The following is a 252,756-nucleotide window of genomic DNA, read 5'->3' on the forward strand; positions in this document are numbered from 1 at the left end:
ACCCACTTGAATTCTGAATGATCTCCATATTGAGCCAGAAGGGAGTTGGCCTCCCAATGGCTCAGGCCAAACCCCAGACCAATTAAATCAAATACTTGGGGCTGAGGCCAGATAAGGTATTTTTTTCTGATGTTCCACAGGTTGTTTCCATGTGCAACCAAGGTTCAGGACCATGTCCTGTAGAGCAGTGATTCTCCAAGCATGGCTTCCAGACTAGCCATTTCAATCTCATCTGCAAACTTGATAGAAATGCGAATTTGTTGTCCCTACTCCAGACCTACTAAATCATAAACTGTTGGTTCCACCCTGGGCCTGCAGACTGTGGTTTAACAAGCCCTCCAGGTGATCCTGATGCATGATCAAATTTGCACTGGTCTAGAGTTCCACAACACAATGCTAACAAGCACAGGACCCTAAAACTATACCTTCACTCTCTTTTTTCTTAGTTAGCAGGGCAGGTCTGTTAGTAAGCCTCTTTGGGTGAAAGAACTCATTAAGGCTCATTAAGGTTTGCTTAAGTAATAGAGTATTTTTTGCAAGGATCTGTATGAATATAAAGGAATCAACTGTGTGGCCAGGTTTCATTGATAGTGGGTAATTTCAAGATACAACAGATGTACTAATCTGACAGCAGCTCTGGAGACTCAATGACAGCTTCAAGAGCTCTTGCCTCCCAAGTGTGTAGGTCTAGAACCCTAACGTGCCTTAGCTATTCTGCCATTTCATCTCTCTTTCTACAAACCTCTGAATTCTTTCTCCTGTATCTTGTCTAAATTTCTGAAATAGGAGCGCTGGGGTGGCTCAGTCAGTTAAGCGTCTGTTTTGGCTCAGGTCGTGATCTTGTAGTTTGTGGGTTTGAGCCCCGCGTCAGGATCTGTGCTGGCAGTTTAGAGCCTGGAGCCTGTTTCAGATTGTGTCTCCCTCTCCCTTTGCTCCTCCCCTGCTCACACTCTTCCTCTCAAAAGTAAATAAACATTAAAACAAATTTTATTTCTGAAATAATCTGATAGGCTCAGTTAATCTCTTTCATCACTTGGTGATGTTTCCTTTAATATTTGCCCAACGCGTAAGCTTTGCTAGCCTAACTGGCTTTCCTTGGGTCAGGTCTCTTATGAAGCCCAACCAGTTGGGAACAGGGGAAAGCAAAATGCGGAGTAAGAATCTCCTAGGGCCATTTCTCTTAAAAGGTCTGAGGATCCTCCTAACATGAGTTTGTGGGTTATGTCACACAGTGGAAAGCTTGGTCTGTCAGGGATGTTTAGCTGTTCTCTCTTAAATCTATGTGTAGTTCTTTGACAAAAAAAGGTATCAAGGACAAATTAAGCATTCAACTATAACTCTTTGGAGATGAGTTGGAAACTTTTACTGACAAACTTTGGGAATGTTTTCCTTTCAATATTTGCTATAGGGAAGTCTTTTTGTGACCAAATTTAGAAATGCCATGAGCCGTAGTATTTTGGAAAATAATCTTATTTGCACGCACCAGTTTGTAGGGCCTATATTTTATGCAGAAATGCTCTTTGCAGTCTCCTTCACTAAGGCATAAATGACTAAAGTTTATTGGTATTTTCTAAAACCTTATTTACCAAAAAGAAAAAAAAAAAAAAAAGCTCAAGTGATAGTTTTCTCCAGATCATCAGATTGGCTCTCCAGGTTCTCTTTTAATAACTGATCTGATTTCTCTATACTAAGCTGAACTGAAATACAGGAAAGTCCAATCCAAAACGAAAGGCTTCCCCTTTGGGGTAGACATGAGTTTGTTTTTTACAAACCTTAATGATGCCACAGTTCACTGAACGTCTCTGAATCATTTGACCTCTTAATGCCAAAATTAAATTTGTACTTCACCCAGATCTTTGTAGAACCCACTTACATGGTACTAGGATTGCCACTATTACTTTAGCTTATGCCACCAAATAACAAATTGAATTAAAAAACTGTAATGTTAATTTTTTAAGAGAGCACAACAGAGCATGAGCAGGGGAGGAGCAGAGAGGGAGGGAGACACAGAATCTGAAGCAGGCTCCAGGCTCTGAGCTGTTAGCACAGAGCCTGACGCAGGGATCAAACTCAATGAACCATGAGATCATGACCTGAGCCAAAGTCCGATGCTTAACCGACTGAGCCACCAGGCGCCCCACAAATTCAATTTTAAAAGTAACTGTAAGTAAATACTACTTTGAAGTCCAGATCATAAACTTGGGCTACCAGAATATAATTAAAACTAAAGTTTAATTTGGGTTGATCAAACTGATTGGTAACTGATTATTGGTAACAAAGGGATACTTAACAGAGATAGTATTTCTGTTTTGATTGTTTCAGGTCTCCTTTTACAGGCCATACTCTTCATGAAGTTCTCTCAAAAGGACAAAGATCCTGTAATTTGACCTGTGTCTAGTTTTTACACTATTTAAGAAAAATGTGCCCTCACTTCAAAATGTGTCTTTGAAAAGTATCATCCAAGTTTACAATGAAAATCATGAGCCAAACTTTTGTGTTTTCATGCATTATCTGTTGAAGTTGGGACTATTGGAAGGTTTTGGACATCCTAGCAATGTTTGTAAGCAGTATACTTTTAGTATGTCCATTTATTTCAAAATTACAGATGGGGGAGCCTGGGTGGCTCAGTCGGTTAAGTGACCAACTTCAGCTCAGGTCATGATCTCATGGTTTGTGAGTTCGAGCCCCGCATCTGGCTCTGTGCTGATAGCTCAGAGCCTGGAGCCTGCTTCGGATTCTGTGTCTCCCTCTCTCTCTGCCCCTCTGCTGTTCACGCTCTATCTCCATCTCTCTCTCTCAAAAATAAACATTAAAAAAAAAAAAAAAAACACAGATGAAGATTATGGCAACTCCTTAATAAAACATTTGTTTGCTTGTAGATTAATACGAAATGAGAAAATTGAAGTTTTTAAATCATTGTTTCACAAAGACATTTATCCCTCATGGTTTCAAGGGGAAAAAATTTAATATGGCTAGTTGTGCCACTGATAGGACTGTAATTAAGTACTTTTAAATTGCACTTAAAGATGCAGTATTACTAATCCAACTCAGTTAATAATGTTTTACCGGGTAAATCTCCTTTATCTCCTAGAAGTTAGAGTATCTTGGTAAAATTAGTCAATCCTCACAACTGTGCCATTGCAAATAATCTATAAATTGGGGTATATATTCTACAGGAGTTTATTATGCTTTTCAAACTAAGTGTTCAGTGAAGCATTTGATGGTTTTTCAGTAAATAAAAACCATTATTTTCCCAAGTCTCTCCACTTTATAAAAATAAGTGAGGGGTGCCTGGCTGGCTCAGTCGGAAGAGCATTGTAACTCTTGATCTCAGGGTAGTGAGTTTGAGGCCCATACTGGGTGTAGAGATTACTTAAATAAACCTTAAATAAATAAATGAAACCCAGAAGTGCCTATGCATATTTTCATATCCTGACTCATATTCCTGAAAAAAGAAATCTGGTTGACTACTATTGGGTGAGACCTAAGAATGCTACAAAGAGAAACCATTCTACTCCCAGGGTTAAAATATTCCACTTTAGTGTAACTACTAGTGTTCACAGTTTAATTTAAAAGTGAAGAGATTAAGCATTTAGTAGCAGCAGAGTTTATTTACATCAAGATACCAGCAGATGTCAGCAAAAACTAAGGCAGTGCCATATGACTTTGTACAAGGGTATTCCTAATGTTGACAGAAAATCTCTAATTACCAAAGTGCAGTCCATTTTAGACCCCTTGGTTTCATACAGTGTTACATGACCCAGGAGGGGTGGGGCTGAGAGGCCGCAGCAGAATCTGCCTTTTCAGGGCAGCAACAGCTCTTTCAAAGAACTGACTGCTCAGATTTTGTCCAACAAAACCCACCTATAACACTGTATAGCAAACTAAACCACGCTTCAGACAGCCATCCCCATTTAAAAAAGGGGCGCCTGGGTGGCGCAGTCGGTTGGGCGTCCGACTTCAGCCAGGTCACGATCTCGCGGTCCGTGAGTTCGAGCCCCGCGTCAGGCTCTGGGCTGATGGCTTGGAGCCTGGAGCCTGTTTCCGATTCTGTGTCTCCCTCTCTCTGCCCCTCCCCCGTTCATGCTCTGTCTCTCTCTGTCCCAAAAATAAATAAAAAAAAAAAAAGTTGAAAAAAAAAAAAAAGAAAACATGTTTTGGTTTACGGAACACTCATATTACCTAGGTTCTCTGATACAGATTCAGGGGTTCTGAACGTGGGAGTACTTGAGAGGACACAAATGCATTTCTCTGGAGAATTCTGTCAGATGGTAGAACAGCTTGTTATACAGACATAGATATAATATTAAAAAAATACAAGAATCTCATGAATAATATTTCAAAGGTAACTATTTTCTTATGCTTATAAAAGAAACAGAAAAAAGATTACATGGGATGCCATTTATTTCAAATATATAAATGCACTTTTTAACATTTGTGACCAACACTGTGTAAGACCAATGTTTATAGCCTTACATCAACTTCTTAAGCAGGACCCATATACAGCAGAAGTGTTCTTATCACTTTTATTTTTGCCTTTTAGACTAATAGTATTCTAAAATAATTTTAGCCACCATGAACCATACTTATGGAAAATATAAAAAGAATTCAGATTATTTCATTGTATTCTGTATTTCTGTAATTCTACAGTAAAAAATAGTAAGTGAACTCGTGACGTAATTTTCCCAAAACACAGCTTTTATTGTAGCAGACTAAATTAGATATACCTCTCTCTCTGTAAACATTTTGCATGCTCACTAAAAGTCTGGTCTTCTACATAGGCATAATGAACAAATATAAGCAAAATTATGATAGAAATTTATCCCTGAAACAAGTTAAATATTACCATCTTTGAAAAATAACACAGAAATAGTCTAAGGACTGTTGAAATATAAACAGTTTGAATTTTAAAGTCATTTATTCTGTTGAAAATATATTCCTGTTTTAAACAAAAAAAAAATCTAAGATTTATTTATTTATTAATGTTTATTTATTTTTTGAGAGAGAGACAGAGCACAAGTAGGGGAGGAGCAGAGGGAAAAGGAGACAGAATCTGAAGCAGGCTCCAGGTGGAGCTGGAACCCACAAATGACCTGAGCTGAAGTCTGATGCTTAACCGACTGAGCCACCCAGGCGCCCCTGAAAAGCTTAAGCAATATAGTAAATCATACTTACTTAGAACCAAAAAAAAACCAATCCAAAACAAAATAAAAAAAAACAACAAACAAAAAAACAAAACATTGGTAGCAATGCAACTAAGGTCTAATGAACCCAGAAGTTCAGATAAAATTAGAAGTCTCTGTATCCTCTATAACAAAATATTTCCTTAATTCAGAAAAACATCCAAAAAACTAGCATCTAATTTAAAGCCAAAATATTCTTTTTGCCAGTGCTCTGTTGAAATCTGAATTAAAGACTTGATACTGATTATACTTCTGATAACTAGGTCAGTGGACAATTATCACTTAATGACAATACCATGGTTCAAAATGGCATTCCATCAAAGTAAAACCTGTTAAACAGATACCAAATTATACAGAAATAAAAATAAACCTCCACTGGTCAATCCAATCAAATTGGCTGCATAAATTTCACTTAAATGACTTAAAATGTATCTGAAACTACTAAAAGCTTATCTGGTTAAACTAAAGTACTACAACTTAGGGAAAACAAAGCAAAAACCTAGTTTAGTGGCAATGCCCTAGCTGATAAAATATTTTAGACAGGGAGCTGCTTGAAAAAGGAGCAGAGAAGTTATCATCCACTCTCATTCTCCAAAGAGCACCCATACGAATTCCATACAGAACTAGTACATCAAGATTCAAGCAATTTCCAATTTAATTTATATTGTCTCTACCACTGTTTGTCCACTTTTTTTTCCTTTTCATTACTAACTGCCTTAAAGCCTTTTTTTTTTTTTAGCCCTTTTCATCCTAATCACCACCTTATAAAACTTTAATAACATAGACACCATGTATCCCTGTTTCTGTATTGTATGAATATCCATGCTTTATACATAGTAAGATCTTTGCCACCAGGAACAAATTTTCACCAAGAATGTATGGCTAAACAATGAAAGGTTTACAATGCTAAAACTTTTTAAGGGTAAGTAGTGAGAAGAATTTTAGCACTTAGATATGTAGATTATTTCCAAAATAGTTTTAACACTCAACCACCTAGTTTTATTGAAATTAATTTTTCCTGAAGTAGGCACTGTTCTCAGCTACAGTCCTTGGCTTGCACAGTAGTGCTGGGCCATAAAAATGACCATTCGTAGCAACCTTAATAATCAATGGAGAAAATGTTCTGTGACCTCCAAAAACCCATCAAAATATTAAAAACTCTTGTTAGAAATGTAAAGGAAAATGAAAACACTGTAAAAAAAAGGTATTTTAGTACACTGTAATTGAAAAACATTGGAAACACTGAGAATTAAAGCATTATTCCGTTGCAAAAAACTAATCAAGAGCGGTTTGAACAGTGCCTGCTTTTTTGCTAACTTAAGATACAAAGTAGGCTATACCATTGCAGATACTTAAGTTTGGATCTGCTTCTACCATTTTCTCATTTGTGCTTTCAATGTTGTAAAATCACTGTAATTTCCTTTAACGTGAAGTTTTTTACTATCACTTCCTCTGGGATATATTCAAGCTTTTCATCACAGCCTATTTCCCTATTTACATTGCTCCCCCCAGCAGCCCCCCCGCAAGCTTCCTCTAGCTGCATACTGAGGCTCTAGAGAAACAGCAGCATCAACCTTCCCATAAGTGATTTCTTCTACAACTCCATCTACGTTCAATGCATATCTCACATCTAGCATGATCATTTTTCATTTCTTCACTGCTCTTTTATCTTTGGTGGACGGTTATTTTGATGATCCACTTTTGGAAAATGTCACATGGGTGACAAGGAGACAGCACAACCACATGCTTTGCTGTCTAGGAGTGGACTGAATGACAGATGTGCGGTAACCAACCACTAGAGGGGTCTGAGTGAAGGTCACGGATGGACTGGTCACTGATGAGGAGGCACATCTGTTACATAATGACTTAGGGACAAAGAGCCAGCAGGGAAGTTTGTACTTCATGTAACTACCCACGGTATATACCATGGAACTGAAATGTGAACTGTGCTAATGGAGGACTGCCTTTACCTACTTGTTGACATTGGCCTGGGCAGGCTTAAAGCTGACTGCTGAGTAAAAGGCCATATAAACTGACATCAAATAATAAATCTTAAAGCACCCTAACTGCAAAACTAATGCATAATGAGTGCATGCTGAGGTGGTTTTCAAATTGTCATCATTTGGCAGTCAACTTTAGAATGCATCTGAGAGTGACAGAGTTTTAGAAATAGAGATGGGATCTTTTCCCATAATTTGATACCACAAATTATCCAGCATGTTTGTTATGAATGATTTCCCCTCCTTCGATTTCGATTTGCTCATATAGCCACTTGCGGTCACAGCGGCATTCAGCTCCGCATTTGGTGGAACCACAGGCAGGACAAGCATAGAAACATCCTAAACAGTCTTCATCGAGGCAGTCACAGAGGTCCATTCCACTGAAAATCAGCAGGCCCTGGCTATCATAGACCTTACTCTTTGCTGGTATCACTTGTCTGTAAAAGAAAACACAAGATGATTGACACTTCACAAAGACATTATTTTTAAATAAATGAAAAAAAGGTAAAAAAAAAAAAAAATGGAAGCAAGTAAAATATTTTGAATTAGGGATGAAGTCCTGCAAAACTGGTACATAACTTACCAGACTCAAGCCTACTCTATAATTACTAGTAATGAACTGTGTGTGAGAAGAGACCTCATTCTAAAGTGTTGAGACAAATCCAAAGAGCCTGAAAATGCCTCTAGAAGTCCATTTAAAAGTCAACTCAGTAAAGGAATGGACCAGAACTATTTCCAAAAAAATATTATTTCTGTGAAAAATATTTTCCCCTTCCCTTAACAACAACAACAACAACAACAAAGAATGGCTGCTTAATAATGGTACATTTTGTTGGTTACCAATCTCTATTACCCTATTGGTTTTTATACTGCAATTAATCTGTTTCTTGTTCTTTAACGGACTTGAGCAAATCTGGCCTAAAAACACTTAAATGACTCATTGGAAAATCTTAACAGATGGAATAAATGGCATATGTAGAAAATAATTCTGAATGATTACACTAACATTTCTTTGTCAACCTGTGTTTTAGAAATGTTCAGTTTAAAAAATCATATTCTAAACAATTTACTTTTCTCATTCGTTCTGTTGACTATACCATAACTGTTTCTATTTTAGACATGTAAAAAATAAAAAGCAACCTTGAATTTTCATAAGATTTACTTTTTAGCTGCCACCCATAGAAGGGTGATATACCAATTACATAATACCAGTACTTTTCAAAAAACTGTTTTAAATATGTTTGAATTTTAGTTCTCATGCCAAAAATGTTAACCTGTTCACTTCATTGACACTTCCTTAGAAATAAATTTTTAGAGCTGAAAGGGACGCCTTCATTTTATATGCAGCCCTTGGAGATTCCTACTAATTGCAGATTATCCAGTTTAAAATATCTACCCAAAAAATTCAAAACTCCAGAGAAAGATGTGAAACAATAACAGACAGACGCAGCAAGCTAACAAAGGTCTTCAGGGAACACACAGCCTACCTGTCAGAACCAGCGGTTGCATTTTTTGTGAGCCTTCTTTTTTCTCTTTTACCAGTTTCTGGAGCAAATTCAGTTTGTTTTCCTGGGTTTGCAAATTGCAATGACCTCAAAGCTTTAGCAGTTCTTCCCTGAATAAAGGTAAACAAATTATCAACTCAAATCTTGACAACAGACCATGAATACATTAATATTTAACTTAATGTTAACCCTGATTATTCCTTAACCTGAAGGACAGTCTGGAATTCACAAAAAAGAAGAAAAAGGTTTTAGAACCCAAGTGCAATGAAATTTACACAGCCCTAGACAATATTCAAAGTTTAACTTTGGTTAACTTATTTGTAATATTTCCATTACCTAATTTTAGTCTCTGGCCTATTAGAAGGGGCAATAGGCCTGCTGAAAACTGCTATGGCTTCTGTCAATATGGGAGAAAAGGCAAAAAAAAAAAACAACAACCCTGCTGTACGACCCAATGGGATAAAACTGAGTTTCCTGGGCGCCTGGCTGGCTTGGTTGGTGGAGCGAGCAACTATTGATTTCAGGTTGTGGGTTCAAGCCCACACTGGGTGTAGAGATTACTTTAAAAATGTAACAAAAAAGAAAAACAAAAACTGAGGCTCCTAATATCATCTTGAGTCCTTAAGAAAAGATTCTATTATTGTATACATAGTTAAAAGCAGAGAGATAATAATGGTTTCAAGTCCTGAAACAGTATTATCATCTTTTTAAAAAGCATTGGTAAAACAAAATTTTGATGGTTAAGGATTTAAGTTTGTTATCTGGGGAAAAAGCAGTTTATGTGATATATTACACAGAGCAACAAATAAATGGAATGGAGAAGACATCTATAGTGACAGGTGCAAGTACCTAGTATGAACTGCAAGGTAACACTGGGTCCTGGAGATATGCCTTTGAGGGGAGAACAAAAGGGAAGTACTACATATAATTTAAAATTTTAATTATCTTTTAATTCGGTTTATTAATATAATGAAAAGGAGGAAATTGAGAAAAATATCCCAGCAGCAAGAATTATAAATTGGTTATAAATAGAAATTTTGAGAAGTGCTCCTTTGATATACTTGTCTTTGTTCTACACCCAAAGATAGCTTTATGAAATCTCGGTTTTTTTTCTGATGTAGTTAAATAATCTGAATGTAGGCATATGAATAAGGGAGAGTTATAAATATTTAGTATTTACAATGTAAAAATGTATGCTTTTTGACCATAGGGAGCACTAAAATTAGCCTGATCATATCAAATAAGAATTCAGAGCTAAAAGCAAAAGAAATCCAAAGAACAGTATTAACGCCAAAGAAGAAAGAAAGGTTGAAGAAACAATTATTGGAAGTGATTTTTCTGGTGTTCGTTTTAAAGCAGTAATTTTCAAGGGGAATTCATTGTGCTATACAGATCCTCACTGGCTGGCATGTCCCATTGAGTTACTTTGGTATTAGAAAAGAAGCTAAGATAATAACTAGATCCTGGCTTTACCAGAATGTTCTAAAAGCCACTCCTGACATCTTAGCCCTAGGAGTTACAGCTTGAGTCTTGGGCATAGTATGTTATTCCTTTCTCAATCCTGGTTTATCATCCAGTCTAGGTACATGGGAATATTTAGAAAATCATTTACTTTCACCTCCCCAACTTTAATTTACAATTAGTATCATAATAATATAAATGATTTCTTTATAGTTCAACAAAACCCCACATTGTAGAAGTAACACAGGAGACAAAAATGGCTGCCATACATACATCTGAATCAGGTTTTCTTCTCTGCCGATCTTCAGAATCAACATCCACACTTCCATTGATTATCTGTGTACATTTTGGACAAAGCTTCCACCCAGGTACAAGCTGTCTTCCAAATTTTGCACTCAGAAAAGTGGCATCATCTAAGTCAATTACATGCAAATTTTTTTTGGCTAGTTTTTTGTGTATGTTAAATGGGTCACAACATGACTTCTGCAAATCCTCAAATCTGTCAATGTAAATTTTCGCATGATGGAAGCAAATGGTATTGTTCCCAGAAAGTGTCATTCCAGTTCTAAGTTGAAGTAAAAGCATATCATTTGATGACAGTTCTTGCAAAGTCTTGAAACCCGTGTGACGAGTATAGTAGGTTTTATGGCACTCATTCGTGGTACGGAGTTGGACTCCAACTGAACATGGATCCATCACTCTTGATTCTAGCAAATTTCCCTTGTTAGATTTTGTCTACAGATCTCTCTCAAGTAGGTCATGTGCTGATTGCCCTAGAGAAAAAATTGAAGAGTCAGATTTGTGCTGCAAACTTTTTATCTGGGAAACTGAAAAAGCATTTGCTGAAATTCAACACCTATTTAAAAGAAAGAAACTCTTCATAAGTGAGGAATAGAATGGCATTTACCAAAAGCCTACAATAAACATCAGATATGCAGGACTTTTATGGAGAAAATTATGAAACAGACAAAAAAGTTATCCTAAATGAATGTAGAAATTAATCATGGGAACTCTGACCAAAGTATATAAATTCTCCAGGAATTTATCTATAAATTCAATACTATTCCAATAAAAATCCCAGTAGGTATTCCACTCATTCCACCTTGGAATTTAGCATTTGGTTTATTTGGAAGACTAAAAATCCAAGACAGTCAAGATAGTCTTGAAGGAAAACAAAGTGACATATTTATTTGCTATAAAGCTATTATAATTAAATCTGTGGTGGCAGTACAGTATAGACAAATAGATCCATGAAACAATAAGGGTTTGGTGTGACATATGACATATGATTTTATATAATCAGTGTTATAGGGTATTACACCTTAATGGGGAAAATATTAAAATATTAGGGATAACCAGATAACCACATGGAAATAGACTAAGATCTCTTTCTCACAAACAAAAATCAATTCCTGATGGATTAAATAATCAAACAAGAAAAGAAAAACTATACAAATGTTTAAAAGAAAACATAGACGGGGTGCCCGGATGGCTCAGTGGGTTAAGTGTCCAGCTCTTGGTTTTGGCTCAGGTAATGCTTTCACAATCTTGGGATTCTCCCTCTCCCTCTGTCTTTCCCCTCCCCTCCCCCCCTCACGTTCCCTGTCTCTCTCAAAAATAAATAAGTAAACATTTAAAGCAAGCAAGCAAGCAAGCATAGAAGACTTTGTGACATTGGGAGAAGAATTTCTCAAACAAGAAAGCACATACCAAAGGAAACGATGGATATATCTGATTATACATCAAAATTAAACATTTCCTTATAACTCTAAAGGAGGAAAAACAGCCGCACTTGAAAGGTATGGTTAGGATTATTATCCCAAATATACAAAAAACAACATATCCTGACTTCTATAAATCAATTAGAAAATGACAAGGAACCCATTAGAAAACTAAAAAAATACAGATAGGCAATTCACAGAGGAAGAGAAAATAGCCAAGAAATGCATGCAAAGATGTACATACAGCCTTTACTGCTGTCAAAAAAAAAAAAAAAAAAAAAAAAGCAAATTACATACTATTTCTCAAACATTTGCATGGCAAAATTTTGAAATCTGATAACCTGGTGCTGGTTAAATTGTGGCCAACTCTTACATGCTCCTTATACACTGGTAGAAATGTAAACTGCAATGGCTTTAGAGCATTTTTGGCGATTTCTGGCAAAATTAAAGAAGTCCACATCCCAGGACCTTGCACTTTCAGCTCTAGATGTCCATGCCAGAAAAATCTATGTCCCACATGAGCACAAGGACTTTGTACATTACATATACAAGGACTTTGAGCATTTATTGTCTTTGACAGTGAAAAGTTGGAAAGAACCTAATTTTAGGAATGAGACACCGTGAGTTACTCAACAGGGACTCCTACAGGTCAGGTAAGATGACTAACCTACAGGAATTCTATGAATCAACATAGATAAATCTCAAGGACAATCTTAGGTGAAAAAATTGTAAAAGGACACATACCATTTATTTAAAATTTTAAACACACAAAAAAGAGTGTACATGGTTTATAGATAAAATATGAATCATGATAAAATATATATATCAGATTAAGAAATGCCAAATTTGGGGCACTTTGGTGGCTCAGTGGGTTAAACAATCTGCGACTCTTGATTTCAGCTCAGGTCTTGATCCAAAGTTCATGAGATGGAGCCCCACATTGGGCTCTGTGCTGACAGGGCAGAGCCTGCTTGGGATTCTCCCTCCTCCTCTCTCTCTCTACCCTTCCCCTGGGCACACGTCCAAATGTGCGGGCTTTCTCTAAGTATAAAGAATAAAAAAAAAAAAAAAAAAAAAAAAGAAATACAAATTTGTGGTATACATACTTCTAAGGAGGAAGGAACCTTTTAAAATTTTTTTTTTCAACGTTTTTTTATTTATTTTTGGGACAGAGAGAGACAGAGCATGAACGGGGGAGGGGCAGAGAGAGAGGGAGACACAGAATCGGAAACAGGCTCCAGGCTCCGAGCCATCAGACCAGAGCCTGACGTGGGGCTCGAACTCAAGGACCGCAAGATCGTGACCTGGCTGAAGTCGGACGCTTAACCGACTGCGCCACCCAGGCGCCCCATGAAGGAACCTTTTTAAAGATATTTATGGAATATAAAACTTGGTGGCATTTACACACATGCTTCATTTTCTGTACTATTTGAAAATTTCATAAATATTTTTCAAAGCAAATACAAAACCTTAGTTGAATTCTTAAGAAAAAATTCAACAAATACAAGTCACTAGGAAAAATATATGTGAGGGGCGCCTGGGTGGCTTAGTCAATGGGGCATCTGACTTCACCCTGGGTCATGATCTCAGAGTTGGTAAGTTGGAGTCCTGCATTGGGATCTGTGCTGATGGTGGAGACTGCTTCGGATCCTCTCTCTCCCTCTCTCTCTGCCCCTCTCCAGCTTGTGCACTCTTTTTCTCTCTCAAAAATAAATAATATTAAAAAAAGTAAAAACATTAAAAAATATATATGTGAATCACTGAAATCTGGATGGTGGCAGAGTGCTGAAAAATCTAGGATCCTGCAGTTTTGCAAGTGCTTTTATAAATTTTGCTCCAAAAAAAAAAAAAAAAAATCGTTAGAAAGCTTACTTTGCCATGTTTTCTGTAGAGAAAAACCATATACAAAGAAACCATATGCAAAGAAAACACCATATACAAAGAGGACTCTGGTCTCATGTTAACAAAAAATGGTGACTATGCAACTGTTTTCAGTTAAAATACTAAATTTAAAAAGTTAAAAAATATAATACAATTTAAAGTTCAAAATGTCACTGAACATTTTAACTTATGTTTTTAAAAGCTAGTTAAGGTGGAGCATGTTTATATATTTTTTATCCTATTTTAACCAACTTTTAAAATTTAACTTCCAAGTAATGGTACCAATTATATCAGACAAAATGACTTGTATTATACAAGCAGATTTCTTTTTAACAGAAATGTGGATTAAAATAAATTAAGGAGTGGAAAAGAGGAAGCCAGAGCTATGATTATAAAACTACAAACTATGCTCTACTGTACTTTAAGAGATATGGGACACAAACCTGGCTCTGAACTTTCTTAACAGTCAAAACAAAGAAAAAAACTTGACCCGCACATTATGGAAACTGCTATTGTTTAATGTCTTACTAATGCTCGATTCTTTATATTTGTAGGTACTATACCCAATCTGTAGCCACTAATCGGTGATTTTTCGAACATAAAATTATTTCTTAGCAAACACTTGCCTCACCCTAACCGTATTTGACAGGAAAACCATCCTGTGACTTAGAAAATTCATTTTGGAAATTCTGTCTACAGAATTAATACATTTTTACCCACTAGGGAATTCTTTTCCTTGGCTACTGGGGCATCTGTTCCTTTACTTTCCTTTTATCTTGTCTAAATTACAACATGGTTCACTAGAGTTTATTAGCAGGACTGCTAGTTGTGCCAGCGTACTTATTTCTAAATGATCTCTCTCGGAAACTTGGAAATATGATTAACTCATATTAAACCATTTAATGTTTATTATTCATTTTGAGAGAGAGACAGAGAATGCACAAGCAGGGCAGGAGCAGAGAGAGAGAGAGAGAGAGAGAGAGACAGAGAGAGAGAGAGAGAAAGGTGGGGGGGAAATCTGAAGCAGGCTCCATGCTATCAGCGCAGAGCCTGACATGGGGCTCAAAGTCACCAACCATGAGATCGTGACCTGAGCCAAACAAAGTAGGATGCTTAACCCACCGAGTCACCCAGGCAGCCCCACCTTTTTCTAAGTATTTGCTTGGAAATTCCACAATACCATAAATTCTTTTATTAATCTTAAACTACTATGAACCTGAACTCTTAGTTGGAAAGCATAGACTTAAATGTGTTTTTAATTCAATGTAGCCATGACCCTCTCAGTCCCTGAAAACATCCTCTACTGGTAAACAGGTGCTTCCAACTATTTTGAGCTTTTGGTACACTTTTGAGTACTATAATTTTTGGAGGAACACTTGCAGGAATTACACTGCTGTGCAATACCATTTTCTAAGCAGCTATCCCTCTGGTGTCACTGTTAGGGTATATGTACTATTAGACTGGCCAATTAAACATGAATTCTAGATAACGTACATATATATTTTTTTTTTTAAAATTTTTTTTTTTTCAACGTTTATTTATTTCTGGGACAGAGAGAGACAGAGCATGAACGGCGGAGGGGCAGAGAGAGAGGGAGACACAGAATCGGAAACAGGCTCCAGGCTCTGAGCCATCAGCCCAGAGCCTGACGCGGGGCTCGAACTCCCGGACCGCGAGATCGTGACCTGGCTGAAGTCGGACGCTTAACCGACTGCGCCACCCAGGCGCCCGTAACGTACATATATTTTAAGTATATCCCAAATATCGCTAAAAAGTAATTTGTTGTTTGTCTGAAATTCAAATTTAACTGGGCATGCTGTATTTTTATTTGTTAAATTTGGCAACCTCATTTTTTGCATCTTCCTGGAAGTAGAAATGTTTCTTTGGTACCAGCTTCACATTATGCACCATTTCTCAACTTGTTGCTAAAAGAAAGATGAACTTCCCATGAACAAATTATAGGACATGCTCAGTTTAAAATTAAAACGTCCTATCAGATAGAAGATAAACTGCAAGTCACAGTAAAAAAATAAATTTTACACACTAAAACTCAATGGCACAACTGTACCACTCATTTAAAACTGTCATGGTAGGGGCACCTGGATGACTCAGTTGGTTAGGTGTCCAACTTTGGCTCAGGTCATGATCTCATGGTTCATGAGCTTGAGCCCCACGTTGGGCTCTGTGCTGACAGCTCAGAGTCTAGAGGCTGCTTTGGATTCTGTGTCTCCCTCTCTCTCTGCCCCTCCCCTGCTCATGCTGTCTCTCTCTCTCTCAAAAAAAAATAAACATTAAAAAAAAAATGAAAACTGTCAAGGTAAAAGTGTATACACCTGTGTCAGTAAAGTTTCACTGCTTGAAGTCTTACATAAGTTACCTTCCTGATCTACAATTAGGCAGTTTTTTCATGTATTGCTAAAGAAAAGTCAGGCTAACTCAAGGAGCACGAAATTTCGGCCGTGACCTTAAGTGGTTATTGCCTGTCTTCTAAAAATTACAGCCTCTAGCTGGTCCTCCCCTGTTGTAGTACCCGATGTCTTTATTTCTGTCTTTCCTCCCTAAGCTAAAGTTCTGCTGTACAGCTCTTTCATCTATTTCCCAGCAACTGTTTCTTTTGCTCGTTTTGGTCTATGTTCTGGCAATGTGGCCCACAAATCATATTTATTCTTTTCTTCCAGTGACAGTCCAGTAGCTCCATGTTGCTCCCTTTACCTACAGCATGATGTAATGTTCTCCAGTAACGATTAATCGGACACCTTCCTTAATTAACATAGTCAGAAATGCACTACTATTTAGTGTCTCTGAACCGGTACTGGCATCAGCTGGGAACGAATTAGAAAAGAGGAATCTCAGTAAGGACCCTAGACCTACTGAATCAGAATCTATACTAAAACAAACAAACAAACAAAACAACAAAAGACCCCCAGGTGACATGTAAGCATACTACTTTGAGATCCAGATCCACTGCTTCAGGTAATTCAATTAAGAGAATATTAACCAAGCATCTTCCATATTTATAAAGGATATTAAAAAAAAAAAAAAAAAAAAAAAAAAAGGAAGATACACACCCAAACATGAACTTATCTTTCAGGAAGTCTAACATTTAAGGAAGACTATGAGGGGAGTTGAGTCATAAATTTGATAAAACCGATATATATATGAGAAATATATGCATTATTGAAAGCACAGAGATCTGGGTTTTCACATTCTGTGTCTTCCACACAGAATTCCTTTCAGCTATTTTTCAACTGACAACTGTAGATAATGGATAATGGATAGCAATGCAAATCCAATTCTTGTCTATAGTCTTGTAAATTCTGTCTAATGGTGGCTCAATGGACTGCTTGGCCCACTGTGGAAGACCGTTTGCCTCCATTTGCTCATTTCAATAGTCCTGATCAATAAATATGTCTGTTCTTTTGTCATTTGAATTGGTTACAACATAGTTCCCTCATTAATAATGTAAACAAAAATCATGTGTTTATAATTTTATATCTGTGTAACAGTCATGATTTTACTTCCACCTCCTTTTTTGGTGGAAAATTCTTTTAAACGTAGTGAGAGATTAATTACCTCCAGTCAATCATTTTAAACAGTATACCTACTATGCCTCTTGAAAGGAAAAAAAAAAGTCTTGCTTTTATTTTTCACTTTAATTTTTTTAAACTTTATTTTGAGAGAGAGAGAGAGAGAAAACACAACTGGGGGAGGGGCAGAGGGAGGGAGAGACAGAATTCCAAGTAGGCTCCTCACCATTAGCGCAGAGCCCAGTGCGGGGCTCAAACCCATGAACAGTGAGATCATGACCTGAGCCTAAATCAAGAGTCCGATGCTTAACTGACTGAGCCACCTAGGTGCCCCAAAAAGTCCTGTTTTTAATCGGATAAGATGAAAACCAAAAACAAACAAAAAACCCTAAATGTGTTCATTTAGGCCTGATTAATTCAGTTCTTTTCCCCTACCTTTTGGTAAGATTTCACTCTGATACAAATGAGATCCAGGTCTTCAAATACTTTTAAACTGTACTTTGTGATGTAGGATTTACAAATACTAACAGTTAATTCCTGAAGGATCAATGGGTCTCCTAAGGCCTTCCTGTAGAGAGGTTTGGATGAATTTTATTTGTACACTCATTTTCCATTTCAAATAGCCTTTTGAGAAGTTGAATTTTACCTGAGGCCTGTGTTTCTGGTTCTTCAAGAGTCATGGTTAAGGAAATCCTCCCACTACTCTCTTTATGGCTTCTATAAGACTCTGAGGATACCCCCTTGTCTACCTGAGACTAGGACAAAGGTCGTCCAAACTCCCAATCTTTGCCTCATTTACACATTTGTGAATCTTAACTGCATGTTAAAACTGACCAGTCAGAACAAAAATGTTTGTTAGTCATATTTTAAGTTTCTCTTCTTCCCCCAGGTCCCTGAACTTTGGATCAAGGAGATCTGTTGTAGCATCAGTTTACTCCTCCCTGGAGATGCTGGTAGATCTTTTGGTCGGAGAATTCTCTCTACTGCAATAGTTCCTTTTCCCCTATTGTCATACCTTTCAAATAAAGTCTCTCCTTACTAACTCTGGATTTTTTTTTTATTTGAAAAATCCCCCAAAACTTTCTGCATTTTGGACTTTCTGTTGCTTTAGGGTTGCCAACACTTTATTCAGTGCCTAAATATAGTATGTTTTGTGATTCTAAAATTAACATTTAATATTCTTAACAGCAATACTAGAAGAGTCAAGAAACAATGAAATAAGTGTAGAACAGATTAGACCCCTTCTACCACCTTAGGTAGTAAACAAAATTATTTTCTCCTTGTATGATCATATGATTTGAACACTGCAAGCTCAAAAAACAAGTTTTTTTTCTTAAATTGAGGTATAATTTACATATAACATTATTGGTTTCAGGTGTACAAGGTAAAGGTCTGATATTTTGCACATATTGTGAAAGATCACCACAGTAAGTCTAGTTAACATCTATCACCACACAGTTACACTTTTTTTCTTGTGAGTACTTTTAAGATTTACTTCCTAAGCAACTTTCCAATATGCAATACAGTGTTGTTAACTATAGTCACCATGCCGTACATCACATCCCCATTACTTATTTATTTATTTTATACCTGGAAGTTTGTACCTTTTGACCCCCTGCTCCCATTTTGCCAACCCCCTACCTCTGGCAACCACCAATCTATTCTGTTTATCTATGAGTTGATTTTTAAAAAAAGATTTATTTAAAATTTATACATATATATATATATATATATATATATATATATTTAGATTCTATGGAATAAGCTTTTAAGCATTATCACTTGCTATCCATTACAAAACTCTACAATAGGCAGGTTAAACACAGCTGAGTGAGCTCACACAAGGAAATGACTCCAGCAAGCTTTCCTGAGTCTTAAGACTCAGGCCTAATAAAAAAAAAGATAAAGAGAAGTTAAAACCAAAATATAGTCAAAGTATCACTTAAAATATTTGGTGCCTATAGTTACTAAGTGTGAGGTATAGCACCAGGCACAAACATCATCTTGTTAATCTTTACAACAGTGAGATAAATACTATCATCCCCATTTACAGGTGAAGAAACTGAGGCTTAGAGCTCCAGTTACCAAGCCTAGCACAGAGCCTGTAATAACATTCAAGTTCTTGCTGAATGAATAAAACCAAAAAAACCCCACAAAAATTAATTTTACTTTTATATGAAGAATCTCTTAATTAGGTCCTAATGATTTATTCTAGGTTTATCTAACATCTTCCCCTCAGATTTTCTTATTGCTTTGTCTAGTATAGTTTCAGATCATTTTTGGAACAATTTAGCAAACCTTCAGGCTTCCAAACCCCATTCGCAATTTGTCTCTAGTCTTCTAGCCCTTAAAGGCCAAAGAAAACTGAAGTGGGATTTCAGCAATGGAGAGACTGCTTCCAGACCAAGAAGAGTAAATAAAGCTCTTGGTTCTACCTGATTCTGGATGTGGCCCAAATTGTCAAAAAATACTTAACACTCCAGTTGTTGAGTAGGTGATTGTGAAACTGAACTCTGAATCATTCTGTTGAAAATACTTTCATCTCTTCCTAGAAGATAAGAGTCTGGACTCTCTAGCATGGCATGACTTGTTCAAATGCCACATACTCCAGGCCAAACGACACTGCCTGCAAAGTTCTTTTACACTTTATGACTCCTGCTTGGAAAGCCAATGGCCCTTTCTGTGCCAGGCAATGCTAACTTATCCTTCAGGGCAGTACCAGTGTCTAAACCTATCTGGTGTGCCTTACCCAAGTACTATTATTATAGGTCCTTCTTCCTCTGTGTCTGCAGAGCAATCTCATGGTGCAATAAAACTTCTTCTCTATTCTCAGCTGTTGGAAGGCAGGAGCATTATGTTTTTATTTTCTGCATCACCCAAAGGCAAAAGAGGAACATCAGGGACTTCCCTTTTCATAGCAATCACAGGTTTTTTTTTTTTTTTTTATGTTGTTGTTGTTAGTTTTTCAATAATATATTAGCTCTGTGAGGACAAGGAATGAACCAGTTCCTGTTTACAGTTGTAGCTTCTTTAGCATAATACTGGCACTAAGTAATCACTTAACGTCTTTTGAATACATGTTCCATGTTCAGAAACTGTCACACGTCACATCAAGAAGGATGGATCTCTCCAAATCAGGGTGACTAGGTCCCCAGGATGCTGCAATTATTCCCACTCCAACAGCATGATGGTCACATGCATAACGCCCCTAGGTGACAGTCACATCATGTGTCAAGCTACCAAATACATCCAATGAACACTTCCTATGTTCATGCTACTGGGATGGAAAAATGAATACTGATCGGCCTCCAGCCTCAATCAGCTAGGGCTGGGAGGATGCTCATTAAAAAATGAAAACGAACAGGCAGCGATACAGGATGTGGACGAGATTCAGGGCCATAATATCCCTCATGTACATAGTATAAGCCTAAATCATAGCTTTGAGGGCTCCAGGTCTCCCGAAAAGGGGCGACAACCCGCGGAGGAGACAGATGCGACGGAAACTATGCTGGGCCCTGACACAAGGGGCCGCAGAAGAACTGGGGGAGTCGGAGCCACAGCAGCGTAGCCGGCTGCAGGAGGCCCTAAGCCGGAAGCTGAAATCCGTTTCATGTGTCGGGGCCTCCTCTCCCACCTCTCCTTAGGGACTTCCGTGAACCGGCCCGGGCCCCCCTCCCACCCAAGGACCCGTCTCCTCACTCCCGCCCTTCCCAGAGCCTCCCCCGGGCCCCTTCCACCTTAGCTCGAGCTCTCCCCGGCCGAGGTTGCGCTGCACCCGCTTTCACGTAGAGCCGACTTAGCGGCCAGCTCTTCCTCTCTTCCCCGTCCTACCACTGAGAGGACGGCTGGCAAGGGCTAGAGAGGCTCAGCGCTACCATAAAGCGACGCCCGATAGAAGCCTAGAGCGGATCCGAGCCTGGCCCTCCTCCCGCGCGGAAGGGGCTGGGCGGTGTTAATTGGCGGAATATGCAAGGTGAGGCAATGGTTGCTTCAGGAGTCCTCTCGGTTTTGCGTTTGTTTTGTGAGGTTAGGGAATTGGGAGCTCCCTGGGGCTATTTCTTGGGAGATACAGGTTCCGCTGACTTGGATTGTGTTCGCAAATTCCTATGCCTGTGCGTGAGGCCAAATTTTTGCACCCCATTCCTCTTAATCCCTGGAGAAGTGAATGAGTTACACGAACGTCACGAACAGACCCTTTATTTATAGTCTCACGTTTTGTGTGATTTTTGTTCAAACGAAATATATTGCAAAATGCATCTTTTTAAATTACAAACAATAGAAATAGCTATGTTTATTACTTGGAGTAAAATGTAGTCTCCAGGAAGATGCTTGTAAATTTTCTGAGGGAAGAAAACAGTTTATTTCTTGTATCCCTATTGTTTGCCACAGTTTAGGCGCTCAGTTTTTGGAGTATTATTCATCTAGAATCTTTGAGAGATTGTGATCCCTTAGACTGAAGACTCAGCCTTCAACCATTTTCAGGTGGGGATAGGAGGGAGGAAAGACCCAAACTATTGTTTTTTTGACCACCCAAGTGAAAAATGTGAGACCGGGAAAGAAGATAAGGTCCACCAAGGCCCCAGCTTGTTTGTGATACAAAACACACCTACTGTAAATTGTTTTCTGCAGTGAGCCTATGGCCCTTCCTACCACTTTTTTTTTTTTTTTTTTTGCCTGCTCTGCAACCAGGCTGGGTCAATCTTAGAACTAGGGAATGGGAGAAAGGCAAAAAGCAAGAGATAATCCCCTCAGCTGTGTCTGCAAGAGGTCGCATTCAATAGTTCTTTTGTTACTTTGGTGCTTTGCTAAGGAATAATGAGACAAAAAGAATAAAATTTATCTCTACTTTGAAAGAACTCACAGCCTAGTGACAGAGGAGTAAACAGTTAATCACAGTGTGGTGTGATAAACACCATGATAGAAACACAAGGATATGAACAGGATATAATGAGATACATGAAAGCAGGGGCATTCAGTAGAGATTAATGCTTGAATTGAGCTGTTGTGTAGAAAACTAACTTGATGCACTTGTGACCTCCAAGTCTCCTTCTGTGAAACAGAAGGCTCACAGACCACATTAAGATATTTGAAAAACATGGTTTATTAAATCAACTTAAATACCCAGGCAGGGGAAAGAGTTGGAGTTGACACACTTAGGATGGGGTGTAAACATGTAGAAGGATGACATCACCTGAATCTTGAGTTATGCGATGTTCGTATGTTCTATCTGCCACATCTGCCTTTTCCACTGATGATATGCTTATGAGGACTAGAGACGGGGTTATAGCAAGAAGGCCTACAGGCAGAAAGTGCTTTGGGCCAATGACACACATCTACTCTGTTGGATAGATATAAGGAAACAGGCCTGGCCACAGCCAGAGCCTACTAATTAGCTTGATGAACAGGTGCTGGTTTTATTTGCATTTCTTGGATAGAGCACATATGAGACTATACTAGGTGTCACTTGTGGGTAGCTAATTTAGGGCTGACGAAGCTTTCGTCCCAGAGATGGCAGAGTTATTCATACCTTAGTTTTTCCATCCCTGTTTGACTATAAATGACCCTCTTCCATCATATTTTTTATTTAGCTTTGGCATGCCTTATAGTTTACTAACTTACTATGTATATTTAACACAATTCTGCCTGTGTTTCAGAAAGTACATAGTTACTCATATTCTATATATAAAACATCCTAGGAGGTTTGCATTTGTCTCATAAGCTACTAGTGTACTTAACACTTCTTGTGACTAACACTTCTTATGACTTTCTTCCATCCTTAAGGAAACTGCAAGGAATTCAGTATAGTTGGAGTGAGAAGCTGGAGAGGTAAGTAGAGGACAGATGGTACACTTTTTATGACATATTTAAGATACTACATTTTATACTGAAGAAAAGTGTAAAACTATAAGGAGAGTGGAAAATAGGGAAGAGGTACAGGCCTGGGCAGGAGGGCCAGGTGGAATCTCTTGCCCTAATGCAGCTGATCGATAATGAGGGCCTCAATCAACCAAGGCAGTGGTTCTATGGAGTTAGAGGTGATCCCCCTGCCCCCAAATACATTTGGTAATATTTGGACACATTTTTCATTGTTCAAACTAGGGGTTTCTACTGATAAATACTGGGGTGAGGACAGGGAAACTTTTTTTTTTTTTTTAATTTTTAAAAAGTATTTATTCTTAGAGCAAGCGAGAGCACAAGCAGGGGAGGGGCAGAGAGAGGTAGACACAGAATCCGAAGCAGGATCCAGGCTTTGAGCTGTCAGCACAGAGCCCAATGCGGGGCTCAAACTCATGCACCAGGAGATCATGACCTGAGCCGAAGTTGGAAGCCTAACCAACTGAGCCACCCGGGTGCCCCAGGACAGGGAAACTTATAAACATCCTACAATGCACAAGACGGTCTGCGTTCCGGAGAGCAAGGCGGGACAGCATCGCCTTTCCCGGCCCAGCCTCACAAACCACTTTTCTCCACCTTCTATTGGTTACAAGAAAATGTCAAGCTGGTAGAGATTTAAGGAGAGGCTACAGGCCCCGCCCAGGTGGGAGGGGCATCAAGGTCACATGGGAGAACGGGAGGCAGAGCAGGGGCTGCGTCTGCCTTTGGAAAATGTCCTCAGGCGCACCACACTCTTTCCACTTTGCAGCAAATCTCAGACACAGTCTCCGACCGTCACGTCGATTTATACTTCAGTACTTTGGGTGCAGCTCTTCCACTTCAGATGAAGGCCACAGTCGCTTGGCTGCCCCAAGCCAAGCGTTGTTCACAACAGAGAACTGTCTGGCTTAAAATATCAGTAGTCCCAAGACTGAGAAGTAAGGGATCCCCCTCAAGTAAGGGATTTAAGGAAGCATAGAGAGGATAGAGGTTAAGCAATTCAATTTAGTTGGATTTTATAACTGATTATATATAGATGTGAGGAAGAAAGAGAATGAGTAACTTGGCAACTAGGAGTAACTGAGCTTGGGTTACTGAGGAGGACAAAGGGAAAAATAGGTTAGGGAAAATGGAGATAAAGAATTAAACATTGGATATGTTAAGTTTGAGACATCCCCAAAATGTAAAGTAAGCAGGTGGAAAAAGGAGAGGAGATGAGAAGAATTTGAGCTGGAAGATAAGAATTTCCTAATTTTTTAAATGTTTATTTTTGACAGAGAGGGAGAGAGAGAGAGAGAGAGAGAGAGAGAAAATGAATGAGTGGGGAGGTGCAGAGAGCGAGGGGAACAGAGGATCTGAAGTGGGTACTGTGTTGACAGCAGGGAGCCTGATACAGGGCTCAAACTCATGAGATCATGACCTGAGCCAAAGTCAGACACTTAACCAACTGAGCCATCTGGGTGCCCCAGAATTTTCTTATCTTAATAAGAAATGTTTGTACTAGATTAAATTAGAGTCTGCAGGTAAACGCTAAGAATCTGCATTTCTGGCAAGCAATTAGGTGATCTTGCAGCATGCCAGAATTTGAGAATGATAGTTTTTGGTCTCAGGAAAAGTAGGGAAGAGCAGAGTCCCAAAAACCATGGAAGGAGAGAATTGCAAGCAGGGGTGTTATTAGTACAAGAGGTTGCTATAAAGCAGTACTGGCCATTAGAAGTATAATGCAAATCACGTAGGTAATAATTTTTTGTTGTTGTTGCAGTAGTGAACAGGTAAAAAGAAATAGGTGAAATTAATTTTAGAAGTATATTTTGTTTAATCCATTGTATCTAAAACATTTTAACATGTAATTAATATAAAATTAATGAGCCATGTTGCATCCTTTTTTTTCATGCAAAGTCCTAGAAATCTGGTATTCATTTTATACCTCCAGCACCTTTAATTTGAACTAGCCACAATTCCAGTACTCAGGAGCTACATGTGGCTAGTGGCTACCATATTGTATCTCACAGCTGTAGAAGGTCAAGTAAGAAAAGAACTAAAGTATAAGCTTTAGCTATAGTAATAAGGGTGGTCATAGATCATGTGATGAGAGCTCTTTCAGTGAAGAAGCCAAAATATGCCTAGCTAAACAGTGGAAAGTTAGAGATAACAGCTACCACTGAGAACATTTTCAAAATTTTTTGCAATTAATAATATAGTATGAGGGGCTTTGTACTTTTGAGTATGAATTTAAGATCAGACAGCATAATTCAGCTTTTTATGTAAATTTTAACAGTTATATTTGAATTTCTGCATTTGCAGAATTGTCCTCCCTGCAAAACAATTAGAAAATTGGGCATAATATATGAAGTCACTGTTGTCAGACATTGGACAACAGGCAATACAGAATTGTGATCCCTGAGAGAAGAGAAATAAGGGAAGTCCTACAATGACTCTAGCTTGCTGCCTGGAGGCAGTGTTCAGGATACAGAGCAGGGAGGAACCTAAACAGAAACCAGTGGTTTCATGAGTGAAAGAGACAGAGGTGGAAATTGAAGGAAGCCAATGGGAAGATAGAAGAGTAAGAGACACAGAGAGAGAGTCTCGGAGGTCTGTCTGGTCAGGTGTGATTTCCCCTTGTTCTTTGGCTGAGTATTGATCTGCACAATGGAAGACTGAAACTTCATGAGACTTGGGAAAGGACCACCAAAAGCCACAGGCCCAACAATTTCTGATGCTTACACGGGGCTGGGAATAGTTTGTGTTCCATCAACCATAGTAGAGAAACCTTGTAACACCAATTGTAATACCAGTTGTTTCTACCAATTGAAATAAGACCAGGTGGATCCTGGCCAGCTTGCTCACTTTCTCTGTCTTTCAGGTCTCTCCATGTGGTCTCTGCTTAGGCTGGTTTGGTTTTCTTCACAGCATAGTAGCCATAGGGTGGCTGGATTTATTACATGGTGGTTCAGAGCTCCTGGTGCTTGTGTTGCAGCAAGCAAGGTGAAAATTGCTTTGCCTTTTATGACTTATCCCCTAGGGTCACATATTGTCACTTCTACCTCATTCTGTTGGTTATGTGCAAGTCATTGAACTTGGTCCAGATTCAAGAGGTGGGAGCATGGCTTACACCTCTTGATGGGAGGAATATAAAAAAATTTGCAGGTATGTTTAAAAGAATGCAAAAGATGGCATAGTCTAGGACCAAATCTAATAACTACCATAATTTCAAAGTAGTGATGAATATAAATGATATTTTGAGATATCTGTAACAACTTTAATTTGATACAAAAAATCTGTGATTTCTTTGGTGACTAAGTTTTAGGTAATGGAGACACAATTAATGTTGCAGCAGTACTAACAGATACACAAATTCTGTGACACCAGCTGGGAGATTGTGTGGGGTCCCACAGGTTAAGGGTTCGGTCCTAAAAGACCGCCCCTTGCCTACTTCAGATGCTAATTATAAATCCAGCTTGTTAGCTGTGCTTCTAACCCACTGGCTATAAATCAGAGGTTCCCATCATTCTCTTCTCAGGTCAATTAATTTGCTAGAATAGCTCACAACTCAGGAAAACATTTTACTTAATAGATTATCAGTTTATCAGTTTATTAGAAAATGGTGTAGGGGTGCCTGGGGGGCTCAGTTGGTTAGGTGTCCAACTTTGGCTAAGGTCATGATCTAGCGGTTCATGAGTTTGAGCCCTGTGTTGGGCTCTGTGCTGACAGTTCAGAGCCTGGAGCCTCCTTCAGATTCTGTGTCTCCCTGTCCCTCTGCCCTTCCTCTGCTCATGCTCAGTCTCTCTCTCTCTCTCTGTCTCAAAAATAAGTATTAAAAAATTTTTTTTTTTTTTTTTTTAAAGAAAGTGGTGTAACAGGAACCACCAGTCTAAGAGATGCATAGGACAAATGTGGGAAGAGACACAGAGAACTTCTATGCCCTCTCTGGGCACACCACTTTCTTAGAACCTTACAAGTGTTTACCAGCCCGGGAGATTTTCTGAACCTCATGTTTTCGGGTTTTTATGGAGGCATCATTAAGTAGGCATGATTGATTAAATCATTGGCCAGTGATGATTAAACTTAATCTCAAGTTCCATTTCCCTCCCAGAGGTAGAGAGAGTAACCAGCCCCCCTCCCCAACCTTGTGGCTTTTCAATAGTCCCTTTGTTAACATAAACTATGGTGTGGTTATAAGGGGCTTGTTATGAATCACAAAAGACACTTTAATCACACTTACCACTTAGGAAATTACAAGAGTTTTAAATTCCTGCCAGGAAAGGAGACCAAGACCAAATATAAATTTCTTGTTATGGATTACAATATCACAATACCCTTCACATACATATGTAATATCTCATTCATATATATATAGAAAGTGCCTAGCACACAGTAAGCTCTCAATAACTGGTAGCTATAATTATTCTTGTTACTATTTATGAACCTCCAAATGTATCTGGAAACACTGGAATGATCAGCTCACATATGTTCTGTCATTCATGGCATGCTATGTTCTAATCTTGAAAGATGGATATTAACCTGAGAAGTATTTGAACCTGTATCTCTTGACTTCCCTCTCATCACTTTGTACCCTCCTTCCTTACAACAATATTTAAGAGTTGATTGATGTAAAGAAATGTGATATAGGGAATTTAATTACTGTCCAGTAGGACAGATTGAAGTTGCATTTTTAGCGTCTTCTGATTTTTCTCATTTGAAGCAAAGATTTCAGACTGTTGTGGGGGTGGCGTGGGGAAGGAAATGCAGATCTGTTCACAGCTGCTACTCAAAATACTAGCCATATAACCAGTAGAGAATTTGGCTCAAATTAAAATCCCTGGGCTCTTCATTGCCATCATAATCATTATTGTATCAATTAAGATTCGTTTGCATGTCCACAGTATTTGGCACTACATCAAGGAGGGAAGCTGATGATCACAGAATTGGTTTAGACCATTTTGCTTATGTCTGAAAATGACCCAACTGGTATAAAGGAAAAGCAGAAATAAATCATTAAAATTTTGTAATTCAACAGCACTCAGAATCATAAAATATTACAACTGGAAAAGGATCCAACAATTCTTTTGCACAGCTTCTTCATTTAGAGATTGATAAAACTCAGCTCCAGAAATAGTAATATTATACAACCAATATATAAGTGACAATTAGTAAAGGTTACACAACCAGTAAGTAATAGGGGGAAAAAAGACTCATACCCATATCATCTAACTCAAAATTCACTGTTTTTTGTACTTTACCGGCCTCCAACACAATCTATGAGTAAGGATCATATTCTTAGAAAACCAGAAAATATAATATTACATATAACTCTCCTTTGAATTACTCTCTTGGAATATTAGGAGCCAAGTTATTAGAGTCTACATGTTTTGGCTTTTCTATATTAATCATTATTAGTGACGGGAGTAGGTACTGTTGGTTTTGATGGGGATGTTTTGGTGTGCCATAGGGCTTATTTAGGTGAACAATATGAACAGTTCTAAATATTTTCAGGGATTGCATGAGAGAACCCTCCTTAGGCCTTCGGGTGGATCTTTGTACAGCAATACTGCCTAGGAGCCAGCAGAGGGAGAGCAGAACATTGTTTTGCCAATTTTCACCAAGTTTCTCCTTACTGTTTTACCTCTTATTAATTTTTTTTACACATATTTGATCTATTCCTTGACAGTGGTGAGAAAAATATTACCTTTTCCTGCTTTTTGGGGCAGGATAGAGAATGCTTCTACCAATGAATTGGAATTCTACTGAACTTATTGGTCAATAGACTGTCAAATGAACTGGGTTTTGAAAGTCTTTAAGCATATTAGGAATTTGTGTGGCTTTCACATGCTTTTCCCCATAATGTTGGGCAACTTAAGTGATTTTAAATATATGTAATCAAATATATATATTATCTTTTAATAACTACTTCAGAGAGAAACTAACAATGTAGTAAGATTTGGAATTATCTCATTAGTCACTTGATTTTGCTACGTAAGAGGATGAATATATACTGAATCCAGAGAAAGTTTAAAATGATGACTTTTGATACAAAGAGTTTTAGAAATCAAATCCACATATCAGTTGAAGTAATCATCTCATTTTTCCAGAAATCTTTGGTGTTTAAACATTCATTATTGCTTTGTTTTTGTATCTTCAGAGTTTGGGGTATAATGTGATACACACTTATCCTCAAAGAGTTCATGAGAGATTGACACAGAAACAGATCACTGAAAAATCTAATGGCAGTATTAGACAATTAGGCGTATGGGTTGGGGTAGTAAGAGTGCATGGAACACAAGCATTCAACCCAATAAGGGGATCTGGAGTGATTTCTGGAGTAGGGCCATCAGAGCTAAGTCATAAAGGAGTAGGAATGTATTCTATTCAATGTATTCTTTAATCTTCCCTCCCCTATTCACATGGTTATGTTGAGAGTGGCCATTCATGACACTATTATACTGCATTCCTAAGCTACAAATTTTTGGTCCACAAGTGGACATCTGAAATATGCTGGGTAGGGCACCTGGGTGGCTCAGTTGGTTAAGCGTCTGACTCTTGGTTTTGGCTCAGGTCGTGATCTCACGGCTCCTGAGTTCAAGCCCAGCATGGGGCTGTGTGTTGACAGCATGGAGCCTTCTTGGGATTCTGTCTCCCTCTCTCTCTACCCCTACCCCCGCCCCCCAAATAAATAAACATTTTTAAATAATATGAAAAAGGAAACATGCTGGGTCAATCAGTGTTCCTTACTAGGATTTTTCAATATGGGACCCAGTGAAACTGGAGAACTGTTAACTGCTTTGTTTTCTGCCTTTTGTCAGAGGAAAACAGCAATAATAACCTGAGTTACATTGACACACAAATTGAAGCACAAACTGTAGAGAATGCATCCTCCCAGCATTCAAGCCTCTGGTTCTTTTGTCACCCATAATATATGTGCAGCCACTTCCCTGTTCTTTGGTTTCATGAGCCCAGTATCCTTATAAGTCTCTTTTTTTTCTCAAACTGGTATGAGTAGGCTTTCTTTCCTTTGCAGCCACAAGAATCCCAGCTGGTATAAAGAGTTACTGAGGCAGAGAGAGAGGGTGAAGGGCATTTTGGGGACTACAGGAGCAAAGAGCTAGAAACATTAAAAAGCATGGCCTGTAGGAGAAATAGAAATAGTTAAAACTATTCTAACTATTTTGTTAAAACATAAGAGAAAGAGTGCTAACAAATGAGGTGAGAAATTTATCATTCTATGGAGTTTAACTTTACTCTGAAGGCAATGAAGAGCCATAGAATAAGTGGCACACTGACATAGATTTGTGGTTTAGATGGCTTACTCTGGCAGGAGTTTCTTCAACATTTCTTGCATCTCTGGGTTTATAATATGTTGTTCCATCACTTAGGACCCTGGGGTAAGGGAATGGGATATGGAAAATGTGTTCTGTCCCTAACCAAAACAAATCCTAGGGTCTTGACTTTTTAAGACCCTAACCAAAACAAATCCTAGGCTCTTGAGAAATCCTAGGGTCAAATGACTTCATTTGATTACTTTCTAACAGCCTATCTTCCCCTTCATTCTGAAAGTGCCACTAGAGCAGGGGCATGTCTACTTTGTTCATCGTGAATTTCCAAGGTAGTTAAATGAGGTAATTCCCATGCCTTCGTACCTGGAACACATGGTTATACGATAAAAATTTGCTATATCAATAAATGAGTGAGTAAATAAATAGTGATGAGATAGAGGGAATAAATTCATGATATATTTTGGAAATAGGGCTTGATGAGTTTGATAAAACTAGCTATATATATTGAGCACTTACATATTAAGCAGGAGAATGAATGTTTTGCATGCATTACCTTCTTTAATCTTCACAACAATTCTCTGTGTAATATATATGATACTTCCCCCATTTTACAGATGGAGGAAAAAAAAGCTTAAAGAGACTGAGGACTAGATTGAACCATATAACATTGCCATCTAAAAACTTGCAATATAGGTAAGGCATTATGTACAGAGACCTGTTTGGTGCTAGTTTCTCAATCACCAAGTTATACTGTACATGGATGTGCAGGGTGGAGGAGAGGGGGGAGTCAAGAATGATTCCCAGCTTTCTATCATAGGTGAATGATGGTGCCTCCAATTGAAGCAGAGAATACAGAGCAGGGTACTTCTTCCAGTGGAGATGATGAATTTGATTTGGGATATATAGAGAATGAGGCCTGTGGGATGACCATAGGACAATATCTGGCTGCAACTTAATATGAGTTTTAAAACTGTTGTTGAGGGGCGCCTGGGTGGCGCAGTCGGTTAGGCGTCCGACTTCAGCCAGGTCACGATCTCGCGGTCCGTGAGTTCGAGCCCCGCGTCAGGCTCTGGGCTGATGGCTCAGAGCCTGGAGCCTGTTTCCGATTCTGTGTCTCCCTCTCTCTCTGCCCCTCCCCCGTTCATGCTCTGTCTCTCTCTGTCCCAAAAATAAATAAACGTTGAAAAAAAAAATTAAAAAAAAAAAACTGTTGTTGAATAATTGGATTCATGGGTCATTAAGTTTCAATTAAATAAAGGTAGTAACTGAGGTCTAACAAGGAAAGTATGCTGTTTGAGAGGAGTACTGGCTGGGTGCCAGCACCTTGGGAAATATTACATAGGAGAACTAGAGAGTACAGTGCCATGGGAGAAAAAGGAAATAGGGTATTTAAGGAGAAGGAAATAGTAAGGAAGGAATGATCTACAATGTGATTTGCAGCAGAGAATTCCTTAAAATATATCCTGAAAAATGTCTGTTTTTTTTTTAAATCTAAATAAAAACAGTATTAGTAAAATGGTTGGGTAGAAGCCAGACTGCAGGTGGTTGAAAAATGAAAGTACAATTGAATTGGAAAGTACAACCAAGAAGAATAAATGATACCTTCAGATGTTTTCAGTGAGGAGAAGAAAGAGGTCCAACATTAGTTAGATGAAGATTCTGGCAGAAAAGAGATTTTTTCTTATTTTTAGGAAGAGAAAGATAATTGAATATGTTTACCAGCTATGGGAAAGAAGACAGTGGAAAGATTGAAGGTATCCAGGAGAGGATATTGGAGAAAAGAACTCACAAAGGAGGGAGGGAATAAGATGAAGCTTACAGATTGAGGAGTTCACCTTCAGGAGTTGGGACACTGAAATTCTGAGCTTAAAAGAAAGTAAGAGATGTATGTGAATGTGTGTATGGAAGCAGAATATTGAGAGACATCATGCTTGATGAGCTTGATTCTCTTGATTTAACAGGAAGCTTTGAGTAGGAGCTTTAGAAGAAAGTGTAGAGTAGTCATTATTGGATATGGGATTGTGGAGTGACTGAGGATGAGTAAAGGACTGAAACTCTAAATGAGAGTTCAGCCAAGGTGAGAGATCACATTTGATCAGGGTAACAATTAGTATGGTTTTGAGGTATTCTTCTCAGTGTTCAGCTTTCTAGTTGACTAAGGAGTGAAGACAGACCATCACATTGATCCAGTTTAAATTTTACTGGATCAATTGCAGTTGAGGGACAGTTGTACAAAAGAATGAAGAATGCTGATGTAACAACACTTTAAAGGATATTACTTCACAAGTTTGGATTAAAGTGTAAAGATATAGCTGTTAGATATAGCTATCAGATATAGCTATCTGATAACCATATTCAGATTCTCAAAAGAAAAACCAAAAATTAGTTTCATGGCTATTAATAAGAAAAGAAGAAACCCTCACTTACAGATATAAGAGGATCAAAATAAACTTGTGAGAATTAGTGAAGGAATTTTTTTGGAGAAAGCTGCTTCTCTGCTCCCTTATATTTACAAGGTGGAGAGGTAGGTGATTCTTTGCTCTGCACTGGAAACCTATGTGGGTGAGTGTGCTCTCAAAAGATTATTTAGAAAGCTTAACAGTAAATAGTGAACTAATGCTTGACTTCTTCTTTGAAAATCTAGAAGGCATAAGAAGGCATGAATCAAGCTGATAAGCTACTTTGGTGGCAGAGTACTTACCTTTTCTATTCATCACTGTATTGGAGGTCCTAACCACTGCAATAATGGAAAAAAATAAAAAGACATACAGATTGGAAAGGAAGAAGTTAAAATTTATTTTCAGGCCATATGTTTGTCTATGTAGAAAATCCTATAGATACTATAAAATCACTACAAGAATTAGTAAGTTGAACAAAGGCTCAAAGGGTCAATATAGAAAGTTAATTGCATTTCTATACACTAGGAAAGAATTACTGGGAACCAAAACAAACAAAAACAAAAAACTAGATAGGAGTGCATACTATAATGAGGTTCTCTTTCTTCCTTAGGCAATTTATAAAAATGTAGATATGATTGGTATGAATAGAAATTTTGTGTAAGCTAATGAAGCTTCTAGATCTGAGGGGGCACAGGAACAAGCTAACCTGAACAAATTTAGGAGTAGAAGCAGAGAGAGGAGAAAGCATAGTGTAGAAATCATGCAGGTAGTTCTGGGCTGAGTCAAAGCAGAGTTACTTATTTCCATTAACCAAGAAGAAATTGTGGATTAAAAAAAAAAAAAAAACCAAAAAACCAAACTTTTTGTAATCTGATGTCACTGGGTTCAAGAAAAGGAAAGTTAAAGCTAGAGCAATAAACTAACCAAATGATGCTATGGTGTCTTAGGGGAGGGAGGCTGTTGATTGAATATAACACCCAGGAGCTAAAGGCTATAGTATCAAAGATTTCCTGGGGACAGAAAAGAAAGCTTTGGCTTGTCTGAGTCAGAAAGTTAGAACTGAGGTCCCTTCCTGAAAGGACCTTAGACCACTCTTTCTCAGTGAAAAGGGAATTAGAACAACTAAACACTAAAACTAAAAACTAACAAAAGTTCCCCTGATAAATCAAAGCTCCAAGATTTTTCCATATACAGATGTGAAGTCTCATTTGACATTCTTCCTAGGATTTTAATGTGAACACTCATCGTTCACACCACTAAACCCTAGGATGTCCAGCAGCAGTAAAGCTCTCTGTAGCAATACTTCCAACAGTCCAGGGCAATAAGAGACTCTCAAGAAGAGTTAGTGACTAAAACTTATAAATCATAGAAGAAAATAATTCACATGTGAGAATAGTTAGACATGGTGAAGAAGATTAGATCTTTAAGAACTTGAGAAAAAATACAAAAATCTGAAAGATCCTGTACAGTAACTATGCTTAACACTATTAAGTTGACAAAAGGAGGAGTAAAAATCAAAAGGAAAGAATAGGATATTGTGATATGAGAATGTGTGAATCGGAAAAATAATTGAAAAGAACTCTTAGACATGAAGTCATTTAAATTAAGAATTTTATGGAAGGGTTAAACGATAGGTCATAGTAAAAATGAGAATTACTGACCTGGAAGAAAGAGTTGAGAAAACCAAAATGCAGCAAAGATAAATAAAATGAAAACTAGGGAAAAGACACAGAGGATAGAGGATTAAGACATAGAGGATAAACTGATGGGGTGAGCATATGTTTAGCAAAATGAGAGTTCTAGAGGAAAAGAAGGAGTGGAGAGAGGTGGCATTTAAAGAACTTCCCGTAATTGAATGTGATGGTTGTAAAAGCGTATAGTAATCTTTTTTTCTGTGTGACAGTCTTTATATTTCTATTAATGTATAGATACTTTTTGTAATAGTTATTGATATATTTGAGTATATGCTGACTGCTATACTCTGTCTCATTTGTTCTATGTTGATTTTTTTCCTCCTTTGTTGGATTAATCAAATATTTTTATTATCCTTTCTCTTTATCAACATTAGAATTATTGATTATATTAGTGGTTAAAGTTGTGCTGTCCAATAGAGTAATCATTAGATACATATATCTGTTTAAATTTGAATGGGAATGTAGGGGTGCCTGGGTGGCTCAGTCGGTTGAGCATCTGACTCTTGATTTCAGCTCAGGACGTGATCCCAGGGTCATGGGATCAAGCCCCATATTTGGCTCCATGCTGAGCATGGAGCCTGCTTGCGATTCTCTCTTTTACTCCCTCTGCCCCTCTCCCCCCTGCTCATACTCTCTCTTTAAAAAAAAAGAATGAATATGAATATAAATAGGGAAAATAAAATTTTAAAATTTCAGTTCTTCAGGTAAGGCACCCAGTAGTTATATGTGTCCATCATTGCAGAAAGCTGTGTTGGATAGCACTGATCTAGATAATCCAAAGGTCTGTTTATATCATCTGGGTTTTCTGTTTATTTCTTGGTATGTCTTATCATCTTCCATTAAATGGTTTCCATTGTATATGAAAAATTGCAGAAGTTCCAGATGCTTTTATCTTCTCTTAGAAAGGTTTCACTCTCTTGTCTGTTAGGAAGCTAGGGTGGGGGTCAGGTCATTCTTAATTTGATCAACAACTGAGTTGCTATAAATCGTCTATATTGCAATTTTTATTAAGACTAATATACACTTGGCTTGTTACCACTCTTGGGGATATAGCCCTCGAAGGATTTTAACTGAGAGGTTGGGGTGTTCAATAGGACTCCTTCTTTTTGATGAGTCATGTGGTCTTTTGTCTCCATGGCACTGTCAGACTATTGAAAATACGATACTTTTAAGTGGCATTCTACTTAGGTTCTAGACCTTTTGCTGTGTTTATCTTTAAAAAATTGACTGTGGGTCATGCTTGCTGTGTGCTTCCCCCTATTTTTGCTATGTCGGTGACTCTGGCCCTATTTTTTTGTCTTTTCTGTCCTGTGACACTACCAAAAATTTCTTCAGCTACTCTGCCTCTTAGCAACCGCTCCCTGACCAGATTCTTAGCCTTGCATCCAGCACTAAGAATTAGGAAATTCCCCAAGAGAAACTTACCCATTAACCTCTCTCTGCTTCACCTTTCTTTAGAATCTTGCCCTTTTAACTCCTGGTTGCCTCAGCAGTCCTCAGTGCTTTCAAACAGAGATTTATTTTTTCTTAGTTTTTCTTGATGTGGGGATACATTGCTTTGCTACAAGCTGCGCTACTATAGCTGGAAATAGAATCCCTCTCACTTTGCTTGCAGTCAGGACTGAGTCTGTTATAAGCTTTACTGATACTGACAGGAGAGTTACTTTATTATTACAATTTTTCCATATAGTTATGTCTCTTTCTCTGGTATCAAAATGACTGCTACTGTGCTTGTATCTGTAAGCTGCTAATGAAAATTTGGGGATGTATTGGAAAAACTCATATGATTTAATGAGGATTTAATTTTTTTGGCAAGCTTCTGAGAGCTATAACAAGTGCCATTTATCAACCCCCTATCAAATGCCTTGTGTGTTAGATACATGTTTCTTCTACTTATTTTTTTAATGTTTATTTAGTTTTGAGAGATAAAGTGTGCGAGAGGGGAGGGGCAGAAAGAGAGGCAGACAGGGTCAGAAATGGGCTCTGTGCTGACAGCATAGGGTCTGATGTGGGGCTTGAACTCATGAATGGTGAGATCATGACCTGAGCTTAAGTCAGATGCTTAACCAACTGAGCCACCCAGGCGCCCCTGTTTCTTCTAATTATTAACAACAATTCTGCAACATATATATTATTGTTATACCTTTACTGATATGAGAACCAGGGCTTAGAATGGTTAAATAACTTCCCCTTGGCAAATCCAGGTCTGACTTTAAAGTCCCCAGTGTCATTTCCCACCTATTCTTGAGAATGTAGCAAAAACCTAGGAAGACTCTGTTCTTCACATTTCCTCACACTTTGCTACAGTCACTTGCTATTATTTAATTCAGCCTTTCTAGGTGATATCCCAAAGAAATAAAAATAGAATTAGTGACAACAGGTCATACTTATTGTACTGAGAGGCTCCAAAATCATTTTTAATGAGCTAAACCTACAAAGATTAGTAATAGTCTAGTAACCACCAGCATGTTCTCTGCTTCAGGCAAAGTTTAGTTGGCTGGACATAGATGGGAAAGTCACAGATGAGGACTCTTTTTATCTAAATAAATTAGCAATGCCATGGCATTTATTATCTATTGTAGCTATTTTAAACTGGGAGTACCATGGAGACCCAAGTAGAGGATCCTGGGGATTAACTTTTGTTTTACCTGCTGGCTTGGAGAAAAGTTCCATGACCCTGAAAAACAGGACCTGAAAACTCTTCTCCCCAGATCCTTGCTGAAGTGCAGATTCCAAACTACTCATCACTTGTCTTCTTACTCTCTAGCCTCCTTCTACAGTACTCTTATTAATCCTATTCTTTGTAATGTTTTATTCTACTCTGAAATAGAATGATGGGAAATTAATTTATGGTCTATAGTTCCTAACTCAGATGTTAGCAATGTGATAGTTGAGGAATGATTCTAATTCATTGAGAACCAGAGGGCTTCTTTTAGACTGTAACTCTGTATTGGAAATGGATGAGTCTAGATATTACAAAAAAGAATCTAATCTTACAAATGGTTATTGCAAACATATTCATAGTTCAGAGAATGATGTAAAACATTTCTTTCCTGTTGCCATTGGGTTACCTTTCAGTCTAAACAGAATAATCGACAGATAAGCACGAAGAAATATCTTCTTTTTCAGTGTCTTGACCTCTGTCCTTTTATTATGTCTGTTCTCTCCCTTCTCCTTTATTATCTGCTGGGCTCTGGTGTATTTTGCTTCCCCAGGAAACCTATTTCAGACTCCATATTTGAATATCAGTGGTGAACTTTTATTTCCTTAAATGGACCGCCTATAAAGCAAACAAAAATTTTTTTTGAATAATAAGTCAGTCATAGAGCATTAACGTTCATTTTTATGGGAGGGGGTCCTCCTCTGTGCATCAGGGATGAGAGTGGAAAGTGATGGGGTCAAGTTCACAGAGGCCCCTATGCTCCAGGATTATTAAAGAAAGTACATGTGGTATGACAAATGGGAGAAGATTTTAAGGAGTGTTCTTTTTTTAAATGTAACAAAGATGGATTGCTGTATAACTCTAGGGAAACGACACATCCATTTATTGTGTTTATTAATCATGTACTCTGTATGAGGGACTAGAGACAAAATGGTATGTATTTGGTAAATAAAAAATATGTGGTTCCTGCCTTGCTTAGCATACAACCTAGTTGAGAAGATAGAGAGCAAACATGTTAGAACAAACAAACAATGGGAAGTTCAAAGAAGAAAAAGTAGGGGATATGGTTATAGGGACTATGTTCAGTATAAGTGTGTGCATTTCCTAATTGGATATAGAAATAGAAGTCATCAGCATATAGATGGCATTTAAAGCTGTAGAAATCTAAGAGATAAACAAGGGAAAGAAGGTACAGGGATAAGAAAAATGATTCTTAGACTATGCCTTGGTGGACTTACTTTTTTGGGAGATGGGGGTCAAAATGAGGCTAACTCTGGTTCCATCTGTGAAGATTCCTTGAAAGTTCATTATCAGGCATTTTATTTCACAGATTTCTTTCCCTTGCTTGACTTTTGCAAGAACGCTGGGGACTCACAAGGTCCTTAAAGGCCAGCATAACATTCTACTGAAGGTTAATGCTCCAGTGGGTGCTTCTTTTCCACGGCACCAAGTTTAACCAGAGCGACTCTCACTTAGACTCCCAGGAGTGTTAACAATTCTTACCTAATCAGAGCCTTCTATTGTTCTTTTACTGTACAGGCATTTTAGGCAGATCAGTCCTGATACCCATCTATGGCAAATTTGCAATCCTAGAGAATCAACAACTATCAGCCTGCCAGATAATACTCCATAAAACCTCTATTCAGTTCTACTTTCCAAAGCTTCTTTCATTCTCTGAATGGACCCAGACCTTTGTAGCATAAAGCCCTTTTTAGGGGCTATCTTCTTGGTAGTGGATTCCTGTATGGTAACTCCTCGTTAGAGCTCTGACACACAATGTGATTGTTTATTCTTATTTAGATCTGGCCCAGTCCTGAGAAATCAAGGCCTGACCCCCTGACTGGATGTGGAAATGACATCCTTCCTTTCTTCCTAATGAGTGTAGCTGTAGAGTAGCCAGCAACAAAACAAAATTATTTCAATAGATTATTCTGCCACTTTAAATGGCAGAATACATTTTAAATAAGTTTAAGTTCAAAATACATGATTCACTGCTGGTTGGAATGGGCACTGGTTTAGTATTTCTGGAAATTAAATTAATAGTGTGGTTGTACCCTAAGAATCAGCAATCCCATTTCTGGGTATGTGTCACACAGAAATTTTTCTTTTTCTTTTTTCTTTTTTTTAATGTTTATTTATTGTGAGAGAGAGGGGGGGAGGGGCAGAGAGAGAGAGAGAGGGAGAGGGAGAATACCAAGCAGGATCCACGCTGTCAGCACAGAAAGCAACAGGAGGCACAATCTCACAAACTGGGAGATCATGACTTGAGCTGAAACCAAGAGTTGGAGCCTTAGCCAACTGAGCCACCTAGGCGCCCCTATATCACACGGAAATTTTTCTACATGTGCATGTAAGGAAATTTATCACTGTTGTCATTCAGAGGCAACCGAAGTGGTCACCACTAGGGGAATGAAGAAGTAAAAGTGTGCAATTTTCTCTTTACATAATATTGTCATCTGTAACTAAAAACTATATATTTCTTTCATTGCAATTGTTTTCTTGATTAATTGTCCTGGCTAGAACATTTGTTGTTACAATGTTGACCTCATTTTTTCCTGATTTTAGTGGCATCATGTTTATTTATTCTCTATTAAGAATTATGTAGCAGTAGGGCTTTTTTTTTTTGGTGGGGGAGTAAATATGCTTTATCAGGATGGGTTTCTTTCTATTTCTAGTCTTTTGGGAGTTTTTATTATGAATGGATATTAATTTTTATTCAGTTCATCTAATTATTGAGTTCATTTAATTATTATATGCATTTATTGAGATGATCATATGAATATTCTAATTATGTTAATATGGTGAATTATATTGATTGATTTAAAAATGTTAAACCAACTTTCCATTCCTGGGGTAAACCTTATCTGTAACTTAACTTTTCCTATGTTGAGGTTATTCAGTTTGTTAATATTTTGTTAACGACTTTTGCATCTCTATTTTTGAGGGTTATTATCCTGTACTTTTCTTCTCTTGTAATATCTTTGGCAGGTTTTGGTTTTAGGGTTGTATTGGTCTCATGAGATGACTTGGGAAGTGTTCTGTCTTTTCCTGTTTTCTAGGAGAGTTTGTAAGATTGGTGTTGCATCTTTCTTAAATGTTTAATGGAATTCTCCATCTGAGTGAAGCAGAAATGGACTTCCATTTTCTGTCTAGGAAGGTTTCTAATTACAATTGAAATTTTGTTAATTGATATCAGTCTATTTAAGATTTCTTTTCCTTTCTCTGTTGGTTTTGGAATTTGTTGCCATTCAAATAATTTATTCATGTTATCTAAGGGTAGATGAAACAATTTTGATGCTGAAGAAAGTTGCCTATTTCTCTGGGAGGAAAAAGTAAGACATATCCTGCTATAATCAAGTTGGAAGGCTCTTTAGGGAACCTAAGAAAAATAGACTAAGGTGTGGCCTTTCTGGTGTCTCTATCGAATGTCTCAGGTGTTCATGAAGTTTCTACTGTGTTTGGTCATAACACAGACAAGTCAGTTTATAGCAACCTGATACTTGCTCTTTTCATTGTAGTTGCTCTTTGACCAGCTGTATGGGATCTTAGAATCAGCCAAGACTTGAGATCCTAATGCAGATTTCTGGCATTTTTTTCTCTGTTTAGTTCTATTCTCTTCTCTGTGGTTCTCTGCCTCACAAATTCTGCTTTTTGTCTCCCAGTTTTGTAGGCTAGCTTTCTTTGCATGGCGTATGCCTCCCTGCTTTGGCTTCCTAGGGAGCATTATGCAAGGTGATGTTTTAACTATAGAATCACTAGCAAGCCAAAAAGAGATTGGAGTACTTCCTAGGCCAGAAGCCTTAAGAACTTTTCCCTTGTTTCCTTCCTTCCTTCCTTCCTTCCTTCCTTCCTTCCTTCCTTCCTTCCTTCCTTTCTTTCTTTCTTTCTTTTTCTTTTTCTTTTTCCTGGTTAGTGTCATCTCTTAGGTAGCCAGGTTCTTTCTCTCTCAAACCCCACTTGAAGAGAAAGTGCTTTCATCTCTTTAATGGAATGGCCATTTTCCTTATAGGAGACCATCCTCTTTAGCCTCTGTTAATAGCCTGCAGACTAAAACAACATAGTGCAGTGTCTTAGTTTATCTTTCTAGAGAAATAATCATTTCCTTAGTATCAGAAATGTCTTATCCTTTTTTTGTTTGGGGCCATTGGTAAAAGAAGCCATTATAGCTTTGGACCTGTAGCAGACACTGTTTGTCTATAGAGCATCCATTCTTCTTTCTCCAAGTCTGAATTGTAGACTATGAATCGGCCCCAGTATCCACTATTCTCTCATGCTACCTAGGAAATTTAGGGGAAGTTGACCTGATCTTCTTTCCATATAGTATGAGCTCAATAACTCTTTGTTGAATGAATTGCATTTATTCAGTTTTAATTTCTCATTTGATCTATTTCCTTTACTAGACTTAGGATTGTTTCCTTTACTAGGTGGTGATGGCATAATGTCTAAAGCCTGAAAGCTGGGCCTCGGAAAATGTGAAAGACCTGCAAAAAACAAAATGGGGCTTTGTACTAGTCAGCATTGGTTAGATTGCACTGCGTTAACAATTATTTCCCAGGTCTTAGTGTATTAATGCAGAGGACTTTATTTCTAGTTTATGTTACATGTTAGTTACATGTTAATGACAAGAGAAAGGGCATTTTGGGGGCACCTGGGTGACTCAGTCAGGTAAGCATCTGACTCTTGATTTCAGCTCAGGTCATGATCTCATAGATTTGTGAGTTTGAGCCCTGTATTAGGCTCGGTGCTGGCAGTGCAGAGCCTTTGGGATTCTTTCTTTCTCTCCCTTTCTCTCTGCCCCTCCCCTGCTCGAGGTCTTTCTCTCTCTCTCAAATAAACATTAAAAAAAAGAGAGAGAGAAAAAGGGCATTCTGGGCTTCCCAAAGTCCCTGAAGAACTGAGGCTGATAGAACTTCCACCATCTCTTAAATTGCATTACGTAGAAAACACAGCCTTCATGATTGTCAAGGTAGAATAAGAGAGCGCCTGAAGAGCTCAACACAGGCTTTTCTCTGCCTCGTCACTCACCTTCCATTGGGCAGGACTAATTACGTGGCTTTGCTCAACTGTAGGGAATGAGAAGTATAGCTTTCTATTTATCCAGAAGAGAGGAGAGCCAGATATTGGTGAATACTATTCTTGTGTCTACCAAATTAAAAAATGGGAAAATAAAACTGAAAAATCTAAATTTATAAATTCAAATTAATAAAAAAATCCAAAATTAAAAAAGAAAGAAAATCCAAATTAATAAATAATTAAATGTTGACTCCATTATTGAGTTGGCTATTCACAAACATTTCATTGCATTTGAGAAGTTTGTTTCTTAATTTCAAAGTCCTCAAAGATATTTGCAAATTTCATACTGGATAAAGGGTTAGTATCCAGAATCTATAAAGAACTTACCAAGCTGAACACCCAAAAAACAAATAATCCAGTGAAGAAATGGGTAGAAGACATGAACAGACACTTTTCCAAAGAAGACATCCAGATGGCCAACAGACAACTAAAAAGATGCTCATTGCACCAAAAACCATAAAATACCTAGGAATAAATCTAACCAAGGAGGTGAAAAATATATACACTGAAAACTATAGAAAGCTTATGAAGAAATTGAAGAAGACACAAAAAAATGGAAAAAGATTCCATGCTCCTGGATAGGAAGAACAAATATTGTTAAAATGTCGATACTACCTGGGGCGCCTGGGTGGCGCAGTCGGTTGAGCGTCCGACTTCAGCCAGGTCACGATCTCACGGTCCGGGAGTTCGAGCCCCGCGTCAGGCTCTGGGCTGATGGCTCGGAGCCTGGAGCCTGTTTCCGATTCTGTGTCTCCCTCTCTCTGCCCCTCCCCCGTTCATGCTCTGTCTCTCTCTGTCCCAGAAATAAATAAACGTTGAAAAAAAAAAAATTTTAAAATGTCGATACTACCCAAAGAAATCTACATATTCAATGCAATCCCTATCAAAATAACACCAGCATTCTTCACAGAGCTAGAACAAATAATCCTAAAATTTGTATGGAACCAGAAAAGACCCCGAATAGCCAAAGCAATCTTGAAAAAGAAAACCAAAGCAGGAGGCATCAGATTTCTGGACTTCAAGATGTATTACAAAGCTGTAATTATCAATACAGTATAGTACTGGCACAAGAACAGACACTCAGATCAATGGAACAGAATAGAGAACCCAGGAATGGACCCACAAACATGTGGCCAACTAATCTTTAACAAAGCAGGAAAGAATATCCAATGGAATAAAGGCAGTCTCTTCAGTAGGTGGTGCTGGGAAAACTGGACAGCAACATGCAGAAGAATGCACCTGGACCACTTTCTTACACCATACACAAAAATAAATTCAAAATGGATCAAAGACCTAAATGTAAGACAGGAAGCCATCAAAATCCTTGAGGAGAAAGCAGGCGAAAACCTCTTTGATCTTGGCCACAGCAACTTCTTAGTCAACACATCTCCGGAGGCAAGGGAAACAAAAGCAAAAATGAACTGTTGGGACCTCATCAAAATAAAAAGCTCCTGCACAGCAAAGGAAACAATCAGCAAAACTAAAAGGCAACTGACAGAATGGGAGAAGATATTTGCAAATGACATATCAGATAAAGGCTTAGTATTCAAAATCTATAAAGAACTTATCCAACTCAACACCCAAAAAACAAATAATCCAGTGAAGAAATGGGCAAAAGACATGAATAGACACTTCTCCAAAGAAGACATCCAGATGGCCAACCGACACATAAAAAAATGCTCAACATCACTCATCATCAGGAAAACACAAGTCAAAACCACCTCAAACCTGTCAGAAAGGCTAACATTAACAACTCAGGCAACAACAGATGTTGGCGAAGATGCGGAGAAAGAGAATCTCTTTTGCATTGTTGGTGGGAATGCAAGCCACTGGTGCAGCCACTCTGGAAAACAGTATGGAGGTTCCTCAAAAAACTAAAAATAGAACTACCCTTTGACCCAGCAATTGCACTACTAGGCATTTATCCAAGGGATACAGGTGTGCTGTTTCGAAGGGACACATGCACCCCCATGTTTATAGCAGCACTGTCATCAATAGCCAAAGTATGGAAAGAGCCCAAATGTCCATCGATGGATGAATGGGTAAAGAACATATGGTATATATATATATACAATGTATATATTACTTGGCAATCAAAAAGAATGAAATCTTGCCATTTGCAACTACGTGGATGGAACTGGAGGGTATTATGCTAAGTGAAATTAGTCAGTCAGAGAAAGACAAAAATCATATGGCTTCACTCATATGAGGACTTTAAGAGACAAAACAGATGAACATAAGGGAAGGGAAAAAAATAATATAAAAACAGGGAGGGGGACAAAACAGAAGAGACTCATAAATATGGAGAACAAATTTAGGGTTACTGGAGGAGTTGTGGGAGGGGGGATGGGCTAAATGGGTAAGGGGCACTAAGGAATCTACTCCTGAAATCACTGTTGCACTATATGCTAACTAATTTTGATGTAAATTAAAAAAAATAAAATTAAAAAGAAAAAAGATGCTCAATGTCACTCATCATCAGGGAAATACAAATCAAAACCACACTGAGTTACCACCTCACACTGGTCAGTGTGGCTAAAATTAACAACTCAGGAAACAACAGATGCTGATGAGGATGTGGAGAAACAGGAACCCTCTTGCATTGCTGGTAGGAATGCAAACTGGTGCAGCCTCTCTGGAAAACAGTGTGGAAGTTCCTCAAAAAATTAAAAATAGAACTACCCTACGACCCAGCAATAGCACTCCTAGGAATTTATCCAAAGGATACAGAAGTGGTGAGTCATAGGGGGTGCATGTACCCCAATGTTTATAGCAGAGCTTTCAATGATAGCCCAATTATGGAAAGAGCCTAAATGCCCATCAACTGATGAATGGTTAAAGAAGATGTGGTTTATATATACAATGGGATACTACTTGGCAATGAGAAAGAATGAAATCATGCCATTTGCAGCAACGTGGATGGAACTGGAAGGTATTATGCTAAATGAAATAAGTCAGAGACAGAATATTATATGTTTTCACTCATATGTGGAACTTGAGAAACTTAAGATCATGGGGGAAGAGAAGAGGGGGAAGTTACAGAGAGGGAGGGAGGCAAACCGTAAGAGACTCTTAAATACAGAGAACAAACCAAGGCTGATAGGGGTGTGTGGGAGAAGGGAAATGGGTGATGGGCATTGAGAAGGGCACTTGTTGGGATGAGCACTGGATGTTGTATATAAGCAATGGACCATAGGAATCTACTGCAAAAACCAAGGGCACACTTTACACACTGTATGTTAGCCAATTTGACAATAAATTATATTTTTAAAAAAGTCCTCAATAAGTATAATTGCCATAAAATCATAATAATTTATGAGTTACATGTACTACTTGTGTCCAATAATGTTAACACAAATTTGTAAGACTACTTTCATAACTCTTACTGGCAGGTTTAAAAATGTTTGATATGATGTGTGATGTGGCCTTCCAAATTAAGAATTCCCAAGGAAGTCTTTTAATGACTGTTAGTAGACAGTAAATTCCACGAGGGCATGGCGTTTATTGCTTGTCATTTTATCCCTGGGGTCTAGCACAATCCCTGAAATAGCGGAGGAACTTGTAAATACTTGTTAAGCTACTGAACAAATAGATAAAATAATTGAGTCTTCACTTTTGAGGCAAGTGTAATCTTCATTAAAAAACTGACCTGTAAAAAAGCTGAACACATTTTTGTAAATGTAGTTAGAGTCCCAGTAGGAAGGAGTTGGAACACACAAAAATGGAATAATTTGAGAAAAATTTAATGAAGATATGGGCAGGTCTGAAGGTAAAAGGGAAGAAGCACTTGCTAGAGAGAGGGCCACCTACAGCAAAGGTGACTTTAGGTCAAGAGACTCAGCTAGCCTACAGGGACCTTTTCCAAGTTAAATGGAGAAAGTGAGTTGGAAAAGTCTATGCCAGGCAGAGAAAATAATATTTAACAAAGCAGAGAGGTGTGAAAAGGCCTAATGTGTAGAAATGAACATGGTGAGAATGTGCAGCATGTCAGGAGTAGGCAGGACAGGAAAGGTCTGGAGTGGAGGTAGATGAAACTAGAGAAGCTGATAGGAGTCACACTGTGAAGGGTCTCTGGAAATGGGATATTCCTTTGTTGACATGGCCCACTTGCTGATTAGGAAACCAAGCCCTACAGAACATTCTGAATAGAGATTATAAACTTCTCCCCAGGAGCTAATGCCGGAGAGATTTTAGGGGTTAGCTTTTGTCATTGTCTTCAAAATACAACTCAAAAGCATTTTTTTCAGGCAATTTCAAAAATCTCCTTTATATAAATTGAGAGATTAGGCCAAGAACATATTAGAACATGGCACCTGCTTTGTGGTAGCCAGAGAATATCTGGACTGAGGGTGGGTGATGAGGAATCTGGCCAGAGCAGTAAACAGGGGTGGAGGAGGAGGAAGTCTGAGAGCTAGATCTTGAGTCCCTGGACCCAACATTCTGGACCTAGAGCCATAGTTTCTCACATGTTCCAGCTGTTGCCAGAGCTGCCTTGGTATGAGGTGCTCTGGCTTGGTTTAAGGCTCTGACTCAGCCACTGTACTTGTTCAGGATGGCCTTTCCGGAAATTGCTGCTGATTGGCTGTGGCCTCCACTCCAGTCAGGTGCAGACGATTTTGAGTTCCACCAGCAGGTGCAAGAAGCAATATAGGGAGTTTAAGAGTTTGCTGCACAGGATCCATCCAAAGGCCAGGAAGCAGGTTGCAGACATCCTAGATGTGGGTGGGTAACAGCAGGGTAGCTATGTAGATGAGCTTACTCACAGTTTCTCCTTTTAGTGCCTGCAGACTTCAGCTCCTGACCTTTTAGTCTTGCATTCCTGGACTGTCCACATGCCCATATATCTCTTTCAGGGCCTTTTTAGTTCTCCCACATTCCTGTCTGCCTGCCTCATGGCTGATTTCCAGCCAGTTTACTCTTCAGCTCTGGGTATGATTACCACCTGGAAGTTTTCTTAGGTTCAGCTAAATTACCATAGGCCAGACTTAAAATAAGCTTCACTTATGGGGATAGTGGTCAGGAAAAATAGCATGCCAGCAAAGCAGTCAGATGTTTCTCTTCAGTGGGAGTAAGTAGTTCTGGAAACCATCTGCATTGTCATCCAGGAGCCAGTCTTTTTTGCACCTGCACCCAAGTTTTAGCTCAGGTGTGAGGAGAGGAGATTTAATTGGGTAAGTACATTATCCACTCAAGGCTTAGAAGCCTCATGTTCCAAATATGACCTGGTATCTCATAGTCTCAGAAATGGGAACATGTTCCTTCAAGGGACGTGTTTACTTACAAGAGTTAACACTTTCAGGGACATCCAACCTGAATTTATGGTTCATACACATAACTTTCAGTGCAGATGCTACTTAGCAATCAGGAGTTGTTTTTACAATAATCACAGTTCTTAGTACTATAGCTGTTCTTCCACCTTTATCAGATTTCTAGGGGACAGTGCTAAAATGTTAACCCAAGGGCAAATCTGTAGAAGAGGAGAAAGGGTATTGTTTCACTGAGAAGTTATCACTTGATCAAAGGATTGAAGGAGGTGAGGAAGTTAGCCATGTAGCTATCTGTTGAAAAGTTCTCCAGGCAGATGGAGCAGTCAGTACAGATACCCAAGTTGGAGGCATGTCTGGGACAAGTGAGGAACGTCAGGGATGTCAGTGCATCTGGAACAGAGTGGATGAGGATAAGGGTAGTAAGAACTGGCTGGAAGTGAATGATCAGGATGCAGCATTAGTGCCTCTTAGGCCATGTTAGAAGTCTGGATGTTTCTATGAGCAAAATAGGGAGTCAGAGAGTTCTGAAAAGAAGAGTGATTAACTTGACTTTTATTTCAGAAAGTTCATTCTGGCTGTTGTCTTAGGAATAGACCGTAGGAAAGGGTGGAAGCACGTGACTTGTTGGGAAGCTGTTGTAGTAATTCGGTGTGGATGGTAATTTGGGCTCCTGTAGTAGCAGTTGAAATGAGGGATACTAATCACATTCTTGATATAGACAGAGTATGCAGTTCATGTTTAGGTTTGCGTTCTCTATGAAGTATAACTTATTAAGCTTATTCAAATATCTATATACACGAATACAGAACATAAAGAACTATAGCAAGGTTTCCTGAGGAATTTGAAATATGGCTAGTAAATGTTTGGTCTTTGAGAATGAAGCAAAAAAAAAAAAAAAATGACGTGTGAAAATCTCTGAAGGCTGCATTGCAGTATGAGAGGCCGATGCATGTTTCTAAGTGTCTGGGAAATTTAGTAATCTTTCTATTCTGTAAATTATCAGGCATTTAATTTCCTGCTCCCCTTTGCTCAAATGCTACATTATTGGCCAGCCCTTCCTTGCCACCCTCTTTAAAACAGAAAACTACTTTCTCCTGGCTCCTCGTATCCCCAATCCCACTTCCCTACTTTATTTTTCTCCACAGCACTGATCACTGTCTGATATATAATTTTGTACTTATTTAGTATCTGTTTCCCACTAGAATGTAAGTTCCTTTATGGGCAAGTACTTTTGTCTGTTTTGTTCACTCTTCTATTCCCAGTCCTTGACAAATACTAGGCACACATATATTATTATTTTTTTAATGAATAAGTGATATATTTAATACAAGCCAGTTTGATTTCAACTAACCTATGTATTTTTTTCTCCTGATGTACTGCTGTTTTAATTGTTTGCTCCTGATATAAACCTGTTTTATCCCCCAGGCATGACTTCTCAATTATGGAAAATTGCAAGCATATCAAAGTAGAGAGAATGGTATTAAGCCCCAAATAACCATCACCCATCTTCAATGATTATCAAATTACCTGACATCATTTCCCCACCCTGGTTCACAAATTATTTTCAAGTAAATCCAAGGTATGTTATCATTTTAGTATGTCTTTAAGAGAGTAGGACTCTTAAGGTATACAGTTACATTACTATCATCAGACTGCAAAGAAAGTGAATTACAACTCAGTGTCAGCATGGGAGAGAAAAAAGGGGAATATTTCCATAATGTCAGCAAATACTGTTAGGTTTCTCAGTTGACATATTTATTTTAACAGTTTGCTCAAATCAAAACGTAAGATCTCTATATTGCAATTTGGTGGATGTATCATTTATTCCTTCAGCAATGCTTTGTAACAAACCCCACGATACTTCTGAGGTAAAAACAAACAAGAAGTTATTGCTAATTGTTAAAAAAAAAAAATGCAACAGAGTAAATGTAAAGATCTTATTGGCTTTATTCGATTCATGAGTCAGGCAGCATCTCATCTAGCAAAGAGAAGATCTGAGAGGTACAAAATTGAAGGATTTTATAGGCAAAAGGAGCATTGGAACAAGGAAGTTAGAAGAGTGGATTATTTCAGGCAAGGTTTCCTTTCCTAGGGGAAGTCGGGGGATCTTATCATGCATATTAACTCATTAGTGCTAATCAAGAAATACCAGACTGATTGGTTTAAAATTTCACTACTGGGGGAGGCTGAAACTGCAGTTAATTCAGGTATTAAATCTTGGTGGGCCTTAGCAAAAGTGTCTGTTTCTTTTTGGGATCTGTTTCTTCTTTCTTTTTCTTTCTTTCTTTCTTTCTTTCTTTCTTTCTTTCTTTCTTTTCTTTCTTTCTTTTCTTTCTTTCAAGTTTATTTATTTTGAGAGAGAGAGAGAGAGGGAACGAACGAACAAGTGGTGAAGGGGCAGAGAGAGAGGAGAGAGAATCCCAAGCACACTCCACTCTGTCAGAGCAGAGCCTATGTGGGGCTCAATCTTGTGAAGTGCGAGATCATGACCCGAGCAGAAATCAAGAGTTCGACTCTTAACTGACTGAGCCACTCAGGTGCCCCTTGGGTCTGTTTCTTTTTAACACAGTGTAGCTGGGTCAGTTTGGCAACTCTGTTGATCTTGGTTCATTTGAATATCTGGGTTTGGCTGGCTATTGGCTATGTGGATGGGCCATACCTGGGGTGATTTGCATGATTTGGCCCTAATCCATATGTCTGTCACCATGCAGTAAACTATTCCAGGCATGTTCTCATAGCAGTGGCAAAGGAGTGAGACAGTAATAGCATGCTAGTTTGGGCTTAGATGTGGCACAACATCACTTCTATCTCATTCTTTTGGCCAAAGCAAGTAACATTGCCAAGCTAGTGTCAGATTGGAAAGCACTACAAACTTAAATTGCATAGGGTAGACTGAAGAAGGGGACACCTTTTCTTAATCTGTTGCAGTGAATGCATCCTCCATCTCTATTTTCCTTGTTGCAATTCATTTGTTAAAGAAAATGCCATTTTATTTATTTTTTTAATTTTTGCTCCACTCGACTTCAAGTACTTATTGTTCACTCTTCCTGTCTTGCAAGACTTTTCAGCCTAAACATAACTCACACAACTGCCTTTGTGCAGAGATCTTTTTAGACTCTAGGGTTAGGACTTGCTTAGGTCTCAGTAGGATTTTTTATTAAGGAAATTATCTAGGCAAACTCCTAGGTATATGATTATATTTTTCAGATATCCTAATTAGCAGAGGGTTAATTACTAGTTTCTTTATTAAGGAAAAAATCCTATCTCTGTTCCTTTATTCCTCATGGTCAGAGGAACATAGGGACTGGAACATACGGTCGCATGTGTGACTAGATGGAGGTTTCTTAGCCTTATGTTGCTCAGTGGATGATTAATTGAGTTCCAAATAACTGATATAATATTTTAATATTAACTGAAATTGTTCATTTTTAAACATATGGTAAAATATATTTTAGGAAATTGCCTGTATTGCTATGACATAAAAAATAAGGTTTGACCTGCTTATAGTAAACCCAGATAGTATAGAAAGATTCTAAATAACTTCTAGTCCTTCATCCATGCATTTACCAGCATATAGAAATTTTTCTGTGTTTTTACGCACAAAGGGATCATGCTTTATATACTATTCTGCACTTTTATAACTCAACAATATGGCTTAGCTATCTTTCCATTACCAGCTAATATAGATTTCTATCCTGTGTCATGGGCTGCATGGTGTTTCATAATCTGGGTATGTCATATTTTATTTAGTAAGAACTGTAATGCTGAAACGTGTTTCCGTTTTCAGCTACAGTTAATAGTGTTTGTATATATATGTATATATCTTGTATATATATATATATATATGTGTGAGTGTATTTATGTATACATATAAACATACATATATACATACATATATACACATATACATATATACATACATATATACACATATACATATATACACATATACATATATATATATATATATATATATATATATATATATATATATATCTTGGTTGGCTTTTGCAAGGGTGGCTGTAGATAAATTCCAATGGCTTGCTAGGTCCAAGAGTACATACACTTTAAATTTTAGAAGGTGTTGTCAAATTGCCTTCAAAATGTTGCATAAATTTACACTTCTACCAACAGTGTCAGTATTGGTCATGGTTAAACTTTAAAATTTTTTGCTCATCTTATGGGTGGAAATAACATCTTGTTTTGGTTTGCATTTCTTGAATTATGAATTTTTTCCATGCCTATTGACCATTTGTTTTTATTTTTAAATTATATGTTCATATTCTTTGTTTATTTTTTATTAGATGACTTATCTTAATCTTGATTCCTATAACTTCTTTGTTAAGGAAATTATTCCTTTCATATATGTATTATAAAGATTTTCCCCAGTCTTGAGTATTATTTTTAAAATTTTTTTGATGAATGATTTTTTAATGTAGTCTTATGACTTCTAAATTGTATCTTGTTTAGAAAGGCCTGCATTTATTGATTCCTTCTTCTAGAACACTTATGGGTTTATTTATATTTTTTATTTTTATTCCAGTGTAGTTAACAATACAGTATTATATTAGTTTCAGGTTTATAATATAGTGATTCAACAAGTCCTGGTATTACTCAGTGCTCATTAAGATAAGTGTACTTTTAATCCCCTTCACCTATTTCACCCATTCCCCCCACCCATCTCCCCTCTGGTAGCCAGGTAGCCATCTGTTTGTTCTGTATAGTTAAGAGTCTGTTATTTGGTTTGTCTCTCTTTCTCTCTCTCTCTTTTTTCCCTTTGTTTTTTTTCTTAATTTCACATATAAGTGAAATCATATGATATTTCTCTTTCTCTGACTGGCTTATTTCGCTTAGCATAATACTCTCTAGATCCATCCATGTTGTTGCAAATGGCAAGATTTCATTCTTTTTTATGGCTGAATATCTATATACATACATACACATATATATGTATGTATATATACAACCCCTTCTTTATCCATTCATCTGTTGATGAATGAGCTGCTTCCATAATTTGGCTATGGTAAATAATGCTGCTATAAATATAGGGGTGCATATATCCCTTCAAATTAATGTTTTTGTATTCTTTGGGTAAATATCCAGTAGTGTGATTACTGGATCATAGAGTAGTTCTATTCTTTTTAAGTTTATTTATTTATTGTGTGAGAGAGAGGGAGCGCATGAACGTGCAAGCAGGGAAGAACAGAGAGAGAGAGAGAATACCAAGCAGGTTCCATACTGTCAGCGCAGAGCCTGATGTGGGGCTTTAACTCACGGACCATGAGATCATGACCTGAGCCGAAATCAATAGTTGGATGCTCAACTGATTGAGCCACCCAGGTACCACAGGGTAATTCTCTTTTCAGTTTTTTTGAGGAACCTCCATACGGTTTTCCACAGGGGCTGCACCAGCTTAAGTTCCACCAAAAGTGCATAAGTGTTCCTTTTCCCCACATCCTTGCCATCACTTGTTGTTTCTTGTGTTTTTGATCTTCGCCATTCTGAGAGGCATGAGGTGATAGATATCTCAATGTAGCTTTGATTTGCATTTCCCGGATGATGAGTGACATTGAGCATCTTTTCATGGGTCTGTTGGCCATCTTGATGTCTTCTTTGGACAAATATCTGTTCGTGTGTTCTGCCCATTTTTAATTGCATTATTTGTTTTTTGGGTATTGAGCTGTATGAGTTCTTCATATATTTTGGATACTTAGCCTTTATCAGATATGTCATTTGCAGGTAACTTCTCCCATTCAGTAGGTTGTCTTTTAGTTTTGTTGGCTGTTTCATTTGCTATGCAGAAGATTTTATTTTGAAAAGGCTGTACTTTGAAAGACCTGTACTCAGAAAACTATAAAACATTGATAAAATACATTGAAGACAACACAAACAAATGGAAAGACATTCTATGCTCATGGATTGGAAGAACAAATATTGTTAAAATGTCTATACTTCCCAAATTAATCTACAGATTCATTAATGGCAATCTCTATCAAAATACCAAGATTGTTTTTCATAGAACTAGAACAAATAATACTAAAATTTGTATGGAACCACAAAAGACCCTGTAGACAAAGCAATATTGAAAAAGAAAAACGAAACTGGAGGTATCACAATTCCAGACTTAAGTTATATTACAAAGCTGTAGTAATCAAAACAGTATGGTACTGGCACAAAAATAGACACATAGATCAATAGAATAGAATAGAATAGAGAGCCCAGAAATAAACCGACAATTGTATGGCCAATTAATCTTCAATAGAGCAGGAAAGGATATGCAATGGGAAAAAGACACTCTCTTCAACAAAGGTGTTGGGAAAACTGGACCACTTACTTACACCAAAATAAGTTCAAAATGGATTAAAGATCTAAATGTGAGACCTGAAACCATAAAAATCCTAGAAGAGAGCATGCACAGTAATTTCTCTGACATCAGCCATGCCAACGTATTTCTAGATATATTCCTCAGGCAAGGGGAACAAAAGTAAAAATAAACTATTGGGGCTACATGGGTTTATTTTTAAGTGTTTAAATCTTATACCTTTCTGGAAATTATTTAATTGCTATAAACTAGATACAAATCTCTCCTTACTTTCTTAATTGGTTACCTAGTTGCCTCAACATGATTTATTGAATAATCTATTCTTTTTGACAATTTATTTGAAATACTCATTTATCAAATGGATTTACATCGATTTTGAATTATCTCTTCCATTCTATTGATCTATATGCTTTTTCTTCAGTACCAAACTAATTTAGCTTTTTACCATGTCTAATTATCAGGATGAGCTATCCTTTCTCATTTTCTTTTTCAGAATATTTCTGGCTTTTAGTATATGTTCCTTTTTCCAGTTGGATTTTAATTCATCTATACAGAGAGGAGGCTAAAGAAATCTTGTTCTCACCTGTGTTTCTTTACACATGAACATAGCTATATGTGTATTTATTTCAGCTGGGTACTAGATCATTGAGAATAACTGATTTGTAAACTCAAACATATGGTGGAAATCTGGACAATTCATTTTCCATATATATGGCCCTAAATGAGAAATAACGAAATCTTCCAGGTAGAATTCTAGAGGCTTGGATGTTTGTGTGTAGGTTGTCAAAATCTTGTGATTCTTCTTTCTACAGTGATAAAACCAACCAATAAATATGAATAATAAGGAATCCAGCAAAAATATTTAAGAATAATCTTTGATTTATTGACTAGGCATTTTCCTACCTTCTTTCCCAACTCTCAAAGTTCACTTGGTGTAATCAAGTATCATTTTTAATTTTGTATGTTTTTTTTTTTTTTTTGACATTTTACCAACCTTTTTTTGGTCTTTTCTGTGTTGGCACTAAACTTAGAACAATCTCCTTGGGAATCTGATGCCCTTTCAGTTCACTTCTTTCATGTTCTTAAATATTGACAACCATTAGTTAAACTCCTAAGATCCCATCTTTCCCCATGGATTTTATATTAGATTTGATTTCTTTTCTTATTTGCACTTGCCATTGTAGAGGAAGTGACAGCCAGCATGTTGCCCTAAATCCTTATACCCACCCCCTTTTTAATATAAGTTGATATTTTAGCAGCTGGCTGCTCAGCCCAGGGAGATTTCCGAATCAATCAACAGTTTTTGGAATTTTATTAGAACTCTTAATCTTAGTAATGCTCTAAGGTATATATCATTATTCCCATTTAACAAAAGAGTAAACAAGCTAAAAGAAGCTAAGGGGAATGGAAAACAATAGTAATTTGTATAGAGGTAATTTCTATTTCTATAGAGGTAATAGAAAAATAGAGGTAATTTTTCACAGAAATACATTTTAAAATTCAAGAGCAGTTGTATGCCTTTTCTTCTAAATTGCTGAGCGATTTAATGTCTTTTTAATGTGAGAACCTATTTGCATTGTCCTGAAGTGTTACAGCTTTTAAACCAATCACAAAATTGTACTAGGCTCCATTTGCTCCCAGATTTCAAGTGCTATAGTAACAGTGAAGGAAAAATCAGACTCATTTCTCAAACATTGTTGGCTGTTTCTGTTGCTACTAATGCAAAGGTTTGGTCTTTAATTTGTTGGTTTCTGCAAAACACAAATCACATTATTGGTTTTAAATGATGATAGATGCTGTTATTTTAGATATGTGAGAAAACAAAACAAGATTGTGGTGTGAAAATTCAATTTTAAATTGCTTGATTAATTTATTTTAGTGGCATATAGCAAAGAGTATTCTTTATTATGCTGAAATAAACCAATTTACTGTAAATCAGTCTAACAAATGAAATGCCTGGAGGTACCATATAAATTGCAGTACTGTTTTTGTTGTAGTGAATATAAATGAATCAAATGCAAATTCCTGAGACAGTTTGAAAATGTTTCTAGCAACATATGTATATAAATCATTAACCCAACTTTCATAGTTGATTACATTCAGCTAAGATTTTGTTTGTTTACATCTTCTCGATTCTGACAGAAATCTGAAATTGCCAACCATTTTGTTTTTTAATTTTTTTAAGTTTATTTATTTATTTTGACAGAGAGAGAGAGAACACATGTGTCAGTGGGGAGGGGCAGAGAGAGAGGGAGAGAGAATCCCAAGCAAGCTCTGTGCTGTCAGCCTAAAGCCTGATGCATGTAGGGCTTGATCTCAGGAACCATGAAATCATGACCTGAGCTGAAATCAAGAGTTGGATGCTTAACCAACTGAGCCACTCAAGTGCTCTGCCAAACATTTTGAGCTATAGGTTTTCTTTTATTTGGTTGGCAAGGAAGGTTCTAATGCTTTATTCTCACTGGCCATGCTATAGAGTGAATGTTTGTGACTCCCCAAATTCATAGTTGAAACCTGATCACCAATGTGCCAGTATTTGGAGTGGGGACTTTGGAAAGTGATTAGGTCAAGTGGGCAAAGCCATCATGAATGGATTAGTGCTTTGATAAAAGAGACTCCAGAGAAACCTTCCCCTCCCCTTTCACCTTCTGAAGACAGCAAAAAGACTGTTGTCAATGAAACAAGAAGGGGTTCTCACCAGAAAACAAAGCTACTGATGTGTTGATAGCCCCCAGAATTGTGAGAAATAAATTTCTGTGGTTTATAAGCCACCCAGGCTATGATATTCTTTTATCAGCCCGAACTAAGGCCAGAAGATAATGCAGAGCTTTCATAAAAATCTAAGTATACAATGGATTATTATGCAGGCAATGCAACATGAATTAATATAGTTAGAAGACTTTCCATAGATTCCACTGAATGAGAAAAGCAAGATGTAGAATAGAGGATTGTTGTGCATATAGATGCGTTGAGTGTGTATATCTACATATCTCAATACTTAAAGATATACATGCAAACATACTGGTTGTTAACAAGGGTTTCCCAGGAAGTGAGGTAGGTGGGAATTAAGCCAATAAAAAAATTGAAAGAAAGTAAATAGTCACCAAAATGCAGGTATTGCGTTTATTAAAATGGGCATGTGCATATCAGTTGATTTTGTTTTCTTAGAGGGGATAGAAGTAAGGTACAGTGGAAAGCTTGTCTTCATTTACAGAGGAGTGAGCATATTAGATTTCTCTATACTTAACCAAGTTAAATATTGAATATTATATAAGGAAAACTGGAAATCTGACTGTTTAAAAGTGGAATATAATTTTTGTAATGTGGAATAATCAACCACCTTAATTATTAGTAAGCAAAAGCCCTAAAATGGATGACTAGTCATTATAGGGCTGTAGTCCTTTAGTCAACAATTATTTAGCACCTAATAGTGGGCCACATAGAAGTAAGATAGTGCAAACTTCAAGGAATCTATGGTGTAGCTGGAGAGACCAACAAGCAATTAATTTGTAATGTGTTTGCCAAGTGGAAAAGGGAAAGAAGGGAAAGCTTTCCAGGCAGAGAGAACCATATGTCCAAAGCCCCAGATCTGAGAAAGACATGGCATTGCAGGCACTGTGGAAGGAATGTGTTTAAGCAATATAGGGGAGGAAAGCTAATTGGAAAGAGGAGGGTTGGGAAATACCAGGAGACAAAAGGTGAGTTTGGATGAGATTATATAGTGGCTTAGTGGGCATACTATGAAGAGCAGGGGTGCCCTGCCACAAGTAATGAGGGGATCTAGAAAGTATTAGTGTAGAAGTGACATGATGAGATATATATTTTTAGAAAGGTAACTATAGCAGCAAGGTGGAAGATATAGTTGAGAAGTAAGAGATTTGAAGCAGTGAAACCATTTAGGAAACTTTTGCCAAAGGCAAATAGGAGAAGATAAGGGTAGTTCAGAAGAGGAAGGAGATGTTGTGGTAGATAATATAAAGTGGTTAATATTGTGAATTAATAGAGTGTAATGATTATTGTGAAAGGTTGGCCAAGAAAGTCAGGAGTTAAATATGCCTCCAAAGTTTCTGAGAATAAAGTCAGTATAATAACTAATTCTCTCTCACTAATTTGATGAGAAGTGGAAGAGCTTACATTTAGAACATGCTTATAAACAGACCAGCTAGTAAACACAATATTAATTTTTACTGAATATTTATTATGTATCAGGCTAAACATATTACATGCACTATTTCTTCACCAATATTCATTAAATAAATGTATATTGAGTGCCAACTATATGCCTGATAATGTTTTAGATAAAATAATAAAAATATTTATTTAATAGAACTATTATTATTATTTTTATTTTATGAATGAGGAAGCCTCAACTTCCCATGCCCATGATATCACAGCCAATAGATGGTGGAGTCAGGACTAGAATCCAGGTGTGTTCAATTCTCAAATATGCCTTTCAGAATCATGCTGTGTTGCCTTTTTGATATTATATGGATTTAGTAGGCCCAGTATTTCCCAGCAAAGCAAGACATACAACCTACCTGGTTCCACATTTATTCTAGTGTCTCTAAATAACATTGTTTCATTGATACTTTTTCATTTTTCCAAGCTGTTGATTTCTCTCTTTGAAAAATAATCATATAATCCTTTCCTCTCTTTGCCCCACTAAATACATGTGACCTTTTTATCTCATTCTCAATACAGTGATGATCTAATTTTGGTTTAATATATTCACTATTCTTATATTAGGACTGTATTCCATAATCACAGCTGAGCCCTGTATAGACATATCATTACCTTTTCTCTACTACACAATTTTAATATTTGTCCCCTTTTGTTTATTTGCTTAATTTTTAAGTACCTGTTATTAATCTAGCCTCAGACTCTTCTACAACTGTCTGGAATGCCTCTGAATGCATTCATTCACATTCAGGTTTCTATTTTGTCTTCCTGAAGAAGTCTCTCTTGTACTGCTCTTAGCTGTACCTGTCTGAATTGACTCCCTCTCTGATATATATTTGATCACCTTCTTGGGACCTTCTTTCATAATCATCCTGAGGTATTCTTTACCTCTTCTTTCTGTTTTGTAGCCTATTTCTGATTTTTCTTGTCTTTCTTATTTAATTCTTATAGAAAATAATTGTTTTGAAATTTTTTCATGTTTGAAAATATATTTTTTCCTTTATTTTTAAGTGGTAGTTTGGCTTGGTAATGAATTCTAAGTTGAAAATAATTTTTCATCAGAATTTTGAAAGAATTCACCATTGTCATCTCACTTACAGTATTAAGGTTAAGCCACTTTGAATCCCATTTTTCCTTTCTAGTAGGTTGACGGATATTCTCTTTGTTCCCAGTGATCAAAAAATGCCCAATAGTTTTTCTTTTCTTTGTTTGTTTTGGTAAGGACTGGGGTGATTCTTCTGCTACATAGTCTCTCTCTTTCATTCCTTCCTCTCCCTTCCTCCCCTCCTCCTGCATCTTTAGTTTAGAAGTATGGTATAAGAAATACATTTGTTCTTTTTTCCGATTTCTGGTACAAGAAATATATTTGGTCTTTTTCCCAGATTCTGATTCAAAGCTCCTCAAACCCTTGGAATTTCCTGAATGATAGGAGTGTCATTTGTCATTCATAAGGAGCCCCTTTTGAGCACATCTGAGCTTTAATGAGGTGACTTAGGATGGTGCCACTAGTCAGTCTCAGGATGGGCTGGTCACCAGAAAGACTAAGTAAGTAGAGGGTTGGAACTCTCAGCCCCACCCACCGACCTCTAGGCCAGGGTTGAGGAAGGCTACAGATTAAACTGTATAAAACCTTTCCAACAGTAAGATTTGATAAGCTTCTAGATTGATAAACTTTCTATATACTGGGAGGGTGGTACACTCCAGTTCCACTGGGACAGAAACTCTTGCTCTAGACACTCTTCTGGACCTCACCGTATGTACTTCTTCATCTGGCTGTTCATCTATATCCTTTATAATACCCTTTATAAGAAGCTGGTAAACATGGGGTGCCAGGGTGGTTCAGTGAGTTAAGCATCTGACTCTTGATTTCAGCTCAGGTCATGATCTCGTGGTTTGTAGGTTTGAGCCCCATGTCTGGCTCTGCATTGAAGGCACAGAGCCTCCTTGGGATTCTCTTTCTCCCCCTCTGTCTCTGCCCCTTCCCTGTTTATGTTCTCTCTCTCTCTCTCTCTCTCTCAAAATAAATACATTAAAAAAAAAAAAAGCCAGTAAACATAAGCAAATGTTTCTCTGAGTTCTGCAAAATGTTTCTCTGAGCAGTTTTTGCAAATTAATTGAATCCAACCAGGGAGTTGTGGGAACCTCTGATTTATAGCCAGTTGGTTAGAAGCATAGCCGGGACTTGGGATTGGAGTAGAGCGGGGTAAGTCTTCTAGGACTGAATCCTTAACCTGTGGGATCTGATGCTATCTCCAGGTAGAAAGTATCAAAATTGAGTTAAATTGTAGGATACCCAGTGACTGTTTCATAAGAACTGGAGAATTGCTTGGTGGTGTTGGAAAAAAACCACACCATTGGAAGAAGCTTTCCTTACATGTGTGTTGCTCTGTGGCTTTCTGTGTAGTTTTAAGAGGGAACTAAGAAGCTAACTGAAAATATGAAAACATGAATATGGCTTGTTGACTGAGCTCCCTTGCAGGCTGTTCTGTCAAGGCCTCTGAATGGGAACCTCTGACATTTATATCCTCCAGGGCTGGTGAGATTTTTCAGAGAATCTTCAGTCCCCTTCCTGGGTGGTGAAGGCTAGCTGACAGCATGATATGAGCCCAGTGGGGTAGAGATCTCCTCTATTTTTAGTAAGGTGTCTCTTAAGGTCAGCTGATGTCACTGTTGTCAGTGACATCAGTCCAGAAGGGAGGTGCCTCTATCTTACTTTTTTTTTTTTTTTTATTTGTATCTTACATTAAAGCCAGGACCTCCAATCTTTGCTGGAACAGAGCATTGCTAGTTTCCTGACTATTCATAGTAGGTTGGGGATTTGAGGCCTACTAGACTTTCAGATAATTTCCCTTTTTAAAGCCCTTATTCCTTTATCCACAGTTTCAGAAATGGCTGATACTGACAATTTCTGAGTCTTTTGCCACCAGCTGAGGATTCAGTTTTCTTAGGGCAGCTAAGTTCTTTCTTTCTTTTTCTTTTTCTTTGTATTCTCCCCCAATTTGTTTTTGTTGTATGTTATCCATGTTTTTGTGGATTTGTACCTTAAAAAAAATCCCTTTACTATTTTAGTGGATATTTGATAGGTAGTGGAAGTTGGTATGTGTATTCAGTCTTCCAACTTTACCCAGAAGTCCAGAAAATGTCAAGATACTCTTTCTGGAGTCTGTTGTGATGTTGTGCTTCTGATTTTATTTATTGAAATGAATCTCCCTTGTGGCATCCTTTATGGAGATGAAGAATGAGTAGCCAAAATACTCTTGTGGAATGAACTGAACTGTTTTGTTGTTGTTGTTTGATTATTTGGTTTTGTCTCTGTAATCAACTGGCTCTGTGATTTGAGCCAAATCCCTTAAATTCTGCTCCTTAGTCTATGTCTACAAATAGAAATAAGATCCTGCACTCACAGGTTATTACGAAGATAACATCAGATAATCTAGCAGTGTTTTGTGAAAGGGTTTTAAAGTGTTGCATAAATGCAATCTAATCTACATGTGAAGTCACTTTAGTAGTTTTTCATAGTATAAACAACGTCAATTCATAAACCTTTTTCCCCATGGATTCTTTTTTTTTTTCATTGCCTGAATATTTTTGTTGCTTTCCCCTGAAACTTCTCTCTATTTTCTTAGAGAAGCCAACTGCTCTACCCTTTGCCAAGAGGAGCGAAATGATTATACTCCACTCTTTTATGTCAAACTTCTGCCAACACCTCCCATGGCATTTCTTCCCTAAGACAGAAACAATGAGGGAATAAATTCATCTTTCGTTCATTATGTCTTCTCTGTTTCTCCCGCCTTTGGGTATTCCATCTGGTTACCCTGGATGAGGCATTTTTCCCTTGCACCATCACCAAAGTTGCAAACCAAATGACAGTACCTGTCAGCAGCTTATCCAACTGCCAAACTATGGAATATACTTGCTCCACTAGCTGAAGAAAGAGTTCTGACAAAAAAGGGCCTGAATTCAGTGACCTAAGCCAAAAATAGTTACAGGCAGGAAAAAAAAATCATTTGTGATTCCCTGCTGGCAGCAAAGAACTCCAAAATAGCTACTCTTCTCCTGAACTTTCTGTGAAAAATTAATTGTCTCATGATTGTATAGTGTGTCAGTTCCTGAAATTCATGTGCTAGAGATACAATTCACGTACACCTTTTGTAAGAAGTTTTCTTTGAGGCTGTTGATGGTTGGAAGCTCTACTTTTTGCAGTATAAAAAGAAAATGAGTTGGCTTTTGACATCTGGGCTTGATGGAGAAGTTGGGACCAGCTGAGCCTTCTAACTTTAAACAAATAGAAAACTGGACAAAATATATAGAATGACATCTTTTAAGAACACTAGATAACAGGCAATCCCACAACTCTGATCCCTGAGAAGGGAAACAAATAAGGTGAGTCCTAAAATCACTTTGGTTTCCTGCCAGAGGAACAGGGATGGGAGTCCCAGGATGAGCAGAATGAACTCCTTGATTTCAGGAGAGAGATCCCAGTGTGGAAAAGAGATGAGATAGCTGGGATTTGCAGGCCAGAGTACAGGAGAGGTGAGAAAGCTATCCAGAGAGAGAGCTCCAGAAATCTGCACATGAGTCCCTGGGGTCTGATGCCGAATACAAATCTAGAGATTTGTAGATAGAAAACAGTGACGCCAGGGAAAGATACTAGCTGAGAATTCCCATAGTTCACACAGGGCTCGGAGATGTTAAAATTCTGACCAGATAGAGTGGAGAGTCCTCATTTAAAACCTAGGACAGGGGCGCCTGGGTGGCGCAGTCGGATAAGCGTCCGACCTCAGCCAGGTCACGATCTCGCGGTCTGTGAGTTCGAGCCCCGCGTCAGGCTCTGGGCTGACGGCTCAGAGCCTGGAGCCTGTTTCCGATTCTGTGTCTCCCTCTCTCTCTGCCCCTCCCCCGTTCATGCTCTGTCTCTCTCTGTCCCAAAAATAAATAAACGTTGAAAAAAAAAATTAAAAAAATAAATAAATAAAACCTAGGACATTTCCATAGAAACCCCAGAAAGGTCATAGTTTAGAAGTATGGCAAAACTGGCCCTAACATAAGCTACTCTAGACTTTTCATAACAAAGCCGAAAAGGAAACTTTGAAAAGATCAACATTATTGCAAGTAAATAAACTGCCTGGCAGAACAATGTGCAACACTATTTAAAAGCTGAAACAAATCTAGTGTTCGAGAATATAAAATTAACAATGACTGACATCCGATAAAAGATACTAAAGCAGTAAAGAACTTTAAAACAGCTATCATTCATATCTTTAAAGGTACTGAAAACATGAAAATAATGATAAGAGAATCATAAACTATAAAAAAGAACCAAATGGAACTTTTGGAGCAGAATAATACAATACCTAATATATTAACTGGATGAGATTAATAGCAGATTAGATAGTATAAAATAAAAACATCAGTGAACTTTACTATATATGAAATAGAGTCTATCCAAACTGAAACTCAGAGAAGAAAGTCTGAAAAAAATCAACAGAGCCTCAGTAACCTGTAGAAAATATCAATTTATTTGGAGTCCCCAGAAAAAAGATTATAGGACAGGAAAATACATGAAGAAATAGTGGCTGGAAAATATTCAAATTCAAACTTGATGAAAATTCTAAAACCCAGTCCCAAGAAGTTCAGTGAACCCCAAGTAGGTTAGACTCAAAACCATATGGAAGTTGTCCACCAAGAAAGAATTCACTGAAAATTTAAGCAAACAGGCATTTATTTGGGCAATTAGAGTAGCAATTTGGGAGACATAGATTCAGGTAGAAACTTGACCTGTGCTCTGAGGAAGACAAAGAGGGGGCAGAGTTATGAAGACAAAAGTTCATGAGTGCAGTTCTCTTTAAGGTACTTTATGCAAAACAGGGATTGAAACTACGTTAGCTGAGATTGATTGCGTTAATATGCAAATGAGAGATTAACATTTGTTAAACTGCATAGACTCCTTTGGAAGTGAAGAAAGCCAATGATTCAGGTGTCATGGTGAGGAGGTAGTTAAGTCCAGGCTGAGGATCTGTTCCTGGCAAAATGTTCTTATTTCTTCTATTAGTACATGCATACATTTCTCTTCCCTTCTGGCCCCTCAACCCTATTTTAAAAGGGACTCTCTTATCTAGGCTAGCTTGCTCCATTTTGAAATCTCCTTTTACAAGATACATCATAATCAAATTGCTAAGATTAAGGTTCACTTAGGGAAAGATTAATTTGAAAATATATACGCACCCCTATGTTTACTGCAACATTATTTCCAATAGCCAAGATATGGAAGCAACCTAAATGTCCATCAATAGACAAATGGATTAGAAATATGTGGGGGTATACACACACACCCCCACACACCCACACATACACACACACACACACACACACACACACACAATGCAATATTATGAGGCCATTAAAAAGGATGAGACTTTGCCATTGGAGGCAAGTTGGATGGACTTAGAGGGTATTATGCTAAGTTAGTCAAACTGAGAAAGACAAATACCATATGATTTCACTCATGTGTGAGCCTAAGAATCAAAACAAATGAATAAACAAAAATCAGAAACTGACCCATAATACAGAGAACAAATTGATGGTTGCCAGAGGGGAGGGGGTGTTGGGATGGGCAAAATGAGTAAAGGAAAGTGGGATATACAGGCCTCCAGCTATGGAATGAATAAGTCACAGGAATAAAAGGTAACAGCATATGGACTATGGTCAGTGGTATTGTGCTAGTGTTGTATGGTGACAGATGGTAGCCATGCTTGGGTAGCAGGAACTATAGACTTGTGGAATCACTATGTTGTATGCTTGAAACTAGTGTAACATTGTGTATCAACTGTACTTCAATAAAAAAAGAATCTGACTTTAATCCAATGCTTTTCCATTTTCATCACATTATATTTACCTTCAAAAAGGAACAGACATAAAGGATTATTTTATTTAGGCAATTACTGATGGATTTATTTATTTTTCAAATGTGAGGTATTCTCCTCTCTCTCTCTCTCAGTACTAGTGAGAGCACCAAAAATCAAATGCTTTTTTTTCAACCTTGCTGCAATGCAAGGTTTAACTGTATCTGTGGAGAGAAGATTGTTCAAGATTCTTAGGACAATCTACAGAAGCAGCAGCTTAAGGGGGAAGGAAGCAGGGCAGCATGGAAATGAAAGGTCTATATTATATAATTTTTTTAAAACTCAGGATAAATAAAAACAATACTGAATAAAAGTGAAATAAAGTTGAATTAACTCAGATACTTTATGATGATGAAAGAGAAGAAATTACTCAGATGTCCTGTGTTTCAGGACTGAATAAATAAGTAACAGTGTATAATGACAATAGAATTTTGTGCATCTAATGACATGAGCTTACTCATGAGTTTTTAATATGAGAGAATATTTTTGACATAGTGATGACTGGAACACAGAAATATTCAGAATTATAAACTGTCAACTCAACTATATTTGAAAAGTATACAGAAAAAAGGTCAAAGGAAATTTTCTAAAATTATGCTACTATTTGCTCGAGGTGGAACGATTGTAGGAAACCTTTTTTTTTTTCCATTTTATCTTGTTTAAACTTCCCAAATTTCCTTTATTTAAAAAAATTTGTTTATTCATTTTTGAGAGACAGAGAGAGACAGAGCATGAGTGGGGAAGGGGCAGAGAGAGGGAGATACAGAATCCGAATGAGGCTCCAGGCTCTGAGCTCTCAGCACAGAGCCTGACATGGGGCTTGAACTCACAAACTGTGAGATCATGACCTGAGCCGAAGTTGGACACTCAACTGACTGAGCCACCCAGGCGCCCTTCCCAAATTTTCTTTAATGACCCTATTATGTTTATCATCAGAATTAAAATAGAAGAGAAAAAATTCTTGGTTTTAAGAAGTGATCTATAAATAGAATAGCTAAATAAAGACAAGGTGAAGTGTTTTTTTTTTCCGTAAAGAACATTTCAGCTACATCTTTTTCTTTTCATGAACTGCTTGCTGTTTTATAGTAGAATATTTGCAATAAAGCCTTAATGCCTGACTGACTTGGTGACTGGCAATTTTTAGGAGGTTCTTTTGTATAGAGAAGTAATTTTTTTTTCCTATGTGATATGCAGCAAATGAGGATGGAGTAAATATTTTCTTAAATGATTCTGGAATAGATTTATCTCTTAAGATTTTTTTAATAATCAAATTTCAAATGTTAATGCATACCACAAGAAGTCTCTTGGGTCTTAAGCAGATTCACAAAAAATGGCTGAATAAAACATTCCCTTCCTTAGAAGAAAACATGCTCCATACTTTCACAAATTCTCTCTCCTTTTTTTAATGCTTGTTTATTTTTGAGAGAGAGAGAGAAAGAGACAGAACACAAGCAGGAGAGGGGCAGAGAGAGAGGGAGGCACAGAATCCAAAGCAGGTTCCAGGCTCTGAGTTGTCAGCACAGAACCTGACATGGGGCTTGAACTCATGAACCATGAGATCATGACCTGAGCCAAAGTCGGACGCTCAACCAATTGAGCCACCCAGGTGCCCCTCACATATTCTCTTTTAATTTTACAAATGGTCATGACCACTATGGAAGCATCTCTTTGCAGAATTACCCAGACATCTTTTTGTAGGTTAATAAACCTCTAGTCTTGATATTTGATTTTGATTCATTTTGTAGATATTGCTCAAAAGGTTGGAGCCAATGACTCCCATGTTTCATATTATGTGGCTTGTTGACATTTGAATTTTCAAAATATCAAGGATTTCTCTGACGTGACTCATTTGAGTCAAGTTCTTTTTTCTCTCCCTCTGAATGACGGGCTACTGATTCATAAATACATGATAAAATTTGAAATGCTAGCATTTCATTCAGTCTACTTTTAAAAATATGTTCTTTCACTTTGGGCTTATTAACTGCAACTAATTTGATTATTCAATTTGGTGCCGAGCTTTTATTTGTATTTTAATTTTATTTTTATGAACAAAATAACCTGAGGCTTACTGATAAAATTTGTATTGGAAAGGGCACCAGTCTGGGACTGTCGCTATCCAGGTGATAGTATTATCTCTATCACTAACTTCCTAGGTACCTGGGCTCTAGCCCCTCGGCTCTTAGTTTTATTAGCTGTAACATGAGACATGTTGGACTGTGTATCAGGCAAGGTATGCTAAGTTATGCCACAGTAGTAAAGAGCACCCACATCACAGGGCTTGAAACAATCAGAATTTATATCTTGCTCCCACTATATATAACCATCATGAGTCGACTGGGATCTCTGCTCCCAAGTCATTATCATTCTCACTTGGGGGCTCAGGCTGACAGAGCAGCCACTGCCTGAAACACTGGTATGGCCATGACAGAGGGAAAAAACAAACATGGCAAATTTGGGCATGTATTGGCTCTTAAAACTTCTGCCCACAAGTGACATGTGTCACTTTTTTACATATTATGTTGACTAAAGCTAGCTTTTTTTTTTTTTTAAGTTTATTTATTTTGAGAGAGAGAGAGAAAGAGAGCAGGAGCAGGGGAGGGGCAGAGAAATAGGGAGAGGATCCAGCAGGTTCCACACTGTCAGCGCAGAGCCCAACACGGGGCTCACACTTATGAACAGTGACCTGAGCTGAGATCAAGAATCAGATGCTTACCTGACTGAGCCACTCAGGTGCTCCTAGATCAAATCTAGGGCTAAGGCCAGATGTGACTTCAAGAAGGGGAATTAGATATTGGTAAAACTGAATGCAATCTATAAAGGCCCTGTAATTTCTGGGAGTTTAGTTTTCTAAAGTGCATTGAGAATGGTTATGACAAACACTTGCCTGGAGAACAAACTTGTGCTTTGCAGCAATGACTGATAATATCTTTGGGGGAATTCTTATTGAGATAATTGTAGAATCACATGCAGGTGTAAGAAATAATACAGAGCGCTCTTGGGTGCACTTTACCCAGATTCCCTGAATGCTAACATTTTACAAAACTATGGTATAATATCACAACCAGGATACTGACATTGATACAATTTGCCTATTTTATTCAGATTTCCCATTTTCACTTGAACTCATGTATTTGTGAATGTGTATTTAATTCTCTGCAGTTTTATTAAATGCATAGGTTTAGGTATTCTCAGCCAGAGGTTTGGTAAATATTCTCTCTTCCTCCGTTTCTGGAATATATTGTGTAAAATTGGTGTTAATCCTTTAAATTTTTGCTAGAATTATCCAGTGAAATCATCTGGGCCTGGAGATTTGTTTTCTTGGGAGCTTTTAAATTACAAATTCAGTTTTTTATGGTTATGAGGTATTCATGATGCATATTCCATCTTGGTTGAGTTTTGGTAGTTTGTGGCTTTCAAGGAATTGGTCAGTATCTTTTAATTTGTTGAATGTCTGAGCATAAAGCTGTTGTATTACCTTATCTTATTAATCTCTGCTGAATGTATAGTGATAACCTCTGTTTAATTCCTAATATTGGTTATTTGTGTCTTTTTTTTTAGACTTGGTAGAAGTTAATTTACTGAAAATTTCTTAAGAACTAGTTTTTTGTTTCATTGATTTTCTGTATTTTCCTATTTTTTAATGTATTGATTTTTACTCTGATATTTATTATTTCCTTTCTTGTCTTTAATTTCAGATTATTTGCTATCCTCTTCTTTTGAGATAAAAAATTTAGATTAGTGATTTAAGAATTTTGCCATTTCTAATGTAAGCATTAGTGATAAAAATAGCACTGCCTTAGTTGTATTACACAAGTTTTGATATGTTCTACTTTTTCATTTTCATTCAGTCCAATGAATTTTTAATTTTTCTTGGGACTTCTCCTTTGATCCATTGATTATTTGGAAGTTTTCTGTTTAAGTTTCATATAAGAGATTTTCTTGTATTTTTTAAAAAAAATGATTTCTGGTTTTATTCCTTTATGTTTAGAGAACACACTCTGTGTGATTTCAATTATTTTAAATTTGCTGAGGTTTTCTTTATGGCTCAGGATATAGTCTTTCTTGGTGAATGTTCCACAAGCATTTGAGAAAAAAGGTGTATTCTGTTATTGGTGATGGAATGATTGTGTTGTTCAGACTTCTTAAATCCTTGATGCTTTTCTCTCTAGTACTTCTGTCAGATGCTGAGACGAGTTATTGAAGTATTCAGCTCTAATTGTGGATTTGTCATTATGCCACCGTCCTCTTTGTCTCTAAGTAATTTTCTTTGCTCTGAATCTATTTTATTACATATTAACATAGACACTCCTGCTTTAAAAAAATTAATTGACGTTTCCATGGCATATATTTAGCATCCTTATACTTTAAAACTACCTATGTTGAATTTAAAATGAGTTTCTTGTGAGTAGGATGTAGTTGGGTCTTTTTAAACACATTCTTGAAGAGGGTGTGAGGGGTTGGTAGAAAGTAGAGATAAGTGCTTTTCTGGCCCCTTTTTGTTGTCAGACCTTCTGGTCAACCCGGTGGTTGGGTTGGGTTTGCCTGTTGTTGTCTAAGGGGCCCTAGCTGGATCATGGAGAGGAATGAGGTTGGGGGTTAGTAAATAGATCTGGGTTGCCTTCTTCTCTTAGTTGGAAGGATATAAGATGCCCTGCTGCAGTTGTCCCTCTAAATGGGATCCTACATAAGTTCACTTTCTTCTGAACACCTTTCAGAATTCTCCTTTGTTTGTGTTTTATGTTATTTCCAGGATTCATAGTTATGCTTAGCAGGAAGGAAGAGCAGGGAGAAATAGGTCTACACCATCTCGTCCCCACCAAAAGTCATTATATTTCGTATGTTACCTTACTAGATTATATAGAATTACTGAATGAAAGATCTGCCTTATACTTGGTGTCTTTCATAGTCCCTACTACAGTTTCTAGTATATTATATCTTTTCAATAAATATTTGAAATTTTTAGTGGGAATGTTTACAATTATGAACTTTTAGCTATTTCTAGACCAAATAACTATGGATTTAAATGCCCATTTATAATTGTTTTCAGATTGAATAGTAATCTTATTATTAAATGGATACTTTTACATCATTTTGGCAAAGTTTGAAGTGGTTGCCACCATCATTGCAACATTGCTTGTCCTGCACTTCTTTCAAGATTTCTCTATGTTGGTTGTAGGACCTTCAACTTGAAAGGATTTTTTAGGTTACTTACAGATCTTGTAACCCAGAATCTGTAAAAATTAAAGATCATAAAAGTAAACTATTAATATGAGAAAGGGACCCTGATAAACTAAATTTTACATTCTGAAATAGACAAAATATTTATTTAAAAGTCAGCTGCAAGAAGATAGAGGGAAAGATCTAGAGATTTTGTAAGTAGAACATGAGAGATTGGTTTTTAAAAACACTGTTTTCAACTAAAAGTAGATTAGCCATGTGGCTTGCTTTAACATTGTTGAATTCACTTGACTTGATCTCTGCTAGAGTTGAGATATACTGGTCTGTTTTTCTGGTCTTACCGTACACATTATATAGTGTTACATATAATTATCTTTCCCATAACAATTTCAGTTGTTTATTTGTCTGTCATGTTTCAGAGAACTTTGAGCCTTCAATTTATTTTTTAAGTGGGCCAAAATTCTCCTCCACAATGCCATCCTGGTAGCTATTATATAATACATGATCAGTGGCTATGTATTCCAGTTAGCACATTTCTTTCACAAATATATTTCCTCTAAAAGGTTTAATTTTTTGATCTGCTGAAGTCATTGAGAGGCTGGCTCTGTTCCAAGTGAGTAGGATAAAAGGTTTATTCTCATGGGCTGTCATTTGGAAAGGGGACTAGGAGCTAGGTTTTTGCTTAATAAAAATCCCAGTTACTAAGCTGAGATAAGTGACTGTGAAGAGAGAAAATACATACAATCACTTGAAATTCAAGAAGTGAATGCAAAATATCTGAAGTGGATAGCTATTTCTCTTTTCTTCTGTAGCTTTCATCTTCTGTATTATGTATCCTAGCACTTTGACTGTATTTTGTTTTCTAGTGTTTGTTTTTTCCTCTGGTTTACATTATTTTACTTTTCCACTATATATAAGCTGCTTATGGATCAGAATGAAGTCTCATAATTTATCTGCTTTCTCCTGGGTCCTTTCAACTTTTTCTTTTGATTAGATGATCTTCTATTTAAGACTTTGAGACCAGTCTTAGTTTAAAGCCTTTTACCTTGGCTCAGGCCATGATCTCAAAATCTTTACAAAATGGGATAAACCATCAACATTAGCCACAATTCTATGACTACAATGTATAAATCAGAGCCAACAAACTAGGTCTCATAATTGAAGTAATACCGTAATTCTTTGGCAAGATGAACTCTCTTAATATTTGCAAGGATATGTGATTTCTGCTCTAATTCCAGAGCTAGCAATAGATAGTCATATTGATATTGAAGGCAATGGCTAGAGGGATGTGTTTCAGACCAATTTTTGGTTCAGAAAATAAATTCATCTTACCTATAGTGCTAGTTTAGTCCCTGGTTAGATTATAATATATTAGAGGACAGAATATCAGATTATATTTATCACAGTTTCCATTGTTGCTAAAACTAAAACCTAGGGGAGAGAGAAGAAGAGAGATAATTTCACTCATAAAATATTTAAATCTATATTATAATGATTTATCTTAAAAAATAATGGTCATATCTGCTGACTTTAGGTGTGGGAAATGAATATCTCTAAAAGTGGATATGATAAAATCTGTTTTGTTCATGTTTATTTGAGAGCTATTTCAGATATATAACTGCAAATACATTTTAATCCTGTTTTTTCCTGGGTAAGCAAGTGACATTCTCTTATGAAACAATAAGCTGTCAGAAAAGAAAGGAATCATCGGGCTATTTAGTTTAATGATCTATATTTTTAATTTTCAATTTTAGTAATGGAATAAGTTTTCAAACAACAGAGAGGATCCTGAGGACTTAGTGTGAGAACTACCCTGGACTTAGCACTACATGAAACTGGAACTATGGTGGCTATTCTTAATCATATTATTACAAACTCCCTCATTTGCTTGGGTTTCTAGTTCTTATAAACTAAGGGAAAAAAAAGTCCCTGACAAATATAATAGATTTATTTACAATAAAATTGAGAATGAAAAATCATAAAGTATCTTTTTTTTTTTTTTTTTAAATTTTCAACGTTTATTTATTTTTGGGACAGAGAGAGACAGAGCATGAACGGGGGAGGGGCAGAGAGAGAGGGAGACACAGAATTGGAAACAGGCTCCAGGCTCTGAGCCATCAGCTCAGAGCCCGACGCGGGGCTCGAACCCACGGACCGCCAGATCGTGACCTGGCTGAAGTTGGACGCTTAACCGACTGCGCCACCCAGGCGCCCCATAAGTATCTTTTTTTTAATGTTTATTTGAGAGAGAGAGAGAGAGAGAGAGAGCAAGAGCAAGAGATGGGGGGAGGGGTAGAGAGATGGAGATAGAAAATCCCAAGCAGCTTCCATGCTGCCAGCGCTGAGCCCAACGTGGGGCTCAATCCCATGACCATGAGATCATGATCTGAGCCAAAATCAAGAGCCAGATGCTCAATCGACTGAGCCACCAGGCACTTCATAAAGTATCTTCAGGCTTCACCTTTCTCCTAAAATTTCAATCAGAGTCTGTGATGGTTACTTTAATAGTCAACAAATAATTATTCAGTGCCTATCATATGTCAAACACTGAGGTTCTAGGTTCTGAAGACTGAATTGAGAGGAAGAGGTAGTTCCTACCCTCAAGGAGTGCTTATAATCTAGAGGATTTAGCATCAGAAATAGACATTAAGTTATCTCCTCAAAGGATCCTGACTTTAGTCTTTACCTCCACCAGCCTGTTTGCTTTATAAGCTATTATGAAATTGTGTAGACATCTGATAAACTGTTCTGGTTGAGGCCCCATGTGTCTAGCCAATCCACCCAGAGTGTAGCTGGAGGCACATTGCACCTGTAACAGATTTCGGCTATGTATCTTGACTGGAAGAGCTTGACTCACTTTTTTGGGAGGTGGATGAGAGCTTTTTACAGCTATATTAGTTTTCTATTGCTGCCATAACAAATAATCACGAACTTGATGGCTTAAAATAACACAAATTTATTACTTTATAGTTGTGTAGATTATAGGTCCAAATAGGTCTCACTGGGCTAAACTCAAGGTGTCAGCTAGACTGTGCTTTTCTTGAAGCTTTAAAGGAGAATCTATTTCCTTGCCTTTTCCAGCTTCTTGAGGCCATCCCACATTCCTTAGTTTATGGTCTCCTTCTTCCACCTCCAAAGCCAGCCATGGCAGGTCAATTCCTTGCATTGCATCATTCTGACCTTCCATAGTCACGTTTCTCCATGACTTTCCTCTTCTGCCTTCCTCTTCCATTTTTAAGAACCCTTGTAATGACATTGAAGTCACTTGGATAATCCAGGGTAATCACTCCATCTCAAGTTTCTTAATCACATGTGTAAAGTCCCTTTTCCTGTGTAACATAATATTTGCAGGTTCAAATATTTAAGGCACATGGACATTTGGCCTACCACAGTAGGTTTTATAAGCTTAGAGCATTCTAATGTGGCCTGTGATTCACTAAAAGAAATTCATCACCTTGTAACCTTCATATTTAGCCATTCCAACTGTAGAGGTTGCTGGTCTCTTTACAGCATGGGGCAAAATAATGTTAAATTGGCTGAAGATATAATCATTTTTGTTTTGGACTGAATATTTGTGTTTCTGCCACATTCATATGTTGAAGTCCCAACCCTCAATGTGCCTGTATTTGGAAATGGGTAATTAAATTAGGCCACAAGGGTGGGGTCCTGATCAATAGGATTAGTGTCCTTTTGAGAAGAGATATGAGAACTTGCATGTTCTCTCTCTCTTTCTCTCTCTCTCTCTCCACCCCTCTCTCCCTCTCTCCTTCATTCTCCCTCTCTGTATTCTACATGAGGATACAGCAAGAAGATAGCCATTAACAAGCCAGGAAAGGGAAACTGGGTGGCTTAACTGGTTAAGCATCTGATTCTCGATCTTGGCTCATATCATGATCTCATTGTTCTTGAGTTGGAGCCCCATAACAAGCTCTGCACTACTGATAGTGCAGAACCTTCTTGGGATTCTCTCTCCCTCTCTCTGCCCCTCCTGTACTCTCTCTCTCTTTCTCTCAAAAAAGAAAGAAAGAAAGAAAGAAAGAAAGAAAGAAAGAAAGAAAGAAAGAAAGAAAGAGAAAGAAAAGAAAGAGCCAGGAAGAGAGTCCTTGCCAGGAACTGAATTGGCTGGTACCTTGATCTGGGATTTCTGGCCTTCAGAACTGGGAGAAAATAAACTTCTGTTGTTTAAGCTACCCACTCTGTGGTTTTGTGTTATGGTAGCCTGAGTGACTAAGACAGATTTTGGTACCAAGAAGTGGAGTTCTGCTTTAATAAATAACTAAAAATGTGGAAATAACTTTGGAACTGAGTGATATGTAAAGGCTGAAGGAATTTTGAGGTACATGCTAGAAAAAGTCAAGTTGTCATGAAGTGACTGTTGGTAGGATTATGAATGTTAAAGGTGATTCTGGTGAGAGCTCAGAAAGAAAGGAGTGCTGGAGAGAAAGCTTCCATTTTATTAGAGAATATGTGAATAATCATCAGCAGAATGTTGGTAGAAATATGGATATAAAGGCCATTTTGGTGAGGTATCAGATGGAAATGAGGAACAGTTTGTTGGAAACTGAAGGAAATGTGGCTAACAACTTGGCTGAATTGTCTTGTAGTGTTTTGTGAAACATAGAATCTGCAAACTGTGTAACTGAATATTTAGCAGAGGAGATTTATAAGCAAAGTATTGAAGGTACAGATTGGGTCCTCTTTACTGCTTATAGTAAAATGCTAGAGGAAAGAGATGAATTGAAGAAAGAATTGTGAAGCAAAAAGGAACTGAAACTTGAAGATTTGGACAATTCTCAGCCTATTCATAATGCAAAAATGAGAAGGCTTGTTCTTAAGAGAATATTAAATGTGTGGCTGAACAAACATTTGATAAAGAGATTATGGATACAATTCATAGATTTAATCAACCCTCTCAGCAGAAAACAGGAATAAAGATGAGATAATACCATCAAAGGCACTGCCAGTTTGAAATAAACTGGCAGATGATTACTTTGTAGTAGAGGCTAAAGTCTGGGATTGTGATGCCTCCTGCTTTGGTTTTCTTCTTCAATATTACTTTGGCTATTTGAGGTCTTTTGTGGTTCCATACAAATTTTAGAATTGCTTGTTCTAGCTTTGAGAAGAATGCTGGTGCAATTTTGATTGGTATTGCACTGAATGTGTAGACTGCTTTGGGCAGTGTTGATGTTTTAACAATATTTATTCTTCCAATCCATGAGCATGGAATGTTTTTCCATTTCTTTGTATCTTCTTCAATTTCCTTCATAAGCTTTCTATAGTTTTCAGCAGACAGATCATTTACATCTTTGGTTAGATTTATTCCTAGGTATTTTATGGTTCTTGGTACAATTGTGAATGGGATAAGTTTCATTATTTCTCTTTATGTTGCTTCATTATTGGTGTATAAAAATGCCACTGATTTCTGTACATTAATTTGTATCCTGCGACGTTCATGAATTCATGTATCAGTTCTAGTACACTTTATGGTATTGGCACAAAAACAGACACATAGACCAATGGAATAGAATAGAGACTCCAGAATTGGACCCACAAATGTATGACCAACTAATCTTTGACAAAGCAGGAAAGAATATCCAATGATATCCAAAAAAAGTCTGTAACAAATGCTGCTGGGAAAGCAACATGCAGAAGAATGAAACTAGACCACCTTCTTATACCATTCACAAAAATAAACTCAAAATGGATGAAAGACTTGAATGTGAGACAGGAAACCATCAAAACCCTAGAGGAGAAAGCAGGAAAAAAACCTCTCTGTCCCCAGCTGCAGCAGTTTCTTACTTGATACATCTCCAAAGGCAAGGGAATGAAAAACAAAAATGAACTATTGGGACCTCATCAAGATAAAAAGCTTCTGCACTGCAAAGGAAACAATCAACAAAACTAAAAGGCAAGCGATAGAATGGGAAAATATATTTGCAAATGACATATCAGATAAAGGGCTAGTATCCAAAATCTATAAAGAACTCACCAAACTCCACATCCAAAAATCAAATAATCCAGTGAAGAAATGGTCAGAAGACGTGAATAGACAATTTTCTAAAGAAGACATCCAGATGGCCAACAGACACATGAAAAGATGCTCAACGTCACTCCTAATCAGGGAAATACAAATCAAAACCACACTGAGATACCACCTCATGCCGGTCAGAGTGGCTAAAATGGATAAATCAGGAGACTATAGATGCTGGCGAGGATGTGGAGAAACGGGAACCCTCTTGCACTGTTGGTGGGAATGCAAACTGGTGCAGCCGCTCTGGAAAACAGTGTGGAGGTTCCTCAAAGAATTAAAAATAGATCTACCCTATGACCCAGCAATAGCACTGCTAGAAATTTACCCATGGGATACAGGAGTGCTGATGCATAGGGGCACTTGTACCCCAATGTTTATAGCAGCATTTTCAACAATAGCCAAATTAAGGAAAGAGCCTAAATGTCCATCAACTGACAACTGGATAAAGAAGATGTGGTTTATATATACAATGAAATACTGCTTGGCAATGAGGAAGAATTAAATCTGTCCATTTGTAGCAATGTGGATGGAACTGGCGAGTATTATGCTATGGATGGAACTGGATAGTATTATGCTAAGTGAAATAAGTTAGGCAGAGAAAGACAGATACCATATGTTTTCACTCATATGTTGATCCTGAGAAACTTAACAGAAGACCATGGGGGAGGGAAAGGGGGCAAAAGTTACAGAGAGGGAAGGAGGCAAACCGTAAGAGACTCTCAAATACTGAGAACAAACTGAGGGTTGATGGGGGGTGGGGGAGAGGGAAAGTGGGTGATGGGCGTTGAGGAGGGCACCTGTTGGGATGAGCACTGGGTGTTGCATGGAAACCAATTTGACAATAAATTATAAAAAAAAAAAAGAAAAAATTAAAAAAAAAGAAACTGGCAGAGAAAGTGGGTGGAATGAATTAAGGCTGTCTGACTTGTTGGATTCTGTAGGACCAGAGCACAGAGCTGTTTGCCTGTGAACATGTGCTATTCTTCAGGGAAGGGGAACAATGACCCAGAGGCTATTCAGAGATCATCAGGGCTGCCACTTTCACCAGGGGCCCAGGTAGCCAGGCTATTTTCTCCTCCCTGGTTTCAGAGTGCAGAGCCTCTGCAGACAGCCATGTGAGCAAGGGCTAGAGGGGCAAGGAGCTTAATGGGGAGGGGGAGAAGGTCACTACAGAGCTGTGGGGGGTGATGCTGCCACCCCAGTGACTTGGAAGACAGGATATAGAGGCAAAGGAGAGTAGTTTCAAGCCTTAAGACCTACTGGAATTTATCTTGCTAGGTTTGGGACTTGTCTGCGACTCATCACTACTTTTTTCTTTCCTATTTCTCCCTTTTGGATGGGAATGTTTATCCTCTGCCTGCCTTACTGTCTTATTTTGGAAGCACATAACTAGTTTTACAGGATCACAGCTGGAGAGGAATTTTGACTCAAGATGAATCATACCTTGAGTCTCACCCATATCTGACTTAGATGATATTTGGATGAGATTTTGGTCTTTAGAGTTGATGCTAGAATGAGTTAACACTTTGAGGGCTATTGGGTGGAATGAATGTGTTTTGCATATAAGAAGGGCATGAATTTTGGTCTGCCAGATATGGAATAATATTATAGACTTGTCTTCCCAAAATCCATATATTGAACCTCAAACCACGGTGTGACTATATTTGGAGATAGGGCCTTTATGCATGTAATTAAGATTAAATGAAATCATAAGGTCTGAGCCCTGATGTAATAGTGATAGGATTAGTGTTTGTATAAGAACATCCAGGACATACATAAAACAGAGGGGTGAGAAAGAAAAGAAAGGGAGGGAGCGAAAATGGGAGGAAGGGAAGAAAGAAGAAAAGAAAGAAGAGAAAGGAAAAAAATAAAAGAAAGTTTCCCTCTCCATTTTTAGTAGAATGTGTTTGAACTTAAATGTCTACCAAATTAATATAGACTCCTAATTACTTGTATATATTATGAATATATCAACTTCATGGTAACTACAAACTTCAAACCTATAACAGATACACAAATAATAAAGAGAAAGAAAGCCAAACATAACACTACAGTGATTTGTCAATCACAAAGAGAACAAGAGAGGGGCGCCTGGGTGGCTCAGTCGGTTAAGCGTCCAACTTCAGCTCAGGTCATGATCTCACGGTCTGTGAGTTCGAGCCCCGCATCGGGCTCTGTGCCAACTGCTCGGAGCCTGGAGCCTGCTTCAGATTCTGTGTCTCCCTCTCTCTCTGCCCCTCCCCTGCTCATGCTCTGTCTCTCTCTGTCTCAAAAATAAATAAACGTTTAAAAAAAAAACCAAAAAACAACAACAACAACAAAAAAAGAGAACAAGAGAAGAAAAGAATAGAGAACTACAGAAATAATCAGAAAACAAATAACAAAATGGCAATAAGTACATATCTATCAATAATTCTTGGAATTTAAATGGCCTAAATGCTCCAATCAAAACATAAAGTGTCAGAATGGATAAAAAAAATTAAGACCCATCAATATGCTGCCTATAAGAGGCTCACCTCAGACCTAAAGATATATGCAGACTGAAGTGAAGGGATGGAATAACATTTACTATGCAAATGGAAGAAAAAAAAGTCAGGATAGTAATACTTATATCAGGGAAAATAGACTTTATTTATTTATTTATTTATTTATTTATTTATTTATTTAGGCTTCATGCCCAGCATGATGCCCAATATGGGGCTTGAACTCACAACCCTGAGATTGAGATCATAACCTGAGCTGAGATCAAGAGTTGGACACCTAACTGACTGAGCCACACAGGAGCCCCAGACAAAATGGACTTTAAAACAAAGACTGTAACAAGAGACAAATAAGGATATTATATAATGATAAAGGGAACAATTCAGCATGAGGATATAACAATTGTAAATATATATGCACCCATTGTTAAGCACCTAAATATATAAAGCAAATATATAAAGCAAAGAGAGAAATTGATGGCAATACAATAATAGGGGACTTTAATCCCCTACTTACATCAATGAGGAAATAGTATCTATGAATGACACATTGGACCAGATGGATATAACAGATATATATAGAGCAGTCCATCCCAAACCAACAGAATACACATTCTTTTCAAGTACATGTGAAACATTATCCAGAATAGATTATATATTAGGCCACAAGAAAAGCCTGGATAAATTTAAGATGACTGAAATCGTACTATGTATCTTTTCTGACCACAGTGTTATGAAACTAGGAATAAATGACAAGAAAACAGCTGGAAAAAACACAACCATGTGGAGGCTAAACAGCATGATACTAAATAACCAATGGGTGAATGAAGTAGTCACAGAAGAAATAAAAAAAATACGTGAAGACAAGTGAAAATAAAAACACAATGGACTAAAATCATTGGGATTTAGCAAAGGCAGTTCTACAAGAGAAATATATAACAATATAGGCCACATCAGGAAACAAGGGAAAACTCAAATAAACAATCTAACCTTACACTTAAGGAACTAGAAAAAGAAGAAAGCCCAAGGTGAGTCGAAGGAAGGAAATAATAAAGATCAGAGCATAAGTACATGACACAGAGATCACACACACACACACACGCACACACACGCACACACACACAAATATATACAAATTAAACCGAGACCTGATTGTAGATTCATCAAGAAAAAAAGAGAAAGTACCCAAATAAAATCAGAAACAAGGGAGAACTAACAACTGGAACCATAGAAATACAAAGGATTAGGGGTACCTGGATGGCTCAGTTTGTTAATCATTCAGCTCTTGATCTTGGTTCAGGTCATGATCTCGTGGTTCATGAGATCAAATCCCGTGTCATGCTCTGAGCTGTTAATGCAGAGCCTGCTTGGGATTTTCTCTTTTCCTCTCTCTCTGCTGCTCCCTGGCTTGCGTGCTCTCTCTTTCTCTCTCAAAAATAAATAAAAATAAACTAAAAAAAAATACAAAGGATTATAAGAAAATACTGTGAAAAATTATATGCCAACAAATTGGACAATCCAGAAGAAATGGGTAAATATCTAGAAACATACAGTCTTCCAAATGTGAACCAAGAAGAACTAGAAGATTGAACAGAATTATTATAACTAACAAAAATTGAATTGGTAATCAAAAAGTACCAAAAAGTAAAACTACCAGATGGATTCACAGGTGAATTCTACCAAACATTTAAAGAAGAGTTAATACTATTCTCCTCAAACTATTCCAAAAAACAGAAGAGGAAGGAAAGCTTACAGATACATCTTATGAGGCCTGATACCGTAACCAAAGAGACCCCCACAAATCTACAGACCAATATCCTTATTAACATCGGTGCAAAAATTCTCAACAAAATAATAGCAAATAGCATACAATAGTACATTAAAAGATCATTCACCATGATTGGGGATTTATTCTCGTGATGCAAAGATGGCTCAATAGTTGTAAATCAATCAAATTGATATACCACATCAACAAAATGAAAGTTAAAAATCATATTATCACCTCAATAGATGCAGAAAAAGCATTTGACAAAATACAATATCCAGTCATGTTAAAAACTCTCATCAAAGTGGGCTTAGCCTTATATGAAAAGCCCACAACTGACATCATACTCAATGGTAAAAAACTGAAAGTGAAAGTTTTTCCTCTAAGGTCAGAAATAAGACAAGGACGTGCACTCTCACCACTTGTATTCAGTATAGTACTGGAAGTCCTAGCCGTAGAAGTCAGACAGGAAAAAGAAATAAGAGGCAAGGCGCCTGGGTGGCTCAGTTGGTTGAGCTCTGGTCATGATCTCACAGTTTGTGGGTTCGCAGTTCGCATTGGGCTCTGTGCTGACAGCTCAGAGCCTGGAGCCTGTTTTGGATCCTGTGTCTCCCTCTCTCTCTACCCTCCCCTGGTTGTTCCCTGTCTCTAAAAAATAAACATTAAATAAAAAAGAAATAGGAGACATCTATATTGGTAAAGAAAAGTTAAACTTTTCACTATTTGCATATGACATACATAGAACGTCTTAAAGACTCCATTAGAAAACTAGTGGAAGTAATAAATTGTTTCACTAAAGTTTCAGGATACAAAATTAATACATAGAAATCATTAGTATTCCTACACAATAATAATGAAGTATCAGAAAGAAAAATTAAGGAAACAACTCCATTTACAACTGCTCTAAAGTGAAGAAGATACATAGGAATAAACTTAACCAAAGAGGTGTAAGACTTGTAATCTGAAACCTATGAAACATTAATGAAAGAAGTTGTTGATGACATAAATAAATGGAAGGATACTCCTTGCTCATGGGTTAGAAGAATTAATATTATTAAAGTGTACATATTACCCAAAGCAACTTACAGATTCATAGCAATCCCTGTCAAAATACCAATAGCATTTTTCACATAACTGGAACAAATAATACTAAAATTTGTATGAAATCACAAAAGACCCTGAATTGCCAAAGATTGCCAAAGCAATCTTGAGAAAGAAAAACAAACCTGGAGTTATCACAATTCCAGATTTCAAGTTATATAGAAAGTTGTAGTAACCAAAACAGTATGGTACTGGCACAAAAATAGAAACATAGATCAATAGAACAGAATAGAGAGCCCAGAAATAAACCCACACTTATATGGTTATTTAATCTATAACAAAGGAGGCAAAAATACATAATGGGGAAAAGGTAATCTCTTCAATAAATGGTATTGGGAAAACTGGACAGCAACATGTAAAAAAGAGTGAAACTGGACCACTTTCTAACACCATATACAAAAATAAGCTCAAAATGGAATCAAGACCTAATGTGAGACCTGAAACATGAACATCCAAGAAGAGAAAATAAGCAGTAATTTTTCTGACTTTGGCCACAGAAACATTTTTCTAGACATGTCTCCTCAGGCAAAGGAAACAAAAGCAAAAATAAATTATTGGGACTGCATCAAAAGAAAAAAGTTTCTCATGGCAAAGGAAACCATCAACAAAACAAAAAGATAACCTAGTAAATGGGAGAAGATATTTACAAATGATATATCCAATAAGGGGTTACCTATCCAAAATATATAAAGAACTTCTACAACTCAACACTGAAAAACAAACAACAATATGATTAAAAAATGGGAAAGGAACTAAATAGCCATTTTTCCAAAGAAGACATAAGATGACCAAAAGACACATGAAAAGATGCTCGACATCACTAATCATCAGGGAAATGCAAATCCAAACCACAAGGAGATACCATCTTAGACCTCTCAGAATGGCTATAATCAAAAAGACAAGAAATAACAAGTGTTAGTAAAGATATGGGGGAAATGGAACTTGGTGGTGGAAATGTAAATTGGTGCAGTTACTGTAGAAAAAACACTATGGAGGTTCCTAAAAATATTAAAAATAGCAATACCATATGAATCAGTAACTTCACTATTGGGCATTTTACCCCCCAAAAATGAAAACATGAATTTGAAATGATATATGAACCCCTATATGTATTGCAGCATTATTTATAATAGCCAAGATATGGAAGCAACCTAAGTGTCCCTCAGTAGACAAATGGATAAGAAATATGTGGTACACACACACACACACACACACACACACACACACACACGAATGCTATGCAGCCATAAAAAGTATATCTTGCTATTTGAGACAACATGGATGGACCTAGAGGGTATTATGCTAAAGGAAGTAAGACCAAGAAAGATAAATACCATATGATTTTATTCATATGTGAATCTAAAAAATAAACAAATGAGTAAATTTTAAAAAAGCAAATCAGGCTGTCCATTACAGAGAATAAACTTGTGGTTGCCAGAAGGGAGGGGAGTGGGAGACTGAGAAAAATGGGTGATGGGGGGTGAGAGATACACACCTCCAGTTATGAAACGAATAAACCATCGGAATAAAAGGCACAGCATAAGAATAGTCATTGATATTGTAATAGAGATGTATGGTGGCAGATGATAGCTACAGTTGTGAACATAACATATAGACTCATTATGAAATCACTATATTGCACACCTGAAACTAATGTAAGATTATGTGGCAGCCATACTCAAATAACTTAAAAAACAGAAGAACAGACACAAAAAATGCTCTCTTACTCTTGCCTGTCTCCTCCCCTCCTCCTTCTCTCCCCATCTCCTCCCCTCCTCTCCTCCTCTCTCTTCCCCCTTGCCCACTTCTTTTTCCTCCTTTCCTCACTTTCCTCCTTTCTTCACTTGTTCCCTTTCCTCCCCTTTTCCTCCACCACGTGAGGATGCAGTGAGAAGGTGGCCTTCCATAAGCCAGAAAGAATGCTCTTACTAGGAACTGAATTGGCTGGCACCTTGATATAGGATTTCTAACCTCCAGAATTTCTGTCATTTAAGTCATCCAGTCTGTGGTATTTTGTTATGGCAGCCTGAACTGACTAAGACAATTCCTGAGACTGCTTTTTCCCCTCTTTCTTTTTCTTTCATTGGCCCATGTGTCCCCTTCCAACTTCTGCCCATTTGTCTTTGTTACAACTTTTATTTAAGAAAGTACAGAAGGACATAAAACATGTCCAAGGCTGGATGAGAATTTTACCCAGAAGAAAATTAAATTTTGAGACAGCATTCTGCAGGTGCATATTAACTGAACTCGAGGGGAAAATGGAATTTAGGAGATGGTAAAATTGCATTTGAGTGGAGATGTAGTTATCTCACAGTGCCTGTGTCTATCTAGAGATCATTTCCATTTCCGTTTCCTCCATGTATCAGTACTAGCACTCCCTACTGCATTTCTTTTGGTATCATCAAGAATAAATTACTTAAGAATGATTTGAAGGTAAGTGCATAGCTAAGGCTGGGTTCCTGCATCAGACTGAAGATAGGGAAAAATAAAAACCATGAGCATAATGTTTCTTTTTGATCAATTGATTTCTCACAATGTATTAGGCAGTATAACAGGATGTTAAAATGAAGGTTTCAAGACATTGAGATATAATAGGTTTCAGATATTAAAATGAACTGACCATCCTCTAGGAATTTCAGAGCAGACATCCAAAAAATTTTTAGAGAGCATCACTCTCATTAAGGAATTAACTAAATGCTGATGGTTGGAAATGAGAGGGTCTTATGAAGATGAGTGCTTTGGAGGAGCTTGTATGAAATTCCCACTCTATTCCCTGTTGCAAAGTACAAAGGTACTCTCTCCTCATTTGTACTTCAAGGATGGGAGGCTTCAATGTGACCCCTTAGACAGCTTAATATACATTCTCTAGAGTTGATGCATATACTGTATGACTGACACCTGAGTCATGCCTGAGAAAGCTAAACATTAAGAAACTGGCTAAAGCTTCCTGTGACTTCAGAGTAGAAGGTCAGGATCTGGAAAGTAACTTCTCTCCTCTCTGATATCGGACTAGTGACTCAAAAATTCTGGGTCTGTATGGGAAGGCCACTTTAGGAATGTCTGTCTAATAAAGGATACTGCTCAAGAGGTTGTGTCAGAGCCTGGAGATACAGTGTTGGATAAAGACGGTAAGGGGCTCAGGACAGGCATGCCTATGGTGATGCACTACCCATGTCAGGGAATTGCAGTTGGAGAGTCCCAGCAGAGTCGCCTCTGGAGAACACAGACATATGCTCGGAGAGAGTTGGCTTCAAACAGTTGTCAGGTCCTAAAAGCATGCAATTATCTTTTTTGTCCTTCTTTTCCCTACTCTGTATTCCCATCCAGGGGTGCCAGCAACCTGCAGGAAATCTATATGGAGAGGGAGAGTTAAGGATCAACTACCCACTCCAGCAAGGATGGAAAAAGTTTAATAACAGCTCCTGTTTGAAGTTTTTGTTGTTAGCCGGGACTGGAGTTTTGAGGTTGCTATTGTGTTTGTGAAATGATAATGAAGATTTTTTATTACCCAAGAGTGACCTGTGATGCCATGTAACCTGATAAATTTTTATGCAGTGTCAGGGAAGGGACAGCTGCCTCTGAACAAATTCAAAGGGACAGTGGGAGAACAAATAAAATTGCTTTTAGGATCACACTCCACGAATCCTACTTTTTCAGTGTACCGATGACAATAGCATATAATATTTATATGTTGGGGCCAATGTATAGAAAGTAGCCTGAAATCAGATCAATATGCCTATCTTGAACTCGATTAATCACCTCTTTTTTCAAGTGCAGAACAATTACTTAGGCTTTTCAAGTCCATTAAAATTGTTGGGTATGATTTCAGCAATATCTATTTGAGATCTGGCAGTCAATCTGCCTGCCATGTTCAACTTCCCTTTTGAGATTAAACTGGCTTTTTACCTCTGCCTTGCTCAAGAAAACAACATCAGGCTGCTCTTTGCTTATGGGAAGTTACTGAAGGGACAAAGGTTATATTTTGCCTTCAAAGGCAGCCTGCTTTTAGGTAACTCAGAAGCCCACTGTTGGGGCATCTAGTGACCTTCATCATGGCCTGTGTGAAGAACTCTGCCCAAGTAGAGATGATACCATTTGAGTCAATCAAATCTTCTCTCTTGGGGATTTAAGCTAAGAGACTTCCAGAGAAGTTGTGATGGATTTTGGGTGCTGTGCTGAAAGGGGTCTCTAATTAACAGCCACATCCATACTGAAGATATTGGAGCTATTGTGCAGAGAGAGAGACATGTTAGAAATGAGCCTTGGGGACCCCTGAACAAGGATGCTGTCTTGATCCTTTTAAGTGTTTTAGTTTTAATTCCAATTCCATGAGCATTCTTAAAGTAAAATCATTCTTTACTATAAAGAAACGTGATGGGTGTCTGTCCTTTGACACCAAAAAAGGCCCTGTCTGGAGGAATGTGGTAAACTGGCACCAATTTCATTGCACACTTAACATAGCCACATCTTCAGGTCTCACCTGTCTGAGCTGCTATATGATGGACTTTTGTTTTCCTGCTTATTTTAAGGACAGCTGACTTCCTGAATGTAACATCTATTATTTCAGTTGGTTCTGAGTGGATATTTATTATTTTCATTGTTTAGTGTGAGCTGATTGTCTGTATATCCATGTCATCACATGGGCCAACAGACCATATTCTATGTATGGACTTTTAATATGATCATTATGTATATTGCTTCAAAGTGGCTCAGATTGTTTTGTTATTATTGATGTTATTTGATGATCTTTTCAGGATCTGTATTGGAGCTTGAGAAAAAAATGCTAAAGGAATAGACTGTCTTGCTCTAGATGGAAATAAATGTATTCCACATATGGGAGCCTTTGAGGACTTATTGCTTAATAACTGAAATTCTTTGCCTAGTTCCTCTGTACTTTATCACTCTCACTGGACTTAATCTCTAGCATTTGGTCTAATCATTATTACCTCTCCCTCAGGGTCACCCTTTCTTTTCCCAGGTGAGGTGAGGCTTTGAAATAATTATATTCAATAGACAGCATCATATCTTAGTGTGATATGAATTCCTGGCTTCGACCTGAGGTTGAATTTTAAGGCCTACTCAAATGTTGCCAGGTGGTCTACCTCTAAGTGGACCCTCAAATTACCCTCACAATGAAGCCTGTGGAGAAACAGTGGAGCATTACTGTGTACACACAGGCATGGAAATCATGGGAACTTCCTGACTCTTGGATTCCCCACTTAATATCTCTATGATCGTAATGCCTTAGAAAAGAGACTTTACCAGGGAAACAGGAAGGAGGCACTAGCTTGCCTTTTTTGGGGAGGTCTTTTTACTGGTCATCAGGGCTCTTCAGTGTCATTCCCTGAATCTACTTTCAGACTGAAAGACGAAGGAAGTTTCATTTAGGGAAATTGTGCACGCGTGTGTACACGCGCGCGCACACACACACACACACACACACACACATATCCAGTCTCAAAGTTAAAATACTAATTGACAAGTTTTTCATTAGAAGCTAGTAATCTATGGGCATATATGTGAACAATATTAGATAACTGACTTTGTATTTGGTTCATGTGGATTGGTATGAAACATTAAGTTTCTTGACAACTGTGGATCCCTAGATTAGTTAAGGTAGCATTACCTGTTGTAAACCCTCAAGTTTCAGTGACTTAACACAAGAGAAGTTTATTCTTGATACTAAGTCCTCTCAGAGGGAACAGGTGTGTAGGGTTATATGGATCCTCTGGTCATTCAGAGACAGGCTGATGGGTGTTCTGCCATCTTCTATACATGACTTCCAAGATTGCTTTAAGCATAAAACTCAGCCAGAAAAGAGAGGAAGTATTATTCATTTATGGGAAGGATTTATGAGCCAGACCTAGAATTAGCACACATCATTTATGATAACCTTCCATTGGTAGAACTCAGTCACATTATCAGACCTTTCTACAGGTAAGACTGAGAAAGGTAGACTAGTTATGGTCCCAAGAAGAAAAGAAAAAGGGTTCTGGTGAGCATATAACAATCTTTGTCACAGTCCAAATATCTAAGAACAATACAAGTTTCATCCTTCTCCCTCATGTCAAACTACCTCCTTGCCTCTCCAAAGAGCTCATCCATACTTGAGTCCAGTTCCAGGTCACTACTTTCCAGATGATAAAGTTCTCACCATCATTCCACAAGTGGCTTCTTATGTGCTAGCAACCCATGAACTAAAAAGACAAGTTATCTTCCTTTTCCCTCTCCACCTAGTATTCAGTGATGAAGTAGTGGCACTTCTACACCATAATAGTAATCACAATAACATTCCCATTCATAAAAGAGAAGACTAGGAGACACAGCTCATGGAATCAAGGATCAAATCCTACTGGACAAGCTTTATGAAATCCTTCTGCCTTGGCAGTTGGCGAAATTCCTTAATTAGATGCTGATTCTTCTCTCTAGAGGAACATTTTTTTTTTCCATGTCCTTGTTCTCCATAGCTTCTGGCTGTATCATCACATTTGAAGTAGGTATGAAAAGTGGCCCTCCTTGGAGTTGTACAAGTTTAGTAGAGTACTTTCTGCTCACCAACTTTTAGGACTCAAAGGTTGTTTGAATAATCAAAGGCATTTTTAGTCTAATCTTTTGGTTTTGTTGACAACTCTCTTAAATACTTTCATTTTGTTCCTGGCGCCTACAAAAATATCTAAAGTTCTTTTCCTAAACATGATCCTAAATCCTGATTTATTTATTTATTTATTTTTTTGCTTCCTTACAGCTTAGTGGTTCTATTGTGGATACTATCTGAGATAAAAGACCTAGGTGATAAGGCCACACCTTAAATCTGTCTACCTCAGGACTGAATCCTAATAGATCTTTGTTCCTCAAATCCATTTTATCTCTTACTATTTGGGGTCTAGAAGCAATAACCTTTTATTATAAACCTCAAGTCTTCAAATCCTAGACTGTTTCCGTTCCCTTTTATGTCTATTTGAAAACAAACCATAGCTTTAATAACTAGAGGGTAAAAGCCAATTCTGTTAACATTTGAACTCTTTGTAAACCTTTTGGCAAACTTTTTCTGTAAAGGTCTAAATTGTAAATTATTTTAGACTTTGTGGACCATAAACAGTTTTTGTCACAACTATTGAATTCTGTTGTAGTGCAAAAACAGCCATAGATAACTGGCTATGTACCAATAAACTTTATTTTTTAAAAAAGTTGATGGGCCAGATTTGGGCCATAGGCGATAAATTTGCTAAAGGCTCAGTAAACATGTGATTGGCCTTCACGTTTTTACAGCAGAAAGTTTTACTCTTATCATCACTTTTTTTTATCCTATTGTACAACCACTAAGCTAATGCCACATCTGCTAATTTTTTTGTTAATGCAGCACTCTACTTCCAGTGCCAATTTATATATTACTTAAAATAATGCAATTTTTCTTAATTGATAAACCCACAAATGCCAGTAGTTTAACCCAATAGAAAATTTCTTCATTGATCTAAAGTCCATCCAGTCTGCTGTAAGGATTGTTGATGTTGGGGCATACTACTCCATGCAAGCATTCAGGAATCCAGGATGACAGTGGCTCTGTTATCATCAACACAAAGCTTTCAAGGTCATCCTGGGTGTTGACATCTAGCTGATATAGGAAGAGAATGGATGACTGCTTATGAGAGGATTTCAGGGAACAGATATGGAATATCTCCTAGTACTTCCACTCACATTCTATTGACTGGAACACGGATATAACTTGATTGCAAGGAAGGCTAGGAAATGGAGTTCAGCTTTATAGCCAGGAAGAAGTAAGCACAAATCTTGGTGAACATCCTAAATTCTGCCTCAATTCCTAAATGAATATTAATGACTGAGCCTTGCACACTAGCTGTGTGACTTTAGGCTCAGGGCCCATCTCAACTTTCTTATAATGGGCATAAATTCAGGATTAAATGTATAAAGCATATAAAGATGCTTTGTCACTTGTTAACTAGCAAACACTTTGTATGTATGAAAGAATATAATGAGTACCTGGATAGCTCTTCCCCAGATTATATATATGTTAACATTATACCATATTTGTGACTTTGATTTATGTTAAGATATAAACATTGTAAATCTAGTTTGAGGTTCCTTAAGTACTTTCCTCCAGTTCCATTCATCTTTATCCTTCCTCGCTATTGTGAACTTAGTATTTATTAATCTTGTATACTGATACCACATTTTTAATCACTTAAACTGGTCAGTAAGTCAGCACTACTGAATTCTACGATAGTTGGCAAAATCTCTCATGGGAGGAAAGGCATGTTATTCTGGTTAAAGCATTCCACGGTGGAAGATACAAAATCATCCCTCAACCCTCGTAGATGGTCTCAGGTATAGCAGCCTCTTGGGAATGAGGGAATGGGGAGATAGGAAGTTGAGAGGTAGTCATAGGTCAGACCATGATGAGCCTCATGTGTCAGCTAAATATTAAGATTTTATTTTGAAAAGAAAGAGGAATCCCATTCATTATTAGACATGATCAAAGTTGTGATTTGTGAGGAGTTGAGCCATGAGGACTTCTCAGAGGTAGAAAGACCCTTGCTATAATGCTAAGGAGAGATAATATGGCTTCAACTAAAATAGTGGTCCATGGGGTTAGGCTCTCAAGCACTTGGAGAGCTCACAAATGTTCTTTCTTGCTGCTTCATAAAGGATTGTACTTCAGTTTGGCATGGGGGTGTCTCAGGTGGAAAATGTTGCTCCTTCCTAGCATTTTGACCTTGATGTTCTAAGCTAAGTTGTAGAGATCTCTCTACATCAAGATTATAGTCCTTCTGCTGGACTCCTAAAGCACCTCACATTCATTATCTTTTTTAATCTTTACAGCAACCCTGTGGCATAGTTACCATCTTCACTCCATTTTAAAAGTGAGGAAAGTGATGCCCGGAGTAGTTAAATAGCTTGCCTAATATTACTAGAAAGAACCTAAGCTATGTTGCTTTACTTAGGTCTGACTTACCATCTTGACACATCATCTCTTTTAAAGCATAACATCTGGTATTTATTGAGCAATGCTGTGTGCCAGGCACTGTTCTAAGCCTTTTACATGTGTTTTCCCATTTAATCATCTGTATAACCCTCTGAGGTAAATATTATTATCCTCATTTTACAGCTGAGGAAAAAGAGATCCAGAGAATTTAAGTAACTTGTTTAAGATGCTACATCTGGACAAGGTGATTAAGACAAGTTAACTCTGGAGCCATTGCCCTGTACTGTCTCTAACAGGAAGGCAATTATTTTGATTTCTAAAAGTATAGCGAGAAGGAAAACGTTGTTATAATTTAAAACTCTTATTCAACTTTGCTTAATAAGCCCTAATTTCAGTGTGTCACAATATTGTAGAGAATATAAATAAGCCATGATCAGTACCAGATTTGAATGGGCATAGCTTGATTATCAATACATACAATTTTGCTTCAATCTTTGTCAAAATGACTTCTTAATATGGTGGAGTAGTCATAGGAGAGCTGGCTAAGAGCTAGGAGGCCAGGGTTCCTTTTTTTTTCTTTTTAATTTTTGTTTTAGAGACAAAGAGACAGTGTCTGTGCATGTGCAAGGCGGGGAGGTGTGTGTGTGTGTGTGGGGGGGAGAGAGAGAGAGAGAGAGAGAGAGAGAGAGAGAGAGAGAGAGAGAGAGAATCTCAGGCAGGATCCATGCTCAGTGTCGAGCCTGATGTGGAGCTTGATCCTGCAACCCTGAGATCATGACATGAGCCAAAATCAAGAATTGGATATTCAACCAGCAGAGCCACCCAGGCCCCTAAGATGCCAGAGTTCTAATCCTGGTTCTTCCATGAACTGTCTTTGTGATCTTGGGTGGGTCAATTAATATCCTTAGACTTCAGTTTTTCCATTTCAAAAATTCAAAAATGAACTAGAAAATCTCTAATGTCCCCACCCACTCTGTGATTCTTTGTCTCCCACTGCCCGCCCCCCCACTCCATCAGAAACTGAGTTCAAAAAATGATAGGAAATTTAAGTAAACACTTCTAGAAATGCAACAAAATTAATTTTAATGTTTTCAAAGGTGCAGACAATTAAATATTACAGAAGAACTAGGAATTATTTTTTTAATATTCTTTCTACTAATATTATAAAGATATGACATATTTTAGTCATTTGCTTATACATGAAAAAATCTAAATCTAAGACTCTGTGGCTAGCATCTTTATTAAAAAAATAAGGTTTAAATAAATTAAACAATATAAGTATGAAATAACTCCATGACTAAGAGAGGTAACACCTTGAAAAGAAATGAACTCATGAAATAGTTTTAATATTTATCCTCTTGAAAGAAACAGATATGGGAGAACATGGATAGACAAAAGATTGACATACAGAGGATTCTAGAAAACAGGTAGTTTTTCCTCCTAGCTAACTCTTTCTAAAAAAGATATTTTTTTACACAAATGTGTTTGTAGATAGGATAAATGTACTTACTAAGTTGACAAAATTGCTTTCCAATCTACTTTCAAATCCACCTCTCTTCAGAGGAGTGGATCCTAGCCTGGAGAGCAGGGTGATGTAGTTTTTTTTCTACTTCTCAAAGGGAATTTTGCAGGAGCCTGACAATATTTGTTCAATTTGTTTAAATGATGAAATAGATACGGGCTAATTTTCCCAGGCCCTCATTAACATTTCTTGCTTTTGCCCTTTAACTGAAGGGTTTGGTAGTAATAGTTAGAAATCCTGAGCTCTGGTAACCCCCATATACACTAAGCAATTCATGCAAGATGCATCATATCTCAGTACTTCATGTGACAGAGAAGGAGAGGTGAGGTGGGGTTAATGCCCCCACTTTCATGGACTGATTGGCATTGCTGAAGGCAATCTCATCAATCAGAGTCAAACATGCTCTTTTAGTGTTTCCTATCCCTACCTTTCAGATCTTACTTTCCTTAAGGAAGCCATTGTTGAATTTCTTAGTAAATTTCAGGCATGGTGCTAGGCATTGAGACTATAATCATGAAGATGCTGGCCCTGCTTTTGAGGGCTCAAATGTCTAGAAGGCCGCCTTTAGTACTCTGATCCATTCCCATCTTATTTCTGCCCTTTGGGCCTAAAATCCCTTCCTTTTAAGGAAAGGGGTTGCCTGAGAGGATTTCTAAGGCTATTAAATAGGAAAGCACCCACATGTCTATAAGTTAAGTAAGACTGAATAAAATTTATGGAACCAGGTATACAGGGTTGAGTGGTGACAGGCTCCTGGCCCCAGCATTCTTAATTCCTGGACCTCCTCTGCCTGGAGAACAAGGATCAGGGGTCTAATGATCCCCTGGTCCAAGTGGTTTGCAGCCTGGGCATATGGACACACACAGACTTCTTGGATATTTTGGTCCTTTAGGACAAGGATAGGTCACCTGAAATGTCCATTGCTCTTTATTCTTTCATTTCACTGAAGGAGCAGTAGCTGGGCCCCAGGCCTTGTACGGTGCAGTCAGTACTGTCACTGTCACACTTGCCACAGTGACATTCAGTGGCTACTGGATATGTATACAGGGAATCTGCCTGGTGAGCACAGCCGGGCACTTTCACTGTCTCGTACACCAGCTCTTTGAAGGTACATGTTTTCTGGTTGTTGGGCCTGGCTGGGTCCTTGTACACTAGATCCTGAGGAGTTTAGAAAGGAGAGGATTAGATTAAAATATGCTGGAAGTTTCTATGTAGCATAATCAAAATGAGATGGAAACTTAATATTGCTTGTTCTAACATTTACCCATTAAAGCTCACTTAAGGAATTCCTAACCAAGGAAATATGATCTTATAAATATCCTATTTCCTGGTTCTGGAAATTGTACAGAAAAGATAAGTCATTCCTTTTCCTACTCCTTATGTCAGTATCACATCTTAAATATTTCTCAAACTGTAGAGAAATTTTAAATTTCAATATAGAAAAAGATGAAAAGTGAAGTATAACATAAATTTTAAGTTGATTTTTGTACTTAGTCAAAAGCTGTATTAATGACAACTTGAACCATAAAATACTGAAGTTTAATTTCTCAAAAAATGTTTCCAAATACATTGTCCCTTGGTGTTTATAAAAGGCCAAAAAAGACATAATAGGAAATGTTAATGCTTAGCTTAACATGACTATGAAAGCTCATGGAAAATTTTAAATATTTTACTGTTTTGTAGACATTTCCCTCCCTTAAATGTTGTATATTTTGCAGGGCTTTCAGTTTCAAAACATACACGGTTTGCATATGAAAACATTTTTTAAAGTTTATTTATTAATTTGAGAGAGAGAGAGACAGACTATGAAATGGGGGAGAGGTAGAGAGAGAATCCCAAGCAGGTTTCGCCCTGTCAGCACAGAGCCCAACCCAAGGTGGGGCTTGATCCCAAAGTGAGATCATGACCTGAGCCAAGATCATGAGTCAGATGCTCAGCCGACTGAACCACCCAGTTGCCCCTGCATATGAGAACTTTTAATCCAGGCAGAATAGGTTTGTTCTAATAGTTTCTAGAAAAATTGTTTGCATCACGAGAGGAAATTTGCAGTGCTGCTTAATTTGTTTCAATATCATGCTACCAGGTCTATTGATCAAATTCATTTACTGCCCAATAAATATATTTCATTAAAAAGTTATTTTCAGTTTCAGTCTATAGAATGAAATTTTGCATAGATAACCAGGTATTATAGGAGAACAAAGTAAACAAAGTAGAAACTCTTTACTTGAGTTTATGCAAAGAAGCTGAGTGAATACAAACTAGTGCTTTAATGCTTCTGTGCTTTGTTTTTCTCAAAGACATGAAGAAGTGAGTAGGATTGCTGATTCATTTTGGTTCTAATAGTCTGTATGCATTGACTGTGTTCTCAGGCTACTTGTTGCCATTTCTAATCAGGTAGACCAATAAGGCAGTTTTTATAATATGGCTGTTTGTGGGGCACCTGGGTGCCTCAGTCTGTTCTTGATCAGGTCATGATCTCATGGTTCACCAGTTCAAGCCCCGTGTTGGGCTCCATGCTGACAGTGCAGAGCCTGCTTGACATTCTCTCTCCCTCTTGTCTGTCCGTCCCCCAGTCATGCTGTATTTCTCTCTCTCTTTCTCAAATAAATAAATAACTGTAAAAAATATGGCTGTTTATGTTTTTTATGTGGTATAGAAACATATTTTGATACTATCTCTGTTGCAAAGATATGGCTTCAATTACAGAAAATGGCTTTTGGGGAATATTTTAGATCTGTTATTAAATATACGTATGTTTACGTGTTTATCTCTCTATATGTAAAATCTACCATAGCACTACTTTTTTTTTTTGGAAATGAAGAATTGGCATATTTCCAAGTTGGTCAGATCAAATCTGAGGCTTCCCTAGATTTATCCTAATCAAATCCAATCCCAAACATCTAACTGATATCATGGCAATTAACCGCAATCATAACACAGGCAGTATTGGCTAAAGGACTCATGGCTATTATTTTGAAAAGCTAAAATATTCATAAAGTGAGAATTAATGAAGCCAGCCTTGTATAGACCCTTACCACCCTCACTTCCAGCAAAGCAAAGTTCCTACCCGGGTGTAGCAGTAGCCTGCACACCAAGTGGCATTGATGCTTATGCAGAAGCGACATTCCTCTTTCTCCACTGTGATGGTAATGTTTGTCAGCTCACAGCTCTTGCAGCAGATTACTCTCCAGCAACAGAAAAGGAAGCAAAACTGGACTGACTTCATCCTGGTCTGTAAAGCAAACAATTAAGACTATGAGAAACAAAAAACCAAATATATAATCATTATGTAAGTTGGCCAAACCAAAAATAATTGATCTTCCCATCCTCCCCAGTCACATTTTGCTTCAGCAATTTTTCCTTCCTTTTTCTTTCCTTCTTTGTTTCTTGAACAAACATTTCCTCTTACACTCCTTCTTGTTTTTTTTTTTCTTTTTTTTGCCAAAGTAAACCATATTGCAGGTCAAAACTCCAATATAATGATTTAAGCAGAGCAATAATATAAAGATTAGAGTATTTAAGTGATTATTCTGAGGATGGTAATTTGTGATTGTCATATTTATCCATTCATTACCATTTTAAAGACTATTTTTGTTTAAAAAGAAAAAAGAAATTCTATACTATAAAATTAGCTCATCATTTTTAGCATCTCATAAATATCATCATTTGCTTTTGCTCACCTTTGTTTAAAATAAGACTATTTTAAGAAGCCAGGTGAATTGGTCTATGTAAAGTTCAATTGCTTGCTAAGAGTGACTACAGCATATTAACCATATTTAAGAATCAAGTTGACAAGCACAAATTGTCTACACAACAGTAGTTGAAAAGGTCTTGATTTGTTCTCCAGATCCTGGAAAACCTATAATTTTAAAAGTAACCATCACCACTTGATAACTATAGATGTCAAGACTCACCTTTGGTTGGCTGCCTAGTCTGGTGAAAGCTGTAGACTGAGTCATCTGAGTTCACCTTTTATACAAAATCATGTGCAACTAACACCTTGTGGATTTGTTGGGTATTAATAAGACCAATGTTACCCTGAAGCTTGCTGTAAGTGAATCAGTGTTTAGGTAGACAGGGAGATCAAGCCTTACTAAAGTAGTCTAAACGCAGTAGATCAGGAAAAATAATGTTACCAGAGATTATGATTTTGTACAAATTAAATTTGATATAGTAGCACACCCACTCCTTTACCTTGTCAAATTAAATGTGACTCTAGGTTTTTCTTTTGTATCTTTAACTCAGGGAAATCAGAATCCTTTCCAAGTATTGTTTTAGCCCTGTTGAGAGGGTGCATCAAAAAGATATGATTAATAAATTACTCTGAGAGCAGCTTGAAAGCTGTAAGGGAAGAAACAAACAAATGGAAAGTCTTTCATGATCTGACTCCTATCTAAAGTATAAATTGTATTTGTCTTACCTCCCACGTCCAGATCCTCTAATCTCAAATGTTATTCTTTAATTTATGCTTTACTTGTAATTCTCTAAATGTTGTGCTGATTCATTTCTCCAGATCTTTACATGTGCCGTGTTTGTCCTGCCTGAAATGTCTTTGCTTCCTACCTGTGTTCTCCAACATCATTCCCATCCCTGGTAAATTTCTCAACCTTCCACACTCACCTGCCAGAATTTAGGATGGGAAATGGAGGAGAGCTTTAATCACCACCTTCTGTTTTGGAATCATTAATATCTCTCTGTTTCTCCCAGTAGAATATGAGCTCCTTGGAGACTGGGATTGATTTGTTTAACAAATATCTATTATTTAAACAGTGTGGCTGGAACAAAAGAACAATGGTAGAAATATTAGGGTATGATTTCAAAGATATAACAGAAGTCAAATCATGTAGAACCTTGGTTTTTACTGTCTGTGAGAGGGGATCAATTGTAGGATTTTGAGTAGAGGAGTGACATGTTCTGATTTTGTTCTAAAAGGATCCCTTGCTAAGGTAGGGGAAGAAAGGTAGAAACAGGAAGGCCTATTAGACGCTATTGCAGCAACCCAGGTGAGAAATATTTGTTCACAGTAGTGTTGTGGCAATGAAGGTAATGGGACATAATCTGATTCTGGATATATGTTGAAAGTAGAACCAACAGAATTTTCTGACAGATGAATGTTGAGTGTGAGAGAAAGAAAAGAGTCAAGGATGACTAGAGATTCTGGCCTGATCAACTTTAAGGATAAACTTGCTATCAACTGAAATGGGAAGGCTGTCAATGTAGTAAGTTTTTAGCAAAGGTATAGAGTTCCATATGGACATGTTAAGCTTGAGATGTCTTGAAAACATCTAAATAGAATGCTGAATCTAGATTTTGGGAGACATATATTGGCTGAAGGTATACATTTGGGAGTTGTCGACATGAGCCTAGAAAGAGATTACCAAGGGAGTGGGTACAATAGAGAAAAAAGAAAGACCAATAGTTGAGCCTGGTATACTCCAACGTTAAGAGGTCAGGGATAAGATGAAGGTGTTTTTTGCTGCCTTTTTCTTTTTTTTTTTTTTTTTTTTAATGTTTATTTCATTTTGAGAGAGAGAGAGAGAGAGAGAGCTAGTGGGGAAGGTACAGAGAGAGAGGGAGACACAGAATCCAAAGGAGGCTCCAGGCTCTGAGCCATCAGCATAGAGCCTGACATGGGGCTTGAACTCACGGACCGTGAGATCATGACCTTAGCTGAAGTTAGACGCTTAGCCGACTGAGCCGCCCAGGTGCCCCTTTGCTGCTTTTCTTCTAAAGGAAACTGAGAAGGCCTGTTGAGGAAAGACAGGAATGGAGAGAATGTGGTGTCCCAGAAGCTAAGGAAGTGTATCAAGGAATGAGTGACAGCTGTGATAAATGCTGTTGTCAGGTTAAGATGAGGACTGTGAATTGTACAGTACATGTGGCAATGTTAAGGTCACTAGTGTCCTTGGCTAGATAACTTTCTCTGGAGTGAGGGGGATAAAACCCTGATTGATGTGTATTTTAGTTATTGACAAGAGAAAAAAAAAGTTGAATATAGACAACTTTTTCCAGGAGTTTTGATACAATGATGACCAAAGAAGTAGGTGATTTGGTAAAGTGGAAATAGCGTAAAGATAATTTTCTTTTGATATCTTTGTTTTAAGATGGAAGGAATAACTGTGTGTTTGCATCATGATACAAATGATTGAGTAGAAAGAGAGAAATGACTATGTTGGAAGAAGAGAGGAGAATTTCTGGAGTGTTCTTGAGTAGGTAAGAAGAAACTGACTTTAAAACCTAAGTGGAGGGACTGGCTTTAGACAGGAGGATGGAGAGATTATTCCAGTATCAGGCAGGAGGCAGAGCTTGTGAGGGCAGGTGCTGGTGGGTGCAGAGATGTGGTGGGTGCAGAAGATGGGGAGTGGTAGGTGTGGTGAACGGCTCTGTGCAAGCTCTCCTGTGATTAATTCATTTTCTTAGTAAAGTATGAAGTAAGATCATCATCTGAGAATAAGGATGGTAGAGGAATTGCTGAGGGTTTTGTAGAGAGAGGAAAATATTTGGGGAAGACCTCTGCAGGCTGTCTTTCCAAGCTCCATTGTCAGCAGGATTCACCTCTGTGGAGGGAGACTGGAGAGTGAAAAGAAAGAAGTCAGAGTATTTCTCTCCTTTACATTCTTCTTTTCTTGGCAGTAGCTGCATTTTCTCTCTGGGTCCAGGTCATATCAGACAGCTCCTCCCTCAGTGTTTCCGGCTTCTGTGAGGAAACTCCTCTTATGGCTTGAGCTTCTGCTGGGTGGTTTTACATTTTGGCTATGGAAACCCCACTTGTGTCTTCCAGTCCTGAGGGTAAGCGGACTTCCTGTGCTGTGCTGATTTTTGGGTTGCCTCATTTTCCCTGTCTGGGTTCTTAGCAAGTCTAACACTTGCTAGTCAACTCTCTGGATTAAATTCCTGTTTAAAATTTCTGTTTTTTGTATTAGGGGTCATTGCTCTTTTCCTGGTTGGAAGCTGATAACACCCGCCTTTATTTCTAGCTCTGTATTGTTTTTATTAATTCCATATTTGATGAAATATTGAACATTATTCAGGGAGACCCTATGTCAAATTCTTACTTTATTGAAGCACCTCCCCACTTCCCAATATACCATGTATTTTTTCCCTCGTCCTTGAAGGACAAAAGGTTCTGTTCCTTAGGCTAGATCTCCTTTTCACCTAAGCTACTCCTACAAGCACTACTATAAGACTTCATTTAGATGTAGCTTCTTTAGTGTGCATTCACTCCACCTTACACAGTAGTCATTATTCTCAGTCCAGTGCTTTCTGTTTTGTTTCATTAGTTCCCAGGACTTATCTCAATGTTAACACTCATCATATTCTATGTGTATGTGTTTATTTGTGTGTATGTATGTATGTGTGTGTATATATAGTTATTTTAAATATATATATTTTAGATATATATTTAAAATAAATATGTATATTTACATAATAAAATATATATATGTGTGTATATATATATATATTTTAGAGAGAGCGTACGAGTGGGGGAGACTAGCGCAGAGCCCAATACAGGACTCGATCCCACAACCCTAGGATCGTGATCTGAGCCAAAATCAAGAGTTGGACACTCAACGACTGAGCCACCCCTTATCACATTATAATTTAAATGTGAAACAGACTTATCTTGTGAATTCTGGTGAACCAATGACCTCAACTGTGTAATATTCCTAGAATTTCTACCTGTACATATGCTCAATGACTCACATTCTTCTTTCATTTATAAAGAATTTTTAGAGGTACCTGGGTGGCTCAGTTGCTTAAGTGTCTGACTTCAGCTCAGGTCATGATCTTATAGTTCATGGGTTTAAGCCCCTCATTAGGCTATGTGCTGACAGCTCAGAGACTGGAGCCTGCTTTGGATTCTGTGTCTCCCTGTCTCTCTACTCCTCCCCCACTTGCACTCTCTCTCTCTCTCTCTCTCAAAAATAAGTTTTTTTTTAATTATAAAAAAAGAACTTGTAAAGTCATTTTTAAATGTTTGAGTTTAAAAAATAGGAAATTAAGTACTCATGCTTGTATTTTGATAAACTATTTTTTCCTTCTATGGTATCCTTTTTCTCCTTTTCTTTGCCTATGTGAATTATGTTTCATTATGTAGATTTTTAAAAATGCTTAATGTATTTTAAATAATTTCTAATTCAAACGTGTCATTTTTAGTTACTCAAATTAGTCTTAGTTATTTAAATTTATTTCCTTTAGGGGCGCCTGGGTGGCTCAGTCAGTTAAGTATCCGACTTTGGCTCAGGTCATGATCTCATGGTTCGTGGGTTCACGCTCCACGTCAGGCTCCGTGCTAACAGTTCAGAGACTGGAGTCTGCTTCAGATTCTCTTTCTCCCTCTCTCTCTGCCCCTCCCCTGCTTTCACCCTCTGTCTCTCTCTTTGTCTCAAAAAAAATGTTAACAAAATAAAAAAAAAAATATTTCCTTTATTTAAATTACACAGTAATATATAATACATATTATGGGATATTTCCATATTAAGTACTAAATTTTTATATTTTACCCTACCGAATTACCCAACAATAGTATGGAGCTGTTGTACTGTCCAGTATGGTAGGCACCACCCACTTGTGGCTATTAAACACTTGAAACGCAGCTAGTCCAAACTAAGATGTACTGTAAGTATAAAATACCCACTGGGTTTCAAAGAAAGCATATAAATTATCTCAATGATTTTTCTATTGGTTACATTGAAATGACATTATTTTGGATATATTAGGCTAAATAAAATACTACTAAGTCAATCTCACTTATTCCTTTTACTCTAAAATTACTTTAAAATGTGGTTACTAGAATATTTTAAATCACATAAGTGGCTCATGCTATATTTTTATTGGACAGCACAAGTATAGAACATGTTGGCTAATGAGTAAATTTTCAGAAGTTATAAGACCTGTTTACTGGTCTAATGTCTGGCTCTGTGTATTACACATTGCCAGTCTAGGTCAACTGATAGAACTAAAAAATAATGAAGTGAAAAGTCTATTGGTTGACATGTTTATTAACATGAAGATACAATAATGCACTTTATATTTTTCAGTGATGGGGTCAGGAGGGTCAGTCTTCATGTTAGCAGGTAAACTTCTTGTTCTTATCCACTGGGGCAGTCAGATGGAACTTTAATTTATTTCATTCTTTGAGACAGTAGCATACTGTGAACAACGAAATGAAATCTAATGCTCATCTTTATTGGATTTTCTTTTCCTCAGAGCAGATGGAATATAGTAGCATAGAGCTCTCCTGATAGAAACTCTTTTAAAAGCAGTAATGGCACTCAGAATATTCCATGATAGTGTTCCAGTAAGAAGGCAGTACATTTGGTATCAGTCAACTGACAATGCATGAAGCTAAAAATATTTCCTAAGCTTTATAGCAATTGTATTTTGCATAGAGTAAGCATTCAGTAAATACTTATGGATTTGATTTTTGTTTTGATGCTAGTTGACAAATTTCTAGAAACTAAAGAATGAAGCACTAAGAATAGAATGGACATCTAAGCGCTAACAATATATTGATTCTTGATGTGGCCTATACTGAAAATAATGTGAAAAGATAATAATCAAATGTTGGAGTGGCAGTTACCCCATCATGAAATACAGATTCCAGTTGTTTGTACATCTTTTGTTTTCGGAGGGAGTATCTCATATATATGTATGCACACACATACACATGTAGACAATGCTGACATAACCATTTACAGTGCTTTCACAGCTTCCTTAAGTTCATGTGTATCTTTTGAGAGTAGTATTATGGTCCTCATCTTACAGAATACAAACATTTACTGAACACTTACTCTGTACTAGTCACTGTGGTAAATACATACATGGAACCATTGAATGTTCCCAAAAGCCTTCTGAAGTACATATTACTAATATCTGCAAATAAAGAAATGAGGGTCAGAGCAGTGCATTAGGATGCCCAATGTCACAGTAAGTAAGTGGCAGAGCTTCAACTCCAGACCATGCAAGAAGACTCCAGAGTCCCTGCTATTCTTTTGGGCTGAGCCAGTAGAAATCTCTTGCATGACTTCTGATGCTCTCTTCTTTCTGTGGGTACTGCAGAGTCTTCATCTTCCAGGTGGTGCAGCTGTAAGTTAGGAGAAACTCTGACAGCCTGTGTCCTTGGGTGAATGTGTAGAGCACAGTCGCCTGTGACTCATGTTAGATATGTAGTATAGGAAAGCAGTTAACCTTTATCGTGTTAAGTCATTGCGAATTTGAGGTTCTTTTGTTACTGCACCATTACCCAGCCTATTCTGACTAAGAGGCCTCTACCAGGTTCCCTGGAGGGCATGTTAGTAGTCTACTTGACACTATAGGATTCCAAACCACAAGGAGAGGAAGAAAAATACATTCAAAGCCTGGAATCTGTTCTAATATGATTTTCAGAATCACCCTCTGCGTTTCCAAAGCTTTCAATCCTCACCACACCTTTTGCTCACTCTGTGTTCTCTTTCTGCCTCCAGCAGAGCATGGCAAAACATAGCATCAATACAAGTTACTTTTACCAAGACTCCCTTTGATTCATTCCCTCCCTTAAAGCAGTTTAGAATCACTAGGTGATTTCCAATCATTCCATCTTTCTAGTGCTTTTCAACAAACCACAGAAGAAGCAATAATAGTGGTAGCAAAACTAAACACTCCAGAAAGTTATAAAAGCTGGTTTTTTAGCTGTTCTGCTTGCCCTAAATGGCCAGGATAGCTTTCTCTGCAAAACACAGTTGCTAGAACTGTAATTATTAGAATTTTGCTTGAAAAACAATAACTTCTGTTATGAAGATTTAATCCTATATCTAATGATAATTAAATATAGGAAGTAGGTTGGAGAGACCATCTTGATAGTGTGATACTTCATAAATCTTGGCAATTTCTAGAGAATTTCCTTTTCTTTCTCTGATAGACCAGTGACCCTATCCGAATCACCTAGTATCAGACCACATACCTTTGTTTTTGGTCTTTTGCTGTATGCAAATAAATCTGCCACATTTTATTAAGAGACCTAAAAGGATAATGGAGATAATTTGAATGAGAGACATATGTTTAAAGGAGAAAAAGAGAATTTATTGCTCTAATTCTATTTTGCTTCAAGAGTTATTTATGTCATATTTCAAAAATTTCTTTCACCTTTATCATCTCAGTGTATTCCCAATAGAGTAAGGCAGAGAGTTAAACCACTGAGTGACTTCCCGACAGTTACATCAAATGCCAGAATTTTGACTTCTACTTCAACTTTTTATAAGAATATGGAATTTAAAGCATTCTATTTTAGGTGACTCCAGAATTTATTTTTAGCCCAGAAAAAGATAGTGAGTTGAGGAGCCCGAGTGACAGACATTGCTAGTTGTTTCCTGATATCCATTCTTTCTCCATTCTCCCATAGCAGTAGATTTTTCAGGTGGGCATATGGTTGCCTGGAAGAAAGAGTAAAATGTACCCACCTCCCTTGCAGCCAGGAATGGTTATGTTTGAAAAGATGTGATTAAAATGTTGTGTGACAGCTTTCAGGAACTTCAGGAGACAGGTAGCAAGCAACTTTATGCCCCTTTTTCTTCTTTTTCATTCTTCCTTCATCCTGTTCCTTCTAACATGGATATGTCATTTTGGGCTAGGAGGGTGAAGGCTACACTGTAGAGCTGGTGGTACAGTGACCTGGGGAGCACATGAGGTGCGGAGGACTTTTCAGAGTAGAGCTTCCAGTCCAGACTCAATCTGCATAATTTTAGAATTTTGCATGAAGAGGAAAACAATTTCTATGTTGTTTAGGTCACTCTTATTTTGGGTCTCTATTACTTGAAGCTGAATGAATTGAACTAATATGTATAGTCTCACAGCCATTATCTCAGGGTAGAGCTCCAATTCTTAGGTCAAATACATAGGATAACTAGGTTTTATAGAGTCTGGAGAGTAGGGAAAGCCTATGATACCTTGAGATGACCCCAAGAATGATTCTTGGCTCTAATACCTTGGAACATCAAAATGGGGAAATTGCCATTTAAAAAACTGCTTGTTTTTGTCTTCTAAAATATGAAGATTTTAATCATCTTTGGTGGGGAAACTTTTAGTTAGACTAAAATGCATGTGATGTGACGGATTTGTGTTTCCTTTACTCTGTTTTTTTCATTTTCTGCACTGGTAGTAAGGGGGATATTTTGATACAGTGCATTGACGTGATGTTACTAGAGATGAGGAAGGGATTTTTGACTACAGATGGTCAGCTGTGAAATATTTGAAAAACCAAGCTACAACTATAGAGGAGTGAGAAATAAAGGTGTGCATGGCCTTGATCTAGGAGAGAACATGGATACCAGCTGGCCAGGAGCAAGAGGGTAGAAAAGAGAAACTAGAGGGAAATCAGGAGAGAGAAGATGCCCAGGTGTCCATCTGAGGCTGATTCAGTATGGATGAAAGTGATCAGGAAAAGTGGAGAGATACTTAGGTGTCTCTCTGTGGGTATTCCTAAGAGACTAATTAAGATGCTTTCTTTTTTTTAATTTTTTTTAACATTTATTTATTTTTGAGACAGAGAGAGACAGAGCATGAACGGGGGAGGGGCAGAGAGAGAGGGAGACACAGAATCGGAAGCAGGCTCCAGGCTCCGAGCCATCAGCCCAGAGCCCGACGCGGGGCTCGAACTCACGGACCCCGAGATCGTGACCTGAGCTGAAGTCGGACGCTCAACCGACTGAGCCACCCAGGCGCCCCGAGATGTTTTCTAATATATTTACTCACCTTTATGTCTGCCCAGTGCTGTAGGTGATAGGAGAAGGGGTTATATAAATCTAAACATCTCTAATAAAATGGACATGTTTGTGGAGGCATTACTGGGGCACTGATTGGAAGGAAAATGCCCTGTTGGTTAAATGTGAACTTGGGGGAAATATATTTTCAATTGACTAGATTTAGACTAACCTGAGGAAGAACTGTTGCATGTTGTCAGAGAAAGACGTATGGATTCTTCTTTGGGGACTTGCTCCGGGAAGATGAAAGAAATGTTTTCTTTGGAGCCCAAGTGACAAAATATGGCATAGGGTTAGAGAAGAAGAACATTCTCCTACCTCAACAGGAAAGCCAGTATCCCTCTTCCCCATTTTAGCACTTTCAGCAACATCCATGGCATGAACTTTGGCATCATGACTGGCATTCATCTGCAGTGGGGACTACTCTCAAATCCTAGACAGGGAAAGCCACAGCATGAGAGGAAACAGGGCAGACCCTGGGTAAAGAATGGGGTTGGATAACTGGTTTATGGGCACGGAAGCATCTTCTTGCAAACCTCCTAAAGAATTAGGGGCACTTGTGGGAGTTAGGGTTCTCCTTGAGATGGTTGGAAGGGGAAGGGGGTAATGGCCATCAAAATCTGAGCATATGGTGAATCATAAGTGGTTGAATGAGGATTCATCAAAACAGAGGACTTAACATTTTTCAAAAGGATGAGTGTGCAAAGCCCAGAGAAAATTGAGAGCTCGGTGCCTACTAAGAGCTCTGGTGTGAGTAGCTCCACCAGGTCATGTGGAGGCTTGACATAGTTGACAACTGTGCAGCAGAGACTGTGACTTCCTATGGAGACCAGTGGATGTGCCAGCCTACCAGCCTAATGGATTAGCCCCAAGCTTCGTTTATGCATCAGAATTCTGGGGAGACTAGGAAAGGGTTATTATTAAAAAAAAAAAAAAAAACTAGCTACGGTCCATAGAGAATCTTCTTATTTAGATTTTAAAATATAAGGTGAGTTTTTTATAGAAAAAAATCTCCCTTTTGGGAACACTGTGTTTTTATTCAGTATCAGTCCTTCTTTCCTTTCTCAGACCAGCAAATTTCCTCCAATATACTAATAAAAGCAGTTTCAGTTAAGTACTTCTTCCTCTGAGCAATTTCTTTTGATGTGACATTTCTGCAGACACTACTGTTTTAAAAGGCACAACCTGAAAGAGTAGTTTAAAAAAAAAAAGACAGTGCTTTTGTGTGGGTTGGCATATTTAAGGATAAAAAAAAATGGGTCATAGGGCTTTTGAAGTGGGTGGAGAGCATATATTATAGTCTTGTGTACCATTCTGGAAGATGACAGGCAGCTTAATTTTAATAAAATAAGTTGACCCTAGCATGATGAAAGTCATAAAAGCCCATTTGGATTTGTAACATAAGCAGAAAGGTCATAAGGTCATTAAGAGTGTGTTCATAGCATTGGAAACTGCCTGCTTTTTGTTCCCTTCTGCCTCTGTAATCAGGTATGCTAACACAACCCCAGCTTTCACACACGAAGTTCTTTGAAAATCTTTATTGCTTCCCCAGAATATTTCCAGTTCCATACTGGAGAGATTTGTGTTTGATAACAAGTGGCTCTTACTAGGGACATAATAGTAATAGTAAATACCAGTTCTCAAAGAATTTTCTTGTGCTTGTTGCCAAAGTGGAAAAGGGCATAGTGGAAATAGAGAATAATCAATGAATATCCTCAAGCAGGTCAGTATTCTGTATTCTCTATTCAGTGTTTTGTAGGGTATTATAAGGAAAACTTTATTGTAGTCTCTATCAGGGGTTGGCACATTTTTTTGTAAATAGCCAGATAGTAAATACTTTCGGTTTCGTGTATATCTTAGTACATTTGTGCTGCTGTAACAAACTATGACAGACTAGCTTATAAACAACAGAAATTCATTTCTCAAAGTTCCACAGGCTAGAAGCCTACGACCAAGGCTTTGGAAGATTGAGTCGTTGTTGGGATGCCTGGGAGACTCAGTCAGTTAAGCAACTGGCTCTTGGCTTCTGCTCAGGTCATGATCTCACAGTTTGTGAGTGGGAGCCTCGCGTCAGGCTCTGTGCTGACAGTGCAGAGCCTGCTTGGGATTCTTGTTCTCTGCTCCTCCCCCTGCTCGATCCCTCCCTCCCTCTCTCTTTCTCTCTCTCTCTCTCTCTCTCTCTCTCACACACACAATAAATAAATTAACTTTATAGCTGCAGTTTCTGTTGAGAACTTGCTTCTTGGTTCATGGATGGCCATCTTCTCGCTGCATCTTCACATGGCAGACAAGGTAAGGGAGCTCTTTGGGGTCCCTTTTGTAAAAGCGCTAATAACATTCATAATCCCACCCTCATGATCTGAGCACTAAGCAAATGCTCTGCCTCCTAATATCATCATTTTGGGGTTTAGGTTTCACCAAATGAATTTATATAGGGACTAATATGTGCCAGCTCACCAGTGGGTAAGCCCTAAACTAATCCACAAACATTCAGTCCATAGCACTAGGGCATATCTTCTGCAGTGATTCAACTCTGCCTTTGTAGTGAGGAAGCAGCCACAGATGGTACATAAATAAATAGGTGTAGTTAGGTTCCCAAGTTCCAATAAAACTTTATGTGTGAAAACCAGCAGTGGGTCAGATTTGGCTTGTTGCCTATAGTGTGCAGACTCCTGGTCTGTGTTTTCTGAGTTGAGTTGTATAGTGATAGCAACTAACAGTGAAATTGTAAACCAACAGTTTTCAAAATGTGGTCTCAGGGCCAGCAGCATCAGTCTCATCTGGGAACTTGTTAGAAAGACAAATTGTTGTGCCTCACCCTTGAGCTACTAAATCAGGACCTGTAGGAGATGAAGCCAAGCAGTATGTATTTTCGGAAGTCCTCCAGGTGATCCTGATACACACTTGCTTGAGAATCGCCATCGTGGGCAAAGCTTTTTTGATCAAGAGAAACGGGAATCTGCACAAGCTAACTCAGATAAATGTCTTACTGAAAACCAGAGTAATTAACAGTAGCTGCTACAACAAGCAATTTCCAAAGTCTTGGTGCCTTGACTCAGAAATGTATTTTTTGCTTGTGTCACAGTCTCTTGTGGGTTGGGTGGCCTCTGTGTTGTGGCTTTGCTACCTGGAGTTCTTGGTCCCTGAGGTAACTGCAGTAGAGGAAGAGACAGCTGGAGGATTGGGTGTTGCACGACATTTCTGAGTGCTAGGGGTTGGAAGTGGTCTGATGAGTTCTTCCTGAACTTTAATGTGCAGTAGAATCATCCAGGATCTTGCTAAAAGGAGGATTCTGACTCAGGAGGTTGCAGGTGGAGCCTGGAGTTCTGCATTTCTAACAAGCTTCAGTGTGATGCTGCTGCTGCTGTCTTGCAGACCACACGTTGAGAAAATAGTGCTTACTTCCCTTCTAAATACATCCTGTTAGTCTGAGTCCTTCTCTTGACCCCAACCCGACTGCAAAGAGATTGAGAAACTATGTGCCCAGGAAGAGGCATTATTTTTGTCCCACGAAACTGCAGTAAGCAGCAGTATGAAGTCAGGGTTGGAAATGATCTCTAAGGCTGAATGGTTACCATGGTAGGCTAACAGGCCACCCCACCCACCCCAATTGTCCACATCCTCATTCTCTTAGCCAGCTACATTCCCTTACATGAGAAAGGACTCTGGACATTTGATTGAGGATCTTGAGATGGGAAGACTATCCTGTATGATCTGGATAGGTCCAATGTAATCATCTGGGTCCTTACAAAAGGGAGATGCATGAGGGTCATAATAGGGACATAATAGGGGAGACCATGTGACAACAGAAGAAGAGAAAGTATGGTGATGGAAGCAGAGGTTGGAGTGATCCTATACCTGGAAGGGGGCCACAAGCCAAGGAATGCAGGTGGCCTCAAAGAATCTGGAAAAGGAAGCTTCCAGCTTCCAGAAGGAATGCAGCTCTACCAACACCATGATTTCAACACAGTGAGACCCATTTTGGACTTCTGACCTCTAGAATGATAAAATACTAAATAGTATTATAAGATAAATCAATCTGTGTTGCTTTAAGTCACTGAACTTACAATACTTTTTTTGATAAGGTTGAATTTGCCTTTATTGGTGGCAAGTGCCACAGAGACCATACTTATGGTCAAGTTGGAGTTCTGCCTTCACAGAGCCAGGGCAGCCAGAGGCTATTGTCTCTACCCACTGTCTGCCTGGATTGGTGGATAATGCAAAGCTCAGTTAGAGAGTGGATGCAGGGGCAGAAGTTACCAAGGCCAGCGGCTGAATGGAGAAGGAGAGTGGGGTGGCACCTGATTGGGATGCCTGTGTCAGCAAGGATGGCCTAGCCAGCATCCCCAGGACAAAAGAAAGGGTTGAGTCTTCCTGGGAGAGATTGGCAAGCAGTACCCCAGGGTGGGGGTTCTACAGGCTTGAGGGGCCAGTGGGCCCACAGGGGAGGATAGCTCTACAGAAGCCCCTAGCCTGGTCCTGGGTTGATGCACCTGAGAAGCTTGTGGTAATTTGTTACAGCAGCTACAACAAACAGATACAATTAGTCTACTGATTCCTTTCTTTTCAATCTTTTTCCTCTTTTTTAATGGGCTTTTGTTATTTATTCTATCTATGACTGTGTAGCTATCAGTTTAACTCTATATGCTGATCTTTTAGCTCCACCTTCTTTCTTTTACTGGAATTTTGCCCTCTTATTATTTAGATTTTCAGGTAATAAATGTTTGAATTGAATTAAATCAGTTTATGGATGCACCTCCTTTAAGGTCAGTTGACCTGGTCCCATCAACTATGTTCAAGGATTAGATTGATTTAGTTAATGTCTAATTAGCAGGAGCTGAGAGTGGGACAGGTAATTATAAATATATTTAATCCTATATGCAAGAAAAGGAAAAAAAATATCATTTGTATTTACTAGTTACTGTATTAGACTCTTTACAACTATTATGCTAATTTTATAGTGAGAAAAATGAGGCTCAAAGCTGAAGTAATATCTCCAAAGTCTCATAGGTAATGTGTTTTGGAAGTAAGACTTAAACCCATACCCTACTGGAGTACTTTCCTCTGCATCTAGCTCTCAGAGAACCCAGAAGTTGGTTAAACACTCGGAAAAGCACATGGCTGTTTTTGAAGGTATAGGCAAAGAAAAACTACATTTTTCTTGTTTTTTTTTTTTTTAATTTTTTTTTTCAACGTTTATTTATTTTTGGGACAGAGAGAGACAGAGCATGAACGGGGGAGGGGCAGAGAGAGAGGGAGACACAGAATTGGAAACAGGCTCCAGGCTCTGAGCCATCAGCCCAGAGCCTGACGCCGGGCTCAAACTCACGGACTGCGAGATCGTGACCTGGCTGAAGACGGACGCTTAACCGACTGCGCCACCCAGACGCCCCCATTTTTCTTGTTTTTTAACACTTTATTTTTGCTGTGGGAAAAAACTCATAACATAAAATTTACCATCTTATCCATTTTTAGGCTTACAGTTCAGTAGTGTGCAACAGGTCTCCAGAACTTTTTCATCTTGTAAAACTGAAACTTTGTACCAAATACCCATTAACTCCCCATGTCTCCTCCCTTCAGCCCCCCAAAAACCACCATTCTATTTTCTCTCTGTGAATTTTATTATTTTAGATACTTCCTATAAGAAGTATCATAAGGTATTTGTCTTTTTGTGACTGACTTATTTCATTTTGCATAATGTCTTCAACGTTCATGTTGTAGCATGTGACAGGATAGGCTTCCTTTTTTTTTTTAAGAGAATAACTGGATAATATCTATTTTATTTATTTTTAATTTTTTAGTTTTTATTTAAATTCCAGTTAGTTAACATACAGTGTTTATTAGTTTTAGGTGTACAATATAGTGATTCAACACTTTTGTACACCACCTGGTGCTCATCACAACAAGTGCATTCCTTAATTCCCATCACCTATTTAACCCATCCCCCCACCCACCACTCTTCTGGTAACCATCAGTTTGTCTATAATTAAGAGTCTGTTTTTGGTTTCTCTCTCTCTCTCTCTTTTCCCCCTTTGCTCCTTTGTTTTGTTTCTTAAATTCCACATTTAGTGAAATCATATGGTATCTGTCTTTCCCTGACTTATTTTGCTTAACATCCATAATGCTAAGCATCCATGTTTTTGTAAATGGAAAGATTTCATTCTTTTTAATGGCTGAATAATATTCCAGTGTGTATGTGTGTATCACTTCCTCTTTATCCATTCATTGATCTGTGGACACTGAGCTGCTTCCATATCTTGGCCATTCTAAATGATGCTGCTATAAACAGGGGTGCAAGTATCCCTGTGAATTAGTGGGTTTTTTTTTTTTTTTTTTTTTTTGTATTCTTTGGGTGAATACCCAGTAGTCTGATCGCTGGATCATAAGGTAATTCTATTTTTGACTTTTTAAGGAAACTCCATACTGTTTTCCACAGTGGCTGCACCAGTTTGCATTCCCACCAACAATGCAAGAGGGTTACTTTTTCTCTGCATCTTCACCAACATTTGTTATTAATTAGGTTGTTGATTTTAGCCATTCTTACAGGTTTGAGATGATATCACATTGTATTTCCCTGAAGATGAGTGATAATGAGCATCTTTTCATGTGTCTGTTGACCATGTGTATGTCTTTGGAGAAATATCTGTTCACGTCTTTTGCCCATTTTTTAATTGGACTATTTGGTTTTGGGCGTTGAGTTTTAAAAGTTCTTTATTTATTTTGGATACTAATCCTTTATCAGATATGTCATTTGCAAATATCTTCTCTCATTCCATAGATTGCCTTTCAAGTTTATTTTTATTGTTTCCCTCACTGTGCAGGTTTTATTTTGATGTAGTCCCAGTAGTTTATTTTTGCTTTTGTTTCCCTTGCATCAGGGGATATATCTAGAAAAAGTTGCTGTGGCCAATGTCAGAGAAATTACTGCCTGTGCTCTTTTCTAGGATTTTTATGTTTTCAGATTTCACATTTAGGTCTTTAATCCATTTTGAGTTTAATTTTGTGTATGGTATAAGGAAGTGTCCAGTTTCCTCCTTCCCTGCTCCCTTCCTCCCTTTTTTTCCTTCCTTCTTTTCTTTCTCTCTCTCTCTCTCTGTCTCTTTCCTTCCATGTTGCTGACCAGTTTTCCCAATACCATTTGTTGAAGAGACTTTTTCCCATTGCATATTCTTTCCTGCTCTGTTGAAGATTAATTGAACATATAATTAAGGGTTTATTCTGGATTTTCTATTCTGTTTCATTGATCTGTGTGTCTGTTTTTGTGCCAGTGCCATCCTGTTTTGATTACTTCAGCTTTGTAATATAACTTGAAGTCTGGAATTGTGATGCCTCCAGCTTTTCTTTTCTGTTTAAAAAATTTTTTTAATGTTTAATTTTGAGAGAGAGCGAGAGAGAGAAAGAGCGCGCGTGTGTGCGCATACAAGAGGGGGAGGGGCAGGCAGAGAGGGAGACACAGAATCTGAAGCAGGCTCCAGGCTCTGAGCTGTCAGCACAGAGCCTGACATGGGGCTCAAACCCACAAACTGTGAGATCATTACCTGAGCTGAAGTCCAACACTTAACCGACTGCACCATCCAGGCGGCCCCCAAGCTTTGCTTTTCTTTTTGAAGATTGCCTTGGCTATTCAGAATATTTTGTTGTTCCATACAAATTTTAGGATTCTTGTTCTATCTTTGTGAAAAATGCTGTTGGTATTTTGATAGGGATTATATTGAATCTGTAGATTTCTTTGGGTAGTATGGACCTCTTTGGTTAGGTTTATTCCCAGTTATTTTTTTTTGGTGCCATCGTAACTTGGATTGTTTTCTTAATCTCTCTTTTTGCTGCTTCATTATTGGTGTATAGAAATGCAACAGATTTCTGTACATTGATTTTGTATCCTGCAAATTTACTAAGTTCATTTATCAGTTCTAACAATTTTTTGGTGGAGTCTTTAAGGTTTCATATATAAAGTATCATGTCCTCTGCAAATAGTGAATTTTACTTCTTCCTTATAATTTGGATGCCTTCTATTTCTTTTTGTTGTCTGATTGCTGTGGTTAGGACTTTCAGTACTATGTTGAATAAAAGTGGTGAGAGTGGACATCCTTGTCCTGTTCCTGACCTTAAGGGAAAATTTCTCAGTTTTTCTCCATTATGTATGATGTTAGCTGTGTTTTTTCATAAGTGGCCTTTATTATGTTGAGATGTTTTCCTTCTAAACCTACTTTGTTGAGGGTTTTTCTCATGAATGGATGTTATACTTTGTCAAATACTTTTTCTGTATCTATTGAAATGATCATATAGTTCTTATCCTTTCTCTTACTGATGTGATATATCATGCTGATTGATTAGAGAATATTGACCTACCCTTGCAACTTAGAAATAAATCTCCTGTGATAGTAGTGAATGAGTTTTAAAAAATTTATTGTTGGATTTGGTTTGCTAGTACTTTGTTGAGGATTTTTGCATCTATGTTCATCAGGGACACTAGCCTGTAGTTCTCTTTTTTGTGTGATGTCTTTATCTGGTTTTGGTATCAGGGTAATGCTGGCCTCATAGAATGAATTTAGAAGTTTTCCTTCCTTTTCTGTTTTGTTTTTTGTTTTTGTTTTTTGGAATAGTTTGAGAAGAATAGGTATTGATTCTTCTTTAAATGTTTTGTAGAATTTGCCTGTGAAGACATCTAGTCCTGGACTTTTGTGTGTTGGGAAGTTTTTAATTACTCATTCAATTTCTTTGCTGGTTATCAGTCTGTTCAAGTGTTCTCTTTTTTCCTGATTTAGTTTTGGTAGTTTATGTTTCTAGGAATTTATCCATTTCTTCTAGGTTGTCCAGTTTTTTGGCATATAGTTTTTCATAATATTCTCTTAAAATTGTATTTCTATGGTGTTGGCTGTTATTTATCCTCTGTCATTTGTGATTTTATTTATTTTATTCCTTCCTCTTTTTTTATATATGTCTGGTTAGAGGTTTATCAGTTTTATTGATTTCTTTTTCAAAGAATGAGCTCCTTGGGGCACCTGGGTGGCTCAGTTGGTTGAGTGTCAGACTTTGGCTCAGGTTGTGCTCTCCCAGTTTGTGAGTTCTAGCCCCACATTGGGCTTGCCACTGTCAGTGTAGAGCCTACTTGGGATCATCTGTCTCCCTCCCTCTCCACCCCTCCCCTACTCACACTCTCTCTCTCAAAAATAAATAAACCTTAACAAAAATAGATTGAGTTCCTGTTTTCATTGATATGTTTTATTATTTCATGAGTTTCTGTATCATTTATTTATGCTCTAATCTTATTATTTCCTTTCTTCTTCTGGTTTTAGGCTTCATTTATTGTTTTGTTGTTGTTGTTGTTGTTTGTTTTTTAGCTCTGTTAGGTGTAAGGTTAAGTCATTTATTTGAGATTTTTTTCTTTCCTTCTTGAGGTAGGCCACTATTACTATAAACTTCCCTCTCAGAACCACTTTTGATGCATCCCAGAGGTTTTGGACTCTTGTGTTTTCATTTTCATTTGTTTCCATGTACTTTTTTATTTTGTCTTTGATTTGCTGTTGACCCATTCATTGTTTAGCATGTAATTTAACCTCCATGTATTTGTGGTCTTTCCAGATTTTTTTCTTGTGGTTGACTTCTAGTTTTATAGTGTTGTGGTCAGAAAAGATACATGGCATGAATACAATCTTTTTTAATTGGCTAAGCCTTGTTTTATGGCCTAATATGTGATCTATTCTGGAGAATGTTCCATGTGCACTTGAAAAGAATGTGTATTTTGCTGTTTTAGAATGGAATGTTCTGAATATATTGTTAAATCCATCTGGCCCAATGTATGGTTCAAAGCCATTGTTTCCTTGTTGATTTCCTATCTGTCTATTGATGTAAGTGAGGTGTTAAGGTCCTCTACCATTATTGTATTATTGTGGACAGTTCCTTTATGTTTATTATTAACTGTTTTATGTATTTGGGTACTCCCATGTTGGTTGGGTGCATAAATATTTACAATTGCTATATCTTCTTGTTGGATTGTCCCCTTTCTTATTATGTTGTTTCCTTCTTTGTCTCTTGTTACAGTCTTTGTTTTAAAGTCTATTTTGTCTGATATAAATTTTGCTGCTTCAACTTTGGACATTCATTTGCCTGATAAATATTTTCCATCCCCTCACTTTCAATCTGCAGGTGTCTTTAGGTCTAAAATGAACCTCTTGTAGCAGCAATTAAAACTTTGTCTTACATGACGTTTGTATAACATTTTTACTATTTTCCTCTTTAAAAAAATATTGGTATTTTTCCACTTAACATTTTTATCATGAGCTTTCATTCATGTCACTAAATATTCTTATAAAACTCATTTTCAGTTGTTGAATGAACTTTGGTTAATCTAACCACTTCCCAATGGTTAGACAAGCTGTTTTCAACACCCCCCCCCCCAACTATTGCAAAGAACATTGCAAGCATATTATTTGTAATTCTGAATGTCTGATTTTTCCTTAGATCAGATTCTTAGATGTAGGATTATTATTGTATCTCTACCTCTCTGTCTCTCTCATGCTCTGTCTCTCTCCCTTTCTCTCTTTCTCTCTACGTGTGTGTGTGTGTGTGTGTGTGTGTGTGTGTGTGTGTGTGTGTGTGTTGGAGTTGTGGTGAGGGAGGCTTTCTGTGGACTGGCTCAGATTGACTTGAAATTCTAAATTCCATTGCTGTAAGCACATGGCTTGAAGAGACAGTTCTGTTCTTTCCTGCATTATGGCCCTTAGGGAGGGCCTGCATTATCACTCCTTAGGGAGTGAGGCCTTGACTCTTCTTCTGCAGAACACAGGTTTGGGTGCAGATGAGCTATAGTGGAAACCAGCCCCATGTTATTAGTACAGTGGGGAAATGGCTGATGTCACCTCTGTGGTACTGCCAATTATGTCTGTGATTAATTATTGGGATTCCTTGGAGCATGGTTAAATGCATCCATCTTGTCATAAAAACTGTTGGGCTTCCTATCTTTGTATCCAACTTTCATCCAGGCCTGAGGCTGCTGACACTTGACTTAGAGGCCATTTATTTAGTGCAGAGTGCTCATCTGTATCTTAAGTGAAGCAGCAAGGTCTGGGGGTGTATCAGGGGGAAGGAATGGACACCAATACTGAGTGCCTGCAGCATCTACTGTGACTTCCCTATTGAGACCTTGTAACCAAAATATTTAAAGAAACTGATTTTAAATGAAAATTAAAGGGCCAGTATTCTCACACATGGGCAAAATACACACACACACACACACACACACACACACACACACACACACACACACACTATGGTAACAAGGCCTCTCCTTACTCTCCTTAAACTGCTGGCAGTACATTGAAATTCTTAAAAAAGGGTATGCATACGTGTGTGTGTGCGTGTGTTTGGCAGTAACTCAAAAAATTATAACTATTTTCTTAACTTCTGGTAAGGTTGAATATTTTTATTTGTTTATTTGCATTTGGTGAATTGTTGGTTTCATCTAATTTACTCATTTGTTAAATGAGTAAAAGGATATCTTTATTTTTATAAATCTTTAAATTTAGTATAGCCAAACATACCAATATTTTCCTTCATAATTTCCTTCTAACGCTTCAGTGCAAATCAGTTACATTTCAGCTAGTTTACTATGTGCTGTGTTAAGATGGGTAGTAGTTGGTCCCTGCATTTAGGGATCTTACAGTCTATCAAGGTGGACAAATATATGGATAACCAGCAATAATGCAATATAAGTTGGGCTACAGTATGTTCCAATAACATTACATAGAGGGGAACAACTAGTCCCCATTGGGGTCAGAGAAACCTTCTCAGATGTTCATAGATATTTTCTGATATGGGAGTATATGTCAGGGGAGAGTTGGAGTAATACTCAGAAGCATCATAGAGTAAAAAGGATGTCAAAAAATGAAGTTGGAAAGCCTTAAAAGCCCAATGTCCCAAGATCAAAATTTGCCCAAAGCTAACCTTGCGTATCTTTAGAAGGTTAAGAGCCGTGACTGCAGTTTTCATTTCTCCTAGTACTTGCCTATTTAGAAAACTCTGTCAGATAAATGAGAGAAGACAACCCCCACCTGTTCAGCCTGTGGAGCTCAGGTGCCCTCAAACCAGCTGCTGAGGATGAGTCACAGAGTATTCCCTGGTGCTTTTTGCCTGGAAGTGGGAAAGGTGCCCAAGCTATGGCTGTGGCATTTTGGAAGAATCCCATTAGAAGTCTAGTTGGAGCTCTCCCAAGGTTCACCTCTTGATCCTTTACATTCTTGACCTTAAGAATGAGTTGCAGTCTAAATTTCTGAGGTAAGCCTTGGGAAGCTCAAACCAGGGATTTTGATGGGTGTCCTTGTTGAGCTCAGCTGTTTTTATAGGGTGTTGGGAGCAAAGGTCAGGGGCAAGTGTCCTAAAGGGCTCAAGAAGCAACGAGACATTGATGACATGTAGGGAATTGAGGGTGGGGGAGTAAGTGGGAAAAGAGTGATGATTCCATGATTTGGAACCCTAGAGAAGACGTTAGGGTCAACAGGTAGTGGATGAGAGGTGTTGTTTTTTTTTTTTTAATTTTTTTTCTTAATGTTTTTATTTATTTTTGAGACAGAGAAAGACAGAGCATGAGCAGGGAAGGCAGAGAGAGAGGGAGACACAGAATCAGAAGCAGGCTCCATGCTCTGAGCCATCAGCACCAGAGCCCGATGCGGGGCTCGAACTCACAGACTGTGAGATCATGACCTGAGTCGAAGTTGGACACTGAACCAACTGAGCCACCCAGGCATCCCAAGAGGTGTTGGTTTTAAACTTAGTAAATCTGCTTCATGAACTTCAAGGATAGAGGACAACTTTATCTTGTTATTTCTTGCAGAGTCAGCAAGCAGTTATGAAACTGAGAAGCCAGCTCCATTCTAGCACTGTTCATGACCACCAAAATGCTTCATAAAGACATATTTTTTAAAAATTTAAACATATTTGGAACTTTAAATTTAGGTATTAACATTAGGGGTTGTTTTAGTTCCTTTGTACAGTTGGAGTTTGGAGGTTTAAGACTTTAAAATTGCAATTGAGACTTCTAGTTTCTTCCTAGGAGATTTACCTCACTGCAGGTGGTTGCCACCAGGTGAGACCTGGAACTAGATTTTGCCATCAGCTGTTCAGCCTTCCTGCTCTCTGGCAGGTGCAGCTGAACACACACCCACCATAGCCCGGATTCTCACTGTGCTTACCTATAAATGAAATACGGTGGACAGCAAAAATGAGCCCTATTACTAAATCACAGATCCCTCCTGCTGAAAGCACAGTTGCAAAACAACAAGAAAATACTTAAGTGCTAAATGATCCATTACCTGTTTGAGCTGATAACTCTGATTTTGTTCCCTGATAGCATTTTCCTCTTATCCAAAGTCTCTTTTCTGCAGAAACTTTCCCTGCAGTTGTACTCTGTCTATATTTTGTTAGTTTCTTGCACTAGCACATCATTAATTTAGATAAAAGTCTTTGTAAGATGAACTAGCCTAGTTATACTGTTTTTGAAGTTATACTGTTTTGAATACTTATATTTTGAAATAAGGTTGGGTGTAAATAATTAGTGGTGCTCTAACTCAAGCTGTCATTCTTCCAGAGCTGGCCTGACAGTCTGAATGCAACTGAAAAACTCTGGGCCTTAGATGAGGTTCTAAGAAGGACTCACAGTACCAAAGCTGGTGGTCAGGCCTTGAGCAATGATCAATGATTCTATAAATCTGGAGTTCTGGACAGTTGGCAGCTTACCCCTTTCTTAGAAGAGCATGGTATATACTGCAGTATTTGGGGGGCAGCGGTGTTCTGGCATTATTTCCTGCCAGTCTTGGGGTCTCAGAGAAACTACTGCAGAAGGAGTAAAGAACTGAGTTTTTCAGAGGTGGAGGAGCCTTTTGAAACAGTCTACTTGGGTAGGGCATATTTTTGGCAGGTGGGGACTCTCTTTGTTCAAGAACCATGGCTTACATCTTAATCTTGATGTCTCCACTTGCCTTTGCTCATTGAGTTCCAGCACTTCCTCATAATCCTTCTGAGCCAGAACCCCATACAGGCTGTTATGACCAACATGGAGATGTCTGCTCAAGTCTATTATTTTTAAATATTTTTAAAAAGTTTATTTTGAGAGAGAGAGAGAGAGCGAGCAGGGGAGGGCAGAGAGAGAGAGGAAGAGAGAGAATCCCAAGCAGGTTCAGCACAGAGCCCGATGCGGGGCTCTAACCCACGAACTGTGGGATCATGACCTGAGCTGAAATCAAAAGTCTGATGCTTAACTGACTGAGCCACCTATGTGCTCCTCACATTTCCTTTTAGGAAAAGAATTGCTGCCCAGCTGCCAAGAGTATGATACTTCGGGGTCTCTCTGCTTTTGAGCTTAGATTGTACTCTTCTCTGGGTGGCTGCTTTTCAAGCCCTGAGCAGAGTTGTGGGCATAAGGGCCTGGCCATTTCTGCCCAATCTGAGACGACTTTAAGGGTCAGTCTGTGTTCCAGAACTGTTAGATGGCAGCTATAGCTACCATGGCTAGCTGGCAGAGATAGCTCCTTTTGTTCAATCCTACTTCTCTATTTCCTTTCACAGATATTACTTCTTAATAAACCTTTTGCATCCCTGTATCACATCTGCATCCAAATAATCCCAGCCAGCATAACTACTAGCCAGCTTTGCAAGAAAAGACACACACTAACACTTATTGAGCACGTATCATGTGTCAGGAATTGTTCTAGATAATCAATATGTACTCTCTTTTTAAACATTCACATCCTCTCTTTTTAAATCTTCACATCATCTTATGTGCTAGAAGCTATTATTATCTTTATTTTTAAGATGGAGAAACTGTGGCACCGAAGACATAAATTACTTGCCCAAGGTCAAATAACCAGGCCATCTCGAGGATTTGAGTATCAACAGGCTGACACTAGTGCACCTAATTGTTCTCCTTGTTCTCCATATTTGACAGTCCTGGGCTAGTGGAAGCACTTTAGCCATCTTTTACTACCACCATGTAAGCAGGAAGATTTGCTCAGGTGGTAGACTGTTAGTTGGTATGTATGTGGGAGGAGACGGGTCCCTTCATTCTGATATTTCCAGCCCATAGTATGTTGCCTGACACATAAAAGAATCACAGTGAAGTTTTGATGATGAGTGAACAAAGGGGGAACTGAACATCCTAACATCCCGGTTAGGTAAAGGAACATGGCACAAAAGATAGTGATTACTATGGGGAGGAGATAACGACAGTGTATGGAAAAGCTGTGTCATGGAAGGAGAGAATTTGTGGATTGTGAAAACTATGTGTGAGCTTTTATAATTTTGAGCTCACTCTAGTTTCAACATAGCTTTAGCCCCCATTAGTCTGGCTGGTGTGCTAATGTGGGAGAGAGCATAAAGCAGTTAACTCTGAAATACTTGCCCTTATCATGTGAATCTGTACTTTCCTTTAACCAAAACAGAACAGTGTCCTTTAAATTTTAACTGAGATATTGAAAGGTAAAAAGTATTTCTTTCTCTTTTTTTTTAATTTTTTAACGTTTTATTTATATTTGAGAGAGAGAGAGAGAGAGAGCATGAGTGGGGAAGGGGCAGAGAAAGATGGAAACAGAATCGGAAGCAGTCTCCAGGATCCGAGCTGTCAGCACAGAGCTCGATGTGGGGCTTAAACTCACAAACCATGAGATCATAACCTGAGCTGAAGTTGGACGTTTAATGGACTGAGCTACCCAGGCGCCCCTCTCTTTTCTTTTTTGAAAGCTAACAAGTATTTCTGAAGGGAAGTTGATTTTGTGCTTCAATATGTTGTGTGGAGTCATCTACCTTCTTTCTCATTATTCTTCTCATCCTCAGGCTGAAAGTTCATACTAGATTAGGAACTCAGGAAGGACTGGTTAAGATTCAGGAACATCCCTAGAAATCAACTCTGGATGTATGCTTAGGGATTGGATCACTGGGGCCCTGCTAGTGAAGTTAAACGATGATGTGCTCATAGTTTGCATGCTTATAAATCTGTATGGTGTCGTTGGTGCATCTTTGAAATTCAACCCCCTTTAAGAGTCTCTGCACCATTTTAGGTTGATAAAGAATAATACTTTTTTGTTATAAAGTTGTAGAAAGAGTAATTGATAGGATATACTTATATACTTGCCTCATAATAGGGATTTAATATTCATCTCTTTAATCTTTGATAGAAAATATTACCTTAAAACTTTTCTTTAATTGCATTCTTAATAACCAAAGAAGTGGTTTTCCCTTTTACAGAGCACACAAGAAATCCATTCTGTCTTTGGCTGTTGTGTTTTCATTTCCATTGGGTTGTCAGTTTCCATCAATGATATTGAAGCTTTTGTGCAAATGCTCTTCTCCTTACAATGCAAATAACAGAAAATGCTGCAACCAAATATAATGGGGGTTAACTAAAAAGGAGACTTTCTAATTTGAGATTTGACAGCAGTTTCACCTTAGCATAAGGTTTGGTAAATATTTAAATGGATTATATTTTTTGAAAGGACTTGTATTGAATTTTATAAAGAAAGATCAAAGCCTTGAGGTTTAAGTTCTGATTCTGCATATTTCCCTCTTAAAATATACTGAAATCCACTGAATATTTTTCTCGTGCAAGAAAGTTTTAATAAATCCTTGGTAAACCATTTCCACTAGAGATTTTGTCTTTATTACAGTGAGCAGACTAGATATTTTAATTCATGTTTGAATTCCTATTCCAGAGCATATAAATGCTCTGTCTTCTACAGTATGAATGGTCAGTTGGCTAACTATATTTCATGACCCTGGTTTATATAAAATTCATATAGGGAAGACATTTAACTAGTTTATTTTTAATACTCATAGAACATAGTTCTAAAAGTACAAATATATCCTAGAATGTAATAACAATGATAACAGTAGCACAGCAACATTAATTATAGCGTCTAATTTTTATTGAGTGCTTAATATGCCCTAGGTACTTTGGTAAGAACTTTATATATACGTATTTATTACTATTACTATTATTATCCCCAAATTACAGATGAAAAAACTGAAATTCAGTAAAATTATATAACTTGCCTAAAGCTATATTATAATTGACCTACTTAGAATACTGTGATTCTGATTCACTTCAGATCACAGCTTCTTAACCATTAAGTGCTACAGCTAATAAAAAAATAGAGGTTGATATAGAAGGTCTATTGTAAAGAATATAATTGCCTGTGGACTCCTAGCTCTCAGAATTAGAAGACATATTAAAGGTCATTTAATCCAGTCACTAATTATTTGTGGAATGAGATTTATTTAGTTAAGGTCTTTGCAAGTTCGCCACATTAGGGAAAGAAGACCTGTTCCTGTTGCAGATCTGACAACTTGTTATATATCTTCTTAATAATCTCTTTGTGTCTGAGTTTTTTAATGCATAAAATGGTCATAATAACATTAGCTAAACTATCCTAAAGCTCTATTACATGAGTTTATACATATGGAAAAGTTTTGAAAAGCATCATATGTTACATTACTATATTACAGTAATGAATGCTTTTACATCCTTACTTCACAGTAAAATTCCAATTTGACTTTGGTGAAGGTCTTGAAGGAAGCAGTACCCTACATTATCTGTACATTTATTTACAATAAAACACTGTAGAAAAATTTTTGTATACTGTACACACCTATAACCTAACATATATTATCTATATTATACTCAGAGGCTAATAGCATGTTAAGATTCAAGTACTAAGTAATAATTATCACATATTAATACACCTGGAAAGTATTTATAGCAGCAAAATTTTTTAAATTCATTCCTGAAGCTTCAAAAACCAGTGTGTGCTCAGTGTAACCCTCCTGCTAAGTGGTTAGATTGAACACAAATAGAGAGGATGGTTATGTTTCTACTGACCCTGAAATAAATATCAAAGGACAGAGCAGTATTAAATTCCAGACATAATAATCCGACTGTATGAAAATACCTGAATCCTGAGTAACTGTCTCTCCTTGTAAAAAGTGACCACATTAAAGAAGGATAAGGCATATCGGACAGATGTGAAAGTCACTGTTGTTAAAACTCATCCCTTCCCCCAAACAGGTGAGACAGTAGCATCGACATTTTCAAATGCCAGCTGCTAAATTCTTATTTTAATCTTCTTGGTACAAAACAACATTAGTTCATTTATTCAAAAAGCCATTTTTAGAGTACCTGCTATATACTAGGCACCATGGCAGGCTTCAAAGGGTGCCAGACATAAAAAATAGAGATTTTCCCTAAGGAGTCCACAGCCCAGTTCAACAAACAGACATAGAAATCAACTTCATACAGAGAAATTGTTAAGGATGGCATTGCCCTTGAAAGATGGTAGGTTCAGAATAAGGACAGTGAATGGAAAGGGCATTCCTGTGTAAGGAGGTAACATGTACCAAGGGACAGAGGTCACAGAACTTTGGGCAAGCATGTAAGAACAGTTCTGTGCTGCTAATTCTGAAGGATTTTGAAGAGCACGAAAGGGACATTGTTGACCACTCACATATCCTCATTCTCTTCTAATTGTCCTACTTCTTGGGTCACGCCTTCTTTCTGCCTCCCTCTGTCGTTGACTCCTCATGTTACTGGTTCTCCTAGGGTGAACTCATTTATAGTTATACGTGAAAGATTCCCAAGTCTTTACCTCCAGGCCAGTGTGCTATGCTCAGCTGCAGAGCCATGTTTCTAGCATCCTCTGAAAATCTTCCCCTGGATGGATATATAATGGGCTGAATTGTGTCACTTCCTCAATATCCCCCCAAATTCAGATGTTGGAGTCATAACCTCCAGTACCTCTGAATGTGACTATATATTTGGAGACACAGTCTTTAAAGAGGTAATTAAGTTAAAATGGGTTTACTAAGGTGGTCTTAATTCAAGATGTCTGGTGTTTTTGTAAGAAGAGATTAGGGTAGAGTATTGACAACAGAGGGAATACCTTGTGAAGATACAAGAGAAGATGGTGATTTACAAGCCAAGAAGCGAGGCCTAGAAGGATCTAACCATGCTGACATCTTGATTTTGGGCTTTTAGCCTCCAAAATTGTGAGAAAATTAATTTTTGTTGCTTAAGCCACTCAGTCTGTGGTACTTTGCTATGGCTGTCCTAACTAATACAGATATCTCACACTTGACATATTTAAAATGAGAATTTACCTGGGGTGCCTGAGTGGGTCAGTTGGTTAAATGTCCAACTTCAGCTTGACTCAGGTCATGATCTCTTGGTTCATGAGTTTGAGCCCTGCATCAGGCTCTGGGCTGACAGCTCAGAGCCTGGAGCCTGCTGTGGATTCCATGTCTCCCTCTCTGCCTCTACCCTCTCATGCTCTCTCTCTCTCTCTCTCTCTCAAAAATGAATAAACATTTAAAAAAATGAAAATAAACAAACAAACAAACCCTTACCATTCTTTCCCTCCCAGGCATTGAAAACCAGACACTTACAGGGGATGAAATCCAAAGTTAGTCTGAGAGCCAGTGGAACTCTTCCTAAAACATTTACTGGGACAGCCAGATATAGGAAGGGCATTTATGATTCCCTGGAAATAGTACTGGATTGGAAGTCAGGATTAATGTCTGGGCAATGAAAGAAAAGTGAGAATATATAGGTAAGCAAATAGAAAAAATAGTCACCACATAAAATCCCACCATATTCATATAAATGTTCCCCAACTTTCTGCCTGTGAATAATATGCATTTTTTGGGTAAACTGGGATATGTTGTTATCATGTTGTTTTTAAATATTTTTTTACTTAAAATTTTTTTGATATATAGGATTTACCTCCAAGCCAGTATTCTTGCTTGAATTATTTCTGTAGGCTATTAGCAAAATTTTCTATTTTTTTCTTGCTTTCTTGCATCATTGCCCATTTAGCAGAGTACTATTTTTAAATGCTAATGATATAATAATGTACTAGATCATCTTGCTTCCTTCCCTCAACCCTCTCCCTCAACCTTCCATCCATTGGCTGCCCATTGCACTTTAATAAAATGTATACTTCTTGCCATGACTGTAGTGCCCTCATGCCCACCATTTTGACCACATCTCTCACAGCGTGGCTTGCTGTGCCTTAACAACACTGGGCTGCTCTTGGTTTTCAGAGTGTTGTAAGGCTTCAGAGCCTTTGCTTTGGGCGGGGTGGGGGAAATGAGGGGTGTTTTGCATTTTCTGATTGCTTTTTGTGGAGCACTCTTCTCCTTATTCTTTCATTGACTTTTTATAATTCATTTCTCAGACTGAAAGTCACCTCCTCACTGATGTTCCTCTTCCTGTCTACCCGAATGAGAAACAACATCTTCTGGGCCACTGTTTATCACATTCCTCCGTTTTATTCCTTTAGTACACTTAACACTCTCTGAAATGGCCTTGTCTGATTATTGTCTGCCTTGTCTAGAATTTCACCTCCCTGAGGGCAGTGACTTTGTGGGTCTTGCTTATAGTGTCTGTAAGAGTGTATACCTCTTTTAATCCCTTTCCCTTTCCTTTTCAGAGGTAACCACTATTATGAAATTAGTCTTTGGTGACAGGTCAAGGGAATGCTTTTTCTTTTTTAGTAAGTAAGACTTATAAGTAGCCCTCAATTTCTGAAGAGTTCGAAATTATGTGAAATTTAATTTCTTGTAGCAGAAGAAATAATAGAGTTTCAGAAGTGAGTAAGCAAAAACCCCTATGCCTGTTTCCATGTGTTCCTTCCTTGTTCCTCAAAACTGGCCTTATCAGGTGACCTCATAGTAACAATAGCTTGGCTATCCTTCTTCAGATGCCCCTCTAGATAGATCTGGGAAGTTCCTAATGACCAGCATCTAACTAACACCAGTCACTCCTCTTTTACTCTTTTAATCAGGGAAAAGCAGAATGAGAATCTGAACTGGGACCTTTGTTCACCAAGTGAGTTTAGGCACACCACTTAACCTCTTTTAGCCCAAGAGATAGTTTCCTTACTCTTAAGTGAGAAGAATGACTTTCACCCTGTATGCCCCCTTGAGAGTATTAATTCTTATGCATAATTTGTGTACTCTCGTGTCCTCCCTTTGCACGTTGTATGCCTCGATTAGGTGTATCTGGTTATAAGTGCCTTATTTGGGTTCTTAGGGCTTATAGAAATCAGTAGTTGTCCCAACACCCTGTGAATTGTAAGCTTTTACAATTCCTGCATCCTGGCCAGCTTGTTTCAGGACAGCAATATGCCCAGCCCCAAGCATTGAATCACGACTTGGTTGATCTAGTCTGACAGTGCTCTTATTCTTTTCCAGATACTAGATTTTACACTTTTCCTAGCAACTAGGTATAGTTATGTAATCCAGTTTAGGCTGATAAGACATACATACAGTAAAGACTGGTTGATAGAGGGGTGCCTCTGATGAGAGGGAGACTGATTCCTTCATGATCTCACGGAGCAAATGAACTACCCTGGCCCTGCTAACTCCAAACTTATTGTTATTGAGAACTACAAGCCCTTATTTATTGAATCCATTCTTTTAATTTGTAGCTAAAAGTATTCTTACCCAAAATAAAGGTTTAGAGTAGAGATTATTCCCCACAGTGCCCATATCAGTTTTCTATTGTTGCTATAACAAAATCTTAGAGGCTTATGCAACACAAACGTATTATCTTACTGTTGTGGAAGTCAGTCTCTGGACTAAAAACAACGTGTTGGCAGGGTTGTGTTCCTTTCTGGATCTAGGGAAAAATACTTCCTTGTTTTCTCTTGCTTCCAGAAGCCACTCACATCCCTTGACTAGTGGTGCCCTTCCTCCATCTTCAATAAGTCAGCAACATTTCATCTCTCTGTGCCTTTCTTTTGTGGTGACATCTTCCTGTGACTGACTCTCTTCTACTTTTAATGATTCTGTGATTACATTTGACTCACTTGGATAATCTAGGATAATCCTCCACCTCAAGGTCAATTGATTTGCAATTCTAATTCCAACTGCAACCTTAATTCCCCTTTGATGTAGAACATAACTTATTCAGTTTTCAGAGATTAAAATGTGAAAATCTTTGGGGGAGAGGAGTATTATTCTGCCGGCCACAGTGTCCGACATGGTACTCTGTTTTTCAACAATGACAGCAGCAGCAGCAACAACAATGCACCTGCTGCCTTCTGTGGTGTTGCAGGGTAGTGGAAGAAGAGATGGTCTGAGTTGAGTCCTGTTCCTGCTTGCACCACTAGCCTGAGCCACCTGCTTTCTGGGTTTCATTTTCTTCATCTCTTAAAGGAAAAATAATTGTCCTAGACCAGCAATTTTTTATCTCTATTTTTTAGTAGCAACTTCCTTTTAAATAAAATAAAAAATACAAATTTTCATGACTTCAGTGATAGTGCAATTTATGCAGAAAGGGCTCGATTCCTCATCCTTGCCTGTATCCACATTCTTTCCCATTGCACTGGGTTGAATAGTGTCCCCCCAAAATTCATGTCTACCTGAAGCTCTGTAGGTAACCTTATTTGGAAATAGCATCTTTGCCAATGTAGTTAGTTAAAATGAGGTCATAATGGATTAGAGTGGACCCTAAACCAATGACTGGTATCCTTACAAGAAGAGAAAACAGAATAGACACACACAGGGAGAATACCATGTGGCAATGGAGACAGGAATTGGAGTAGTATCTCCACAAGCTGAGGAACATCAAGGATTGCAGAAACCACCGTAAGCTAGGAGAGAGACATGGAACAGGTTCTCCTTCAGAGTACCCAGAAAGAACCAACCTTGCTGATACCTTAATATCAAGGCATAGTCTCCAGAACTGTGATAGAATAAATTTGTGTTGTTTTAAGCTATTCAGTTTATGGTACTTGTTACAGCAACCCTAGGAATCTAATACAACCATGAAACTTTGCAGTGCTCTCCTACTCTGACACTGGACTGAGCCATATGATTTGCTTAGGCCAACCAAATGTTGGCAGATGTGATGCAAGCAGAGGCTTGGAAAAAGTACTTGTGTGTAATTGGACTTTGCCTTTGCATTTGTGCTGCTTTTCTTGCTTAAACATGTGCCCGAGCTAGCCTGCTGGAGAATAAGGGAACATGGAGTAGAATGCAGTTGCCTGGTCATCCTAGATGGCAGTCATACCTTTTTCAAACATGTGACTGAGCCCAGCCAAGATCAGTAGACTTCCTAGCGAAAAGCCAGTTTATTTGAGACACGTGATCAACAAATGCTTACTTCGTATTCTAGTAGTGCTTTGTGATTATTTGTTACTCAGCATTATTGTGGTAGTAAATAATTGATACAGACAATGACAGCAGTAAGATGACAAGAACAAGTGAATCTCCTTTATGGAACCCATACTGCAAATCCTGTGCTAGTAGGGTTTTGAATTCTCACCAGTTTTGACCTTCTTTTACTGCCCAGGATACTACAATGAAGTTTATATGGCATCCTCTTTTGAAGGTTGTGTTTTCAGGAGCCAACTTTTGAATCCAAACAAATTTAGAATCATCCATCATTTACTGACTATAAATCGTGCACAAGAATCAGTGAGCTCTGATTCCCTTGTCCCTAAAATGGGGAGAAATATTATCTAAGTCATAGATCTATAGCAGGAACTAAAGAAGGTGGTGAATTAATACTTAGCCCAGTTCTTCATTACCCATGGTCCACACAGTAGACTGAAAAGCACATATTTTTAAAAAAGGTGTTTTTTTTCCCCCCTTGTCCTTGATACATTATAGATAGGCTGCAAATCTCCATTTATTTATTGGCTGTGAAAGTGACAATAAAATGTATGTGTGTTTCACATATATATTTTACACATATATGTTTATATATATACACAATATATATTACCAATATTTATAATATCACTATAGTAAATAATATCTCCTAAATTTTAAATGAATAAATAGAGCCTCTGAGAGATACGGTGATTTACTCATAATCACTTACCTTTAAACTGCCGATCTAGTTCTGTTTAGATAAAGTCCAGGAGATTTCTGCTATATGGTTGTTTCTTCTTGATTTCCAAATGGGAGATAATCTCAATGTGCTAACTGATGGATATCTTTGAAATAAAGATGAAGATAAGATATTTTACTTTGTCTTTCTTGACCTAGAGAATTTCATTAATAGTTACAGCTATCTGGACTCCACTAAAATGTTGAGGAAGGAGAGTGTGCTTTAGGTGGGTAGCCACTAGGTGGCAGTGGCGCACACCCACAGCTCAAGTAATCGTGCTGAGAGCCAGCCACTTGGTTGGAGGTGATGGATAACCTTGTGGTCCACCTTGCCTCTCTCTCATCAGCATCAAATCACACCGAAAGAGCAAGGCTCTGGTATTTTGATGCAGAACATTAATAACATAAGTGGATGGAAAACCCGAGAACTGAAAATGCCACCTTAAGCCTCAAGCCCCAGGTATGAGACAGACTCACTGATTACAAGGCTCTTACCACATATGAACAACTAAGATTAACTGTTCTGGGCTATCTGAGGGTCAGTTTTCCACTCTGGCTTGTGAATCTTTTTTATTTTGGAATAGAAATAAGCCATGCAGAAAAACAAGGTTTTTTTTTTTTGCCATTTGGGAACATAGTCTACCTTTGAGCAGGTGTCTCCCTCTTTTCCCATCTTTGAATGCATTCATTCAGACCTGTCATTCTTTGCCAGGGACAGCTGTGTTCATGTTAATACAGCAGAAGCAAGGGCCTGCATGCTCTATGCAGACTACACATGTATGGAGTCTTGTCAAATGCCTTCCCCTCCCCTCTCTCTGGAACTAATTTCCTATAGAAACTCCAAGGGAAGGTACAGTGTGCTAGCTGAACCTTCCAACCGCAACCGGACTATTTCTATTTCTTGCCTAAGGCCACACCTCCTGAATATAAAACTTTAACAAAATAAGACTCTCTTCCAATTGGCCAGTATTTGGGATTGCTTAATTTGGTGAGTTTAAATTAATGTAACCCCGTGTTTCAGACTCTTCTACAAATAGTAGTTGGAGGGGGGAGGATGTTTTGGGTGTAATGACAAAAGGAGCCCAATGTCAAATATATTTGAGGAATGTTCTATTGACAATAGTAGGTGGTTTGTGTTGTTGTTTCTGGACTTATTAAAATCATTTGTTTTCTTGTATGCAATGGGAATCTTTAAGAAGAGATATAGTATGAGTGACCACAGAACTACCATTTCCTCTCCCACCTTAATTTTTTTCTCAGAAAACTTAGTGATACCTCCAAGGTATTAGGATCTCTGTTAGAGTGGTATGAGAAATATTTGCCCAGCTGTTGCTTACTGTATCATTCTTTTATTGCTACATAATAAAACCACCCAAACTTAATGGAATAAAGAACAATTAATTATATTACACTCAAGATTCTGTGGATCAGGAATTTGTAAAAGGCACAGTAGGGATAGGAGGAATGTCTGAATGCTCAGCTGGGAAGACCACAATGCTCAGGGTAACTTGAAGGCTGGAATCATTTGCAGCCTCTTTTAACATGTCTCGAGGGACTGGGACTTCTGCTACAGCTACTGGCAGGAACACTTGTACATGGCTCCCTGTGGTTGCTGGGTTTCCTCACAGCATGGTGGCCATGTTCCACGACTGAGCATCCCAAAAGTCCCAGGAAGAAGTTGTATCACCTTCTATGGTCTTGTTTTGGAAATCATATAGTGGCACTTTCTTCAAAGTCACAAGCCCACCCATATTCAAGAGGAAGGAACATGTCTCACTTCCAGTGGACAGAGTCAATGTCTCACTGCAAGAAGACTGTGGGGGATAGGAGATAATGTTGTGACAATTTTTGGAATATATGGCCAGACACAGAACAACACATTATCTTCAGAAAGCCATTGATGACTGGGATTCATATCTCCATAATATCAAACATTCTCTATATGTAGTTATTTCTTGAAGGATATTATCTTAAAGAATATTAGAACTAGAAGGGAGATTATATAGTCCCACTCTCCATGGGGTAGAACTTTAATTTTTGAAAGGAGGCTGTGCAATAAGGACCTGAGGATATCAAAATATATAAAGTTTTAAACTTGTTTTTAAGGAGCTCACAGTCTATCAGGGAAAGCAGATTTGTAAAGAAAATAAATACAGGTACAGAGATAATACTTTGTAGTTGGGCAAAGAAGATTTCAAAGACATTGTGAAGTATGAACTGGGATTTGAAAAATAAAAGTAGTTCAAGAGGCAGCAGGAACAGGAAAAGGCATTCCAGTCTGCAGAGACGGTGTGAAGGGGCAGAGAGGGAATCGGCGTGCTGTATTTCAGAAAATCGAAGTGATTTATATATAAAGAAAGTCTGAGGCACAGAGTAAAAGGAATAACTGAAGTGTGCTCATCCATTATCCCACTAAGGAATTTGAATTTTATCCTTAGCCCACAGAAAACCATGCAAATATTTTGAACAGAGAAGTGACAAGATCAGGTTTCTGTATTAGAAAGGTCCTTTATGTGGAGGATGGACCAGAAGCCTTGGGTGGCCAGAGTGAGAGACTCTTGATGAGGAGGGAGTGGTGATCCAGAGGAGAAATGAGCCCCTTCCTTTGGAATCTGGCAGTAACAATGGAGTGGAAGGAAAGAATTTAAATAATATTTAAGACCATGTATAATTTAATGTATATAAAGCACTCACGGCGAGGGCTAGTACATAGAAGCACTCAAAAAGCACAAGCTGCTATTATTAGTGTTTTTGTAAGAACTGGATTTTCTGAGGCACCAATTGTAGGGATGAGGAAAAGAAAGTGTCTAAGATGACACCACTACACTCCTGATTTGCTAACCAGGAACAGTTGGAGCCATTTCTCAGCATAGGCAAACAAAGGAGAAGTCAGTTTGAAGAGATCAATAATGAGTCTAGTTTTGGACATGTGAATTTTTAGGTGTTTCTGTAATTCTGCAGAGATAAGTTTTAATAGTTTGTTGGGAATATGAGTCTGGAACACAGGAGCAAGGTCTTGGCTTGATTAAGGATTGGTGATGATTATTGAATGCCAGAAGAGTTGTAATGAAGCATATCTAATTAATTAAATGTTTTAAGACACTTGTCTAACTGCCCCCTGTGCCCCCCCCCCCCACCAATTCCTCATGTACTGCAAAGGCACTTTATTTTCTCAATATTCTTTTTAAAACATACTTTTAATATAGCTCTTAAAATATGATAATATTATTTAGAAGGTACCTTGGCATAATCTTAACCTTAATAGACTTGAACGTGAACCTTAACTTATTTTAATAGAACCCTATTGTCCTCTGCAAAAGCAAAGCAAAACAAAACACCTGTATTTCCTGTTGTGATTATTTATTTTGATTCTAGGTTCTGACGACTTTCATTACATTGCTTTGGTTTTAAAACGAATTTATTAAACTATTGCCTTTTCTTTGTTAACATAATTTGTGCTTTGTTAAAGAAATTTCTATCCTAACTGACCAATGAAATACCACAGGGCTAATGCTATGGATGAGTTGATTAGGTGGCAGCAAACCTAAGAGATTACAAAATTATTTTTGGCTCCAAATGTCTGCAAGGTTTGCCTCTGGATCAGGTGGAAAAGAATTTGTCTCTGTTTTGGGATGAGGTTGGATTGGCAAGTATGTGACATAATTACAACTCTTCCCTTCCTATTCCATGGCAGATACCATTTGGATCTCAGAGGCGGCTCCAAATCTTTCTTAAAGTATGCCCCTTGCAGCTACTAATAGATCATTATGTACTTACAATAAAACCAGTTTTCCATCCCATCAAAGGTAATGTCTTCACAGGCTTCTATCAAAATACTTGGAAGAATATTTTATTTTAATATTTGTTTCCACCAACACATTAGTGAGAATTATTTTCAGCATTGATAGATATCACTAACAAATAGAAAACAATTCATATAAAACTTGTCCTATCCCTGAACCTATTTTCCTTGATATTTTTGCCAAATACTTAGTGAAAGAATAAAATCAAGCTAATAAATTTTCTGGGAAACAACCTTGGAATGCATACTTGATCATAATATCCTCTCCAGATCTTGTTAAGCTAGAATAAAAGACTAAGTTAACAAGATAAGATAAAACTGATTAGAAAAAATGTAAAGTTCTGCCAAAAGTTTCAACAAATCAATACAAGCACAAGACAGGGGTGAGGGGATGAGGCTTAATAGATGCTTCTGAGGAAAAGTGCAGGTAATGGCTCATTTCACAAACTGATGTGAAATGAGTGTCTTTAAAGACTGTTCTGATAGGAGCACAGCATTGCCCAAAGTCTGTTCTACAGGAAGGACTATTCAGCGAAAAATGCCTGTATCAAATAATTTTGAAAAATGTTTGGTTAAAGTCAACATGTTTCTCTATTGCAAGACTTCTCAGGAACTTAGGTGTGCTAATGAGTTTTCTAACTCTAAAATAGCAGCATGGGGATGAGGAATCCCTCAGGGGTGGGGACGTTACAACCCTGGTCACTGTAGGGCTAAGGGCAGTAGGGAACACACGTTCTCTGCATATGGGCCACCTCCCAAGTAAAGGAAGAGACAAGGGGCAACAATACAAATGTACAAATAGATACCTCTCTCTTCTTCTCTGGGGGACAAATGATGGGGCAGAAGGAGTTCAGAGATGTTAAACTAGTGGAAATGCACAGAAATATCAGGAGTGGGAAGAACATTCTGTCCCCCCCCCCAAAAAAAAGGAAATATCAAGAAGATTTAGGGTGGAGGGTGTGAGAAAGTTTCAAGATGTATTTCACAGAATGAATGAGGCCATGACCAAGGAACAACACAGTTTTAGCCAAATACAATTATTGAAAAATTAGTAGATTCCCTTCTTTCCCAAAGATTATCTATTATTTGTTTGAATTATATATTTTATTTTTTTATTTATTTTTTTTTTTTTAATTTTTTTTTTCAACGTTTATTTATTTTTGGGACAGCGAGAGACAGAGCATGAACGGGGGAGGGGCAGAGAGAGAGGGAGACACAGAATCGGAGACAGGCTCCAGGCTCCGAGCCATTAGCCCAGAGCCCGACGCGGGGCTCGAACTCACGGACCGCGAGATCGTGACCTGGCCGAAGTCGGACGCTCAACCGACTGCGCCACCCAGGCGCCCCTGAATTATATATTTTAACCTGCTCCTTAAAATAAGCAGAGATAGGGGAGCCTGAGTGGCTCAGTTCAGTCGGTTAGGCATCTGACTTCAGCTCAGGTCATGATCTCACAGTTCGTGGGTTCGAGCCCCACATCGGACTCTGTGCTGACAGCTCAGAGTCTGGAGCCTGCTTCGGATTCTGTGTCTCCCCCTGTCTTTGCCTCTCCCCTGCTTTCACTCTGTCTCTCTGTCTTTCTGTCTCTCTCTCTAAAAAATAAATACACATTAAAAAAATTTTTTTAAATAAGAGATAACCCCAAAATGTGATCTGGCAGTACATAAAACTCTGCCAAAGAAATGGATAAGAGACCCAAATATAATAGCTATAACTATGAAATTTCTAGAAGAAAGTATAGAGGAAAACTTTTGTGACCTTGAGTTAAGCAAAGATAGGGCACAGAAGCAAGCCAGTTTAAAAAAGATTAGGAAATTAGATTTCATCAAAATTAAATATGTTGTGGGTGCCTGGGTGGCTCAGTCGGTTAAGCATCTGGTTCTTGGTTTCAGCTCAGGACACGATCTCATGGCTCATGGGTTCGAGCCCCACACTGGGCTCTGCACTAATGGCGAGGAGCCTGTTTGGGATTCTCTCTCTGCCCCTCCCCTGCTACTGTGCACATTCTCTTTCTTTCTCTCTCTCTTGTTAATAAATAAACACTTAAAAAAAAGTTTGTTCTTCAAAGGATTCCCTTAAGAAAATTAAAAAAAAAAAGGCAAGCCACAGACTGGGAGAAAATATTTTCAAAACATTATTTGATAATGAACAAATTGAATTCTTATAACTTCATAATAATAAAAAATGGGCAAAAGATTTGAATAACTGCTTCTTCCAAGAAGCACATTAAAGCAAATTAGGATTTACATCATTAGTAAATAGGAAATGCAATTTATAGCCACAATGAAATACCACTGCATGCCTACTTGGAATGGCTAAAATGAAAAAAACAGACAATACTAAGTGTTGGTGAGAATGTAGAGAAGCTGGAGCTCTCATTTACTGCTGCTAAGAATGTAAAAATATATAGTCACTTTGGGAAACAGTCTGATAGTTTCTTAAAAAGTTAAAAACAGAGGCCCTTGGGTGGCTCAGTCATTTGAGCGTCTGACTCTTGAGTTCGGCTCTGGTCATGATCTCATGGTTCATGGGTTTGAGCCCCGCATCAGGCGCTATACTGGCAGTGTGGAGCATGCTTGGGATTCTTTCTCTCTCTCCCTCTCTCTGCCCCTCCCACACTTGCTCTCTTTCTCTCTTTCAAAAACAAATAAACTTTTAAAAAAAAGGTTAAAAGCATACACAAACATAAGTATATGCTCATGTGGATATTTACCAAGGAGAAATCAAAATATATATCCACACAATGTCTTGTATGCAGATATTTGTTGCAGGATTACCAGGATTAGCACCAAGCTGGAAACACTCCAAATGCCCATCAGCTGGTCAATGGATAAACAAAATGGGACTACACATATAATGGAACACTATCTAGGTATCAAAGGAATAAACTAGTGGTACACACAATAGTTTGCATGAATCTCAAAAACATCATGCTTAAGTAAAGGAAGCCAGACAAAAGACTGCACTGTGTATGACTGCTTTTATGTGAAATTGCTAGGAAAGGCAAAGCTATAGTTACATGAACTTTCATGGAAACAAGAGTTACAATGATTGCTTTGGGCTGGGAGTGGAAGTGGAGTTTGACTGAAAATGGGAATTAGATAATGAACTTTATGGAGTGATATGAGTATGCTACAATTCTATTGTGGTATGGGTTGTGTGACTACATAAACTTACCAAGCAGAAATCACTCAACTGTTCATCTAAAATGGGTGGGTTTTATGGTATCCTCAATAATGTTTTTATTTATTTTTTTTTAATTTTTTTTTCAACGTTTTTTATTTATTTTTGGGACAGAGAGAGACAGAGCATGAACGGGGGAGGGGCAGAGAGAGAGGGAGACACAGAATCGGAAACAGGCTCAGGCTCCGAGCCGTCAGCACAGAGCCCGACGCGGGGCTCGAACTCACGGACTGCGAGATCATGACCTGGCTGAAGTCAGACGCTTAACCGACTGCGCCACCCAGGCGCCCCTTATTTTTGTTTTTAATGGTATTTTGGTGTTCCCTGTCCAGAATGCTAGGATTCGTTTACCCAGTTGTACTCTTGCACTACTCCGGTGTGTCCTTTACACAGCATACGCAGCAACCAGAATGGTATTTTTTTTTTTTTTTAATATAGATTGGTTTGTATCAGTCCTTTGCTTAAAAAACTCTAGTGGTTTGTCATTGACTTAAGAGTCAGTCTAAACTCCTTACATGGTTTAGGAATCCCTCCAGGATCTAGCTTCTCTCTTCCTCTCTGACTCATTTTATCTCATTACATTGTAGCCATATCAGGCTTCTCATGGTTTCTCAAGCCCACCAAGCTTATTCCTGTCTCAGGGATTTGCAGTTGCTATTTCTTCTGCCTGGAATGCTCTGCTGCCAGAGTCCCATGGCTAGTTCTGTCTTTTCACTCATTGCAAACACCTTCTCCTAAGACTTTCCCTGAACATCAGTTTAAATGATCTCTCCCACAAAATCTGTCTCTGTTTTAGCCATCTACTTCTGTATAACCACTCACACTAAAATGTAATAGTCTAAAACAACACTTTATTATATGTGTTACTGGACTCAGCTGAGTGGTGCTTCTCTTCATTCAGTGAGAACTGCTTGGAGCATGGATGTCTCAGATGACCTCTTGTTTAGCAGAGCCTCCCTCCATGTGGCATCTCTCACTCTGGAATTTGGTCTGAGTTTCTTAACAGCCTGGCAGCTGGATTCCAAGAGAGAGACATGATTCTGTTAAGACCTGGCTGGAAAATCTTAAATGCCATGTCTGCTGCATTCTGTTGGCCAAAGTTAAGTCCTGTCCAGATTCAAGGGAGAAGAAAATAGATTCACTTCTTGTTCAGAGGAGCAATATGCATATACTTGGAAGTGAGGGATTATTAGCCACTATATTTTCAATCAACCCAGTATAGTCTTTTTATCAAGGCTTTTCCCCCCATAATATCTGATATTATGTTGCATGTTTATGTGTTTAATGCTTTCTTGACATCTTCCACTGCATCTGGTAGCCACATATAAATCGCCTTATCACTCATAAGTTTTAATGATCACCCATGTGAGCATTTAATTGTGTAGTATGACAATCCACAGTCTGTTGGTGAAAAACTCAATGTATTTTCTTTTTTTTTTTTTATTTCTATTCCTTGGCTTAACTCCTATAATACTGTATAAAAGCCAAAAGTTTAAAGATAAACCAACATACTATTCTCCTGTAAGTTCAGAACTTGGGCAGCTTGGCTCATTAAGGCTGGCTGACTTATTATTGCCCTGTTAGTCTCACAAAGATTGCTAAAGCTTCTTTATATGACTCATAAGGCTCTAGTGTTATAACCATGAAAATCAGTTACTTTTAATTCAGAAGGATATTTTGAAAACTGATTCACTCATCAATTTATTTAATCTTTGTAAAGTATTTCTCCACAAAAAGGAAAATAAAATAAGTTATGACTTTCTGGTTGGTTGGATACTGGGTGAATGGGAGTTTACAGTAGCTTTTTATTCTATTATTGCCATTTTATTTTTATTGTATATTTATTGCATTCCTATCTTATATTTACTATATTTATTATATTTTATTATATATTTATTATATTTTTCTTTTACCCTTCAGTGAATTCATTACCTCAGGCACACGTACTTTGAGTCCTTAATTCATATTAGAACTTCTTCTTTTCTAAATGCCAATCTATGAATATCAGAATAAGTATACACCTGCCTGCTTTATCTTATAATCTTGAGTGATGGCAAGGTGCATTTTAATCTGGTCAGCAAAGCACAAAGTTGGGAAACTTTATTCTACGGAGAAGAAAAGATGGGATTGCACTTATCTTTTTGGAGCTACTCTGAACTTTTTTGGTTTGGTTTAGGAATGGGTTTGGCCAGAATTCTATAAAGGAACAGGTAGTAAATGTTTTCGTCTTTGTGGACAACCTGGTCTCTGTTGCAAGTATTTTCTTCTGTCATTTTTGCACAGAAGCATGTGTAGACAATACATAAACAAGTGAGCATAACTGTATTCCAGTAAGACTTTATTTACAAAGACAGACAGCAGGCCAGATTTGGTCTTTGGGCTATAGTTTTCTGACTCCTGGTTTTAGGATATTAGAGGTGTGATGGGAGATGCTTTCTGGTGTAATGGAAAGTACATGAGCAAACAGAGCCAAGTGACTTGGTTTTCGGTCCTGGCTCTGCCAGTTTTATTTAACTCAGTGAACATTACAGAGCATTTGTTGTAGGCATGGACATACTGAGAATTGCACTGCCACTCTCCTCTCTCTTACCTATCAGTCAGCAGGCAACACTATTCAATCACAACATTTCTTCGTACAGAGTTCAGATGTACTCTTGAATCCTTCTAAACACAGCGTTGCAGGTAGCCACTGTCAGTGGATTAGAATTGCTGTGTGAGATGAAATGATTTGTCACTCCTGAAACACTGTGTGTCAGTTACTGTGCAAGGTGATAAGCATATTATGATTAGACTTAGTGCTTACCACTTACCCTTCAGGGGCCCAAAATCCTGAGCCATTTTCCTAACCTAAGTCAAATTATTCAACACCTTTGAAATCCATAAAATGGAATGCAGGATCCTACCCTGTCTTTTCCCACCACACAATTGTGAGGATTGAATGAGGCACTGTGAATGAAAACATTCTGTCATTGGCAAAATATTGAGTAACATGTCTTTACGTGCTTTCAATACTTATTTAAAAAGTGAAAGCACCAAACAGTTGTCTCTCAAGCCACACTTTGTTGCATAAAATTTGGGCAGCCCCTGAGATGAGGATTAAATCCCTACAGACTTTTAGGTTTACATGAAACCATTCCGCAACTGGGACATGAGAAATTTAACCATCCATAAAAACGACTTTATTTTGAGAAATTAGGCCAAACATTTCACTTTTGCAAAACTGATGTGTGAATTGTGTTGCCTAAGGTGTCCTCTGTTCCCAAGTCTTATAGATGCCAGGTGCCAAATTCTTCTGAAATGGTTCCTAAAAGACAGGAATCCAAACACACTAATAGTAGAAAACATTTTTAGTAGAGACAGCAGTGGGTGGGAGCCTTCAGGGGAAGCTCTTTGAGAGATCTCAGGGGACTATAATGCTTTTTCAGTTTCAAGTAACAGAAACCAACTTGGTTGCACCTAAGGAAAGACAGGGAATTTATTTTAAAGAAACAGGGTTTTCTCTTGGAACTCAAAGGCAAAAATGCAGCCAAACCTCAGGAAGTGACTAGAAGCAGAAGTGTAAAAGCCATGAGGCTTCTCTGGATGTCACTTTGGTCTGTGTGTCACTGTTTCATGCCTTGCCTGTTCTCTCTTTGTGTAGTGTGATTTTCTCTACATCTCCAGATGTAAGAAAGAGAAAGATGGTCATGCTTTATTTTACAAATTTCTACATTAGAGGCCTCAACTAACTACAATTTTTAATTATTTTAATTCCAAATGTCCAGGATGGAACTTTAGCTATCAAATGCCTACTGGCTCAGTTAAATGAAGTCAACGATTATGAAGATACTCCAAGAAGGCACTTCAGTGAGTTAGAAGGGGACTCATTTCCCAGAGAAAGGGAGTAGGGTCATTGACTTAATGTGTAAGACAGACACTCCAAAAGATGTCTACTTCAGGGTTCCAATGAAAGGATGCCCTTCCTGCCTAATAGTTTATGGGCAAATAGTATTTGAGTATAAAGCTTGGTTTAGGAGAATAAAGTGGTCCTGGCCATGTCACCTCCATTTCATCTCAGAAATGTGTCCTTCTTCATATTCTTCATCCTAGGCCTGTGTTTTCAATTTTCCCCTAGATCTAATGAAAATCTTTCTAATGAAATGAGTTCTCAGAGTATTACACCTTCTATAAATTCTTGTCCTTTGCCAAATATATCATAAATCTTTGATACAGAAGAGAATATTTGTTCTTGTATATTTATTCCTCCCCTCTGTTCCTAGCACATGGCTGGGTACATGATAGCTGCCCCACAAATATCTGCTGAAGTGGCTTCTCTGATAGGAGGCCAAGATGATGGAATCATATGAAAGTGATCAGAGAGAGAATCCTTAAATACAAAAGTGGAACAGAAATTCATTTCTAAACTAATGTAGCAGGCTGGTTATTGATCCCACATAGGTCCACATCTTAATCTTGTGGCACTGTGAGTGTTACCTTTGTATGGCAAAAGGGAATTTTCAGATGTGATTAAGTTAAGGGTCTTGAGATAGATTATCCTGGATTAGCTGTGTGGGGCTGAGGTAATCATAATAGTTCTTATAAGAGGGAGAAATACAGGAGCAGTCAGAGGCAGAAGAGAAGGCCATGTGGTGGCCTGTCGAAGCAGAGTTGGAGAGGTGCAGTTTGGAGCTGGAACAAGGGTCCACAAGCCAAGGAAAGCAAGTGGCCACTGGACACTGAAAGGGGAAAGGAAATGCACTCTCTTCTCAGGGCCTCCAGAGGGAACCAGGCCTGCCGACACCTTGACTTTGCCCGGTGGAACTAATATAACTAGGGATCCCAAACTGAAAGACACAGGCCAACTCCAGTTAGGATATCTGTTTTATTTGGCCAGAGTAATATTTTAAGAAAGGAAAAGAAACAAGGCAGTATTTAAAAATTGGTGTGTTTTATGTAAAAATCTGGATTTCTAGTTTATCTGAAATGCAAAGACAAAAACAAAACCCAGAGGTTTAGAAATACAGGTTCTGTATCCCTGTATAGCAGCTGTCCCCCTGCATCTGCCCTGCAGCTCCTGCCTGGGATTTGTACATGTTAACTCTAGTCTCCTCCATCCCTACTGTATCTCTTACTGAGGCAGAATTATCAAGATAAGATTGCATTTTGTTCTTCTTTAGTAGAGAAATATTTCTATGTACTCATTTCTGTAGATAGGCTGAGAGGGCTGTGTGTTTAGAAAAAGTAGTTGTGATAAATGTATGATACTAATATGAGATGCTAACAAAAAGGGAAACTGAGTATGGAATATATCGGGACTCTACTGTCTATAAATTTTTCTATAAATCTTAAACAATTCTAAAATTAAAAGTTTCCTAAATGGAATTGGCATATTTCTTTAGAAAAGTGGAGAATATTATGCATTACACATACAGGTGAAGAGTTTCTCTGTTGTGAGATGAATCCTTCGTCTGTTTCATCATTGCCTTATGCTTGGGGCCTTTCTGAGCTTGCATTTGTGATATGCAGACATTTCCATTTTATAGATTAGAATCTGAGGCCCAGAGAAATAAAGTAACTTGCCCAGGGTCACAGAGCTAGTCTAGGAGGAGCTGTGGTTGGAACTCAGGCCTCCTGACTATCTTCTAGTCCAGTGTTCTCGTTTTTTTTTACCTACTATTGTGGGGAGTAACATTAACACTCTAGCATACAGTGGGAATCTCACTTACCTATCTAGAATCCTCTGTTGGAGCAAAGAAGCAGCCTCATACTCAGAACAGCCTACTTGCTTGTCTCTTGCCTTTTTTTTTTAACTTCCCTCATTTATATTTTATATGTGGTGCATAGGGAAAACATTTGACATTTGTCCAAATACCAAATGTACTTTGGATTTCATCACTTACGTATTAGCAAACGCCAGCTATGCATGAGAATGTTTCCTCTGAAAGAAGGAAACTCAGGGTTTAAGAAGGTCGGAGCAGAGGCCTCTTGATCAGAGCAGAGTGAGCTCAGGTCTTTGCTGATGTTGTTGGGTAGAGGCTGAGACAGGCATTCTGTGTGGGGTCCAGCTCTGTTAGGAGGTGGGGATTAAGGGATTAAGTGGATTTGGGAAGTTATGACTACTGCTAGAGCACCATGTGTTCACAACCTTGGTTCTAAAGAGCCTTTGGTGTGACTGATTCAGAGCTAGCCAGAAGGTCAAGGTCAGCTACTTGAAGACTAAACAGGCTTGGAAATGGGAAAGTCCCTGGCCTTCCTGGGGCCTTATCTCTGCAAGGCTATTTCCATGCTAGTAACTTTCTCTGGGATCTGAAGTGGTTGGGGTAACTGAGACATGTAGCTTTCCTACCCTTTAACTAAGGTTAAAGACTCTGGAGGTGTGAGGACAGAAGCAGAAAGGGAGAGTAAATGATAATGATATCTGCAGTAGTATTGAGTGCTTTCTGTGTGCTCATGTAATTTATATATGCAAGCAAAGTGTCCCTCTAGGGAAAGTATCATTCACTGAGTTACTCTTTGGGCATCTCTAAGCATGAATTCATGACTCCTGACATTTTTATATTACCAATGAGGATTCTGAGGCTGAGACAGAGAGAGAGAGGGACTTGCACAGGGTCACAGAACTACTCAGGGAGGAGCTGTTTGTAAAACCCAGGCCTCCTGGCATCTAGCCTAATGTTCTTTTCTTTCACACTGCTAAGGGAAATGATGGCCATAGGAAGAGAATATTCTGGAGTTCATACTTATGATACTATAGGCAGTATGGTACAATGGCTGTAAGCAGACACTCTGAAGCTGATTGCCTGGGTTTAAATTCCAAGTCCACCACCTAATAGTTGTGTGACTTGTTTAAAATTTTTAATCTTTCTGAACCTGTTCCTTCTTCTGTAAAATGCTGCTAGTAATAGTTCCCACCTCAAAGGACTATATGAGGATTAGATGAGTTGATAAATAGTACCTGGCTCATAGTAGCTGCCATATAAATGTTAGCTCTTATTGTGACATGGTTATAAATATTACCCTTATTTTGAAATTGAGGACACAAGCTCAGTGAGATTACATAGCTTAACCAGCAGCACACAGAAAGGAGGCTAGCTGGGGTTTGGACTCACATCTTTTCTCTCAATCATCTATTATATTACCTTTTAGCAAATAGGTTTTTTTCACACCAGTATTCCTTAGCCACTTCTCTGGGCAGCCCTTGGCATGTAAACAAAGTTGCGGTGTTCATGTTGATAAAATGTCAGTATTTGTATAGATCTTAGATCTTACATGAATTCCTTTCAAGTTCTTGCCTTGAATATTTTTCCTGTTTTTCTTTGTGAAAACAAATAGAAAGAATAAATGATGTAAAATCCAAACTCAATAAGTGGACTGAATGACATTTGTAGTAGTAACACTGAGTGTAAAAAAGAATACTTATCTTTGAAGTGGGAAAAAGCTTTGTCTTAATGGTTTCAGACTTCACTAAGTAAAAATAATTGAAATTGAAAAGAAATGGGATTTGACCACAGGCCTAACACATAGGTCAGTGGTGCTGAGAGAGCAGGAAGACAGTGCTCTGATCAAGTCATTTAGACATTGCCACTAGAGCCTGGTGTGTGTAAGGCACTAGGCTGGGTGCTCTGAACATAATTATAATGCATTCATTGTCGTCAAAGACCTTTTGTGTGAATCTGATGTCTGCAGTTATTTAAAGCCCTCAGTCTGGGTCCATTCTGCCCTTTTTGAATCTCCGTACTTTCTATGAGCCCTTAACACATAGAGGAATATTGATCAGGATTGTGGGAAGACGTGTTTGAGCTCTGGATTATTCAAAGAATAGCTAAATGAACTGATCATCTTCAGGCTGGAAGTGAGAACCTAATTATTCTTACTTCAAGCAGAAAATAGATTAATCTTGTTTTGGATGGTTCCAGAGGACAAAACTAGATGGAAATTGCAGAAAAAGAAATTCTCAGTTCAGTTTGAATCAATCCAATTAAACCACTAATGGTACCTACTAAGTGCTAAGGGTTTACTCAGAAGTGAGTGAGGCAGGCAGAATCCCTGCATCAGCAGAGTCACTAAATTATTGTTATTTTGGTCACCAGAGTTTCAGTCTACTTTGGGCATTAAAAATATGGTAGAAAATATTGAAGTATGTGGTGGTCTACACTTTACAGATAGCCATATTTGAATTAGCTAGTTTGGTTGGCAAAGTGTTTTCATGGCATAGTGGAGATACTCCAAAGAGACACTAAAAATAAGGAATTGGGGTTCTAATTCTGATCCTATCATGGCCTATGTGGTCTCAGGCCTCAGTGTTAACATCCAGTAAATGGCAACATTGAACTAGATGGCCTTCAATCCTCTGTCCATTCTATAATTCTATTCAACTTTCATTTTGTCCTTATATCTTTGTATAGTCAAAAAATATTATCACAACTATTCTCGAACTAGGCAGATAATTATTATGAGAGGCCCACAGATTTAATATGTATTCCGTATGAGAATTTCGAACTGGAAGAAAAAAGTCGTTTGGAAAAAATCATTCATTTTTTTCTTTAGGAATTTAATTTTAATGTTTTCTAGCCTTATTAAAGGTATAATTGACATACAGCATTTTTAAGGTGTAAAATGTGATTATTTGATATATATGTATATTATGAAATGGTTATTGCAATAAGGTTAGTCAACATGTCCACTACTTCACATAGTTACCTTTTTATTTATTTTTTTGTGGTGACAACTCTTAAGATTTCTCTTAGCAACTTTCAAGTATGTGATACAGTATTGTTAGCTGTAGTAACCATGATGTACATTAGATCCCAGAACTTATTCATCTTGTAACTGAAAGTTTGTACCCTTTGACCAGCTTCACTCATTTCCCCCCCTCACCCCTGACCTTTGGCAACAGCCAAACTGTTCTCTGTTTCTATGAGTTCATTTTTGTTTTTAAGTTTGTTTGTTATTTTTAGATTCCACAAATAGGATCATACAGTATTTGCCTTTCACTGTCTGACTCATTTTGGTTGATCAAGATTGATCTGTGTTGTCATAAATGGCAGGATTTCCTTTATTTTAAATGGCTGAATATTTCATTGTATAAATATACCACATTTTCTTTATCCATTAGTCCATTGACAGACACATTGTTTCTGTATCTTGGCTATTGTAAGTAATGCTACAATGAACATTGAACACATCATGAACATAAACACATCTTCAAGATGTTGATTTTATTTCCTTCCCATATATACTCAGAAGTGAGATTGCTAGATCACATGGTAGTTCAATTTTATATTCTTGAGGAATTTTTATACTATTTTCTGTAGTGGTTGCACTAGTTTGTATTCCTACCAGCAGAACACAAGGGTTCACTTTTCCATACATCCTTGCTGGCACTTACCTGTTATCTTTTTGATACTAGCCATTCTAAAACGTGTGAGGAGATATCTCACTGTAGTTTTGATTTGCATTTCTCTGATGATTAGTGAGTTTCATCATTTTATGCCAGTTAGACATTTGTATGTCTTGTTTAGAAAAATGTCTATGTAGGTCCTTTGCCCATTTTCAATCAGATAATTTGTGAGGGTTTGTTTTTTGTTTTTTTTTTTGTTTTTTTTGGTTTTGCTGTTGAGTTGTTATGAGTATATTTTGGATATTAAGCCCTTATTAGATATTGGTTGGCAAATATCTTCTCTTCTCCCATAGGTTACCTCTGTATTCTGTTGATCATTCTTTTGCTGTGCAGAAGCTTTTTTGCTTGGTGTAGCCCTACTTATTTTTTTTTTTTAATTTTGTTGCTTGTACTTTAGGTGTTATATTAAAAAATAATTGTCAAGACCAGTGTCAAGGACCAGACCCCGTATTTTTTCTTTTAGGAATTTTAGGATTCAGGTCTTACATTTAAGCCTTTAATTCATTTTGTGTTAATTCTTATGAGTGGTGCAAAATACAAGTCCATTTTCATTCTTCTGCATGCGAATATCCCCATTAATATTCTTGTCTCCCTTGTCCTTGACTATATATGCATAGGTTTATTTCTGGGCTCTTGATTCTCTATCTGTTTTTATGCTAGTATCATACTATTTTAATTACTATAGCTTTTGTGGTATAGTTGAAATCAGGAAGTATGATGTGTCTAGCTTTATTTTTCTTTCCCTAGATTTCTTTGGCTGTTCGGGATCTTTTGTGGTTCCATATGAATTTCAGAGTTTTTTCCTTATTTTTATAAAAAAATGCCATTGAATTTTGATAGGAGTTACATTGAATCTGTATATGACTTTGAATAGCATGGACATTTTAACATTAATTTTTCTGATCCATGAACATTGGGTATCTTTCCATTTATTTGTGTCGTTAATTTCTTTCATCAATATCTTATAGTTTTCATTGTACAGGTGTTTCATTTCCTTGGTTAAATTTATTCATAAGTATTTTATCATTTTTGATGCTATTGTGAATGAGATTGTTTTCTTTGTTTCTTTTTCAGATAGTTTGTTTTTAGTATATAGAAATGCAATTGATTTTTGTATATTGATTTTATATTATGAAATTTTACTAAATTTGTTTATTCTAACAGTTTTAGGATGGAGTCTTTAGGACTTTCTATATAAAAGATCATGACATCTGCAAAGAGAGACAGTTTTACTTCTTTATTCTGATTTATATGTGTTTTTTTTTTAATTTTAGATACCAGTGTAATTAGCATTTGATTTGGATGATTTAAAATTTTTTTTCTTGCCTGATTTTTCTGGCCAGCGCTTCTAGTACTATGTTTAATGGAAATCATGAAAGTATGCATCCTTGCCTTGTTCCTGATATTAGAAAAAGAGCTTTAAGTCTTTCTCACTGAATATGATGTAAACTGTGGACTTGTCATATGACCCTTATTATATTAATGTAAATTCCTTCTATACCCAATTCATTGAGAGTGTTTATCATGAAAGGTTGTTGAGTTTTGTCAATGTTTTTTCTGCATCTACTGTGAAAAATAATCCTTGATATCCATGTGCTGAAAAATATATTAGCTCTAGTACTTTATTATTATTATTATTATTATTATTATTTTAAGTTGAAGTATAGTTGATACACAGTGTTATATTAGTTCCAGGTTATGAGTGCTAGTACTTAACTAGATTCCAAAGGTTATAAGGAAGACTTCCACTGAGCCTGAGCTGAATAAAAATAAGTTAAGGGCTTTCTGAGAATAAGTCCGTTTTAATGTAGACAGGGGGTGAGAAGCAACAGAGATATTTTAAGAAAATGATGACTTATTTCTTAAAAAAGTTTCATTGAAGCAATTTTGGTAGATATATTTTAGGGAAAAAAGACCACAAAAATCCAGCAAAATTGTTATTGATATTTCCAAGGGAGCAATGAGTTCAGGTTATATTTATAGACACATTTGATTCCTAATAATATTCCCACTAGTATTATGAAACTCTACATGAATGTGTCATGAATAAGTGGCTCAAGAATGTCAAAAAATCTAAAGTTGTACCTTTGGTAGATAACATTTTAAAATTTTTTCTGTATGTTTTAACATTCAGCTAATAAAAGTTAATATTTTTTAAAGTAATTTAAGTCATGAAGCATTTTCAGTGTGTACCCTTTTGAAAGATCATAGATTTGGGAGAACAGGTAGTCAAGTGATAAAGCAAATGTAGAGAGCCCAGAAAATATAGCTAATCTCTGTGGACTCCCAACTCTTTTGAAGGGAACTATTTCTCTGAACAGATAATTGGCAAATAAGTTACTAGCCTGTCAGCAATCTCTTTGACCTTGACCATAGCAACTTCTTACTAGACATGTCTCTGGAGGCAAGGGAAACAAAAGCTAAAATGAACTATTGGGTCTTCATCAAAATAAAAACCTTCTGCACAGCAAAGGAAATAATCAACAAAACCAAATGGTAACCTTTTGGGATGGGAGAAGATATTTGCAAATGATGTATCTGATAAAGGGTTAGTATCCAAAATTTATAAAGAACTTAACAAACTCACCACCTAAAAAACAAATAATCCAGTTAAGAAATGGGCAGAAGACATGAATAGACATTTTCCAAAGAAGACATCCAGATGGCCAACAGATACATGAAAAGATGCTCGGGGCGCCTGGGTGGCGCAGTCGGTTAAGCGTCCGACTTCAGCCAGGTCACGATCTCGCCGTCCGTGAGTTCGAGCCCCGCGTCAGGCTCTGGGCTGATGGCTCAGAGCCTGGAGCCTGTTTCCGATTCTGTGTCTCCCTCTCTCTCTGCCCCTCCCCCGTTCATGCTCTGTCTCTCTCTGTCCCAAAAATAAATAAATAAAAAAAAAAAAAAAAAAAAAAAGATGCTCAACATCACTCATCACCAAGGAAATACAAATCAAAAGCACAATGAGATAACACCTCACACCTGTCAGAATGGCTAAAATTAACAATACAGGAAACAGCAGATGTTGGCAAAGATGTGGAGAAAGGAGAACCCTTTTACACTCTTGGTGGAAATGCAAACTAGTGCAGCCACTCTGGAAGACAGTATGGAGGTTCCTAAAAAAGTTAAAAATAGAACTATCCTATGATACAGCATTTGCACTTCTAGGTATTTACCCAAAGGTTATAAAAATACTGATTCAAAGGGGCATATGTACCCTGTTGTTTATAGCTTCATTATCATTAATACCCAAATTATGGAAAGAGCACAAATGTCCATCTACCGATGAATGGAAAAAGAAGTGGCGTGTATACATACATACACATATATACATACATATGTATATATATGTATATATGTATGTATATATACATATGTATATATGTGTATATATACACACACACACACACACACACAATGGAATATTAGTCACCAAAAAGAATGAAATCTTGCCATTTGCAATGACATGTATAGAACTAGAGTGTATTGTGCTAAGTGAAATAAGTCAGTCAGAGAAAGACAAATGCATATTTCACTCAAATGTGGAATTTAATAAATAAAATAGATGAACATAGTGGAGAAAAAAGAGAGAGGCAAACCATGAAACAGACTCTTAATGGTAGAGAACAAACTGAGGTTTGATAGAGGGAGGTGGGTGGGGGATGGGCTAAATGGATGATGGGTATTAAGGAGGGCACTTGTTGGGGTGAGCACTGAGTATTGTATGTAAGTGATGAATCACTAATTTCTACTCCTGAAACTAATGTTACACTATATGTTAGCTAACTGGAATTTAAATAAAAATTTGAAACAAACAAAAACTGTCAAGTTGCCTAAAGTGCTATCACATGTACTTCAGGGTTCCCATCCCACCAAGGAGGAGGATTCTGATCCAGATGACACAGCAACAAGCAACAGGTATGCGTCTTATTGCCCGAGAGGCAGTTTTGCAGGAGGCTGGAAGTTCTCAATCAAATTTTTTTTTTAAGTGGTAAAACACGTTTAGGGGAACAACTCAGGAAAATATATTCATTGTTTTGTAATTGAATTTCTACAGACCCAAATTAATAGTTCTTGGTCTGGGTTAGTAATTCAAATTGGAAATAAAGATTTTTGGGGTGCCTGGGTGGCTCAGTTAAGTGTCCGACTGTTGGTTTAGGCTCAAGTCATAATCTCATGGTTCATGGGTTTGAGCCCTGCATCGGGCTCTGTGCTGACAGTGCAGAGCCTGCTTTTGATTCTCCCTCCTCTCTGTGCCCTCCCCACTTTGCTCTGTCTTTGTGTCTCTCAAAATAAATAAATAAACTTAAAAAAATTGTTAAGATGTGGTTTTTTAGGCTTCACATTCTGAATGCGTGGCCTGTTTCCCAGCACTACCTCCCTCTACTCTTCTCCTACCCTCACAGATCAGCAAAAACTTCTTTGCCAGAAAAACGCAAGCAAAGTGGAACTGACGTTACCACCTCCAAGGACCAGCGATGAAGTGGGCAGTCTTGGCTCAGTCTCCCTGTCTTCCTGACTCTCCCCTTAATATTTAAATGGTTAGGTACTGGCTTTAGGACACTAAAACAATACTGGCCCTGCCCTTGCATGCCGTACATCTCATACGAGATTTAGTTTTCCTACCCAGTCATCTTGAGAGCTCTTTCTTCCAAGTCTAGGTTTTCTCATTTATGAAATCATAGAGTTTCTCTAGGGACCTCTAAATCCGTTGAATATGGGAAACAACTTAAAGCCCCAGAATTCAAGTGGAATGAAACTGACTGAGCCCACACCTAAGAATACAGGGATGAGTGGTGCCAGGCACTCTCCAATCCTGGAGCTCCTCCTCTGCCTGGACAACAGGGATCAGGGGCCTGATGATCCCTTGGCCTGCAGTGGTTTTTTAGCCTGGGCACATGGACATACACAGAGTTTGGGATATCTTGGTCCTTTAGGACAAGGGTAGGCTGTCCCAAATGTCTACTGCTCTTTATTCTTTCATTTCACTGAAGGAGCAGTAGTTGGGCCCCAGGTTTCACACGGTGTAGTCAGTGTTGGTGTCTCACTTGCCACAGTGATATGCAGTGGCTACTGGGTACATACACAGGGCGTCTACATGGCGAGCACAGCTAGGCACTCTAACCATGTTCATACATCAGCTCCTTGGAGGTACATACTTTCTGAATGTTGGGCCTGCCTGGGTTCTTGTACACTAGAGCCTGAGGAGTTTAGGAAGGAGAGAGTTAGATTATAATTCTGGAAGTTTCCTTTTGGCTTAGTCAAAATGAGACAGGGATTTTGGGGTGCCTGGGTAACTCAGTCAGTTGAGCATTTAACTCTTGATTTTGGCTCAGGTCATGATCCCAGGGTCATGGGACTAAGCCCTGCATCTGCCTCCACACTGAGTGTGGAGCCTGCTTGGGGTTCTCTCTCTCTCTCTCTCTCTCTCTCAAAAAAAGAGGGATTTAATACTGCTTATTCTAATATTTGTCCTCTGAAGACCAGGTTGTAGGATCCTTAAGCACAGGAAACATGACCTTATTTTAAAAAATCCATATTATACCACTTTTCTAAACTGTCCTGGAAATGTTATAGAAAATATGACTGTTTCCTTCCTCCCTACCATGATAATACCCACATGTTTAATATTTGTAAAGTTCTATAAAACTTTAAATTTGTATGGCATAAAAGCATGTAGAGATAAAGGAATAAAGAAATATGACCTTGGAATATAAAGATTTTTTTCTTTTTGTACTTAGTAATCTGAAGCTATATTAATGACAGATAAAAACATAAAACACTTCAGTTTAATTGCTTATAAAGACATTTCCGTCACTCTTTTCTATGTATATTTAAAAGAGGAATAAGAGTCATATGCTGAATTATTCATACTTGCCTGAAATATGAGTGAAGTCTCATATTGGATTTTGGACCTTCTATTACTTTTTAAGCTTTTCCTTGCCACTGCCTTAAATTCTTTGTATTTGCATGGTTCTTAATCCAAAAGTAAATGACATAGTTTCAATATCAATACATTTAACTCAAGCCAAGTATGTTTCACTCTTCTACTTGCCCAATGAGAAATAATTGGCTTTAAGGGAGAGAAGAGGTTGCTGGTTAATTCCTTTCCCAGGCTGGCCACAAGGTCTCTATCCCACCTAAAGTGCAGTGAGTTAAATTTCATTGATCAAATTTTTACTATCACATAAGGTATATTCATTAAAATGCAGCCACCTTAAATTTCAGTTTTTTGAACCCCTGCACAGCCAGATGCAACAGAAAAATGGCAAAGAAGAAACATGTTCACTGAAAACTGGCCAATTGTGAAGAAGCTGTAGAGAATGTAGACAAATGGTCTAATGCCCTTATGCCTTGATTTCCTCACCAGCATAAAGGGAGTAGGTTTGCTGATTCCTTTTGGTTCTAATCTACAGGGATTGATTGTTTTCAGGCTGCTTGCTGGCATTTGTGTTAAAGGTAGACCAATAAAATGAATCTTCTAATTGGCTGCTTGTGTTTTTATTTGGCTTTAAAGGCATTTTGGTACTATACCTGTTACAAAGGTATGCCTTTTATTATTGCGTTTGGCTGTTTGAGAGTATTGATCATATTCCGTGATCAAATATAGATATGTATTCATGCCCATGTTTATCTCTCAATAGGTAAAGCTAGCAGAAAAACACTCTTTTAAAATGCAGAATTGGCGCATTACTGAAGCATTCATTTACATCAATATGAGCTGTCCCAAATTTGTTTTACCCAAATTAAATCCAAACCTAGACATTGAAATGATATCATGGTAATTAACCTTAATCACAATGCAGAGAAGTTGGCTAAGCGATTCATGGCTATTGTTGAGGAGAGACAAAATATTGATAAATTGGGAATTAATGAAGCCTGCCTTGTACAGATCCTCAGTACCCTCACTTCCAGCAGGAGTGAGTTCCTGCCCAGGTGTAGCAGTAGCCCACACACCAAGTGGCATTGGTGCTTATGCAGAAGGGGTATTCCTTTCTCCTCTGTGATGGTGATGTTCGTCAGCTCATAGCTCATGCAGCAGATTGCTCTCCAGCAATAGAAGAGAAAGCAAAACTGGACTGACTTCATCCTGGACTAGGAAGCAAACAATTAGAAACTCAAGGTATTTTCACCGTCATGAACTTTGACCCAGTCAGACTGAATGGAAATAAACCTGCTCCCCAAACTCCACAGTCACATTCAGCTTTAACAAGCATATTTTGACAAAAGAGAAACATGTTACAGATGAGAACTCCTCATAAAATTCTTTAAGTGGAGGTGTATTTTTTTTTTTTAGGGATTAAAATGCTTCAGGGGATTATCTTAAAATGAAAATGATTGCCTGGAACCAGGCAATTGTCATTGTTAAATGGCCCCTTCAGTCTCAGTTTTAATGACCATTTTGATTTTAATAAAGAAAATTTTGTGCCTGAGAATTCATTTTTTGATTTTTGAATTAACTAAATAAGGGCATATAATTTTGTTCACATTTGATTAGTAGGAAAATATTTCAAAGGTCAAGTTAATAGGTCTATAAAATTAGTTGCTATCCCTGTTTGTAATAGATACATAAATTTTGAGAAATTAAACTGGCATGTCTGGACTTCCTACAAGACAGTAATAAAAAGTTCTTTCCTGAGTCTCAATTTGTTTTTTAGATCCTGAGAATCAATAATTTAAAAAATAACTATCCCCAATTGATAACTACAGGAGCAGAAACCTGTAGTCTGTTGTCTTAGATGAGGAATGCCATAGACAGAGGCAAATCTCAAGTCTACCATTTATACAATAGCATGTGTACCTACTAACGTGGTCAATTTCTTGGGTATTAAAATGTTCCAGGGCTTGACTAGCGCTTAAATTGAAGAAGTATTTCAATAGATAGAATGATCAAATATTGTTAAAACTGTCTAAACAATATTTTAGGGAAAAGAATGCTAAAATAGATTACTTTTTCAGAACTAAGTTCAATATAATAGCATATCTACTCCTTTATTTTGTTGGTTTATACATGACTATAGATTTTTCTTTGGCATCTTTAATTTCATGAATTCAGAATCTCCAAGTTTTGGTTTTGGCTATGATGAGAATGGTGGATCAGAGAAATAAAGAATACATTTCTGAAAAGTATATTGAAATTATATGACCTCCATCACTGGCCTTTTAACTCCTTCCTTAGACTCCTGTCCCCAGTGGTCTGCCTAATCCCCAAATCCCACTCACCAATTTAGCAACATCACTATTCTATTTTTAATTCCCAAAATGCGCTGTTGATCCTTTTCTCCTCAAATCTACTATGGACCCAAATCTTCTTTTTTTTTTTTTTAATTTTTTTTTATGTTTTTATTTTATTTTTGAGAGAGAGACAGGTGCGAGTGGGGGAGGGGCAGAGAGAGAGGGAGACACAGGCTCTGAATCAGGCTCCAGGCTCTGAACTGTTGGCACAGAGCCTGACGCAGGGCTTGAACTCACAGACTGTGAGATAATGACCTGAGCCAAAGTCGGATGCTTAACCAGCTGAGCCACCCAGGCGCCCCTGGTGCCAAATCTAATGAGAAGGAACAGTGTGCACAGATTCTTCATTCTTTATGACCCATATCAGGTGCTGTTCTACCTGTAACTCTAACTGAAGCAAAGGAATGAGGTAAATTAGAACTTTTATCATCCTCTTCTCTGACTGCCTTGGCATCTAGCCATACTCCTGTTGTGAATTGTTTCCTTGTCTGTCTCTGTGGAGTGTGTGTGTGTCTTCAAATAATGTATTTAAAGGCAGGGGTTGATACTTATTCATGCATATTTTCTTAGCTTTTGGCAAATGCTGTGCATATTATTTAACACATGATCAATGTTAGTTAAATGAAAGTGAAACTGCAAGTATTTAATATACCACTAGAAGTAGACATATATGGACATATATTACTAAATACACTAGTATAATTTTATACCTTTTTAAAATTCAATTATACTGGGTTTAATTTACTCTTCTTTTTTCCAGGTTCTTAAGGTGGAAGCTTAGATAATTTCTGTTACACCTACTTACTTTGATAACATAAGCATTTAAAACTACAAAATTCCCTTTAAGTGTTGCTTTAGATTCATCTCCAAATCTTAATTCATGTTGAGTTGTCGTTATCATTCAGTTAAAAGTATTTTATAATTCTCCTCTCTTGTTTTATCCTTTGATCCATGGGTCACTTAAAATCATGTTGCTGAATTTCTAAATTTAGGTGATTTTTTAAGATTTTTTTCTGATTATTTATTGATTAATTCATTGTGTTTAGAAAGCATACTTTATTTAATTTCTATTATTTAAAAATTTTTGAGATATATTTTATAGCCCAGCCTATGAATTATTTTGAAAACATTTGTATGTATTTGTAAAGAATGTGCATGCTGCAGTTTTGGGGTGGAGCGTTCTACAGATGTTTATTGACTTGATAGTGTTGTTTGACTCTTCATATATGTTCTTATTTTCTGTCCACTTGTTCTATTGATTATTGAGAGGAATGTTGAGATTTCCTACTATAGTTTTATCTATTTAGCTTTTATTTTTATTTATTTATTTATATTTTTAAGTATCACATACCATGACTTTATATTTATTTATTTATTTATTTATTTTTATTCAACGTTTATTTATTTTTGGGACAGAGAGAGAGAGAGCATGAACGGGGGAGGGGCAGAGAGAGAGGGAGACACAGAATCGGAAACAGGCTCCAGGCTCTGAGCCATCAGCCCAGAGCCCGACGCGGGGCTCGAACTCACGGACCGCGAGATCGTGACCTGCTTGAAGTCGGACACTCAACCGACTGCGCCACCCAGGCGCCCCTATCTATTTAGCTTTTAAATTGATCAGTTTTTGTTCCTGTATTTTGAAACTCTGTTATTAAGTGCATGGCACATTTTAGATTTTTCCTTTTTTTTTTTTTAAATGTTTATATATTTTTGAGACAGAGAGAGACAGCACATGAACAGGGAAGGGGCAGAGAAAGAGGGAGACACAGAATCCAAAGCAGACTCCAGGCTCTGAGCTGTCAGCATAGAGCCCAGTGTGGGACTTGAACTCACCAGCTCATGACCTGAGCTGAAGTCAGACTCTTAATTGACTGAGCCACCCTGGTGCCCCAGATTTTTCCATATTTTTTATGAATTGACCATTTTATTTTATGAAAAGTTCCTCTTTATGCCTGGTAGTGTTCCTTCTCCTGAGCTCTACTTCCTGTGGTATTAATATGGTCACTCCAACTATGTGATTAGTGTTTGCAAGATATATCATTTTCCATCCTGTGCCTTAATATTGAAAGGGCATTTCATTTGGGTAGCATATAGTTGACTCTTCCTTTTTAAAAAATAATCTGATCAGGTGATCTTTGCCTTTTCATTGTGGTGCTCGTAATCTTAACATTTAACATAATTTGTATACTCTTGGGTTTATTTTAATCATATTGTTGTTTGTCTCATCTATTCTTCATTTTCCTATTTTTCTTGTCTTCTTTTGAATTAATTTTTAGTATTTATTTTATCTCCACTATTGGCTTATCATCTTTATTTATTTACTTATTTACTCACTCTCAAGTTTAAAATGCATATCTTTACCTCAAATAATATTATTCCACTTCACACATAATGAAAGTATCTTATAACATTACACTTCAATTTTTTCCACCATCATCCTTTGTGCAATTGTCCTTTATTTTCCTTTGACATCTTCCTAATCCCTCAATGTGTTCTTAAATAGTCAATTATATTTTTTAAAACCTTAGAAAATGAGAAAAAGTCTTTTATACTTACCCATATTACCTCTTCAACAGATCTCATATATTTTCCTTCTGTCTAATGAACATCCTTTAAAATTCTTTGTCATGCACATTTTCTGACAGTACATTGTACCAATCTTAACTTTACTAAAAATATCCTAATCCAGTTTAATGTTTGAAGGATATCTTTGCTGGTTATAGAATCCTATGTAAGTTTGTCGGTTGGCTGTTTTGTTTTAGCACTTCATATTCTTTGTTTGCATTGTTTCTGATGAGAATTCTTCCCCCTCTCTGTAATGTGTTTTGTGTACTCTGACTGCTTTTAAGATTTTATTTTTATCACTGATTTCCACGTGAGTTTCTTGGATGTACAAGTTTATAGTTTTCATTAAATTTGAGAAAAATGTACAGATAATTCCAAATATTACTTATCATTGCCTTGAGTACAAAGTAAACAATTCAATTATTCTTTGGCTTCTGTCTCTTGGTGTTCTAAAATATGTTATTATTTATTTTAAAAAGAATCAAAGTAAGGCTTAGAACAGAGATCAATCTCAATTTTAATAGGGTCTAAGATGAGCATTTGTAATATATTGTCATAATTCTAGATGTAATAATTTTCTTAATGTCATGCTCCTCTACTATACCGTGAACTCCATGAGAAGCCAGTAGGAACAAAGAAGACACTCAGTACATTTTGGTTGTTTTTGTTTAGTGAATGAATGAATAACACATGGCTTTTCACTCGAAGAGTGAGACAATATGAATTTCTCAGAAACACTAAAATGGATGGGGAGGTAGTCATGCCAGAGGAAGGTGAGATTTCAGGGAAACAAGCCACTAGACATATGTTCAGAGATATCTCTGTATCTCAGTCCAAACTCCAGTAAAGATGTCTAACTAGATGTGTGGCATAAGAGCAGCAGGCAACTGTCCACCTGGGCTGCATGACCCAACAGAAAGGCACAGATTTTTGGAACCCAACTATATTAGTTTGCTAGGGCTGCCATAACAAAATACCACAAACTGAACAACTTAAACAACAGAAATGTATTGTCTGACAGTTCTGGAGGCTAGAAGTCCAAAATCAAGGTGTCAATGAGTTGGTTCCTTCTGAGAACTACGAGCAAGAATCTATCCCATGCTTTTCCCCATAGTTTCTGGCAGTTTTCTGGCAATCTTTGGAGTTCCTTGGTTTGTAGACTATCACCATGATCCCTGCTTTCACCGTCATGTAGCATTCTTCCTGTGTGCATGTCTGTGTCCAAATCCTCCTTTTTATAAGGATATTAGTCATATCTGATTAGGGAGATGCCCCCTACTCCACTATGCTGTCATCTTAACTTCACTAATTATATCTCCAATGATTCCATTACCAAATAAGGTCACATTTTGATGCACAAGGGGTCAGACTTCAATATATGAATTTTGGGGGGACACAATTCAACCCACAGCACTTATAGACCTGAATTTGAATTCTGTCTTTTTCTCTTACTGATGTAACATGTTTTCACATGTGAAAATGGGGATAATGGTGATTTACTTGCAGGGAAATTGTAAAGATTAAATGATAAAGCGTTGGCAATGCACTTAGCTCGAACTTGACATGTAGTAAGCACTTAATACCTGGTGTGTCTTACCGTTTTATGCTGTTTATTAATTGATTGAATATGTTGTGCTCCTGAATATAATTGAGAAATGGGTTTATTTTTCATTTGATTCTCTTGTCCATTAGAAATAGATCTGGCCTCTGTGAAATTTTTGCCAGTTTCCCTCTCAGGTTGTTTTCTAGAGGGGCAGGAAGATAACTACTGAATTCCAAGTGCTTAAATAATTAAGCCAAAGCAAGAGAAAGTTGATAATAAACACTTTTTTGTGCATTATAAGTGTAGAGAAATATCATGTAGATAGTTAACCTTGAAGGCTTTATCGATTTGACTGAAAACTAATCAACTAATAACTCAGAAATACTGTTGGAAGCACTTCTCCAGAGAGCCATTGTAATTAGCAGCTGGTACCCTTCTGGGCAGTGGAACTATCACCCTGCTTGCATTTGGTCAAGTAATTTTTCAGCTGAGTGATCATCCCAGAGGACATCATTTCCCTTAATACAACTCCCTCCATTTCACTGGCCATAGCAAATTAGTCCCATCTTGGCTTCTGAAAATGGTCAGACTTTAACCTGAGCGTCTCTTCTCTTAGGATGTAAAGGGGATACATTTAGAAATTCAGAGAGTTTGAAAGAGAGATCTGATTATCTTGACTACTTCTGTGAGGTCAGGTTAGAGCTTCAGTTGCCTGGACCTGCTTCTCATTAGTGTAACTGAAACTGGTTTTTCGTTTGTTCATTTATTTTTTCCACGATTTTCTGGATAGACTGTCTTTCATGAATGTGAAGAATGCCACTCCCCCCTGCCTTTTCATTCCTGGTTTTTGGATGGAGGGATAGTCCTTAGAAGCCATCCTAGCATATGTCAGAGTCTTTACTGCTCCACCCTTACAGTGATGGAGGGTTTTACCTGATTGTAAACGTGGAAAGAAATGAGGGTTTGCTTGGCCTTTCTCTGCCTTTCTTTCTCTGAGACAGACTTACCTACAGAGAACATGTCTCACATCTTCCTTTTCTTTTCTAGAAGAAGGTCAGCCTCTGTCTCAGTAGGTGTTCACCTTATTTTGGGGTGGAGTTAGTAGGCCAACATTGCTTTTCACAACACTCTATGTCCAGTTTAATTTCTATCAGGAATAAGGGGGATATGTGGGATTCCTTCTGATATACTCTTGGTTCTATTTCTCAACATTTTGAGGGCTCAGGCAGGGATGTAGAGCACTATTTATTTGGGTCTTGTAGGAGATAAAGTTGGCCAGCCTCTGAGACTCATCAACAGAGTTGTCTTGTGAGCAGTTTGCTGAAATTCTCCAATGGTGTAATCATTCCTTAGGTGCTCTGCCTTTGGTATATTTAAGGAAATTCTCTTTAACTGGATTGAGATAATCTGATCTGGAACAATTTCCGTGTATCTCCAGTTATAATTTCAATCAGGGATTAGAGAATTTCTATTTAGAATAAGTCCAACAAAAAAATTGAATATTAGACACCCAAGATCCTTAGAGAAAGCAGGAAGAAATAATATTTATGTTTAGCCATTTATTAAATCCCTGATCCCTGTGGTGCGCATGTTAGTCACATAATTTCATTTAATATTGAAAAGGATGTGGAGCCTAGTAAAAAAATCAGAAAAGATGTCACTTTGCCTTGGCAAGTCTTTTATGGCTTGTGAGAAAAGTATGGAAAGCTAATCCTTTTTCATTAAACATAGTCTCATAAAGAGTATGATAACCTTGAGTGGACCATCTCAGGCACAGAACCGAGAGTTTTTTTTCTAGTTTCTTTCTTAGGTGAATGGCTGTTCTAATACTTATGCTGAATTTGACCTGGTGAGTCGCTCATGGTTTGGTGATGGAAAGAATGTCAAAGTTGATGAAATCCTGGTACTGAATTCTTTTTTTTTTTTTTAATTTTTTTAACATTTATTTATTTTTGAGACAGAGAGAGATAGAGCATGAATGGGGGAGGGTCAGAGAGAGAGGGAGACACAGAATCTGAAACAGGCTCCAGGCTTTGAGCAGTCAGCACAGAGCCTGACGCGGGGCTCGAACTCACGGACCGCGAGATCATGACCTGAGCCGAAGTCGGACGCTCAACCGACTGAGCCACCCAGGCGCCCCCTGAATTCTTTTTTACAGAGGAGGAACAGATCCAGAGGTTATGGAACTTGCCCAAGATCACACTGCTTTGAAACAGGAGACCTAGGAAGAGAAGTGAGGTCTCTGAGAAGGGAGACTTCTGCTGGTGCTCACTCTGCTCTGTCCTGTTGTCTCCTTACCAGGCACTTATAGACAGCAATCAACCACTTTCACCACTTACACTGTGTTTACACCACTTCCACTGCCAGAGGACAGGAAAAAGTCTGAATCCAAGAATAGCACTATAAGGTGAGCCCTTCACTTAGTAACTTTATTTCTCAGTAGCTTATAACATTTGTATTGTTGCAAAGAATTAGCATATACTCCCTTTCTTTTAGGATGCCAGGTCAGGTAGCACACTGCTGCTACCTTATGGCAGCTACAACTTGTCTTTTTGACAAGACAGATAGTATTCCAGCAGAATAATATTCTGTAGCATCGATCACTGTGACAGGATATATAATAATAATTGGGACACTTACCATGCACCCCATTACACTTTTAAGTTGTTCACTGAGATTTTCATTTTTCCTGTTACCCTGTCTTGTTGGCAATTTGTTGAAATTCTCCAGTGATATAATCATTTCTTAGGTGCTTTGCCTTTGGTATATTTAAGGAAATTGGTGTGTGTATGTAGTTGCTGATAGTTATTTTGGAATTATTTGAGAATCATTTCGAAGTAAGTCCCAGCATAAATGCCACTTTCTTTGGATGTATTGAGAAGCTGTTCTTGATATCCCCAGACTGGACCAGGGCTCACCTTTGGGTTCCTATGTACCTTGCATTTCCCTCTATCAGAGCCCTTATTGCTTTGCACTGTTACTGTTTATGAGTTTTTCCTCTTTGTTAGAGAGTGGGTTCCTTTTTTTAAAATGTTTATTTATCTTTGAGAGACAGAGAGAGAGAGAGGGAGAGAGAGTGACTGGACAAGGGGCAGAGAGAGAGAGAATGTGAAGCAGGCTTCAGACTCCGAGCTGTCAGCACAGAGCCTAACACAGGGCTCGAACTCATGAACCACGAGATCATGACCTGAGCTGAAGTCAGAAGCTTAACCAACTGAGCCACCCAGGAGCCCCAAAAGTAGGTTCCTTTAAGGTAAGGTTTTTAGAGTCAGATGGATTCAAGTCCTGATTCTGCCACTTATCAGCAGTGCATTTTGGGTGCAAGTTAGTTAAACTATCTAAAATCTCAGCTAGCTAATCTGTAAAATGGGTATAATAATATCCTTCACAGAGAATTTTTGAATATTAAGTAAAGACCCATGTGTCAAATGCACAGCATTGAATTGTAGAAAAGAAGCACTCAGTGAATGCAAGCTCTCATTTACTTTATTGTTCTTGTTGTTGTCATCCTGACATAATTAATAAAAGTTTCCCTTTCACTCTCCAGACTGTCCTCATTTGAATCGCAAGTTATGTGGTTTCCCTTTTTGACATAATCTGTTAAAGAAATAGACATCGTGGGGCACCTGGGTGGCTCAGTCAGTTAAGCATCTGGCTTCAGCTCAGGTCATGATCTAGTGATTCGTGAGTTGGAGCCTGCCTTGGGCTCTGTGCTGACAGCTCAGAGCCTGGAGCCTCCTTTAGATTCTGTGTCTCCCTCTCTCTCTGCCTTTCCTCTGCTTGTGCTCTGTCTCTCTCTTTCTCAAATAATAAAGAAACATTAAAAAATAAAAGAAATAGACATTGTTACTGTCCAAGAAAAGCATATGTCTAAATGTACAGATAATAAATAAACATTTTAATACCTACTCAGATAAATGATCTCCTTGAAGTTAATTTATTTGGCTGACTGAATTTTTGTCCATACATGTTTTATTCCTAATTTGAGGTGAAGACTTATATGGTGGCTTGTTTTGGTGGCCAGACTCCCAGTAAATACCTTCCATACCCAGAAAATTGTACCTATGTACAAATCTAGAGTGTGGCAAGCTAAGTATAAAAAACAGGTAGCAAGGCTTTACTCATTTAAGTACTATGCCATGGAATTCTCATTCTTATACAGAGAACAAGTCAGATTCAACATCACAGTAATCAAAGGGAATTAATTTTGTCTGTCTTCCTGCTCCTAGGAAAGATTATACTTACATAACTGCAGATAGATGACTATCATGTCTCCTCTTTTTATTGCCAAGCAAGGCAATATAAAGTACTTCCCAAAGAAAATGAATATGGTTCACTTTGGAATCTTATAAAGTATTTGGTTTTATATACATTATATATATATGTGTGTGTGTGTGTGTGTGTGTGTATGTTTATATATATATACTAAAACATTTTTATAATCAACATTTTGAATATGATTAAAAATGTCTATGTCTATTTTATAACTATTTTTTAAGTAAGATATTTTTAATTATTATTAACCCAGGGCAAAGCACATTGCCTGTAACATAGTAAGTGCTGAAAGGGAATGTATGTGGAATAAACAAATGACCTTCAGTACTGTTTGAACCCTTCTGTTCTGATGTTATTTCCCATATTTACCTATATATTACAGTTGTGTTTACTTATCTCGATCTCTTTCTTCCTGGAGCTTCCAGTCTAGGAGACATTGATTTCGTCCTCACCAAAAGGAGGTGTGAGAGAAGTGATACAGGTGTGATGTGTGGCTTGGTCTGGCCCCTAGCTTCACCCCTAGCTCCAGCAGATACTAGATGCTTGTCACAAAGTTAGCTCAGCCATCTTCCACAGATGTTTAATAGTTAGGAGGACCAGGCTGCAACCAGCAAGGGTTAGAATAAGTGCCAGAGCCTATTCCTGACCCTTGTGGGCACATTGTTCCTTCTGAGAACTGACTGAGGGAGGCCTTATCTTCTCTGGTTCACAGTGAAACAGCCATACTAGGTCTTAAAATACTGAAACACTTTTTCTCCAGGGCAGATACTTCTGCCCTTAGCTCCCTGAATAACCCCCTCCCCCACAGGTACCCTGGCCACCGTGGACCCTCTCTAGGACCTCCTGGACCTCCCATGGCCCAGCAGCTGAAGAGTTAATGCCTGGCTTGGCAAAGGGCCTCCAGGACTACACCCATTTTGCTTGCTCCCATGTTTCCTTGCCAGCTCCTAAATATTTTGAGCACCACCCCTTTGCAGGGAGCAACCAAGCTGCTCCCTGAACTCCTTTTTGGTCTTACAGCTTTTCCTTCTTTCCCAGCCTGCCAGTGTTCTGTTTTTACCCTGCCACCTCCACATCTGAAACCTGGTACCACTCTCTGTAGTCACCATCCTCCAGTCCTTTGTCCAGCCTGCTCCTGGTGACCGCCACATATGGCTTATCTGCCAATGGTTGAAATCTCCTCCCTTGATCCAAGCTTCTCTCAAGACTCATGTTAATTGTCTTGGCCTTATTAATAGAACTTGGCTTTTAATCATGGGCCCCTTCCCTTAGGATTGGCTTGCCAGGCATCCTGTATAGATAGCACATATTCTGTATTTAATGATTGTAACTTGCATTCCATGTTGACTTTGTCAGAACATTCTAAGTACCTGATCTCAACTTTTTTCAAAAAAATTGCAGAAATACGATGGGCTATTTTTCAAATCACACTAGATATCCTGATTGCACCCCTCCCCCTTAAAATCTAGCAACTCTACCTTCCTACCCTGAGGACAACAATTTTACCTTCATTTCTTTGTATTCCTATTAGTGCATGCTATTCTTTTTCTCTGTCTGGGACAAGGTCTTTTCCCTTTGTCTATAATGCTGTGTAGACTGCAGGCTAGGTGTTCAACACCAGTTTCCCACTAATTAGGACACAAGCAATATTTACTGAGTGAATGAATGAATGGATGAGTGGATGAATAAAAGAAAAGAGTTTGTTCCATAGGATTCTCCTTAAGATCCCACTCAGAATACAGTGGGGACTTTGAGTCTGAAAAACAAGTAACTATATATTCTGGAGAAGTCAAACTGCCTTATTGTTGCTTCTCTCTAGATTTAATTATTATTTTTTTTGTTTGTTTTTCCTTAGCAATTAGTAAAGTGCCAGTCTGTCTCAGATGTGCTAAGCAGAACCAAGAGAAGATGTTTTTTGTCCACACTTGAGCCAAAGTGTTAAAGGAACAGTGGCACACTTGGGGTGGGGGCTGCGAGAGAGTGGAGATGGAAAGTAATTAATATTTATTGAGCAGCCATCATGTAGTTTTTTAGGTATGATCTCATTTTATCCTCACAGTAACCTTGCAGAGTATATTCTAGGTAATCATGGTCAGCCAGGCTAGGTAGCTTGCTCAAATCCTTGAGTTATTAAATATCTGAACTTGAATGTAAACCTAGGTCTTGCCACAGAATACCATTCTGTCTCCCATTGCTAAGAGCACCATAGTGGTGGAAACAGTAGGGATCAAAGCCAGAGAACTCGAGGGGAGGGTAATAGCCTAAGACAGAGCCAGGCCCACTCATTTTCTATCTCTTCTACGCTCTTTCTCTCCTTCCTGCCTTCCACTCATTCTAGACCATTCCTGGCATAGTTCTAGATTCTCAGGGTGCTGATGAGCTGGTGAACAAGATGAACACAGTCCCTGACCTCCTACAGCTATATACTAGGGTAGATTATAGGGATTGAAGAAAGTAATTTCAAGCTTGATATAATTATTAAAGTTATTTTGGAAGCATCCAAGGAGATACTGGAAGATGGCAGTTGTTGGAGGGGTGGAGATCAGCAAAGGCCTTGTGAAGATAGTAATATGTGGGTTGAAATGTGAAGGATGAGAATAATTTAGCTATGCCAAAAGTTGGGGGAACAGTTGTTTCAGGCAGAAGAAACTGCCAGAGGACGAAGATGGGATGCATTCAAGAGTGTAATAAGAATGGCTTATCTTTCCAAAGTGAAAGCTGGAGCCTCCCAGTTTTATTTCATTAAGGGAGGTAGCCTGTTGCAGTAGGGAGAGGTCATGAGTCCTGAGTGCTTAGGAAAAGCTATCACATGGAGAAATATTAAGACAGAAAATGGGGCAGTCACACAGGCTGGTTTGATTACAAGCAGTTGAAGGAGGCAGAGGCAGAAAGTAAGGGTAATGACACAAGCAAATGAAGGACTCAGAGGGACATTTAAGGTTAAGTAATTTGATAAAGAAAATCTCCAACTGCAGTGGCAGCTCTGACTTTGCTGGTTTTGAAATTGCATTTGGAACGAGGATACAGTAAAATTGTAAGAAAGCCACTCTGCACTGGCAAAGAATATACTGAGTGGCAGTTGGGAATGTGATCAAATCTAATCTCCCCACTTCTCCAATTATAAACTGTTTTCCAAAAGTGTAGGTAGGCTGATTAAAGTACATACTCTGAAAGAGCCAAATGCTTCCTCCAATGTTTAAAATCCAAGCAGGTCCTTTATCACAGAACACTCTCTGTATTAAATATTGATCAAATTAATTTCATTTTGCAGATTCAATACTTAAAATATCAATTTGATGATGGATCATAGTCTTTAAAGCTGGAAAAAATAGTAAATGCATCATTCCCTCCACTCCTTGCATTTACAGACGAGGGAACTGGAATCCAAAAAGGATAAGTGAGTGCCTAGCATCACAAAACTAAGTTATAGTAGTTAAACCAAAATATTCCATTGTTCTTGATAAAAGCAAAGAACAAGTAGGTTGATACTGAGCTTCAGCTTTAACTGCACTGTCCACTGATAGTATATAGAACTTTTCCCGATATTTTGTCCCTTGACAAATATTTATTTTTCTTGCTTTTACCTCTAATGAAATCTTCATACTAAAGTGATTGTTGCTATTAGAAATCTGGATGGCATCTCATTAAAAGTGAGGAGAGGAGAGTGTTTGTAAACATGGCAAGTGGAACTAACTGTGGATCATGGAATATCCTAGCATCACTGTGCTCTCCTTTGTGTCATGCCAACATGCTCCATAAGCTTCAAAATCATAAGATAATAGCATGCTTCCCCTCTTTTTCATTCAACCCAGACTAAGCTCCTGCTTTGACCTCAGTTCCATACTGGGTACAAAGTGTTGGAGGCAGAGCTTAGAGATGCACTCTAGTCTTAGGAAATGTATCATTTAGATAATTTTGGTAATGAGTAGACAAAAATGAACATTTGTGGGGCATCTGGGTGGCTCAGTCGGTTGAACTTCTGACTCTTGGTTTTGGCTCAGGTCATGATTTCACAGTTTGTGAGTTCGAGCCCTGTGTCAGGCTCTGCACTAACAGTGTAGAGCCTGCTTGAGAGTCTCTCTTTCCCTCTCTCTCTCTGCCCCTCCCCCATGCTCACTAGCTCTCTCTCAAAATAAATAAACTAAAAAAATTAAAAAATAAATTAGAAAGTGGACATTTTTAATGGGCAAGATAAAAAGGGCAATTAAAATTGCTAAGAGAGTTGGAAGCAGGATTTCTACAGTGCAGCCTTGACGATAAAGAAAAATGAGACAACCAGCACCTGGTACCTAGATCTGTTTCTCTCTTCGTCAGGGGGTAGAGAGCTGAAAAGCAGCTGGATAAAGCCAGGTCAGAAGGTTCTGCTGGGATCTGACTTGAAGTTAGGAGGGGGGCTGAAGGAGCTAATCAGAGCTTTTTCTCTCTTCAAGTTACTCCATATTTCTTTACTAAGACAGGAGTGAGTGATAGAAATGGCATATATGAGCCACACACAGAGGTTATATGGAACCGATGGCCAGAAACCCATTAGTAAGTTCCACGTAACTTCTACTTCCTGGGTCTACTGGCAGGTACTCAATCATGGCACTCTTTTCCCCTCTGAGGCTCAGAATCTTTCTCAACACCACTTTTCAGCTAAACCCTAACAAATGATTGGAGTTAGTGCATGAGATGAAACTGAGTTCCAATCCTCATGCCAAGGTGTATGGCACAGAGTGAAGGGACATTAGTAATGCTTGGAGTACCCTGTGTGGCCCAACGTAAGAGATGCCATGAGCCGGGTTTTAAAGGATGAGTACATTTTGGGTAAGAGGAGGGTAACCTTGGGGAAGAGTATGTTAGGAACTAAAGTGTATACACAGCAATGAGAATAGCTGTTTCAGGGAGATTGAAGGTGCTGACCTGAATAGAGGAACAGGTATGTGTGAGGAGTAGGAGGAAATGTAGTTGGACAAGAAGAGTGAGTCAGATTGTGCCAAACATTCTGAATTTGTTGTGATAGGAAATAGGGAACTATTACAGGCGGGTGTAGAATTGCAAGTCTTTAATGGCAGGCTTCATAGAAGGCGGCTGGATTCTTCTGTCCTATGCATTCAGTTGGTATATTCATGAGAAAACAAGTGTGAAAAAAGCAAATAACATCTTACTGCTATTATGAAAATAGTTTTGACCTCATGAATTCACCTGAAATGGTGTCCGGGGCAGCCGGAGAACTGCTGTTCTTGACCTGCTAAGGAGTAGGAGGAGTTAAAACAAGAGTGGAGACAGAATCGGACGTACATTTTAAAAAATTAGTTTGGCTGGTGTGCTGTGAAAAGATTGTGGGCAGGTAGTCACACAAGTAGAAGCAACAGACTTAGTAGGTGGCTTTATCATAGTCCAGGGGCTGGCAGAATGGAATGGGAACGAATGTGTGCCTGGTTGAATGTGTAAGAGATATTTTATTTTATTTTATTGTATTTTAGTTTAGTTTAGTTTAGTTTAGTTTAGTTTAGTTTAGTTTAGTTTAGTTTAGTTTTTATTTATTTTTAAACTGTTTATTCATTTTTGAGAGAGACACAGAGTGTGAGTTGGGGAGGAGCAGAGAGAGAAGGAGACACAGAATCCGAAGCAGGCTTCGGGCATTGAATTGTCAGCACAGAGCCTGTTGTGGGGCTTGAACCCGCAAGCCATGAGATCATGACCTGAGCTGAAGTTTCAGGCATAACCAACTGAGCCACCCAGGTGCCCCAAGAGACATTTTAAAGAAAGAATCAGTGGTTCTTGAGTCAAACACTTCCTCTTTCTGTTGTTATTGAAAAGAATAAAACAAGAATTGGCAGCATTTTTTTTCTAAAAATTAGGTAACACACCAATCTACCATATTAACACAGTGAATATTTTGCTTTTTTATATTAGTTATCATGCATAGATGTTTTTATAAGACTGAAATTAATATATATTTTACTCTGTAATATGCTATTTTAACCTATCAAATATATGTGTATATACACATGCATACACACACACATATATAATTGTCCATATTTCTATATAATTTTAGTTTTGAAGCCCTGCTTTCTTTTTTTTGTTACTATGCCCTGATTTTTTTTTTTAATTTTTTTTTCAACATTTATTTATTTATTTATTTATTTATTTGGGACAGAGAGAGACAGAGCATGAACGGGGGAGGGGCAGAGAGAGAGGGAGACACAGAATCGGAAACAGGCTCCAGGCTCTGAGCCATCAGCCCAGAGCCTGAAGCGGGGCTCGAACTCACGGACCGTGAGATCGTGACCTGGCTGAAGTCGGACGCTTAACTGACTGCGCCACCCAGGCGCCCCACTATGCCCTGATTTATAAACTTTTTCCAAGGGTTAACATTTCCATCATTTACATTTTCTCCTCTTATAGATAATGCTGTTGGTATTCTCACAAATGTATGTTTCACTTGTATTAAACCATTCTGTGTTTAAGATAAATTCTTAGGTGTGGAACAAGGGAATCAAAAAGTATTGCTTGCTTTTTTTATGTGAACTTTAAAACTTGGGAAGACTTTCCTCTAGGTATTAAGGACTATCCACTTCAGTAAGAGAAATAGATTTCTTACTTCCAAGTACTCAGGCCCCAAACCTTGGAGCCATTCTCGGGGAAAAAAGGGTGAAGGATTTATAGATGCTCTTTGTACTAACCTTGCAATTTTTCTATAAATTTGAAAATACTTAAATACCAAAAATCGAACAAACCTGTTTCCTGAGGCAAAGAGGCCAGACATAAGCACCAAAAACATAGAGACACTCAGAACATAGTTGAGTTTCTCTCATTATTTCATATCCTACATGTAGTCCATCAGCAAATCCTATCAGTTCACTTGGCAAAATAAAATATAACCAGAATGTGCTATTCCTTACTGTCTTTACCACTAACACCCTGCTTCAAGCCATCTCCTCTCTTTCCAGGGTATTTCAATAGCTCCCCACCCCCACCCGGTCTCCTTGCTTTACTCTTGTATCTATCCTCGTGCGATTCTATTAAAGGTACATTAGGTCACATTATACCTCTGCTTAAAGTCTTTTATGGTCTTCCCATTTTAATAAGAGTCAAATCCGAAGCTCTTAAAGTCTATTAAGTAGGGTGATACTATAATTTATTATCCAAAGTGGAACTATTTGGGGGAAAAAGAAGGTGCTATTAGTAATTCTGTCCAGACAACAGCCATGAATGTAAACTTCCAGGTATCTAGTCACCCTGCTTTTGTGATCCTACCTGTGCTTTCCTGTTACCTCTTGATCTTACCTTTATCATTTTCTCCATCTCCACCCATCCCCTTGGGTCGCAAGGAGCCTCCTAACTGATTCCTTAACACCAATATGATGCTTTTCTTCCATACAGCCTCACAGTTCATTCCCTTTCTTCCATCAGGTATTCTTGCAAACATCACCTTATTAGACGTGCCTTTTCTGAGCATTCAATATAAAATGGTGTTCCCTCTTCCTCCCACTCCCACATGTCCTCTCCTCCTTAACCTGCTTTATTTTCTTCATAGCACTTGTCATCTTCTGATATACTTGCTTTTCTGAATATTGTTTTGTCTCTTTCCACTAGAACGAGTGCTCTATGAAGCAAGGAGATCGTTCTGTTCACTTTATTCCCAGCATTTAAACAGGGCCTGGCTCATGGTGGGAGCTCAATGAATATTTATTGAATTAATGAAAGAATGTGAGATGTTCAGCTGCTTGGTTGGACCTGTAGCCAGCAATTGCAAACTCAAGGTTCAGTTTCTGTTCGTAACCCTGTAGAGTCATGTTCATATCACAGGGTGGTAGCATCTTTAGTTCCTTCTATTCTTCATATTCTCTTGCCCAAATATATACTTACTCCTGTGTTTCAAGAACATCTGAGGCTGGCCTCTGTCTTAAGGACATCTAATTGAGTAATCTGTGTTTCTACATGAACCTTTTCAATATATAGTCTTCCTGAAAAGTATGTTATAGTAGCAAGCAAACCTCTTTTTAGTTCTTCAATTAATTTTTTCAAGTAAGGTTAAGTGTTTCCTAGGAGCCTTATGGAAGCCAGCATCACTCTTTTAACCTCTTTGTCACATTCCCTAGCATCCTACTTCATGTCTCTTATAGATGAAAGAAATGCCCTGATTTTTCATGCTATGGTATCTTTGTAATATTGTTCTTGTCTTGAATATTCTTAGAAACTTCTGGTGGTCCTTTGATTCTTTAAAGCTCAACTCAAGTAACTCTATCAAATGCCTTTTTTGACTCACTTAAGCAGAGTTGAATACTCCCTCCTTTGTGTCATCAGTGTTCTTTATTATATATCTGATATACTTGCCCTATTCTACTGCAGATGTTCCTAAAATATCTCCCCTGTTAGTGTACTCTTTAAGGACAAGGGCTACACAGCATCCCCTTTGCTTGACAGTATCTGGAATGTAGTAGACAATACAAAGTCAGAGAAAGTAGAAATGAAGTGTCAAGATGGCTCCAAGGTCTAGGAATAGTAGAGATGTTTTAGCAAGCCATGAGTTTAAGTTTGATGCACCTGAAATGTGCTATGTCACTTTGATACTCTCTGATGCTGAGGAGGTGGCTAGAACAAAGAAGAGCTCACTTTTTATATAGTCCTTAATTTCATTAGCATGTACAACCCTTGCCCTTCTTGATCAGACATTTTTGTTAGATGGCTTTATTCTCCAAAATTTTTTTATTTGCTGCAGTTTCTCCTTCATGGTTCAACAGATGATACTTTATTTTCCTGGTTGACAAAGTATTTTTACTCTCTAACCTTTGCAGAATGGGATACTATATCTATCCCTGAGAAACAAAAAGCCTTAGCATATAATATGGTCTGTAACATCCAATGTGAAAGACTGAGGGACATTGTGGTGAAGCAAGGGATTCATGGTCAGACACAGTTAGCATCAAGTTCTGGCCTTATAATTTTCTTGATGTGTAACTTAGGGAACCTCTGAGCGTTAGTTTCTTCACCTACAAAACAGAATAATTTCAGTTACATAAAGTAGTTATAAGAACTTGGTATAGTGCTTGTCATATAAGCCATTGAGTATGTGGCTATCCCATTTTTTTCAGGGAGCTTGGGTTTTAATGGGAAGGCAAAGATCATGAAATATTTGGAAAATAGTCATGGTACTGTGAAACTGAGAAAGTTTGTGGGATGCAATTGTCAAGAAAACTTCCCAAAACAAAAGGACTAATTTAATTTTAGAAGGAGGAGGAGGACGAGGACGAGGAGGTTGAGGAGGAGGAGGATGAGGAGGAGGACGAGGACCTCAAGGGGTGAGTAGGAAGGGACTAGGAGATAGAGAATTTTGGGGAGCCCATGAATAGTTTATGGGGGTTGGATGAATAGTTTATGGGGGTTGGGTGAATAGTCATATACCCAGATGTAATAGTAAGACATTTAAGCCATGTCTAGTGTATGGAAAACACAGTCTGTTGCTGCTATTTTTGCTATTTCCCTTGGTGAGGACATCTAAGGCCAGCAGTGCAGAGTACTGGATCAAAGACAGAACAAGTGTAGAGAGTACTAGATTCACAGCCTTCCCTGGATCCCTCAAGGCTGCCCTTGGAGCTTCCTGGTCCCAGTGCATCAGAGCTGTACACTGTTCCAGCTGTCAGGCCAGATAGAGAATATCGGTGCTAAGGATCTGTGGGACTTCCCTTCAGGCTGGCCTGGTTAACATACAGAGCCAGGCTGTGCAAATGCTCTTTATGATCAGCTACAGGAAGCCTTAGGGTAAAGATGAAGCATTGGAGAGCATCCTTCATTTCCTACTCGAAAGAGGCAGAGATAAACTCATACATGCGTGTGGTAAAATATAGCATTTAGCTGTTCTCTACAGGGTTGAAAAGAATAATGTATGAAAGCATTTTTCAGCACAAGGCAGTGTTTTGCTCATGAAGTTCATTGAGAGCTCTGTGATCTCTGGGAACAAATTCTAAACTTAGGTTTGACTGGAGGTGCATGTTTTCAGGTATAACCACTTATATATTAATGCTTTGTGATCTACATCCACAGCGATCTGCTCTCTCCAAGAATCACTAGTAAGATCATCTCCAGGTTTGAAATGCAGGGACTTTTTCTCTGTTCTCAGCTTCCTTGCTTGAGGTGCCTTGGTTTTTCTATCCTTTGAATTCTTCTTTTGGAAGTTGGTCATGTACCTAGTCTTAAAGCTTTTGGTTGCTTTTCTTATAATTATTTGAAAATAGGGAATATATCATTCTTCTTCGTAACCTGCCTATCACAGTAACTTCCATGTACAAATATTTGAACTGATAGATGGCTTGGCTCTTCACAAATGAGTCAAGGAGTTCTACAGTGACCTATGTTGCTTTTGTATTTCTAATTTGCACTTACCACAAATTTCTGATGGGCCTCTTTTCTAACTCATCCCTTTAATTATCATCACTATCAACATAGACTGCTTATGACCACAAGGTCATCCACAATTTTGGAAGAGAAATACTCTTGCTTGTTTGTTATTTCTTATAGAAACACTGAGCCATCAGGAATGACAGAGATGAAGGAGAGTTTTCAAGAATCTGTGTCTCAGGAGCCAATAGAATTGCAATCTCACATCAGTTGATGACTTTGGGCGAGTCATTTGTCTTTACCCTTTTTGAGATTAGCAAACAAAGCACAGGGAAATATTTGCCTGGAAGGTTTGTCACAAGGGTTAAATGAAGAAATATTTGTGAAAATACTATGTAATATGTGAAGTGCTGTATAAGTTGGTTTGATGATAAATTGCTCAGGTCCTACACTAGACTATGTCTTAAGATGGAGAAAGTTCAATAGAGAAAATACAGAAACAAAAAGCTGTTCAAAGTATATTTTGACATAAAATGTGTATTATTTTCATTAATATGACTTGATTTGGGGGTTATGGGGGGAAACTATATTGTTAGTTTTAGTCAACAATATCTAAAGCATTTTGTTTAGATATGTGAATTGAGATTACAGAAGAAAGTATTCTTTGGTTGTATAAACTTGGAAAATATTGAATTGAAATTCACCAAGTTTCTATTCTGATGTATCTTAGTCCTTTGAATATGCCAATTTTATTGAGAAATTTCCAAAAAAATTGTGTGTGTGTGTGTGTGTGTGTAGTACATCTTGCTGTATTTCCTAAAAATATATGAATATGGATTGCCCTCCCCTTTCTTTTTTTCCAAAGAGCATTTTGGGTTAGAATTCCATAAAATGTGTTTCAGAAAATGCTGCTCCAGAGAATAGCTGGAACATTTTTGTGACCCACGTATTTAGCTGAAATATGGACCTGGAAGAATGGTTTGATAACCACAGGTATAAACTATTAAAGATACTGTATGTTCTTAAGATGTGACCGAGAAGCTTGGTCAAGCTTCCATTTAATTTGGCAAATGAAGTCATCACCAAGGTATTCACTACCCTCAAGCAAATGAAAAGGCTGAAAAGGAGATCCAGATGGTCATGATACAATGTGGATTAGACTGGTTGGAAAGAATTCTAAGCCTTTCAATGATGACTCCAATGTTAACCATAGAAGTCAGTCCTGCTGACTACCCCTGGCATTTACTTCTCAACACTTGACCTTCCCCACTAGACCTAAGAGAAAACTTAAAAGAATAGAATTTTATACAATTTTGGGAGGGGGGCAGTGTTTTTGCGGTAAACATCTACAAGTTATATAGACCAATACAAGCCACATTCTTGGGCTCTAAAAGGCCATGAGTACTATTTGGGTTATTAGGGTGGCTTTTGCTCTGTATCTGATAGGAAAACTTCCCTGCCAAGACAAGCTGAGAGGAGTAAAAAATTTGAAGAACGACCACAAACTGGCAGTTCACTGGCTACATGTAGTTTTCAGATATTTCCTGCTTGGGCCACATGGTGTTTTTAAAATGAAGCAATTATACTACAATTGAGATTTATACTTTCTCTTGAAAATGTAAGAGATTTAGTAGTACTGGGCTACATTGCTGCATGAAAACAATCGGTGAGAGCTGAATAGCACTTGCCCAATTTAGATGGGCTGTATGCTTCCAGTTTTCCATATTCCCTCCCTCTTTTGTTTTGGGGAATGAGCTACTTAACTCAAATTTTGTTTTTTAACCTGCCTGGCCCTGTAGCACTTTATAAGTGATGGCCACTGCACAAGAAGTATTCTTCTTTAGAGCCATTTAGCACTGATCCTTTTTCTATCTATTCTGTTTAGGAATACAAAGAGACATAAAGTGAAGGAAATGTTTATTTAATTCATCAATATGCAGTGAGCCCCACCTGCTAAATTACAAGCTTGGAAAGGGCAGGGCTGTTACCCTCTTGTTTTCTCTTATAGCTAGTGTTAAGCATAGTGCCTGCCATATAGTAGACACTCAGATGTTTGTTGAATGACAAAAGAAGGGAAAGATAAAAAGAAGGAAAAAAGAAGGACAACACAAGGATAGAATGAAGGAACAGGATAATGAGGACAGAAAGAGAAAAGGAGAGGAAAGAAGGAAAAGAGAAAGAAGCGAGGAAAGGAATGGGAAGAAGGGAAGGGCAGAGAAAGAAAACAGGAACTGTGTGTTAGGATATAATCTGGGCTGCATATTCAAATATACATAAATTTGTGTTCTCTATTCTTGAGTTCATGGTGATTTTTTTCTCTTTCATATAGCTACTGAGATAGAGATTTCCTGATGTCAATTCACTTGCTACAATAATATGAAGATAGCCCGGCAAAAGAACTGTTTTTGCTGTTGAGAAAATATTATTAGCTGATATGGGAGTAGAGTCAGGGGAGGTCAGAATGAGGAGTGTTCTGAAAGTCAGGTGCAGTTGTGGTTCATTTTGGGTTTTTTTGTGTTCTTTTGCATTCTTATTAGCATTTGTGACTCCTTCTGAACTCCTGTTATTTTCACAAGGCTTAGAGTTTTTAATAATAACATAATATGCAAATAATAAAAGATGTTGTTAAAGACTTCTTTTGGTCCCTTCCCTGGCTATCTAACATCTACCCATGTAACTGTCATTTCTGGGCAATTACGAGTTATCATACAAAAATGTTTAAACTCAAATTTATTGAAATATGTATTCAGGGACCTAGATTGGCCCATGGACTATGCCTACTTTTTCTCTAGAATGGGGTGGTGGTAGTGGTAATCAATTCTCAGCCCCATGTGCCTGGCTGTGGCTAAAGAATACAACTACAACAAGCCTCTCTGTAAACCACCTTGAACTTAAGGGAGCCTATAAATTAAAAGAAGTATCAACATAAAAGACTGTTCCATTCATGCTGTTTGACTAAGAAAAAATGTGTTGGTAGGAAAGCCAGAGGCACGCATGATAGTCTCCTATTAACACAGACATTTGATTATATCTCAGACCCCTGCATAACTACCTGTCTTGCTTCATATTCCAGAGTATGTGCTTCCTGATAATTGATAAAACAGGTGTTTGTAGTGGACCTTTTGGGAAGCAAAACTGTGGATGCTTCATTAAAGAGCCCACTGACTGGGGAATCTGGCTGCCTTTGTGGTCCTTTCTGGGTGTTGGAACCTACAGTTCCTTGACAAGCAGTATTCATTCTATGTGTGACAACTTAGACTGCCTTGCTGATAGAAGATGTAAGAGTAAAGATCTCAACAATAATCACAGAACCGCCTTAATAACATTAACAATAACAAAATTATAATAATAATTTTCTGTCCTCTAAGTGTAGAATATGAAAACTAGGCCCTAGAATTAGGCCAGATTTGAATTTCATTTTATTTTTATTAATGTTTATTTATTTATTTTGAGAGAGACAGAGAGCACAAGCAAGGGGCGGGGGGGCAGAGAGAGAAGGGGAGAGAGAATCCCAAGGAGGCTCCACACTGTCAGTGTAGAGCCTCACCTGGTGCTAGAGATGCCACAAACTTTGAGATTGTGACCTGAGGCGAGAGTCACAGGCTTAACTGACTGAGCCACCCAGGTGCCCCTAGGCCAGATTTGAATTTTAAATTCTTCATTTACTAGCTTTTGATATACAACCTCTCTTAGCACTGTTTACCTCATATTTGAAATGGGAGTCCTTTTTTTTTTAATCCATATTCAAGGTAATTGAGTTTTTGTTTTTTTGTTTTTGAAATATAGTTGATATCCAATACTACATTTGTTTCAGGTGTACAGCACATAGTGATTCAACATTATATGTGTTACAAAGTGATCACCACAATAAATCTTCCTACCGTCTGTCACCATACAAAATTGGTACAATGTTACTAACTGTATTCCCTGTGCTGTACATTGCATTGCCATGTCTTAGTTATTCTATTCTGTCCCTTCTGGCAACCACCTGATTGTTCCCTGTCTCTGTGAGTCTGTTTCTGTTTTGTTTTATTTGTTTCCTTTGTTTTTTAGATTTCACATTTAAGTGAAATCATGTGGTATTTGTCTTTCTCCAACTTATTTCACATAGCATAATACCCCCTAGGTCCAACCATGTTGTTGAAAATGGCAAGATTTTATTCTTTTTATGGCTGAGTAATATTCCATTGTATGTATAAGTACTATATCTGTATCCATTCATCTATCGATGGGCATTTAGGTTGCTTCCATATTGTGACTACTGCAAATAATGCTGAAATAAAGGTAGGGGTGCATATATCTTTTCAGTTAGTGTTTTCATTTTCATTTTTTACTGGATCATATGGTAATTCTATTTTTTATTTATTTTTAATGTTTTTTTATTTTTGAGAGAGAGACAGTGTGTGCCAGGGAGGGGCAGAGAGAGAGAGAGAGAGAGAGAGAGAGAGAGAGAGACAGAATCTGAAACAGGCTCCAGGCTCTGAGCTGTCAGCACAGAGCCTGATGTGGGGCTTGAACTCATGAACTGCGAGATCATGGCCTGAGCTGAAGACGGACACCCAACCGACTGAGCTACCCAGGTGCCCCATGGTAATTCTATTTTTAATTTTTTTAGTAACCCCCATACTGTTATCCACAGTGGCCTCACCAGGTTGCATCCCCGCCAACAGTGCACGATGGCTTCTTTACCAACACCTGTTATTCCTCCTGTTTTTGATTTTTGCCATTCTGAGAGGTCTAAGGTGATACCTCATTACAGTTTTCATTTGCATTTCCCTGATGATTGGTGATGTTGAGCATCTTTTCATGTGTCTGTTGGCCATCTGTATGTCTTCATTGGAAAAATGTCTGTTCATGGTTTCTGCCCATTTTTAATTGGATGATGATGATGATGATTATTATTATTATTATTTTGGTGTTGAGTTGTGTAAGTTCTTAATATATTTTGGATACTAGCTCTTTATTGCATGTGTCATTTGCAGATATCTTCTCCCATTCAGTAAGTTGGCTTTAGTGTTGTTTATTTTTTCCTTTGCTGTGCAAAGACTTTTAATTTGATACAGTCCCAGTAGTTTATTTTTGCTTTTGTTTTCCTTGCCTGAAGAGACACATATCTAGAAAAATGTTGCGGCATCTGATGTCAGAGAAATCATTTCCTGTGCTCTCTTCTAGGTTTTTTTTTTTTTTATGGTTTCTATTTTCACATTTAGGTCTTTAATCCATTTTGAGTTTATTTTTATGTATGAAAAAGTGATCCAGTTTCATTCTTTTGTGTATAGCTGTCCAATTTTCCTAACACCATTTGTTGGAGAGACTGTTTTTCCCATTGCATATTCTTGCCTCCTTTGTTAGAGATAAATTGAACATACACTTGTGGGTTTATATCTGGGTTCTCTATTTGGTTCTATTGATATATATGTCTATTTTTGTTCCAGTACACCATACTATTTTGATTACTACAGCTTTGTAGTATACCTTGAAATCTGGAATTGTGATGCCTCCAGTTCTTTTATTCTTTTTCAAGATTTCTTTGCATATTCAGGGTCTTTTGTGGTTCCATACAAATTATTGGATTATTTGTTTTAGTTATGTGAAAAATGCTGTTGGTATTTTTACAGGGATTGAATTAAATCTGTAGATTGCTTTCGGCAGTGTTGGCATTTTAATAATATTTGTTCTCCCAATGCATGGGTATGGAATACATTTTCATTTGGTTGCATCATCTTCAGTTTATTTTAAGGTGTGTTTTACAGTTTTCAGAGTACAAGTCCTTCATCTCCTTGGTTAATTTATTCCAAGGTATTTTATTATTTTTAGTGCAATTATAAATGCAGTTTCTCTTAATTTCTCATTCTGCTACCTTATTATTAGGGTAGAGGAATGCAATAAATTTCTGTATATTGATTTTTTATCTTCAACCTTACTGAATTCATTTATCAGTTCTAGTAGTTTTTTGGCAGAGGCTTTAGAGTTTTCTATATACAGTATCATGTTATCTTCAAATATTGAAAGTTTTACTCCTTTCTTCCCAATTTGGGTGCCTTTTATTTCTATTTTTTTGTCTGATTGCTATGGCTAAGACTTCCAGTATTATGTTGAATAAAAGCAGCGAGAGTGGACATCCTTGTCTTGTTCCTGATCTTAAGGGAAAAGCTCTCAGGATTTCACCATTAAGTATAAGGTTAGCTGTAGGTTTTTCTTATAAGGCCTTGATTATGTTGAGGTACTTTGTTGAGGTTTTTTTTTTTTTTTTTTAATCATGCATTGACGTACTTTGTCAAATGCTTTTTCTGCATCTATTGAAATGATGATATGGTTTTCACCCTTTCTTTTGTTGGTGTGATGCATTATATTGATTGAATCGTTACTATTGAACCACCTTTGCATTCAAGGAATAAATCCCACTTGATGATGGTGAGTGATTTTTTAAAACATATTGTTAGATTTAGTTTGCTAATATTTAGGGTTTTTGCATCTATATTCATTAGAGATAATGGACTGTACATTTTTTGGTACTGTCTTTATCACTATTTTATCACTATTATCATTGCTGGTAATTGGTCTGTTCAAATTTTCTCTTTTTTTCCTGATTCAGTTTTGGTAGGTTACATGTTTCTAGGAATTTATTCATTTCTTCAGGTTTTCCAAGTTGTTGGCATATAATTTCTCATAATATTCTCTTACAATCCTTTGTATTTCTGTGGTGTCAGTTGTTGTTTCTCCTCATTATTTTCTGATTTTGTTTATTTGAGTCATCTCTCTCTCTCTGTCTCTCTCTCTGAATCTGGCTAAGGGTTTATCAATTTTGTTGATCATTTCAAAGAATCAGTTACTGGTTTCATTGATCTGTTCTATGGTTTAGTTTCTATTTCATTTACTTCTGCTGTAATCTTTATTATTATTTCTATTATTTCCTTCCTTTTACTTGTTTGGAGTTTTGCTTGTTCTTTTTCTAGTTCCTTGGTGTGAGTTTAGGTTGTGTATTTGAAATTTTTCTTACTTTTTAAAAAAATTTTTTTTAACGTTTATTTATTTTTGAGACAGGGAGAGACAGCATGAATGGAGGAGGGTCAGAGAGAGAGGGAGACACAGAATCTGAAACAGGCTCCAGGCTCTGAGCTGTCAGCACAGAGCCTGACGCGGGGCTCAAACTCACGGACCGCGAGATCATGACCTGAGCCAAAGTTGGATGCCCAACCGACTGAGCCACCCAGGCGCCCCTTTTTCTTACTTTTTGATGTAGGCCTATATTGCCATAAACTTCCCTCTTAGAACAGCTTTTGCTATAACCCAAGGATTTTGGACTGCTGTATTTTTTTTTTTTTCCTCTTTGATTTATTGGTTGACCCATTCATTCTTCAGTTGCCTTTTATTTAGTCTCCATGTATTTGTGTTCTTTCCAGACTTTGTCTTGTAGTCGATTTCTAGTTTCATAGTGTTATGGTTAGAAAAGATGCATAGTATGACTTCATTCTGCTTGAATTTGCTAAGACTTGTTTTGTGGCCTGACATGTGATCTATTCTATAGAATCTTTCATATGCACTTGAAAAGAATGTGTATTCTGCTGTTTCAGGATGGAATGTTCTGAATATATGTTAGATACATCTGGTCCAATGTGTCATTCAAAGCCACTCTTTCCTTATTGTTTTTCTGTTTTGATGATCTATCCACTGATGTAAGTAGGGTGTTAAAGTCTCCTACTATTATTGTCTTACTATCAGTTACTTCATGTTTGTTATTAGCTGCTCTCTGTATATGAGTGCTTCTGTATTAAGTACATATTTACAATTGTTATATATTGTTGTTAGATTGTTCCCTTTATGATTATGTAGTGACCTTTGTCTTTCGTTACAGTCTTTGTCTAAACGTCTATTTTGTGTGATACAACTTTTGCTTCCTCCACTTTCTACTTACTTTTATTTGCATAATAAGTGCTTTTTCATCCCTTCAATTTCAATCTGCATGTGCCTTAGGTCTGAATTGAGTCTCCTGTAGGCAATACATAGATGGGTCTTGCTTTTTTATCCATTCTATATCACGCTATATCTTTTGGTTGAGCATTTAGTCCATTTGCATTCAAAGTAACTTGATAGATATGTACTTACTGCCATTTTGTTACTTGTTTTATGATTGTTTTTATAGTTTTTCTATGTTCCTTTCTTCTCTTGCTCTCTTCCCTCATGATTTGCTAGCTTTCTTTAGTGATATACTTGGATTTCTTTCCCTTTATTTTTTGCATATCTATTACTAGTTTTTGATGTCCGGTTACCATTAGGTTTGTATATAACGTATTATGCAGATAGCAGTCTATGTTAAGTTGATAACTACTTAAGTTTGAACCCATTCTTTTTTTAAAAAAAATTTTTTTTAACGTTTATTATTTTTGGGACAGAGAGAGACAGAGCATGAACGGGGGAGGGGCAGAGAGAGAGGGAGACACAGAATCGGAAACAGGCTCCAGGCTCCGAGCCATCAGCCCAGAGCCTGACGCGGGGCTCGAACTCACGGACCGCGAGATCGTGACCTGGCTGAAGTCGGTCGCTTAACCGACTGCGCCACCCAGGCGCCCCTGAACCCATTCTAAAAGCACTAAATTTTAACTCACCACCCCGTCCTACATTTTAGATAGTATCATATTTTACATGCTTTTTTGTGTGTGAATTCCTTCACTGGTTTTTGTAGACATACTTAATTTTTACTGTTTTTATCCTTGCTACTTTTCCTACTGTTACTTTGGTCTCTCCATTCCATTCAGAGTCCCCTTTAACATTTGTAAGGCTGGTTTAGTGTTGATGAATTCCTTTAACTTTTGTTTGTCTGGAAAGCTTTTATCTCTCCTTCTATTCTGGATGATAGCTTTGCTAGATAGAGTATTCTTTGTTGCAGGTTTTTTTCTTTTAGCATTTTGAATATATCATGCCACTCCCTTCTGGCCTTCAAAGTTTCTGCTAAAATATCAACTGATAGCCTTATGGAGTTTAACTTGTCTGTAACTGTTTTCTTTTGCTGTTTAAAAAATTCTGTATAATTACTTTTTTAAAAAATTGCTTTAATTTTATTTTTGAGCCAGAGAGAGAGAGAGAGAGAGAGAGAGACAAAGCACGAGCACGGGAGGGGCAGAGAAGCAGAGAGAGAGGAAGACACAGGATCTGAAGCAGGCTCCAGGCTCTGAGCTGTCAGCACAGAGACTGACACGGGGCTTGAACTTACAAACTGTGATGTCATGACCTGAGCTCAAGTCGGATGCTCAACTGACTGAGCCACCCCAGGTACCCCTCTATGACTACTTTTTTAAGTTGATTTATTTATTTTAAGAGAGAGAGAGAGAGAGAGCACATGAGCATGGATGGGGTAGAGAGAGAGGGAAAGAGAGAATTCCAAGCAACCTCTGCACTGTCAGCACAGAGCCCAATGCAGGACTCAAACTCAAAAACTGTGAGATCATATCCTACACCCAAATCACAAGCTGGAAGCTCAACCAACTGAGCCACCTAGATGCCCTATGACTACTTTTTGCCACATTAATTATTATGTGTCTTGATGTAGACCTCCTGGGGTTGATTTTATGGGGGCTTTCTGTGCCTCCTGGATCTGGATTTCTGTTTCCTTCCCCAGATTTGGGAAGTTTTTAGCTATTATTTCTTCAAATAAATGTTCTACTCCCTTTTCTTTCTCTTCTTCTTCTGGGATCCCTATAATGTGAATGTATTACACTTGATGGTGTTGCTGAGTTCCCTTAATCTATTTTTATTTTTTATTATTCTTTTTTCTCTCTCCTGTTCAGCTTGGTAAGTTTCCATTACTCTATCCTTCAGGTCACTGATATATTCTTCTGCTTCCTGTAGTCTACTATTTATTCCATTTAATTTATTTTTCTTTCAATTATTGAGTTCTTCATCTCTGATAGGTTTTTAATTAATGTTGTCCACCTCTTTGTTAAGGGTCTCACTGAAGTCTGTCCCTCTTTTTTTCAAGTCCAGTGAGTATCTTTATGACCATTACTTTAAATTCTCTATCAGTCATACTACTTATCTCCTTTTAATTTAGCTCTCTTGCTGTGATATTGTACTGTTCTTTCATTTGGGATATATTCCTTTGTCTCCTCATCTTATCTGACTCTCTGTATCTGTTTCCATGTGTTAGAAAAGTCAGCTGTATCTCTTGCTCTTGAAAGTAGTGGCTGTATGAAGAAGAGGTCCTGTAGTACCCTGCAGCGCCCTGTCTCCTGTTCACTAGAACCTGGTGCTTCAGGGGTGTCTCCTTTTGTGCCCTATTGTTGTGGCTGAGCTGCTTTTGCTCTCTGTCCAGTTGTCTGCAATGGTTCTCTTTGCCTTCTGTGAGCAGGGTTGGGTCCCTGAGTTGTTGGCAGGCCAGGCTGGAGCTGCATTTGCCAGAGATGCACTAGCACCAAACTGCAGGGCACTGTCCCTGTGTTGTCCTCTGAGAATCTTTCATTGTTGGGCAGGGTGTGCAGTCAGACCAGATGTCTGCCCCCAGCCCACTGCTGGGGCTGCAATTGAATTGGTGTGTGTGGTTACCTTCCCTCTCCCCAGGGAGTGAGTCACTTTGGAGCAGCAATGGCCCCTGTCAGAGCTGCTTACACATTGCCAGGCTTGTGGCACCAGTTTGGATGGACACCTGCTAAGGGTATGTTGGAGGTCAGGGGGCTACAGAAGAAATCAGGGGTGGGATGCATGATGGCAGCAATGTCTATGCAGGTTCACTGCAAGAAAGGACCTGCAGCTACCTGGGAAAACTCCTGTTGAGGCCTGCTGGGTTGGAGGTGGTGGAAACAGAGAAGCTTGCAGGGGCAGGGTACACTGTTGGCAAACTAGGTGGAGAGTGTTGGTGCTATGCTGGTTCCCACAGGTGTCTGTGTATTTAGGCTGAGGAACAGGGTAGGGAAATGGTGCCTGCTAGCACTTTTGCTTTCAGAGAATTCTCCCAAAGATCCCTCCACTCAAGCACACACTATGAGATTAACAAATAAATCTCCTTTCCATATACCCCAAGTGTTTTTCAAACTGCTGCTTTTGTGCTGTATCTCAATAGGGTTGTTTGTTGTGTTGTCTCTTTAAAGGTCAGGACTCAGTTTCCTATCGCCTTCCAGCTCTTCCAGAGCTGAGCCTGCTGATTTTTAAGGTTCCAGGTGCTAAACCCCACTGACTGTAAGAGCTCACGAAGCCAGGCTCCTCTGGGTTTTGAAGCCAAATGTTAGGGGATTCATCTTCCTGATGTGGGTCTCCCAGGCCTGGAGTGTGGGATCTGCTCCTCTCCTCTGTCTGCACCTGAGACATCCCTTCCTCCTCTAGATAGTATTGCAGATCTGTTTGGCTCCCCAGCTTGCCTCTGTCCTTCCTAACCCCCTCAATGTGGCCTCTTCTCTACATTTAGCTGTGGAGAGTGTTCTGCTAGGCTCTGGGTTGTTTTCTGGGTTATTTATACTGATGTGGGTGTTATCTAGTTGTGTCTGTGGGATGAGATGAGCCCAGGATCCTCCTACTCTGCCATCTACCTAGGAAGTCTGTCTTCTGTCTTCATTCCTTCTTAAAAATCTGAGATTCCAACTGGTATCATTTCCTTTTCACCTGAAGAACTTTTTTTAACATTCCTTATACCGCTAATTCTATTAGTTATTAATTGTTTGAAGATGGTAGGTCTGTTTTTTTTGTTTTTTTTTTGTTTTTTTGTGTTTTTTTTTGACGCTTTAAAGGTTTTCTCCACTCTCTTCAGGCCTTAATGTTTGTTTGTTTGTTTTTAAATTAGAACTTGAATCGTAAATTGAACTTTAATAGTTCCCCTGAATATGATGTGATCTTTTTTGTCTTACTGCTGTAAATATTTTTTCTTTACCTTTTGTTTCCAGCATTTGTGCCTCTCCAAACTTCCTCTTCTTGTTCTTCAAGTCAGATGCAGTGAGGGTTTTGACTCCTCTATATAATCTCCTCTACAGAATACATTCTACCGACCCTTTATTCTCTTTTGTTGTTGTTACTTTGTTGAAAGTTTATAGTCATTGCTTACAGGAAGACCAGTCTGATAGGAGCTTTGTTAACTGAATCAGAAGTGGAAGTTTCCCCTGTATATTTTCATTCCCAATAAGTCGTAATAGTGACTGAATCAGTAATATACCTTCTTCTGGTATAGGGCAGATGGACTTTAAAATATAAGAACTATTGAGGTACAAATTAGGCTTTGTTTAGTTCATAGCAAGTCAATGGTCTTGAAAGACTGGTGTTATTAAGAGAATAATGAATTTACAAAATTCCAAAAGCTTCCCTTTACATATCAAGAACTAAGCTGGAGATCAGAGCACAGAATTTTCCAAAAAGCCATAATGTAGAGGTGCAGTATGATGACAACAGCTTTCCTGACTGTGAAAAGGAAATAAAATAAAAGAAGACAGGAATAGAAAAAAAAAAAAAAAATCAGAGGAGATTAGATTAAGTTCCTATACAACCTGAGACTCTGAGAATGGTAATAGAATTTCTATGGCTACTTACTCTGCCTATCTTTGCCCTAAGGAAACCAAAGACAGGTGGAGGGAGGATCTATGCTTATGCAGGTTGGTGCTCTGCATCGCAGCCATATGCAGAATAGTACCAGAACTGTAAGGCAGCCTTAGAGGAGGATGGTGTTGAAATATGAGCCTGAGATGATGTTCCCAGTTGTCCCTCGCCTGGGCATGGCACTTGGGAAATGCAGAAGATACTTTGTGCCTAATCAAGAGGCATGGGATTGCTTTAGAGGATAGATGGTCTGAATACATTTGGGGTTAAGAAAAGAAGGCTGTAAGAGTATAGGGAATTCATGACCGGAGGCAATGGTAAAATTCATGTTTATCAGCTGTGGATCTGCACAATGCTGAAGACTTGGTATAGGCTAGTCACACCTTATCAGGTGTCAGTGAAGAATGTCCAGAGCTCAAAACAAAACAAAACAAAACCCAAAGAGGTTTTTTTTTTTTTTTTAAGTGGAAAAGAATTTAAAAATGGCAACATCATGTGATTATATGCTACCCTGTACTGACTTTTATTTTCATCAGTCTCCTACAAGGATCAGGCTAGATATATTAAGGACTCAGTATCTACTTGTCAGTTTGACTTGCAAACATATGAACTGGAAAGCTCTGTACCCTCTTTCCTGCTTCTCTCACACCTTTGACCTAACAATTTCATTGCTCAAATACATCATGCAGTTTCACTCATCCAAAAATACAAAGATATATCTTTTTTCTATTTTTTAAAATTTTATTTAAATCCAAGTTAGTTAATATATAGTGTAATGGTTTCAGGAGTAGAATTTAGTGATCCATCACTTATATATAACACCCAATGCTCACCCCGGCAAATGCCCTCCTTAATGCCCATCACCCATTTAGCCCATCCCCCCACCCAGTACCCCTCCAGCAGCCCTCAGTTTGTTTTCTGTCTTTAAGAGTCTCTTATGGTTTGCCTCCCTGTCTATTTTATTTTTCCTTTACTTCCTCCATGTTCATCTGTTTTGTTTCTTAAATTCCACATATGAGTGAAATCATATGATATTTATCATAAAGGATGTTTTTTGAAGCATGGTTTGTAATTGCTGTTTGCTGCCATTTCTGGAAAAAAAAGTCAATCAAGGTCTGGGTACATAAATTTTGATCTGTCCATAATATTCATGATATGTGGCCACTTAAAAGTGAGGCATATTTGTAAGTGTTGGTATAAAAAGATCTCCAAAGTATATTATATGGAAGAAACAAGGGTTTTATTTATGTTTATATTTTAAAATAGTTATACACCTAAAACTACATAGACTGTGTCTGAGAATAAAGGTAGGGGAAGACTTACTTTCATCTTAAATTTTTCTATACTTTTATGTTTCTTTTTTAACTGTATATACATTGATTTTACAATGAAAAGGTAAAATTTACGCCTCTTTCTCAGTATTCTAATGGGAAGAAACATAAATGTGAAAAAATGGAGTCTTCAATATAGCTTTTTTTATAGTGTACCCCTCTCATGTTTACTAAATTTTACCTATAAAATTGTTATTGTAGAGCTACTGGAGAAAACTAGACAGTTAAAAAAATGATAAAGTACTTAATTCCTACTTTTACATGGATGCCATCGTATATTCCGTATCTAGAGTTTTGTGTTTCAACGGCATGGGTGAGGGATGCTTTCAGCAAAGACAGCAGATAGAATTTATTTTTCATTTATTTTTAAGTATGAAGGCCTACAATATTCTCTTTTAAAGAAGTCCATAGCAAAGAGATGACAAAATGATTTGGTGAAGGTGATCATCCTGAGAAGATAAATAGACTCTAAAATTGTTTTGTTTTGTCCTGAAAAATCAATTCCATTTCCTACAGACTTCATGGGAGGAAAATCACCTTTACTGAGGAAAATGTTGTTTTTGCTTCTGAGAGGAACAAACCAGCATCAGAGGAGGGAAGACTTTTTAAAGTGGTGATACATCCCTCCAAGTAAGAATGAGCCTTTATAGAGAAATAGGGGACACATACTTATCTTTTTCAGCATTGGATTAAAACCATGTCATGCTTAGGGCACCTGGGTGGCTCAGTCAGTTAAGCGTCCAACTTTGGCTCAGGTCATGATCTCTTGGTTTGTGAGTTTGAGCCCCATGTCAGGCTCTGTGCTGACATCTTGGAGCCTGGAGCCTGCTTTGGATTCTGTGTCTCTCTTTCTCTTTACCCTTCCCCTGCTCATGCTCTGTCTCTTTTTGTCTCTCAAAAATAAATATTTAAAAACAAACAAACAAACAAACAAACCGTGTCATCTTTTATTGTTCTCCCAGCTCCAGGGCAGTACTCACTTAGATATACAGGATAGAGCAGCAGAAAACTATTTCAAACTGTGAGGATAACAGACTAATATCCTGATGAATAAAAACAAAAAACCTTGAAGGTGAGACCATAGGAGAGAAATGTGCAGAAAAAGTATGAGTTGAGCAGATTATCTTGAGTAGAGAGTCACTATAGCATGCTGTAGCTTTCTTCTCCATGTTGGGTGACCCGTGGGAGGAACAATAACTATAGATTTTTTGTAAGGACCAGATAGAAGCATGAACAATCTTCCGGCAACTTGTGGGAAAAGACTAGCCAGAGATATCTGACTTGTGATGAATAAAGGAACCAGTTCTTGCTTCCTTGGGGAGAAATATCAGAAAAGGAAGTTAGGGGGAAGGGATTAAGAGGACTTTGAAGATCTAAAACCCTCCTTCAAGTGATCCAGGAAAAAAGAATGAACTGTTTGAGCCCTAAAACCACCCGAGGGTTTGATGGAAAAGATGGGAAGAGAACTGACATGCAAACACATTTTCTATTTGCAAGTATTGCCTTTGTTTTCCCATTTAATCTTAATAATATCAATGTGAGGTTGGCATGGCTATCACCTTTTTATAGATGAGGGAACAGATTCAGAGAGGGTAAGCCTCTTTCCTGTTGCCACACCACTATGAACTAGTGGAGCCAGCTTCTGACCCACCTTTATTCTGGAGCCTGGGGTTTCTCTTCTATACCAGTCCATCTCTCAGTTACACTGGGGCAAACTTAGGAAGCTCATTGCCAGCACATCTTTCCCATTTACCATCTTTATTTTTTACCATCTCAAGAATCTCTCTCCTTTTCTGCCTTTATTCTCCATTAACCATCTACTCCAACTCCAGCATTTAAAAATACTGTTTTCTACATAACATCCCTGAGAGGTAGCTGTTGTTTCTCTTCATGTTATAGATAGAGGAAACTTACTGGTCACTGTAATGGCAAAAAAAAAAAAATAATGTTTGGTGTCACTGAACACAAGTGTTCTGGAACTTTAGAGATAGAATCAGCTTGTTGGCTTAAGCTAGTGTTAGAGCGAGGACTAGAACCCAGTAGTTGGAACTGTTGTGCAGTAATTCTAATCTCCACTAGATGGCACTGTAAAAAAATGCTTTGAGAAGTGCCTTGGCTTCCTCTGGGAGAGCTGTATTTCCTATTGAGAAAATGTGTTACCCACCAGGGAATCCTGGGGCCCAATTCTCCTGAGTGGCTGGCATCCCACCTTTTACTCAGAGCTCTCTGTTCTGATGCATCCCTTTAACCATCATTATTGGGAAGGGGATCATGAATGAGTTATTACTAATGACTCATCATTAATGAAAATTACCAATGATTAATCTTTAAAATCTCTCCTTCTTGGGAGGTTTGCTTCCTTCGTGGAGTTTATCCCCCATGAAAAGTAGCCATCTGTCCTGCATAACCCTTCTTAATCAATGGGGAATCCCCCTGACCTAGATTCATTTTGGAAATTTGGGAAATTGTCCCCAAGACAGTAACTGGATATCCATTCTGCTTTTAGTAAGAAAGGGTGATTCATGGGCTTGACTCTCCAAAGATATGCCCTTTGTCAAGGAGTCAGGTTAACTCTGGAACCAAATTGCCAAGTCTGACAGACCCAGGCATCAGTTAAAACTGTTGCCACAAATGCATATAATCAATGATAACTGTTTTGCTAGTTCCCAATCATGTATAAAGATGGTTTATATTGTTTGTTTATTTTCTATATTCTGTGATTTGATCTTATCAATAAAATCAGCTGTCTCACCTGGGAGACCTGGAATGCTCTTGTTTTTCTATTGCCTAAATGAGGGAACAGAATATGCAAATTTCTGTGCCCTGTTCAGATCTCAGCCTAATTATCACTTGTTTCTATACTGTTGTGTTAGGTTAGAAACCAATGTTATATTCTTCGATAACACTGTATTCTACCTTCAAAGCATTTTGCACACTAATTAGCTCTCTGAAATGGGAACCCTCTTACACTGTTGGTGGGAATGCAAATTGGTGCAGCCACTCTGGAAAACAGTGTGGAGGTTCCTCAAAAAATTAAAAATAGACCTACCCTATGACCCAGCAATAGCACTGCTAGGAACTAATTAGCTCTCTGTATGTTTAAAACATGTCTGTTTTACTTAGTAGATTTGAAGGACTATTAGTGCAATAATCTTTTTGTCTTACATATAGTTGGTGATAAATAAATGTTTACTGAAACTGAAATGAATGTGTATTTTAGCTCTTCCTAGTCAGCTGCCTGGAGAATAAGTATCCCTTGATGAAGTCTATAATATAGATTTATAAGGTACATTTAGTTTTGAAGGATATGAGAGCGTCACAGGGTTAAGAGGAGACATACATTCTCTTGCTGATAGCATAGGGGAATTGCCTCCTGGACTGTATGGATGAGATCCAAAAGGAAATGCTAATCTTTGTGTTATTTGAAGAAAGCATCAAATAAATGCTTGTTGGAACTATTATATTATATTTTATCTCTTGGGTTCTTGATTATAGACATGACTTCCAAATTCTATTTGAATTATAGTTGTGGTCTGATAAACTCATAAGTCCTTATTCTACCACTACTTTTTGTTCTTTTGCTTTTAATTGATGTATTGTTTGTGATGTCTGCAATAAGGGTAATGGAGAGAATTTCATAGTGTATAAAAGAAAAAGCACTAGGGTTCTACTTGGGGATGTAGACTGGCTACATGATCTTTTTTATTATTATTATTATAATTTATTGTCTAATTGGTTTCCATACAACACCCTATGCTTATTCCAACAGGTGCCCTCCTCAATGCCCATCACCTACTTTCCCCTCTCCCCCACCCCCCATCAACCCTCATTTGTTCTCAGTATTTAAGAGTCTCTTATGGTTTACCTCCTTCCCTCTCTGTAACTTTTTTCCTCCTTCCCCTCCCCCATGGTCTTCTGTTAAGTTTCTCAAGATCCACCTATGAGTGAAAACATATGGTATCTGTCTTTCTCTGCCTAAATTATTTCACTTAGCATAATACTCTCGAGTTCATCCACGTTGCTACAAATGGCCATATTTCATTCTTTCTCATTGCCAACTAGTATTCCATTGTATATATAAACCACATCTTCTTTATCCATTCGTCAGTTGATGGACATGTAGGCTCTTTCCATAATTTGGCTATTGTTGAGAGTGCTGCTATAAACATTGGGGTACAAGTGCCCCTATGCATCAGCACTCCTGTATCCCTTGGGTAAATTCCTAGCAGAGCTATTGCTGGGTCATAGGGTAGATCTATTTTTAATTTTTTGAGGAACCTCCACACTGTTTTCCAGAGAGTCTGCACCAGTTTGCATTCCCATGAACAGTGCAAGAGGGTTCCCATTTCTCCACATCCTCTCCAGCATCTATAGTCTCCTGATTTGTTCATTTTAGCTGCTCTCACTGGCGTGAGGTGGTATCTGAGTGTGATTTTGATTTGTATTTCCCTGATGAGGAGTGACATTGAGCATCTTTTCATGTGTCTGTTGGCCATCTGGATGTCTTCTTTAGAGAAGTGTCTATTCATGTTTTCTGCCCATTTCTTAACTGGATAATTTGTTTTTTGGATGTGGAGTTTGGTGAGTTCTTTATAGATTTTGGATACTAGCCCTTTATCCGATATGTCATTTGCAAATATCTTTTCCTATTCTGTCACTTGCCTTTTAGTTTTGTTGATTGTTTCCTTTGCAGTGCAGAAGATTTTTATCTTGATGAGGTCCCAAAAGTTCACTTTTGATTTTAATTCCCTTGCCTTTGGAGATGTGTCAAGTAATAAATTGCTGCGGCTGAGGTCAGAGAGTTTTTTTCCTGCTTTCTCCTCTAGGGTTTTGATGGTTTCCTGTCTCACATTCAGGTCCTTTATCCATTTTGAGTTTGTTTTTGTGAATGGTGTAAGAAAGTGGTCTAGTTTCATCCTTCTGCATGTTGCTGTCCAGTTCTCCCAGTACCATTTGTTAAAGAGACTGTCTTTTTTCCATTGGATATTCTTTCCTGCTTTGTCAAAGATTAGTTGGCCATACTTTTGTGGGTCTAGTTCTGGGCTTTCTATTCTATTCCATTGGTCTATGTGTCTGTTTTTGTGCCAATACTGTACTGTCTTGATGATTACAGCTTTGTAGTAGAGGCTAAAGTCTGGGATTGTGATGCCTCTTGCTTTGGTCTTCGTGTTCAATATTACTTTGGCTATTCGGGGTCTTTTGTGGGTCCGTACTAATTTTAGGATTGCTTGTTCTAGCTTCAAGACGAATGCTGTTGCAATTTTAATTGGGATTGCATGGAATGTGTAAATTGCTTTGGGTAGTATTGACATTTTAACAATATTCTTCCAATCCATGAGCACGGAATGTTTTTCCATTTCTTTGTATCTTCTTCAGTTTCCTTCATAAGCTTTCTATAGTTTTCAGCACACAGATCTTTTACATCTTGGTTAGTTTTATTCCTAGGTATTTTATAATTCTTGTTGCCATTGTGAATGGGATCAGTTTCTTTATTTGTCTTTCTGTCGCTTCATTTTTTGGTATATAAAAATGCAACTGATTTTTGTTCATTAATTTTGTATCCTGCGATTTTGCTGAATTCATGTATCAGTTCTAGCAGACTTTTGGTGGAGTCTATTGGGTGTTCCATGAACAGTGTCATGTCATCTAAAAAAGTGAAAGCCTGACTTCATGTTTGCCAATTTTGATGCCTTTGATTTCCTTTTGTTGTCTGATTGCTGATGGTAGCACTTCCAACACTATGCTAAACAACAGTGGTGAGAGTGGACATCCCTGTGGTGTTCCTGATCTCAGGGGGAAAGCTCTCAGTTTTTCCCCATTGAGGATGATATTAGCTGTGGGCTTTTCATAAATGGCTTTTATGATGTTTAAGTATGTTCCTTCTATCCCAACTTTCCTGAGCGTTTTTATTAAGAAAAGATGCTGAATTTTGTCAAATGCTTTTTCTGCATCAATTGACAGGATCATATGGTTCTTATCTTTTCTTTTATTAATGTGATGTATCACATTGATTGATTTGTGAATATTGAACCAGCCCTGCAACCCAGGAATGAATCCTACTTGATCATGGTGAATAATTCTTTTTATATGCTGTTGAATTTGATTTGCTAGTATCTTGTTGAGAATTTTTGTATCCATATTCATCAGGGATATTGGCCTGTAGTTCTCTTTTTTTGCTGGGTATCTATCTGGTTTGGGAATCAAAGTAATTCTGGCTTCATAGAATGTGTCTGGAAGTTTTCCTTCCCTTTCTATTTTTTGGAACAGCTTAAGGATAGGTATTATCTCTGCTTTAAATGTAGAATTCCCCAGGGAAGCCATCTGGTCCTGGACTCTAATTTGTTGAGAGATTTTTGATAACTGATTCAATTTCTTTGCTGGTTATGGATCTGTTCAAATTTTCTATTTCTTCCTGTTTGAGTTTTGGAAGTGTGTGGGTGTTTAGGAATTTGTCCATTTCTTCCAGGTTGTCCCGTTTGTTGTCATATAATTTTTCATAGTATTCCTTGATAATTGCTTGTATTTCTGAGGGATTGGTTATAATAATTCCATTTTCATTCATGATTTTATCTATTTGGGTCAACTCCCTTTTCTTTTTGAGAAGCCTGGCTAGAGGTTTATCAATTTTGTTTATTTTTTCAAAAAACCAACTGTTGGTTTCATTGATCTGCTCTACTGTTTTGTTTTGTTCTGTTTAGATTCTATATTGTTTATTTCTGCTTTGATCTTTATTATTTCTTTTCTTCTGCTGGGTTTGGAGTGTCTTTGCTCTTCTGCTTCTATTTTCTTTAGGTGCGCTATTAGATTTTGTGTTTGGGATTTTTCTTGTTTCTTGAGATAGGCCTGATTGCAATGTATTTTCATCTCAGGACTGCCTTCGCTGCATCCCAAAGCTTTTGGATTGTTGTATTTTCATTTTCATTTGTTTCCATATATTTTTTAATTTCTTCTCTAATTGCCTGGTTGACCCATTCATTCTTTAAAAGGATGTTCTTTAACCTCCATGCTTTTGGAGGTTTTCTAGAATTTTTCCTGTGGTTGATTTCAAGTTTCATAGCATTGTGATCTGAAAGTGTACATGGTATGATTTCAATTCTTTTATACTTATTAAGGGCTGTTTTGTGACCCAGTATGTGATCTATCTTGGAGAATGTTCCATGTGCCCTCGAGAAGAAAGTATATTCCGTTGCTTTGGGATGCAGAGTTCTAAATATATCTGTCAAGTCCATCTGATCCAATGTATCATTCAGGGCCCTTGTTTCACATGATCTTTTTTAAGCCACCTGTAGTGTCTGAGCATCATCTGTGAAATGAGGAATTTGGTTTACCTGAGTGGTGTGGCAGGTAGCTTTGGACATGGCCCTTAATTATCTCCACTGCTGGTATTCATACCCTTGTGTAATTCTCTTGCCTTGAAAGTGGGCTGAATACACAGAGCTGCTTATAACCAATAGAATAGGGCAAAAGTGATGGGATGTCACCTTCATAATCACGTCTGCAACGATCATGACTTCTGTCTGATCAACACACTCTGTCTACCTCTATCTCCCTGGCTTTGATGAAGCAAGCTAAACTATTTGAGAGGCCCACATGGCAAAAAACTGAAGAAGGTCTCTGGCCAAGAGGTAGTGAGGAACTGAAGCCCTTACTCCCAAACCCTGGGTAAATAAATCTTACTGAAAACCATGTAATCAGATCCTTGAAATCAGATCCTTGCCTAGGCAAGTCTTCAGATGAGACCTCAGCCTTATGCACCACCTCAGATGGGACCACTGTAGCATTATGAGAGACGTTGAAGAAAACTATCTAGGTAAGCCATGCCTGAATTCCTGATGCACAGAAACTGAGATAATAAATGTTTAGTGTTTGAGCTCATAGGTTCAAGACTTCTACATCCCACAGCCCAGGCCTTCTTCCTTTTGGGGGAGTATGACTTAAAAATTAAAAAAAAAAATGTGTGCGGGGAGTAGAACTTGTTACCCCGCAACAGGTAACTAATACAAGTGGTATTCAAACTTACCTGTATAGCTCCCTGTCCACAGTTATCTCCCCTCCTCTCACCCATTCATGCACAAACATATATGACACCTGTAGAACCTATAATACTGCTTTCTTTAAGGCTAATAAAATGAAAACCTCTGATAAGGTATGTATGCAGTTATCAGAGAGGGGCAACAGAGTAATGACAGGTGGGGTCAGAAGAGCTAATTATTGATGAGTGTTTGGTCTAATCAGTTAACTCTTTTAATGCTTCATTCCTCGTTTGTAAAATGAGGAGGCTGGAATACAGCTGGGTTCTCAAAGTGTGACCCCAGATCAGCAGTATTAACATCATCTGAGAATTTGTTAGAAATGCAAATTCTCAAGACTCACCACAGATCTACTGAATCAGAAACTCTGGAGGTGTGGCCCAGCATTTGACGTTTTTTCCAGCCCTCCAGTAATTCTGATGCATGCAAAAGTTTGAGAACCACTTGGGCTCAAAGTTCTCTAAACCTTTACAGCTCTATTAATACTGATGACAGTAATTACAAGAAATATTTATTGATTATGTGCCAGGAATTGTGAAATGACTTTATATTCATTATCTCATTTAATCGTCACAATATCCTATAAGGCAGAAACACTTATTATCTTTCCAGTAATATTTCTAATATCTTTGCTTCTTAAAGGCAGGGGCATTTTTTTTTTCATCTCTAAACTTCTTTAAGCCTTGTACAGGAGTCACAGTTATTTTGTACATGTGTGTGTGTTTGTGTTTGTGTGTGTGCATGTACGTGTGTGTTTTAGTTGGTACTCAGTGTTTAAAATGAATAAGTGAATGAATGAAAAATTGAATTTATGAATAAAATTAGTAGGAAGGCACAACTGAGATTTTAAGTAGAAACTAGGAAGGTAGTGAGATGGAAGCCTGGGACAAGTTGGATATTCTCAGATAGTTTTAAATCAGTATTAGGGAGCACCAATCTGCTTACCTATGAGGCTGGTCTTGATCAGAAGTAACCAACCTCTTGGGGCACCTGGGTGGCTCAGTTGGTTGGGTGACCGACTTCAGCTCAGGTCATGATCGCACAGTTTGTGAGTTCGAGCCCTGCGTCGGGCTCTGTGCTGACAGCTCAGAGCCTGGAGCCTGCTTCAGATTCTGTGTCTCCCCCTCTCTCTACCCCTCCCCTGATCACACTTTGTGTCTCTCTGTCTCTCTATAATAAATAAACATTAAAAAAAAAGAAGGTAACCAACCTCTTGATTCCTATTGACTTCAATTTGCAGGCTGTAGCTATTGAAGAATCTAATATGATATTTATTTATTTTCTCCCAGTGACTCTGGGAGAGAAATTATTTTACAGAAATAAGTTGATATCTCAAGGGGATAAACAAGGATTTAAAATGGTATTTCAGACATATTAATCAGAGTAAGTCCTGTGCCCTCCAGAAACTAGAGAGGGGACCCTGAAACAGTTAATAGGTACTGCTCCTCATTTCTTGAATCTTTTAGTTGAGTTATCAAGTTATTTGGGTTTTTCTCCACATCCTTTCCAGATCTGGTCTCCTTGTCAATTAAAGGAACAGCAGGATATCTGGTACTGTCAAACATCTCAATAACCAAGCATACATTCAGAGCTGACTCTGAATTTGGCAACATGTTGCACATTGCTTAGAACTATTGCAATGTGACCCTTGGTGTGTGTGTGTGTGGGGGGGGCCATGTGTACATTTCTTTCCTTCTTCTCCTCTTCTGTCCTCCATAACAGTGGTAAACACTGTTCAAATCTCACTGCAGATCTTTTCTCAAAATTATCCTGTAAGGAAGGTACAGTTGCTGTTGTGATTTTGCAGATGAGAAAACTGTAGCACAATGAAGTTAAAATATCTTGCTTTAGGTCAGAGTGGTTAGCTGGGGTCAAACCCATACAGTCTGACTCTAAATCCAAGGCTTTTAACTATTATTTTAAATACTAATCTGATTCGATCAGAATTTAAGATTCTGACTGGGCTTTATTTAATAATGGGTGCTGTCACTGCCTCAGTATAGGTTAAAAATCCATGAAGTTGTAAGTGTGACTCTCTCATTCTCTTGATTTATATGTAGCAGAAGTTAAAGTTAAGTCTGTGTGATAGGATGCTTGGTATTCTCTCTCTCTCTTTCTCTCTCTCTCCCTTCTCTTATATGCATGTGAAACTCTCATTGACTCAGTCTTGGAAAGCTATTAGTAAATTTGGTTTTAGAAGAGCTTCCTCTTCAGAAGCCTTCCTCTTAGGTTTGAGTTTCAAGCCAAGGCCCAATTACTAGATGGGTTTACATTTGGTATAAGGAACCAAGCCCAGCTATAAATAAGATGTGTATCTATTTGTTATCATCCTTGTTAGCAATATATCTTTTAGAGTCCTGAGGAAGAGGAACAAATGTCTGGACCAAGAGTAAAATGGGAACATCTCCTATGTCCCCTAATCATGATATCTTTTAAAACCCCAGCATTAACACTAAGCAATATATTTAATGCAAATATACTTAAAGCAGTTAGAAAATGACATGAGATAATGTGTGTTTAATGGTTATGTTGTATAGAAAAGGCTAAACTTCTCATGTGAGTTCATAGGAAGAATTAACTATTGATTAAATTTAGAAGGAAAGGATTAATTGGAAAAGTAGGATATGACCTAACAGGGCTTGGTTATAGGAAGAAGGAAGATGATATGGCATATCAGGCAAGGGAACAGCTTGGAGGTAGAAACAAGCATGGTAAGTAAAAGAATCACTGAGAAGATTGCTCTCTCTCACCCTTATCTTCAGGACAGTTGAAATTGGCTGTGAATATTATGGGCAACATTAAAGCCTGTGCCATGGAATTTATATTTTAAGTAATATGTAATAAAGAGTCATGGTGGAAATATTCTACAGGAAAGGTCAATCTGGCAGAGGTGGGCAAAATAGACATGAAAGGGCAGAGGTTCTTATAATTGGATTGACATGATGGGTTAGGGATGAAGACAAATGGGATGGAGGCAAGAATGCAGAATGGAATGCAGATACAAATGGCATTTTGAAACAAAGGGCATGTGATAGAGTGAACACTGGTGATGAAGAATCGGCATGAGTAAAAATCGATGTCAAGTATTTTGTATTGATTATAGGTTGGGTTGGAATTTTATGCTAGTATAATAAGAAGCCCATAAATTCTGCCTTAATCCATCCAAGTCTCCTGCTTCTGAGGCCACTAAATGAGATACGAGAAAAGCAAGTAAGAACAAGCAGAGTAATACTGCTATTAGCAGAGACTTCAGCTTGGAATTCCAGTGCAAAATAAGCTAGGAGGAACCACATGAAAACTTTGTAAGGCACAGAAGCAGCCTATGTATAGCTTAGATCCAAAGCAGACCAAACAGCTTCTATGTGTATTAAGTTCAGCATGAATAGGATGTCTTATACCGATGGTATGGAAAGACCAATTCAGAGCATACCCAGTGCCAGGGAAAAAGTGCTGGTGGCTCTAGGCATGAATGAAAAAATATTCACAAAGGAGAGAAAAAAGGGTTACACAGAACAGCTCTGAGCCTTCACCCTTTTGGCCTGGTTAAATAAAGAAAAGAAACTGCAGCCTCAAAAGCAGTTAATGTTATTTCATTAGAAACTCCAGTCCTAGAAAATGTGGCCAACTCATCCTTGAATGTAACCAATTCCACTAGTTTTTGTTGAGTGTCATTTCTTGCCTTTTTTCCTGGCTCATCCATAGGGATAAATAAGGTATAGGGGTGCCATGAGAGGAGCATCATCTTAAGGCTGGTTAATTGGCAAGATAGTGGCAATGTTGATTGAGAAAGGGGACAAAAGAGGGAATTCTGTTTGGAGTGGGAGGTTGGCATATTAGACAACATCTATGAATAAGATGACATAGTACACTCAAGTTGAATGACTTTGAGTGGACAGAGTTTAAAGAACATGAGATCTATTAACCACTTCTTGTCTTGAAAGGTCAGCAGGAGAAAATAGTAGATTGCAAGAATAGTGGTGGGCAGTATGGAGAGAGCAGGCTGAAGAGAACTATGGCTTCAGGCCATAGTCATCCCTGATGATTCAACAGGTAGGGCGCTGGGGGATTATGCACTCCAACCTCACTCTCCTCCAACCCTTGAATCTTTTGTTGATGTCTCCATTGGCCACTGACCATAAAATGCCTGTTCATGAAGTTCACATAGGTCAGCCTATGTGGGCACAGTAAAACATGGAGGAAGGTTCCAGAGGGGGAACCAGAAGTTTCTAATGTAGGATAGATTGTGAACTAAATGATGAAGGCGCTAATAGTTGGAAATACCTCTCAGCTAATAAGAAGAGCAGGCTTAGTGGGGTGCTTGGATGGCTCAGTTGGTTAAGCATCCGACTCTTGGTTTCAACCTAGGTCATGATCTCATGGTTTCATGAGTTTGAGTCCCACATCAGGCTCCACACTGAGAGTGCAGAGCCTTCTTAGGATTCTCTGTCTTCCTCTCTCTGCCCTCCCCAACTTGCACTGTCTTTGTGTCTCTCAAAATAAATAAATAAACTTAAAAAAAAAGAACAGGCTTAGTGATAGAAATTTGGGGTACAACTTATGGAATGTTTAATCAGGAAGAAAATACAGAATTTTTACTAAATACTTATTATGTACTGGGCATAGTACTAGGCATTTTCATATGTTACCTCATTTATTCTTCACAATAACTCTATAAAAGAAGAATTAACATTCTGAGAGATTTGTTGGTTCATGGGTCTCAAACTGGCAGCTCACGGGCTGAGCATCTGTGTTTTATTTGGCCTGCATGGTGCTTTAAAAGTCAGAAGATTTCACATAAAAATACAGGTTTCTGACTTCTCTGGAAAAATCAGAAGATTTGGCAACAGCAAACTTACATTCCTGCAACCTAGAATTGTGTGGTAACTTTCCTCTTTAGATTGGACATGAACTTTGGCACATTGCCCACCACTCCTTATTTGTGTTGAAACTTCCAGATTAATTAATTGAAATTATCTGCCAAGTATTTTAATTTGCAGCTCTGATCTATGACCTCTTATTTTATAGATGAATAAATTAAGTCATGGAGAAATCAGATGACTTGTACAAAATTTCACAGCTAGATAATGCCAAAGTCAGCCTTAGGACTTAAGTCCTAGGCTTCTGCATCATGATATCTATGAAATGTGAAAGTTGATTACTATAAATTTTATGATAATCAAAGCAGGGTGGTGCTGGCTTAAAAACTGAAAAATACATGAGAACAAAATAGAATCCAGAAATTAAACCGCACATATACGGTCAACTGATTTTCAACAAATGTGCCAAGGCAATACAATGGCGAGAGGAAAATCTTTTCAACAAGTGGTGCTTGAACAACTGGGCTAAACACATGGAAAAAAGTAACATCAACCCCTACCTCTCACTCTACACACAAATTAATTCAAGATGGATCATGAAATGTAAAAGCTAAAATTATAAAGCTTCTCGAAGCAAACATAGGAGCCTGCCTTTGTGACTTGGAAAAAGCAAAAATTTATTGGAGAGGAAACAATATGCAACAACCATAACATAAAATGAGTATTTAGAAGAATGGATGCACTTCTTGTCTGAGAGAAGAGGGTCAGGAGTGCTTAGTATGGGGATATGAGAAACCTGAGGCATTGAAGAAGCAGCAAGAGGTAAATAAAAAGTGTTGGCAGAACTACGGTGAGAGGTTAGGATATTCTGAATCTTTCCCAAGGCTCCAATAACAGCCTATTTAATTTGGGTCTATAAAGTTTATTTGGAAACTTACTAAAAGCCTCTTCTCTTAGGCTTCAGGAAACTAATGATTCAGATTACTGAAGCTATTTCTTTTTAAAATTTTGAACCTCTCAGAGTCTGTCTTTAATACTCTGTCTATGTTCTGAATCTTTTTTTCCTCCCCAGTCTTTGTCACACCAGGGTTTCTGGCCTTGGCCACCAAACTCTGTTAAGGCAATAGCTCCACACAGCGTTGGTTTTAAAACAACCCTGTGTGTATAATGCAGTGGAAACTGCACTCAGAAACACCCATAGTCTTTTTTTCCTGATTGGATCAGTTTGTGACATACAAAAAAAGGTAAGTACAAAGTCGAATGAGGTTGTTTTTCATTTCCCCCTTGCCATTTGGATACCCCTTTTCAGCCGTGTAAGCAGACATTGGGTTTCCTAATGGTGCAAGTTTCCTCTTTTCCCTCCTGAAATGTTCACTTTAGTGAATTATTGTATTCTTGATTCCTTTGTGGTAACTGTTCGTTTTTCTGTGTCATATAAGAGATTAAAAGTAGAGTTCTTCCAAACTAATATGAAAAAAGCAGACAAATACAGAGAACAAACTGGTAGTTGCCTGAAGGGAGGTAGGTGAGGGGATGGGTGAAATAAAGGGAATAGGTACAAAATTCCCATAATAAAATGACTAAATCACATAGATGATAAGTATGGCATAGGGAGTATAGTCAAAAATATTGTAATAAGGCTGTGTGGTGACAGATGGTAACTACACTTATCATGGTAAGCATTGAGTAATATATAGAATTGTCAAATCAAATGTTGTACACCTGAAACTAACATCACATTGTATGTTAATTATACTTCAATTAAAAAAAATAAATTAAAAAAGGGTAGAGTTCTTTTTGGATTTGGTGCTCTGCTTCTGAAAAAGTATATTAACAAAAACTTATTTTTAAAATTTTTTTTGTTCTATTGCTTCGAAAATATACTAGTTTTTTTTTTTTTTAGTAGAACAAATCTACCATTTCCACTTATAAGCCACCTTCTGTTTTCTTAATATAATTTCTTGTTCTGATCCTAAATTTGCTCTCTTTATTGTCTGTTCCTTAGATGTTATCATTTCTGTGTTTATTATGCCTTGAAGATTTTTTCCCTGTCTTTTATGCCCTGAAGGTTAGTGAATATTTGAATTTGGGCAGCAAGATGATGACCACCATATAATCTTCTTTTCAATTTCATTTCCTTTTTTAATTACTTTTTTGAAGATGGAAACTTACCTTAGTTCCTTGGAGGAACTAGAACAGCCAAATGGGAGTTCAGCTCCTAGGGGAAAAAGAATGTAAGAACACAGAGTAGTGCACTTGGCATGTGTATGTTCCCAAAACAGCCTTGTGCACAGTTCACCTGCTATCTTCACAAAACGGCTCTTAGCTGTGGTCATGTAAAATATGTCTTCTGATGAACAACTTAGGAGGTACAAAACCAGCTGTGTACTGTCAGCCTTTTCTCATTGTAGAACAGGTTGAAGAAAACATGAACTGTATAAGCAAGGACTATGGATCTAACACAGTGACATTTAAATGCTGGAACTTTCTGTAGGGAGGGTTTCTGTGTCTGTTGATGCTTGTGTCTTCTATTTGAGCTCTTCTATAGAGCTACTATTACTGTTGTCATTTGAAGTCACAGAGCAGCTTAGGATGTCAAGGAAAATGCAGATGACACTTAGGAGGAACTTGTGAATTTGCAAACAGAAGCAGACCAAGCAGCAAATATAGCTGCTACCCTCCCTCAAAATTTCTCCAGGTTCTGTTCTCCCTCAATATCTAAGACATTGTTCCCTAGTTTTGATAAGGTGATATACTATACTTCTTCCTTTATTATATATTTTTAAATATTAAGATAATATCACAGAAAATTTGGAAAACAGGAAATGATTAATAAGCAAAAAGTATTACCTATGAATTTGCAGTGGGTTGCAGGCTCTGTAATACTGAGTACTTTAGACACAGTTTGCCATTTTGTCATGACAACTGCTATGAGGTTTGGTATTATCCTTGTGTTACAGATGGGGCTGAGAAAATCAAATAACATGAATGAGTTCTGCCGCTGGTCAAGCACAGGAACTGACATCAAAAGCGAGTCTGTTGGGCACTGAAGCACATGTCCTTTCTTCTCTTGCTGGGCTTCCTCATGGCTTGTTGGTCCAAGAGTAAGTGAATATGCCGACTTCTATGGTTACGAGTGAGGACAGTTAGATACATGAAGCTGACTTTCTGGGAGTTGCAGCTAAGATGCCTTGACCTTTTTCTGAGGAGGGGATGATAACATGATGGAAGGAAAGTTCTGGGAAGATGAATGTCTCATGCCATTATGCAAGATGGACTGGGAAAGAGTGACTAGATGCAAGAATGCTAGGTGGGGAGGCTGTGGCTGTGATCCAGGTATGACTCCATAAGGGTCTCAGCTAAGCGTTTTATTACTTTACACAGTTTTCACTTTCTCTTTAGAGGTCACTGCAGTTTTCACAAGGATAATATTTCTCTGAGACATACCATTTTGGATCTACTTTGGTTCCAATTTTTTTTTTTCTAATATGTTCTCTGGCCTTAGGGTGACCGCAAGTGAAATACAGTCTCTTAGCCACTCTTTTTTTTTTTTTTTTTTTTTTTTTAATTCCTTGATCCCACTCATCCTTTAAGCCTGTTCAGGTCACTAATTAGAACACAAGAGACTCCTTTTTATCATAGGCTGAGCCCCTCATCCTCAGCCTGATAAGCCCTTGGTAGTTGGAGGTGGAAGTGTTTGGGGACTACCAAAGGAAGTTATTTTCTATTATGACTGAGACCCAGTGTCTATGTTGCCTTGGAAATTGTATAACAGAGCTCGGTTCCTTTCACTGGGGGTCTGGGTCCTGGGCATCCTCTCTGCCATCCCCAACCACTCTTCCTGGCATTGCTGTATAGTATCAACTGGATGCCTCTGGGAGCTCAGGGCTGCAGCAGGCCTAGCAGAATCCCCTCCTATTTCTCTCTTTTCCAGACTCTAATTCAGAAGCCCCGTTTACCTGCAGAGAATGGCAGGTTGTCTGTCTGCTGGCAGCCTGAAGCTATACTTTTTCTGTCTGGTTGTATCAGTGCTCATTATTTGCTGTTCGGTTTAGCTGAGTATTATGCGGAAACTTTGAGATGTTGTGGGGAATCAGCCAAGTCTTAACATATGTAGGAGTTGCCGATTCCACACAGCTGTTTCCCAGCTTCACATTGGTTAGAGCCCACAAGCCCAAGTGCCTGCATCTCATCGGAAACATGAACGTTAGGTTGAAAATATCTTATACATTTGGTAAAGTATGAAGTTCCAGTCAGACTACATCTCTTCGTTGCTCTTCATACAGTCTCCCTTTTCTGCCACCATTGACTGCTAATGTTTTATCGAGATGGAATCAGATATATTAAAGTAAGAATCACAGACATTTGGGGAGGAAAACAGTATCCCTTTGAAATGCCTTTTAGGAACTTATAAATCTCTCTTCTTTGCAAGTAGCCTTCTCGTCCTCCTCCTCCTTTTCCTCCTCCTTCTCTTTCTCCTTCTCCTTCATGGATTCTATGCCTTACCACATGACTGCCCTCTGGCATAATTATAGGGTCCCCTGAAAGTCTTCAAATTCTGGAGACACTGAAAAAATCCCATATTTTACAATTCCTTGCCCATTATATTATAAATGAAGCCAGTAAAGTTAGCTCCCTCTAGAGGTGTCCACTTGCAAATGTTGATCTACCAGGTGAGCTGGGGATTGGAAGCTACCAGAATTGATGCTACTGAAGGCAGAATCCTCATCTCCAACAACTTTGGGGAATCCCATAGTGGTATCTGATGGGCATGGATTCAAATGAGTTAGCAGGAGATATAGCAGATGTAGGGCTGAAAGTAAGCAAGACTGATATGCCCATTTCAACATGTAAGGAAAAAATACTCCTCATTCCCTGTCCAATTCTAAGGTCTGGTTCCCCCTCCAGTGTCAATGCCTCCATATACAAAATTTACCCCAGACATAGGAATTAAGTGAAGGTTTTGGAAAAGAGTTTCATTAAGTCTTCAGGAAGATGGATTTTTGCCTTTGGGTCTAGGGCTTAGTTACAGTATGTGTTTTTTCTGTCATGATGGTCTAGATGTAGGAGACATACGCACACAAACACTTTAATACATAAAACTGTCCAACTTGGAAAAAGGAATCTTGATTCCTTCATTCCTGAAAAAAGAGGTTCAGTTACCAGTGCTCCCAGCTTAGTCTGCTCAAGTAATTACAATGAACATCAGTATCATTCTCTGACTAATGCCAGTCTCAGTCACCATTCTGGGTCCGTTTCTTTCCAAATACACACTTCTGAGAGGACCAAATATGAGCTTAGTGAGGAGAAGTAAAATTGTTGAAAGGAAAACACTGAGGGTCTGGCCCAAGCATATCAAAATGAACAAAGTAAGCAAGTGACTTAGCCTATGAGACACTTTCTCTGTTTCTTCTTTTCACATACATGTGAATAGGCACTTGGGTCTTGGTCTCACTGTCATGTTGTCATTATGGAAGTTTCTTTTGTTATTTGCTCTGAAATATGATTTGACTTCTCATCAGTAGAAGGAACTTCAGTGGGGTTAGGTTAAAGACAGAAAGGCCCCTCCACCAGGTGGCTCATTTTGTCTGTACCGGTCCTCCAAGAGACCCAGCCCAAACTTATATCATGGCCACCTTCCTGGTGACTAACTTTATATTGGGCCTCTAATAGGGCTAGCAAATAGGCTTCACCTTATTTTCTGGCTGTAATTGACTAGGAGTGACTGTGTGGTATGATATTCGGAGAAAAATTCTGAAACTACGTCCAGGCTCAGAGCAAATGAATTCATGGTTGATATGAAATTCCTGTCATAAGCACAGGTCAAGGGTAGTGTTAGCTTAGATGTCAAGTATTCACCATCCTAGAACATCTTGTCCCTCTTTGAAATGATCTCTAGTACATGCTACATCTAGTTTCATATCCAGATTTTTCATTCAGTTGTTCTGTAAACTTAGTAGGAACCTCCCAGAGTAATCGTGACAGCTACCACCTATATAGTCCTTATTATGTATTATTATGATGTAAACATTTTACATACATTTACGCTTCACTACAACCCTGTGAAGTATTTTATCACCTCTGTTTTAAAGGTTAGGAAACTGAGGCACAGAAAGTTTAAGAAAATTGTCGAGGTCATAATTGGTATGCGGCAGACTCAGAATTTAAACCCAGGCAGTATGGTCCCAGGCAGACTCAGAATTTAAACCCAGGCAGTAGTAAACACTACTCTGTGCTATTTCTCTTATTAGTGCAATAGTATTCTGATCTCTCCAAGGGACCTATCCCCTCACACACATCAAGGAGCCAACTTTAATAACTCTCTCTCTCTCCCTCCATTCCTCTCCTCTTTCTCCCTCTCCTCCTCTGTCTCCTTTTCTTTTCTTCGTCCCTCTTCCCTCTCTTCCTTTCCTCCCTCCCTCCCTTTTCTTTTTAGAGAGAAGCAAAGAGATACATACAAACTACAAGACATCTCAACAATTGATTTCATTTTTTCCTGTTGGACTTCCATTAACACTACTTTCTAAGGCTCATGTTGTTCTAATGTTAAAGTGCATATAATAAGTTTATAAATTATATGAGAGTGAAAGGGGAAATGGTCTAATAAGGATAGATTCAGAATCCTGGGTAGAGAGAGGAGAGGAAAAGGGGAGTAAAATAAAAGAGCAGAGTCAAGGCAAAGTAATTGGGTAAGTAGTAGAATATTGCCATTTCTAGAATTAGACAATTTAGGTTATAAAATTAATTAATTGATCAATCAAGTATTTTGTGTCTACTACGTATCAGGCATAGAGCAGAGCACTGGAGATAAAATGGTGGTTAAGACATAGTGCCTTTATCTAAGAGCTGTATGTTTATCACAAGGAAATAAATATGTGGAAACAAACTAAACTTTATGAGTTAGCCTCCTGGTCCTGGCTTCTCTCTGCTCCCTGCCCATTCTTACCCTGGGAGGATGGGTGACTTTTTGGTCTGGAATTGCTTGTGTGTGGCTGAGTCCCTACTGGGATCTTCTTGGTGTCTGTCTGCCTGGAAAGAGCATGCATTCTGGTATGCTGTCTGGGCCAGGTTTAGTGGGATAGATCCTGCCCCTGAGAACTAGGCATGTCATTTCCCATCTCTGTCTGTGACTAGCTGCATAAGGTGACTTTTTAGGTACAGTATTAATAAGACCATTTTTGCCACACATAAGCCATGTGTTCCTATCCAAAATTAAATAGCAATGAAGCTAACATTTTAGTTACCATCTGTACCCCTATTCCTAACTTTCAATTACATCTGAACTCACAGGGGCCTATTTTTTTGGACATCCTCAAGCTTCAACAGCTGACATAATGCTCATGGGATTTTAATGAACCCCAGAAGTCCCTCATCTCCACCATTATAAAAATGGGCTGAGGAGATTGATTCAACCCCGGCCCAGCAATATCCTCACTGCCAAGGAGAAGCAAGTAATAGTTTATGATTCATGGACTGATTGGCAATCACTATCAGGATTACCAGAAATTCATCTGGAATGTTTTGTAAAGCTTAAAAAAAACATTTAGCATGTGTTTCACTGTTTTTAGTAGCTTGTCAACACCCTAGAAACTGAGTTTCTAGTTGACAAAACCCTGAGTATGAGTGTGCACTGAATTAGGGTAACACCCAGAGAGTGCATACTTGGTACATTGTAGAGGAGGGAAGGGCTGTCATAGCTTTTCTCACTGACCTTTCTTCTCTTTGTAAGCTCATTTGTCACTCAAGAAACATTTGGGGCATCATAATCATGGAGAAGTCCTCCCTGCTCCCCTATTGTTATTCCACAACACTCTGCGATATAATGCTATGGCATAGGGTCCTGATTGTGTGTTATCTTGTCTACATTACCAGAGGGTAAACTCTCATATGGCAGAAATTGTGGCATGTCCACCTTTGTGTTGGCCCTCAAGATGTAATTATAGAAAGGAAGAAACATGCTAATTTAGTTTGAAGCATCTTCAATCGGGATGGAAGTAAGTATCCAAAGGAGATAGGAGCAGAAGAGATAACCAGAACTTTGGAAAATGGACATCAAATGACAGAGGATAAAATGTATGGGTATGTGTGGGGGACAGAATCAGAATTTAATTCATTTTCTTCACCAGTTCAGGTCTGGCATTTGCTGAGTACAATATGTAGAATGAGAACACTGTGGCCAGTATGAACAAGTTAATTCCAGTAACAGTAGTGTTAGTTGTGATGAATCCACATGACTAAATGTACCAAACAAGAACCTCCAAGAACAGTAGGTATAGGTTTGGGCATGGGTATATGGCTATGGGATGTAAGAACTTGAAAAAGCTTTGGAGTGGAGGATGGTGTTAAAAAAGAAAGAAAGAATGAAAGAATGAAAGAATGAAAGAAAGAAAGAAAGAAAGAAAGAAAGAAAGAAAGAAAGAAAGAAAGAAAACAAAACAAAACACACAAAAAAAAACAGCTCAAGATGGAGTCATTTGCCTCTCAAGACAGCAAACCAAGATTTAATTACAATTTCAACCTACCCCAGTAATGTGGCCTTTTAAAAGTCACTCTGAAATTTCCTGATCTGTGATAGTGAGGTCATCTGTGTGATAAATAAACAAACAAATCAACCAACAAACAAAAACCTCTGTCATGTCCTTCCCCTCCAAAAGGAGATGTCCTGGCCTGAACAACCCTTTTCTTTTCTCTTGCTAATTAATAGCTTCCTTGCCCCGCTGTCCTGCCTATAAAAACTTTCCATTTTGTACAACTCCTCAAAACACCTCTGTAACCTCATTCATTATTTTTGCTGAATGGGATGCTACCTGATCATGATTGCTTAATAAAGCCAATTAGATCTTCAAATTTATTGGATTGAATTTTGTTTTTTTTAAACAATGGATACCAGACCTATAAAGAGGGATGAAAAACTTAGGCTTTCTTAGCATGAAGAAAAACAGGAGTGGGTGGTAACAATGACTCTAAAATACATGAAGATTTATTGTGTGGGGCTGTAGAATCCACAAGGTATATGTGGCTTGATATGTTACTCTACAAACACTCTCAACATTTACCCTTGAGAGGGTTTAAGTGAAGTATTTTCACATCTATTTTGTAATACACATTATTGACTGAGTTAAAGAAGGGAATGGAAACTTGTGGTATATGGAACTTGATTTCGTGTGGAACAGTTGAAATGACTGGCTGACTTAGTTGATTACAAAAGGGCATAATTTAGCTTGGGTGCTGAGCTACTGTGACCCAGGTAGATAGTAAATGGTTGATGCAGGTGATATGAAGGATTGAGTGATTATGAGAACTTTAAGGAAAAAAACAATCACCCAGTGTAGAAAGAGAAAAATAAATGGAAAATGAAAAATAAAAAACAGTGAAAACAAAAAATTAAATACCACCCACAAGGTAGTATTGTTAACATGCAAAGGACAACATAGTCTAGAAACTAAATTTTTAATGATTATCAATGACTGCTTATGAGGTCATAGAAACTATAGGCTTATAAAACCTTCGCATCTTAAGAATTATTTCCCTCAAACAAATCGATAATCTCAGCAACTCCAAAATCCAATTATCAGAAAGTTGAGCCAATTTTATTCCCTTTGGCCTTGAGCAGTCACTGTTTCTTTGAGTGTATATTGTTGAGGCCTTTCTTCATCCCTCTGACAATGCTCCCTCATCATTGTCTCAGCCTGTTCCTTAACAATGGTCATTTATTGAGTGTACAACATATAGGCCTATGCTAAGTACTTGTGCTCATCAGTTTGTTAGTCTCCATATTGTGCTATTGTTCGTGCATTTTACAGATTAGGAAAGTGAAGCTCAGAGAAGCTAAGAATTCATCCAATGAGAAGAAATTATCAAGGAGCTAAGCTGGATTCAAGCCTAAATCTATTTGACTCAGGATCTGTATTTCTAAAACATAAAATTATGCCACTCCCATACTTGGTCTCATGCCAGCACTTACAGGACTGCTTTCACTCTACCACAGCTAGATTCTGGAGGAAGCCAAAGGAGATGGACAGCCACTGATAGTGTCTGTTGCACTAAGCATCCGGGCAAGCACTTGGCATTATCTGAGTTTTAATGTCTTGCCAATCCGTTGGCTATAAAACAATATCTTATGGTGGTTTTATTCTCATTTCTCTGATTACTAATGAAACTGACCCCTCTGGATACATCTGTTGCCCATTATTTGTGTTTCATGTGAAATGCCCATTTTTATCTTTGGCCCATGTTTAGATGTTTTAAAATTTTTTCTTACTTATTTTTAGGACTTCTTTGTTAATTCTTAGTATGTGGCAGAAAAAAATGAGCTGTTGATCAAATCTATTTTTCTTCCACAATGGGCATACAGCTACAGCTATATGGACATACAGCTATTCCCATCCTCCTTCTCAGTTAGATGAGGTTGTGCCTGACTTGTGATGAATAGAATGTAGGAAGAAGCAAGGCATATCAGTTGTCAAGCCTGTCCCAGAAAAGCCTTCCTTGTGATCTGCTATTCTTTGTCTTCCTCTGTCTTCCAGTTAGGCACTGATGACCAGGTAGATCTTAGAAGCCAACTATTGAAGATAGCAGAGCCTTCCACAGCCTGGGGTTCCTGAATGACTGAGTTAAAGGAAACCTTCCCAAGCACAGACAAGAGTTTACATGAGCAAGAAATTAACTGCTTTTCTGTGATTCTACCTTGATTTCAAGATTTACCAGTTAAAGTAGTAGCTGATCTTCATAGAGGATGCTGACCTTTTTCAAATTACATAAGGTGCAGATATCCTGGATTGGAACATATGGTTTATGCATATGGCAAAAATGGTCTCATTAATATTGCAACTAAAAAGTCACTTTATCTACTTAGTCATGGACAGAGCTGGAAGACTATAGGCCTGGTTCATAGGAGCAAGACATACCCCAATACATCTATTCATGGCCCAGAGTGCAGATCAAAATACAGTTGACTTTTGATCAGTTTGGGGGTTAGGGGACCCAACCCTCCACGCAGTAGAAAATCCACATGTAACTTTTGACTCTTCAAAAACTTACATAGCCTAATGTTGACTGGAAGCTTTACCAATAACATAAACAGCTAACACATATTTTGTATGTTATATGTACAATAAACATAAGATATTGTAAGATATTCTAATATCTTACAATAAAATAAGCTAGGTAAAAGAAAATGTTAAGAAAATCATAAGGAAGATACATTTACAGTAGTGTACTGTATTTATTGAAAAGAATTTGTGTGTAAGTGCACTTTGCTGTTCAAACTCATGTTGTTCAAGGGTCAACTATATGTGTTTTGTCTAGGCAGACAATACCAAGAAGATCCTAGAAGAGGCTAAGCCACATAGGATGCAATTCCAAACTGAAAAGTCACTCTTTCCAGGAGAAGAGTGGGCAGTGGGCAGAGAGAAGCCAGGACCAGGAGACTAATTTTGATAGAGGTACGTCTAAAAACATTTAAAGATCAATACAGATAGAAAAGTTAAAACATTTTTTTTTTTTTTTAGAACAGGGCATTATTAAGCTAAGATCATTAATGACAATAGTAGTTAGGAGTGTGGTCTTTGAAGTCACACATAACTGGATTCAAATCTGAATTTTGTCAGTTACTATTTGTGTGACCTTGGAAAGATTACTTGCTTTATTTCAGCCTCTGTTTCCACATCTGTAAAGTGAGAGTGACGTGGTATGTACATTGTTGCAATTGTTTCAAGACTCAAATGAGGTTTAAAAAGTACAGGACACTTAGCACAGTATCTATACATGGTAGGAACTTCATGAATGGTGGCTGTTATTATTTTCAGTTGTAGGTCAGTTCAAATGAGATAATATATGTGAAAAATATTTTGTAAATGAAAATACTCTGGCTATGCTCTTGGAACTCTTTTTCCTGCCTCCATAAAAAGCAATTTGACTCTTTCACAACCTAGTTGTCAGATTAGTCTTGCCTTACCAGCTGGTGGGCCTAGGACTCTGATGCAGACTGTGGTTCAAGAGGAGGGAACAGGTATAAGTTGGACTCTGCTACATGTCAGGGCCCACAAAGACCATTGAGGACATCCAGGAGATAGTAGAAGAGAGGGGAAAAAATAGGTACTAGAACTAATAAGACTATATAATTGGTTACATTCCAGAATGTGTTGGTGTTGCCTTTGGAATAGGCCAATGAAAGCATGTGAAGATTTTTGAGGCATCAATGAAAAGAGCTTGGATCCCTAATTTTGGGCATGGACAGAAAGGGAACCCTACCACACACCTTCGTCTACTTGTTTTCCTCTAACACCACACATTCAAATATAGATGTCTAGTGTCCAGCCAGGACCTGAATGGGGACCATCATTGTAAATATTCTTTATTCTAACCCTAGCATCTAGCCCAGTACCAAGAAATGGTGAATCAATAGTATACGCTAAATCAGTACATTAATTTAAACATCAGAGACATTATGCGTTCACTTTGGTTGGACCCCTTGTTTCTTAGATATTCCTAGGGCAATCCTGAATGGCAAGAGCAGAGGCAATAGAGGAAAGCAAAGGACCACAGGGTTTTGTCACTTCAACCATCAAAACGAGAGAGATGCATGCCATAGTGAGAAAAAGAGCTATTCTAAAATAGAACTGGCTCTCATACAAGAGAGTGAGCTGTGGGCAGGGTAGAAGGGAGGTGGAGGTGGAGGCAGGGTGGCATCAAGCAGAAGCTGCATGACCATGAGTTGCATTGAGGACAGTGCAATAGAGGGATGCCTGCACAGAGTCAGAGCTGGACTGTATCACCATCCCCACCCCTGGCTGAAGCAGAATTAACTGTGGATAAGATTTTCTAAAAAAAAAACTCATTCCTAGGCCCTCTACTTAGAAATTTTGATTTTTTTTGAAGAAAAAAAATATTTTTTTCTTATTATTTTGAGAGAGAGAGAAAGTGTGAGTCAGGGAGGGAGGGAGGGAGAATCCCAAGCAGGCTCTGTGCGGTCAGCGCTCTATCTCACCAACCCTGAGATCATGACCTGAGCTGAAGTCCAACGCTTAACCAACTGAGCCACCCAGATGCCCCAGAAACTTTGATTTAATACATTTGAATTGTATCTAAACATCTTTGAGTTTTAATTAACATACAAAAAATGCACCCATTAAAGTGCAAAGGTTGATAAGTTTTAACATACATGCATGCACATACCTATCATAATCAAGACAGAACATTTACATAACTCCCAAAATTTCCCTTAGATTCTTTGTGGTCAGTTGTCCCCTTCCCAGTTCCAGGCCTCCAGTGATCTGCTTTTTGTCACTACAAATAAGTTTGCCTGGTCTAGATTTGATATATGGCATCTATAGGATGAATTGTTGTTTTTTTTTTTTTTTTAATGTTTATTTTTTCAAAAGAAAGAGGGAGAGACAGAGTGCAAGTGGGGCAGGGGCAGAGAGAGAGAGAGAGGGAGTCACAGAATCTGAAGCAGGCTCCAGGCTCTGAGCTGTCAGCACAGAGCCTGACACAGGGCTCGAACCCACGAGAGATCATGCCCTGAGCCGAAGTCAGATGCTCAACCGACTGAGCTACCCAAGTGCCTCTATAGTATGAACTCTTATGTGTCTGGCGTCTTTCCTTCAGCACAATGTTTTTGAGGTTCATTCATATTTCCAGGTGTATCAGTAGTTTGTTCTTTTTTTTTTGCTGTGTAATATTCTATTACATAGATATTCCACAATTTATGTATGCATTAATTCATTGATAGGTATATGTGTTGTTTTGAATTTTTGCCTGTGATGAATAATATTGCCATTAACGTTTCTATGCATGTCTTTGTGTGGACCTTTTCATTTCACTTGGTGAAAAGCCTGGGAGTAGAATTATTACATTGTAGAGTAAAATCTATATAGCTTTAAAAAACTATAAGATTGTTTCCCAAAGTAGTTGTATCAGTTACAATTCCTGCCAATAATATGTGGCAATTCCAGTTGCTCTACATTCTTGCCAATACATGGCCTTGTCATTCTTTCTAATTTTATCTATTTAATTAAGTATGTAGTAGAATCTTATTGTGGTTTTAATTTTTGTTTTTCTTATGACTAATTATGTTGAACATCTTTTTGTGTGCCTGTTAGCCATTTGCATATCCATTTTTCTGATGTGTCTTTCAATCTTTTGCCCATTATTTATTGAATTGTCTTCTTGTTAAGTTTTAAAAGTCCTTCGTATATTCTGGGTACAAATCCTTTGTCAGATGTAAGTATTAGAAATTTTTATCCCTGTCACTGTCTTCCCTTTAAAATTTTCTTAATAGTGTTTATAGGCTGGGGGCGCCTGGGTGGCGCAGTCGGTTAAGCGTCCGACTTCAGCCAGGTCACGATCTCGCTCTCTGTGAGTTCGAGCCCCGCGTCAGGCTCTGGGCTGATGTCTCAGAGCCTGGAGCCTGTTTCCGATTCTGTGTCTCCCTCTCTCTCTGCCCCTCCCCCGTTCATGCTCTGTCTCTCTCTGTCCCAAAAATAAATAAATGTTGAAAAAAAAATTAAAAAAAAATAGTGTTTATAGGCTGAATCAAATACACCCAAAATTTATATGTTGAAGTGTACTCCAAGTGCCTCAGAATGTGACAATATTTAGAGATAGGGTCTTTAAAGAAGTGATTAAATTAAAATGCAACAATTAGGGTAGATCCTATTCCAATTTGACTGGTGTCTGTACAAAAAGAGGAAATTTGGACATATGTGGAGACACCTAGAAGGCACGGATACAGAGGGAAGACCATGTGAGGGCACAGCAAGAAGGCAGCCATCTGCAAGCCAAGGAGAGAGGTCTCGGAAGAAATCAAAACTACTGACACCTTGATCTTGGCCTTCTAGCCTCGAGAACTGTGGGAAATAAACTTCTGTTTTTTAAGCCACCCGGTCTGTGGTATTTTGTTATGGCAGTCATAGCAAACTAACATAATATCTTTCAAAGAATAAATGTTTTCAATTTCGATGAAGTCCAGTTTATTACTTTCTTTTTATATGGTTTGTGTTTGTTGTGCTCTACCTGTGAAATCTTTTTAAACCTCAAATTTGTAAAGATTTTCTCTTGTGTTATTTTCTTTTTTTTTTTTTTTAATTTTTTTTTTCAACGTTTATTTATTTTTGGGACAGAGAGAGACAGAGCATGAACGGGGGAGGGGCAGAGAGAGAGGGAGACACAGAATCGGAAACAGGCTCCAGGCTCTGAGCCATCAGCCCAGAGCCTGATGCGGGGCTCGAACTCACGGACCGCGAGATCGTGACCTGGCTGAAGTCGGACGCTTAACCGACTGCGCCACCCAGGCGCCCCTCTTGTGTTATTTTCTAAAACTTTTAGTTTTAGCTTCCACCTTTTAGTTTCATAATCTATTGAGAATTAATTTTTGCATATGGTGTGAGGTAAAGGTGGAGTTTATTTTCTGTTTCAAGTGGATATTCAGTTGTTCTAGCACCATTTGTTGCAAAGACTACCTTTTCCCTATCCAATTACTTTGGAAATCAAGAGACCATACATGTGTGGGACTTCTTGGCTCTCTATTCTGTTCCATTGGTCTTTAACCAAGGGAGTGTTTTTTAATAAGCTTCATAAGTGATCCTAATGCACAGCCGAATTTTGAAACCTCTAGGATGGATGATCTCTAAGAAACCTAACTCTTTAATTCTATGAGAGCTCACTCAACAAGTAACTGCCTCTGAGTCAACACTAAAAAGGCAGGAACTGATAAAATAGATGATCTCCAAGAATCTTAAAGTATTTGTCCTCTCCCTTGGCACTTGAAGTGACTCTGGACTCAAAGCAGGTATTGATTAAAAGAGATTCTCATGTAGGCATTGAGGAGGACACTTGTTGGGATAAGCACTCGCTGTTGTATGGAAACCAATTTATCAATAAATTATATTAAAAACAAAGAGAGAGATTCTCATGTTAAGAACTATTGTCCAATGGTGAAAACCAAATTTGGAGCACTCTTTTTTTTTTTTTTAATGTCAATTTAGTTTTGAGGGAGAGAGAAAGACAGAGTGTGGGTGGGGGAGGGGCAGAGAGAGAGGGAGACACAGAATCCAAAGCAGGCTTCAGGCTCTGAGCTGTCAGCACAGAGCCTGACACAGGGCTCAAACCCACGAACTCGAGAGATCATGACCTGAGCCGAAGTGGGTTGCTTAACTGACTGAGCCACCCAGGCGCCCCAAGGGAGCACTCTTTTTTAGAAGCATCTGCTAAATGGCATTAGCGTTCATTCACAAGCATCTGTTAATTGTGGTATGTTGATACAAGCTAAAATGGATATTATTTAGACACAGAAAGATTTTATTCCACTTAATGTAAGAGGAGGAGCAAAACAAGTCCTGGAGATAGAGGCAGATCAACAGAGGAAGTAGGAGAAATCCTAGCTCAATGTCTACCATAGACTATAGTTTTAATGGATCTAGTATCCCCAGCATGTAGAATAGTATCCAACACATATTTGATGTTGGCTGGTTAAATGAATGTGCTAAGAAAACAAAGGAAAGGGGGGTTAGAAAATTTATAACAGGATCAGAGTAATAAGGTATCCAGTCAATAATACAAATATGTAAAGAAAGGGTAACAATTTAATGATGTAGTTAAGAGCAGAATCATTAGAGTCTGAAGATTCTAGGTTCAAATCCTGACCATTTGACAACACTGACCTTGAAAAAGGTATTTAATTTCTCTAAGCATTACTTTCTTCAGTGAACATTAGGATAATGGGCATTTTTTGTTGTGAACACCAAACGAGCTAAGAATTATTTCTTTGTTTTTATTTGTAGCTATAAATTCCACCCGTTAAGGATAAGGATTGTGTTCATGACCTTATTTTAGAGCATCGAAAAATGCTGGGCACTTATTTCATAAATATTTGATAAATGAGTTACAAGATATGAAATACTTAATACTGTGTTTTGCGTGTAATAAGCCCATAGTTAATAATAGCCCATGGTTATTTTTCTTTTCATTGCATTGCAGGAAGGCCAATATTACAGTCAGCTAATTCCCCATTGGTGACAGAAGCTATCTGTTATAAAAACAAACAATCCAATTAGGACTGTGGCAGTTAATGTAGGTACAATTCATTAATGGTCCACCTCTTGATGGATATTTATAGGGTCACCAGCTTGAACTGTGTCATATGCAGTTTTTATGCTGATATTTGAAATGGTCAATTATTGGTTCAAATGACATTTCTTTCAACAGGACATATTTCCACGGATGGCTGAACACTGATGAACACATTCCAAATAGAATTAGCACCACATCTTGTTTGTCTCCATTGTGGAATGTACATGAAGAGAGATATCGAAGTCTCTTCCCTAATGTATGTGTGGGCTCTAGTTTCCACAGTCATTAACAAAATTTAGAGCAAGCAGCCCATTCTGAAAGGCTAAATGGGAAGAAGCCTGCCTGTGAATAATAGCTGGTGGATTCCGAAGCCTCAACTGCTTTGCAATCTCGGCTCTCACTTTGTAATAATTTATTAGCCCTTAAATAATCAGATCGGAGGTAGAGAGTTCAGAGGCTTTGTAAATTCACATTACTCTTACCTAAAGGCACAAAACAGAATGTTTTCAGTGTGAATGTTTTCTTTGACAAGGTTGCACAAACATATTTTCAGTGAAATCAAAATATTTACATTCCATTCATTTTTTGTAAGTTAAACATTTGAGGATCTGCAATCCAAGGAGGGCCAAATGTTAAGCTCCATTATTCTAACAATTTATGGTGCATAGCATTTGCTAACACATACAATGGTTTTAAAGGAGTGGGCCTGCCTCACTGGTTAAGTGGGGTTGGGTAAAACACACCCTGAATGCTGGTTGAATAGACCCAAATGCTATGATTTGAGGGCTAGCAGAAGAACTTGGTAAAAATCTCAACTTGTTCTCTTCCCTTTCCCTTCTATACTCTTCTCAGTTTGGCTCAAGCACAAGAAATTCCTACCTTTATGTACACCTTGGCTTCAAACCTTTGAAATCTCCTACTGAAATACAGATATATTTTCTTAAAGAAGCTGGTATTTTTAAAATCACCAATTAATTATCCAATCGCAGATAACACAATTTAGTTTTTTTTTTAAAAGGCATAGGCTTTGGGGTGCCTGGGTGGCTCAGTCGGTTGGGTGTCTGAGTTCGGCTCAGGTCATGATTTTGCGGTTTGTGAGTTTGAGCCCTGCGTGGGGCTCTGTGCTGACAGCTCAGAGCCTGAAGCCTGCTTAGATTCTGTGTCTCATTCTCTCTCTGCCCCTCCCCAACTTGTGCTCTGTCTTTGTCTCTCAAAAATAAATAAATGTAAAAAAAAATTTTTGTTTTGAAATTTATTGTCAAATTGGTTTCCATACAACACCCAGTGCTCATCCCAAAAGGTGCCCTCCTCAATACCCATCACCCACCCTCCCCTCCCTCCCACCCCCCATCAACCCTCAGTTTGTTCTCAGTTTTTAAGAGTCTCTTATGCTTTGGCTCTCACCCACTCTAACCTCTTTTTTTTTTTTTTTCCTTCCCCTCCCCCATGGGTTTCTGTTAAGTTTCTCAGGATCCACGTAAGAATGAAAACATATGGTATCTGTCTTTCTCTATATGGCTTATTTCACTTAGCATAACACTCTCCAGTTCCATCCACATTGCTACAAAGGGCCATATTTCATTCTTTCTCATTGCCACGTAGTACTCCATTGTGTATATAAAGCACAATTTTTTTGTCCATTCATCAGTTGATGGACATTTAGGCTCTTTCCATAATTTGGCTATTGTTGAAAGTGCTGCTATAAACATTGGGGTACAAGTGCCCCTATGCATCAGCACTCCTGTATCCCTTGGGTAAATTCCTAACAGTGCTACTGCTGGGTCATAGGGTAGGTCTATTTTTAATTTTCTGAGGAACCTCCACACTGTTTTCCAGAGTGGCTGCACCAATTTGCATTCCCACCAACAGTGCAAGAGGGTTCCCATTTCTCCACAGCCTCTCCAGCATCTATAGTCTCCTGATTTGTTCATTTTGGCCACTCTGACTGGCGTGAGGTGATACCTGAGTGTGGTTTTGATTTGTATTTCCCTGATGAGGAGCGACATTGAGCATCTTTTCATGTGCCTGTTGGCCTTCCGGATGTCTTTAGAGAAGTGTCTTTTCATGTTTCCTGCCCATTTCTTCACTGGATTATTTGTTTTTCGGGTGTGGAGTTTGGTGAGCTCTTTATAGATTTTGGATACTAGCGCTTTGTCCGATATGTCATTTGCAAGTATCTTTTCCCATTCCGTTGGTTGCCTTTTAATTTTGTTGGTTGTTTCCTTTGCTGTGCAGAAGCTTTTTATCTTCATGAGGTCCCAGTAGTTCATTTTTGTTTTTAATTCCCTTGCCTTTGGGGATGTGTCAAGTAAGAAATTGGCTAAAAAAATTTTTTTTTAAAAAGCCATAGGCTTTGGAATCAGAAATACGATCTGAGTTCAGATCCTAATTTTGCTATTTTCAAACTGGGCACATTATCAAAATACTCACAGTTTGTACTGATAAAAATACTGAAATTGAACTATTCCTGACAAGAGAAAACTTAAGTCTTTACTGAATAATCCAAGATCCTTTTGATTACTAATTCCAAAATCTGTTCATGCCTTATACCAGGGAACGTGTGTGAATCTTGAAAAATCTGAAATGTTAACTTCAGTAACCCCTTAAAGGATTGTGTTCATGAACTTGTGTTTTTATGTTATACTCTTGGTTTTTGCAGGATGCTACATACTAAAGGTAGCTCTTAGACTGGCTTGGGAAAATGCTATCTGCCATGTTACTTCCTGTCTCCTATAAGAGGAATCCACATAAAAAAAAGTCTTTCAAAATCCAACACAAGACATACTTTGTTTCTTCTAAGGAAGAGGTATGCTTACATTTTCCTAATGTTGAAAAAATACACACTTACTTTTGCTTTCCGTTTGGCTGTGACAGAGACAAAGTTAAAGTGCAATTCTATCTATTGCATAAGTCCTTTATGGCCAATATACTTGTGTTCCTACTTTGTCTTAACATTTCTCCTCTTATTTTTACTGTTTACCTGCATCCAACTATCTCTATCGTATAGTTATTGTATTTTTGAATTTTCGTTATTAGCTTCGTTAAATTCTTTATGAGATGAGGCCGGCAATAAATAAATAAGTAAATAAATAAATAAATAACAAATATAGTAAATGATTAGATCTCATACTGTTTATTACAATAAAAAAGAAAGAAATCTTGTAAAACTTAAAGGAAATGGTAGACCAGGCTGTCAATCAAGGTGTATTAGTTATCTATTGCTGTGTAACAAACCATTGCAACACGTAGTGGCTTAAATTTAAAACCATGTAAAAAAGAAATAGCCATTTCTTGTATTAGCCAAGCCTTCTTGCAGTGACATGGTGGATCAGTTAAGGCCTTATGGTCCATGACCTCCCTCATGTGACTGGTAATCGTCAGGCTGGTTGTTCTAGTAGGCCTCAGCTTGGTGACTTGCCTATACTTGATCTCTTATCCTCCAGCAAACTAGCTTGGGCTTCTTTAGAGGATGTCTCAGGGAAGTAAGAGAGGATAAGTGACTTTGAACAAGCAGTTTTCTTGTCTCTGTCTATGTCACATTTGCTAATGTCTCTTCAGCCACAGCAAATTTCATAGCCATTCTTAGTTTTTAAGGAGTAGAGAAATAAATTCCAACTTCTTTATGGGAGGAATGGCAAAATCAACTGCAAAGGGACATGAATACAGAGAAGAAAATAATTTGTAGCCAGTTGCAATCTACAAGACAAAGTAAAGATAAAATAAAGACAATAGATCTTTAATGAAGAACATAAGGGATTGCTTCCATATCTTGGCTATTGTAAAAAATGGTTCAATACACATCGGGGTGCATATGTCTCTTCAAATTAATGTTTTTGTTTTCTTTGGGTAAGTATCTAGTAGTGGAATTACTAGATCATATGGTAATTCTATTTTTAATTAAAAAATTGTTTTAATGTTTGTTTATTTCTGAGACAGAGAGAGAGCATGAGTGGGGGAGGGGCAGAGAGAGGGAGACACAGAATCAGAAGCAGGCTTCAGGCTCTGAGCTGTCAGCACAGAGCCTGACATGGGGCTTGAACTCACAAACCGTGAGATAATGACCTGAGCTGAAGTCGGTCGCTCAACCGACTGAGTCCCCCAGGCAGCCCTATTTTTAAATTTTTAAGAGATCTTCATACTGTTTCTCATGATGGCTGCACCAGTTTGTATCCCCACCAATAACATACCTTTTTCCTTTTTGTCTGTATTTATTATTATTATTTCTTGTTTTTTTTATTTTAGCCATTATCACAGGTGTAAAGTGATATTGCACTGTGGCTTTAATTTGCATTTACCTGATGACAAGTGATGTTGAGCATCTTTTCATGTGTCCCTTGGCCATCTGATAAAGAAAATGTGGTATATACACAATGGAATATTACTCAGCCATAAAAAAAGAATGAAATCTTGCCATTTGCAAAAACATGGATGCACCTAAAAGCTATATTGCTAAATTAAATAAGTCAGGGAGAGACAAATACCATGATTTTATTCATATATGTAACTTAAGAATCAAAACAAATGAACGAAGAAAAAAAAGAAACAAAGAAGCATGTGCTTAAATATAGAGATCAAACTGGTAGTTGCCAGAGGGGAGGTGGGTGGGTGGATGGGTGAAATAGACAAAGGGGATTTAGAGCACACTTACCTTGAGGAGCACTGAGAAATGTATAGAATTGGTGAATCATTGCACACCTGAAAGTAATATAACACTGTATGTTAATTGTACTTGAATTAAATATATATATATATATATATATATAAAAGAAAAAAAAAAAGGAAGAAATGGGAATCCGTTATTAATGTTTATTGAGCACCTACCATGTACAAGCTATTTGTATTTATAGAGCACTTGGTTTAGGAGAAGGAGGTTGTTTCAACTACAGAATGTGAGTCAGTGACAGAGGATTTTCTATGACATTGTCTGGGCAGGATTCCATGTATCTGCTTTATAAATTCATGAACTCCAGTTTTCCCTTCTCTGTCTCAAGATAGGTTTTGGCATCTCAGCAATTAAGAGATGCTAGAAAGTTAAATAGTTGGAGTAACAGACTGTGAAGTTCTCAGGATACTACAGATAGGAGGAACCTGTTGATTTGGGGACATTGCAGCTGTGGTTTTGCTTTGTGTATAATTGAAGGATCTGCCAATGTAGGGATGTGGGAAATTAAAATTCACCAGACAGTTTAAGGTCTTATCCCCCTTTGTGCAATCAGGATCAAGGGATTAATAGGATCTCAGAATTGGAAAGAATGTCAGAAGGTCATAGAATCATGTCCTGTTTGTTACCCTGTTTGGGTAACAAACTGCCACTCAAGTACCTGTTTCTTCCAGGTAGACAGCATGCCCGTGGTTGGGCTCTCAGTTCTGGTTCCAGACTCAGCTGTCTCTCCCTTTGAATCTGCATGTACCACTGTTTCAGTCCTTTTCTTTTCTTCTCTTCTTTTCTCTTCTCTTCTCTTCTCTTCTCTTCTCTTCTCTTCTCTTCTCTTCTCTTCTCTTCTCTTCTCTTCCCTTCCCTTCCCTTCCCTTCCCTTCCCTTCCCTTCCCTTCCCTTCCCTTCCCTTCCCTCTCCTTTTCTTATTTTAAAATGTTTATTTTTGAGAGAGAGTGAAAGAGAGAGCAAATGGGGGAGGAGCAGAGAGAGAGGAGGGGACAGAGGATCCAAAGCGGGCTCTGCACTGATAGCAAAGAGCCTGATTCAGGGCTCGAACTCATGAACCATGATATCGTGACCTGAACCAAAGTCAGATGCTAATTGACTGAGCCACCCAGGCACTCCCTTCCAGACCATTTCTGGGGCTCCCACCCGCCCCAATGGGATATCCAATGGGATAGTCCTGAGGGCTCTGCTGATTAGGTCTTCCTGAATTAGTGAGGAGGATACTATGGAAAGAAGGATAATCTTATCTTCTACTACTTAGAAGGAGAATTTCAGGTTCTGATCCAACAGTTACTGAATGCTTTCTCAGTGCCAGAGACTATGCCAGATGATTCTATATTTCTTCTAATTTATTTTAATTTTTTTTATGTTTATGTATTTTTGAGAGAGAGAAAGACAGAGACAGAGTGTGAGTAGGGGAGGGGCAGAGAGGGAGAGACACACAGAATCCGAAGCAGGCTCCAGGCTCTGAGGTGTCAGCCCAGAGTCTGAGGTGGGGCTCACACTCACAGACGGCGAGATAATGTCCTCAGCCGAAGTCAGTCGCTTAACCAACTGAGCCACCCTGGCACCTCTCTTCTAATTTAGTCCTAAACACTCTCTGGCCAAGATCAAGTGGAAATTCCAGAGACTAAGCTTGTCACTCTCAGACTGCTTTACCAGGAAAAAAAAATACATTAAAAAATCAGTTGTACCCAACACTTCATATTTTAAAACAATTAAAAGTACAACCTTTTTCTCTTCAAATACTTTGGATTCCTTCTTTTGGGGGTGGTGTGGCAAGGTCTTTGCATTCTATCATAGGGTGAAAGGGGAAGATATAAACTGGGTATAAACTGTGATAACTGTGAATCGGACTTTTTCTAAGGCTGTATTCAGTGTGCATGAACAAAATCTCAACTAGGCTCTTCATTCAGACACAGAAACCTTGATGGATGAATATTCAAAATTCATTGACGAGTTCCATACCCTCTTTCAAAGATAAGTGCCAAGTCCTTCCCTTAATTATACTCTGAACAAAATAAGATATGTAGAAGAAGAGAATGCATTTTGAATTTCTATTCACTCTCATCCCTTCTTCTAATTACACAAAGCATCTTTTATATGGGAAATCCAGAGACAATTTTCTGCTTGAGAATGAGGGCAGACTTTTTTGCAAGTCAATAGCGTAGTCGTTATGTTGTTAGGTAGAGACAAGATGACACAGTATAGCACCACATTTTGTTACTCCATGCCTGAGAAGTTTTAAGTCTCATATCAGCTTCAAAAATTTAAATAGGGAGTTATGTTCATTTAGGTGGATTTCATGGTTACAGGATGTGAGAGGTGTGAGATGCCAACAATGGGGATTCACGTGGGCCAGAAAATAGAAGAGACCTAAGTGTTCACAAGTAGAGGCAAGTTTTCTACAGAGAAATCATCCAATAGAAATACTTCATCTGGTGGATGGAGTAGAAGATCAGTGTCTCCTGTAACCATCCATTACTGGTCTGGTAGTGGATGCTCTTAAACACCAGACCAGATTTCTGGGAGTAATAAGCAAAGAGAGGAGTACTCGAGAACAAAATGTTAGAGAATATTGATTAGATCACCTACTGCAAGTAAGAAAGAGATATAAAGCAATGAAAATGGCCTGACACAGAAAACCACAGGGCAAAAAAATAAAGAGCTTCTTTAGAAGTGTAAGGAATATGAAAGAATTGGGGGGAAATCACTATTACTGTCTGGACAAGGCCCCAGGTATGGCTGTGCACAGTTAAAACCATCGATATTTAGAGAGGGTAAGGAGAAGGAATCCCAAGGTGATGCAAATCACCTTTAACGTGTTAACAAGCAGAAAATGTCAAGCAAAGAGAGAAAACGTAGGCAATAAATTGGGAAATGAAGTGGAGAACTGAGACAGGTACTCTAGAGGCTCATAAATGGGCAGTGGAGCAGGCAAAAACTGGGAGAAATCATGTGAGTTTCAAAACAGAATATGGGGAGAGAAGACTATTATAGTAGCTGACAGTTATTGAATGCTTATTGTGGGCTAATTTCTGTCATAAGCAATATTCCTCATAATTCCTTCAGGTAGGTACAATTATGATCCTCTGTTTATGGTCCAGGAAACTAAAGTGTAGTGAGGGAGGATAAGTAACCTGCCCAAGGTTACATGGCTAGCAGGTGACAGAAGCAAGAGGAGACTGCTTCCATAAACTACCTCTGGGTTTAAGAGTTAGTGATCTGCAATAGATTCACTTAAATGACACCTAAAGGATTCTATTTTTAGAAGGATCTGATTAATTGCTTTTGAATATGGAATAATGGCCCCGGATCTGTTCTGTTTATTGGGTTTTAGTAACACTTGTAAGAGTGTTTGTGAGGCAGAGAACATAGAGTAGAAGCAAAAGAGCAATGAGAGAGTTGGGACCTATAAGGCCAGGGCTCATGGAACCAACATGGCAGTTAGGTTGTTTACTTTTCTCTTCCAGAAGAGGTCAGTTGTGCCCAAATCTCCTTATTCAAAGGGAGCTTGACTGTGCTGTCCTTAGACTTTGGTCAGCATCTACAGATTCTAATCAAGGAGGTTGGAGCTGTTGGGAAGTTGCATTACAAGGAGGTAAGGCAGCCGATTTGGGTTTGTGCAAAGACCAAGCCAACTGGCTGTGTAAAGGGACAAAATCTACCCTTATAGGTAGGAAGTAGGTAGGGATTCAGGAACACAGCCTGCTAAGAGGTGACCAGCTAAAAGACAAAACTCACATATTTTAAAATTAGAGCTGGATTTGGATTCTGGCTCCACTCTTGATTAGTAAGCTATTTAATTACTTTGAGCCTCAATTTCCATATCTTGAAAACAGGCATAAGAATGTCTATGTTGAAGATATGTCATGAATATTTTGAAAAGAGATGATATATATGAAGCAATCAGTTCCTGATACACACAAGATGCTCAGTAAGCTAGCTGTTATTATTACCAGGTGATGACGATAATGATAATGATGTTGATCATTATGATTCAGAGCTGTGTACCATTCTTAGTGAAAAGCATGGTGCAAACCGGGAATAGAAGTGAGATAGCACTGGAGTAGGGTATGAATAAACCCAGCTGTTCTATTTGGGCATCCATGGAGGGGTTTAGGATGGAGGTCAGCCTGAAAGACAGCCCAGTATTCAAATTGTAACCTCTGCACACCCAGCTCAGGGCAACAGATTGAGTCTCCCCTTACATTTCCCTATATCATGCATAGTAAAGCCTCTCCTATGATAATACTAGGTTAAGTCTCATCAGTTCAGAAACAGACAGGCATGGGTTGCTTGTAGTAGGACTTCAGCACCCACAGTCAGGCCTTGAGCAGACAGGAACTGAACGATTAGCCTACCCCCTCTCCTGCTGTAAGGCAGCCCCTCTAACATGCTGTCATTTAATAAGTCATGAGGAACAGTATCTCAAGTAGCATCTCCTGTGTGGCATTGTGTTTTAAATAACTCGAAGGACTTGATGAAGCTTGTATGCTGGTCTGAGATATTGCCAGCAGTAGGCTTGTGTATCTTATCACTTCCTTGGTTCACAAACAAGAAGTTCCTCTTAAGGATTAGATGACATTGGCTAACATTGATATACAAAGACAGATTAGTACCAGAGGGACATAGTGGAAGAAAGAGAAGAGAGATGATTTGTATGATGATCTTAGTAAAAATTTGGATAATTAATAATGATAGCAATAGCAATAATAGTATATTTTTTCCAATGCTCAGAAACTGTTGATGGTGAGATTTACTATCATTTAAAGAACAGCTTATTCTAGTGATGGCTGGTGGCAAAGGAGATGTATATACCAACTTCAGGAGCAGTAAAAGGAAAAATATCTTAGTGGATATAATGGCTAATATATTTTGAGCACATTTTTCTAGGCACTCGGCTAAGTGCTTTACAGGCCTTATTTATCACAAAAACTCCGAGTAGCTATTATTATTATTATTCCCTCTTTATAGAAGAATTAGAGGCTTAAAGTCTGAATTAGATAAGGTAATGCTGTAACAGCTAAACCCTGAAATCTCAATGTTTTCTTCCAATAGGATTATACTTGTCATTCATACAAAGTTCAAAATCAGAGAAAGAAGGTGGTGGTGGTGGTGGTGGTGGTGGTGGTGGTCAGGGGTGGGGGCACATCACAGTCATTCAGAGATCTAAGCTAATAGAGGTTTCACTCTCCTCAACACCTGGATACTGTGGTCACCTGCACATTGATATGCCAACAGGGATAGGGAAGGAGACAGCTTGGGGAGGCGGTTTACAGGCCAGTACAGAAAGTACGCTCTCTTGACCAGAACTCATTCACATGGCCCTTTCCACATTTAATAAAGGATGAAAATGAAGTTGCTGGCTGTGCAACTGCTTCTCAACACACTTCTGCCATATGGGAGAGAAGGATAGAGCGGCATCAGCCAGTCCCACCACAAAGTGGTTCAGTAGATTAACTGATTAATTAGCAAGGGCCAGGGCCAGGATCTAAACACACGTCTGTGTGATAGCAGAGCCTACATTCCTGGTATTCCAGCTGTGCTGGGGTGAGAAGAATTGATATGGAGAGAAGCATGTGTTTTTGTTTTTTGTTTTTAAGTCGCCTTTATTCTCAGCCCAACTTGAGGAGCTCAGAAAGAAACACTTTGCCCTGCTGTCTCTTTCTTAAAAAGATAAAATTGCCTGGATGATGCACTGTTGTTGTTTTTTTGTTTTTTTGTTTTTTTTTTTTTTTGCAGTGACTCACCCAAGATTGCTTTAGTTCAGCAAAATGTATCACATCATGAAATAGAATGACATCTTTGAAGCCAGAGCACAGTACTTCTTGAAGTGACACACAAGAAATGTAAAGTGAGCCTCATTTTCTGAAGAAGCTGAGAAATTAAAAAAAAGGCAGTAACACGAAATTTCTATTAAGACATACCCTGTTCAGTCATTGCTACCCTAAGTTTTTGAGGGTCAGTGAATTCTGTGCAAATGTTTTGACTGATTCATGTGACTGCTCTGAGTGAATTTTTTATATATTCCTTTGGTAACTGTGGTATTAGGAGTAGTGACATTAGTAGGAAATAATGAGTGTTTACTCTCAACCAGAATCTTGCCTAATTGCTTCTCATGTATTATCCCATTTAATATTTTATAAACTGTGATAAACTCTACCTCAATTAAAGACACTTTATAACATAGTTATTGTTATTTAAATTTTTATTTATTAGAGAGAGAGAGAGAGCAGGGGTGGGTTGAAGAGAGAAAATCTTAAGCAGGCTCCACAATCAGTGTGGAGCTGGATGCAGGGCTAGATACCAGCACCCTAGGATCATGATCTGAGCTGAAATCAAGAGTCTGATGCTCAACCAACTGAACCACCTAGACGGCCCAAGCATTGTTATTATTATATCCAGCCTTAAAGGTTAGGAAACTGAGGCCCAATACTGTTAAATCATGTGTTCAAAGTCACAAATTGAGCAATAGAGCCAGGATATGAACCCAGATGTTGTGACTGTAGAGTCTATAGTGTTAGTCACTACTTGTGAGGGCCCCCCTACTGCAGGTGGACGGTACACAATAAGCAAGTTGAAGAGGTGGGGAATTGGACCTAACATTAATGGCAAGCCTACATGGTTCTGGGCATTTTATGCATGTAAATAGGTGCCAGGTGTTCTCCATATTCTCATATGATCTTACTGTTTCAACCCTATATCCAATGATTTTCAAAATTTAGATACTCACAAGCTTTCCATCTCAAAGTATAAGCTGAAACCCTTACAGTGGCAACATGGCCCAATACAGCTGGATTCTCTGATCTCTCTGACCCCATCTAGTTCTCTCCCTCACTTCCTTTTCTCTAACCATGCTGACTTCCTTATCATTCCCCAGTCACATCAGGCAAACTTTCCATCAGGGCTTTTCCCCATGCAGTCCCCTCTTTCTGGAATGTTCTTCACACAGGTATCTACATGGCTAGCTCCCACTCATCTTTTAGTTATTTGTTCAGAATTGCTTTTTCAGAAGTTCAGCTTCTATCCATGATAAAGTAGTTCCTTATGGCAAATCCTACTGGAGGCAACAAATAAGACTTAGTACATTTTAGGAACAGGAAAGTGATCAAAAGCAAGTAGATGCTGAAAAGAGACAATGCTTGAAAGAAGAAAACTTTGACTTTCTAATTTTTAGTAGTTTTCATCTCAAAGAAGGCCTCAGTCTGCCTTGTGTAGGGTAATTAAAACTCTGAAATAAAGCCCATAGTCTTACTGGTTTGAGGCAACCACAATCATTCTGGAACATCCCAGGAAAAACAACATCAACAATGGTGCCAGACTGGGCTGCCCAGGTGGCTCGGTAGGTTAAGCATCCGACTCTTGATTTTGGCTTGGGTCATGATCTCATGGTTCATGGGTTTGAGCCCCACATCAGGTAGGCTCTGTGCTGACAGTGTGGAGCCTCCTTGGGAATCTCTCTCTCTCCCTCTCTGTCAAAATAAATAAATAAATAAACTTAAAAACAAAAACAAAACAGAACAAAAACTATTGTACTGGAGAAGGAGAGCTCAAAATTCTGTGAAAAAACTTTGTCAAAATCTCTGGCCTCTGAGATGTACACATAGGCAGAGTCCAAGAAGCCCTGTTAACTCTAAAAGAACTGAAATGACATTTGAGCTGTAGCAGAGACAGAACTTTGCCATTTGCACACAACCCTGTGCAAGTGAACCCCTTGCTTAAATCAATACTGTATGCAGGAATATTTCAGAATCTCTACAGCATGTCATTCCTAATGTCCGGGTTATATCCCAGAATTACTGAACATATGAAGATTCAGGAAAATGTGGCTTATTTTGAAATGAAAAGGAAATCAAAGAACACTGACACCAAGATGACCCAGATGTTGCAATTGGTAGACAAGGGTTTGAAATTGACTATTATAAATATGTTCAAGGTTGGAAGGGAAACCACATGTATGCTGGAAAGACAGAAAACAAATGATAAATTTCTGTTTAGGAATAAAATTGTTTTCTGCAGAGGAATAGAAATTGTGAAGAAGAAACAAAATTCTGGAGTGCAGAAGTACAGTATCTGAAATTTTTAAAAAAGTGGCTGTACTTCACGGCAGAATGGCAAAAACAGAAGGAGAAAGATTAATGGAGATTGTCTCATCCAAAGAACAGAGAAAACAATTTTTAAAATATCTCACATATGTAACATATGTATAATTGGAGTCCCAGAAAGGGAGGAGACAGATAATGGGACAGAAAAAAATACTGAAGAAATAGTGACTGAAATTTTCCCCAATATGATAAAAGATAGTCATTTCCTTCTCAGGGAGCCCTTCTCAGACCACCTTTGAAAAATTAAAACCTCCATTTCTCCCAATATTTCATATCCTCCTTTCTGCTTTGTTTTTCTTGATATATATCACTTCTCTCCATCTAAAATACTAGCTACTGTACAGGATTTGAGTTCCATGAGGATGAGGACAAGCATTGCTATGTACTTCACACTGCCGTATCTTCAGTGCACAGAAAATACCCATCATATGGCTGGTACTCAATAAAAATCTGCTGTATGTTGAATAAATGAACCTTGCTAATATTTCCAACTTAGAATACAAAGTTTCTAGGCACCATCACTGAGTATATAATGCTTTTGTTCAAATGACATTCACTCTGTGAGTGTGACATGGCAGGAAAGTACAGATAGCATTTTTTCCCCCTCCAGTTTCCCAAGGTACTTTTCAGAGCTCATCACATGGAAGTCAGTGAGCTGGATATCCTTTTCTGGATTCTGCCATTGTAGTTTGAAAGTAGACTGAGGGATTCATCTGAGCACCTGCATTCTTGCCTGTTCTTGTTTATGCATCTCCCTGAGTCATCCTCTTGTGGGGGAAACTGAAATCTCCAAATGACATATCTAAAGTTTGTGTTCAGAAGCATATTCCTAATGTTGTGTTACATGTGTCACAATTCATCATGTGTCAGATAAATCCTGGGAAATAGGTGAACACACACCCCACCTGACAGATACCTTCCACCTCATCTTTTTCCTCAAATATATCAGTTGGGGAAGTAACATTTAGGGGACACCTAGTTCACTGTGTGCCATCCCTCTAGGTGAAGGCAGACATATGACAGGGTTTTTCTAATTTGATATTGTGAAGATTTTGCCCACTGTGACCTGGATACATATCTTCTCTGTATCAGTCTTGACCTGCAGCTGCCCCAGCCCTGTTCTTCATAGTGAGAAGCAAGTGATTTATAAGGAACCCAGGTCCTTCCAGGATTTTAATCAACACAGCCAGACAAGTCTATCCCCTTTCCTCTTTGTTTTTTGTTTTGTTTTGTTTTGTTTGTTTTTACACACAAAAAAATACGCCTGGCACTATGCTAGACAGAGGTGGTCTAGCCCTCATGGAGCTTTGACTTTAATGGGGATCTATGAAAATAAGTGGTTGATTCATACATCATGTAGTTAAGTATCATAAGAGATCTAAGAATAAAATGCTGTGACAGGGCACAAAGGGCCACTGGACCTAACTCTGTGGGAGCAGAGAAGGCTCTCTGAAGGGAGCTAAAGACTGAAGGGTAAACAGAAGTTAGTCAACTGAAGGTAGGAGAATAAGAGGGAAGGGGCAAGGAAGAAAAGTCTAGCATATGTAATGGTACAGATGCAAGACTATTGGGTGTGTCCAGAACACTGGCAGTGGGTTGCAATAGTTGGAGCTCTCAGTTTTGGGGTGAGGAAGAGCAGAGAAAGAAGATGCTAAAGAAATAGACAGCCCGGATCCCTGTCTGAAGGGATGGGTAAGCATTGTTAAAGTATCTGGACTTTATCCTGAGAGCAAGGGAGGTCACTGATGAATCTTTGACAGAGCAATGATGTGGTCAGGTTGTATTTCAGGAAAACTATCTCACCATATTATGTAAAACACATTTGTGCAGGTGCTGTAAGAAGCTGTAGAAAGGAAGAGTTGGGGTGGTTGTTTGGACTAATATTATAGGTCTTAAACTACAGAATGAGGTGGGGGAATGGAGAACAGATTTATGAGATGTCTGGAGGGTACTGGAAAATTAATTGGAAATTAATCCTGGCTGTTTCATTCAAAGGTTTAAAATGCAAACACTTTAAAGATGTCATAGACTGCCTACTGGCCAATCCTACTTATAGTTGGGACTTGTAGAGGGTCATGTATGAACAAGGAGGACTGAGTCAATCCTGAGGTCCTGAGACTGAGGGATGCTAGACAGGGCTGGACAGGTAAAACCACACTTGACAGGCAGTGCTAGGTGGGGACAGAGTTGTCAGAAAGCAGAGAGCTCCAGGGATAGGAATCAGGAGCCAAAGGGGTAAAGCAGAAATTTTAAGGTACTGTGCAAGAGAAAGAGTAGCTTTTGTTTTTTGTTTTTTTTTTTTTTTTTTTTTTTTTGAGAGTAGCTTTTCTACAGAAAAGGAGGAAAGGGAAGGTATTCAGTGGAATGAATTTCAGAGATACCTAAGCAAGACTACAGCTGACTTTTCATAAAGAGAGAGGCTCTTGTGTTCCCTTCATTTGGTATCCCTTGAGCTTCTTTGATTTGCCTCAGGACACTGGAACCTGGGGTGAAACCCTGTCCCTTCCTCAGCCAGCCCAGAAGAGCTCTGCCTTCTGCTGCAGGTGACCAACGGGTGCCTTGTCTTCTACTGCAGGTAATGGAAGGTGCCCTGCTCTAAACATTAGTTAACATAGGGTGCCCTGCCCTGTGCCAACCGATGAATGGCAATTGTTTTCTTGTTTTCATTCTGCCCATGTGAATTCCAGGCCCCCATACCTGCCCAGCCTGGCCTTGTTTTCATATAGATATCTCTGACTGACTCAATGGGGTCTGGTATTCCTACTGTTTATTAAGCCCATGCATTGTCACTGTTGAGCCCTCACTCACCTTCTATGAAAACGTACTCATTTTCTGTTTCTTTGGAGCTAAACTGGCTTTGCCACAGCACTCTCTAGATGAAATCATCAGTGTTGTTTCCTCAGTATTCTCACCCGTGTTCCTTCTCACTCTGCTCTTTAACCCCTTAGTCCACCTTCTCATACAGCTTGCTTTGTGTGATGGGTAATTGTGCCTGGGAGCCAATACTGTCACTCTCTTTTCTACTCCCTTGAACTTGTTTTTGGTTTTCTCCAAGTCAGAAAACATAAAAATGGAAAACAGTATAGAGCTTCCTCAAAAAATTAAAAATAGAACTACTCTATGACCCAGCAATTGCACTACTAGGTATTTATCTAAAGGATAAAATAAATGCTGATTCAAAGGGGCACATGCACCAATGTTTATAGCACTATGGACAATTGCCAAAGTATGGAAAGAACCCAAATGTCCATTGACTGATGAATGGATAAAGAAGATGTGATATATATACATAGAGTGGAATATTACTCGGCAATCCAAAAGAATGAAATCTTTCCATTTGCAACAATGTGGATGGAACTAGAATGTATTATGCTAAGTGAAATAAGTCAGAGAAAGACAAATATCATGTGATTTCACTCATGTGGAATTCTAGAAACACAGCGGATGAACATAGGGGAGGGGAAGGAAAAATAAGATAAAAACAGAAAAGGAGGCAAACCATAGGAGACTCTTAAATACAGAGAACAAACTGAAGGTTGTTCGAGGGGAGGTGGGGAGGGGTGTGATGTGCTAAGTGAGTGATGGGCATTAAAGAGGACATTTGTTGGGATGAGCACTGGGTGTTATATGTAAGTGATGAATCACTGGGTTCTATTTCTGAAACCAATACTACACTGTATATTAACTGACTTGAATTTAAAAAAATAAGTTAAACCAAAAAGAAGCATAAAGATGCTAGGCTGCTGGAGAAGTTGGAGAGCTTTAACTCTTATACAGCTCTCCTTCCGTCACCTTGTGATTTGACAGAAGTCTAACTAATTGAATTTACTTCTTTTTTTAAAAAAATTTTTTAAACGTTTTATTTATTTTTGAGACAGGGAGAGACAGAACATGAACAGGGGAGGGTCAGAGAGAGGGAGACACACAATCTGAAATAGACTCCAGGCTCTGAACTGTCAGCACAGAGCCCGACTCGGGGCTCGAACTCATGGACTGCGAGATCATGACCTGAGCCGAAGCTGGCCGCCCAACTGACTGAGCCACCCAGGTGAACTAATTGAATTTACTTCTTAAGATGCTTTGAAACTTCTAATTGAGAATGGAGGTAGAATTAATGAATTAGGGGCTTGGTCATTCCAAAATAATCCTCACAAGAAAAATGAGGAAATATGAAATTGACTTTTAAAATGAGTACTTCTCTAGGGGCACCTGGATGGCTCAGTCAGTTAAACGTCCAGCTTCCGCTCAGGTCACGATCTCCCAGTTCGAGCCCCACATCAGACTCTGTGCTCACAGCTCAGAGCCTGGAGCTGCTTTGGGTTCTGTGTCTCCCTCTCTGCGCCTTCCCTGCTTGCAGTCTGTCTCTCAAAAAAAGAAATAAAAACATTAAAAAAATGTTTTTTAAATGTGTGCTTCTCCTAAATGCTAAGAAAGAGATATGTAGGCTGTACCCCAAGGGACCATGACCCAATACCATACCCAATTCTCTTTGTCTCGACCTAATAATACATTTCCCCTGGGAAGTGTCTCTGCAGGGACCCCGGGACATGAAGGACTTACAAGACTGGTACCGGGCCCCAGTCACTGTATTTGCTATTTCATAGCCCGGAATTAGTCTACTCTGGACTTCATAGAGAGATGATGCGTCATGTTGCTCTTTCATTAGCGGTCTTATGTTTCTGGAAAGAAATAGGGTGGATGAGCTGAAGATTGTCATAATCACTGTTTTGCTTTTATCATTGTTGATACCTCTCACCCCTAACTCCCAGCTCTTCATACATTGCCTCTCTAACCAGGGGGTGAAATTTCCCCATGGGTGCAGTTCTAGGCCAAGAAGAAGAGCTGTTTTGTTGCTCTGAGGAAGGCACCAAAGCTCCTTCTAAAGATGAGGGGTGAAACAAAAACATCCAGAGGAAAGTCAGATTGTCCATCTTAAGAGGAAAATATTCTTTAAGACTTCCTGAGATAGCAAATTTAGGATATATCTATAGCTTTATTCATATCAGTATGTCTTCTGATGTTCACCCAATTGCTTATTTTTCTCTGGATATATTGTCCATTTACATAAGTTATGATAAGCACAAATTAATTTCTCTGGGAAAATTTGAACTTGTTTTAAATTTAATTTTTTAATGTTTATTTATTTTGTTTTTAGAAAGAAAAAGAGAGTGCAAGCAGGGGAGGGGCAGAGAGAGGGAGACACAGAATCAGAAGCAAGCTCCAGACTCTGAGCTGTCAGCACAGAGCCCGAACTCAGGAGCTGTAAGATCATGACCTGAGTCAAAGTCAGATGCTTAACCAACTGAGCCACCCAGGCACTCCTGAACTTTTATTGAAAAATGGCTTTTGGGGTGCCTAGATGGCTTGGGTTAGCATCCTAATTCGGCTCAGCTCATGATCTCGAAGTTCATGGGTTTGAGCCCCACACCTGACTCTGTGCTGACAGCTCAGAGCCTGGAGGCTGCGTCAGACTCTGTGTCTCCCTCTCTCTCTGCCCCTCCCTGCTCACACTCTGTCCCTCTCTCTCTCTCTCTCTCTCTCTCTCAAAAATAAAAATAAACATTGAAAAATTTTTAATGGATTTTCTTTTCTCTTCTCTTCCCTTCCCTTCCCTCTCCTCTCTTTCTCCCTCCCTCTCTTCTCCCTCCCTCCCTCCTTTCCCTTCCCTTCCCTTCCCTTCCCTTCCCTTCCCTTCCCTTCCCTTCCCTTCCCTTCCCTTCCCTTCCCTTCCCTTCCTTCTCCTCTCTCCCTCCCTCCCTCCCTATCTTCTCCTTTCCTCCTTCTCTCTCTCTCTTTCTCCCCTTCTCTTTCTTTCTTGCTTCCTTCCTCCCTCCCTCCCTCTCCTTCCCTCCCTCCCCTTTCTTCCCTTCTTCCTTTCTTTCTTTTTCTTTCTTTCTTTCTTTCTTTCTTTCTTTCTTTCTTTCTTTCTTTCTTTCTTTCTTTTTTTCTTTCTCTTTCTTTCTTGCTCTTTCTTTCTTTCTTTCTTTCTTTCTTCTTTCTTAAATATTTTACATAGTTTGATGGTATGAACATGACAGGAAAGAGATTTAATTTTTATACTGAAGAAATTCATTTTGGTAGGATTTGATGCATTATAGTATATTGAGAATCATTTAACTGCATACTTTAACAGCAATATGAATTCTAAAAATGAATTTTCTGACACAAAAAAGTACATTACAGTAAATTGCTCTTCTAAAAGATAACATTTTCCCCTCCCTAAATGAAGAATATATGAATAATCTGCTTCAATTTATACAAACGTAAAAAAAAAAAAAAACACAAGTATTTGTTTTAAATTGGGACCACTCAGAAATAAATTTGGATAATAGCAATATTTGTGGGTATGATGACATTTCAGCCTTCCACTGGTATTTTAACTTAAAAAAATTTCTTTTGATGTTTATTTATGTTTGAGAGAGAGAGAGAGAGGGACAGAATGCTAGCGGAGGAAGGGCAGAAAGAGAAGGAGACTCAGAATCTGAAGCAGGCTCCAGGCTCTGAGCTGTCAGCATAGATCCTGACATGGGGCTTGAACTCATGGACTGCGAGATCATGACCCGATCCAAAGTCAGATTCTCAACTGACTGAGCCATCCAGGCACCCCTAAAAATTTTAAATCCCTCATTTTATTTCCATCATATTTCAAAATAGTAAAAAGGTCCAAGGAGGAGGAAAGTAGGATGCATTCAAATGTATAATCTCTACTTCCCTTTAATTTCTATTTCTTTATAGACTTTGAGGTCATAAAAGAAAGAATGGAACTAAAGCTTTTGCTGATTGAGTGTCTTGGCACCAAGCCTTGTGCTGGGCCATTCCTAGACTTTGTCTCATTTCAACTTCACAAATTGTTTGTCAGATTTTATTATTCCCATTTTTTTCATGTGAGAAACTAAGGTGCAAGTTCACACAGCTGGGTGGTGAGGAAACAGGATTTGAAACCTAGTTTCAAAGACTGATTTCAAAATGTGTTCTCAGTACTGTACCAGTTTGCTCCCTTCCTCTATTCCAGGTTATAATTCACTAAAAGTTAATTTACTATTCAGAAAGAATCTCGGTTTAATGAGCTCCAAGGGACATCAAAATTGTTAAGCTGTAAGCATCCTTCATAAAAATGGAGGTTTAATGTAAAATGATACAGAGGGGAATTTCTCTCTTATTAATTTTTTCAACATGGAGAAAATGTTTAATATCCCCGGTATTTTAAAGTACATTAACAGAAAAAAAGGATATGATATAAGAAATAATGAGTTGTCACTTCCCTTGTAGTGGTGCTTGAGTGAATAAATGGACGTAGCTTACTCCTATAACCTTATTTAAAGTTATTTAAATATATATATATTTAATATATTTAAAAATATATCTTGGGGCACTTGGGTGGCTCAGTCAGTTAAGCATCCAACTTTTGGTTTCGGCTCAGTTCATGAACTCACAGTTCATGGGATTGGGCCCTGCATCGAGCTCTGTGCTTGCAGTGTGGAGCCTGCTTAGGATTCTCTCTCTCCCACTCTCTCTCTGCCCCTCCCCTGCTTGCATTCTCTGTCTCTCTCAAAATAAATAAATAAACTTTAAAAACGTACATAGCTTTATAGTAGAAAAATTATACAGATAACTAATGCATCCAAAGATAACTAATGCTAACATTTTCTTATGTTTCCTTCTAGTTGTGTGTGAATATATATAATTTGTTTATAGAAATAGGATACTTTACTGATTTAAAATATGAACTTTCCCCACTTAAGAACCTCTTCAACATTATTTCTATGCCATAAGTAAACATCTATATGCATTTTAGAGAGTCATTAGTATTCCACCATAGAAATGTTACGTAATTTATTTAGCCTATATTGGTTGGCTATTTATGTTGTTTCCAGTACCTTTTATTTATAAACTGTGCTGTTATGAAATTCCATGTCCATGTATCTTTGTATACATCCCTGATTATTTCATTTGGATAAATTGCCAAGTGTAATTTAGACGTAATAAAGATTTCTCACTTTTATTTTATTTTTTTTAAGTTTATTTATTTATTTTGAGAGAGGGTGTGTGTACACACACAAGCGGGGGAGGGGCAGAAGGAGAATCTGAAGGAAGCTCCACTCTGTCAGCACGGAGCCTGACTTGGGGCTCAACCCCATGAACAGTAAGATCGTGACCAGAGCCGAAATCCAGAGTTGCATGCTTAACTGACTGAGCCACCCAGGCACCCCTACAATTCTCATTCTTAAATACTATAGGAGAATATATTTAAATACTATAGGAGAAACAATTCAATATTAAATTGATATTCAGGATTCAAGGTGATCTATATAATGACAAGGCACTGTATGGCTTAGGATGGAAATAGCAGATATTTGAGGGTAACAATTTATTTGTGATAGTTATAGAATGTCCTAAGTCTGAATTTTGAATCACTGACTTGAGCTATAAAGGACATTCTTATCTCACAGATGAGGATATTATTATTTCTTAATATGTAAAGTCCTTGAGAGCCAAGACCATGTTCTTTTCAAATTTTTATCCTAGCACTTAGTACCATGCTTTGCTCAGAGTACCTATTCAATAAATGTTCATGAAAAAGTAAATAAAATTTGGGTCTTGAGTGGCTAAAAGATTTACTAAAAGTTATGCAGCTAGCTCAATGTGGAACTCACACTTGAACCCATAACTCTTGACTTCTAGTTCTGTGCTACTTCTCAGTTTTACCAGTGCCTCAGCTGGGTTCCACAGGAAGCAAAAGCTGAGGCAAAATTTTAGGTGCTAATATGTCATGAGGGAGTGCTTTTATCCTCAGGAAGCAGAAGAAACAGGGAAGGAGGCATGAAAGGAGGGAGCACGATTTGAGGGTGTATTTCCAAGGACACTTCCTTTTGGTATCTAGGGCAACTGACCGCTTGTCAACATGGGAGCATTTTCTCAGAAGGTTTTATAAACAACAGCACTTCGGGATAGTTCATTGGTGGGAAGAATAAGAGAGACAAATGTGTCTGCCAGTTACAGTCTCCAATGGAGTATTAACCTCTAGGTTGTGCATATGTGGGTACTAAGCAGGCTCCTCTGGATTGGGAGATGGAAGTCAAGACACATTGTTGGGTTATGCCCACCAAGGTCAGTTGCTGTGGGAGCTGGAGTAAAACAGGCAGCAAGGAACTCCAGACACAAATGGCTCTGAGGATCAGAATAGAGCCTATGAGATGTCTGACACATATGGGTTCATTTTGTCAATACGTACTGAACATGTTGTACACTGTGCTGAATTAATGTCATATATATACTGGGGAATCAGATGCGGTTCCTGTCCTCCAGGTGCTTACAATTTTAACCGAAATGTGGTTCTTGGGCTGATCAACTAAACCTCTTTTTGTTCTCAGATCCATCCATAGCCTTTTCTCTCCCCTCCTCTGTTTCTCATAGAGCTGCATTTCCTCAAGATGGTTGGTTTGGCCAGGAAGACCCCAGGGGGAGGCTGGAGAGAGAGAAAAAGAGGGGAGACTCTCGCTTTTGCCATCCCTGCTTATGGTGGCATCTTTAGCAGCAACTGAATCTGCTCTGGGGCTTCAGCTTACAGCAATCCTTGCTGTGGTTCTGGTTCCAAGGTTGGGCCAGCTTCCTACAGTCCACTTACTCCCAGTGTCCCTCCAGCCCTAGCAGTGGTAGTGGCTTCCTCTTGTTGTGAACCTGAGGATTGCCTCACTGTCCTTTAATTGATTTTTAAATTCTTTCATTACCTAGTAATCAGTTCCTGAAATTAATTCCTTCTGTTTATGAGACCTGGAGTCATTTCCTTTTTCAATGAAAACAGTTCATCCCAAGGGAATTAATCAATAACCTTTAACAATTTCATTGTCCATGAAGCAAATAACAATCTGTTAAATATTTAAAACAGTGAATATTTTGTTCATAACCAGTTAATGAAAATCATCAAGGAAATAGATTTTTTAATGTAGACCTGGTCATTATAATCTTATTTTATTTAAAGCTATAAAGATTTAATATAAAACTGTGATCTGGAGGGATGAGCATAATCTTTATAGAGTAAACATTTTTCTTCATGAACAAAGACCACTATTTCTGCCATGAGATCATTAGAAATCAAACACATATATTGAAATGCTGACTCTTTAATTGTGAAAGAATGCTGCATATGTAAAGTCACAAAGAGAAAAATATATTATTTTCTCTTTGACACTCCAACACTTTCATTTCCTTTTTCTGAATGTAAGGATGGACATGAAGGGAAAGATATGGAAAAGCTTTTTAGGGAGGTCAGCTTTCTCTCTCCATCCATTGTGCAGCCTAAAATGATCTTGCTAATAATGCAATGCAAGCATTTGCCCAACTGTATGCTATGTGGTCTTAGAAAAAAAAGTATTATGGTATTCAGAGTTTTCATAAACTCTAAGTAATATTCATATTAATTTTAACATTAGAATCTGTGTTAATATCAATCATGTCCTCTACTAGATGCTTTATATATATTATCTTGTGAATCTTCATAAGATCCTATAAGCTTGGTATCATTTGTCCTATTTGACAGACATGTAAAGTAAGGGAGGTGAAGTAATATGGCCAGTGTTGCAGGGAGAGTAAGTATCACATCTGGATATCAAACCAAGTCTTTAAGATCAAAACTCCCTCCTCATTTCTCCACACGGTGCCACTACTCTCTGAAATAAAACTAACTTTCTATTTTAAGGTAAAGCCTGAAAAGTAAAAGTGTGTGTATGTAATTTTATATTTAAAAATCAGGATTTATATTTTTTCTATGTTCCTTGAAAGTAGAGAATGTGAATTATTTTTCTCGATTGTTCTCTTTCATAGGAAGAAATTCTTAGAATTATGAAACAGAGGGAGTCTATAGATAATAGAAGGTCAAGCCTCCTAATTATACAGATGGGAAATCTAAGGTCCAGAGGCAGGAGATGATTCAGGCAAGGAAGCTTCTACCTCTCAGAATTGTCCATGTGAAGACAAGCATTAGGTAGTCATGAGACTTAACTGGGGGAAGAGAGGAATGGAGTTTAAGTGAAACATTTAGATAGTAAACAATTGCCAAATGAAACAGATGAAAATTTCCTTTTACCTGTAGCTGGGGTCTCCCATGTGGGCTGCTTCTGCATGTTCCTTTGAGAACTCTAAGAAATAAGTATTTGGGGGAGGAAGCAGGTCAATGAGGGTGCCAGTTATGTGAAAGCCCCAGTAGGCTTCCTCTTAGGAAAATCAATACTCATGAAGAAGAGTGATAGCCTATAACTTTCTGAAGGCTATCCTGGATTGGGAGGATACCTGCCACAAATTGAGAGAAAATGAAAGCACAGTTCCCAGTTTTGTCTTGGGCACCTGGTCAAGAAAAAGAGGTGATTTTTAAGGTAATTGTGTGAGGTGTTTTTTTTTGTTTGTTTGTTTGTTTGTTTTTGAGAGAGACAGAGAGAACTTGCATGCACAAGTGGGGAAGGGGCAGAGGAAGAGGGAGAGAGAGAATCTTAAGCAGACTCCACGACAGCCTGGCAAGGGATCATGACCTGATCATGACTTGAGCTGAAATCAAGAGTCAGACACTCAACCGACTGAACACCCTGAGGTATCCTTTTATAACTCATCCCATAGGGAAGTTTTCTGAAAAGCTAGAAGTACTAGTCAAATATTACAATCCCAAGAAAGTAAAGACCCAGGACAAGTGAAGCATTTGTATGCAGCCCCAGAAATGTGAGTTGAGACTAGCTAGAAATATCTTATTTGGATTTACATATGCTGTAACCCAATCTGTGAGATTCTGGTTGTACTGCTTAATACATGGATGTTAGGGTTAAACAGACCTGAATTCTGAATTTGCTCATTTTTTTTTTCTATGACCTTAGGATTGTTACCTACTTAACTGATATTAGTCTCAGTTTTTTAAACCTCTAAAATGGGAGATAATAATACCCTTTGCTTGGCTAAAGTCATTAGAGGTGTCTAGTCCAACTAGAAAAAGCTATACTGTTTCCTCTGTAATTACATGATGTCGTTGCTCCGAGAAAAAGGTTACTGCGTCTCCCCCATCAATTAAGGCAATCAGTCACACTTGATTAATTCAGCCCATTTCAGTGCACTCAGCAGCTGGATATACTTACAAAGGAAGCACCTACATGTTAAGGGATGTGCTGCATTGGCTAATAATAGAAGAAGGCAGCCAGTAGGCTGTCAATATATGAAACTTTGTTATCCAGTCAAATATCTGTGGCTAATGGGGTTCTCAATAAGCCAAACACATAGATGGAGAATGAATTTTCCCTTATTGATAACAATCAGATAATTTTGTCATATACTCATTACAAAATGACCACAGTAAAAAAAAATGCGCAAAAAGGACAGAATATTTGAATTAGCTTTTGAGAGACAAAATCAAGTGATTCTGGATGTGGTATTTTGCTTCCTGGATAACTTTGCATGGTCTGAGCGCTTGTTTGCATCTCTGTTTTCTCAAGACTATTCTGTGGCAATTTGCTTCAGCCCAGCTCTCTTCCACTTTCCTTTCCCAGGAGAAAGGGGAACTGTCATTGTATGTATAGTAAGTGTCTACTTTGAATAGAGTAGCCATCTAGATACAAGATATCTGTGTCATAAAACTCAAAGTGGTGATGTTTTCCCTTTTTTCTTTGATGCTATTTCATTACATAAAATTCATATACACTTCATAGTATTTAGAATAAATAATTGTGTAACAAAATAGAATCATTCATAATCAGCCATGGTCATTTAAAAAAAATTAATGTTTATTTTATTATTTTTGAGAGAGAGAGAGACAGAGACAGAGTGTGAGGAGGGGAGGGGAAGAGAGAGAGGGAGACACAGAATCCAAAGCAGGCTCCAGGCTCTGAGGGAGACACAGAATCCAAAGCAGGCTCCAGGCTCTAAGCAGTCATCACAGAGCCCGATGCGAGGCTCAAACTCTCGAACCATGAGATCATGACCTGAGCCAAAGTTGGATGCTTAACCAACTGAGCCACCCAGGTGCCCCAGGCATGATAATATTTAAAACAAACAAACAAAAAATTATTTGAATCTATTTCCAGGTTTGGAAGCATTAAGCCAAGAAAGAAACCATGTTCTCAGACTGACGATGCATTGTAGTATGGGCTCTAACTGATAACCACAGTGAAAGAAAATAGGGAAAGTCAGTCAATCTGAAGACAAACTATCTACTGACAAGATCAGCACCCAGTTTTGTTAAGAATCCAAGCTATTTTAATTCATGCTTTTTAATCAGAAATAGGAATAGTCTCATCATTTTAATTCCAATGCAATATAAACTGAGTATAGACATAATCAGAGCACCAAGATCACATCACTTATATTTTGTATAGCAACATAATCATTCTAATTACAAATAGAAAAACAACATCACATACATTAAATTAAAAACATAAGCATTTTCTTGCATAGTGTCTTTTAGGTTAAACAGCTTGAATTTCTCCTGACATTAGCCCATTAGTATATTTAAGATACAATTTTTTGACATTATTATTTATAAAAATAAATCTTTCCCATTTGAGAGATGAGGAAAACAGGCTTTAGTCAATTCTCCAAGTCACACAATAATTCACTCTCACTATGCTGTGTTGCATATTATGTCACAACTTATGTCAGTATTTCCTGGGAATAGCTCAGATAAATAGGACATCTAATCGAATGTTATCCAAATTTGCAATCCAAGAATATTTCCTTAATCAAAGTTTTAGGAAGAACCCAAAGGCTTAGAAAGAGACATAATGATAAAATGGAAAAGAAAACCATGAGCTGGGACTAGTTGGTACTCCCATTACTGTTTCATTCTCCAAAGTCCCTCAATAAAATCCAAAGATCAGTTTAAGAATTGTTCACATAATTTGACTTAATGTTGTTATTTATCTGTTTGTTTTAAATGGGAGAAAAAACATACAAATGGACAATGGCCAGATATGTAAAATATATATATATATAACTCTGATTCATAATATACAGCAACTGAACCATTATCTATAGTGATCAGCCCCAGAAGCCAGCCTACTCTACACAAGGCAGACTTGTAGGAAGTCAGACCACCATCCCTAGCAATCTGCCCGGGATGCCAAACAATAACTCATGGAACAATCAGCTCCCAAATGGCTAAGTACTTGATTAATAATTGACAACTTTCCTAATTTTCGTCTCTGCTTCCAACTTAGGACTGACTAGAGAAAGCCAAATGTGTACCCCTAACCAATCACATAGAATACCCACCTCCAGCTTCCTCAAGCCAACAGCCCCCAGTCAGGGCACACCTGACTGAAAAGAAGCCTTCCCTTTTTTTCACTACAAAGCTTTCCTGTCCTTCCTGCCTTTGAGTAACTGCCAAAATGCATGTGATTGGTGGCCAACACTCTTAATATCAAGAGGTTTGAATAAGCAGACATTGCTTTTCTCATTTGGGTGGTCTTGTTTTTAAATTTCCATACAACAATGAGAAAGAATGAAATATGGCCTTTTGTAGCAACGTGGATGAACTGGAGAGTGTTATCCTAAGTGAAATAAGTCATACAGAGAAAGACAGATACCATATGTTTTCACTCTTATGTGGATCCTGAGAAACTTAACGGAAGTCCATGGGGAGGGGAAGAAAAAAAAAAGAGGTTAGAGAGGGAGACAGCCAAAGCATAAGAGACTCTTAAAAACTGAGAACAAACTGAGGGTTGATGGGGGGTGGGAGGGAGGGGTGGGTGGGTGATGGGTATTGAGGAGGGCACCTTTTGGGATGAGCACTGGGTGTTATATGGTAACCAATTTGACAATAAATTTCATATTAAAAAAATAATAATAATAAATTTTCCATACAAGAAAAGCTTTACTATTTTTATAAAAAATGATACATTATCATTTTTAAAAAGCTTAAGTGATACAGGAAAGAAAAATAATCTCATTAACAAGATAACCACCATCTCCATTCAGTGAACATAATAGCTGATATTTCTTTGGTCTGCAGATAAGTAGACAAATAAGTAGATGGATAGATAGAAGATTAGGTGGGTAAATAGATGAATGGAAACAATTTTCATAAAACAGCATCCTGAAATGCATTCTATTTTAAATTAAATATATTAAATTATTATAACAAATGAAAGTAAATATAAATGAGCTGAGCATCCAATAACTATTTCTTCCCCAAATGCATACTAGTTTCTAATAAATTGTCCTAAAGGTAGATAAAAACATATTGTGAAATAAAATGTGCCAGTCACTGTTTTGAACTCTAGAATTCAAGATGAAATGGTATTGAATGCCTTCCTGCTGTGAAAAATAGGAAAGATTTAGATTTGCATTTCTGCCTCCATTTTTCCACACATTCTTATGTATTATATTCTTATAGTTATTTATATTAGTATATTTGTTTTGTCAAAATTGATAAAATTTGCATTATTTTCTGTGAAAAGATCAATATCTGAAGTTTATTGAAATCTATAGATTCCAAGCAGTGTTCTAAACTTGCCTGCCTGCCTTTTGTGGGCTTTATGATTCTTTCTCTTTTCCTCTCCTCACTTTTTGTCTCTCTCTCTCTCTCTCTTTTCTTTTGTTTATGTCTTTTTTTTTTTTTTTTTTTTTTTTGCCTTAAAGTAGGGGCAGAGGCAAGAGAAGGAAAAGAGTTCATCAGCTCCTGACATGGCAGTTTGCTTTGACAAAAAAATTAAAACCCTTAGGATTTGCCCTCTCTTCTGAGATGTTGTCAAATATCCATTACTATGGTTTATTTCACTTGGTTGGAGGAGTATCCTGTTTTTCTGGTAGAATACACTAAGCCTTCAGTTAATTCACTCAATTCAGAATGTAGCTTTGGAAAATCATGTCCCTGCTGGCATTTCTTGCTCCTGCTCAGTCATCATCCAGCGTGGCACTTATTCTTAAGAATTTGCCTTGACTGTTTTTCCTGCATTCCTACTTATCCCTTTAGTCCACTTCTCTGAAAACTGAAGAGAATAATGAAAATCTCAAGATCTGGAGTGCTTACCTTCTTTCCCCAAGATGGCTCTCAGGAAACAATAATGATAGTAAATGTTAAATCGGCACCAAGTCTTACTAAAATTTTCTACTTTGTCCCTTCGGTTACTGCTTCTCAAAGTTGATAGCATTTGCCAGTTTTGAATGTCCCTCCCACTTTTTTTCCTGTGTTTTGCTATTGTAGAGGTTTTCAAATGCATATGTATTCCAAAAATTTTCTGCAGGCTGAATAAAAATAGTGCTTATATACTACTATATTTCAAATGAGTCCAGGTGCTGTTTTACAGTGAATAAAATAGAAAGTAATTTAAATGCATTACTGAATTCTTTACAGCTCTTTGTCATTATGTATTTAGGTGAGGGAATCTAGCAGCTTCTTAAGGTTGCAGAGAAAGCCATGTCACCATGTAACCTTGAGAAAGTTGTTTAACTACTGTAAGCCTTACAGTAAAATGAGTTGATAATAGTGTCTATCTTAGAGGGTTGTTATAAGGCCTAAATGAAATAACCCATGCAAAGCAGTCACCACAGTGCCTGCCACCTAATAAGCACTCAGTGTTAGCAGCCACAGTTGCAATCAATGAACACTTCATATGAGGATCTAATAATTGCTTAGAAGGGGTTCTTCTTTTAATGTTGGGCATCATGCTGGACCAGATATGCTTCTTGACTCTTTTGAGTCATGGCTTATCTGCTTCCATTAGGTTAGATTACATACATGCTTAGCTGGAAGAAAATGTATTGAACGTGCCTCCAAAGGAACAGGGCTGATGTCAGTTTAGCATGCAACGTCTGTTTGGATGCATGAGGTGTCCCGGCTTGATTTCCATAAGAAGCGGACACTGACACAAAGATTAGCATGAGGAAGTTTATTTGGAGGGCTCTCAGGATGCATACCCGCAGAAGGAAAGGAAAGAAAGCGGGACTGGGCAGAGGGTAGAAGTTGGCTGAGTTGATAGAGTTTCAAGGAAGGCCATAGCTGGCTCCTCCAGGGAGCTCTGGAATGGTAATGGCCTGCCAAAGTGGTCCCAAGCTGTTGCAAGGAGGGCCTTACCATTATATTCCCACATTGACCAGTGATAGGGTGCAGGGTCCCTCTGGGGAAATATAGGAAGGAACAACATTGCTTGAGGCAGCTCTCCCCAGTTGAGGGGAATGTCTGGTGAGAGCTTAGCTTTGAGGACTGGCAGCTGGCAGCCTGCAGCATCTGGGGCATAAGTTCTTGAAGTCTGAAGGGGGAGTTGAGTGTGCAAACAGAATCTATCCTATTAACCACAGCACACTCTTTAGAAATCATATATTTCTTACTCAAAATAGTTCTGAAATGCCATTCGAAATAAATTTCAGGGGCATCTGGGTGGCTCAGTCGGTTAAGTGTCTGACTTCAGCTCAGGTCATGATCTCACGGTTTGTGTGTTTGAGCCCCGTGTTGGGCTCTGTGCTGACAGCTCGGAGCCTGGAGCCTGCTTCGGATTCTGTGTTTCCCTCTCTCTCTGACCCTCCCCTGCTCATGCTCTGTCTCTCTCTGTCTCTCAAAAGTGAATAAACATTAAAAAAAATTTATTAAAAAAATTTCAGAGATATAGTTTAGTAGCTGCTTTAAAAGATGCATCTAATTACCATTTTTATTGTATACTCTGATGTCATGAAGTAAAACAGATAATGAAAAATATCAATGCATTCTCTAGTGGACATGTATTTTAATACATTTAATTCATGTGATTAACATGGCTTGAGACATTTTACATAGCTGTTTATTGCACTGCATCGGATCAATCCTGACCATCTATGTTTTGAAGACTATGTATATACATGTGTGTGTACACATGTACATTCATATCTGTTTTTTGAGCAAGTTTGATTTCTACATATTCATGTAAGGGTGTCATGTTTTTTCCAGGGCCAGTGTAAGGCACTGTAAGAAACATAAAGCATAAGAAGCATGCCAGGCCTCAGGGAGCTGAGAGGAGATAAAACATGTGCTCGATAATTATTTATAGCAGACCACTTTTAAAAAGAGTTAAGTGGCCTGACACTCACATGACAGGATCAGCAGAAAAGCAGAGTATTCAGGGGCACAAAGTTCTTGGCCAGGCTTCTTGGGTTCAAATCCCAGCTCTGTTACCTCCTGGTTCTCTGGCTTGACTTTTCTACACATCACTTTTCTCATCCGTAAAATGGGTTTCAATACTGCAGGTTAGGAAGATTACATGAGGTAATCTATGGGTAACAGTTTTGACTGTAACCCAGTGCAAGAAACATTATCTTATTTTTCTATATATTAAAAAAAAACCACATCAGTTTGCCCATGACTCTTGCCTACCTGGTTAAAAAACCGAAATTCGTGTTTTTGTGGGGAGCCTAGGGTCATACAAGAATCATGATACTTGAAGAATGGCCTGGTCTACAGTACATACTGGTCATCACTGGTGCATGAACTTTCTCTGCCTCCAACAAAGAGGTGCTTGGTTCTTTACCCAGATTGAGAACTGCCGTGTCTAGTTGCTGAATCCTCAGATACACCTTGCGGCCATTCTCTTCGGAGACCTGCATCTCTCCAATTATAGAATCTGGAGCAGCAATCATTCTTCAATGCTTCTGGACTCTTTAAATATCTACTCTCCATTCTCTGGAAAAACTCTCTCAAAACCTTTCTACTCCAAGCATAATCCATTACCTTTCCCATCCCTGAAATATCTCTCCTCAGATAACCTAGTTCCATATTCTCTTATGAGCCTAGACTTTTGGAAAAAAGAAGTCCTGTTTGGAAATGATTTTTGGGGGGCATGTTTTTGTTTTTTCCCCATTTCTTGGAAAAGCAAAGCCAAAAAAAAAATCGACCTTCTTTAAACAAAGAGGTGTGAATTATTTACAGCAGTGAGAATAAAATGCAAATTAATATCTCAGTACACTGTTCTACCACACAGGGATGGCTCTATGTTAAATAGAGCTTATTTCTTCCTATTTAACTAGCAGTTCAAACTATTATAAAACTAATTGCCTGTATTGGTGTGAAATGAGTTTCAGTATTTGCAGAATTCAAAATTAGTGATTCAGCAATCTGTTGTTAACACAACCTTTTGTTTTCACCCTTCCTCTGTTTATCAAATTATCTGCAGATGGTTCAGATCACAGGGTTTCAAAAAGAAATTTTTTTTTACTAGAAAAGCAAGTGCACTCTTTGAAGCTGTATTGCTCCCACACCTGTATCCCATTCACTAAGCATGTTCTGCCGTGTATTAAGATGTTCAGATATGCTTCTGTTGAAATGATGTTGTTACATTCCCAGAGATAGAATATTGAGGAGGCTGAACGTGAACTCGAAGAAGGTAAGTGTGTTACTGAGTGATAGGAAGGGAGGGACCCTGTAAAATAATGTTTTTGAGGAGTTACAATATCAAATGAAACCTTGGACCGTTCAGGTACAACTCAAGTGGGACTAATCTGGAAAATGAAACTTAGAAATAGCAAGAGCATTATTAACAGACAAAAAAAGATAAAATCCTAAATATTTAGCTATATGTTACATTATAGTTGTCACATTGAATACTGTGGTGAGCACCCAAAACATTGTATAAAAATAAAATTCTATTATACATTTACTAAAGGATTTATTTAGAGAGATAATTCTTAGAAAAAAGATATTTTTGTAAGCTCCTAGGGGAAATACTTGGTTTTTAGGTTCCTACGATTCCCTGGTCACAACTTTTTCATCAACCAGTCGACGTATACCCTTGTTTTATGTTCATTTCTGTTTAAAGCCACCTTATTTAATACATATTTTTGATTTATCAACATCGAACTCATGGCCAACAGCACTATAACTCATGCCTGAGTTGCATGCCTTCTTGGACTTAGGAACATCAGCACTACTTTGAGGAGTATTTTATTTTATTTTATTTTATTTTATTTTTCTTCCAAGTTTTCATTTAAATAGTAACTAACATACAGTGTAATATTACTTTCAGGTATAGGGTTTAGTGATTCAATACTTACATACTAAACTTTGTGCTCATCACAAGTGACCTCTCTAATCCCCATCACCTATTTTATCCATCCACCCCACACCCCAAGTAACTCCCCTCCAGCAACCATCAGTTTGTTCTCTATTGTGAAGAGTCTGTTTCTTAGTTTTCCTACACTTTCCCCACCCTACATGTTCATTTGTTTTGTTTCTTAAATTCCATATGTGAATGAAATCATATGGCATTTGACTTTCTCTGACTGACTTATTTCCTTAGCTATATATTCTGTAGCTCCATCCACACCATTGCAAATGACAAGATTTCCTTCTTTTTTATGGCTGAATAATATTCCACTGTGCACGTGCATGTGTGTGTGTGTGTGCGTGCGTGTGTGTGTGTGTGTGTATACACCACTGAAGGCCATTTTAAATAACAAAATCACCAGCAAAAAGTAGAAAAATGCAAATAACGTGGCACCAACTAGACTTCAAAAAGCACTTATTTATAGTGTGAGAACTGAAACAAGAATGAAGAAATTTGCCTGAACTTTATTTGGTCTCAACTGCAAACATATACATTGTATGACTCCAATTTTTTACCTCAATGTTCATATCCATGAATGCCCATAAAAGCAATGTGAATATTGGATTTGGGGGATTACAAATAAATTTTAGTGAGTAGGCAAATTCACAAATACAGAATCTATAAACAGTGAGGATCCACTGTACTTAGAAGTAAATGTTTATAGGTTGCTATAAAGGAGTAAGCTAACCATATTTTTTTAGAGGTTGGGTTATTTAAACATTTTAAGGCACTTTTGATTGGGTCATAATTATTCAGTCTGGAACATTAGTATTGGGAGGAATCTTAAAGATCGATTTTTATAGGTAAAGAAGATTGATCCTGCTTTTTACTAGAAAAGCAAGTGCACTCTTTGAAGCTGTATTGCTCCCACACCTTTGGGAAAGACACCTTTCCCAAAGTTGCATTATAAATCACATAGTGGCTCAACAGGGCCTAAATCTCTTATCCCTTGATCCTAAGCTTTTCATTACTGTTCTACCCCATACAGCATAGGATTTAATGTTAAGGTTGAGATCGTATGAATGATTATGCCAATTCCTGGTTTGAATCCATTCAAAAAAAAATTAAGGAGTTCAACACAGCAAAAGCAATGAGCATTGACAGTTAATCTTGATAATTTCACTAGCATCAATGGTAGATCTTCTATGAGTCTAACTTTTATGATGAACATATCTTTTATTTCACCATACCCAACAGAGATGTATGCTCTCTGCATACACACAAACTGGTTTTAGTCTTCAGCACAAACTATGAGTAAAGTCAACCAGGGTGGATCTTAAAGGTATTATTAAAATGATAAAGGTGGGGCGCCTGGGTGGCGCAGTCGGTTAAGCGTCCGACTTCAGCCAGGTCACGATCTCGCGGTCCGTGAGTTCGAGCCCCGCGTCAGGCTCTGGGCTGATGGCTCGGAGCCTGGAGCCTGTTTCCGATTCTGTGTCTCCCTCTCTCTCTGCCCCTCCCCCGTTCATGCTCTGTCTCTCTCTGTCCCAAAAATAAATAAAAACGTTGAAGAAAAAAAAAAAAAAAATTAAAAAAAAAAAAATAAAATGATAAAGGTAAATAAAAAAACTTTTATAATATATACAGTATCAAAAACTAGATTTTCATTCCTAACTTTTTTATATGATATATTCATCATATCGTTCAGATTCAACAATGTCACATTCAAATGACTCAACCTCTAAAAAAACTATGGTTATGTCACTAGTTTGGGCACTAGTGACCCAAAAAACATTTATTTCCAAGTATGTCTATTTTGAAATTAGGGATAGTTTAAATATTGAGTGACTGATTCTAACACAGATGCTGGATAGATAGATGAACAGAAAGAAGGAAATTTGGTGTCTGAAACAAAAATATACTTAATCATTTTGATAACATATTCCACTGGAATGTCTCTGTATCCAAGACATCTTTGTCTCTGGGATTAATGATTTTCATTTTGTTCTCAATTTGCTACAGTAACCAGAGATCAAATTTTAATATTCTATTGAGTTAAAGTCACTAATTATTTCAAAAAGGCAGAGAGAAGAGATTTTGTCAAGAATTGGTTTATGAAGCCTGAGCTATATTCTGAAGTCATAAATACCTCTTCTTTAGAGTCCTTCTTCAAATTTGACTGCAATTTTAAAAGGGTTCTATTGCTTTTTAAAATGGATTGTCATGGGTCATTAACTGTCCCAGAACTTTAAGTATTTCCTGCACTAGGAAATCAAGGATGGAACTGACAGCCTGCTGGACTGAAAGTCAAATGACCTGGAGTCAAGAGACCACTGACTAATTGAGGGAAATTCTGTTTGAGAATGGGAGTCCATGGACAATGGATAATTATCCATCTTACTTAGGGTCATTGATTAAACATGAGTGAATTTTTTTAATGTTTATTTATTTTTGAGAGAGAAACAGAGCACAAGCAAGGGAGGTGGAGAGAGAGACACAGAATCTGAAGCAGGCTCCAGGCTTTGAGACAGGCTCCAGCACAGAGACAGATGGGGGCTTAAACTCACAAGCCATGAGATCATGACCTGAGCCACCCAGGCACCCTATGAGTTACTTTTTTAAAGGGCTATGTTTTGGGACACCTGGGTGGCTCAGTCCATTAAACATCGGTCTCTTAATTTTAGCTCAGGTCATGATCTCACAGTTTGTGAGTTCAAGCCCCACATCGAGCTCTGTGCTGAGCATGTGGAGTCTGCCTAGGATCCTCTCTCTCCCTCTATCTCTGCCCCTCCCCACTCATGCACACTGTTTCTCTCTCAAAATAAATAAACATTAAAAAAATAAAGGGCTATGTTCCACAAAAATAAATAACAATAATAATGTAGAGGCTATTGTGAAGAGTGCAGACTTAGAGTCTATAATTTCATGTTTATAAAAATCTTGGATTCTATTTCCAATAACATAAATGTTGGAAAACCTAATGCTATGTGACAGTTACTCAGGCTTCCGATATCTGGTTAAATAAAGACCAGAAATAAGTTTCAAAAGTATATTGAAGTTCATTCCTGAATAACTTCAGTAGTTCTTATTTTAATTATTAAAAACAAAACCTATGCAGAATAAGAAGTAGTCTCAAAAATGAGCCAACAAAAGAAATTAATAACCTAGCTAAGAAAGATCTTGGGCTTTGGAGTCAGGCAAAATTCACTAACAGTTCAGGTTAGTCATTTGATTTCTTCAGGCTTCCTCAATAAATCACTACAGTGATACCTATATGGTAGGTTGGTTGTAAGTTCTAAATGAGATAATGTCTATAAAGTACTTTGCATTTCTATTATCTGTAATATAACTGTGTAAAAGTTACCACCAAATTTAGTGGCTTAAAATAATACATATTTATTATATGACAGTTTCTGTGGGTCAGGAATCTGGGCCAAATTTAGCTAGATGCCTCTGGCTTGAGTTCTCTCATGAGATTGCAGCCAAGTTTTTGGCTGGGTCTGAAGTCTTGTCTGAAAACTGGACTGGAGAAAAGATTTCAAGCTAACTCATGTGGGCTTCTATTCCTTGGGACTATTAGATTGAGAGCCTCATTTCCTTGCTGACTGTTGGCCAGAAGCCTCTCTGTTTCTTTTCATATGGACCTCTCCACAGGGCTACGTGGTAATATGGCAGGTGGCTTTCCCTAAAGTGAGCAGTCCAAGAGAAAGAGAAAGAGAACATTTAAAACAGAAAATGCAGTCTTTTTACAGCCTAACATCAGAAGTGACATCCCATGACTTGTGCCATATTTGATTCATTAGAAGCTGATCAGTAAATCCACTCAAGAGTAGGGGATTACACAATGATGTTAAGTCAGGAGTTTGGGGTCATTGAGGATCATCTTCAAAACTATTGAGAGAATGGTTACGGTTCCAAACAGGTGGATTTAAACATCCCCTGATCATAACAATTATAATAACAGCAATCTTTCTATGGAGCTTGTTATTGCCAAGCAGTGTTTTAAGTGTTTGTATACATATTAATTAATTTAATCCTTACAAATTATCATGCTTCTTTTGAAGATGAGAAAATAAAGTTAGAGAGAACTTGTCCATGAACCAAAGTGTCCATGGTCACAGAGCTTATAGTGTTATATTTGTAATTTGAATTCAAGCAGTTCCAAAGCCTAGAGTCCTAAATATTATGCCGTACTACTGCACAATCAGTAGCCCCTAACCTTTATGACTTTCTCAGGAATCTGATGAAAGATATGAATTCTTTTCTAGAAAAATATACTAAGGTACATTTTCTGTACCATTTTAGAGGGTTTTCAGAAACCCTGAAATTCACAGATGGACACCTGATGTAGAACCCTTGTCTATATATAATGCTACAACTTGAATAGAAT

General features: G+C 38.1%; 2 protein-coding genes and 2 long non-coding RNA genes across 6 annotated transcripts; 1 reads left to right on the plus strand and 3 right to left on the minus strand.

Annotated features, from left to right (window-relative positions):
- Positions 1-4,386: 4,386 nt before the first annotated feature.
- ARL14EP (ARF like GTPase 14 effector protein) lies at positions 4,387-21,142 on the minus strand. The gene is made up of 4 exons (XM_025928060.2): positions 21,016-21,142; positions 10,423-10,922; positions 8,671-8,798; positions 4,387-7,620 (listed from the first exon to the last, which is right to left on the minus strand). The coding sequence occupies exons 2-4, from the start codon at positions 10,843-10,845 to the stop codon at positions 7,392-7,394; spliced, it is 780 nt and encodes a 259-aa protein (XP_025783845.1). The 5' UTR covers positions 10,846-10,922; positions 21,016-21,142; the 3' UTR covers positions 4,387-7,391.
- On the plus strand, positions 21,115-213,427 carry LOC147576577 (uncharacterized). 3 transcript variants are annotated; one of them, XR_015240942.1, is made up of 5 exons: positions 21,115-21,251; positions 23,060-23,104; positions 201,507-201,650; positions 209,854-209,990; positions 213,235-213,427. It is a non-coding gene; the product is annotated as an uncharacterized LOC147576577 (long non-coding RNA). The 3 variants fall into 3 exon arrangements; XR_015240941.1 differs by lacking the exon at positions 213,235-213,427 and adding an exon at positions 210,684-212,828; XR_015240940.1 differs by lacking the exon at positions 213,235-213,427 and having other exon boundaries at positions 209,854-210,636.
- On the minus strand, positions 92,867-95,185 carry FSHB (follicle stimulating hormone subunit beta). Its single transcript, XM_025928122.2, has 2 exons — positions 95,007-95,185; positions 92,867-93,097 (listed from the first exon to the last, which is right to left on the minus strand). The coding sequence occupies exons 1-2, from the start codon at positions 95,163-95,165 to the stop codon at positions 92,867-92,869; spliced, it is 390 nt and encodes a 129-aa protein (XP_025783907.1). The 5' UTR covers positions 95,166-95,185.
- A 31,804-nt stretch (positions 213,428-245,231) lies between the features above and the next one.
- Positions 245,232-246,543, minus strand: LOC147576578 (uncharacterized). The gene is made up of 2 exons (XR_015240944.1): positions 246,418-246,543; positions 245,232-245,474 (listed from the first exon to the last, which is right to left on the minus strand). It is a non-coding gene; the product is annotated as an uncharacterized LOC147576578 (long non-coding RNA).
- Between the last annotated feature and the right edge of the window lie 6,213 nt (positions 246,544-252,756).

This window comes from Puma concolor, chromosome D1 (genome assembly GCF_028749965.1).
Source record: "Puma concolor isolate L17-30 chromosome D1, mPumCon1.1.hap2, whole genome shotgun sequence".
NCBI classification, from domain to species: Eukaryota; Metazoa; Chordata; class Mammalia; order Carnivora; family Felidae; genus Puma; species Puma concolor.

What these genes read in the sequence shown, in the direction of transcription:
- FSHB (XM_025928122.2), bottom strand. Translation starts at nt 95,165, where the DNA reads ATGAAGTCAGTCCAGTTTTGCTTCCTTTTCTGTTGCTGGAGAGTAATC. An exon ending in CAGGCTACTGCTACACCCGG is followed by an intron (nt 93,098 to 95,006) that starts GTAGGAACTTTG and finishes TAAACTCCTCAG; the next exon opens with GATCTAGTGTACAAGGACCC.
- ARL14EP (XM_025928060.2), bottom strand. Translation starts at nt 10,845, where the DNA reads ATGGATCCATGTTCAGTTGGAGTCCAACTCCGTACCACGAATGAGTGC. An exon ending in GAAGAAAACCTGATTCAGAT is followed by an intron (nt 8,799 to 10,422) that starts GTATGTATGGCA and finishes ACCTTTATTCAG; the next exon opens with GGAAGAACTGCTAAAGCTTT. An exon ending in GCAACCGCTGGTTCTGACAG is followed by an intron (nt 7,621 to 8,670) that starts GTAGGCTGTGTG and finishes TTTCTTTTACAG; the next exon opens with ACAAGTGATACCAGCAAAGA.